General features: G+C 45.0%; 1 protein-coding gene across 3 annotated transcripts; it reads left to right on the forward strand.

The window, feature by feature from the left end:
• The first annotated feature begins 12172 nt into the window (after positions 1–12172).
• RBM39 (RNA binding motif protein 39) lies at positions 12173–241756 on the forward strand. Of its 3 annotated transcripts, XM_030211136.1 has the most exons (18): positions 12181–12254; positions 12356–12471; positions 45947–46009; positions 47839–47888; positions 90174–90368; positions 112972–113037; positions 113138–113188; positions 117099–117216; positions 119321–119473; positions 147923–148060; positions 181245–181310; positions 200072–200276; positions 212815–212892; positions 220591–220635; positions 221432–221585; positions 226529–226634; positions 233161–233239; positions 240826–241756. In XM_030211136.1, the coding sequence occupies exons 3-18, from the start codon at positions 45959–45961 to the stop codon at positions 240924–240926; spliced, it is 1656 nt and encodes a 551-aa protein (XP_030066996.1). In that variant the 5' UTR covers positions 12181–12254; positions 12356–12471; positions 45947–45958; the 3' UTR covers positions 240927–241756. The 3 variants fall into 3 exon arrangements, with proteins under 3 accessions (XP_030066995.1, XP_030066998.1, XP_030066996.1); XM_030211135.1 differs by having other exon boundaries at positions 12173–12471; XM_030211138.1 differs by having other exon boundaries at positions 12173–12471; positions 220591–220623.
• The last annotated feature ends 46602 nt before the right edge of the window (positions 241757–288358 follow it).

The following is a 288358-nucleotide window of genomic DNA, read 5'->3' on the forward strand; positions in this document are numbered from 1 at the left end:
TTGTGCAGCAGCTTCAAAACATAAACATGCACCTCCTGTTCGCCAAACTAGAGAAATACACTTCAGGAAATACCCAAATACGCTTTACAGGCTTAAAACACACTGTTTCTGTCATACCTTCCCATACAACAAGCCAGCAATGGGGTTTTGGGTCTGTTACTTGTCCCTTGAATCTTTGCTCCTTTAGTAAGTGCCTATTAGTTCCAACTTGTGGGAGTACGACAGGCTGATTCTGCATTCAGGATTTCTGCATCAGGCTGGACAGGAGCGATCTTCCTCTTGGCATGGGTAAAAGGTAGGAGATGGAACCAAAGACAAATATGGCAGGAAAAACAAGGAGCTTATAACCATAGGAGGGGGGGGGGAGGTCATTGCTGCCACCAGACCCTTCCCCAAATTATCATAAACCTTCCTATTGTTTCCATCAATTCCAGAGGCTTCTATCCTCTCTGGAAGGTTCTAGTGTGAACATGTGACTTCCCGACAGGTACTAGAACAGGAAAAAACCAAAAACAGGTTCACAGAAAGGCCACAAATGAATCTGACTCCAAGCAGTCTACCTGCTGAGTGGAGAGAGGTTCTAGAAATGAGAGCAGAGATAAAACGCAGGCAGCTTCTTCCTATTGGCTATTAGGGTTGCCATAGGCCAGCAATGGAAGCACTAACTTAATGGACTGAATGAACTGTGCACAGCATAGAGAATTTAAAACAGCACAAACTGCTGTTAAAATTCTCATAACTGGGTCTGAATCCAGACTAGAGAGCTGCACAGCTTCCGTCCCCGCGGGAATCCCGCGGAACCCGCGGGATTCCCGCGGGGACTGAGGCAGTTTCCTGCGGGGTTCCCGCGGGGATGGAAGCAGTTCTGCGGGGTTCCCGCGGGGACGGAGGCAGTTCCCTGCGGGGTTCCCGCGGGGATGGAACCAGTTCTGTGGGGTTCCCGTGGAAGTGTAAGCTGCACCTGCACCAGCCTCTCATCTACCAATACCAATTTATTTGAGTGCTGTCTCCTCCTCCTCTTCTTCCTTGCTTTAACAGCATAAATGTGGAAAGTCTTTCATTAAGGAGGTGGTAGAGTCACAAATGATGACGGAATTCAAAAAGGCGTGGGATGAACACAGAGGATCTCTAATTAGAAAATGGAAGTTATATAAAAGCTAACCTTAAATGGCTGCATGTGTGTGTGGATATGTCAAGTGACACTTAGATGGCGACTCTGGCTGTGATGAACTAGGGCTGATACCTGGCAGACTTGTATGTTCTGTGTCTCATACATGGCAATCTGGTGTAGGATGGGCTGGAAAGGGCTTAGACAGCAACTTCAGTGGCTGGAACATGAGGACAGTGCTGGACAGACTTTTACGGTCTGTGTCCCACAAATGAGAACATGAATAGGCTGGAGTGGGCTTCAATGGCAACTCCAGCAGTTGGAACATAAGGATGGTCGCCAGATAGGACTTCTGTGGTCTTTGTTCTAGAAACACGAAAGAAAGACCATAATCAAGTATATATATCACACTCGTTGATTTAATGATGAATTGATCATGAGTGTGACTATTGGGCAGAGTGGATGGACCGTTCAGGTCTATTTGCTGTCACTTACTATGTTACTATTAATCCTCTTTGCTCCCAGGCTGGTGCACAGACCTCAGCTCTGACACAGGCACGAGAATCAGATGTCACCTGACCTACTGCGCGTGCATGTGGCGGCCTCTCAGCACACACTGCCAGTGAATCAGAGACAATCTTACATGTGTGCACCAGAGTGTTCCAAGTTCCAACTTCCATCCTTCCTTGCCTACAGTACTGTGGCTCAAATCCAGAAAGGGAGCTGACTGGAATTTCTTTTAATGTACTATTAAATTCTTGCGGGGACGGGTGGGGACGGGTTTGGGATGGTTTAAATTTTTGCGGGGATGGGTGGGGACGGGTAAGATTCCAGCAGGGACGGGCGGGGATGGGTAGGATTTCTGTCCCCGTGCAACTCTCTAATCCAGACTGATCCAAGCCAGTTTCTCTCTCTTTTAGTCCATCACTGAATAGGATGTTTCATACTGTATCTTTCAAGCCTATCCTGGTCAAGGTTGTTCTTTAGCAGAGGATGTGCACTGCCCTTTTTTAATGCCCATTAGAGAGGAGTTCACAATTTTTGTGGCCCCTTCTATTTGGATTGCTTGTCACAATTTGGCTTCCGATCGTCACATAGTATGGAAACATTACTGCTAGTTCTAGCCAGGGCCGCCGAGAGACTGGGCCCAGGGCAAGGCTGCCCCTGGGGCCCCGCCTCTGCTGTCCACCACCGGGCCAGGCCCCCCTGAATTCAAATCATAGCGCCTTACCTCGACCCTCGCTCCATGTGAAGAAGCGCAGCAGCGGCAGTCTGCAGATCACCTCCCTTCGGGCCTTCCCTCCCTGTGTCCCACCCTAGTCTGACGTAACTTGCGTGAGGGCGGGACAAAGGGGGAGGGGAAGGCCCGAAGGGAGGTGATCTGCAGACTGCCGCTGCTGCGCTTCTTTCATACGGAGCAAGGTCGAGGTGAGGCGCTATGATTTTGAATTCAGGGGGGCCCAGTCCAGTGGTGGACGGAGGGGGGCGGGTGGAAGGGACTGCAGTGCTGGGCCCCCCAATGGAAGCCCGGGCCGGGGAATTTTGTCCCCCCCTGCCCCCCTTCGGCAGCCCTGGTGTTATCTACATACGTCAAACACCCACCTATGCAAAAGTGACCTAGTAATTCTTCTCCAATTCGATATATCAGCGGCGGTTTGATACAGTTGACCACACATTGCTACTCGAACGCCTGGATCAGAAGGAATAACAGGGACTGTGCTCAAATGGTATCAGTGAATTCCTTTTAAATCGAGCTATTCTATCAAGAAAAAACAACCAACTTTCCAACTACTAGATTTCCTAACTGTGGGGCCTGCAGGGATCTTCCCTCTCAATGATCCTGTTTCAATACTTTTGTCATCCCCTTGCCTCATACACCTGGGACTTAATGAACTACTATTATCCTATCCAGTACATCATCAAACAAAGATCCAACTCAGTCTGTATGCAAATGGTAGGACTGCTGTTAGCACCTTGGACCCTGATCAATAAACGGAAACTGAATGTGCAAAAAAACAAGGTCCTGTGTTCCAAAATGAGGGATTTGAGGGTCCTATCGTCAATATCTTTCTCCAATGGTCAAAAGCTTTACAGTTGAATCTGAAATCAGAGTATTAGGGTCTTGCTTGATTCTTCACTCACCGTCTCTTCCCATATTAATCAGCATGGATTCAAAATGAGACAGCTACGACTAGTCAGGCCATCTTTGACCAAAAAGCCTTCTCACTACTAGTCCAAATGTGTACTCCTACCTCACTTGGATTACTGTAACGTTCTATTATTGGTGTTAAGTGTTAATATCAGAAACAACTGCAGCTCATACAGAATACAGCTACAAGACTAATATACTGATTGAATAGATATACTAGTGTTGCAACACAGCTAAGGTAAACTGTACTGGCTTCCCATAGCAGAAAAGACTCAGGTTCAAAGTTGCTTGTTTAGTTTTTAAAATCTTACAGGCTTCACCTTCTGAACTGCTGACTAAGACTGCTTTGCTATATCTGGTCCAGTCTAACAGACTGAAGAATAACTAATGCCAGCATCACCATTTCAAAAGACAATTTGAAATCAGAAGATTTTCAGCTCTCTATTCCCCGTACATGGAGTCAAAATATGGAACTCTCTACCACTACCAGAAGAGAAAACAGCTACCCTCAGCTTGAGGAAGAGGCTAAAAACCTTTCTCTTCCAAAGACTGCTTCATAATAATCCATCATGACTTCTACTTCCTAGTACCATCTCATAGGACACGACTCTGTGGGTGCTGTGGGTGCTTGAGCACCCCCAATATAGAGAATATTAATTGAATGTGTCCAGGAGGGGTTATTTCCACTGGGCTTAGCACCCCCAATATTTTGAAACGTTGGCTCCTATGCCATCCATTATCCTTTCCTTAATGTTTTCAGTCTCATGCATTACACAAATGGTCTCTAATGTTTCTCATACCTCACACTAAACACGATCTGCTTTTGTCTCACCTACAATGTCAACTTTACTGAACCCTGGAAAGAGGATATTAGCGGTATGCAAGAATTGAATTATTGGAAGTAGTAGAGCATAGACTGTCTCTTTCATGTTCAATGTACAGTGCTGCATACATTTAGTAGCGCTATAGAAATAAGTAGTAGTAGTATGGCAGAGCAGGGACTGTCTCTAATGTGATTAGTGTACAGCACTGCGTACGTCTGGTAACGCTATAGAAGGGATAGTAGTAGTAGAGCAAGGACTGTCTCTTATATGTCCCATGTTGTCAGCCGCTCCTTCCGGTCGCGTAATTGTCTCTCTCCCTTATCCGTGCTGTCTGCTTCGATCCACACTCGTCCGTGCAGTTCGCTCTCAACTGCCAACCAGTTCCACTAGCAAGGCGGGGCAACACAGTTCAGCTTGTTAGTCTTTAAACAAAGTTCAGTAGTTAGGCTTTAAACACAGCCCAGCTTAGCCAGACTTTCTCTCCAAAGTTCAGCTAGCCCAGCTTTCAAACACAGTTCTGCTAGCTGGGCTTCAAACACAGTTCGACTAGCCAGGCTTTCCAACAAAGTTCAGCTAGCCGGGCTCTAAACACAGTTCGGCTAGCCAAGGCCTTCCCCCCACCGCCTTCTTCAGCAAGGCCTCAAAACAGTTCAACTTAGCTAGGCTTTTTACACAGCACGGCTTAGCCAGACTTTAAAGATCCACCACCCTCATTTGTCAACACTTTACCTCTTGACATCCACCCGCTGGATCTCTCCTGACTATTATTCTTTTCTTGATACTTTTGGGCTCCTCTAGAAGTCACTCTTCTTTTCCAGCCACTTCCTCTCCCACCTCCATTTCCTTTTCCACACCTTCTCCTCCTACCTGCTCCAACTCCTCCCATTCCATCCCCTCATTCTCCACCCCCTCCCTCAGGTGTTCCACCCTCTCCTCAGCTGATTCCATCTCCCAATCAGCCCCCTCTCCTTTCCTCTCCTGCAGCTCAGGTACTCGTTTGTCCTCCTCTCTCCTATTCTTCCAGGCAGTCTGAAATCTGTGTTCTCTACGCTCCTGCCTCCTCCCCTCCCGCAATGCATTCTGGGATCTGTAGTTTTTCCACTCTGGATTTTCTCTCTTCCCCCCTGCATTCTGGGCTACTACTACTACTATTTAGCATTTCTATAGCGCTACAAGGCATACGCAGCGCTGCACAAACATAGAAGAAAGACAGTCCCTGCTCAAAGAGCTTACAATCTAATAGACAAAAAATAAATAAAGTAAGCAAATCAAATCAATTAATGTGATCGGGAAGGAGGAGAGGAGGGCAGGTGGAGGCGAGTGGTTACGAGTCAAAAGCAAAGTTAAAGAGGTGGGCTTTCAGTCTAGATTTAAAGGTGGCCAAGGATGGGGCAAGACGTAGGGGCTCAGGAAGTTTATTCCAGGCGTAGGGTGCAGCGAGACAGAAGGTGCGAAGTCTGGAGTTGGCAGTAGTGGAGAAGGGAACAGATAAGAAGGATTTATCCATGGAGCGGAGTGCACGGGAAGGGGTGTAGGGAAGGACGAGTGTGGAGAGATACTGGGGAGCAGCAGAGTGAATACATTTATAGGTTAGTAGAAGAAATTTGAACAGGATGCGAAAATGGATAGGGAGCCAGTGAAGGGTCTTGAGGAGAGGGGTAGTATGAGTAAAGCGACCCTGGTGGAAGATGAGACGGGCAGCAGAGTTTTGAACCGATTGGAGAGGGGAGAGGTGACTAAGTGGGAGGCCAGCAAGAAGCAGATTGCAGTAGTCTAAACGAGAGGTGACAAGGGTGTGGATGAGGGTTTTGGTAGAGTTTTCAGAAAGAAAGGGGCGGATTTTACGGATGTTGTAAAGAAAGAAACGACAGGTCTTGGCGGTCTGCTGGATATGAGCAGAGAAGGAGAGAGAAGAGTCAAAGATGACCCCAATGTTTCGAGCTGAGGAGACAGGGAGAATGAGAGAGCCATCAACAGAAATAGAAACGGGGGGAGCGGGGGGGTGGGTTGGGGGGGGGAAAATGAGAAGCTCGGTTTTGGTCATATTTAATTTCAGGTGGCGTTGAGACATCCAGGCAGCAATGTCAGACAAGCACGCTGAAACTTTGGTTTGGATGCAAGGTGAGATAACAGGGGTAGAAAGGTAGATTTGGGAGTCATCAGCATAGAGGTGGTAGGAAAAGCCATGGGATGAGATTAATGAACCAAGGGAAGAAGTGTAGATAGAAAAGAGGAGGGGACCAAGAACAGAACCCTGAGGTACGCCGACAGGCAGAGGGATAGAGGTAGAAGAGGATCCACCAGAGTGAACACTAAAGGTGCGGAGGGAGAGGTAGGAAGAGAACCAGGAAAGGACAGAGCCCTGGAATCCAAGTGAGGACAGGGTATCGAGAAGTATGCTGTGATCGACAGTGTCAAAAGCAGCGGAAAGATCAAGAAGAATGAGGATGGAATATTGACCTCTGGATTTAGCCAGTAATAGGTCATTGGAGACTTTAGTAAGCGCAGTTTCGGTTGAGTGGAGAGGGCGAAAACCAGATTGTAGTGGGTCAAGAATAGCATGTGAGGAGAGAAAATCAAGGCAGCAGCGGTGAACAGCATGCTCAAGTAATTTGGAGAGAAAAGGAAGGAGGGAGATGGGTCGGTAATTAGAGGGACAAGTAGGGTCAAGTGAAGGCTTCTTAAGGAGAGGTGTGACCACAGCATGTTTAAAGGCAGCAGGGACAGTCGCAGTAGAAAGTGAGAGGTTGAGAATGTGACAGATAAAAGGAATAAGAGTAGGAGAGATGGCATTAAGAAGGTGGGTGGGAATGGGATCAGAGGAACAGGTGGTACATTTTGAGGAAGAAAGGAGAAGTGTAGTTTCCTCAATAGTAACTTCAGGAAAGGAGGAAAGGGAATGAGGGAAGGAGAGAGAGGGGAACGGACTAGTGGAGGGAGAGCTGGTAAGGTAGAGAAAGCAAGGTTTATCTTTTGAACCTTGTTGTGAAAGAATTCAGCAAGGGTCTGAGGAGATAATGAGGGGGGAGTTGGGGGGAGGGGGCACCTTGAGGAGAGAGTTCAATGTGGTGAAGAGAAGTCGAGGATTAGAGGCAAGAGAGTGGTCAGTTGGATATAATAATCCGTTTGGCACGTAAAAGAGCAGAATTGGAATGGAGGTCAGCATGATCTTAAAGTGTAAGAAATCAGCAAGGGCCCGAGATTTCCGCCAGAGGCGTTCGGCGGAGCGGGTACAGGAACGTAGGTAGCGGCTATTAGAAGTCAGCCAAGGTTGGGGTTTTGTACGCCTTTACAGGGGCGGGTCATCAAAGGTGCAAGAGTGTCTAAGGCAGAGGATAGAGTATTGTTCTAAGAAGAAACAGCCTCGTTGACAGACGTGGATGGTGCCACAGTAGAGAGGAGGTTTGAAACATGGGAGGATAGAGATGAAGGGTCAATATCGTGAAGATTCCTAGATAAATTAGATAGGATAGGACGGGACTGGGAGGGAGGAGATTTAAGTGTGAAAGTTATAAATGGTGATCAGAGGAGGGATGATCAGAGGCAAGGAAACTAGAAGGTGAACAGTTGGAGGAGAAGATGAGATCAATGACAGTGACCATTTTGATGAGTGGGGGAGGTGGAGCATAGTTGGAGATTAAAGGACGACGTTAAAGCGAGTAACTTGGAAATATAAGAGTTGGAAGGATCATTAGCAGGAATATTAAAGTCACCAAGGATGAGAGAGGGGGAGGAAGGATCATGGAAGAAGGCAAGCCAGGCGTCAAAGTCACTGAGAAAGGATGAAAGGGACTTATCAGGGGGACGATAAATGACCGCTATTCGAAGAGGCAGAGGAGAGAAAAGGCGGATAGAGTGGACTTCAAGGAGGAAAAACAGTGCTCTGTGGCTTCTCTGATTCTCACCAATGTACAGCGCTGTGTACATCTAGTAGCTCTATAGAAATGAAAAGTAGTAATAATAGTAGAGCAGGGACTGTCCTCTTTCGTGTTTAGTGTACAGTGCTGTGTATGTCTAGTAGCGCTATAGAAGTGATAAGTAGTAGTAGTAGAGCAGGGACTGCCTCTTACATGTTCACTGTATAGTGCTACGTACCTCTAGCTAGTAGCGCAAGTAGAAGTACTAGTTTGGGTGTAACTGCTAATTGGTTCCAATTAGCACCACTTAAGGCCATTTCTGGCCTATTATTTCTCATTATCAATTAGCTCCTCATTATCAAATGAAGTTACACATACGACTGACCTTATTCCATAACCTGCTAATTTCCACATTAATCCCTAGATTCTATAGATGGTGCCCAGATTTACACCGTAATTTAATTGAATAATGAGCTCAAACATCAATAACCCCGAAATCTCAACCAGCATCCAGACCAATGTATCAGCCTGCCTATCTGATATCGCTGCCTGGATGTCTCAACGTCATCTGAAACTTACACATGGACAAAACCGAGCTTCTCATCTTTCCCCCTAAACATAAGTACATAAGTAATGCCATACTGGGAAAAGACCAAGGGTCCATCGAGCCCAGCATCCTGTCCACGACAGTGGCCAATCCAGGCCAAGGGCACCTAGCAAGCTTCCCAACGTACAAACATTCTATACATGTTATTCCCGGAATTGTGGATTTTTCCCAAGTCCATTTAGTAGCGGTTTATGGACTTGTCCTTTAGGAAACCGTCCAACCCCTTTTTAAACTCTGCCAAGCTAACCGCCTTCACCACTTTCTCCGGCAACGAATTCCAGAGTTTAATTATACGTTGGGTGAAGAAAGTTTTCTCCGATTTGTTTTTAAATTTACTACCCTGTAGTTTCATCGCATGCCCCCTAGTCCTAGTATTTTTGGAAAGCGTGAAACAGACGCTTCACATCCACCCTGTTCCACTCCACTCATTATTTTATATACCGCTATCATGTCTCCCCTCAGCCGTCTCTTCTCCAAGCTGAATAGCCCTAACCTCCTTAATCTTTCTTCATAGGGAAGTCGTCCCCATCCCGCTATCAGTTTAGTCGCCCTTCGCTGCACCTTTTCCAATTCAACTATATCTTTCTTGAGATGCGGGTGGACCAGAATTGAACACAATACTCAAGGTGCGGTCGCACCATGGAGCGATACAACCTGTTTTCCATACCTTTCCTAATAATACCCAACATTCTATTCGCTTTCCTAGCCGCAGCAGCACAGTGAGCAGAAGGTTTCAGCGTATTATCGACGACGACACCCAGATCCCTTTCTTGGTCTGTAACTCCTAACGTGGAACTTTGCATGACTTAGCTATAATTCGGGTTCTTTTTTCCCACATGCATCACTTTGCACTTGCTCACATTAAACGTTAAACTTGCTCATTAAACCCACCTCTCCTCTCCCCCCTTTCTCTATTTCTGTGGATGGCACTTTCATTCTGTCTCATCAGTTCGTAACCTTGGTGTCATCTTCCTCTCTCCTTCTCTGCTCACATTCAGCAGATTGGCAAAACCTGTCGTTTCTTTCTGTATAACATCAGCAAAATCCGTCCCTTCCTCTCTGAGCACTCTACCAGAACCCTTATCCACACTCTTATCACCTCTCGCCTAGATTATTGTAACCTGCTTCTCACCTGCCTCCCACTTAGCCATCTCTCTCCTGTTCAATCAGTCCAAAACTGTGCTGCGTGACTCATTTTCCGCCAGACTCGCTATGCTCACATTAGCCCTCTCCTCAAGTCACTTCACTGGCTCCCTATCCATTTTCGCATTCAATTCAAACTTCTCTTGTTGACCTATAAGTGCATTCACTCTGCTGCTCCCCAGTACCTCTCCACTCTTGTCTCTCCCTACGCCCCCCCTCGGGTACTCCGTTCTGTGGATAAATCTCTCTTGTCTGTCCCCTTCTCCTCTACTGCTAATTCCAGACTCTGTTCCTTTTATCTCGCTGCACCTCACGCCTGGAATAGACTTCCCGAGCCTGTACGTCTAGACCCGTCTTTGGCCGTTTTCAAATCCAGGCTAAAAGCCCACCTCTTTAACGCTGCTTTTGACTTCTAACCACTACTCACTTGCCCTGTACCCTTTTATCCCCACCTCTTTAATTCCCTTACCTCTTAGTTGTTCTGCCTGTTTGCCTGTCCTGTTTAGATTGTGAGCTCTTTGAGCAGGGATTGTCTTTTCATGTATGGTGTACAGCGCTGCGTATGCCTTGTAGCGCTGTAGAAGTGATAAGTAGTAGTAGTAGGGTGTCCACAGCCAATTACTGATGTCAGCCATTATAATTTCCATCTGGCTGCGCTGGGCACCTATCTCCCATCGTATGGATCTCTAAAGGGGGTGTGGCCATAGGAGGGGCATGGGTGTGTCAGGTGGCCTGAAAAGTTGCGCACAGGGTTATGGAAAAGTGACTTAGGTGCCAGCATTTATACTAGGTTTCAGCAGGCAGAAGTTCTGATTAGGGCATGGGAACCGATGGTAAGTGTTATATAAGAGGCACACACCCCTTATACAATAGCACTGATTTGTTTCCCTGCCCATCTTTGAGCGTCATTCATAGAATCTGGCCCTGATGTCCATCTTTATAGAGTCTGGGAATTTCTGTGTATGAGGCCAGAACTAGCAACACATGGATTCTGCTGCAGAGCTCAATGGACTTCTGCCACTGCAGCTGCTATTCTGCTGTGTGTGAAAAGTCAAGGACAACCTGTTTGTTCTTTGTACTGGCTCAAACTGGCCTGAGGTTTCTTGCCTGAATTTTCACATTTCATCTTTGATATATTGCATATAATAAAAAAAAAAACATCCAGGTAGTTTTCAACACTACTGCTACTCCTTGTTAAGAGTGCTACTCAATGTATGCAGTGCTGTACACATTATATACAGGTACTTTCTCTCAGGGCCGGTCTTAGCAAGTGCGAGGCCCTGTGCAGACCAATTTGGTGGGGCCCCATCCTAGCCCCGCCCCCACCCTAGCTCCGCCCCATTCATAAGATTATTCCATTTTTAGAATTTTTTTTTTAATGAAATTTCAAATAAAGACAAATGAAGCTAAACTTGTACAAAAAAACTGATTGAAATAATAAGCACAATGCTATCATCATGAAACCTCCCCTCCCCAGAAATTATTCAGTTCAAGTCCACTACAATTAGTAGTTCCAATTCTCATAACAAAGGAGAAAATAAGGAAAAATATTAAGAAAAGATCCAGCACAGTGCTACAGTGTACAAGGTATGCCAGGAATGCTTTATCTGCCTATGGTTGGAGAGAGGTTGAGTGACTCGATCCGGTCCCGGTCCGGGTCGGAGCGGAGGCACGAGGCAGAGTTGAGGCACGCTGAGCGGGGCCCCCTTAGGCGCGGCACTGTACAGTTTAACAAAGGACAGTCCCTGCTCAAAGGAGCTTACAATCTAATGGGCAAAATGTGTGGTCAATCAAAATGGGGCAGTGTAAATTTCCTGAATTCCTCTTATGCCTCTATTTTTTGGTTATGATAACCAGGGCTTTTTTTGAGGGGGTACTGAGTACTGGCACCTTTTTCATTGTCTGCTAAAATTGACTCATGGTCCCCAAGTTTTAATGAAAGAGCTCAGGCTCTACACACCAATTCTCCCTTTTCATAGATTCTGTGACTGGTTGCAGGGGGCCTGGCTATTGTGGGGTGGGTCCCTCAGTGATCACCCGACCCCTGAAAGGTGGTCTGGCATTTGAGTACTGGCACCTTTTTTTTCCTAAAAAAACAGGCACTGATGATAATAATAATGATATTTCTGTATAAAAACAATATCAAACGCAATGGGACACACAAGCAACCAACTGGAACAGGCTTAGACTATTTACAGGTGCACTCCTCTGGCGCACTGACAAATCTATTTTTGAACATAACCCTCCCATTAAGAGAAAAAAAAACCCCCTCCACTATGAACCTCCCACGTAGCCTAGTGCTTTCAACAGTGCTTGTTATTGTGTGGGTGTCACCACCAACTATGGCGGCTGCGCGGAGGAGACGGCTTCAGCTTTTTGACGTCACACACCGTCTCCTGGGCACCAAAGCGAGGTTTGCGTGCTGACCTACTTCCTTTCTCAGGTCGCGCGAGAGTCCCTGCGCCTGTGTCTGGGCCACCCCGTTGTTATGTGCCAGAGGCGGCGGACGCCATTTCGGAGAGTCAGGAGTTTGAGCGGAACAGGACGTTTATTTTGAGCGAGTTCGGTGTGTTTTTTTTTGTTGTTCTCTGATGTAGGCAGAGGCAGGGCGCTGTCACCAGTGCAGCGGAGGCTTTTTCTGGTAACGCAGGAATTTTATTTTTCTAGAGAGATTCTGATCCTCGCTCGGACTCGGGGTAACGAAGATCCGAGAAACTCGGGCAAGGCCGCGCGGCCTGTGTGCAGAGACCCAGGAAGTGAAGCCCGTGGAAACCCCACCTCAGGTAACGAAGCGCTCGTCAGAACATGAACGACGACGGCGATTGCTTAAAAGTGGTTTTATTTAACTAACCCCAAATGAGTTTACCAGCAGGTGCCGGAGTCCAAATAAGCGCTTGGGAATGAATTAGTTAAGAAAAGAGCGCGCGCGTGTGTGTATAAATAATATCAGGGCTAAACGAGCGCGCGCGCCTGGTGTGGGTGGGGGGGGGGGGGCGGGTCCTGCATTGTATCCGCTCGTGTGCGAATGTGACGTCAGAAAGTCCTTCCGATGACGCGTCCCAGAACGTCACTTGCTGAAATGCAGTGTGTGTGTGTTCAATCACCTTATCCCCAGCGGATGGTCGAACATCACTAGTTTAATTTCTTGCTGCTGCCTTTAACGGCTCTATGGGTTGGGTAACGAAGTAAGGCACAAAGAGGATTGCTCGCTGGTCATAAACTAAAAATGAATTTGAGTGATTGCAATATGGAGAGGAAATAAGAATTTTCATACTTTATCACTGTTCCAGAACATCTCAGTTCTAAGCAATCTGCGGTGGTTATATAAAATGTTTTCTTTGGTGGGGTGTATTTGCCTGCTCTGGAGCCTATGCAGAAACCTTCTGCAGGCAGCAGTGTCTGGTTTACAAAAGGTAGTAGGTACGTGTGTTATTGGGCGAACGGTGCAGAAATGGGTTTGTGCAGGAGTTGGCTCGCACTGTAGACAAAGGCACACGATAATATTTAAAATAAAAGAAGTAGGGTAGTATCTAGTCTACCTGTATTAAGGTAGAAAAGTTAAGCCCCTCCCCCCCAAGATATCCTCTTTCCCTGGCAGTTCAGCAGCGCACCCCCCCCCCCCCAATCCAAGCATTAAAAAAAATATTCCTGGTGTCTACTGACATCCCCTTTAAAAAGCAGGACTGATACCCACTTGCTTCTGCCTCCAGCGCCTTCATCTTGGAAAATGGCAAGGTCATTTGGCCCAATAAGAGAATTTGTCTTTCTTTGGTAGTCTCCGCACAGAGTGACCTCGCTCAGTGCATCCCAGGATGCCCTGGGGGGGGTCAGGCACCGCCGTTTTCAAAGATGACCTAACCATGACTCTCTGACTCAACACCCCCACTTATCACCCCTACCACTGCAATTCCCCACCCCTAGCTGTCTGTTTGTCTGTCCAATTTAGATTGTAAGCTCTGTTGAGCAGGGACTGTCTTTTTCATGTTGATTTGTACAGCGCTGCATAAGTCTAGTAGCGCTATAGAAATGTTTAATAGTAGTAGTAGTATGGTGGTGCCAGAGGCAGGTGTGTGAGCATTACTCCTGCTTCCTCAGGGTATAGTGAGGGGAGGGCTACTAGACACCAGGTATTTTTTTTTAATGTTGGAAGCAGTGGGGGGAAGGTCTGGTTGGGGGGGTGCTGCTAGATATCAGGGATTTTTATTGTTAGGGGGCATCAGTTTTGGGGAGAAAAGTGCCACTAGACTATCTGGAGTGAGGCAGAAACTACGCTTGCGAGTGTAGAAGCTAATCACTGTTCATGCACTGACAGAAATGGGGGATTGAGGAAGTAATTTGCATGCTCATTGTTTGTTTCATAACCGCGTTATATTTTCTTTTGAATTTTGTGGTAAAGTTGCACGCTTGAGTGATCAGCACATGGTTCTACTGTGTCGTTTTCTGCATCAGTCCTCAGGTGGGGAAATGGGACTGGATATACCGCCTTTTCTGTGGTTTTTGCAACTACGTTCAAAGCGGTTTGCATAGTATATTCAGGTGCTTATTTTGTACCAGGGACAATGGAGGGTTAAGTGACTTGCCCAGAGTTACAAGGAGCTGCAGCGGGAATTGAACTCAGCTCCCCAGGATCAACATGTGCAGCACTAACAGCTAGGCTACTCCTCCACTCCATGCAGAAAGCTGTGAATTAGAACTATGTTAAAGCTTAACGCATGATTTCCTAAGCCGTGTGTAAAAAGATGATTTGTGCCCAATACAGTAAACCAAATAGTATGAAAATATGCTGCACACAAAAATATGCAAATAGAGAGTACTGGCAAGCATTAGATGCTAGGTTAGAATTTAAGGTGTTAGTGATGGTTTTTAAGGCTCTTCATGAGGAAGCTTTTGTCTACTTGACTGTTTTATTTTGAAATGAAATTAGTTTTAGAATTACTCCAAATTGCTGCTTCCATAGCGTCCCCTCAGATCAATCCAGAGACTGGTGGGTTATGCCCCTCCTCTAGCAGGTTAGATAGAGAGAACTCAGAAGTTTGCCTCAACTGAGCATGTGCAGCCATTCTAACTTCAGTATTCTCTCTATCTAGCAGGTAGAAGAGAGCATACAGTGCAGCTCTGTGGAAAAGACTCCTATCCCATTCCCTCGGGTGTGTTGAGATCTTTCTGGGGTTGAGGTGCTGTGGCACAGCTTGGGATACACCTGGTGGTGCCAGGTCCCTACCCTTCTCCCCCTGTCAGCCTGAAGAAAGGAATTGGCTGTTTAGTCTCCTGTCTCTTTAATAAAAAAATAAAAAAAAACCTCTAAAACGTTGAGCCTGATGGGCTCCCACAGCATTGTTGTTTTCCTATTGCTGAGAAATTGCATTTCAGCTTGCTGGAACGTGAGTAACACTTGGGGGAAATCAGATAGGGCTTTGGTTATGTCTGTGCCGTTAGAGTCAGTGAAGTGATGCGTTGTGGATCGTAGAGGTCGGCGTTGGGGTCCTGGGAGGCTTGTTTAGGAAGCACAGGAAAGGCTATTACGGAGCCAGAGGACACGGGGTAACCGCTGAGGCATCGGGGGGACCCGAAAGAGTTTGGCAGGAAAACTTACCTCTGCGTCGACGCGCGCCTCCGCCAGCGCCATTTTTTCTTTGGGGCCTTCGGAGCAAGGCGTGGGCTCTCTGGCAGTAGCGATGCCTGAAAATGGAACAATATTGAGCCCAGATCCGGTGGTTTTGGGTGGTTTTTCCCCAGAATTTGTTCTTTTATTACATAACGCGTTTTTGCTCCGTTCCGGGAGCACGCTTCAGCCGCCGGCCATGTTGGATGGGCCTGTTTCCTCATGCCCGGATATTCCTCAGCAGCCTTCAAAAAGAGCCTGGGTGTTGCTAGAGGAAGCGGGCGACGTTTCGAGTCACTCAGACTTCGAGGGTGACCCGGGGTCAGGGGACTCGGGGGCCTGAGTCCATGGAAGAAGGTGGTCTGCCCGCGGCTAGATTGTTTAAGAAAGATGAACTTCATGGGCTTATAGGTCAGGTGTTTAAAGTATTAAACTTATCGGCTCCTGATACCGCTATTCCGCTCGCGGTGAGCACGTCTATTATGTCAGAATTAGAGCTCCGTCGAGGTATTTTTATATATTCATGAGGCGATGCACGTGCTCATCAGGGCGCAATGGGATTTTCCGGATGCTAGTCTTCGAGTGACGCGGGCGATGGGCAAGCTTTGTCCTTTGCGACAAGAGGACGTAGATTCCTTGCATTTGCCCGCTGTTGATTCTTTGATTTCAGCGGTGGCGAAAAAGACGGCTTTACCCGTGGAGGGTGGTGCGGCGCTCAGGGATCCGCAGGAGAAAAAGCTCGAGGCGGCGGTTAAGTCCTCTTTTGAAGTGGCTGCCTTATGTTTGCAAGCCTCGGTTTGTGGGTCTTATGCGGCTAGAGCGTGTCTTTCCTGGGTGCAGAAGGCGACGTCCGCGGATGATCTAGTTGATGTTCTCCCAATCCTGGAGTCAGGGTTGGCTTACTTGGATGATCTGTATGATATTCTTAGAGCCTCCGCTAAGGGAGTTTCCCTGGCAGTTTCGGCTACACACTGGATTTGGCTATGATATTGGGCAGCTGATTTGCCGTCTAAATCTCGCTTGGCCCGTTTGCCCTTTAAGGGAAAATTGCTATTTGGGCAGGAACTGGAACAGATTGTTAAGGATCTTGGGGAATCCAAGGGTCGACTGCCAGAGGACAGGTCAAAGTCACAGGCTAAAATGTTTCGCCATGGTTTAAGGAAGCCATAAGGTATAGGCCTGGTAGGGTCGGAGGTTTTCCTAAATCTCGATTTGTACAGAAACAGCAGCAACCCTTTCGTCAGGAGCGCAGAAGCCAGCCTCAGGTTTCCAGAGGTCAGACAGGAGGCAGAGGTACACAATGATGGGGCCCTGGTCCAGTCCTCTCCGCCGATAGGAGGACGGTTGTCCCAGTTTGGGGAGGAATGGGCCAGGGTGGCTACAGACGTGGATTCTGGTTGTGATAAGTCCGGGTTACAAGCTAGAGTTCGCTCGTACCCTGCGAGACAGTTAGCTCGAATCTCCTTGCAAGTCTGCAATAAAGTGCGCGGCAGTAAAGGATACCTTAGCAGAATTGCTGCGGTTAGAAGCGGTGCTATCAGTGCCAGCGGACGAGGTAGGTCTTGGTCGTTACTCGTTTACTTTGTGGTTCCAAAAAAAGGAGGGACCTTTCGTCCAGTGTTAGACTTAAAGGCGGTCAACAAGGCCCTGGCAGTGCGTCATTTCCGGATGGAAACTCTTCACTCAGTGCTAGCGGCGGTACAGCCGGGAGAGTTTTTGACATCCCTAGATTTAAAAGAGGCCTACTTGCACATTCCGATTTGGCCTCCTCATCAGAGATTTCTTCATTTTGCAGTGTTGGAACAGCATTTTCAGTTCAGGGCGCTGCCATTCGGGCTCGCCACAGCTCCTCGCACATTCTCAAAGGTAATGGTGGTAGTAGTGGCCACTCTCCGTACCAGAGGGTTTCAGGTTCACCTTTATCTCGATGATTGGTTGATCCGAGCTCCCTCTTATGCAGGGAGTGTGAAGGCAACTCGAGAAGTAGTAGTTCTTCTGCAGTCTCTGGGCTGGGTGATAAATTTTCAAAAAAGTCATCTAGTCCCAACTCAGACATTGGAGTACCTGGGTGTTCTCCTGGATACTGGTCGAGACAGAGTTTTTCTGCCGGGTCAGAGACAGTTGAAATTGTCAGATCAAATTTCCCACATTCTTCAAAGGACGGCTTCAAGGGCCTGGGATTATGTTCAAGTGTTCGGGTCCATGGCATCGACTCTAGAAGTGGTGCCTTGGGCTTGGAGTCACATGCGTCCGTTGCAGTGGCATGTTCTCAGCCTTTGGTCTCCCCTGTCCGAGGACTATGCGATACAGATTCCGTGGTTGCCACAGGCTTGTTTTGCTCTACAGTGGTGGCTACGACCGGAGAATTTGCTTCGGAGTATGCCGCTAGCCACTCCGAATTGGCAAGTGGTGACGACGGATGCCGGTCTGTCGGTTGGGGAGCTCACTGTCTTGGGTATACAGCTCAAGGGACTTAGTCACCAGCAGAGTCCAAGTCGCAGATCAATTTGCTGGAACTTCGAGCGATCCGGTTGGCGCTTTTGGCGTTCGAGATGTTTCTCAGGGGTCGTCCGGTTCGAGTCCTCTGTGACAATGCAGCGGCAGTAGCATATGTCCATCGCCAAGGGGGAACGTTGAGTGCTCCTCTGGCGAAGAAAGCAGCAGTGCTTTGCCGTTGGGCGGAGAGTCATTTGATGATGTTGTCGGCAGCCCATATAGCAGGAGTTCTAAATGTGCAGGCGGATTTTCTCAGTCAGAACCGTTTGGACGCCAGAGAGTGGGAACTTTCTCCGTCGGTCTTCCGTCAGGTGATGGATCGGTGGGGAGTTCCTGTGATGGATCTGTTAGCGCGGAGGTCCAACGCCAAAGTGTCCCGGTTTTTCAGCAGGGGCAGGGAGTTTGGGTCCGAGGGCATAGATGCTCTCCTTCAGCCATGGCTGACGGAACTTCTCTATGTTTTCCCTCCATGGCCGATGGTCGGACGCACGGTGGCTAGCATTTCTCGTCATCCGGGTGCGATAATTCTGATTGCTCTGGATTGGCCCAGGCGTCCATGGTATGTGGACCTGATACATCTTCTGGTAGACAAGCCGTTTTATCTATGTCGGTTTCCAGACCTTCTCGTGCAGGGTCCAGTGGTAATGGAGGATCACTCTCCATTTGCGATTACGGCTTGGCTATTGAAAGGTCGCGATTGAGGCGTAAGGGTTACCCGGAAGCAGTTATTAGGACGATGTTGCAGGCTCGTAAGCGTTCTACTTCCACCGCGTATGTCAGAGTATGGAGAACGTTTGTGTCTGAAACTGAACATGGCCAAGACCGAACTTCTTGTCTTCCCACCCAAACCCACTTCTCCTCTACCTCCACTCTCTACCTCTGTTGATAACACCCTCATCGTCCGTCTCATCTGCCCGCAACCTCGGCATCATCTTTGACTCCTCCCTCTCCTTCTCTGCGCATATCCAGCAGATAGCCAAGACCTGTCGCTTCTTCCTCTATAACATTAGCAAAATCCGCCCTTTCCTCTCTGACCACACCACCCGAACTCTCATCCACTCTCTCGTTACCTCTCGCCTTGACTACTGCTACCTACTCCTCACTGGTCTCCCACTTAGCCACCTATCCCCCCTTCAGTCCGTTCAGAACTCTGCTGCACGTCTTATCTTCCGCCTGAACCGATACACTCATATCACCCCTCTCCTCAAGTCACTTAATTGGCTTCCGATCAGGTACCGCATTCAATTCAAGCTTCTGCTACTAACCTACAAATGTACTCGATCTGCAGCCCTTTCCTTACCTCTCAACCCTCATCTCCCCTTACGTTCCTACCCGTAACCTCCACTCTCAAGACAAATCCCTCCTTTCGGTACCCTTCTCCACCACCGCCAACTCCAGGCTCCGCCCTTTCTGCCTCGCCTCACCCCACGCGTGGAACAAACTGCCCAAGCCCATACGCCAGGACCCCTCCCTGCCCATCTTCAAATCTCTGCTTAAAGCCCACCTTTTCAATGTCGCCTTCGGCACCTAACCTCTACACCTCTACCCAGGAAATCTAGACTGCCTCAACTTGACATTTCGTTCTTTAGATTGTAAGCTCCTTGAGCAGGGACCGTCCTTCTTTGTTTATTTTGTACAGCGCTGCGTAACCCTAGTAGCGCTCTAGAAATGTTTAGTAGTAGTAGTCTTGGTGTGATGGGGCGGGGATTTCTCCCCAGGCAGCCTCTTTGCAGTCCTAGCCTTTTTGCAGCAGGGTATGGGCAAACAGTTGTTGTTGAGCACTTTGAAAATTCAAGTGGCGGCTTTGGCACGTTTTAGAGGCCGCTTGGGGGAAACCGTTTTTGGCCTCTCACCCAGATGTAGTTTCTTTTCTCCGCGGGGTAGGACACGTGAGACCTCCGCGAGTTCCGGTAGTTCCAGCTTGGAAGTTGAATTTGGTACTCAGGGCCTTACAGCGGTCGCCGTTTGAGCCTCTGGCTAAGTCTTCTTTGAAAGATCTCACCTTGAAAACAGTTTTTCTGGTAGTGATGTCGTCGGCTCGACGGGTGTCGGGGATTCAGGCACTGTCGTGTAGAGATCCCCTTCTCCGCTTCTCGGAAGCGGGGGTATCGGTTAGGACGGTTCCATCCTTTGTGCCTAAGGTAGTCACTCTAAGGCCACGATTTCTTGATGGCTTAGGGAAGCGATTGAGTCGGCGTACCTTTTGATGGAAAGATTTCTCCTCTTCACATTAGATGGCATTCCACTAGAGCTCAGGTGGTTTCGTTTGCTGAGGCCTGTCTGGTTCCGGTGGAGGACATTTGCAAAGCGGCAACTTGGTCGTCGCTACATACTTTTACAAGACACTATCGTATTGATGTGGGTGCGCGTCGGGATGCAATTTTTGGGGTGTCGGTTTTAGCGGCCAGGTTAGTACAGTCCCACCCTTGATGAGGATTGCTTTGGTACATCCCACAAGTCTCTGGATTGATCTGAGGGGACGCTATGGAAGGTAAAATCATGTCTTACCTGATAATTTTCATTCCATTAGTCTCTCAGATCAATCCAGAGTCCCGCCCTGGGATCAGTTGTCGCGCTATCCGATTCGGTAAACTTAAGTCAGTTTGTTCACGTTCCGGTTATTGTTGGACCAATTTGATGTTAGTGTGATTTTCTATTTAGACGTTCTATTTCATAGCAGCTTGGAGAATTCTCCGAAAAGTTTGGCTGCTCTGTCAGAGGCAGGAGACTATAGTTTAATTTCCTACTGCTTTGGTATCGTATACTGAAGTTGGAATGGCTGCATATGCTCAGTTGAGGCAAACTTCTGAGTTCTCTCTATCTAACCTGCTAGAGGAGGGGCATAACCCACAAGTCTCTGGATTGATCTGAGGGACTAATGGAAAGAAAATGATCAGGTAAGACATAATTTTACCTTGGTTGCTTGTTTTTTTTCTTCTGTCTGGCAGGTAAAGGCCTTCCCACCCTTTAAGGCCCCCCTGAAAGCTGCATATTATTTGAATCTTTTACCTTTTTCTCTCAGGCAACTGGGGGATTACTTGCCAGTTGAATACTTTCTTTTTTTTAGAAAGTTGTTTTTGTTTTAATCTTTGATTATTCTTGTTATTGTTTGTTAAAATTCTAGTTGTTTTGCTGTGTATGGAATTGTAACTTCTATAGTGTCCCACAGATCAATCCAGAGACTGGTGGTTATGGCTCTCTGCCAGCAGATGGAGATAGAGAGAACTTCTGAGGTTCACTATATGTGGTCATGTGCATCCACTCAAACCTCAGTATTCTCGCTATCTAGTAGATGGAGGGTCATAACTGTGCAGCTCTGAATTCTGGGCTCCTCACCCGTTCTCTCGGGCCGAATTGAGCTTCCCTTAGGGGGTTGAGGGCTTGTTTCTGTGGTGAGCAGGGTATACCTGGTGGGGACAGGTCCCTCCCTCCCCCCCCCCCCCCCCCCCCCCGCTTGACCCCTTCTCAGCTTCACGTGAGTCAGTATGTCTTCTGTAAAAAAACAAAACAAAAAACCTTTTTAGTTCTGCACTCACAGTAAGCAGGGCTTCGTTCTTCGTGAAAGGAATTTGAAGGCCAGGTAAGACCTTTGCTATGCACCAAGACATTAGGGACGTTATTCAGGCACAATGGGATGTTGCCAGATTCTTCTTTCCGCTCTGCTAAATCTGTGTTGTGGTTGTATCCAGTTCTGGATTCGGACAGGTCTCTTTTGGGGCCGCCAGTTGTGGATGCTGTGGGCTCCGCAGTTACTAAATGAAATATGGTCCCCATAGATGGCGGAACGGCCTTTAAGGATGTTCAGGACCGTTGTATAAAGTCTTTGTTAAAGAGTAGTTTTGATGTCTCTGCCTTGGCTGTGCAAGTGGCTATTTGTGGTTCTTTGGTTGCTAGAGCTTGTTTTCGTTGGTCCGAGAAGGTCCTGGACTTTGATTTCAAAGTGGCTAAGATTGAAATGGGTTCAGCCTTTTTGGCAGCTGCTTTGTATAATTTACTGAGAGCCTCAGCTAAGTCTATGGCTTTGAACTTGGCTGCGCTTAGGTGCTTGTTGCTTCGTGGTTGGTCGGCGGATGCAAGTACAGCTCAGTAAATTTCCTTTTTGGGGTTCTCTGCTGAGCTGGACAAACTGGTGTGTAGTTTAGGAAACAGTAAGGTACCGTGTCTGCCTGAGGATCGGCCTTGAGCGTCTGGTCGTGGTTAATTTTTGAGCCGTGGTTGGGGCTGTGATTTTCATCGCTTTAGGCCTGGTGGCTCCGGTTCAGTGGTCTCAGTTGTTTTTAAAGAGGAGTTAGTCCTTTCATGGGACCCGGGGTGGGGTAGAGATGCAGGTTCCTTCTTCCCGTCTACCTTAGTTCTTCCCAGGGAAGGTTTGCGGGCCCAGCCTTTGATTCCTGTGGGAGCTCGTTTAGCACATTTTTTCAAGGGTGGGCCAAGATTACCTCTGATCAGTGGGTTCTAGAGGTTATTTGAGAATGGTACGCCTTAGAATTTGCGCTTCCTCTTCCAGATACCTTCCTGGAGTCTCCCTGCCGTTCTCGTTTCAAGGTGGGGATGGTCAGGTATTTTTGAGGCTTCTCGACATTCAGGCAATTTGTCCAGTTCCCTCTTCAGAGCTCATGCAGGGTCAGACTGATCCTGGAGCTCAAGGTGATCAATCGAGCCTTCAGTGTCCTCCTTTCGTATGGAGATGCTTTGGTTGGTCACTGTGGTGGTTCAGACCGGAGAAATTTTGACGGCCCTCGATCTCAGAGAGGCCTATTTACACATTCCTATTCGGGCTGCACATCAATGTTCTCTGTGCTTTGCAATGTTGGGCAAGCACTAACAGTTTCGAGCGCTACCTCTCGGGCGACGGCGCCTCACATGTTTACCAAGGTTATGGTGGCAATGGCGGTGCCCTCAGAACAGGAGTTCTAGTTCATCCTTATCTGGACGATTGACTAATCAGAGCAAAGTCATATCGGGAGAGTGTACAAGTCATGGACTGAGTGGTCAGTTTCTTGCAATCCCTTGGTTGGGTAGTCGTGCAGAAGAGTTGCCTGAGGCCTACCCAGTCGCTGGATGGGTATGTTTCCACACTTCGCAGGGTTGGATTCTTCTTCCCCAGTCCAAATCTTCAAGTTGCAGAATCAGATTCGGAAGTTGTTGCAGACTTCGGTGCTGTATGTAAGGGACTATTTCCAAGTATGGTGGTAACGATAGAGGCAGTGCCTTGAGCGAGAGCACACATTAGACCTCTTGAACAGTCCTTGCTCTCCAGGTGGTCGCATCAGAGGGATTCACTGATGAAGAGATTTCTCTGCTGGTGGCTTCGGACACACATTCTGTCCAAAGGAATGCCTCTGGACCTGCCGAGATGGAGGGTACTCTTGACAGATGCCAGTCTCAAGTGCTGGGGAGCTCATTGTCAGGGACATTATGTTCAAGGTCTGTGGTCTCCATCAGAGGCAACTTGATAGATCAATCTCTTGGAAACCAGAGCGATTCGGCTGGCTCTCATCAGCTTCTGGCAGGCAAATCGGTTCGAGTCCTGTACGACAATGACACAGGTGGCCTACATCAATTGGCAAGGAGGGACACGGAGTCATCAGTTGGAGCAGGAAACGGCGCTGCTCATGAGTTGGGCGGAACTGAATCTGGTGGCCCTATCAGCAGCTCACATTGCGGGTCCAGAGAATGTTTAGGCAGACTTCCTCAATCTAACCATTCTAGAACCCTGAGAGTGGGCTCTCAGTGAGACAGCGTTTCAATCAGTGATAGAGCGCTGGGGTCTTCTAATAATGGATCTCTTTGCATTTGTTCTCAATGCGAAACTGCTTATTTCAGTTGCTGGAAGGATCTCAAAGCACAAGGAGTGGATGCGCTTCTTCAGCCTTGTTTGGATAGTCTTCTCTATGTGTTTACCCCATGGCCAGTAATCGGACGTCTACTTCAGAAGATCAAGATGTACGGGGGCCTCGTCATCTTGGTGGCACTAGACTGGCCTCGCAGCCTTGGTACGATGATCTTCAGCGCCTGCTAATCGGCTCGCCCCTTAGGTTTCAGGAGTCTCTCGGTCTTATTGTGCAGGGCCCGGTGCCTCATCCAGACCTGGTCGATTTTGTCTTATGGCTTGGCTCTTGAGCGGGCATGGTGACAAAGAGCGGTTACTCTGTGAGTGTAGTTGCCATGATGCTTTGATCTAGGCGTCGGTCTACTTCTCTTATACCAGAACTTAGAGAATTTTTGAAGTGTGGTGTGCTGATTTGAACATATCTCCTTTTCGAGTTGGTAGTGCAGATTCTGGAATTTTTACAGCAAAGTTTGAACAAAGGCCTGATGGCCTTGCTTAAGGTACAAATTATTTATTTGGATTTTTGCTCACACCTTTTCAGTAGTAGTAGCTCAAGGTGAGTTACATTCAGGTACTCTGGATATTTCTCTGGCCCAGGAGGGCTCACAATCTAATTTTATACCTGACGCAATGGAGGGTTAAGTGACCTGCCCAAGATCACAAGGAGCAGCAGTGGGATTTGAACCAGCTACCTCTGGATTGCAAGACCGGTTCTCTAATCACTAAGCCATCCTCCACTCCACCCCACCCCAAATCGCAGCCTTGTGCTGTTTTTTGGGCCATGTTCAGGGAAAGGTTCTAGCTTTCTTTCCAGATATTTTTCGTTTTTTTGCGTGGGGTTCTAATATGTCCTCCCTCCTAGTCGATCTTTCCATTGGGATGGTTCTTTCCGTTCTCACGGTCTCCGTTTGAGCTGTTGGCTTCCTGTACACTGAAGGATTTGACTCTTAAGATGGTGTTTCTAGTGGTGATTGCCTCGGCTAGGCGAGTTTCAGAGTTGCAGGCTTTCTCTCGTATGTCTCCGTTTTTGGAGTTTGCTAAGGATCGGGTGGCCTTCCTTTCTCACTAAGGTTTTGTATTGGTTCCACTTGTCCCAATCCGTAGTTTTGCCTATCCTCGGACCTTCTTCAGGTTTGGAAGATCAGCGTTGCTTGAAGTATTTCAATGTCCGGAGAGTTCTGAAAACAATATTTGAAGTCTACGGAGGAATTTCATCAAACAGATCATTTGTTTCTCTTGGGGGTTCACGTAAAGGGTTTGGGGCTTCTAAACCCACTATTTCCTGTTGGCTTAAAGAGATGATAACTTCTGCTTATCTTCTCTGCAGAAAGCCTGTCCCGGAGAGGGTAAAGGCGCATTCTACCAGCGGACAGGCAGCTTCGTGGGCGGAGTATTTTCTGGTTCCCCTTTGGAAATTTGTAAGGCAGTGACTTGGTCGTCCTTACACTCCTTTTTGAAACACTACAGATTGGACGTGCAATGTCGTCAGATGCGAACATGCTCACAGTGGGTCTGCTTGGGTCGATCCAGAGGGACGTTAAGGAAGGAGAAATTAGTACTTACCTGCTAATTTGCTTTCCTTTAGTCCCTCCGGACCTGCCAAGATCCCTCCCTCTGATTATCTGCTCAGTTTACATCTTTTCTGAAAGTTTGCTTATCTTTGTGCTGCGTTGTAAGTTTGCAATGACTTTGTAAAAAAAAAAAAAAAAAGAGGGGAAAGGGGAAATGGGACTTGATATACCGCCTTTCTGAGGTTTTTGCAACTACATTCAAAGCGGTTTACGTATATTCAGGTACTTATTTTGTACTAGGGGCAATGGAGGGTTAAGTGACTTGCCCAGAGTCACAAGGAGCTGCAGTGGGACTCAAACTCGGTTCCCCAGGATCAAAGTCCACTGCACTAACCACTAGGCTACTCCTCCGCCAATGCTCTATCTACGCGCTGTTTCAGAGCGGCTGTGCTTTTGCTCACAGGAAAAGTGTCGGATGTGGCCTGGGGTGTGAAAATATGTGGAGATTTAATTTCGATTTGCTGTGTGGACTTCCTGGTGCATACTTTATATTTATATATGCGTGGGATAAACATAAAGGAATCCTGTTCAGAAGGAAGGGATCCTCAGAAGCTTAGCCGAGATGGTGTGGCAGTATAGTGCTGCGTGAGTCTGGTAGCGCTTTGGAAATGTTGAGTAGTAGTGGTAGAGCGGCTGGGGGGTGGAGGCGGGGCTGGTGGTTGGGAGGCGGGGCTAGTGCTAGGCAGACTTATACGGTCTGTGCCCTGACAATGGCAGATACAAATCAAGATACGATATACATAAAAAGTAGCACATATGAGTTTATCTTGTTGGGCAGACTGGATGGACCATGCAGGTCTTTTCCTGCTGTCATCTACTATGTTACTATGTTATGTTACGTATCTCGATACGTTGATTGAGCATATTGATAAGAGGTACATGTTCTTTATTGGCATAGTGCCAGTGGCTGCTCAGATTCATGGATACATAGATGGTTCCTATTCTCTTTCTTCTGCTTTGTTATGATAATACTGGATCTGGCTCTAGCTGGCGGGGGCTGTTATTGGCGCTCCCTAGAGTCAGAGTTCTTACTCTCTACCTGCTTGAAGGCATGCACAACCTATCAGTCACATTCTGGAGGGACTAACGGAAAGCAAATTAGCAGGTAAGAACTAATTTCTCCATATCTCTTCCTCCTGTCCCCTCTCCAGCTGGCAAACAGGCATCTCCCTTTGTCGGTCTTGACCCCCCCCCCCCCCCCCCCCCAGTACCTTTTAAAAGTTTTCTTGTCTCTAGCGGTCGGCAGCAGCGAGTGGCAAATCATTAAGCCTGCTCCTGCCTATGTGGAAGCAAGAAGTTACATCAGAAAGAAGGATCTGGGGTTGGTGCGAGCAGACTGTATGAATCGCTGCTCCCTGACACCAACCACTAGAGACAAAAAAAACTTACTCCATTCTGGCACAAATTAAGCTGTCCCAACTCCCACAGCACACCAGTGAGCAACGGGCACAGTGGTTGAAAAATGTTGGCTTACAGAGTTTAAGCTCTAGGCTGCGGGGTTGGAGATTGTACTTTGGAGTTGTGACCATTTTGTGATTTGAGTCATGCCTGGTGTAGTCTCCAGTTACTTGAACTTTGAAGTAGTCCAGTCTCTAGCCTTTGCTTCCTGTAGAATCCCATCATCTAACTTCCTGCAGAGAGAGTAAGCGACTCTGGTGATACAGTGTGGGTCAGTTTGTCTCGGGGTCTACACCAGTACCTCTGTATTATTCATTGGTTGCATAAGTTTGGTATCTGGCTCTGGGGCTCATAAGCCTCACAGAGGCTACTCCTAAGCTATTAACTTCTAGTTACCTTGGGTAAGGCCTTTCACAGTAGTCTGGTAAAGGGTTCTACCACTTCAGCATTTCTTCAAGTCATGGGATCTGATGTCTTGCTGTGCCTTACAGTTAGTCTAAAGTTTTAACCTTTGAGAAGTTGTCCCAAGTATAAGAATTGGTTAAAAAAAAAGTCTTCCTTATCCTGGATTGACAGCTTTCTCTTCCTCTTAGCTGGTTGTAGGCTTGCACATGATGGTTTGGGAGAGGATTCTAGATAACCTCCAGAGCCTTCTTATCTATTAACTTGTTTTCCTTGAATCCTGTTAGTCCTGGACCTGCCCAAGAAGACTGCAACTGGATTTCTCTGTCTCTGTGTTGCCTATGTCTTACAAGACCAGCTTTTCGCTTAATTCTCCACAGTGGGGTTGTGCATTGTGGCGCTATCCTGTTGTGATAGAGTTCTATGCTTGATACAGTGGCGTAACGGTGCACTATATCATTCTGTTACATGTTTGCTCTACGCTCAAGCATTATTTCATCAGGCTGTAGTCTTGGCTTGGTATGTTGGTCTATAATGTTCCAGAAATTTGCTTTCTAATGCTGTTCGTGTAAAGATCTGCTTTGTCCAATAGTACACTGAAGTTACAGGACTGCACCACACCTTATGCTGGTGATGTCCTCTGCTGATAGGGAACATAATATACTCTTGTGGACTGACCTTAGCAGTGTTCATGGAAAGGAAATTAGCAGGTAAGAAATTTCTTTGTATGCTCTCATATCCATTTGTTATACTGAAATCCTCATATGTTACAGACTCGATACCCAAGAATAACAAGAAGTTGTTGGATTTTACTACTTTCCTCTGCTTGCCAAGCTATTCATAGCAACTGGAAAGACACTTCTAGACTGATCGTGCCCTTCTGATGGAATACTATGTGTGAAGTGATAACATGTCGACGATGGAGCACTTTAATCAGGATAGGTTCAATGTGCAGATATGGCAGCCTATACAGCGATACTTAGAGCAGATTACATATCATCATTGCTAAGATCGTCTATCTCCTGCTTGTCTGTCTTTCTCTTCCTTTTTGTGTTGGAAAAGACGGTATAGAAAGTTCTAAATAAACATAAATATATCCTATGTAATAATTCTCACCTGGAACGTTCTGAAGGTCACTCTGTGGGAGGGAAACACTGAAGGCTAGGTTGCCAGGAACACTCACTCTCACTCATGCACCACTCACTGTCACTCAGGACCCGCCCTCAGCCACGCCTCTTCCGGACATAATTCGCAACCCCAACGTTCTAAATGAAGCCTCAAAAGCCCCTCTAAACCGGAACAGTGAGGCGCCAGAGATATCCTGTTTGCCCATGCCTGCAAATCGGAAGTCTGAACTCTGAACCGCTGTATGCCCCGCCCTCGCGTCAGAACGTCATGACGACGAGGGCGGACCACACTGGAGGAAATATCTGCGCCGGACCACACTGCACGAAAGTAACGCGCGATCCCGACTGAAACACCATCACGGAGTTCGCAGGTGCCTCGGGGGGGGGGGGGGGGGGGCTTCGGGGACAGCTGCCTCGCTGACGGCGGGGGGGGTGGGGGGACAACTGGCTCGCGAGGCTCCAAACGTTATCTCCCCGTGCCTGCAGGGTGCTTCGGGGACAACTGGGTTGCTGAACATGCCTCTACAGGCTGCAAACCCCATCTCCCCCTTCCCCACAACCTTGCTAGCGCCCGTTTCATCTCTCCCAGAAACAGGCCTCTCTTACTAGTTTTATTATGATATTCTGATGTGTTCTGTTTTCGGCATGTCTTGAGCTATTTGGAAACGGCATTAAAAAGAGATCAAACTGACCTTTGCCGTGATCCAATCTGACATTTTCAAGAAAGTTTAATAGATTAGTAAAGTAAGACTTCTGTTTACTAACCTGTGTTGGCTTGCTCTTGTCAACCCATTATTTTTTCATACAGTCGCTAATTTTTATATTTAATAATAACTTCTATCATTTTGCCTGGGGGGGAGGGGGCAGACCTACATTGAGGCATTCGTACTAGAGAGTTGCACGGGGACAGAAATCTAACCCGTTCCCACTGCAAGTAGTCTCCCCCCCCCCCCCCCCCCCCCCCCAATGAAAACCAGGTTTTCCTTGTCATCAAGCAGATGCAGCCATTACGAATGGGTTGTGTCCACCTACCAGCAGGGGAGATAGAGAGCACTGAAAACCATAGTGCCTCTTGGCCAGCTAGCTCCATCTGCCTGTCAATATTCTCTATCTCCCCAGCAGGGTTGGACGCAGCTTATTCAGCTCCTTCAAATATCTGCCTGGGGTGGCTCCTGGTCTTTTGCCAGTTGTAGCAGGGGTGTTGTGGCTATTGCAGCTTCACTTTAAAGGCACATAGTTTCGCCCTGTCCCTGCCTTTCCCACACTCTTCTATGTGGATGCAGGCATATCGGTTTGCTCTGTCCCTGCCTTTCCCACACTCTTCTATGTGGATGCAGGCACATTGGTATGTTCTTTCCCTGCCTTTCCCACACTCTTCTATGTGGATGCAGGCACATTGGTTCATCCTTTCCCTGCCTTTCCAATTCTCCTGGACCTCTGGAGTGCCTCTGTAGCTGTTGCCTCTTAACTTTCCTCACAGCGTTAAAAAAACCCCAAAACAAATAAAACGCGACATGCTGGTTAGCACTGCAATTCTGAGGCTTCCTTCTGTTTGCAGCGTGACCGGAGCTCTGTGACTTTGTCTGGTGAGGTAAGAGAGTGTTGCAGCTCCTCCGGGGATGGCCCGCGATTGGGACGTTTTTGGTGCGAATCCGCCATTTTGAAATTTTCCCGCCGTTTTTGGCGATGCTAAGCGCTGTTCATGTTGTGGCAAGCGCAGATCCGCAGTTGGGCTCTGTAAATCGTGCTCTTCAGACGTCAGGGCAGGCCTGAGCATGGCGAGCCAGGTTTCTTCCCGCTCGGTGGAGCTGGCAGCGGGCGCCATCTTGGATGCGCCGCATGGCTCGATCCCCGCAGGAGCGGAGGGGTCTGAGGCCGGAGGGGAGCCTCGGATGGAGGCTACCAGAGGAGCTACTTACCCTGAATTGGAACCGGGAGGCCAGGGTGAGCCTTTCTCCCCTGAGTTTGTGTTGCTTTTACATAACATAGTAGATGACGGCAGAAAAAGACCTGCACGGTCCATCCAGTCTGCCCAACAAGATAACTCATATTTGCTGCTTTTTGTGTATACCCTACTTTGATTTGTACCTGTGCTCTTCAGGGCACAGACCGTATAAGTCTGCCCAGCACTATCCCCGCCTCCCAACCACCAGCCCCTCCTCCCAACCACTGGCTCTGGCACAGACCGTATAAGTCTGCCCAGCACTATCCCCGCCTCCCAACCACCAGCTCCGCCTCCCGATCTTGACTAAGCTCCTGAGGATAAACATAAAGCGTTCATGTTAAAAGAGCTCTGCCGCAGATGACTCTGCGTTGCTACCTGGTTCCCCTCCGGTGGAGACCGGCCCGGGATTTCCGTCAGGTGTTTTTTTTCCCCCAGACAGTTGGCCGCAAGACAAGCGCAGAAGGGTAAATTCCCCTTCAGAGAGTGGTGCACCCCCCTTCCCCCCCCCCCCCCCCCCGTGGTCGGGCCGGGGGGGTTCTGAGGGGGCTGGCAGGCCTTCGTGGTCCGAAGAGCCAGAGGAAGGTGTAGGATTGCCACTGGATCCAGATGATCCCATTGCGGTTAGGATTTTCCACTGTGAGGAGCTGCCAGCTGATTTCTGATGCCTTACAGGCCCTCTCTTTTGAAGATCCTGTGTTGGGCGAAGCCTCCTCTGGTTATCCGAGGATGGCAAGTACTAAGAAGCCTGTGCGAGCCTTTCCTTTGCATGACTCCATCCAAGAGCTTATTTCGGCTCACTGGGCTGACACTGAGGAGCCTTTGAAAGTTGCCAGGGCAATGGGGCACTTATACCCTCTCAGTGAGGACCACTTGGCACGCTTGGCCATGCCTAAAGTGGATGCCGTAGTCACGGCTGTGACGAAAAAGACTACTCTCCCAGTAGAGGGAGGGGTCGCCCTGAAGGACATGCAGGACTGACGTCTGGAATCAGCTTATTTCGGCTCACTGGGCTGACCCTGAGGGGCCTTTGAAAGTTGCCAGGGCAGTGGGGCACTTATACCCTCTCAGTGAGGACCACTTGGCACGCTTGGCCATGCCTAAAGTGGATGCCCTAGTCACGGCTGTGACGAAAAAGACTACCCTCCCAGTAGAAGGAGGGGTCGCCCTGAAGGACATGCAGGACCAACGTCTGGAATCAGCCATCAAACGGTCCTTTGAGATTTCAGGCCTAGCCTTATGGGCATCTGTGTGCAGTTATGCTGCTCGATCCTGCCTCACTTGGTTGCAACAGGCAGTAGAACAGCCCGGGGATGGAGTGGAGCCCCTTGCGGAGGTGGCACTGCGGATGGAGTCGGCTTTGTCATTTTTGTCTGACGCCCTCTATGATCTGGTCAGAGCTTCGGCTAAACAGATGGCTGTGGTGGTGGCTGCTCGCCGCCTTCTGTGGCTACGGCATTGGGCGGCTGACATGGCCTCTAAGCAAAGGTTGGTGAAGTTGCCCTTCCAGGTCCTTCTCCTATTTGGTGAGGAGTGGGAGAAAATTGTTAAAGGCCTGGGGGAAACTATACCCCAGCGCTTACCTGAGTATAAGCCGTGGCCTTCTTCCAAGGGTCAGGCGGTTCCCTCCTCTTCCAGACCTCGTTTCCGTGAAGCTAGAAGGTACCGCCCAGGGCATTCTGCTGGGTTTACTTCACGTGCCCGCTTTCAGCAGAGGAACTCCTTTCGCTCGGACAAACGTTCTGCAGCAGTGTCTCAAGGCCTGGAGTTCATGGGCGACCCTCTCAATGATGGTGCGCCGGCCCACTCCTCGATTCCTGCAGTTGGATGATGTCTTTCCCTCTTTCTCGAGGAATGGGTCAAGATTACCTCAGATCAGTGGGTTTTGAACCTGATCAGAGATGGCTACAGATTAGAATTCAATGCCCCGGTGAGACGTGTTTGTGGAGTCCCGATGCGGCTCTGCCGTCAAACGGGCGGCGGTAGAGGAGACCTTGCAAGGCTTGCTGCACCTTGGGGCGTTGATCCCTGTGCCTCCCGCCGAGATCGGCTGCGGTCGTTACTCCATTTACTTTGTGGTGCTGCGAAAAGGAGGGTCTTTTAGGCCCATACTCGACTTAAAGGAAGTCGACAAGTCACTAAGAGTGCGGCATTTTTGCATGGAAACCCTGCGCTCCGTCATTGCAGCGGTACAGGCAGGAGAGTTTCTCAAGTCTCTGAACCTGAAAGAAGTTTACTTGCACATTCCTATTTGGCCCCCACACCACCGGTTTCTCCAGTTTGCAATGTTGGGAAAACATTTCCAGTTTCGGACCTTGCCTTTTGGCCTTGCCACAGCTCCCCGAACCTTTTTCAAGGTAATGGTGGTAGTAGCTGCCTTTCTCAGGCGAGAGGGTATCCGGGTTCTCCCGTACCTCGACGACTGGCTCATCAGAGCGGACTCTGCAGAATAGAGTCATCATGTAACAGCCAGAGTGGTCTCAGTACTTCAATCTCTGGGCTGGGTTGTCAATATACCCAAAAGTCACCTGACCCCCCCTCAATCTCTAGAATATTTGGGGGTCTGGTTCGACACAGCCTCGGGGTTTGTCTTTCTACTCGAGCAAAGGTGGTGCAAGCTTCAGAACCAGGTCCGTTTGCTCCTGAGGATACCTCGCCCGCGAGCTTGGGACATAGTCCAGCTGTTGGGGTCGATGACAGCCACCTTGGAAGTGGTGCCATGGGCGAGAGCGCACCTGAGACCTCTGCAGTGTTCCCTGCTTCAACGATGGTCTCCAATATCTCAGGATTACCAGCGCAGACTCACGTGGCTCCCTGCGGCCCGGCTCAGTATGGAGTGGTGGCTCTCAGACAGCATGCTGCGGTGAGGAATGCCGCTAGCGCTTCCCGATTGGTGCCTGGTGGTAACAGATGCCAGCCTGCAGGGCTGGGGGCACATTGCCAGGGATGGCATGCCCAGGGTCTCTGGACACCCAAGGAGTCGGAGTGGTCCATCAATCGCTTGGAGTTGAAAGCGATATTCCAGGCGCTTCTGGCCTTTCACACGACCCTGGAGGGACTGGCTGTCAGAGTTCTGTCGGACAATGCGACAGCAGTGGCCTACATCAACAAGGCGGCACTCAGTGCAGGGCACTGGCCGTTCAGGCCGTTCAGATTTGCCACTGGGCCGAGCGACATCTGCAGTTTCTGTCAGCAGCTCACATTGCAGGTCAGAGCAACCTGCAAGCCGATTAAGCAGGCATCAAATTGACCCAGCGGAGTGGGAACTTGCAGACGAAGTGTTCCTTCAGATCTGTGCCAAATGGGGGACACCCGTAGCGCAAATGCCAAAGTCCCGTGCTTTACAGCAGACTGAGAGATCCTCGCTCGGCAGGGTTGGATGCCTTGGCTCAACCCTGGCCTCAGGGCCTCCTGTATGTGTTCCCTCCTGGGCCCTTGATAGGGCGAGTACTCCTTCGGATTCGGCTACATCAAGGAGAGGTGGTTCTCATTGCCCCGGATTGGCCCAGGTGGCCGTGGTATGAGGACCTGCGGCGGATGCTGGTGGAGGCTCCCCTTCCTTTGCCTCTGGTACCGAACCTGTTGTCACAGGGGCCGGTAACCATGGAGGACACCTGCCGCTTTGGTCTTACGGCATGGCTATTGAGAGGGCGCTATTGAGAGACAAGGGCTATTCCAACAAGGTCATCTCCACTCTCCTTCAGGCCCGCAATCATTCCACTTCCGTTGCCTATGCTTGGATTTGGCGCCAGTTTGAGGCTTGGTGTGCTGCTAAAGCGATTACACCCCATGCGGGCTTCGGTCTAGCCGATACCTGACTTTTTGCATGGTGGTTTACAAAAAGGCTTGGCCTATAATTCCCTGCGTGTTCAAGTTGCAGCCTTAGCATGTTTTTGGGGGAAGGTGGCTGGCCTCTCCTGGCTGCTTATCCAGAGGTGGCACGGTATCTTAGAGGGGTGCTTCGGCTCTGTCCTCCCGTGCGGGGTCCGTATGTGGCCTGGAACCTGGGGTTAGTTTTAAAGGCCCTTCAGTGTTCGCCCTTCAAGCCACTTAGGCGAGCTTCGGAGAAGGATGTGACCTTAAGACGGTCTTTTTGGTGGCCATTACTTCGGCTAGACAGGTGTCTGAGCTCCAGGCGCTGTTTGTCGAGACCCATTTCTGCAAATTGCACCTTCTAGATGTGCGAAGGGCTCTGTTGCAGTATCTGCGCATGTCAAATGCTTTCAGGACCTCTGAGATCACCATTTTGTTTTGTTGTCAGGTCCTCGCAGAGGGTCTCCAGCGTCTAAGCTATTTTTTCAGCATATCTGCTGTCTTGCCGGCCTCCGCCTGAAGCCTTTAAGGCACATTCCACAAGAGCGATTTTCTCTTCTTGGGCAGTGCAGCGACATGGGCTTCTAAGCTCTCATTTGCCCGACGTTACAGGCTGGATGTGGCTGCCAGGAGGGATGCGCATTTTGGAGCACAAGTGCAGACGCGTGGTGTGGCCTGTTCCCACCCTATCTAGGGATTGCTTGATACATCCCATTCGTAATGGATTCATCTGCTTGATGACAAGGAAGGGAAAATTAGGTTCTTACCTTGGTAATTTTCTTACCTTTAGTCATAGCAGATGAATCCATGAGCCCTCCCTGATTGATTGATTGTTTGTTTGATTGATTAATGCTGTTTTGGGTTCAGTTTTTTCCTGTAGATATGTTCCTTCATTGGGAGAAGTTGGAAAACAGTCTTCAGGATTTCTGTTCTGTTACAGGAGGTTGAGTTCGTCCCTCCTTTGAATTACTGCTCCTGTTCTGGGGCGTTCGTTCGCTGTGAGGAAAGTTCATGTTATTCTACTTTGCGGTGTAACACTGCTTTGGAAGCTTTAAATACTGAGAGGCAGATGGAGCTAGCTGGCCAAGAGGCAGTATGGTTTTCAGTGCTCTCTCTCTCCCCTTGCTGGTAGGTGGACAGAACCCATCCATAATGGATTAATCTGCTATGACTAAAGGAAAGAAAATTACCAAGGTAAGAACCAAATTTTCCCATACCAATCTTTTTTTCTAGCCCTCTTCCTCCCTGCACCCACACTCCATCCACCCTTTTTATGGCCTCAATCCACCCATGACTCCATCCACCTCCCCTCTAGCTCTGGGTCAGGATGCCTTCCCGAACGTACCTCAATGCACCCTGCTGGTCTAGTGGCCTCTTGGGGTAGAAAAGAAGATCCCCACTCTTTCTTGCCTGTTGCTGCTGATCTCGCTGCTGCCACTTGTTTAAACAGCTGATGAGACTTCAAGTGGAGGCCTTGCAAGACTTCCGCTTGAATCCTGCAGCGGGCAGGAAAGAGCGGGGATCTTTCCTGCCCTGAAGAGGCCAATAGACCACCAAGGTGCATTGAAGTACATTCGGGAGGGTGCCCTGAGGCTCGGGGGTGGAGGCTTGCCTGCACTACGCAGACCATGTAGGACTGGGTCCATCCCCGTAGGAATCACCACATACCCAGGTCCATTCCTGCGGTATTCCCGCTAACCTTATATCCATGCAACTTTCTAATTGGGACCAGAAGTCATTTTGTCTCATGTTGGACTAGGGGGCACGCAATGAAGCTGCAAAGTAGTATATTTAAAACGAATTGGAGAAAATATTTCTTCACTCAACGTGTAATTAAACTCTGGAATTCGTTGCCAGAGAATGTGGTAAAAGCAGTTAGCTTAGTGGGGTTTAAAAAAGGTTGGGATAGCTTCCTAAAAGAATAGTCTATAAGCCATTATTAAAACGGACTTGGGAAAATCGCTGCTTATTTCTGGGATAAGCAGCATAAAATGTATTGTACTGTTTTGGGATCTTGCCAGGTACTTTGTGACCTAGATTGGCCCCGTTGGAAACAGGATGCTGGGCTTGATGGACCTTGATCCAGTATGGCAACACTTATGTACTTACGTTGGTAGTATTTCTGCAGTAGGAGCATTTCACAGTTCCATCAGGTCTTTGGGGGGCATTCTCCCACTCCAGGGCCAAATGCTGCGGGGAGACCAGGCCTTGATTTCAACTCGCTGTGTGCTAGAGTCTGTTCTGGGACTTAGAGGACATTTCAGACCCCCAATTGCCTCCATGCTTTGATTCTGAGCAGAGCCTGTCATCTGGCTGTTGCGATGGGAGAGCTTTCCTGCCTTATTGATTTGGTGTCTGATGGAGATTCTATCCTGGAGGGTCTCTAAAACAATTTCCACTTCATAAGGTCACTTCGTCTGCATGATGCTGGTGGAGAGGAATACCCCAGATGGGCTCTCCACGAGGTACTTCCAGAGGCATGTATGTTAAAGTCCCAGGCTCAGGGAATCTATACTTCTGGGCATGGAGCTATCTTCAACTATTAGGTTCCGTGGTGGCCACCCTGGAAGGGATGCCTAGAAGCAGGCCCACATGCGCTCCTTCATCAGCATGGTTGTCTCATGCTCCTGCTGTAAAGATTTTGATTGCTGGATCCACTCCTGACCAGAGTGTGGCACAGTCTGGACTGGCATTTATCTGCTTTTGGGGGGGAAGGGAGAGGATTTTGGTGAATTGGGTGGTAGTTAGCACTGATGTGAACCTTCAACAACTGGGGAGCTCACTGGACAAGGTGGCGCAAGGTTGCTGGTCCTTGCTGGAGGCCGCTTGTTCCATCATTCACCTGGAGACCTTGACAGGCAAGTTGGTGCGGATGGAATTTCTCCCCCTAGTATGGGAGAGGGCGGTTCATGTGGTGGTGGACAGTGCTATAGCAGTGGCCTGTATTGAGAAGGCTGGCCTCAGGAGTCAGGCGGTGGCCCTGGAGGTGGCAGCCCCTTGACACTTCAAAGGAGAATCTGTTGGCAGTCTGACATAGCTGCCAAAGACACTTCAGGTGGTGGTCTTCAGTTGATCCCTGCTGGTTTCAGGGGAGTGGGAGCTGGGGCAGGCTGGCTTTCAGCTCCTACTGGCTGGTGGGCCAGCTGGCCTTCGACAATCATGGTCTTGAGCATCAGTACCAAGGCAGGGTGCTTTTTTGGTTGCTAAAAAGTCGGCTTTTCAGGGGATAGATGTCCTGGTTTAGCAGGGCCAAGGAGGAACCATGGTATGTCTTCCTGCCCTAATAAGACATGTTGTACATAGTAGTGCAGTATCCCTTTCTGGTGGCCTCAGATGGGCTTCAGAAGGCTGTGGTAGGCAATCCTCTTCCCTTGCCCAGAGAGCAAGGATTGCTCAGGCAGGGACCAGTGAAAATAGAGAATACAGATTCATTTTGTCCTCACTGTTTGGTCCCTTTGAAAGTGGCATATAGTGAGGAAAGGCTTTTTGCCTGCTCTGAGTTCCACTTTGCTTAAGGCTGTCTAGCAGTGTCCAGGTTGGTAGGTTTTTGAGAGCTGGTGTGCTCAGTAATCGCTTTCTTCTTGGCGCAGATTCCTAAGGTTTCTGTTTTGTTTTGTTTTTTTTGCAGCAAGAGTTTGACGCTGAATTCACGTAAGGTTCAGTTAGCAACTCTCTCTTGTTCCTGAAGTAAACTCTGAGCTTTTCTCTCTCTGCTCGTGGGCACATCACTTGCTTTTGAAGGGGCTTTGTGTCCTCTTGTCCGTCCATCTTTTTCCTCTTGTGATTAGAGTTTTAGTGCAAATTGTTTTCTCAGGTCTACCCTTTGAACCTCTGAAGTCTGCCTCCCTTAAGATGGTCTTTCTGGTGGTGGTTGCATTGGCCCAGGAGGGGTTCAGAGCTTCACGCCCTGTCTTGTGGGGACTCCTTTCTCTCTCCTTTTCAGAGGATTTGGTGTCCATCTGCACTGTTCTTATTTCTTCTCACTAGGAGTAGCCTAGTGGTTAGTGCAGTGGACTTTGATCCTAGGGAACTGAGTTTGATTCCCACTGCGGCTCCTTGTGACTCTGGGCAAGTCACTTGACCCTCCATTGCCCCTGGTACAAAATAAGTACCTGAATATATGTAAACCATTTTGAATGTAGTTGCAAAAACCTCAGAAAGGCGTATATCAAGTCCCATTTCCCTTTCCCTCCTTATGTCCACCCTCCTTCGTGGATGAGGGGTTCAGACTCTACTGCTAGGAGACTTCAGAAGGTTGATGTTTGCAGAGTTTTGCTTAGGCACTTGTGGGAGACAAATGAATTTAATCTCAGATCATCTTTCTTTCCCATGGTCCTAGGAAGAGCCAGGTGGTGTCCAAAGTTTCTATTGCCCTTTGGATCAAGGTGGCCATTTAGCCAGCCTAATTTATATACGAGAGTGCCTCCAGGATTGAGAGGTTGCTCAACTTGGGCAGAAGTAACCTGGGCTGATGTCCTGACGGATTTTCTGGAGCACATCTGTCGTGCAGTAACAATCATTGCTCCATTTCATTTTGAAGCATTACAGATTGGATGTGCTAGCCAGAACTTGTTTGGACTTTGGCAGAGCCATCATTCAGGAGCCTTATCTTCCTGAGTCTGCTGGGGTACATCCTGCTTGTTAAGGATTGTACATCCCAAGTGCTAAGGCAGCTGAAACTTAGTCATAACTCTAAATTTCCTTTTCTTTAATTGGGCTGTACCATTCTGAGACCCTCCCTCAGAAGATTGTGATTGTCAGGACCCTAGGGATTTCTGTTTTTCTCCAGTGGTGGTCCAAACTAGGAAAGATCAGTTTCTCTATCTCTGTCTGATGACAGGAGGGAATAATACCTGCTGGTTCAGGATGGTACAGCCCAACTAAAGGAAAGGAAATTTAACAGGTATGACTAAATTTCACCTTGTTTTATACCTCTAAACAAGCACTCCTAATCCCAGAATCTAGCAATACAGATTAAGGTGAAGATAGCAAATTACTAGCAGGACAATAAACAGACCAACTGAACACACAACATTGTTTAATGGAACAGCTAGGTTAATACAGATTCAGCCAAGGGAAGTATTATCTCAACAGTTCGCTACATTCTTACGAAGGTGTGTATAAACATGTGGATAAGGGTGAGCCAGTTGATATAGTTTTCTAGATTTTCAGAAAGCTTTCAACAGTCTTTCACAAGAGATGCCTGAAAAAAAATTAAAAAGCCATGGGATAGGAAACAGTGTGTTCTGTTTATTATTTGTGACATTTATATCCCATGTTATCCCAAACAAGTTTGAGTTCAGTGTGACTTTCAATAAACAGTAAAGGATACATAACAAAGACTAATGCATAAGAAAGTAATTTGTTGTTATGGCTTGGGAACTGGTTAAAAGATAGAAAAGAGTGTAGGGTTAAATGGGCCAGCTCTTTAAATGGAGCAAGGTGAGTAGTGGAATGCTGTAGGATCTGTATTGGGTCTGTGCTTTTTAACATATTTATAAATGATCTGGAAATGGGAACAGTGAGCAAAGTGATGAGATTTGTAGATGACACAAAACTATTTAGTTATTAAATCTCATGCGGACTGAATACCTTGGGAAGCTGGAAGACTGCCATCCAAATGGCAGATGAATTTAATGTGGACAACTGCATAGTGATGCACATTGAGTAGAATAACCCAAATTATAGCTATATGATAATAGGTTCCACATTTTAAGAGTCACCAGTGAGGAAAAGGACTTAGGGTGTCGTTGTGGAAAATATGTTGACATCTCCTGTTCAGGTTGTGGCAGCAGCCAAAAAAAGCAAACAATGTTAGGAATTATTAGGACAGGAATAGAGAATCAACAGAATATCATAATGCCTCTGTATCACTCCATGGTGAGACCTCATCATGAGTGTTGTGTGCAGTTCTGGTTACCACATCTCAAAAAAGTTATATAGTGGAACTGGGAAGGGTATAAAGATGGGCAACCAAAATGATAAGGGGATGGAATGACTCACAGGATAAATGCTAAAGAGATTAGAGCTCTTTAGCTTGGAAAAGAGATGATTGAGGGAAGATGTGATACAAGTTTGTAAAATTCTGAATGGAGTGGAACAGGTAAACAGGAATCATTTATTTACTCTTTCAGTTCGATTCCCACTGCAGCTCCTTGTGACCCTGAGCAAGTCACTCAACCCTCCATTGCCCCTGGTTATAAAATAAGTACCTGAATATATGTAAACCGCTTTGAATGTAGTTGCAAAAACCTCAGAAAGGCGGTATATCAAGTCCCAATTTCCCTTTCCCTTATGACATCACAATATCAGAAGTGAGCTAAGTATCTGGGAATCCAAGCCATTGTGACATCACTGATGAGATTGGCTCTTATTGGTGGAATGAGTGGAGGAGTAGCCTAGTGGTTAGTGCAGTGGACTTTGATCCTGGGGAACTGAGTTTGATTCCATTGCAGCTCCTTGTGACTCTGGGCAAGTCACTTAACCCTCCATTGCCCCTGGTACAAAATAAGTACCTGAATATATGTAAATCGCTTTGAATGTAGTTGCAAAAACCTCAGAAAGGCGGTATATCAGTCCCATTTCCCTTTCCCCCTTTCAGAAAGAACAAAAGCCTTGGTAGGGGGAGGGGATATAGTAGTAAATTAAAAAACAAACAGAAAAGGGGGTTTGGGGGACCATGTGACAGATGGCGGCACGTTAGTTTGTGGCTTGTGTGAGCTCCGGAGTTTAGCTTACCGAAAATTCTTACCTTCTTTAAGAATGCCCCATACAAAACGTAAGGGAACGGTTTAGGGCAGGAACCTCGACGCCCAGGCCTTCCATAGGGCAGCAAACATGGAGAGATACGCCACAACGGCAACCTACCCAGGTTTCCGGGGATAGTCCTGCAACCTCTCTGGAAGGAGACCATGAGGGTATGGGACTCAACGTCACTCTCTCTCCCCCGGAACTCGAGCCACAGCCCCAACCCGAAGTGGCGCCTTCTGCCAGACGGGGTTCTTGCGACCGTGATCGGGTGCACAAGGGCCCGCGTATAGAGGAATGGAGACGGCGAAACCCGATGGAGGGAAGGAATCCCTACTCCTGAGCTGAGAGCTCTAGTTTGCTAAACCTGGGGCGGGGACCGCTGGAGAGTATTTGGGAAGCTCTCCAGCGTTTGGACATTTCAGTAGCCAATTCTACAAAGGAAATCTCGTCTCTTGTGAGTAAAGTAGATTCACTTTATAATACTATGGAAAATACAAAACAAGAATTTGCTTCTCAATTGGTGGAAGTTAACGGAGAATTAAGATTCTACAGGAATTTAATCAACAACTGTTAAAGATAAGACTTTTATTCATCGGAAATAGAACAGATTGAAAACTTTCACCGCAGACTAACTTACGTTTTTTGAACTTTCCAAAGTCCTTAGGGTTAGCCCATTAGAAGCATTTAAGAAATATCTACAAGAACCTTACATTATTCTCCTGAAATGTTTCCCCCGATAAGTAAGATCTACTATATTCAATCAAAAAAAAAGTGTCTGAACTCAATCAGGATTACAAACTATTGAATCTTTAAATCAAAATAAGGACTGTTTGAATTTGTCTGAGCTTCTAGAGATTTCTGTGACCGAGGACTCTGAAAGATGTACTTTAATAGTGACTTTCGTATTTGAGCAGGACTTAGAATCGGTTAAACGTTTATACTTTAGAATGCAAAAGCCCTTTTTTGGGCAAAAAGGTATGGATGTTCCCAGATGTGACTAAACCTACTCAAGAGCGATGGAAGCTTTCTTAGCTCTTAGAGCTGAAACATTAGCTCTGGGGGCATCATTTTATCTTAATTACCCCTGTAAGTGTGTGGTAAAGTACCTAGGGATAAAGTACATATTATTTCAACCTGAACATCTTAGTGAATTTGTTAAAGTTAAGAAATTGGCTACTGGTTAATACCAGCTTCTTGTCGAGAATAATGTTTAGACAGATAGGTGTGTGTTAAGCTATATATCTGCTATAATGTTTTTTTTGGTTTTTTTTTTCTTAAGACTTCTCCTGTTATTTTCCCTTCATGTGATCCCCCATTCTTGTGGTCTAAGGAGGATGAGTGAAAAAATTTTCCTTATTGTTTGCATGTTATGATTTCAAAATATGAATCTGTATTGCCTACTCAAGTTTATAATGGCTTGTAAAAAATTCTAAAATGGAAAATAAAAAAAAACAAACAGAAAATAAGTTTCGTTCAATGTATAGCTAACCACTGTAATGCTTTATTGGAGCAAGTGGTAAATCAGTTAATGTAGCTGGGGTTTAAAAAAAGGTTTGGACAAACATTTGGAGGAAAAGTCCACAAACCATTATTACTTAAGTAGACTTGAGGAAAGCCACAGCTTATCCCTGGGGTTAAGTAGTATGGATTTGTTGCTACTTTTTGGGACTACCAGGTACTAGTGACGTGAACTGGCCAATGTTGGAAACAGGACTGGGCTTGATGTACCCTCAGTCTGTCCCAGTAGGGCAGCTCTTATGTTCTAACTGGTTAGGCACATATATTGGGGCTATCCAGTGAAGAACATTAAAGACCAAAGTAAATATTTTAAAATAAGAACAAACCACCACTGGTAGGCACTTATAACGTAAGGGAGGGCTGGATACCAGTATTTCAGTCCATCTGTCCGCCCCCAACCCTCCCCCTCGCCCCCAGTTCACGTTTCATGGTAAACTAATTGTAACTTTTTCAAAAGATTTTTGAGGCTGTCAAATGGTCTAGCTCTAGCCTGCTCATCATGTTGGCATGGACTGTTATGATAAAATCTTTAGGGTTACAGCTTCTGAATCATCATCCTCAAATAATAGGAAAGGGGAATGGATTTTTTTGGGGTTTTGCTCATGACCTTTTCAGTACTATCTCAAGGTCAGTTAAATTTAGATGCACTAGTTATATTTCTGTCTCCAAAGGGCTTACAATTAGTTTGCCCATCTAATATCGCACCTAAATTCTGGACTGTTGACTGAATAGTAGCCACATCCTTGTATTCTAATACAGAACTTGGGATCCAGTTTGCTTCTCACCCAGAGAGATCAGTTCTGATTTCTTAGAAGTAGAGAATTCTGCAATTTTATCCAAACATTTGATCTGTGTCCCTTTTATTTTAAATTATATATTTATCATTTCTAAATGAACAAGAAAGATATTTAGAGAATCCTCAATACATAACAAAGAAAAAAAATCCATTCAACATTCAATTTACAGAAACAAAGGATATTAAACTACAAAGGAGGGTGGTAAAACCAATCAATTAAAAAAGGTACATACAATGTCCCTTTTTAAGAGGCAAGTTAACTGGTCAGAGCTCAAATAACCATTAGGTAACATAACAAACGAGCAAATGGGAGCTGAGGAGTCCTATTACTAAGCTGTGGCAAAAGGGGGCTGCACTGGGCGTCAGCGTGTGTTTTTGATGTAAACTGAGGCTCCCTTTTACTGCAGCGGGTAAAAGGCGCTTTTTTTTTTTTTTTTAAAATAAAGAAATGGCCATGCAGGAAGTGAAGCACTTGCAGTGCGGCTCATTCGGCCAAGAGCACTTACTGTCACCCATTGAGGTGGCGTAAGGGTTCCCGCAGTAACCGATTACCGCTGGTTAAACACCGGCGCTATAAAAATATTTTTGTAATGCCGGGAAATGGAGCACAATGGGGGTGGGAACTACCGCTGGGCTGCTGTGGTTGCCCAATGGTACTTCCAGTTTAGTGGAGTGGTAAGCCCACGTTGGCTTACCGCCGCTTAGTAAAAGACCCCCTGAGCCTTGTGGACTTCACCTCCCGTTGGACCAGTGGGGGCAGCCAAGTTTCAAGTTTATTTAGACTGATATACACCCTTGAAGATAAACTGCCCTGACAGGATGCAATAAAATAGTTCAGTCATGGAAAAGAACTACAATCTTATGGCCTTCAGCAGCAATGCCAAGGCACCACAGTTCTTCAGCCACAGAAGAGAAGTTGGTTTGGCAGGCATCTATGCACTGGTGCAGGAGTGGCCTCTAGAGGAGCTGCTTTACATCTTCTCTCCTTGGCTTCGCTGGGTGGCTTGCCATCCCTTTCTGGTACTCCTAATTGCTCGGGACTGGCCCCAGAAACCTTGGTACGCATATCTTATTGGGTGGTTGGAAGGGATTTCTCTTCCACTCCTGAGGGATTCAGGCCTTCTGAGGCAGGGGTGAGTGGGGATGGAGGCTCCAGATCTCTTCTGGCTTATGGTTTGGCCCTTAAGAGGTGTTGCCTTGCGTTGCAAGGGGCTTCGGTTTCAGTGATTTTTCACCTTTATTTAAGGCTTGCAAATCCTCAACTTGACTGGCATGCATGTGGTCTGGAAAGCCTTTGAAAACTGTGGCAGTGGTATATTGAAGAGTTCCATGTGGCACCAGCCAATATACCGATGATGTCATCGTTGTTAAACTCAGTTCTTTACATCCATCTGCTGATAGGGAAGGGGATACAACTCAGTAGTCCAGACTGGTGCAGCAAGACTGAGGAAACAGAGAAAAATGAAAGCAGATAAAGACCATATGGCCTATCCAGTCTGCTCATAATAACATCTGCTATCCCCCACCCCCTCCCTTAGAAATCCTATTTACTTGTCCCAAGCTTTTTTGAATTCAGATACAGTTTATCTCCACTACCCTCCACCAGGAGGCCGTTCCACGAGTTCATGAAGAAGTATTTCCTCAGTTTTCTTTTGAGTCTATCCCCTTTCGCCTTCATCCTATCAATTGAGAAACTCGCCTCCTGTCCATTTATGCCACGTAGGTATTTAAATGGCTCCATCATATCTCCCCTCTCCTGCCTTTCTTTAAGTCTATCTCCATACACTTTATGATGTAGGTAACTGATCATTTTAGTACTCACCCTTTGGACTGACTCCATCCTGTTTGTATCGTCTTGAAGGTGTGGTCTCTATAATTGTACACAATATTCTAAATGAGGTCTCACCAGAGTCTTATATTGGGGCATCATCATCGAAATTAACAGGTATGCCTAAATTTCACCTTAATTGGTACGAGGGTATAAATCAACTAGTATCATCATGACACAAAAGTTAAATAGCTGAGTTGAAGGAGTAGCCTACTGTTTAGAGCAGTGAAACAGAACCAGAGAAGCCAGGAGAAGAATTTATTTTATTTTTTTTATTAAATTTGTACCCCGCGCTTTCCCACTCATGGCAGGCTCAATGCGGCTTACATGCGGCAATGGAGGGTTAAGTGACTTGCCCAGAGTTACAAGGAGCTGCCTGTGCCTGAAGTGGGAGTTGAACTCAGTTCCTCAGTTCCCCAGGACCAAAGTCCACCACCCTAACCACTAGGCCACTCCTCCACTCCATGTAGTTTATCGTAAACTTTGTCAATCTGGTCTTTAAGGCCTGACTTCTGTAGTGACTGCATGTATCATAAGCTCTTCTTTTGCCTCTGCAGCTCCAGCCACATAGCTTGTCATCATCTAAGGTTCACATGCTGCACCCTTTTTTCTGTCCCTTAACCATTTTGCAAGCTATCCAAGAATTTTCAGGTAGACAAGTTTGTGCATTCTGCTGCCTATATTTGACAGTTGCTATAGGTTCTACCTGAATGGGACGCACAGGCTAGGCTATCCCAGGAGCTCTGAAAGAACATGTCCTCTCTGTTTACTGCATGATTTATAGTGGATCGTATTTAACAGGGATGCTAGTATTCTTGTATGTAACTTATTAAAAGAATATGCACTTTAATAAGTAGTCAAGTTGTCAGAATTATTAGTAACAACTATCCAAGTCCTCCAATAATGGAGAATCAAGGTATCAAACAATTTAAGGACAGAAGACAGGATCTTAAGAAATTCAGAAAATCCTACCATGAGGAAGACCAAATGAAATTTATTCATACAAATAAAACAAAAGCCTAAAATAGAACTAGTCAGAAGAGTCCCCTGCCTCTTGAGAATCTGTAAGACCCTCAGCAACCATTTTGTTACTCAGAATCATTACTAATTGCAGTGGATATAGCATTCTAGTATCTTATAACATATTTACAAGGTATGTAACTTGTATTTATTTTTGTCCAGGTATCTGAAAGAATGGCTGATGATATAGATATCGAAGCAATGCTTGAGGCTCCTTACAGGAAGGTGAGAAATGTGCCTATGATGTTTTACTTTTAAAACTTTAATTTAGCATTTTTCATGGAACTACTGCTGAACTGTATACTAACATCCCTGGAGCCCTCATTTTTAAAAATCTTTTGGAGAATATTACATATAACTTGCAAGTCATTTACTGTTGATGTAATTATTATGTGCAGTAGTTTCACTTCAGCGTGATGAATAAATGCCCATCTATCTCTCTTTGTAGACTTGCCTAACGATATCTCACCTCTACTCCCATGAATTCACCTTTGATTCCAGTGTGAACTGTCAATCATAAGGTAGTAATTGAGTGACGTATCGCTGTACCGTGGTCCCCTAGGTAAAAATGACTTACCTAAGAATTGCCGAGCTCAAGTTTGGCATAGCAAAAAAAGGTGAATGCACTGGTTTGGGAAAGTGGCAGGGGTCCAAGAATAAATTGTACATCAGTCCATATCGAGTAAAACTGTTTCAATTGTGCAGTCAGCTCTTTTTAAGAAGAGCTTGATGTTCCTTTTATACATTTGCAAGACTGGTGATGGTTAATATTCTAGGTAGCAATCAGCCATTGATGGTGAAAGTCTTGCAAAATTCTTGGATCCCTGAATAAAATTTTTCTTTGCAAGTAAAAGAGAGCATTACAGTCAGTAATTTTATCTAAAAATAACTGTTACTATTTTTTTAAAGAGGTTTTTGTTTAATGAAGTTCTGTCACGTTATGTTTATACTGTGTCAGATGCTACAAAAACCTTGTTGAAATGCTTTAGAGTAGTTCCTTATGGTGTTAATTTTCCAATCATTTAATAAGCAATTTATTTTCTTTTGATTCACCTTGGTGGTGAAGGTATTAATACTGCATGTCTTAGTACTGGTTTCACTGACAAACTATTACAATTTCTGAAATGTAGTTGTATTCCTCGTGTAACAGGCATTATTTTAGTAAGGTCAAGATATTGTTAAATATGTAATATTTAACACAGCCATAAGGCAGTAAGTTCATTGATAACTTTTCAAATTTTAAACTTTGTGTGTGTGCATATTTGTATATAATCTTTTAGCAAACATTTATGAATTTAATAGAGTCTAAAAGAGGGATTATTGTATAATGTTAAGATTCTTATGCCCTAGTTTAGCTTGGATAGTTTCCATGTAAACCAGGTTTGGAATAAGGAATGTTTAGGTTGGTCTGGTGGATAATTGATGACTTTCTTAGGAGTCAACATTACTAAAGCAGTGTGAATCCCTGTTTGCTTCAGGGCGAGATGTGTGACAGAGGTGGCATCAAGCTCTTACAGTCCCAACCCTCCAACGAAAATGGGCGAAGATCTCAGGAATGGCATCCGTCACAGGAAATCGATAGTGGCTGGCTGCTAGCTTGGTCACATGGGGCTTAGGCAAACATATAGCCTTGGTACTAATCACAGGGACCATAGCACAAAATGAAAGTTTAAACCTGAAATGACCTTCGTGATCCAATTAAAAAAAAACAAAACAAAAAAAAAAAACGATAACACCACTTGAGTGCTCTAAAGCTACAGGATAACTTACAGTCTAAACCATGTAAGAAAATACTTGAAACTTGCATTTTCAAATTGTACATGCAGAGTAATTTCTAGTTGTGTATAATTACTTTAATAGATGACCATCTAACAGTAAGCAGAATGGCTATTTAACTAGCCCTTGTAATATTTTGTAATATTCCCACACAACTCTAAATAAGTAATTTAGTTTTAAATTGTTTTGTATTTTCTCATTCCTATTCCCATTTTCCTTTGACCACTTGAAATGTTTCCACTTCGTCCTCATGATGTTCTTCTATCAACCCTGCTTAGGATGAGAACAAGTTGAGCAGTGCTAACGGCCATGAAGAACGCAGTAAGAAGTGAGTGTTTTTGATTTCTTTGATAACTAGGTGAGACAAGCTTCAGGAGTGCTACAATGTTTATGTTTGCAGTACCAGTGTTAACCAAATTGTGTGATTTTTTTTTTTTTTAAACACGTGTTCTTTTTAGGCATTTTACAAAATGATGCAGTAAATTATGTATATAAAGGGAACATTAACAACAGATTGGTTGATTAAGATTCTGGGTGGACATCTGCATTAACGAGGATTTGTGTGGTTAAAATGGTTCCTGTTATATTGAAATCAGATTTGATTGGTTATGCACGTTAATACATTAGTACTTGATCACAACTCATGCAGCTAGCTCAGATTTCTGGGCTAATAGTTTATGCATATATGGTATTTTTAGTACATGGTGTTTAAGATGTTTATATTCCAATTAAAAATACACCTCCCTCCCCCCAATTTAGCCTTAACAAACATTTAAAACAAGATTAAATATAATTGTGCATTTTTATGATGATCGGGCTGCTGATAGGTTTATTGATATTGTATGTTCTTTGATAGAGATTTTTTTTTAATTAGCTACATTACTTCTTAAAATTAGGAAGACAAGCAATCCATTGAAACTACCTTCAAGCAGCTTTGACATGGTGATCCAAAGGAAGATAAAGGCCTATTTCCTTTTCTGAAGTGTAATGAAAAAAAGTTACCTTATCTCCCTGGGCCATTTGTCTATTGACTTTCTTTTCATTTTTTTAAAATGGTTGGTCTGATTTTGTTTGGAGTTGCATGATGAACATTTTCGCATCAGGATTTACTCAGATTTTTAAAAACTTTTTTAAAGTAGTCTTACCCTCCGAAAATGGCCAAATCTGGTTTCCTTTAACTAAAGCTATCTCCATTTTATGGAGGTGACTAAAGAGTGGTAGAGATTTATGCTAAATCCCTGTAGTATCCACAGTGGGAGGATTTATCATATAAATGTTTATACTTCTTTCCTGTCTTCCAGCTTGCCGTTTTTAGTTCTCTTTATTAGCAGAATGAGCAGCTTATTGTACTTGCGAACATGTACTCATTTTTGTGTGTGAGTATCTAAAAGCGAATACCACTTTCCAGAAGTATAAAGTTGTGTGTGTTCACCTGGGTATATAACAATTTGTTACCTGTCACTGACTGAGGTAGCCACTAGAAATTGACTAGTCTTGCTCACAAAGTAAAAAAAACGCTGCATGAAGAGGGGAGAGATGAAAAAAGTCACAAAAAATTAACTTGCCTGTTACAAAACTGCATGGCATTGCCAGCACAACCCATTCAAAGTGAATGGGCTGTGTCGGCAGTACCACACCGCCAGCTGCTAGTATGGCTTGGTAAACAGGGTGGTAATTATTCCTTATTCTAGAACAGTTCAGATGAGTGGGCTGTGCCCCTCCACCCAGTAGATGGAGCAAGAGAACACTGATAATTCAGTGACATCTTTACCGGTAAAGGTAGTAGTGTGATCCTGGAACATTTTAGTATTTCTCAGATTGTTTGCTGCAGCAAGTTGATTTGAGGAAGATCTGCTTCCATAGGGTGCAGACTATGGCCCTGAGGTTGAATCTCTGGTCAGGGTTGGCTCCCAGGGATAGTTCTAAGGATCTTTGCCCTGGAGGTTTAGGGTGGGGGTGGGGTCTCCTCAGCCTTGAACTGTGGGGTACTGATAAGGTGCTGCTGGACTGGCAGAGGACACAGAGGGTCTCAGCCAGCAAGGGAAGAGGGGTGATTTTGCCCCTTCCCCTGTGCTCAATACGGTTTACTGGTCTCCAATTTGGTTTTGGTGAAGGGAGGCAGGTGTCCGAAGTTAGTGCAGGAGCAGCAAGTCTGGACCCCCCAGGCTAATATCCTTCATCCCTCCTGGACACAGCTCATAAAAAAAAAGCAGACTGAAGCTGCTTTACTTTCCATTACATAGGTTTTTACTGTTCCTAAACCTGTAGGGGACAGTTGTGTCCATCAACCAGCAGATGGAGATAGAGAACTGAAAACTGAGCTGACACATCTCTCTCTTGGCATCCAGTCCAGCTTCTCAATATTTTCTTTCTCCAGCAGATGGATGGACACACTTTTCTGCCTGGTTCTGAGTGATTTGCTCCTGATCCAGTTGGTAACCGGTCCCCAGTTGAGCTTTGCAGGTGACTTGAGTCTGCAGAGTCATATCTGGAAGTCTTTGGATCCCTGCCTCCATTGCCCTTCGAATTTACTTATTCCCTCCTTTCATCTCTCCCCTCCCCCCCCCCCCCCCCCCCCCCCCCCCCCCCCGTTTCCTATGGAGCTCTCCTTTTCCATCCCAACATTAAAAAAAAGAAATGGAAGGAGATTTCTCCGAGGACAAGCAGGCTGATTATTCTCACCATTGAGTCATTGTCCGCGACGGCCGAGGAGACCGGAAAAAAACTTGAGAGCAAACGAAGAAGTCTCTCGAGTGCTCCGTCACGCGGGCTGAGCGCACTGCGCATGTGCGAACAGCTTCCCGCCCGCGGCACGAGCGTGAGTCCCTCAGTTCTTTTTGATCCGCGTCTTGAGCGATACGTCTTTTGTTAGGCTGCACTGTATTTGGCTCAGGAGACTTCGATTCAGCGTTTACCGCTCCCCTTGTTTTTCTTCTTCTTCGTGGTAGTATTTTAAATTTATATGAAGTCTTTATTAGTAAATGGTACATTCTTGCAACAGTACAGCTCGCGGCTACAGTGCCACTTAGAACATGGTATAATGACAGAGGTATAGTTTAACAAGTCAAATTTCTCCTAACAATACCAAGACCACAACAGTTTAGCATATGGTACATGTTGCCCTCCACATCTGAGTATGAATGAAGTAATACTGATATTCTTCAGAACTTCAAATTTTTAATATTGTTTTTATAGTATAAGACAACCAAACTTCATTCCCTCCCTCCCCTTACTCCCCCCCCCCCTCCCAACCCGGACTGATTTTATGAATCAACGGTTTACATTATGTATGAAGGAGAAAGGAGTCCAAATCAGGTGCCATTTATTGGTGCGATTGCTCCGCTCTGCAATAAGGCGCTCCATCTCACACACATATCTCAGCTTTTGAATCCACCGAATTAAAGGTGGGAGTAGTAGACTATTTTCCAACAGGCTGCTATAACAATCGAGCTGCACATGTAGCATATCGCAGAAATATTTTTGATTAGCTAAGAGGCCTGCTGCTTTAGCGGAGAATAGGTAAATAGTGGGCACCCATGAGATCTGTACCCCCAGCCACAGTTGCAGCCTTCTATGGACCGCTTTCCAAAAAGCCTTTATTTTCTTGCAATGCCACCAAATGTGACCCATGGTTCCCTTCACTCCACATCCTCTCCAACACAACCCAGATAGGGTAGGGTAAATACGCTGGCAAACGCTCTGGTGTCATATACCACCTAAATAGAACTTTAATGGCATTCTCCTTAAATGGCACATGAGAGGATACCCTCTCCACGGCTTGCTCCATCCTCTCCCATGTCCCCTCCTCTAGTTCAATACCCAAGTCCCTCTGCCAGTTTTCCTATGGAGTGTGTAAACGGGGTGACTGCTGAGTGATAATATGGTGTAGGCGAGATATCAGCCCTGTAGTCGTGCCCGGCCCCTCACAAATTTGCTCGTGAATTGTTTGCTTCCTGCGCAATACTTCCTGAACAGCTTTTGTCTTAAGGAAATGAGTAAGTTGGAGATATGCATATTTGTCAGACACCACTGTCGGGAATTGTTGCTGGGCTTCTGCAAAGGTCAGAATAGTTTCACCATCAATCAGCTGCCCCATGTTCGCAAACCTCCCTCATACCAACCTGTAAATATACCCCTCTCTGTCCCCGGGACAAACAATGGGTTATACGCTATAGGGGAAAGGCGCGTCAGTAAGCAGCTACGTTGTGGAAACAGACTGTCCCAATTATCCATGGTTACGTATATGGAAGGGCATAGGCCTTCTTCTAGGCACCTAAGGGACCGCGGTAGCCACATTAATGCTCCCAGCGGTCTATCACCCAAAGTAAACTGTTCCAAATCCACCCATTGCCGGTCAGGATAGGACTGAAACCATTCCACAGCAGCACGCGCCTGAGATGCTCTATAGTACCAGGCTATATTAGGGACCCCCAGTCCTCCTCTTTTCCTATCCTGATACAAGAAGGCCCTTGCTAGCCTTGGACGTTTACCATCCCAGATGAATCGTACAATACGGTCTTGTAGAGCAGCAAGAAATTTACGGGGGCAACGAGATCGGGAGAGCTTGGAATAAATACAGTAAGCGTGGTAATATATTCAGTTTAACTGCCGCTATTCGGCCAAGCCAGGAAAGCGTAATATCCCCCCATCTCTCCATGTCAGCGGATAGAACTCGACCCAGTCCCTTGTAATTTGCTGTAAAGAGGTCAGGGAGCCTAACCGTTATGTTCACCCCCAAGTATCGTATGCTCCCACTAGCCCACCTAAAAGCATACGTATCCTTTAAGGTTTCCACCTGATCTTCGGGTAGGGTTACATTTAAAGCCTCAGATTTTGACATGTTTACTTTAAAGCCAGAGAGTTTCGAATATTGCTCAATAGTTTTCAGAAGCTCAGGGAAAGATGTCAAAGGTCGAGTAATAATAGCACATCATCTGCAAAAAGGGCAAGTTTATGTGCCCTCCCCGCTATTGTAATACCAGTGACTCCCGGGTTAGATCTGACCCTAGAAGCAAAAGGCTCCATAACCATGGCAAACAACAACGGGGAGAGCGGGCAACCCTGTCTAGTGCCTCTGTGCAAATTAAAGAACATCGGAGTAGCCTCCATTTAATCTGATACATGCTTTAGGCGAAGCATAGAATGCTTGAATCCATCTACAAAATTGGGGACCTATCCCAAAGGTCTCCATAACCCTGTACATAAATGGCCAGTGCACCCTATCAAAGGCCTTTTCAGCGTCTAAGCTAAGAAGGCACATTGACTTGTGCAATCTTTTTGCTAAATACATTAAGTCTACCACTCTTCTCGTATTGTCCATTGCTTTTCTATAGGAGACAAAGCCCACCTGGTCAGGGTGGATAATCGCTGGGAGCAAGGGGGCTAATCTATTGGCCAGGACTTAGCTAAAAATTTTAACATCTGCGTTCAAAACAGATATGGGACGGTAAGAACCACACTCAGTGTGGTCCTTGTCTGGTTTCGGTATCACTGCTATCCAGGCCTCTAGCATGGAACCCGGTAATGATTCCCCCCGCCCAATTTGGTTAACAGATCAGCCAGGAGTGGAGCCAGTTCTGGGGCAAACTTTTTGTAGAACTCATTTGGGAGTCCGTCCAGTCCAGAGGATTTACAAGATGGTAAATGTTGAATAGCTTTGATTATCTCAAGCGGCGTGACCAGCTCATCCAGCAGGTCTCTCTGCTGGACTGTTAGGGAAGTTAGATCTGTCTCAGCTATGTAGTTTAGAATGGATTCCACTGGGGGATCTATTTCACGGGTATATAGCTCCCGGTAAAATTCACTAAATTGTTTCCTAATAGCCTCCGATGTATGCAACATGTTTCCCCCCCTCTCCCTGACATGTGTTACAGCCTTTTCCATCTTTTGCCTACGCAGCCGCAAGGCCAGAAGGCGCCCAGCCTTATTGGAGAATTCATAAGAATAGACTTTCGATTTAGATTGCAGTTGGCTTAACTGTTCAGAGTAGATAGAGTTCAGCTGAAGGCGCTGAGCTCGCAACTCCTCCAGCACAGCCTGAGAGCCCTCTACTTTGTGTTGAGCTTCTAACGTCTTAATCCTATCCATGCACTGGGCCACTTGCTTTCTACGAATCCGCGCTCTCCTACTGGTCAGTTGTAGAAAGTAGCCTCTCGATACTGCCTTCATTGCATCCCATACAATACTCAGGGGGGGTCCAGACTCCCTATTGATCTCGAGGTACTCTCTCAACATTTTCTTACAACCCTCTACCACCTCGCCCTCCTGTAAAATTGTGGCATTAAGTGCCCATCTCGTATCCTTGGTCTCTGCCTTAATTGTAGGTAAAGTAACCCAGATTGGGGCATGATCTGACAACGTTGCGCTACCAATTCCCGCCTCTGGCCCCTGCTCAGTCAAGGCCAGATCCAGGAAGATATAGTCAATACGTGAATACGATGCATGCACTGTGGAGTAGAATGTATAGTCTCTCACTTGCGCATTGTTCAAAACGCCACACGTCTAGGGTCCCTAAGGAAGTGGCCAAGGATCCCAACGCCCATGCATCCCGGGGACTCACAAGCTGTACAGGTCCAGAACGGTCCAGACTCGGGTCCATAACTCCGTTGAAAATCACCCCCCAGTATTATAGAACCCTGGGCAAATGATGCTAGTGAATTTTTTATTTTTGTATAGAAATCCCTCTGGTGGTCATTCGGAGCGTATATACAGGCTAGGGTTATTTCCGTTTGATCTAATATTGCATGTATGAACAGATAACGCCCACCAGGGTCCCTTTTGATCTTTACTATTTGGGGTGCAACTGACTCATGAAATAACACTGCCACCCCTCTTTTTTAGATCCTTCATTTGAAGAAGCAAAGAAGGATTTGGGATAGCTAGGGTGGGAGAGAAGTCTTTCATGCTTTCGGCGGAGGTGTGTCTCCTGCAGCAGGACTACATGAGCCTCTAGCTGTCTAAGTTCTTTATATAATCTCTGCCGTTTTTGTGGCATGTTCAGCCCCTTCACATTGTAGGATAAAATCTTAAGATGTGTATTCATATTTAAAACACAAGAGAGAACAGCACAGGTACAACATAACACCTACAGGACTCGCCCTCTCCCCCCTCCTCATACATGATACCAGTCCGAACCCACCCTCCCGTACCCTCCCCTTAAACCCATTAGTCAACTCCCTCTTCCCCCCCCCCTTTAAACACCATCCCGGAGATACCTTCTCTCCGAGTGGGATGTGAGAAAGTAACCCACTGAGTATCAGGCAGACCCACCTTCCCCCGCCCCCCCCAGCAACTGACATACTACCAGCAAAACTAAAAGCCCCCCTCCTGCCCCTCGTCTGATTCTATTCAGCTTCCAACATTGCTTTCTTTATATAGATCGATTCTCTTCATATTACTCTTCTCATTACCCCTCTACAGATATTAGATCATTCCCCAACACATTATGCACTTCTCCCAGCTAGGGGAGAATCCCCTTCATTCCCTTTCCACCAGTGGTACACACAAAAACCCTTCTCATATTAAGCATTAAACATCGAGTAAGCCTAAATCAGAGAAGTCCGAGAAACTCAACAAACAAAGCCTTTTGGTTACCACGACTATATCCAGCTTCCCTCCGATGTCAACAGAAGCCAGGAACTCGAGCGTTAAGCCTCTATGAAGCCGTCCCAGCAACGCTCAGGTCCCCTCCGCTGTCACTTTCCTCTGCGGGTTATTACGCTTATTGGATGCGGGAACCCTTTGCCATTTCTGTAGTTTTGCTTTCGTTACGGGTGCCAGTTCCCCTGAAGGCGCCTTTGTGCTCACCAGGCCCTCCGCGTGCAATATCGCCCAGGCTTCAGGTAGGGAGCTCACCCTATGTCTAGATCCTTTGATGGTAAAGTTCAGGGAAAAGGGAAAGCCCCATCTGTAAACAATCCGCTCCTTGATTAGAGTATCCAGAGCCGGCTTCAGGAGACGTCGCTGCTGCAATGTGAACTGAGAAAGATCTTGATATACCGTGATCTTGGTGCCGTTAAACTCCAAGTCCTGTTTCTTCCGAGCCCAGGCAAGAATTTGTTCTTTTACTTCATATTTATGAAATCGAACAATGATGTCTCGCGCTCTGTTTTCTTGACGAGGGCCCAGGGCTCTATGAGCTCTATCCAGCTCAATGGTCTCTACTGTTGTCTCAGTTCCCCTCAGGGTTGTGCATATGGTTTGCACAATTTGCGGGACATCCTCCGTTTCTCCACTTTCTGGAATTCCACGAAACCTGAGATTGTTTCTTCGACCTCGGTTTTCCAGGTCGTCTAATTTGTAAGTCAGATCCTTTGCTTTTTGGTCAAGTTCCTGTATTTGTGCCTCATGGGCAGTTAGGGATTCCGCTTGCTCATCCAGCCGCAACTCTGTTTTCCTCAACTCGGCCCCCCAGTTCACGGAGATCTGCGCTAAGCACATCCATTTTGCCTAATATTTCTTCTTTCGATTTTTTAATGTCCTCCTGGATGCCAGACAAAATCTGTCTGAGTTCGCCCGAAACACCCTTTTTAGTAGAGGGCCTCCGTGTTTCCACCAGCGATAAAGCCGAGTCAGAGTCAGAGGGCGAGGCCTGCGCCACTGCCTCGTGGCGTTTTGGCGTTTTGCTCAGCCCACCGCTCGTCGACTTTTCCAAGTCTTTGTTCCGTGTTGAGTTCGATTTGCTCATTCTGTGCGTCGATAATTGCCTGCCAAGAGCGCTTTGAGGTGGCAAAAATAGCAAATGGGTCCTATTTTTAGCTTTTTATTGCTGCGGGGAGCGGGAGCTAAGAAGCTAGGCAGCCATTGCCAGTGGTGACGTCACTTCCTCCTTCGTGGTAGTATTTTTTTCACAAATAATAATAAGAAAAAAAGTAGTTTTTCCCTTATTTTATTAGTTTTTCTTCACCTTTTAAGTTTCCTTCTATTTTCGTCGCGGTCGCCCTTTAGGCTGCTCGGCTGGGTCATTTTTTCCCTTTTTTGCCTTTTTATTTTGCACGATCGAGTCTTTTAAATTAGCAGCCGCTGTTTTTCTGTCCATGTCATCGAGGACTCCCAGCAGCTTCAAGTGTTGTACTTGCTGCAACCGGACCATCTCTGGTACAGACCCCCACGCGTGGTGTTTCCAGTGCTTTGGGCCCGAGCATTTGCCAGCTGCGTGTAAGCTGTGCTCTTTAATGAAGAAATGGACCCAAGTGTCTCGGGAGGGTCAACGTGAGAAGCTCTTTGCGAATCGGTCCGGACCTTCGACGTCGGCACAGAGGTCGGCGTCGTCGATGTCGCGGGAAGCGTGGGTATTCCACATCCTCCTCTTTGGTACCGAGAAGTCTCGATGACGGGTGTCGAGCGAAGGCTAAGAAGCACTGTCATTGTTCTCCCTCCATGCACAATACCGAGAGCTCCGGGGAGCCGAGGGAGTTGGCACCCGAGAAGCGTCGGCGCCGGGAGGACCGCTCACCTTCCATACAAGAAGTGCTGATGCGTCGGTCATCTGGCAGCCTGCTACCGGCTCTCGAGCCCTCTCAGATACTGTCACGGACTCCTGCACCGTCCCCCCAGCCTTTTCCGATGGAAGCGGACTCTGGGCCATCGCCTGTGGTGAGGTTCCCGTCCTTGGTGCCGCTTGCGGTATCGGCATCGGCCGCCATCCGGGTCGATTCCCCCTCGACGTCGGTGGAGCAAGCTTCGCTGGAGTTCAAGCAGGTGTCGCCTTCGACATCCCCCACGAGGTCGTCTTTCCTCGACGTCGAGACGGGTTCGGGCTGCTCTTAGAGAGCTTCTGTCTGATACCGATGATGAGCACTTGTGGGAAGAGGAGGAAGACCCCAGATACTTTTCGGAGGAAGAGTCATATGGGGTTCCCTCTGATCCTACCCCGCCAATTGAAAGAAGAATGTCTCCACCTGAGAGTCTTTCTTTCTCATCTTCTGTTTGGGAAATGTCTAAGGACATTCCTTTCCCTATGGAGGTTGTGGATGAGCCCATGGCCAAGATGCTCGAGGTCCTGGACTATCCTTCTTCGCCCACACAGGTTGCAACGGCCCCCTTGCATAACACACTCAGGGAAGTTCTTATGCGAAACTGGTCGTTCCCTCTGTCTAATCCAGTGGTCCCCAAAAAAGCTGAGTCCCAGTACAGAATCCATGGAGAACCAATAATGGTGAAGGCCCAACTTCCTCACGATTCCATGGTGGTGGACTCTGCTCTCAGAAGAGCCAAGAGTACTAGAAACTATGCCTCGACGCCCCCAGGCAGAGAGTCTAGAACCTTGGATTCTTTTGGGAGGAAAACGTATCAGGCCGCTTTGCTTGCCGCCAAGATCCAAACTTACCAGCTCTACACGAGCATCCACTTGCGGAACTTGGTAGGCAACTGTCCAGTTTGGTCGAAGCACTTCCTCCGGAGCTCGCCGAACCTTTTCACCAGGTGGTCAGGCAGCAGAAGGCGTATCGCAAATTCCTGGCCAGGGGTACTTATGACACTTTTGATGTGGCATCCCGACTGTCATGGCTGCGTGTCTGTGACCTGGATCATAAGACCCAGCAGCGAATGGCAGATGTTCCTTGCCGGGGGATAATCTTTTTGGAGAAAAAGTAGAGGACATGGTCGAACAGATCAAAAAGCACCATGATGCTATGGATTCTCTCTCCCGCCGTGCGTCTTCTGCTACCACCTCCTCATCCAGGAGGTTTTTTTGGAGGGAAGAGGAGTGCTACCCTATTCCTATAACAGGCACTCCTACTTCTTGGCAGCCTGTCCAGGCTCAGTCCCAGCATGCTCGTTCCCGTCAACGGTGTTCGCCTAGGGCTCCCCAGCAAAAGCAAGGGACGGGCTTTTGACTGGCTCCAGTGCAGCATAGCCTTAGGAAAAGTGTCCGTTCCGGACGGCTTGCCAATCAGGGGGAGGTTGGTATTTTTTTCACCAAAGGTGGCCTCTTATAGCCTCCGACAGGTGGGTTCTGCAAATAGTCCGGTTAGGATACACTCTCAATCTGGAATCCAGGCCTCCAAATTGCCCACCGGGAGCTCAGTCCTTCAGCTCCCAACACAAGCAGGTACTTGCAGAGGAACTCTTGGCCCTTCTAAAGGCCATGCGGTCAAACCCGGTACACCATGGGAAGAAGGGCTGGGATTCTATTCCAGGTACTTCCTTGTGCAAAGGAAAACGGGGAGATTTGTCCCATCCTAGACCTAAGGGCCCTGAACAAATTCACCTGAAAAGTTCTGGATGGTTCCCTGGTCACCCTTCTTCCCATGATTCAAGAAAATGACTGGCGTTGTTCTCTGGACTTGAGATGCCTATACACACATCTCGATACTCCCAGCTCACAGAAGTATCTTCAGGTTTCGGTTGGGAACCTCGGCACTTTCAGTACTGTGCACTTGCCCTTTGTCTCGTGTCTGCGCCCAGGGTTTTCACAAAGTGCCTGGCAGTTGTTGCAGCATCTACGCAGGACTGGGAGTGCATGTGTTCCCTTATCTAGACAATTGCTGGTGAAGAGCACCCCGGAGGCAGGCGCTTTACAGTCCATGTGGATGACTATTCGAGTTCTAGAACTACTGGGGTTTGAAATCATTATCCCAAGTCCCACCTTGTCCCGGTTCAGAAATTGGAGTTCATTGGAGCTCTGTTGGACACACGGACGTCTCGAGCTTAACTTCCCCAGGCGAGGGCAGACAATCTTCTGGCCCTAGTGTCCTTGGTTCGAGCGTCTCAACAGATCACAGCTCGGCAGATGTTAAGACTCTTGGGGCACATGGCCTCCTTAGTTCATGTAACTCCCATGCACGCCTACATATGAGAATCAGCTCAATGGACCCTAGCTTCCCAGTGGTGTCAGGCCACCGGGGATCTAGAGGATGTGATTCATCTTTCCACCGACTTTTGCAGTTCCCTTCAGTGGTGGATCATTCGATCCAATCTGACCTTGGGATGTCCATTCCAAATTCCTCAGCCGCAAAAAGTGCTGACAACGGATGCATCCTTCTGTGGTGGGGAGCTCATGTAGATGGACCACACTCAAGGAGCTTGGTCCTTTCAGGAAAAGCATCTCCAGATCAACCTTCTGGAATTACGAATGATCTGGAACACTCCTCAAGGCTGTCAGATATCGGCTGTCCAACCAAATCATTCTAATTCAGACAGACAATCAGGTTGCTATGTATTACACCAACAAGCAGGGGGCACTCGGATCTCGCCCTCTTGTGTCAGGAAGGCCGTTTTCCGGATGTGGCTTTGGTGCACCATCACGGCATGTTTCTCCAGGCCACGTATCTGGCTGGTGTAAACAACAGTCTGGCCGACAGGTTGAGCAGGATCATGCAACCTCACGAGTGGTCGCTAAACATGACCATTGTCCCACAAGATCTTCCGAGAGTGGGGCAACCCCTTGGTGGGATCTTTTTGCCACTCAGTTCTGTTCCAGGCTTCAGGCCCACGACAGACTAGCGTCAGATGCCTTTCTCCTACATTGGGGGACAGGCCTTTTGTATGCATATCCTCCCATACCTCTAGTAGGGAAGACTTTGCTGAAACTCAAGCATGACCGGGGAACAATGATCCTGATTGCTCCTTTTGGCCTCTTCAGATCTGGTTCCCTCTTCTTCTGGAGTTGTCCTCTGAAGAACCGTTGAGATTGGACTGTTTTCCGAACCTCTTTACCCAGAACGAGGGGTCACTTCTACATCCCATCCTCCGGTCTCTGGCTCTCACGGCCTGGATGTTGAGAGCTAGAAATCGCCTCTTGGGTCTTCCAGAGGGTGTCTCCCGAGTCTTTCTTGCTTCCAGGACGAAAAAGTGTTATTCTTTCAAATGGAGGAGGTTTGCCGTCTGGTGTGACAGCAAGGCCCTAGATCCTTTTTCTTGTCCTACACAGACCCTGCTTGAATACCTTCTACACTTATCAGAGTCTGGTCTGAAGACCAACTCTGTAAGAGTTCACCTTAGTGCAATTAGTGGTTATCATAAGCATGTAGAGGGTGAGCCTATCTTTGGACAGCCTTTAGTTGTTTGCCTCGAGAGGTTTGCTTTGTCAAAGCCCCCTGTCAAACCTCCACCAGTGTCATGGATCTCAACGTCGTTCTCACCCAGCTGATGAAAGCTCCTTTTGAGCCACTGAATTCCTGTCATCTGAAGTACTTGACCTGGAAGGTCATTTTCTTGATGGCTGTTACTTCAGCTCATAGAGTCAGTGAGCTCCAAGCCCTGTAGTGCATGCACCTTATATTAAGTTTCATTATAACAGAATAGTCCTCCGTACTCACCCTAAGTTCTTGCTGAAGGTGGTGTCGGAGTTCTATCTGAACCAGTCAATTGTTTTTGCCAACATTCTTCCCCCCGTCCTCATACCCGCCCTGGTGAAGACAAGTTGCACACCTTGGACTGCAAGAGAGCGTTGGCCTTTTACGTGGAGCGGACAAAGCCCTATAGACAGTCCACCCAGTTGTTTGTTTCTTTTAATCTCAACAGGATGGGAGTCGCCATCAGAAAACACACAATCTCTAATTGACTGGCGGATTGCATTTCCTTCACTTACGCCCAAGCTGACTGACTCTGGGGGACCATGTCACGGCTCATAATGTTAGAGCCATGGCTGTGTCAGTGGCTGAGTTGAAGTCAGCCTCTGTTGAAGAGATTTGCAAGGCTGCAACGTGGTCATCAGTCCACCACATTCACATCTCGCTACTACCTTCAGCAGGACTACCCAACGTGACAGTCAGTTTGGGCAGTCGGTGCTGCAGAATCTGTTCGGGGGTTTAGAATCCAACTCCACCCTCCTAGGCCCATTTCTGTTCTGTTCCAGGCTGCACTCTCACTAGTTGTATTTCTTTCAGGTCAATCTCTGTCATGTCATCGCCGTTGCGAGTTCCAATGGACCAATGTTCATTGTTTTGAGTGAGCTTGGGGGCTAGGATACCCCAATGGTGATAATAATCAGCCTGCTTGTCCCGGAGAAAATGAAGATACATACCTGTAGCAGGTATTCTCCGAGGACAGCAGGCTGATTATTCTCACATACCCGCCCTCCTCCCGTTGGAGTTCTCGTTTCTGGTTTGCTTTTTTATAAAACTGAGGGACTCGTGCTCGTGTCGCGGCCGGAAGCCGTTCGTGCAGCATGGTGCGCTCAGCCCGCATGACGGAGCGTTTGAGAGACTTCTTCGTTTGCCTTCAAGTTTTTTTCCGGGTTCCTGGGCCGTCGCGGACGATGACCCAGTGGTGAGAATATCAGCCTGCTGTCCTCTGAGAATACCTGCTACAGGTATGTATCTTCATTTTAGTGGAGAGTGTGGAACAGAGCAAAACTTGTGGAGACTGAGAGCTTATGGGGAGCAGCCGGCAGTGGGTAAGTTTGACTAAAGTTTTACTCAGACCTGCTGGGAAGTCTGCAAGTTCTACTTAGTGCAGGGGAGGCATCCTGACTTGCCACTTGTGACTGCATTGTGCTGGTTATATTTGGGATGGATGGTGACTCCCGTGGAGGCAGTAAGCGGTGTTCACCACCGGCCGGCGTCAGGGCATTGCAGCGCATGCGTGCAAGCTGGGAATTCCACGGGATGCAGAAGAAATGATCGGTAGCAGCTCATTTTCAGACTTGGTGCAGTATCCGAATATGCTGGCGACTAAGGGCTCTCTAGTAGGGCATTTGCACAGTTTGATGCAGGAGAGCATGAGAATGGGTGCTATTTTGTCAGGGCCGACTGTCAGTGAGCAGCATTACACGCGGAGAATATCTGCCATTTTACAGCTTCAGAGCCCAACAGAGCATTCAGCTGCATTGAGATTTTTGTTTTCTCCAGAATTTGTATTGGTCTTACACCAGGCCTATTTACTGAAGCAGGGACAGTTAAAGCTGCTACAAGGTGCTTCATTTTCTCACCCCACTACCCTTCTGGCTCCTAAGAGATCTCGCTTAGACCTCTAAGGTGGGCAGATGAGGCTGTCTCTGCTTCTTCTTCCTTATCTAATGTGGCCTTAGTCTGTTCAGAGGAGCCATCGTTGAAGTAGCCTTTAGAGGGGGGAGAGCTCTCTCCTGAGGAGGGGGATGATCCAAAAGTACTGAGGTTGTTTCATAAAGAAGACCTCAGTACTCCTGTTTCTCAGGCACTGACGGTGCTTTCCATTGAGGAGCCTTCTGCTTCGGTGTAAGGACTTAAAGGACCTTCTAAGGCTATCCTGATGCATCCACATATTCAGGACCTGATTACAGCAGAATGGGTCTCGATGTGGAACTGAGAGAGGGAAGAGTCATGATTCACCTCTACCTTTGGTTCCAGAAGAGAAAGATAAATTACAGCTTTCCCAGTGTGGACTCCTTTGTTACGGCAGTGACTAAGAAGACCACCTTCGCCAGTGGAAGGGGGGCATTGCCCTAAAAGACCTACAGGATAGGAAGTTAGAAGGCTCACTGAAACAAGCCTTTGAAGTGGCCTCTTTGGGCCTTCAAGTGACAGTGTGCAGCTCTTTATGGCAAGAGCATGCCTGAAGTGGCATCAGCAGTCTGCAACACAAGACAGGTGCCATAACACTCAGCTGGAAATGGGTTGGCCTACTTGGCAGATTCTGTTTATGACATGTTATGGGCTATGGCCTTCATTATGTCTTTGGCTATCGCTGGCACGTCGGCAACTCTGGTTGCAGCATTGGGCAGCGGATGCAGCATCAAAGTCATGTCTAGTTAAACTGCCCTTTCGGGGCAAGTGCTGTTTGGAGAAGATCTCAGTAACGGTAAAGGAATGGGGGGGGAAACTAAGCCACAGGAGATTGACAGAGGATAAGCCGAAAGCTCTCCATGTCTTGGCTTCCCCTCACCAGTATTTGGGGGGGGGGGGGGGGGGGGGAGAGCTGGACGTTGAAAAAGACTCCTCTCCCAGGCTCTATTCTTCAAGGTCCAGCCAGTTTCTGTTTTAAAAAAAATCCACCTGAAATTTTTCCACTCCTCCCATATGTGCTGCTGAGAGGTTCAAGAGATGTCTACCTGCCCAGACTATTAACATCTGTCTTTGGTGCTACCTGGAGGCTTTTTGTGCCTCCCTGCCTAGGTCTCTCAATACCAAGATTGCCTTGTGCTTGCCATGGGGCTCGAAGGCCTGCAGCGTGATATGAACTTCTCTAGTCTCTAATCTGTTTATGGATCACACTGTCTCATCCTGTGACCAGGTGCCTACACTTCTTGTCCCAGGTAATTTATTTATTTTAAAACGTATGCATCGCCTGTAACCTCTGCACCCTGAATTTCCCAGCCTCTGAGTCTGGTATTTGTGGTGACAACTGCCGTTCCAGAGTTTCAAGAGTCATCCTTTTCAGCCACCAAGCTAGACTCTCCCTTGCTTTTCCATATGCAACTGTTGAGTCTGTGGTGATAATGGGAAAAAGAGAGCCCCCCCGCTTCAAGGGATGCACGTGCGACACATGCCCACAGTACCACCTCTGTTGTTGCCACCATGGAATCGAAGACCTGCAGCCTTCATCTGCACAGCAGCTTTGAACCTACAGATCTAATTTTTCCACTGTCTCTTCTGTTAGGAATACTCACTCCTGAAAAGTATCCAAGCGCACCCCCATATACTCTTTATCAAATTAGGGCTTACATCCCGCTAATATCCCCACACAGGGTCCAGTCGGTTTACAGTGGTTAGGTTAATAAGATCTTACAGTTCACACCACATCGACGTAGGTGATGTACAATAATTAGATGATATAATTGTTACAGATCAATCTTAATCATGGATAACAGATGGGGGAATATAGTCAGTTGGATGGGTATGAGGTTGGTGACCATTCTGGCTGGCGGTAGGAGTTGTTAATGTATGGATTTTGGGAAAGCGAAAGTTTTTTTTTTTTTTTTAGTTTTTTCATTCTGAATTTGAGGTGCATGTTTTCTGTTCCGATGTCAATGAGGAGCGAGTTCCATATGGAAGTGCCTGCCACTGGGAAGAGGAATTTGCCGGTATCTCAGATATTGTGTGTCTTTGGAGGGCTGCGATGAGAGGAATGGACAATCTTTTAGCGCTTCTGATCTGGCTATGCAAAAGGAGGACATGGTAGGTAACAGTCGTACAGGACTTGTTAGATAAAGCATGCGGCTTTGAAGTTAAGCCTTTCTGATATTGATAACCAATGTAGTTTGATCAGGAAGGATGTATGATACTGTCATGTCTTTTCAGTTTGAAGATTAGTCTCGCTGCCATGTTCTGGATTATTTGCAGTTTTTTTTTTTTTTTTTTAGATTACTGGCTTTAGTCCCAAGGAATAGGATATTGCAGTAGCCAGATGAGGGAGAATCAGGGATTGGACTAGAAGAGAGAAGATTGTTCAAACAGAGGACAGATGAGACATAGTTGCCTCATTTTGAATAGGGTTTTTCTCCAGAGGAGCTGGATGTCGGAGGACAAATCTAGGGAGGAGTCAAGGAGGACTCCCAGCACTTCAGATTCTGGTTCAACTGGCAGATCTTTGTTGATATCTATTGGTATTGAGGCTGGTATAGTGATTTCAGGATGCCTGAACCATAAAATCTTAGTCTTTTGGGGGTTTAATTCAGTTTGTTCGTTTGTACCCAGCTCTGGATTGTATTTACCCCAGAAATCACAAGTTTGGAGTAGTTTTGGTCATTATGAAGTATTGGTAGTAGAAGAAGGATGTCATCAGTGTACGATAGGAGGAGTTCTCCCAAGCCTAGGCTGATCTAGCCATGACATGAAGTTGAATAGTACGGGCGATAATGGAGAGCCTTTGGGGACCCTACATTCTGGAATCCAGTATTTGGATAGGTGGTGATTCTGTTTGCCAAATAACCTCTATTAGATAAAAATTCTCCAAACCATTTTAAGACCACTCCTGAGATTCTATTTGGTCTAGCTGTTCTAGGAGTAGAGAATGATGGACTGAGTTGAAGGCTGCTGAGATATCGAATTGCAGGAGAATCACCTGGTCACCCATACTGAGGTGTTTGACATACGTGATTAGGGTGAGTAGCAGGGATTCTGCGCTGTGTGCTGATCTGAAGCCAAATTGGGATTGGTGGAGGATGGAGAATCTTTCCAGGTAGAGCGAGAGTTGGCAACTGATGTATGATTCCAGTATCTTGGTAAAAAGTGGTATGACTGACTGCGGGTTGATAGTTTGCGGTCAAAGATGGGTGATGGCCTTTTAGTAGTGGGGTTAGTATTATTTTGCACATGTTGGGGGGGAGGGGAGGGAACAGGAGGATTGAAGGTTGTTCAGGCGGGGAGTTGGCTATTGGATTACTTCAGTTGGGGTGGTTGATAGGGGGCTGGGGCACTGGTCCAGGATACAGTAAGAGTATGAGCATTTCTGCAGGATTGCTATGATTTTGTCGTGAGTCAGTGATCAGGAGGAGTTCCAGCTATGTTATCCTGAATATTGCTGTTTCTCGTTATCAAGCTCAAGACCATTGTGGTGTTGAGTAGTTCTTGGATATGTCTTGTCTTATTTGTGCGATTTTATTGGCTAAGTAGTCAGCTAGCCCTTGTGCGGATGGGGTCTCTCGGTGTGGGCCAGTTGCTGCTGTCGTGTCTGACATGCTTCTTAACAAGGCAAACAGTTTTATTGTGTCTGTGATGTGGCTTATTAGACTACTACTACTATTAAACATTTCTATAGCGCTACTAGACTTACGCAGCGCTGTACAAATCAACATGAAAAAGACAGTCCCTGCTCAACAGAGCTTACAGTCTAAATTGGACAGACGAACAGACAGCTAGAGGTGGGGAAATTGCAGTGGTAGGGGTGATAAGTGGGGGGTTGAGTAAGAGAGTCATGGTTAGGGTCATCTTTGAAAATGGCGGTGCCTGACCTCCCAGGGCATCCTGGGATGCACTGAGCAAGGTCACTCTGTGTGGAGACTACCAAGAAAGACAAATTCTCTTATTGGGCCAAATGACCTTGCCATTTTCCAAGATGAAGGCGCTGGAGGCAGTAGCAAGTGGTATCAGTCCTGCTTTTTCAAGGGGATGTCAGTAGACACCAGGAATATTTTTTTAATGCTTGGATTGGGAGGGGGGGCTGCTGAACTGCCAGGGAAAGAGGGTATCTTGGGGGGGGGAGGGGCTTAAGTTTTCTACCTTAATACAGGTAGACTAGATACTACCCTACTTCTTTTATTTTAAATATTATCGTGTGCCGATGTCTACCGTGCGAGCCAACTCCTGCACAAACCCATTTCTGCACCGTTCGCCCAATAACACACGTACCTACTACCTTTTGTAAACCAGACCTGCTGCCTGCAGAAGGTTTCTGCATAGGCTCCAGAGCAGGCAAATACACCCCACCAAAGAAACATTTTATATAACCACCGCAGATTGCTTAGATCTAGACTGCTGTAATAGCTTTGTTTGATGAAACTTTTGATTTGTACTTATGGAACAGTTGCTTCCATTGTTCTTTATCAGTGTGAGGTGCTGCTTTTCCTCCATAGTTTTTCAAGGTGATGACATTCTCGTTTTAAGTCTGGAGAGTTCCTCTGAGTTTTTGGGTGACTTGACCAGCTTGGTCGTTACTGGTGCAATTTTGTCCAGGACCTCAATTATCTTGGCATCCCAGTAGGTTTTCATGAAATCATATGGGACGTTGTCCGTGATTGAAGCGTGATTGAAGCTGTTCAGAGCAGAAGGTGGACTCGTTTATTCTCCCTCTGGTGATGATTTGAGTGTAGGGGTTGTGTTTGGAGGGGTGTGATAGGCAGATATCTATAGTGAACTCAGCTTGGTAGTGATCAGACCATGGAATAGTTTGCCAAATGCATGAGCTTATCAGTGATGTTGGAAAGGCAGTAAGGAGAGTCTAGGAGTGTCCATGGACATGAGTTGTACCCTTTGATCGGAGGTCAAGGTCGCTTGCTTCTAGACAGGATTTGAAGTTGGTGACAACGGGATGTGTATTGTGGAGAATTGGGGACAGCATATAAAACAAATAGTAGGAAATATTTTTCACTCAATGATAGTTAAGCTCTGGAATTCTTGCCGGAGGATGTGGTAACAGCAGTTAGCATATCTGGGTTTTAAAAGGTTTGGACAAATTCCTGGAGGAAAAGGCCATAGTCTGCTGTTGAGACAGGACATGGGAAGAAACTGCTTGCCCTGGGATTTGTAGTATGAAGTGTTGCCACGATTTAGTTTTCTGCCATATACTTGTGACCTTTGGAAAACAGGATACTGGGCTAGATAGACCATTGGTCTGACCCAGTGTATGGCTACTCTTATGAAAAGCTAATTCGAATGAGAATAGGTCATCAGCTATAGCGCTTTAAAGTTTGTCTTGATCTTCAATGCATTTTCTTACCGGATAACCATTTGGTTTCCAATATCCAGGGGTCTTCAAGTGTGAACCCTAAGGTGGAGAAACAAGTAGAACTGATTCAGTGTGTTTCCCTATTGGACAGTTTGGGGGATTTCATTCCTTCTTCAAATATATGGTTTATATGTATGAGGGGGTTTAATACTCGGGTTTAGATTTTATTATAAGTAAACATGGTCATGATAGGTTGTTTCTTGTAAACGCTTTTCCTTCCTCGTTTGTTATATATCAGTAATATTGTATTTATATTGCATGTGATTTATTTAATTTATTTTTTATTTATATTTAGTTCCCAGTGATCAGTTTGTTTATTGAATTTTAACTGCCAGACCTTTGACCATCTAATTTTTGGAGATCTCTTCTCGTGGTTTCTACTCTCTCCAGGTATCCACTCTATTGGCTATCTGTGTCATCCTCAAAATGGCAAATTTTTCCCTCTGTCCCTTCAGCAATGTCTCTCACAAATATATTAAACAGAATCAGGCACCATATTGCTTTTTTACTAAAGAAATGCTCTTGTTCTCAGTGTGCCTTGGATGATCTGTTTCTATGTTTTCAGCAGTTCCACAGTCAGTTATTCAATGGTTGACACTGGAAATAAACAGATTATTGTTAGCAGGTTCTTTACCATCAGATATGGATCAAATTATACTCACCCCTATACCTAAAGGCCCTAACATAAATCTGTCATTACCTTAAAGTTATAGGCCTTAGCAAGTATACCTCCATTCACTAAAATAATGGAAACCTATGTGAGTCAGCTTTCTATGAGTTATGTGGATGCATTTTCATTATTGCACTGTTCTCAGTTTGGTTTTAGACCATCTTAAAGTACCAAGACCCTTTAACATATGTGATGGAGTTGCTTGGTACTGATAGACAAGCTATTTTACTTCAGTTTGATATCATGAACTGGGTGATATTGGTATTGCTGGATCTGTAATGAATTGGTTTTGTGAATTTTTTGGGAAACCGTAATTTTTGCATGAGACAGAACAAAACACTCTCTGAATATCCGTCTCCGGGTTTTGGTGTGCCCCAGGGCTCACCTTTGTCCCCTGTATTATTACATTTTTTTAAATGTCTTTCTTAGTCAATATCTGTTTGAATACAGGTGAATTGCTATTATCCTATGCAGATGACATTTTGCTTTTGATGCCAGTAACTTTTAATATTATTGACTTGCCAGATCTGGTATTAACAGGATTGAAAATTGGGCAGTAAGTAATAAAAACAGAATTCAAATAAGATGAAGATTCTGTGGTTTAAAAGATCTGATGCTGTAGTACCTGCCACTTTGACACTAGCTGATAATCAGGTATTTAATGTGGAAAATGAATCACAAGTATTGGGGGTCATTCTGGATGCCTCATTTTCTTATGGTTCTCAAATTAATCATCTATGGATAAAAACATTTTTAGAATAAGGCAGTTGTGGCTAATAGTCCTTTTTATTTTGTTAACTCAAGAAGCATTTTCTTTCTTAGTCCGAGGTTGATATTGCCGCATCTTGACTATTGCAATGTACTCTATTTAAGGTTAAGCAGTAAATATCTTTAAAAAAAAAATTCAACTTATCCAGAAGACTACTGTGAGGTAAATGTTTAGATTATACAAGTTGACCAGGGTATTAGGATTTATGGCTTAACTACATTGGCTCCTGGTGGCCAAAAGGATATTGTTTAAGGCATTTGTTTGTTGTTTCAGATTGGTTCTGTATCATATTTATTAGTAAATATGATCTCCAGTTCACTATTTGGTTACTCGTCTCATTCATTTTTTTTAGAAACTTAGGTTTTTTTGAAGATGATTAACTCAAATTTTTCTGTTATAATTCCTGAATGGCATTCTTTCTTGTTGATAATTTATTTGGAATGGAATTATCTGACATTTTGCGTATTGCTGAAAAGTATCTTTTTGGTCAGGTTTAAATAATACTTATTTTTGTTGTGCTGTTTTAAGTATTTGTATAATCTAGATATTGCTCTTTTGTATACTGCGCTGAACCTAAGTTATGGGAAAGCTGTGGTCAAGAAGTGTAGCATTGACATTGATGTCACAGGAATGAGTGTATTTCATGTCTTGCTAAAAGGGTGGGATAAACTCATTCATCTGGACTGGTCTAGTAGCTTGGCAGCTGGTGACTCACTTCGGGAAGACTGAAGGGTGAGCGGTGATGATGGTCCTCTCCAATGACTTTACTAGGGTGGACAATCTATAAAAGGATCGTGTATGCATCTGTTCTCTTACTAAGGCTCTATCTATGACTGTTCATAAAAACTACATAATAGAAATTAAAAAAACAATTTATATTAATATGGAATTCAACTCTCCCACCTAACTGATTTTTTAAAAACTTTTTTTATACACATCTCTACTGTCCAAAAATGTTTCAAATTTAAAGCAGATTCATTCTGTTCAGTCTAAATTTTTGACTAGGAAGCTTGAGGCAGATACTCTTTTAATTCTGTAACACCTGGATTACTGTAATTCACTTTTCATGGATTTTCTATTGAAGAATTAAGATGATTACAACTAATACAAACTACTACTGTTGAATTAATTATAGGAGCCAATCTGGGACCATGTTACCCTGCTGTTAGAACAAGGTTGGCAACATCTGCGCAATCCCCTACAAAATCTTGGCAATAATTCACAAAATATGTTCTTTCGGTGCACTGCTGTACCTGTTTCAATTGCTCATGCTTTGCATATCCTCAACAATTCGGTTTTCCTAGCAAGCTCTATTAACAGTTCTGTCCTTACACCAAATCTACTTTAATATATACTCTTCCATTTCTCTGTCGCCCCATCTATACTGCTAGGGATTTACAGCCTGTCTCACTGACTCAGACTACTCAATAATTACTGTGGATTGTTTGGATTCGTATTAGGTAAATGAGAACTTTATTAGAGGTGCTAAAATCTACAGTGATTAAAATATATACAATGATTAAGCTATATACACACAATGATTAGCTTTATAACTAAAAAGAAACAATACCTATCTATAAACAGTCATTACATCACTGGTCTCTACATCTACGCAATGCTAAGAGTTCTTAGACCAGGAAAAGAGCAATTATACATACAACATCACTGGTCAGGAACTTCAGGCCCTTATCTCATCAGCCGGGAGGCCCGTTGCAGTGAAAGCCCGAAGTCTCTTTGACCAGGAACAAGTCTTTTCTGTGCGATGCGTCCACCCACAGATGAGCCTCAAAGCTCTGCTGCAACAAGCCCCCCTTTTTATTAAGCTAAAGCTTATTTTCAAAGCCAAGGAAAATGACAGAATGCATGAGAATAGAATATGTACAGCGCTGCGTATGTCTAGTAGTGCTATAGAAATTATTATTGGTGGTAGTAGTAGTAGTAGTTGAGAATAGGTAAACAGTCCATACTGTGGGACTATGGTCACATGTTTCCAAGTCCAGGTGGCCAGTCTGAACTTCAAAAACAAGCGCCATCCTCCTCTTGACATAACAAATTAATTAGAGCTGTGTCTTCTGCATTCCAACTTATTTTCACACAGTCAAAGTTAATCATTTTTAAACAGAATTACTTCAAATCAACAATACAGACCCCAAGTGCACTTGTTAGTCAAGGCAGACAGAGTTGAAAAGCAATCTCTAAAATCCTTTTTATTACACCCATCCTTGTGGAATTATTTTCCACTCGGCAATCAAACTGAATTATCCTTTTCTACATTTTAAAGCAGGCTTAGACACACTTTTCCCAGTGCTGCAATAAGTAACAGTTTTCCTTCCTTTGCACTTGATTCTGGCTGTGACAATAGAGGCCGTTGCAAACTCACAGTACTCAAGACTGTCTCCCGTTAGTATTGTAGTTCTGTTTCCCCCCCCCCCCCCCCCTCCCATTTTGTAAGTATGTAAACTGCTGAGATTAGGAGTGTCCAGTCCACAATCCAGTCTCAAGTTTTCAGGATTTCCACCTGTGAACATACAAGAGATCTGTTTGCATTCATTGCCTGCATTGTATGCAAATAGATCTTATGAATATTCATTGTGGAAATTCTGAAAACCTCACCTGGCTGGGGTTGGACACCCTTGGCTTAGATCTTAGTTGGTTCTTGATGGGTAGCATATCAAATATATAATAAACTTGGAACATGGAAACGTGCAACTGCAGAAATTCTAATTTGTAGTAGTATATTCTGCAAGAGTGAGAGAAATTCTAATTTGTAGTAGTATATTCTGCAAGAGTGAGAGAAGTAGTCTTTAATATCTAAGGGAGCGATATTCAAAGTAATTTAACAGAACAAACAGCGTTCAGGCTCTGCGCTTCACTCTCTCACACAGCTCAGGTCCTGCCCTTGCAAAAACAGGATATGAGAGAAAAGGGCCGAGTCTACACGCTTTGGACTGCTGCTGCCGGCCGCCGTAACACCGACGATGAAGATGAATCTCCCCCTCCAACTCCAAACCCCCTGCAAAACCCTCTCAGTTCAAAAACATTTCCTCCAACTTTGCCAGCACAACACAAAAAACAAAAAGAAGAGCCAGTAATAACACGGACACAACCCACTCCACCCCTCAACAAATGCTGACCCCCCTCCAACCAACCCATGGACACCCCCCCTATCATTGACAGACACAAGCACACACACACACACACAATACCACAGAAAAACACACACATTCCCCCGCAAACACCCTGACCGCTCCACCCTCTCTCTCACACACAGAGACACACACACACACACGCACAAACTAACTGTGTGACACACATGATCTTTCACTCTCACACACAGACACACAACCACCGCCCCCCTCCACCCCAAAACCCCAATAAAAAAATAACACAAACATACACTGATGCGCAACATGCACACTCACTCTCTCTATATCACCCCTTCAACAATAAGCACACTCAAAGCCAAACATCACTTCGGTACACAACTGTGAGACACACACACAATATCACAAAAACACAGACACTCACCCCCAACCTCCGAATCCACCCCATCCTCAGTCACTTACGCACACACACACAAACTGTCTCTGTGACACAGACACACACAATGTAGCTCTGTGACACACATGATCTTTCACATGCCCCCTCCCCCCCCCCCCCCAAAACCACAGAAGATGCACAAGGATAGATGCACACTCAATCTCTCTCTCACTCTATATCATCCCCGCAACAATAACCACCCTCAAAGCCGCACACCAATTCATCCCACTTTGCCAGCACGGGCCATCCCCCCACCCCCCCCCCCCCCCCCCCCCCAAAAACCAACATTTAAAACACGGCAGCAACAACACGACCAACCCCCCCCCCCCCCAAAAAAAAACAAAAAACAAAACAACAAATGCTGAACCCCCCCTCCATGCCCCCTGCCACACCCTCTCAGATCAGCTTTCACAACCCACCCTCCCCTACCAGCTATTGTGAGACATAGACACAAAAACACAGACACTAGCAACCAACCTCCCAGTCCACCCCACCCTCTTTCACACACACACAAACACTCTGTGACACACACACAGACACACTCTGTGTCACACACAGTGAAGCAGAGTTATAGCTCGTAAAACACGCCCCCTCCCCAACATATGCCCCCCACCCTCAGGCCCACCAAAATAACAAGACACCTGCAAAAAACAGTAATACACAACAGCCAACCCCTCCAAGTTCACCAGATGTCCCCCCACCCCAACATTGTTACACGATACTCGCCCCCGCACTCCAGCTTTGCCCCACCCTCTTTCACTTCCCCCTCCCCCACACACACAATCTATCTTTCAGACACATCTTCGTCACTCACACAACCCCCCAACCCCCTCCCCCCCAAAAAAATCACTCACACACTGATGCACAACATGGAGAGATAGACACTCACTCTCTCCCCCACCACACACTCACAGTTCACCACCCCCGCCCCCCTCTTCCCCCCCCCCCCCCGACATCCTGAGACACAAACACAAAATCACACAAACACAGAAACTCACACCCAACCTCCCAGTCAACACAACCCTCTATCACTTTCACACACACACAAACTATCACTGTGACACACAGCCATACTACACTCTCTGTGTCACACACACAGTGATGCCGCCTCACACATCACCACACATGCCCCCTAACCAAACATCATCTCTCTCACACATATACTCCTTCCCATGCATCACTCTCACACACACAAAAGCACTTCATGTAACTGCCAAACTTAATGTCTCCTAACAGAGTCCAAAAAAAAAAAGGCAATACATGACAATTATAACTGCCCATTTCATTTCTAGCAAAACACTGGACACACAGAAAACAGCAACTGTGCCACCAAATGTACAAGAAATATTACAAATGTAAACAACAAATAGGATATGAATAAAACTGTTCCACAAACTGCTTTGTAACTTCTTTTTACTACATCCTACAAATACAATAACAAAACAACCAACACTACAAAAAAACAAAAATTAAAAAATATTGCACATAATACAAAAATGTCAATTATTCATTACCAATACAACACAATTATCCTAAAAATCGCTTTCAGAACATTCATTGCAGAAAACAAATACCTTGCTAGCGCCCGTTTCATTGCTCTCAGAAACAGGCCTTTTTTACTAGTTCAAAATAAATGTAGCACCAAAAGTCAGGACCCTTGACCTAAAACCCACGATCTCTTTTTCCTGTGCATTTTTTTTTTTTAATTTGTAGAAGCAGTTTATTATCCAGTTAAGAAGAAACGGATAATACAAATAGGTAACTTTTAATACCTGGAAAGCTCAAAGTAAGAATAATAGTCACGCTTCCATATTTTAACAAAGTTTTATCAGGTAAAGAAACGCCAACTCCTCGCAACCACTCTACCTCTTCCCATTTATCCAAAGGTAAACAACAACTCCCATCCCTCTCAATTTCTATTCCCCAAACAACAGAAGAATGCAAGGGTAAAGGAACCCCCTCCCCTTTAAACAGAGCAAGTGGTCAAAAAAGGAGCCTAAACTACATCTCAATTAGGTAAGGTCTTGCTTCTCACAGCAGTCAAGCGCTCTATTTCACAAATATGGCACGGTTTAGTAATCCAGTGTGTCAGAGAAGGGACTGTACGCTGTTTACAATGTTTCATCAAGTTAAGATGAGCTACATGAAATGCATGGCGAACTAACAAAGACTGTAAACAGGTAAGGCCAGCTGGTCTCTTTCCCAAGAAAAATACAGCAGGATGGCATTGCACCGGCCGACCCACCCATGCCTGAAGAGAGTACTGCACCGCCCTCCAGTAAGCTTGGGACATGACTACCAGATGTGACCCATTGTACCCAGCATTAAACAACTCCTCCAACAATATGAAGATGTATTTGGAAAGATATGATGCAGTCTCACCGGATAAGATACCACGATTTAAAAAAAAGTACAAAAAAAACCTTCATTGCCTTCTCTAAAACAAGCCAATCATCGGCCAAAATTGTAACACCAAACTCCTTCTCCCAGTTAACCCGATGAAATGTGTATAATTTAAATTGTCTGGCCAAAAACCCATAAAGGCAGGTAATAAGCCCTCAAGTACTCCTGGAATCCTCTCTCAAATCTTCCAAATAAAAGTCCTCTCGCAAAATACAAGCTCGATACAAAGGAGTCTTTAAGAAATGTTTCAGCTGAACATAAGCATAGTGATCAGAAAGCTGAAGCTGATATTCCTTTGAAAGAGTATGAAAAGAAACAAATTCCCCATCGTCATACAACTAACCCCACGTTTCTAACCCCTTCTGAGCCCAATGGGTAAATGAACTCACCGCCATTCCCGTAGGGAACAACAGGTTTTCGGCAATTGGAGTATGACAGGAGAGAGGAAAGTAAGTAGTTGTAAATAGAGTCCCAGTATTAAAAAGTGGGAGGTAACCCCCTGGTAACTTCCTATATTTTCCTGGGAGCCAAATTAGATATTTCAACAAATGAGGACCCACCAAGCACTGTTCTAGTTGAACCCATAACTTATGGTCAGATGCATGAAAACACTCAATCGCAGATCGCGCTTGTGCTGCACAATAGTACCAAAACAAATTGGGTACCCCTAGCCCCCCATGCTGCTTGTGTTTGTATAGAAAAGCTCGAGTAGACTGGGACACTTTTGATTCCAGGTAATTGAACAACACAATCCTGAAGGCTGGACAAAAAGGAACGTGGAAGTCTAAGAGGAAGGACCTGAAATAAATACAACAAATTAGGGAGAATATTAATTTTGATAGTTGCGATTCTCCCAAACCAAGAAAGTTCCATTTTAGCCCAGTGGTCCAAATCCCAAATTGACATCCTCTGGAGAGCAGGGCAATTAACCCTAAAAAGTTCATGAACCTTACCGGGGAGCTGAAACCCCAAGTAACGAAAAGGAAGATTGAAGAGTTTCAAGCAAATGAGGTTCCAACCACACTGCTAGGCCCACAGATTTATTGGCGTTCAGTTTATATCCAGAAATAGTCGAGTAGGTCTCAATTTCTTTCATTAAATTAGGGAGAGACGTTAAAGGTTGCCTAAGTGACAAGAGAACATCATCTGCAAATAATGTTATTTTGAATTCCTTAACCCCCATATGAACAGTAATGTTTGAGTTAGTCCTGATAGCTACTTCGAGGGGTTCCATAACCATAGCAAATAAGAGAGGAGAGAGTGTGCACCCCTGACGAGTGTTCTGGGATAGTGGAAATAGAGTAGAATTCCCACTGTTGACTCGAACGAAAGCTGTTGGTGATACGTAAAAAGCCTCAATCCAAGAACAGAAAAGGGGCTCAACCCCAAGTTTCACCATAACCTTGTGAAGAAAATCCAGGTGCAACTCTCAAAATAAGGAATTTAAACCTTTAGCGTTATAAGTAAAGAGCTTTAAGTCAGACATCATAGCTCCAAAGTATTAAAAGACCAAAGCACAGAAAGATATTAGAGAGATGTATCTCAACAAATAACCCCCCAGCCACTGTAACCAGAACCCCTCCTCCCAAAACCACCCAACCCCCTTCCCCAGTCACACATCCCCCACCATCTCCACGATCTTCAAATAAGCTGGAGACCCGTGAAATGGGAGATAGAGGGCATGAACTTCCAAACCCTCTCCACATCCACACCCCACTCATACAATACCCAAACATACATAGCAACAGTCTGGACCCCATCGGCGTTGCAAGTCCCCTTTCTCTTGTTGCTTCTGCAATGCCTCTAGCGCTCTCTTCAGAGTCGATACTGAAATCTCTCTATCTTGAATGGGCTCATAGAACTGCAGCAACCGCTGTCGAAAGTGGAATGGCGGATTTCCTATGTCTAAGCTCTGAATGTAGTGCTGTACTTGCCAATAAGCAAAAAGGTCTCTTCTTCCATCTTTTTTTGTTCTCAGCATCGTCTCCCAGGGTATCAATTTTCCATTTTCTTCTAATAAGTCCCCAACATATCTGATTTTCCGGGTTTCCCATCTTTTAAAGGATATATTGTCATTCCACAGGCTAAAATCTATATTTCCAACCAAAGGTAGGTGATCCGTTTGACGTGAATTCCCGTCTAATAGAGTTGTCAGATATGCCCAGGACCTCCTAAGTGATTTCAAAAGAAAGTTATTGCAGACATCTTTTGGGAGTGGCCTAGTGGTTAGGGTGGTGGACTTTGGTCCTGGGGAACTGAGGAACTGAGTTTGATTCCCGGCCCAGGCAGCTCCTTGTGACTCTGGGCAAGTCACTTAACCCTCCATTGCCTGCCGCATTGAGCCTGCCATGAGTGGGAAAAAGTGCGGGAGTACAAATAAATAAATAAATAAACCCCATGGGGTTTGAATCAGAGAGAAAATATTCCACTTATCGTATGTCGCCTGTTTTATCGCCCTTGGGGTATATTCCTGGTTGTCAAGAACCCAGACTCCCATGGGGTTTGAATCAGAGAGAAAATATTCCACTTATCGTATGTCGCCTGTTCTATCGCCCTTGGGGTATATTCCTGGTTGTCAAGAACCCAGACTCCCATGTGGTGAAGCAGACATGCCCAGTTATAGCTTTGTATATCTGGCAACCCCAAACCCCCCTGTCGCCACGCACCGAGCAAATGTTTTAGTGAAGTTCTAGATTTTTTTCCTTGCCAACAAAAGTTCGCGATCATTCGATATAAGGCCTTAAGGTCTCTCCTAGTGAGTTTGATTGGCAGCTGTTGCAGCATATATAACCATCTGGGGAACAAGATCATTTGAAACAGTTGAATATGGCCGTATAAGGAGATCGGCAATGACGTCCATTTTGAGAGAGAGTTACCTGTCTGTTCTAATAAGGAGGAGACATTGAGCCCCTGAATTAGAAATGTCAAGCAGGAAATAGCAACAGGCAAAAACATCCTTCTCCTCCAATTCGACATGTCTAGTGCATTCGACATGGTAAACCATAATATATTAATAAGATTACTAGATAAGTTCGGGATTGGTGGAAACATACTTAGCTGGATCAAGGGTTTCCTAACCACAAGAACATATCAAGTAAAATCAAATTCAAACATATCACCGTGGAAAGCAGACTGTGGAGTATCGCAAGGATCACCGCTATCACCGATCCTATTCAACTTAATGATGACTCCACTAGCCAAGTCCTTATCCAACCATGGTCTTAACCCTTTCATATATGCAGACGATGTCACAATATACATTCCTTACAAAACCAAACTGACAGAAATCACCAACGAAATCAAGTTCGGTCTGAACATCATGGATTCATGGGCAAACGCATTTCAACTAAAACGCAATACAGAAAAAACTCATTGTCTCATCCTCTCATCCCAACACAGCGCGAACATCCCCACAAGTATCAACACCCCAGATCACACCCTTCCTATCTCAGACAGCTTGAAAATCTTCGGCATTACAATGGACCGTAACTTAACACTAGAGAGCCAAGTTGGCATCCACAACAAAGAAAATGTTCCACTCGATGTGGAAACTCGAACGCGTGAAGTAATTCTTCCCGAGGGAAACATTTCGCAACCTGATACAATTTGTGGTACTAAGCCACTTAGATTACTGCAATGGAATTTATGTGGGATGTAAAGAACAAACCTTAAAGAAACTTCAGACCGCTCAAAACATGGCAGCTAGGCTTATATTTGGTAAAACGCGATTTGAAAGCGCAAAACTCCTCCGCGAAAAGCTACACTGGCATCGCCTTCAAAATTTATTTATTTATTGCAGTTGTATCCCACATTTTCCCACCTCTTTGCAGGCTCAATGTGGTGTACAATATATCATGAATGGTGACAACATGAGAAAACATACATTTAGTATTACAGAAGAATTTTGGGTAACATGATAATAAAAGCATGATAGTATTTTAACAAGCAAATATTGTAAGACAGTTCTGGATATATGGAAAGGAGTTCACATTTATTGATCTTTGTGGTATGCCTTGTTAAAGAGATGGGTCTTCAGTAGTTTGCTGATTCATAGATAGTTTTTAAGTTGTGTGGAAGCGCGTTCCAGAATTGTGTGCTCAGGTAAGAGAAGGTTGATGCATGCATTAGTTTGTATTTTAGACCTTTACAGTTAGGGAAATGAAGATTAAAGAATGTGCGGGATGATTTTTTAGCATTCCTGGGTGGTAAGTGTATCAGGTCTGACATATAGGCTGGGGCGTCTCCGTGAATGATTTTGTGAACTAGGGTGCATATTTTGAATGTGATGCGTTCTTTAAGTGGGAGCCAGTGTAGCTTTTCACGTAGGGGTTTAGCACTTTCATATTTTGTTTTACCGAATATGAGTCGTGTTCTGAGCTGTCTGAAGTTTCTTGATTATTTGCTCTTTGCAACCAGCGTAGAGTACGTTGCAGTAGTCTAGATGACTGAGTACCATTGATTGTACCAGGTTGCGGAAGACAGTCCTTGGGAAGAAAGGTCTTATCCTTTTTAAATTCCACATTGAGTGGAACATCTTGGTTGTGTTTTTCGTGTGATTCTCAATTGTTAGGTGTCGATCAGTTGTAACTCCACAAATTTTTAGGGTGTCCGAGATTGGAAGATTCAGTTTTGGTGTGTTAATGGTGGTGAATTTGTTCGTGGTATGTTGCGAGGTGAGTATTAGGCATTGGGGTTTTTCTGCATTGAGTTTCAGCTGAAATGCATCCGCCCATGTATGCATGGTCTGTAGGCTTTGGTTTATGTCGTTGGAGATTTCCTTTAAATCTTGTTTAAATGGGATGTAGATCGTTACGTCGTCTGCGTATATATATGGGTTGAGGTTTTGGTTTGATAGTAGTTTGGCCAGGGGTATCATCATTAAGTTGAATAAGGTCGGTGAGAGGGTGGAACCCTGTGGGACTCCGCATTCGGGTGTCCATGTAGCTGATGTGGTCGAATTAGATGTCACTTGGTATGATCGTGTGGTTAGGAACCCCTTGAACCAGTTAAGAACATTACCTCCAATTCCGAAGTACTCGAAGATATGTAGTAGTATTCCATGATCAACCATATCGAAGGCGCTAGACATATCAAATTGTAGAATTAGTATGTTCGTGCCAGTTGCAATCATTTGTTTAAATTTATTCATGAGAGTAACTAGTACCGTTTCCGTGCTGTGGTTAGCCCGGAATCCTGACTGGGAGTTGTGTAGTATTGAGAATTTGTTTAAATAGTTTGTGAGTTGTTTGGTTACCATCCCTTCTGTTAGTTTGGTTATTAAGCGAATGGATGCTACTGGCCTGTAGTTGGTTAGTTCATTAGCACTCTTCTTTGCGTCTTTGGGTATGGGAGTGAGTAGAATGTTTCCTTTCTCCTTCGGGAAGAGTCCAATTTGTAACATATAATTTACATGATTCGTGAGGTCTGTTATAAATTGTTGGGGAGCAGATGTCATTAGATTGTTTGGGCATACATCTAATTTGCAGTGAGATTTTGCGAATCTTTTGAGCGTTTGGGAGATGAGATCCTCCGATAATATCTCAAAGTTGGTCCAGGTTCTGTCTGCTGGGTATACACCAGGGTCTGGGTCTAGACAGTCAAGGAGTGCGGCGTAATCGGTGGTGCTGACTGGTATTTTAAGATGTAATTGTACTATTTTCTCATTGAAGTATCTCGCGAGATTGTCTGCTCCTGGTGTGTCTTTGCTGTTGATTGTGATTGGTGTGATATCTAGTAATTTGTTCATGAGTTGGAAGAGTTTATATGTGTCTTTGTAATTTGGTCCGATTTCAGTTTTATAAAATAATCTTTTAGTTTGTCTCATGGTGTATTTGTATTTTCTTTGAAGTTGTTTCCAGGCGTTGAGTGTGGGGTCGTCTTTCTTTTTGTTCCATGCCCGTTCCAATCTTCTAACTTGTGTTTTAAGTTTTTTTTCAATTCTTCATTGAACCATGGTGTTGAGTTTTCCTGTGTGAGGTTCTGGTTTGAATTGGGGCAATGTTGTCTAATACTGAACTGCATCTATCATCCCATTCTAGGAGGAATTGGTTTGTGTCTGCCTTTATTGTCCATCCGTTGTGGTATATTTGTTGCCAGAACATTACCGGGTCTATTTTTCCTCTCATGGTGTAGGTTTTGTGTTCTTGTATATTAATTGTGTCTTTCGTTCGCCATTGGAGGGAGATGTATGCTTTATAGTGGTCTGACCATGGTGCGGGTGTCCATCTTGTATCTGTTAGTATAATGTTTGAGTCTGGGTCGAATTTGTGTGTGTGTCCTTTATTGTGAGTTGGTTGTGTGTTTGGTGCGTGAAGATTTCATAGTTGTAGGAATTTGCATTCTTGGGTGCTTGTTGAGTTAAGATCTTCAAGGTGCAGGTTGATATCTCTTATTATGATAAGGTTTGAGGTAGAGACACAAGTGTTCGAGATGAAGTCCATAAAGTGTGTTTGGGAATCTTGCCAGTTTCCTGGCGGTCTGTAGAGTAGGATTGCATTTAGGTGTTCATGCAAGTTTGGATGATTGATTCTTACCGAAGCGATTTCGAGTTGTGGTAGAATGGATTCGGCTGTGGATCACAAAATCATCTACGGAGAAGCCCCGAGTTACATGACAGACTTGATCGACTTACCAATTAGAAATACATCCGAATCAACACGATCTTATCTAAATCTGCACTACTGTATATTCCTTCCTATGGTAGGCCTCTTACTCAGGCCTACGCCTGACATTGCTCAGTTTGGTTCTCACATGTTAGCCTACTAACTCAGCATCTTGTGTAACAATCAGTGCTTTCTCAGGATTTGAGAACAGACACTTCACAGATGCACATTTGGTTGCAGCTGAGTATGTTTTTCATATAAGGTGGATGTAACCTTGGGACGTGCTAAGAGACAGACTGACGATACACAGTGAGCCTAAGATGTCCAGAAATGTTTCATTTGTGGGGAGAAAGAGAGAGAAGACACAAGGTTATTGTTCTATGCCCTGTGACTAACTACACGCTGTGCATGCAGAACTGATAGCTAATTAGCCAATGGCCACCGACTGTCCACATGAACCCGCATCAGGAGAGAGTGATATAATACAGGAATATCCATATATGGCATGGGCTACCTAATGATTCTAGTTTATGGGAAATTACATGATTTGGGAAAAAACAAAACTTGCAACAGTATATATGTAATTGCTGGGACAGTGTTAGCTGAGCAGTTTTTGTTATATAGTGTTTATTGCCTGACAACCTGCTCTAGAGAGAAAACAATTATATTGTATACTGGCTCTGAGATACCAATAAAGATAATTAGCTGCAAAGGACTTAAATATAAAACAACTTATGCATTTAGTTTTTCCTACATAAGCACACAACTGTGGAACGCATTTCCAAAAGCCTTGAAAACGACGTATGACCACCTAAACTTCCGGAAATCAGTAAAAACCAACCTGTTTAAAAAGGCATATCCTACCGATCCAACTTAAATGCCTATTCTCTGCAACACAACCAAACTAAAGCACGTAATGGGCATAACACAACTCTTCCGTTCTCCGATTCCCTAATGTGGCTGTGCCACATGAACTTGATCTTACCACAACATCACCTTGTATTTGTTCACACCGGAGCCTGCAAAGGCATTTCCGGTACTATGTAAACCACATTGAGCCTACAAATAGGTGGGAAAATGTGGGATACAAATGTAACAAATAAAAAAAAACAAAAAAAACCTTATTTTTCTTTCATGACTTAATGTGTGGGGCTGGAAGGGGTAGGTTCTTCTTGTGTGTGTTTTTGTGGTTTTGGGTCGTTCTAGGCCTGTACAACATATGATTTTTTTTTTTAAATGACGGCAGCAGCAGAGTGAGGCCTTTGTTTTTGGGCTGAGAGATTTCCATTTGTGTCAGTCTGGAGAGATTAAAGGAAAAAAAATTAGCAGGTAAGACCTAATTTTTCCTTTATCTTAATCTTCCTTAATTTTTTAATTCCTACAGTTGGGAGTCTATTTCTTACTGGGTAGTGTGTGTTTTTCATGAACAATTTCTATAAGTAATATTAGATGTAGGGTGCAGTTGTTCAATATTTGGTTCCATTTTTCAGAAAAATGATAATTGATAGTCACAACTCTTATTATTCTAAGGGGCATGTCTACTAGAATTCGCTAGTAAATGGGCTTTCCCACATGCTACATCCATTTCTAGCGCTTCCAGGAACTATGGCAATTTCCAGTATTTCTCTTTCAGGTTGCATGCAAATGTTTACTTCCTTGTCATCAAGCAGATGAAGCCATTACGTATGGGTTATGTCCATCAACCAGCAGGGGAGATAGAGAGCACTCAAACTTTCACAGTGCCCTCTTGGCCAGCTAGCTCCACTGCCTCTTCAGTATTCTCTATCTCCCTTAGCAGGGTGGCTGCAGCTTGTTCGAGCTCCAGAAAAATCTGCCGGGAGGTGGTTCCTGGCTTGCCAGTTGTTAACCGGGGTGTTGGAGGCTATAGCAGCTTCACTTTAAAGGCACATAGGTTAGCCCTTTCCCTGCCTTACCCATACCTCTGTGGATGTGGACGTATTGCCTTGTTTTCCCTGTCCTTACCCACCAACAGTGGATGCAGGCATATAGATTCGCCTTTTCCCTGCCTTTGCCACTCATCTGAGCCTCCGGAGTCTTCAATACCTCTGCTTTCCTCACAGCTTAAAAAAAAAAAAAAAAAGTCGCGTCGCGTTTTTAAATGCAGAGACGCTGGAATAGAGGTTTTTGACCTGATTTTCAGCAGGATCGTAGTTGTACACTAGATCTTTTGAGTTAAGAGTGTTTTCCAACTCCTCCGGGGTGGGCCCGCGATCGGGGCGATTTTGGCGCGAAACCGCCATTTTGGATTTTACCGCCGTTTTTCGGCGATGGCTGCGGACAATGTAAAGCGCTGTTCCACTTGTGGCAAGCGCAAATCAGCAGCAGGGCTCTGTAAATCGTGCTGTATTGGCGTAGGAGCCGGCCCGAGCATGGCGAGCGATGTTTCTTCCCGCTCTGAGCTGGCAGCGGGCGCCATTTTGCTTACACCGCATGGCGCGGCCTCCGTGGACACGGAGAGACCTGAGCCGGGTGGGGCACCTCGAGATGAGGTTATTTCAGGAGTGGCTAGCACCGGACAGGATTTGGGTGCCCAGGGTGAGATTTTCTCCCCGGATTTTGTGCTTTTGCTGCATAAAGCATACATGATGAAAAGAGCCCTTCCTCAAGGGTCGCCTGAGGCTCCTCTGATTGCCCCCCCGATGGATTCTGGCCTGGGACTGCCCAGTGAGGCTTTTTTCCCGGATGCTTGGCCTAAAGATAAGCGCAGAAGGGTTAATTCCCCTTCAGATTGTGGTGCACCTTTTTCCCCCCCGTGGTCGGGGTGTGAGGATTCGGAGAACTCTGACAGACGTTCTTGGTCTGAGGAACCAGAGTCAGGTGCGGATTTACCACAGGATCTGGATGATCCCTCCGCGGTGAGGATTTTCCACCGTGATGAGCTGCCAGTGCTTATTTCAGATACCCTGCAGGCCCTCTCGATTGAAGATCCTGACAGTGGCATGGCCTCCTCGGGTAATCCCAGGATGGCTAGTACCAAGAAAGCTGCTCGGGCCTTCCCTTTGCATGACTCCATCCTAGAGCTTGTTTCGGCTCAGTGGGCTGACCCCGAGGGACCTTTGAGAGTTTCCAGGGGTATGGGGCAGTTATACCCTCTGCGTGAGGGACATATGGCTCGTTTTCAAATGCCTACAGTGGATGCCCTAGTCACTGCGGTGACAAAGAGAACTACCCTCCCTGTTGAAGGAGGTGTTGCCCTGAAGGATGTTCAAGACCGTAGGCTGGAAACAGCGTTGAAACGGTCCTTTGAAATTGCAGGTCTCACTGTTCGGAGCGTCTGCATGCAGCTGTTATGCTGTGAGAGCCTGCCTAGCTTGGCTGCAACAGGCAGTGGCTCAGCCCGGAGATGGAGCGGAGCCCTTCTTGGATGTGGCTCCGCGGATGGAGGTGGCCTTGTCCTTTCTGGCTGATGCCCTTTATGACCTTGTCAGAGCTTCGGCTAAACAAATGGCAGTAGCAGTGGCGGCTCGCCGTCGTCTGTGGCTACGACACTGGGCAGCGGACATGGCCTCTAAGCAAAGGTTGGTGAAGTTGCCTTTTCAAGGACTTCTCCTATTTGGTGAGGAGTTAGAGAAAATTGTGAAAGGCCTGGGTGATCCAAAACCCCAGCGCTTGCCCGAAGATAGGCAGAGGCCTTCCTCTAAGGGCCAGGCGGTCCACTCCTCGTACAGACCTCGCTTCCGTGAAGCTAGAAGGTACCGCCCGGGGCGTTCTGCTGGGTTCACTTCTCGTGCCCGTGGTCAGCAGAGGAACTCCTTTCACTCGGACAAGCGTTCCGCAGCCGGTGGCTCAAGACCAGGAGTTCAGGGGCGACCCTCTCAATGATGGTGCGCCGGCCCTCTCCTCGATGCCTGTCATCGGAGGACGGCTATCCCTCTTTGTCGAGGAGTGGGCCAAGATTTGCTCAGATCAGTGGGTTCTGGACCTGATCAGAGATGGATACAGAATAGAATTCAACGCCCCAGTAAGAGACGTGTTTGTGGAGTCCCGATGCGGTTCTGCCGTCAAACGGGCGGCGGTGGAGGAGACTTTACAAGGTCTGATTCAGTTAGGGGCAGTGACCCCGGTGCCTCCCGCCGAGAAAGGCTGCGGCCGATACTCCATCTACTTTGTGGTGCCGCGAAAAGGTGGGTCCTTTTGCCCTATTCTGGACTTAAAAGAAGTGAACAAGTCCTTGAGAGTGCGGCATTTCCACATGGAATCCCTGCGCTCCGTCATTGCGGCGGTTCAGCCAGGAGAGTTTCTCACGTCTCTAGACCTGAAAGAAGCTTACTTGCACATTCCGATTTGGCCCCCGCACCAGAAGTTTCTGAGGTTTGCGGTGTTGGGAAAACATTTCCAGTTCAGGGCCTTGCCTTTTGGCCTCGCCACAGCTCCCCGAACCTTTTCGAAGGTAATGGTGGTAGTATAGCTGCTTTTCTCAGGCGAGAAGGTATCAGGGTTCACCCGTACCTAGACTACTGGCTCATCAGAGCAGACTCTGCAACAGAGAGCTTACAAGCTACAGCCAGAGTGGTCTCAGTACTGCAGTCTCTAGGCTGGGTCGTCAATATGGCCAAAAGTCACCTGTCCCCTTCACAATCTCTAGAGTTTTTGGGGGCCAGGTTCAACACAGTCTCGGGCTATGTGTTCCTACCCGAGCTAAGGCGGTGCAAGCTTCAGAATCAGGTCCGTCTGCTCCTGAGGATGCCCCGCCCGCGAGCTTGGGACATTGTCCAGCTGCTGGGATCGATGACAGCCACGATGGAAGTGGTACTCTGGGCGAGAGCGCACCTGAGACCTCTACAGTATTCCCTACTCCGGAGATGGTCTCCTATTTCTCAGGACTACCAATGCAGACTTACTTGGCTCCCTGCGGCCCGTCTCAGCATGGAGTGGTGGCTCTCGGACAGCATGCTGCGGCGAGGAATGCCGCTCACGCTCCCCGTTTGGTGCCTAGTGGTAACAGATGCCAGCCTGAAGGGCTGGGGCGAACACTGCAAGGGGAAGCATGCCCAGGGTCTATGGACACCCGAGGAGTCGGAGTGGTCCATCAACCGCCTAGAGTTGAAAGCAGTGTTTCAGGCGCTTCTGGCCTTTCAAGTGACCCTGGAAGGATTGGCTGTCAGAGTGATGTCGGACAACACGACAACGGTGGCCTATATAAATCGACAAGGCGGAACAAGGTGCAGAGCACTAGCCGCGCAGGCCGAACTGATTTGCCACTGGGCCGAGCTGCATCTTCAGTGTCTGTCGGCAGCTCATATTGCAGGTCAGAGCAATGTGCAGGCCGATTATCTGAGCAGGCATCAGATCGATCCAGCAGAATGGAATCTGGCAGACGAAGTATTCCTGCAGATCTGTGCCAAATGGGGCAAGCCCGTGATGGATCTAATGGCGACAAGTGCCAATACCAAAGTCCCGTGCTTCTTCAGCAGACGGAGAGATCCTCACTCGGCGGGGTTGGATGCCTTGGCTCAACCCTGGCCTCCGGGTCTACTTTGTGTTTCCCCCATGGCCCTTGATAGGGCGCCTGCTCTTGCGGATTCGGCTGCACCCAGGAGAAGTGGTCCTCATCGCCCCGGATTGGCCAAGGAGACCTTGGTATGCAGACCTCCGACAGATGCTCCTGGAGGCTCCTCTGCCGTTACCTCTGGTACCGAACCTCTTGACTCGGACCGGTAGCCATGGAGGACGCCGGCCGCTTTGGTCTTACGGCATGGCTATTGAGAGTGCGCAATTGAGGGATAAAGGTTATTCCAATAAAGTTATTTCCACTCTCCTGCAAGCCCGCAAGCGGTCCACTTCCGTGGCTTATGCCAGGATTTGGTGCCTGTTTGAGTCTTGGTGTGCTTCCAGAGCCATTGTTCCAATGCGGGCTCCTGTCTCGCCGATTCTGGACTTTTTGCAGGAAGGTGTACAAAAAGGCTTGGCCTATAATTCCCTGCGGGTGCAGGTGGCAGCGTTGGCCTCCCTTCGTGGTAAGGTGGAAGGCGTATCTTTGGCTGCTCACCCAGATGTGGCACGGTTTCTTAGAGGGGTGCTTCGGGTCCGACCTCCAGTGCGAGCACCCTGTCCAGCTTGGAACCTGGGGCTAGTTTTGAAAACCCTGCAGGCATCTCCTTTTGAGCCGCTTCGGCGAGCATCGGAGAAAGACTTGACACTGAAGGCCGTTTTTCTGGTGGCCATTACCTCAGCGAGACGGGTGTCAGAGCTCCAGGCGCTGTCCTGTAGAGACCCATTTCTGCAATTTTCAGAGTCCGGAGTCACGGTTCGGACCGTGCCTTCCTTTATGCCTAAGGTGGTTTCAGCCTTTCACTTAAACCAGCCTATTTTCTTGCCCTCTTTTTCAGAGGAAGAGTTTCCAGAATCTTTTGGGCAGCTGCACCTTTTGGATGTGCGCAGGACTCTGCTGCAGTATCTGCGAGTTACTAACTCTTTCAGGACTTCTGATCATCTGTTTGTTTTGCTATCTGGTTCTCGCAGAGGGTCTCCAGCGTCTAAAGCCACTATTGCCCGCTGGCTCAAAGAAACTATCTTTTCAGCTTATCTGCTGGCCGGCAGGGTTCCGCCTGTAGCCTTTAAGGCGCATTCTACTAGAGCGATTTCTTCCTCTTGGGCTGAAACTGGAGCACTCTCTCTTCAAGAGATATGCAGTGCAGCAACATGGGCTTCTAAGCTCTCCTTTGCCCGACATTACAGGCTGGATGTGGCTGCCAGGAGGGATGCGCGTTTTGGTGCACAAGTGCTAGCGCGTGGTGTGGCTTGTTCCCACCCTATCTAGGGATTGCTTTGTTACATCCCATACGTAATGGCTTCATCTGCTTGATGACAAGGAAGGGAAAATTAGGTTCTTACCTTGGTAATTTTCTTTCCTTTAGTCATAGCAGATGAAGCCATGAGCCCTCCCTGTATGATTGTCTGTATGCTGTGAATCTGTCTTTCAGGTTCTGTTCTAATTTCCTGAAATTCCTTCCTTGGGAGAAAGTTGGAAAACAATCTTCAGGATTCATGTTCAGTTTAAATTTAGGAGGATGTGTTCATTACCTCCAGCATGTTTTTTTTTGGAGGATGTGTTGATTCTCTCCAGGAGGCACGTGTGTTCCCCTCCAGTTCTATAAATAGGAGGATGAGTTTATTCCCTCCAGGAGGATGTGCATTCCCTCCTTTATGAGTTCATGCCCTTGTGATGGGCCATCGTTCGCTGTGAGGAAAGCTCTTGTGATTCCCATTGCGGTTTGCCATACTGCTTTGGAAGCTTCAAATACTGAAGAGGCAGTGGAGCTAGCTGGCCAAGAGGGCACTGTGAAAGTTTGAGTGCTCTCTATCTCCCCTGCTGGTTGATGGACATAACCCATACGTCATGGCTTCATCTGCTATGACTAAAGGAAAGAAAATTACCAAGGTAAGAACCTAATTTTCCCATTAGCATGCATAACCTGAAAAACATTTGACAGAGAGCACTTACCGCCTCCTGTATTATGGACACGCTAACCCGTTATGGTTTTTGGTTTAGTTTATTTGATATACTGCTTTTCCTTTAACAATAACAAAGTGATTAACAATAAAAGTAATTTTTCAAAACGTGGACTGTATTTCAATAAAAATTTTAATCAAGATTAATTGCACTATTAAAGGTATGTTTGTTTTTGGTCCCACTGCAGCTGCTTATGATTCTGGGCAAGTCACTTAACCCTCCATTTCCCAGAGTCACAAGAAGCTGTAGTGGGAATTGAACCCAGTTCCTTAGGATCAAAGTGCACTGCACTACCCAGTAGGCGGCTACACCTCCTTAAGAGAAGGGCACCTGTTGACATGCGCTTAGTGATTCAGATGTGTGCTTCATTATATTTATTGTGAAACCTAGTACCTGAACGGTGTGGTTTGTGGTTGCTATGTACTGTGACGTCTAATGACCAAACATGGCTGAAGTGTATGCTGCCAGTTAGTGACGAAAAGCAAAGCAATACCTATTGCTTTGAGGTAGTGGCACCCTGTGATTATACATCCTTTGACATCTAATGGTCTGAAATATCACACTTGGTTACATTTTATTCTTTCCAAACCAGAAAATTGTTTGGGTACCTCTTTATTCTCCTTCCCTATACCCTTCAGATCAGATGTGTGTACTCATGTGTAGAGGGTTCAGAAAGCATTATATGTTCCATGTGCTTTCCTCACTTATTTAGACAGCAGAATATGAGAAATCTTCAAGGTAAACACTAAAGGTGCAATATTATTTATGTAGAAGATTATTTAAGCCTGTGATGTTAACATGCTGGTAGGTGAAGTAAAATACCATAATGCTATTCATCTCTTTTGGTTAAGGAGGAAAAAAAGCAGAAGCAGGAGTCGAAGTCATGAAAGGAAGAGGAGCAAAAGCAAGGAACGCAAACGCAGTAGAGATCGCGAGAGGAAGAAGAGCAGAAGTCGTGAAAGGAAACGTAGCCGTAGCAAAGAACGAAGACGTAGCCGTTCAAGGAGCAGAGATAGACGGTTCAGAGGCCATTACAGAACTCCCTAGTATGTTAAATGTGAATTTGATGCATTTTTTAAAGATTACTTTCAAGTTTATTTGCTTCTTTAGTGCTTTGTGTGACTTTCTGAAATAGCATGTCTAACTGATTTTTCTTCACTGAGATAATTGAAACCCCAAATATTGTGAAAACTTAAATATTAAATCTGTGTTAATTGTTTCTTAGTTGTGATAGAAGAAAAATATACGTCAGCGTTTTTTTTGCTGCCTCTTCTAAAAGATATGACAACTGTCAAAACTAGCTGCTTGGAAAAGAATGCCACAGTTCATTGAATGTTTGGCCAATCAACTGTCCTTTTACCTATTCTAGAGGTATTTTCAGATAGTTCAGACTGGTGGAGTAGCTTTGGAAAGCAGACCTCCTGTGGCAGCAGGCCTCGAGTCTGTTCTCCTTTAGTAGAGCCAGGACTGAGTTTGTGGGAGGGGGTTTCATTTTTGGGTTACTATAGTTTGACTAATTTTTCCTTTCTGATTGGGACTGGCTCTTTAGAGTTATGGGTTCCCACATCAGCTGTAAGAGTTTACCAGACAGCACAGCTTCATTTTTTCTGCATGACCTGCTTCTGGCCTCTCAGTAGGATGGAGGTTGTCTGAAATAATGAGGTCTTATGGCTTTAGCAGGATGATTTTATTGTTTTGTGCTTTAAAAAAAAAAAAAAAGTACAACAAAAAAGAGAAAAGCTTAAGCTCAAGTTAAGTAGAGCTAGCTTTTCCATTGCCCTTAGTATCAGCATTATCGGTCTTTCACTCAGACACCTTTCAGTTGAAAGGAAGCTCTGAAGTAAGGGGGCATAGGATGAAGATGAAAGGGGATAGATGTAACCTGAGGAAATACTTAATAGAAAGGGTGGTGAATATGTGGAATGACCTCCCAGTGGAGGAGGAGACTAAAACTGTATCTGAATTCAAGAAAGTTTGGGACAAGTACATAGAACCTCTAAGGGAAGAAGAAGGGATAGTTGATAGACTAGATAGGCCATATGGTCTTTCTGCCTTCATTTTTCTCTTTCACCTTTTTTGCCTTCCTTCCTTGTTTTTGTACGGAGGATTATATTGTGGAGTTCTCTTCTATAAAATGTTTGGATGTTAGGAGTCCCTGATCAGATATGCCTTAGTATTGCCCTTTAAGCTCCCATTGTCTCCTTCCAATGTTCAATGTTTGCACTCCTTAGCGACACTTCGATTGTCTCGCATAATTCTGCACAATGTAATCCATAACCAATTTGTAACAAATTGTACTTCCATCATTCATTTCTTATTGTAAGCCACACTGAACCCGCAAAAAGGTGGGAAAATGTGGGATACAAATGCAATAAATAAATATCTAGAAGTGACTGAGTTTAGGAAGTCATTCAAGAGAGGAGAGGCTGCCTTTAGTGCAACCATTGCTCGATAACTTAGAGCCCCCCGCCCCCCAAATTCCTTAAGGCGAATTCCACGAGGGGAGTGGCTGTTACTTGGGCAGAACTAAAGGCAGTTTCTCTGTAAGATATTTGTAGAATGATGACATAGGCTTATTTCTAAGCATTATCGCTTGATTTTGCAGGAAGGGAAGAAGTGTCCTTTGGCATTTCAGTAGTAGTGGCATCGGTCTTTGCATCCCACCCCTCTTTAAGTATTGTTTTGTTACGCCCTGCAACATCTTCACTGATCTGGTGGGGGGGATGCTAAGGAAGGAGAAATTAGGTTTTATCTGTTACTTTTCTTTCCTTTAGTCCCGCCAGATTAGTTTAGAAACCCACTCATTTTGTTCTCATACATTTCAGAAAAGGAATTAGTTGCTGGTCCTGTAGGCGCTTCACATGCTATGTTCTTTTTTTTTTTTTTTTTTTTCTTAGAGCCTTTTACATTATTTTCTTTGGTTCCATAGTTGTGAGAGTTTCATAAATAATACGTTTCTAGTTTTTCTTATTGGCATGGGTTTCCATTGATTTGTTAAAAACTGAAGTGCTGGAGCTGCACACTGTCCTTATAGGGCAGTGCACACTTGTGTTTTTCTGTTTCCACCTGCTGGTGGATGGGCACAACACCTACAATTTCTGTCCTGATCTGGTGGGACTAAAGGAAGAAAAACGTTTTCTTTTAAATTTTAAGTCTTACTTTTCTGATTTGTTTCAAAACATTTTTTTTAAAATATCTTTTTTTCATAAGGTCTTTCATGCCATTCTCAGATACTGAAAAGTACCCCGCCACAAAGGTGTCCTCTCGGTCTGTTTTGTGGCATGTGATCTTTTGTGTGTGAATTAATTGATTTCTTTTATAGAGACTTCTATATTCTTTCAATCTGAGTGAAACGCCCTACCCATGGCAGGTTACAACTTAACATAAACCAATAAAACATCAATTGACATTTAAAACAGATAAAAACAAAATGGCAGGGTCTCATCCTGTAACCAGTAGCTTCATAAAATAAGTAGGCTTTAAAATTCTTTCTAAATCTCAAAAATGCTTTCCTCATCCAGGTAGACCAGTCCATACTAGTGGATTATATCCCTTGACTAGATGGCAGTAGCTTTGGCTTGATGGTCCTTTGGTCTGTCCCAGTATGACAATACTTACGTCCTTACGTACTAGCCGGTATTTCTGTTCCTCCAGCAGGTGGTGTAGGTTAGACAGCAGCTTCTTATATTTTGCTGTAGCATGACTCCCACAGACCTAAATCATGACTGGTGTTCTAGTAATTTAATCCTAGGGGCCATCTGTTTTCCCGGAGTTGAGATACAGTCTACCTCTTGGTTGGGTTGGGGTTGATTTAGTCCCCTTGGACTAGACCTAGTCCTTAGTGGAGCGCATGATCTGGTGCGGGAGGTAATGGTGCTGGGGCTGCTTGATAACAGTGATCATAATATGATCGGATTTGATATTAGCTTTGAAGTAAGTATACATAGGAAATCAAATACGTTAGCGTTTAACTTTAAAAAAGGAGACTATGATAAAATGAGAAGAACGGTGAAAAGAAAATTTAGAGGAGCGACTGCGAGGGTCAAAAATTTACATCAGGCGTGGATGCTGTTCAAAAACACCATCCTGGAAGCCCAGGCCAAATACATTCCGTGTATTAAAAAAGGAGGACGGAAGACCAAATGACAGCCGGCGTGGTTAAAAAGGGAGGTGAAGGAAGCTATTAGAGCTAAAAGAAAGTCCTTCAGAAAATGAAAGAAGGAACAGACTGAAAATAATAAGAAACGGCATAAGGAATGTCAAGTCAAATGCAAAGCGCTGAGAAGGAAAGCTAAGAGGGACTTCGAAAAAAGATTGCATTGGAGGCAAAAACACATAGTAAACATTTTTTTAGGTATATTAAACGCAGGAAGGCGGCAAAAGAATCGGTTGGACCGCTAGATGATCGAGGAGTAAAAGGGGCAATCGGAAGACAAAGCCGTAGCGAAGAGATTAAATGAATTCTTTGCTTCGGTCTTCACCGAGGAAGATTTGCGTGGGATACCGGTGCCGAAATGGTATTCAAAACTGACAAGTCAGAGAAACTTAATAAATTCTCTGTAAACCTGTAGGATGTAATGGGGCAGTTCTACAAACTTGAAGAGTAGCAAATCTCCTGGACCGGATGGTATTCATCCCAGAGTACTGATAGAACTGAAAAATGAGCTTGCGGAGCCATTGTTAGAAATACGTAATTTATCTTTAAAATCGAGCGTGGTACCGGAAGATTGGAGGGTGGCCAATGTAACGCCGATTCTTTAAAAAAATGTTCCAGAGGAGATCCGGGAAATTATAGACTAGTGAGTCTGACGTCGGTGCCGGGTAAAATGGTAGAGACTATTATAAAGAACAAAATTACAGAGCATATTCAAAAGCATGGATTAATGAGACAAAGTCAACATGGATTTAGTGAAGGGAAATCTTGCCTCACCAATCTACTACATTTCCATATCATCAAGCTGATCAATCCATAGACTGGTGGGTTGTGTCCATCTACCAGCAGGTGGAGATAGAGAGCAAACTTTTGCCTCCCTATATGTGGTCATGTGCTGCCGGAAACTCCCCAGTATGTTCTCTATCTCAGCAGGTGGTGGTCACACACAGCAGCAGCTCTGGCTAGGCCTCCAAGCCTAATTTTTAGGTTTTGTTGAGTGCCTGGGGTTGAGGGCTCTTTTGAGCAAGTGCAAACCTGGTGGTGCCAGGTCCCTCCTTTTCTCCCCCCTCCCGCTGGCTCCGTTAAAAAAAAAAAAAAAAAAAAAAAAAAAATTTTTGAACGTCCTTAAAGGCGTTTATTTCGACGTTTATTTAAGCGTCTATTGCAGCTACTCACTGGGACACCAGGTCGTTACAACTCGGAGCGGACAGCAGGTAATTTTTACCTTTTTATAGCGGGCAGGGGGTTCCCCGATTCTTCTCCTCGTGGCATATGGCGTCGGAGGGCGAGGGCGCAAAGGGTCGCTCCCCGGGTCGCTTGAGCGCTTCTAGAGGGGATGCGGGGGTCTTCAAGCCTGATTCGCCCTTGTTGGGTGACAGTTTCGTGACCGATGAATGTCCCGGTCCTTCCTCCGGCGTGGCGGTTTTTCCCGCCATAAACGCCCATCCCCCGCTCCTCGCCTCCGCCATCTTGGCCGGCCACACGGCTCGGACGGCTTCTTCTTGGGCCGCCCTTGAGGTTGGAGACATTAATGCCATGAACGCCCTTAATTTGGGCGACGGCACAGAAGCGGCTAAAGTTAAGAGCCGTTCTTCCCGCGCGGCTCCTTCGCGGAGTTTCGCGCCGGACGCCATTTTGGATGCGCAGCATGTCTCTCCCCCGCTATTGCGAGCGCCGGTTGAGGGTGCATCTAGGGCTGTTGCCCAGACTGCGGAAGTGCACAGTCTGGGGGGTTTCTCCCCCGAGTTTGTTTTGCTGCTGCATCAGGCCTTCCTCATGCACAACGCTGCCCCTGCTCCCTCGTCTGGTAAAGAGGTTGAGGTTCCCAGAGGTAAACGCCCTCGGGTTGATTCCCAGGCCTTGGAGGAATTTGTCTCCTCCGATGTAGATGAGGGCAGCGTGTCTGAGGTCTCCCAACGGTCCTTTGCGGATTCCTTGGAGGAGACGGATCCCCGCTCGGATGGAGCGGATGACCCCTCTGCAGCGCGGCTTTTTAGCCCAGAGGATTTGCCCAACCTGTTGTTACAGGCCATGGACACTTTGAAGATTTCCTCTCCGGAGGACGTCTCTCCCTCAGCCCCTGTTGGCTCTGCCATTATGCTGGGGACGAAGCGCCCGCCTAGAACCTTCCACGTGCATGATGCCATGCACACCTTAATTTCGGCTCAATGGGATGTCCCAGAAGCGAGCCTTAAAGTGGCTAGGGCTATGTCCCGCCTCTATCCTTTGGCTGTGAGTGAACGTGAGGCCTATCTGTGGCCTACCGTGGATTCTTTAATCACTGCGGTGACTAAGAAAACGGCGTTGCCGGTGGAAGGTGGCACGGCCCTAAAGGACGCCCAAGACAGAAGATTGGAGGCGGCCTTAAGGTCGTCCTTTGAGGCGGCTGCTTTAAGTTTGCAGGCCTCAGTTTGCGGCTCCTATGTGGCCAGGGCGTGCCTGACTATGGTGCAGCGGGCTTCCCCCTCGGATCATTCCTTGAGGGCTGATTGGCCGGCCCTGGAATCGGGCTTAGCCTATTTGGCAGACTTGCTGTATGATGTCTTGAGGGCCTCAGCGAAAGGCATGGCTCAGACAATCTCTGCGCGGCGGTGGCTTTGGCTGAAACATTGGTCTGCTGACCACGCCTCTAAATCCCGCCTGGCTAGGTTGCCTTTTAAAGGCAAGCTGCTCTTTGGGGTCGAGCTGGACAAAATCGTGACCGATCTCGGCACGTCTAAGGGCAAGAAATTACCAGAGGTCAGGGCTCGGGCTAGTACTCGTCCCGGTACCTCCAGAGGACGGTTGCAGGAAGCCCGTCGGTACCGCCCGGGCAAGTCGGGCTCTGCCCCCTCTTCCTTCAAGAGGAATTTCTCCCCCAAGCAGCATTCCTTTCGCAGAGACCGCCGTCCCGGAGGTGCTCCCTCCGGTCCTCCCCCAGGGTCTCGTACCCAATGACGGGGTCTTGGTCCACGCCCCAGTGCAGATTGGAGGACGGCTGTCCTCGTTTCTGGGCGAGTGGACCACAATAACTTCAGACGCGTGGGTGCTGGAAGTCATCAGAGACGGCTACAAACTAGAGTTCTGCCGACCCTTAAAAGACGGGTTTGTACTCTCTCCCTGCAAGTCTCCGGTCAAAGCTGTGGCAGTGCAGCAGACCTTGGACAATCTGATCCGCCTGGGCGCGGTCGTTCCGGTGCCAGAAAGTCAGCTTGGCAAGGGATGTTACTCCATTTACTTTGTGGTACCAAAGAAAGGAGGTTCTGTCCGGCCTATCCTCGACCTCAAAGGGGTCAATCGGGCCTTGAAAGTGCGGCACTTTCGCATGGAGACTCTCCGCTCTGTTATAGCGGCAGTGAAGGCAGGAGAGTTCCTGGCATCCTTGGACATCAAGGAAGCGTACCTGCATATTCCCATCTGGCCTCCTCATCAACGCTTTCTGCGTTTTGCAGTCCTGGGACGACACTTCCAGTTCAGAGCCCTCCCTTTTGGGTTGGCTACTGCTCCGCGGACCTTTTCCAAAGTAATGGTGGTCATCGCGGCCTTCCTACGAAAGGAAGGGGTACAAGTCCATCCTTATCTGGACGACTGGTTGATCCGAGCCCCCTCTTATGCAGAGTGCGGCAAAGCTGTGGACCGGGTAGTTGCTCTTTTGAGCTCCCTGGGATGGATCATCAACTGGGAGAAGAGCCAGCTGCGCCCGACTCAGTCCCTGGAGTACCTGGGAGTTCGATTCGACACCCAAGTGGGCAGAGTGTTCCTGCCAGACAATCGGATTGTCAAACTTCAGGCTCAGGTGGACCAGTTCCTAGTAGCCTCTCCCCTTCGGGCTTGGGACTATGTGCAGCTGTTGGGCTCTATGACGGCCACGATGGAAGTTGTGCCCTGGGCCAGGGCTCATATGAGACCGCTTCAACTCTCTTTGCTGCAGCGCTGGACTCCGATGTCGGAGGATTATGCTGTGCGCCTTCCCTTGGACCCAGCAGTGCGCAAGGCGCTGAGCTGGTGGATGCAGACGGACAAGTTGTCTGCGGGAATGCCTCTGGTGACCCCAGAGTGGATTGTCGTCACGACGGACGCCTCGTTGTCGGGCTGGGGAGCCCACTGCTTGGGAAGGACAGCGCAGGGGCTCTGGTCTCCTGCAGAGGCAAAGTGGTCTATCAACCTCCTGGAACTCAGAGCCATTCGGTTGGCGCTTTTGGAGTTCATCCCGGTACTGGTGTTGAAGCCTGTACGGGTCCTGTCGGACAATGCCACGGCTGTGGCCTATGTCAACCGCCACGGAGGTACCAAGAGCGCCCCTCTAGCCAAGGAGGCTATGAATCTTTGCCAGTGGGCGGAAGTGAACCTGGAGCAGCTTTCAGCAGCCCACATTGCCGGAGTCATGAATGTCAAGGCGGACTTTCTCAGTCGCCATACCTTGGAGCCCGGAGAGTGGCAGCTATCTGCTCAGGCGTTCTTGGACATCACGAAGCGCTGGGGCCAGCCGAGCCTAGATCTGATGGCGTCATCGGCCAATTGCCAAGTGCCGCGCTTTTTCAGCAGAGGACGGGACCCTCGATCCCTGGGAGTAGATGCTCTTCTCCAACAGTGGCCGACACAAGAGCTTCTCTATGTGTTCCCGCCCTGGCCCATGTTGGGCAGGGTGCTAGACCGGGTGGCAAAGCATCCCGGCAGGGTAATCCTGGTGGGTCCGGATTGGCCCAGGCGTCCCTGGTATGCGGACTTGATCAGGCTCTCAGTCGACGATCCTCTGCGGCTGTCAGTGGAGCAGGGCCTGTTACATCAGGGTCCCGTGGTGATGGAGGATCCCTCCCCCTTTGGTCTTACGGCCTGGCTATTGAGCGGCAGCGTCTGAGGAAGAAGGGCTTCTCAGACAAGGTCATCGCCACTATGCTGAGAGCGAGGAAGCGCTCTACTTCTACTGCTTACGCCAGGGTTTGTCGTATCTTTGCAGCGTGGTGTGAAGCAGGCTCATTTTCTCCATTCACTGCTCCAATTTCTTCAGTGTTGGCATTCCTGCAAGAAGGTCTGGAGAAAGGCCTGTCGCTCAGTTCCCTTAAAGTCCAGGTAGCGGCTCTGGCTTGCTTCAGGGGCCGCCTGAAGGGTGCTTCCCTGGCTTCGCAGCCAGATGTGGTGCGCTTTCTCAAGGGAGTTAATCACCTGCGCCCTCCTCTGCACTCAGTGGTGCCTGCGTGGAATCTCAACCTGGTACTAGGAGCATTGCAGAAGCCGCCTTTTGAACCCTTGTCGAGGGCATCTCTGAAAGACCTGACGTTGAAAGCAGTCTTTTTGGTGGCTATCACTTCAGCCAGAAGAGTTTCCGAGCTCCAGGCGCTCTCATGTCGAGAGCCTTTTCTGCAGTTCACTGAGGCAGGAGTGACTATTCGCACAGTGCCTTCCTTCCTGCCCAAGATTGTTTCTCGCTTCCATGTGAATCAGCAGCTCTGTCTCCCTTCCTTTCGTAGGGAGGACTACCCAGAGGAGTACTCTGCTCTTAAATATCTGGATGTGAGACGAGTCATCATCAGATACTTGGAAGTGACCAATGATTTCCGGAAATCGGATCATCTGTTTGTCCTGTTTGCAGGTCCTCGTAAGGGTCTGCAGGCTGCTAAGCCTACAGTGGCAAGATGGGTCAAGGAAGCCATTGCAGCGGCTTATGTGGCCGCGGGGAAGGTGCCGCCTATCCAGCTGAAGGCTCACTCCACGAGAGCTCAGGCGGCCTCGATGGCAGAGGCCGGATCCGTCTCCTTGGAAGAGATATGCAAGGCGGCAACTTGGGCTTCGGCTCATACATTCTCCAAGCATTACCGTTTGACTGTGGCTGCACGGGCGGAGGCCCGGTTTGGAGCTTCAGTGTTGAGGTCAGGGATTTCAATGTCCCGCCCTGGGTGAGTACTGCTCCGGTACATCCCACCAGTCTATGGATTGATCAGCTTGATGATATGGAAGGTAAAATTATGTATAATCATACCTGATAATTTTCTTTCCATTAATCATAGCTGATCAATCCATAGCCCCTCCCTGATATCTGTACTGTTTTTATTCTGGTTGCATTTCAGGTTCAAGTTTAGTCTTCAGTTACTTCAGAAAGACTTCGTGTTCAAGTTTTTTCACTTGGATTCTTCAAGAGTTAAGACGAGTTTGTGTTACAGTGAGCTGCTGCATTCCTCTCCCCTCCGTTTTACGGGGCTGGATTGAGACTTAAAATTCTGCCGGCACTCCCTCCCGCTTCGTGCGGCTGTAGGGCAGCTTTGTACCCCTCCCGCTTCGGCGGTGTTAGGGTCAGTCAGCTCCTCCCGCGGTTGCGGTTGCAGGATAAGCCAGATTCCCCCGCATCGGCGGGTGTGGTGTCCCTCCCCCGCTCCGCGGGGATGAGCTGGACGGATTCCCCTCCCCCACTTGTGTGGGGATGAGCTGGGTTAATTCCCCTCCCCCGTTTCGGCGGTGGTGAGCTGGGCAGAGTGTCCCTTCGTGGGTGTAATTCTCTAAGTGCTGAGTCCTGCGGATGGAGCTTTGATATCGACATACTGAGGAGTTTCCGGCAGCACATGACCACATATAGGGAGGCAAAAGTTTGCTCTCTATCTCCACCTGCTGGTAGATGGACACAACCCACCAGTCTATGGATTGATCAGCTATGATTAATGGAAAGAAAATTATCAGGTATGATTATACATAATTTTACCTTCTTTGAAGGGGTGAACAAACATGTGGCTAAAGGGGAACCGGTTGATATTGTGTATCTGGATTTTCAGAAGGCGTTTGACAAAGTACCTCATGAAACTCTCCAAAGGAAATTGGAGAGTCATGGGATAGGAGGTAGTGTTCTATTGTGGATTAAAAACTGGTTAAAAGATAGAAAACAAAGAGTAGGGTTAAATGGTCAGTATTCTCAATGGAGAAGGGTAGTTAGTGGGGTTCCCCAGGGGTCTGTGCTCGGACCTCTGCTTTTTAACATATTTATGAATGACCTAGAGATGGGAGTAATTAGTGAGGTAATTAAATTTGCTGATTACACAGTTATTCAAAGTCGTTAAATCGTGGGAGGATTGTGAAAAATTACAAGAGGACCTTACGAGACTGGGTGTCTAAATTGCAGATGATGTTTAATGTGAGAAAGTGCAGAGTGATGCATGTGGGAAAGAGGAACCCGAATTATAGCTACGTCATGGACCAAGAAAGGGATCTTGAAACCTTCTGCTCAGTGTGTTGTTGCGGCTAAGAAAGCAAATAGAATGTTAGATATTTTTAGGAAAGGAATGGAAAATAAAAATGAGGATGTTTTAATGCCTTTGTATCGCTCCATGGTGCGACCGCACCTCGAATATTGTGTTCAATTCTGGTCGACGCATCTCAAAAAAGATATAGTGGAATTAGAAAAGGTGCAGAGAAGGGCGACGAAAATGATAAAGGGGATGGGACGACTTCCCGATGAGGAAAGGCTAAAGCGGCTAGGGCTCTTCAGCTTGGAGTAAAGGCAGCTGAGGGGAGATATGATAGAGGTCTATAAAATAATGAGTGGAGTTGAACGGGTAGATGTGAAGCGTCTGTTCACACTTTCCAAAAATACTAGGACTAGGGGGCATGCAATGAAGCTACAATGTAGTAAATTTAAAACGATTCAGAGAAAATGTTTCTTCACTCAACGTGTAATTAAACTGTGGAATTTGTTGCCAGAGAATGTGGTAAAGGTGGTTAGCTTAGCGGAGTTTAAAAAAGGTTTGGATGGCTTCCTAAAGTAAAAGTCCATAGACCGTTATTAAAAGGACTGGGGAAAATCCACTATTTCTGGGATAAGCAGTATAAAATGTTTTGTACATTTTTGGGATCTTGCCAGGTATTTGTGACCTGGATTGGCCACTGTTGGAAACAGGATGCTGGTCTCGATGGACCTTTGGTCTTTCCCAGTATGGCAATACTTATGTACATACGAGTGCTCTTGGTACCGCTTTCCTCGCTGGCCTCTGATGAGTTAGGTCTTGTATAGGATTATGTAGCACTCCTCCCTAGTCATCCCCATGTCACAGGATTGGCCGCAGTACCCGTGGTGCACTGGTGGAGAAGCTTCTAGTGCCGAGAGGATGTGTCCTGCTTCAACAGAATCTAGTTGTCATGGACAGTTCATATCCCTTCTGACTTAAGGCCTGGCCCTTGAGAGGCACCCCTTGAAGTGCAAGGGTTACCTCCCACAGATGGAGGAAACCCTGCTGTGGACTGTTCTATCATTTGGAAGACCTTTGATGCGTGGTGTGATCACAGGACACTCCCCATGGAAGGCCAATTATTTCCACTATCCTTTCCTTTCTCCAAAATGGATTTGACCAAAGCCTGACCCTCAGTTCTTTCAAGAGCCAGGTGGCAGTGCTAGCCGGTTTCTTGGGGGGGGGGGGGGGGGGGGCAAGTCCTTGGCTGTCTTGGCTCGTGATGTTTGGTTTATTTTTTTTTTTGGGGGGGGGGGGGGGGGTTAAACAGCTTTGTCCCCTACTTTGATTGGTTTGTCCCCAGTGGGACTGTTCTCTAATACTGACAGCTCTGGCAGGGGCTCCCTTTCAGCCTCTAAGGTTGGCATCTGAAGGATCTTTTTCCTTGATGATGGTCTTTTTTTTAGTTGCCTTTTGCTCGTCCCACCAGACTTTGGAGCCGCGGACTATTTTGTGTAGGTTACCTTGCTTGTCCTTTCCAGAGGATGCTGTGTCCTTCTCACTACCTGCCTTTGTGCAAGATTCTTGGGATGGGTTGGATCGTATGCCTCATAAATTGGATGTTCAGAGATTTAATGAAGTATCTAGCATAGTAGCATAGCATAGTAGATGACGGCAAAAAAAGACCACGATCTATCCAGTCTGCCCAATAATATCTATCAGATATTATTAAGTTCAGGAAGTTAGGTTGTCCCTATTTCAAGGGTCATGTAAAGGAGTTGAGCAGCACCTGGGTTGTAGCAGTTCCATGCTGTGTTCTCTGAGATCTGATTATCTTAGTAGATTTTTTTTGTTTTGTTGGCAACTTGTTACCTGAAAAGAGGTTTTAGCGCATGGTTCGGGAGAAGGTATCTTTTGAGGATGTCACCCAGATAGGGAAAAAAAGGGTTACTTGTGAGTAAGGATGACAAAGAAATCATAGAGGATCAGATGGACTTAAATAAAATTAATAGTGACCAGACAGAAGACAACATATTAATAATGCCATGTATTAAACGTAATAAAAAACGGAGCAACAAGCATACATTGAAATGTCTATACGCAAATGCTAGGAGCCTGAGGCATAAGATGGGAGAGCTGGAGTACATTGCACACAATGAAAAACTGGATATTATAGGCGTCTCTTGAGACCTGGTGGAAGGAAGATAACCAATGAGACACAGTCATACAGGGCTGCAAATTATATCGTAGCGACAGGGTGGATAGAATTGGAGGAGGGGTAGCATTGTATGTAAATGAGAACCTTGACTCTGATAGGCTGCAAATATTGTAGGAGACAAAACCCCTATTGGAATCCTTGTGGATTGAAATTCCATGTGAAAAGGGGAAAAGGACGGTGATAGGGGTGTACTACCATCCGCCTAGCCAAGACGAGCAGACGGATGCAGCAATGTCAAGGGAAATTAGGGAAGCGAATAAAAAGGTCAATGTAATATTAATGGGTGACTTCAATTATCCTGATATAGACTGGGTTAATGAAACATCGGTACATGCCAGGGAGGTGAAATTTCTTGATGAAATCAAGGGCGACTTCATGGAACAGCTGGTTCAGGAGCCGACGAGAAGGAAAAATACTAGATCTAATCATTAGTGGAGCTCATGATCTGGTGCGGGGCGTGACAGTGCGAGGGCCACTTGATAACAGTGATTATAATATGATCAGTTTTGATATTGATATTGAACTCAGGAACTCAAATACACTAGCATTTAACTTTAGAAAAGGAGACTACTATAAAATGAGAACAGTGAAAAAAAGACTGAAGGGAGCAGCTGAAATTATTATTATTTATTATTTATTGCATTTGTACCCCACATTATCCCACCTTTTTGCAGGCTCAATGTGGCTTACAGAGTAAGGTTATGAGGAAGTCAATACATGATTTAAATACAGTTGATCATAAGCTGAGATAAAAGAGGTAGTAGATGGGCGGATGTAGGGTAGGTTGTGTGCGAAGTGTTTTAGGTGTGTTCGGGTGATTTGGGGAATGAATTGTATCATTGAGGGTGACTTTTGTAAGCTTTGTTAAAGAGGTGTGTTTTCAGAGCTTTGCGGAAGCTGGTTAGATTGTTCATGGTTTTCAGGGTTTTGGGTAGCGCATTCCAGAACTGTGTGCTTTTGTATGCAAAGGTCGTAGCATAAGCCTGTTTGTATTTCACTCCTTTGCAGCTGGGGAAATTCAGATTTAGGAATTTGCGGGCCGATCTTTTGGCATTTCTGGGCGGTAGGTCCACTAGGTTTAGCATATAGAGTGGGGCATCTGCGTGAATGATTTTGTGCACGGTTGTGCAGATCTTGAACTCAATTTGTTCCTTGAGCGGAAGCCAATGCAGTTTCTCTCTTAGGGGCTTCGCACTTTCATATTTAGGTTTTCCAAAGATGAGTCTGGCTGCCATGTTTTGGGTTGTTTGGAGTTTTTTAATGGTCTGTTCTTTATAGCCTGCATACAGGGCGTTGCAGTAGTCCAAGTGGCTTATAAGTAGTGACTGTACTAGGGTGTGAAAGATGTTTCTTGGGAAAAAAGGTTTAATTCTTTTGAGTTTTCACATCGATTAAAACATTTATTTTCGTTGTGTTCTTCACGTGGGTATCGAGTGTGAGGTTTCGATCAATGGTGACTCCAAGAATTTTCAGGTTTTCTGATATAGGAAGTGTGCAGTAAGGTGTGGTTATAGTGGAGTAATTGTTTGCATTGTATTGAGAGGTGAGAACTAGGCATTGGGTTTTTTCAGCGTTGAGCTTTAGCCGGAATGAGTCCGCCCATGAGTGCATGATCTGGAAGCTCTGGTTGATCTCGTTGGTTATTTCGTTAAAGTCCTTCTTAAACGGGATGTGGATTGTGATGTCATCGGCATATATGTAGGGGTTAAGGTTTTGATTGGCCAAGAGTTTGGCTAGTGGTATCATCATAAGGTTGAAGATTGTTGGTGAAAGGGGGGATCCTTGAGGGACTCCACATTCCGGTGTCCAAGGCGGTGATCTGGCAATGTTTGTTATAACTTGGTAGGATCTAGTGGTGAGGAATCCTTTAAACCATTTGAGAACTGGGCCTCCGATTCCGAAGTATTCTAGTATGTGTAATAGTATTTCATGATCTACCATGTCGAAGGCACTGGACATGTTGAACTGTAATATGAGTATTAACTTGAATCAGGCGTGAATGCTGTTCAAAAACACCATCCTAGAAGTACAGGACAAATATATTCCACGTATTAGAAAAAGAGGCAAAAAGACCAAACATCTGCCGGTATGGCTAAACAGTAAGGTGAAGGAAACTATTAGAGCCAAAAAGCAATCCTTCAGAAAATGGAGAAGGGAACTGACTGAAGACAATAAGATAAAACATAAGGAATGTCAAGCCAAATGCAGAAAGGAGATAAGGAGGGCTAAGAAGGACTTCAAAAAAAAGTTAGCGTTAGAAGCAAAAACACATAGCAAAATTTTTTTTTTAGGTATATTAAAAGCAGGAAGCCGGCTAAAGAGTCGGTAGGACCGCTGGACGACTGGTGTTAAAGGGGCGATCAGGGAAGACAAAGCTGTAGCGGAGAAATTAAATGAATTCTTTGCTTCGGTCTTCACCGAGGAGGATTTGGGAGGGACCGGTGCCGGAAAAGGTATTTGCAGCAGACGAGTCAGAAAGACTAAATGATTTCTCTGTAAACTTGGAGGCTCAGTGCATCCCAGGATGCCCTTGGGGGTCAGGCACCGCCATTTTCAAAGATGACCTAACCATGACTCTCTTACTCAACACATAAGTACATAAGTAATGCCATACTGGGAAAAGACCAAGGGTCCATCGGGCCCAGCATCTTGTCCACGACAGCGGCCAATCCAAGCCAAGGGCACCTGGCAAGCTTCCCAAACGTACAAACATTCTATACATGTTATTCCTGGGATTTTGGATTTTTCCAAGTCTGTTTAGTAGCGGTTTATGGACTTGTCCTTTAGGAAACCGTCCAACCCCTTTTTAAAATCTGCTAAGCTAACCGCCTTCACCACATTTTCCGGCAATGAATTCCAGAGTTTAATTACACGTTGGGTGAAGAAAAGTATTCTCCGATTTGTTTTAAATTTACTACACTGTAGTTTAATCGCATGCCCCCTAGTCCTAGTATTTTTGGAAAGCGTGAACAGACGCTTCACATCCACCTGTTCCACTCCACTCATTATTTTATATACCTCTATCGTGTCTCCCCTCAGCCATCTCTTCTCCAAGCTGAATAGCCCTAACCTCCTTAGTCTTTCTTCATAGGGAAGTCGTCCTATCCCCGCTATCATTTTAGTCGCCCTTCGCTGCACCTTTTCCAATTCTACTATATCTTTCTTGAGATGCGGCGACCAGAATTGAACACAATACTCAAGGTGCGGTCGCACCATGGAGCGATACAACGGCATTATAACATCCTCACACCTGTTTTCCATACCTTTCCTAATAATACCCAACATTCTATTCGCTTTCCTAGCCGCAGCCACTTATCACCCCTACCACTGCAATTTCCCCACCCCTATCTGTCTGTTCGTCTGTCCAATTTAGATTGTAAGCTCTGTTGAGCAGGGACTGTCTTTTTCATGTTGATTTGTACAGCGCTGCGTAAGTCTAGTAGCGCTATAGAAATGTTTAATAATAATAGTAGTAGTAGGATGTAATGGGGCAGTTCTGCAAACTGAAAAGTAGTAAATCACCAGGACCGGATTGTATTCATCCCAGAGTATTAATAGAGCTGAAAAATGAACTTGTGGAGCTACTGGTAGTAATATGCAATTTATCCCTAAAAACAGGTGTGGTACCGGAAGATTGGAGGGTGTCCAATGTAACGCCAGTTTTTAAAAAGGGTTCCAGAGGAGATCCGGGAAATTATAGACCGGTGAGTCTTGACGTCGGTGCCGGGAAAAATGGTGGAGGCTGCTATTAAGAATAAAATTACAGAGCACATACAAAAGCATGGGCTACTGAGACAGTCAGCACGGATTTAGTGAAGGGAAGTCTTGCCTCACAAATCTACTGCATTTTTTCGAGGGGGTGAACAAACGTGGACAAAGGGGAGCCAGTGGATATTGTATATCTAGATTTTCAGAAGGCGTTTGACAAAAGTACCTCATTAAAGACTCCAAAGGAAACTGGAGAGTCATGGGATCGGAGGGTAGTGTATTATGGATTAAGAGCTGGTTAAAAGATAGGAAGCATAGAGTAGGGTTGAATGGCCATTATTCTCGATGGAGAAGGGTGGTTAGTAGGGTCCCTCAGGGGTCTGTGCTGGGACCGCTGCTTTTGAAAATATTTATAAATGACCTTGAGATGGGAGTAACTAGTAATTAAATTCGCAGATGACACAAAGTTATCCAGGGTTGTCTCGTCGCAGGAGGAGTGTGAAAGATTACAAAAAGACCTCATGAGACTTGGGGATTGGGCGTCCAAATGGCAGATGAAGTTCAACGTTGACAAGTGCAAAGTGATGCATGTGGGAAGGAGGAACCCAAATTACAGCTATGTCATGTAAGGATCCCCAAGAAAGGGATCTGGGAGTCATTGTGGATAGGACGTTGAAATCTTCAGCTCATTGTGTTGCAGCGGCTAAGAAGGCGAACAGAATGTTGAGTATTATTAGAAAAGGGATGGAAAACAAGTATGAGGATGTTATAATGCCGTTATATTGCTCCATGGTGCGACTGCACCTGGAGTATTGTGTTCAGTTCTGGTCGCCTCATTTCAAAAAAGATAAAGGAATTGGAGAAGGTGCAGAGAAGGGCGACAAAAATTATAAAAGGGACGGGACAACTACCCTATGAGGAGAGATTAAGATGGCTAGGACTCTTTAGCCTAGAGAAAAGGCGGCTGAGGGGTGATATGATAGAGGTCTACAAAATAATGAGTGGGGTAGAGCGGACAGATGTGAAGCGTTTGTTTACACTTTCTAACAATAATAGAACCAGGGGACACAAGATGAAATTAGAATGTGGTAGGTTTAAAATAAATTGGAGAAAGTTTTTCTTTACTCAGCACGTAGTTAGACTCTGGAACTCATTGCCGGAGAAGGTAGTGACGGCAACTGGACTTACTGAGTTTAAAGGGGGTCTGGACAGATTCCTGAAGGAAAAGTCCATTGATCATTATTAAATTTTGGGTTTTTGCCCGGTTCTTTGGGCCTGGATTGGCCGCTGTCGGAGACAGAGTGCTGGGCTTGATGGACCTTTGGTCTTTTCCCAGCGTGGCAGTGCTTATGTACTTAGAGAACCCTAAGGGTTTTCACTGATTTTATAGGATTTTGTTAGATTTATACCAAGTATCTCTAGGCTGCAGCTGCTATTATACTGGTGATGTCACTGGAAACTTACTCGACCTCCATGTACTGGTTGAGGCATATAATCCACTAGTTTTGGACTGCAAGAATGGTTGGATAGGGGAATGGCATTAGCCTCCCTTAGGCTGCAGATATGCCGACACTCCGATTATTTAATTATTATTATTTTTATTAGACTGGTCTGGCAACATTAAAGGAAAGGAAAGTAACCTTTGAATGCTGATTAAAGGTGAGCCGGTTGGTATTGTGTATCTGGATTTTCAAAATGCGTTTGACAAAGTACCTCATGAAATATTCCTGAGGAAATTGGAGAGTCATGGGATAGAAGGTAGTGTCCTATTGTGGATTAAAAACTGGTTAAAACATAGAAAACAGGGAGTAGGGTTAAATGGTCAGTATTTTCGATTGAGAAGAGTAGTTAGTGGGGTTCCCCAGCAGTCTGTGCTGGGACCTCTGCATTTTAACTTTCATAAATGATATAGAAATGAGAGTAACTAGTGAGGTAATTAAATTTGCCGACAACACAAAGTTACTTTAAGTTGTTAAATTGCAAGAGGATTGTGAAAAATTGGTTGACTGGGCCTCTAAATGGCAGATGACCTTTAGTGTGAAGTGCAAAGTGATGCATGTGAGAAAGAGGAACCTGAATTATAGCTGCGTAATGCAAGGTTCCATGTTAGGAGTTAGGAGTCACCAACCAAGAAAGGGATCTAGGTGTCATCATTGATGATATTTTGAAACCTTCTGCTCAGTGTGCTGCGGCGGCTAAGAAAGCAAATAGAATGTTAGGTACTTTTTGTGTATACCCTACTTTGATTTGTACCTGTCCTCTTCAGGGCACAGACCGTATAAGTCTGCCCAGCACTATCCCCACCTCCCAACCACCAGCCCCACCTCCCACCACCGGCTCTGGCACAGACCGTGTGTCTGCCCAGCACTATCCCCTTCTCCTAACCACCAGTCCCGCCTCCCACTACCGGCTCTGGTACAGACCGTATAAGTTTGCCCAGCACTATCCCTGCCTCCCAACCACCAGCTCTGGCACAGACCGTATAAGTCTGCTCAGCACTATCCCTGCCTCCCACCGCCGGCTCTGCCACCCAATCTTGGCTAAGCATCCACTACTCCCTCCGTGAAAAAATAGTTCCTGACATTTTTCTTGAGTCTGCCCCCCTTCAATCTCATTTCATGTCCTCTCGTTCTACCGCCTTTGCATCTCCGGAAAAGGTTCGTTTGCGGATTAATACCTTTCAAATATTTGAACGTCTGTATCATATCACCCTTGTTTCTCCTTTTCTCCAGAGTATACATGTTTAGGTCCGCAAGTCTCTCCTCATATGTCTTGTAACGCAAATCCCATACCATTCTCATAGCTTTTCTTTGCACCGCTTCAATTCTTTTTACATCCTTAGCAAGATACGGCCTCCAAAACTGGACACAATACTCCAGGTGGGGCTTCACCAACCACTTATACAGGGGCATCAACACCCCCTTTCTTCTGCTGGTCACACCTCTCTCTATACAGCCTAACAACCTTCTAGCTACGGCCACCGCCTTGTCACACTGTTTTGTCGCCTTCAAATCCTCAGATACTATCACCCCAAGATCCCTCTCCCCGTCCGTACCTTTCAGACTCTCACCGCCTAACACATATGTCTCCCATGGATTTCTGTTCCCTAAGTGCATCACTTTGCATTTCTTCGCATTGAATTTTAATTGCCAAACCTTAGACCATTCTTCTAGCTTCCTCAGATCCTTTTTCATGTTTTCCACTCCCTCCCGGGTGTCCGCTCTGTTACAGATCTTTGTATCATCCGCAAATAGGCAAACTTTACCTTCTAATCCTTCGGCAATGTCACTCCACTACTCACCTTTCCCTCCTCCGAGCGAATTCCATTCACCACCACCCTCTGGCGTCTGTCCGTCAACCAGTTCCTAATCCAGTTCACCACTTCAGGTCCTATCTTTAGCCCGTCTAGTTTATTTAAGAGCCTCCTGTGGGGAACCGTCTATAGCTCGTCCCTGATTCAATTCTCCTATCACCCAATCAAAGAATTCAATGAGATTCGTTTGGCACGATTTCCCTTTGGTAAAACCATATTGTCTCGGATCTTGCAACTTATTGGCTTCCAGGAAATTCACTATCCTTTCCTTCAGCATCGCTTCCATTACTTTTCCAATAACCGAAGTGAGGCTTACCGGCCTATAGTTTCCAGCTTCTTCCCTATCACCACTTTTGTGAAGAGGGACCACATTTGCCGTTCTCCAATCCCTCGGAACCTCTCACGTCTACAAGGATATATTAAACAAATCTTTAAGAGGACCTGCCAGAACCTCTCTGATCTCCCTCAATATCCTGGGGTGGATCCCGTCCGGTCCCACTGCTTTGTCCACCTTTAGCTTTTCAGGTTGTTCATACACACCCTCTTCCGTGAACGGTGCTCTATCCACTTCATTCTCATTTGTACTTTTTCCAGTCCATCGCGGTCCTTCTCCAGGATTTTCTTCTGTGAAAACAGAACAAAAGTATTTATTTAGCAATGGAGGAATGGCCTAGTTGTTAGGGTGGTGGACTTTGGTCCTGAGGAACTGAGTTTAATTCCCACTTCAGGCAGCTCCTTGTGACTCTGGGCAAGTCACTTAACCCTCCATTGTCCCATGTAAGCCGCATTGAGCCTGCCATGAGTGGGAAAGCGCGGGGTACAAGTGTAACAACAACAATTTGCTTTTTCTTCGTCATTATCTACATAGCGGTTCGCAGTATCTTTTAGTCTCACATTTCCCTTTTTAGTCATTCTCCTATCACTAATATACCTGAAGAAATTTTTGTCACCCCTCCTTACATTTCTAGCCATTTGTTCTTCCGCTTGCTCTTTCGCCAGACGTATCTCTCTCTTGGCTTCTTTCATTTTCATCTGGTATTCCTCCCCGTGTTCCTTTTCTTGAGTTTTTGTGTATTTCTGGAACGCCAACTCTTTAGCCTTTATTTTCTCAGCCACTTGCTTGGAGAACCGTATCAGTTTCCTTTTTCTCTTGCTTTTATTTACTTTCCTTACATAAAGGTTTGTGGCCCTATTTATAGCTTCTTTTAGCCTGGATCACTGTCCTTCCACTTCTCGTACTTCCTCCCAGCCCATCATCTCCTTCCTCAGGTATTCCCCCATTTTACTAAAGTCAGCACGCTTGAAATCCAGGACTTTAAGTTTTGAGTGGCCTCTCTCCACTTTAGCTGTTATATCAATCCAAACTGTTTGATGGTCACTGCTGCCCAGGTGGGCACCCACTCGAATATTTGACACGCTATCCCCATTTGTGAGCACCAGATCCAGCGTCGCTCCCTCCCTCGTGGGTTCCGTCACCATTTGTCTGAGCAAAACACTTTGGAAAGCATCCATGATCTCTCTACTTCTTTCCGATTCCGCAGACTGAACCTTCCAGTCTACATCAGGCAGATTGAAATCTCTCAGCAACAGCACCTCTCTCTTGTTTCCCAACTTTTGAATATCTGCGATCAGGTCTTTAATTCCTCCAATTGTGTCAGAGGTCTGTAGACAACACCCACATGGACAGAGGTTCTATCATCTCTTTTTAAGGTGATCCATATCGCTTCTTCCTTTCCCCAGATCCCTGTCATTTCGGTCACCGTGATATCAACGTTGAACTCATAATTTGACTACTTTAACCTTATTGTTATTTAACACCATACTGTACCTTATATTTTGCATATCTGAGATGTATTATTTCTTTGTTTCTAATTTTCTTGATATCTAATGTACCTTAATTGTATTAATTGTATCAATACTTTGCTCTTCTCACACCGTTAATGACGATTGTCATTGCGGCATAATGTAAGCCACATTGAGCCTGCAAAGAGGTGGGAAAATGTGGGATACAAAGGCAGCAAGTAAATATTCCCTTATCTCTTGTTTGTCCTGTTTGTCTGTCCTAATTAGATTGTAAGCTCTGTCGAGCAGGGACTGTCTCTTCATGTTCAAGTGTATAGCGCTGCGTACATATAATAGCGCTATAGAAATGGTAAGTAGTAGTAGTTTCTCTTTGGAGATGTATCTTTCAAAATTGGACTCTGTATTCTAACCAAGGTCTCAATGTTGTTTTTCCATAGGGATTATTACTGTCACCCTCTGCATGCCTAGCTATTTACTGCTTTGACATACTGGTTTAAATTCAAGATTAATCAGTCATCCCAGGATCCATCTCAGTTGGTCTACAGAATGTCATGTGCAGTTATATTGGTTCCTTTTAGCATTTTCTGCTTCAGATATTTTGAAATTGAATGGAAAATACTTATATTCTGCAGGATCCTGCTACGAATGGTTCAGTGCAGATTTACAAATGATTATCCAAATAGAATCCTGGGAAGAGTACCAGTCCCCATATAATTTTCCTAAAGTTGTTTAAGATATTTATTAAATAAATTGTTTAGTTCCTTCCTAAATTTCCTATAATTCAGTATGCCTAATAGACGTAGACTATGAATTATACTGTCTTAGTTGCTGTACTCTAGACAGAGAATTCTGCAAGCTTTTTTAGGTTCTGTTTTTAATTTACCACCTTGAAATTTTTTTTTAATTCATACGAAATAACATACATTTTCATCACCTCTTGCTCTCCCCCACCCCCACCCAAAGGCATATTTTGATTTGCAGTTTCTTCTTGCTCCTTTGAACTTCAAGCTTAGGTGGAGCCAGGAAAGTAATATGGTGCCTTAACATTTCATTAGCACCTAATCAGGGCTGCTTTCCCTCTTAACATTATATCCCTTCCCAAAGTATTTTTAATCCGGTTGTTGCTATGACACTTGTTAGCCACGGTGCCATTTACGTAGGTCTCCTTGTGCAATCTAGAGCCTTGAATAAAGTAATTTTTTGTGATGTCTGCCATGTTGGTTTAGTAAAATAAAGGGATGCATATGAGAGAACCAGTAATGTTTTATTTAGAGATTTAATTGGAGTTTGTCATTTTTCTTCTTTCTGTTTTTTTTTTTTTTTTTAGCTCTGGACCAAAATTTAACAGCGCTATCAGAGGAAAGATTGGAATACCACATGGCATCAAATTAAGGTTTTTACATTTTCTTTGGTTGAGAGTTTAATTTTATTATTAAGACAAATATTGAGTACTTTTAACCTTGGTTTGTGGGTTTGTTTTAACTATAAAACAGACGACGTTCCAGAAGCAAGAGCCCTTTTAAGAGAGACAGGAGCCCGGTGAGGTAGGTTATTTTTATATCAGCTGTTTGCATATTCAGGCATGTATTAATGCTGTTCATTTTTTCTTTTGTTTTATAAGGGTTCTTAGTTTTCCCAGATTGTTACATATCCTAGTGGTAAATGCCAAGGTACTGGTGGCATATTGAGTGCGTGCTGGTTAAGCTGTAATTTGAGGGTGTGGCAATGCAATTGTGCTTGTACAGGTGGAAAGATATTAGCCTTAGGAGTGTGGCCAGCGGCAGGCAAATAAGCAGAAGGAACTTCACCATGGGGCAGGGACCAGGCTGGTGTTGAGGGTGAGACAGATTGTATGACCACATAAGCTACAAGGATTGCAGTATGGCTGCTGGGAGGGGTTGTAAGGTGGGGCTGGAGAGGCCAGGAGGGAGCAGCTGAAGGGTGATGACAATTCAAGTAGGAGTAATGGCTATTAGGGAAGCATTGGAAAAATGGTGTTCTGGAGGGTGAGAGGATGGAAAGGAGAAATTGAAGCAGTCAAGAACAACAAAGATGTTCAAAGGAAGGAGGAGCATCTAAAACAGTCACACAAATCAATTTTATAGGTGACCGAGGTGTTGGGTTTTCTCTCAATAAAATTGATTGTGTGACTGTTTTGGCTTCTCCGCCTTCCTTTGTCCACCTTGGTTCTTGACTATCTCACGTGGTGAGAAGGTTTTTCTCCTTCCTGTTGAAGGACAAGGGGCTGGGCTGAGGGAAGAGAGGAAACGAGCTTTTTTTTTTTTTTTTTTTTTTTTAAGGGGTCAAGAGGAACAGGAGAGTGGCTGTAGAGGTAAAATTGTTGGAGAAAAGGAGAGAATGGGGTGCTAGGAGTGGCAGAGAGATGAGTTAGATGGGGTTAGAAGTTAATAGGAAGGAAAAGGGAGAAATGGAAGAAGGGGGTTAGAGGAAAAGACAGCTGAAGATGCAGAGGAAAGAAGAGTGATGAGGGTAGTGATGAAGGGAAGAGGGATAGAGGCAAAGAAGAAAAAATGATGGCAAGAAGTGACATGGAAGATAATATAGATGATAGGGAAAGAGACAAAGAATGTGAAGTGTAATCTGGAAAGCTGAACAAAGAGAAAATGGAACTGAAAATATGATGCGAAACTAATAAAATTAATAATCTACCGAACTTTATATATTCATGAGTGAATGATTTAAAATTACAAAGGAAAAGCCTCAGATTGCTTTCAAAAGCACTTGAAATGGTCTATGTTTCTAAAATCCAGTAATCTGCAGAAAACCTTCCTCCCATTTTCAGTGAAAATTTTAATTTTGTGAACAAGGCACAATTACAGTACACTTTTGCTTACATTGATAAATAGGAACAACATGATCGAAAATGTTGCACAATATTTTAAAATGATCAATCATTACTAGCTGTGTATAATAAACTGATGACCAATAGGATTGAAAAACATCTACAAAAATAGGCTTTCTAATGCATGTAGAGTTTCACATAAAATACATCTTGAGTTGCTGGAGCCGTCGAAATGAATTAAGGGCCCTGTTTACTAAGCCGCATTATAGGCGCATTAGTGTTTTTAATGCGCGTTAACAGTGTACATGCCTACAATATCCTTATAGGCGCCCTACACAGTTAACACGTGCCCTAATTGTAGGTGCGTTAAAATTCTAACGCACCTTAGTAAACAGGGCCCTTAGTGTTAAGATGATGGAACATGTTCAACAACTAGATGCTCTGTATTAAGTAAAAAGACTCACTAACAAGCCAATCTAAAGTGTGACTTTTTTTTCAATGTTTATTTAAGTTTATAAAATGTAACAAATATGGAGATGCAACAAAAAGTAGTATTCATATAGAGAACTTAAAACACTAGAGAAAATCCCCCCCCCAATCTGCCACTTGTAGGGCCATGTGGGCAGAGACCACAATGCCTAATCCTATGGCGAAGATATACTGGGCTGCGGAGTCCATGTTGTATACAAGTCCTATATCTTATGATAAGACAGAATATGGCCAGTCCAAATAGAGAGCTTAGGCATCTGATGGATATAATCCAATTTTTTTCAAAATAACCTGGAAGACTCGCAGAGAGGGTTGTTTTCATGCCGCCACCAGTACTAGCTTGCTGGCTAATACTAGTTTATGTATGGCCAGTTTCACCCCATGAGGTTTAAAATGCAAGAGAATGATCTATCTTCATAGGATAAGACACCTGAGTAAGGCTAGTAACAAACTTCAGTACCATAGTTCAGTATAGCTTTGCTTTTGGACAATTCCACCAGAAAATGTGGGATACAAATGTAATAAATATCGAGCATTAAAGTGTGACTTTTCTGATGAGTAGATAAATCAACAAGTTGAGACAATCCAAAAAAGGACTTTCAATAATTTTGTCTTCTGGAAATGTGATTACTCGTTGCTCTCTCTTCTAGATCATTTAATGAATAAATTAAAAAATTAGTTCTGTACAGTACTGCTTCTCATTCCAGTCATCCAGGTTATTCACAATGAATATGCATGAGATAGATTTGCATGCACTGCCTCCTTGCTATGCAAATCTATCCCATGCGTATTTATTGTGGATATCCTGAAAACCTGAATGGCTTGTTTGGGAAGCACTGCTGCACAGAATCTTGAGGCATTCTATTATTTACCTCTTTCTACTGGGAAAACTTAACTTTAGTCATGTTGTTTCCTATCTTTTAGCTGGTTACCCATCTACAATAGCATATTACCTCTTATCCCATAATGTTCCAGTTTCCCAAGAAGTTTCTCATGAGGGACCTTCTATCCTTTCTGAAATCAAAGTACATTATATCAGTTCAACTTTATCTGCATGCTTATTCACACCTTCAAAAAGAGATCAGTAATATATGCCTTGATTTGGTTTTTAACCCATATTGGCCCTTCCCCGTTAAGGGAAAATTTGGTCTTACCTGCTAATTTTCTTTCCTTGAGTCCTCCAGATCAGTCCAAAACCAGTAGGTTGTGTCCGCCAACAAGCAGATGGAGACGAAGTACAAGTTCTTCTGATCCCTGCCCCTATAAAGGTTTACTATACAGCCTGCGCTCACCATTATTTCTGTAACAAAGCCAGATGGGTAAAATGCGTAACCCCTGGAAGGGGAGAAAAACCCATGGTAAATAACCAGAACACAATATCAAGAGAACAATAGAAAGTACCTAGGACTACCTCTGCTGCACACTCCGACTAAAATGCCAACTGTGTTTAACGGGTGGGACTCTGAACTGGTCTGGGGGACTCAAAGAAAGAAAAATAGTAACTAAGACCAATTTTATCTTTCCTTATTGTCCCCCAGACCAGTGGAATGTAAATTAAAAAAAAAAAAAAAAAAAAGAGGATAAAAGCACCCCTTAGATTGAGTGGGACCCAATTGTCCACAATTTTGCCCCTGGTTGAATGAGCCTTGAGGGTCTTAAGGTGGTACCTCAACTCAGAATAATATAAGCTGAAGAAATCATTTATTTAAGCTAATGCACATGGTAGCTTTTGAAGCAGTCTCTTCCTGTAAGTTACTAAATATTAATAGTTATGCACAAGACTTGTTACAGTTACTTGCTCAAGTGCTCATTGGATGTTCAGTGGTATTCTGTAGTTTTTGCATGCGACTTGCTGGGGGCATGCAAAGGTGGGAGGTGTATTGGGGAATAGGCGTGTATAACCTATAGAATACTGTAAGTTAGGTGCTAAAGTGCCACATTTAGGCCTGCTGTTGACATAGCATAAGTGAGCACGCCTAAATGTTGGTGCATGAATTCCAACTTGTGCTAGTATTCTGTAAATGCATCTTGGTGAACTTCTGGCAACCTTTATAGAATGTCTCCCTTAAGAATAATAACTAGTTTTTAAAAGAAATATTTGGTTTTTTTGTTGTTGATCCTGATGTAAAGGTGTGTTTAAATGCTGTTTGTTTTATTCAAAGAGAACCAATTGATAATCTGACCCCTGAAGAAAGGGATGCTAGAACGGTGTTTTGTATGCAGCTTGCTGCAAGAATTCGTCCAAGAGATCTTGAGGAATTTTTCTCTACTGTAGGCAAGGTAATTTTATAATTTATTTTTAAGTCCTATTTTTTTCCATGTAAAAACTTAACCAGAGACTCTTTTCTGAGCCAGTTTGACTTTCCACTAATTGCAAATACTTAATATTTCTTGATGGTTATAAAGTTAATATATTGAAAACCATGAGCCGATAAATATTTTTCTGCTCATATTTTGCTTATTTGGTTATCCCAGACACAACGGTTTGTCATCCTGTTATGAGATGAAAGTAGTAGACAAAAGACCCTTCTCTTTATATGTAGAGACATTATTCTTCATTTCTTGTCTGCATATAGCACCCACGCTATCATTTCTTACATCCAAGGGGATTTTAGTGTGAGCTCTGTATTTAGAAAGTAATTCTTATGAGATTTTATTTGTCTGACAAAATCAAATAAAAAAATGCGATCCATTGAGCAAAAAGGTATGTGATTTATTTATACCACAAGATAGAGGGATATCAGCCTCATAATCCTACAAAATTTCAGGCTCGGGTATAGACTAATTATGACTTCTAAAAATGTATAAACGTTTATCAATAAAGAAAGTAATTAAACACAGAAATCACATGCTCCACTTTAGGTACCTGCAGTTTTTAGACTGTAGAAAAGGACAAACTTCGTATAGAGTTAGAATTTATTAAAATCTAATATGCTTCCAAAGCTTTCAGATTAAAGTGGTTTACAATAATAAACCTAAATGAAAAAAGAACTCCATGGCCTTAATAGGACAGACCTAAACACCTCCAACAAAGAGAAGGAAAAGTATAGAATCATATACATCAGTATATCTTTCTCTCCCTCTTTGGCAAAATATTAAGAGCGTAAAAAAAAAAATTCAGAAATGCAAGTTGCCCCTCCAAACTTGTATAGCCTTTTTATTTCTGTTACTTGCAACCCTACTTTTTGTACCTTTCTGCTCAGCGGGTCACAGTTGTAGGCATAGGTTAGCACAGTCTGATTACCAGCTGGATCTACAAGTTAAGATGCTGATAACATGACAGTTACTTGGCTTATTTCTGCTATATTTGGGTTCCAGGTTCTTTCAGCCCAGTAGGGAAAACATGAGACCTAAACTTTAAGGTATCAGAAAGTCTAGGATTCAACAGTCCAACTAACGACGTACCAGTCTGTAGTTAAGTCTGCATTAAAGAAGACAAAAGTGTTTAAAAAAAAGAACTGCTACAAATCACCTGAAACAGATGACATGACTCTTTGGTCTTGTGGGGACAGAGAATCTTTGAGGCATGTTAAATTAAAGAGTTGTGGCCCATCAGCTTTATATGGTGCAATATATGTACTCTGTTTTGTCTGCAGCACTACCACAGGAAAGCATTCACACCGCCTGTGCCCCTAGGCACTCACATATCTGTGCTCTAATGTATTCTCAAAGCCATGCTTGTGCACGCCATCCCTAATTGTTCTTTGTGGCAAGTGATGGGGTCATGGCTCATCCTACACCCCTGGGTTTGCAATCTCTGGGTGGGATGGAAGCGGAGAGTGAGCAGCCAAGATGCCCCTTATCTGGAGCTGTTGGAAGCCTTACAGAGTAGCTGTTGCATCACCCTGTTTCTGGGGCAGATGACCCCCTCTTGGTTTTTTTGTAAGTGTAAATGGCACTCTGTTCTAGAAGTGCAGGACCTTGTTAAGGAGCCATGCGTCAATTTTAGAATGCAAAGGAAAAGGTGCTAGTATTTGGAACTAGTGATTATTCCCTGAAAAAGCTCCACGACTCTGTTATAGATGGACCACACAAGTTTAGGAAATGTGTGTGGTACAGGTGGACTGAGGCAGAATTTTCATTGTGGGTCGGCATGCCACCAAGGGTGATAGAAATCAGAATTCCACTTGCACATCCTATCTTCACCTCCCACTAACCAACAGTTTACAAAGAGATATTGCAATATGAAGAAAATTTTGCCAACTCCTGGCATAGAAGTTTGCAGGAAATTCTTTTTAGCATCTGGAGGTGCTGTTAAAACAAACATTTCAAGTGGTAAACATTTCTTACATCATTCAGTAGTTGCATTAGATTTTTACCAATGTCATACTTAATTCATTAGTTAGTTCATTCTCTTTTGTGTTTGTGTTTTTGTTTTTTCAAGGTTCGAGATGTGAGAATGATTTCTGATAGAAATTCCAGGCGTTCTAAGGGTATTGCTTATGTGGAGTTTGTGGATGTTAGTTCAGTGCCCCTAGCAATAGGGTTAACTGGACAGAGAGTCTTGGGCGTACCAATCATAGTGCAAGCTTCTCAGGTAAGAAATTCATTACCTTTTATCTATTACACCTTTAGAAGGTTGGGGTTTTTTTTTCCCTGTGTTGGTCCATCATTTCATTAAGTTAGTTAAACAAAAACATTTTCTGGTTTGATTGCTTTTCTTTTAAAATGAAAAATTATAATTCCTTAGTGTCCCTCCGGACCGGACCAGGATTGGACTGACGAGTTGTGCTCGCCTACCAGCAGGTGGGGACTGAGAAAATATTAATTTGCGAGAGAATCTCATAACAGAGCACCACAACCATTTTTAAAAAACACCTGTGTGTCTTAATAAAATAGTCTTTAGGAACCATCCTGACGAGTGCATAAATTCTCACACTCTTTTGCTCATTTATACCTGTTATGAGGCATGTGTAAATCTGTGTATGTCTTCTGTGTGTGTTTTATAAAGGCAATTTTAGCAAACTGATAACTCAACTTTTCTCCAGCAACAAGCAGGGGAATGGAGGCACAATTCATGGTGATGTCAACTGATGATGCCAGTGTGCCTGAGCTCTCCCCAGTGAAGGAAAGCTAAAAACTTAACTGGGCATGCTCGGGAGTTCCCACTTAAGAGAAAAGCCCCTCCTCTCCTTAGTCTGTTTTTTATCTGTGTGCCTTGCCATTTGCTTTCGCCACCTTTCCTGGGGTTTTAAAAGAATAATTTTATTTAAAGCAAATGGAGAAAGAAGCATCATGCTTACATTAACTCCCTGTTCGGATGGAAGGAGCCCTATCTCTTGCACTACAAAACACAAAGCCAGTGGTCTTGGTAGAGAAAACACTTCACATCAACCATCTCTTGCTCAGGGCAATTTGCAGTGCAGTAAAGGAATATACACCCTGGATCCAAATATCACTGTCCTTGGCTACTTGGTTGATTGTGCAGATGTGTATTATGACAACCAGCAAGGAGGAGTAGGTTCCCTCAAACTCTGTCAAGAGGCAGTACATGGAGACAGGTGCCCATAGCAGGAACCTTCATTCAGGCCTGGTCACTGTAGCCAGATAAGATTCAACCAGAAACTAAATTCACATGAATGGTCTCTGGACACATCTGTATTCGGGACCTTGTTCCAGTTCTGAATTCTACCCAGCTTAGATCTCTGTCCCATTCCAGTCAATGTAAAGTGTCACCTTCTGTTCCATCTGTCTCTCTCTTCAAAGAATAGTGCACGATGCCATCACCATCCCTTGGGATTGAGAACTGCCTATGACTTTACTCCAATTCCTCTGCTTTCAAAAGTTGTACAGAAAATCCATCTGGATAAGGGTACAAGTAATCAACATTGCACCAGATTTTCCCAGGCAGGTTTGTTTCCCAGGGCTTCTCTCAATGTGAGTAGCTCCATCCATACCTTTGAGCTACCAACCAGAGTTACAGAACCAACAGCAAGGGCAGCACCTTCATCCCAGCTCTCTGATGGTTTGGAGGTTTGCGCTACTCTAGAGCACCTTACCCCACTTCAAGATGAGCGTGACATTTTGATTGCTGCCTGCAGACCTTTCACCAAGCGTTCTTACAGATACAAATGGTGCCATCTTGCAAAATGAGCAGAGGTCATACAAAGCTCCTTTGAATCCCTGGGTATGGCATCATTTAAATATCTTCAAGAAATCCTTGAAAACTCATTTGTTTCATTATGCTTTCAGTGTCAATACTTGATGTTATTGTAGGATGCTGCCTGTTTAACTTATCTTCTAGTTGATAATAGGATGATTTTTTTTATATTTTATGTAAGTTTTGTAGCATGATTGTGTATGTAATGATGCAAACCTCCAAGTATGGTAGACTTTGCACCTATAAATTTTGGAAATAAGTAAAAATGCCTGTTTCATATCCTCTATAGGCCCAATTTTATCTGAACCCAGTAATCGGTGTACTCGCCCAAAGATCCTTTTCGAAGAAGTTAACTGTTTTCATCCTCGAGTTCTTTGCACTTCCTTCTTTCTTCCCTGGCCTTCATGACTCTTCCCTGGCCCTCATGACACACCTGCAGAAGATTCTTGACACACTGAACTACAGAAGAATGCTTGTCTGCTATCTCTATGGCACAGACTCCATTAGGTGATTAAACCAGTTGTTAATTTAAATCCCAACAGTCCGGCATTTGCTGGCTGCCAAACCTACAGTTTTCTCTTGGGTGTCAGACTGCATCATTTTATCTTACCATCAGTCTGGAGGATGTACTGAGCCAAATAAACAAGTTAAAGACTGATAAATCACCTGGACCAGATGGCACATGCTGATCTGCTGTTAGTATCTGTAACCTGTCGTTAAAATCGTCCATAGTACCTGAAGATTGGAGGGTGGCCAGTGTAATGCCAATTTGGGTTCCAGGGGTGATCTGGGAAATTACAGACCAGTAAGCCTGACTTAAGTGCTGGGCAAAATAGTGGCAGCTATTATAAAGAATCATGGAATACATAGATAAACATGGTTTAATGGGACAGAGGCAGCATGGATTCAGCCAAGGGAAGGATTGCCACGCTAATTTGCTTCAGTTCTTTGTAGGTGTGACTAAGCATGTGGATAAATGTGAGCCGGTTGGTGTAGTATATCTAGATTTTCAGAAAACTTTTGACAAAGTCCCTCATGAGAAAAAGCAATGGCCTCCTGTGGATTAGGAATTGTTTTTTGACAGAAAGCAAGAGAATAGGTTTAAGTGGCCATTTTTCTCAGTGGAGAAGGGTGAATGGTGGAGTGCCGCGGGGATCTGTACTGGGACCGTTGCTATTTAACATATTTATAAATGATCCGGTAATCGAAGCAGCATGTAAGATGTAAAAGGGGGGGGGGGGTCCACTTCCTCCTCTTGGGTGGAGCCAACAAGCCTGCGGGTTGTCCCAGGGTTCCAGGACAGAATGCTGCTGATACTGGGACTCAGGGCCAAAGTGCTTTATTATCAAGGCAATTTCATACCAAAATCATAATATATTCTTCAAAACAAAAGGTACAGCCCTGTTAATGTAGTCTTCAAAAGAAAAAGGTACAGTCCTCATAAGATCATCATCAAAAGAAAAAAAGGTACAGTCCAGGTCCCAAAATCCCTTAGCAAATTCTCTGCTCCTCAAGATCTCAGGTCTTCTATTAGAGCATTAGCTTTCCCTTCCCCCTCCTTCAGAAGGGTTTAGTAAGAGTTCAGCACACTTCCAATATAGCACAACAGTTCAGAACAAATCTTCATGGACAGTCTTTGCACATCAAACCAATACCACAAATCACTTGCCTTTTCCCAGCACAGAGGGAACCCTGTAAGGAGCAGGGTTGGCAGTTTCTCCCACCTCTCAGCACCACGCCCGGTGTGGCCTCCTCCACTGCCTTCAAGTGCTGGGCAGGGCAACCTTTGAATTCTTCCACTCCATTGTAGCTGACTCCTCTCCCTTAAGCAGCTCTAGTGGCAGGCTACTTCCTTCCTTCACATATTCCATGGAATCTCTCCATTCGTCTCCCCTCTCTCCTGGTGAGAGCCTCCAGGAAATCTGTTCTCCCCTTCTCACAGCTGGGGGGAATTATATACTGATGGTGAAGCCAGGGAAACTGAGCTTTATCCTTTCCTCGCCCTCTTGTGGGAAAGGGAGTAACAGGTTCACCCTGCCTCGAGGCTTTGCTCCCCCTGCTGGGACTGGGAATCCATTCCATCTTTTTAGGACTACTCTCCTCACTCATTCTTGCAAGGACTTCTGGGACCCATAGTTCAGGGCTCAACTTCACTTGGAAGTCTCTGGGGCTTGCCTTGTCACAAAGGTGACTAAATTTGTGGATGAGAGAAAACTATTCAAAGTTGTCAAAACACATGCGGACTGTGAAAAGTTGGGTATTATTAGGAGAGGTATGGAGAACAGATGTGAGGATGTTATAATGCCTTTGTATCGCTCCATGGTGCGACCGCACCTTGAGTATTGTGTTCAATTCTGGTCGCCGCATCTCAAGAAAGATATAGTAGAACTGGAAAAGGTGCAGCGACAGATGACAAAAATGATAGCAGGGAATGGGACGACTTTCCTATGAAGAAAGACCAAGAAGGCTAGGGCTTTTCAGCTTGGAGAAGAGATGGCTGAGGGGAGACACGATAGAGGTATATAAAATAATGAGTGGAGTGGAACAGGTGGATGTGAAGCATCCACGCTTTCCAAAAATACTAGGACTAGGGGGCATGCGATGAAACTACAGTGTAGTAAATTTAAAACAAATAGGAGAAAAGTTTTCTTCACCCAACGCATAATTAAACTCTGGAATTCGTTGCCGGAGAACGTAGTGAAGGCAGTTAGCTTGGCAGAGTTTGAAAAGGGGTTGGACGGTTTCCTAAAGGACAAGTCCATAGACCGCTACTAAATGGACTTGGGAAAAATCCACAATTTCTGGAATAACTTGTATAAAATGTTTATACGTTTGGGTAGCTTGCCAGGTGCCCTTGACCTGGATTGGCCGCTGTCAGGGACAGGATGCTGGGCTCAATGGACCTTTGGTCTTTTCCCAGTATGGCATTACTTATGTACTTATGGTTATTTGATGCTAGGATCAACCTTAGAAGTCAGCACCCAAGAAAAATATCTGGGTGTCATTTTAGACAATATCTTGAAATCTGTTCGGTGTGTGGCAATGGCCAAACAAGCAAACAGGATGCTAGTCATTATTAGGAAAGGGATGGTAAATAAAACCAAGAATATTAAAATGCCTCTATCGCTCCAAGATACAACCTTACCTTGAGTATTTCGTTCAATTCCGGTCGCCGTATCTTACATAAGTACATAAGTATTGCCATACTGGGAAAGACCTAAGGTCCATCAAGCCCAGCATCCTGTATCCAACAGCGGCCAATCCAGATCACAAATACCTGGCAAGATCCCAAAAAAGTACAAAACATTTTATACTGCTTATCCCAGAAATAGTGGGTTTTCCCCAAGTCCATTTAGTAACGGTCTATGGACCTTTCCTTTAGGAAGCCGTTCAAACCTTTTTAAAACTCCGCTAAGCTAACTGCCTTTACCACATTCTCTGGCAACGAGTTTAGCCGAGGGCTACGGAGGCCATCGCCCGTCCCTTCCGTCTAATAGCAGAATTAGAAAAGGTTCAAAGAAGAGCGACCAAAAGGATAGAATTCCTCTGATATGAGGAAAGGCTAAAGAGGTTAGAGCTCTTTAGCTTGGAAAGGAGATGACTGGGGGGGGGGGGGGATATGATTGAGGTCTACAGAATCCTGAGTGGCTTAGAACAGGTAAAAGTTAATTGAATTTTTACTCTTTCAAAAAGTACAAAGACCTGGGGACAGTCAATGAAATTACATGGAAATACTTTTAAAACAAATAGGAACTCGTTAACTGAGGATGTGATAACAGCAATTAGCATATCTGAGTTTAAAAAAGGTTTGGACAAGTTCCTGGAGGAAAAGTCCATAGTCTGTTATTGAGAGAGACGTGAGGGAAGCCATTGCATGCCCCGGGTTTGGTAGCATGGAATGTTGCTATTATTTGGGTTTTTGCAAGGTACTTTTGATCTGGGTTGGCCACTGTTGGATACTGGACTTGATAGGCCATTGGTTTGACCCAGTATGGCTATTCTTATATGGCTCCCCCTCCTAAGGCATGAGTTGACCACCTCAGAGCAACGGTGGCCTCAGTATCTAACCTCAGGGCTGTGCTTCTTGCTGATATCTGCCTCCTCGGAAGACTCTGAGCTTGGGGGGAGCGGCCGGCAGTGGTAAGTCCGACTGAAATCAGACTCAGAAACGCTTGGAGGGCTGCAAGTTCTAAACATGCCTGTTTGGGATCATAACTCACCGCTTGGGACATGTGCTGCACTTGTGACAGTCTGGATGAATGGCAACTCCCGAGGAGGCAGTTCAGCAGTATTCCCACTGTGGGACCCACTGGCCGGCATTGGGGTGTCGTAATGCGTGCAAGCTGGAAATCTCACAGGATGCAGAGGAAATGGCAGCACGTCTTCAGATTTGGCGTAGCATCCAAATATGCCTGGATCTATGGGATCTCCAGCAGAGCTGCTGCGCAGTTTGATGCAGGGGAGTGCGGAAACAGGCGCCAGCTGACAGGAGCAGCCACTGTCCGATCAGGTGTAGAGCACAGCCGCCATTTTGCATCCTCAGGGACCAACAGAGCATTTAGTTGCATCAGAATTTTTGTTTTCTTTGGAGTTTATATTCTTAAACCATGCCTATTTAATGAAGCAGGGACAGTATGAATCTCTGCAAGGTTCTTCAGTTTTTCGCCCCACTGCCCCTCTAGCTCCTAAGAGATCTTGTTTAGACCTATAGGAGTGGGCAGATGATGAGGCTATCTCTGCTTTTCTGTCCTTATCTGATGTGTTCTTAGCTTATTCAGAAGAGTCGTTGTTGAAGGAGCCGGTAGAGGAGGGAGACCTCTCTCCTGAGGAGAGGGATGATCCAAAAGAACTGAAGTTGTTTCATAAAGAGGAGTTCAGTATTCTTATTTCTTAAGGCACTGGCCAAAGCAGAAGCTCCTCAATGGAAAGCACCGCATCAGAATTTCCATCTTCATCAATCATGAGGAGGCTTAGAAGTCCTCCTAAGGTCTGCTCGATGCATCCAGACATTCAGGACCTGATTACAGCAGAATGGGTCTTGTCGGACACTGGGCTGGGAATGGGAAGAGCCTCTACCCATTAGTTCCGGAAGAGAAACATAAATTGCAGCTTCTCAGGGTGGAGTCCCTGATTTCGGCATTGACTAAGATTGGGGCATTGCCCTAAAAAGACCTATGGATAAGAAGCTGGAAGGTTTACTGAAACAAGCTTTTGAAGTGTCGTCTTTGGGCCTTCAAACAAGCGTGTGCAGCTCATTTGTGTCAAGAGCATGCTTGAAGTGGCATCAGCTGTCAGCAACATAAGATGGGTACCATAATGCCTAACGGGAAGTGAGGTTAGCCTGCTTGGCAGATGCTATTTATGACATGTTATGAGTTGCGACCCACAGTATGTCTTTGGCCTCACTGGCACAATGACAACTCCGATTGTGGTATTGGGCAGCGAATGAAACATGAAAGTCACATCTAGTTAAACTGCCCTTTCAGAGCAGTTATTTATTTTCCTTTTTTCTGATTTCTTCATCTTTCAAGTAATGCCTCTGTATCGTTCCATGCAACCTGACCTTGAGTACTGCGTTCAGTTCTGGTCACCGTATCTTAAAACTGATATAATGGAATTAGAAAAGATTCAAAGAAGAGTGATTAAAATGATAAAAAGATAGAACTCCTCTCATATGAGGAAAGGCTAAAGAGGTTAGGGCTCTCCATCTTGAAAAAGAGACAGCTGAGGAGGGAGATATGGTTAAAGTCTACAAAATCCTGAGTGATGTAGAACGAGTAGATGTGAATCAGGTGTGATTTTTTTTTTGTTGTTGTTTTTCTTTTTTTTTTTGTTTACTGTTTCAAAAAGTACAAAGACTGTGGGACACTCAATGAAATTACATGGAAATACTTTTAGACCAAATAGGAGGAAATATTTTTTCACTCAACAAATAGTTAAGCTCTGGAACTTGTTGCCAGAGGATGTGGTAAAGCGGTTAGCTATCTTGGCTTCAAAACGTTTTGAACAAGTTCTTGGAGGAAAAGTCCATTGTCTGCTATTTAGGTAGACATGGGGAAGCCACTACTTACCCTGAAATTGTTTCTATTTGTGTTTCTGCCAGGTACTTTTGACCTGGCTTGGCCACTGTTGGAAGCAGGATATTAGGCTAGATGGACCATTGGTCTGACCCAGTATGGCTATTCTAATGTTCTTATGTTCCTGTAAACACTGAAGAGCTGGACTGAATGCCAAGAGAGATGTCTCTGCTCAGTTCTCTATCTCCACCCGCTGGTTGATGGACAGAACTATCCCCACAGGTTCTAGAATAGTGGAAAAGACTTATGAAAAGAGAATTATCAGGGAAGACCTAATTTCTTCTTACTTCCTGTGATTTGGAAGTGCTTGGATATGGGAGTATTTCAGATTTCAAGTAGGGAAACACCTCTACTAGTATTGCATCGTGCCATTTGGCCTCGCATCTGCTTCCAGAGTGTTCACAAAATAAAGTATTACTATAATCGATCCTAGAAATCACAAAAGTATATATCAGGATAGCTAAATAATGAATGTAATCTACGAAGGAGGTGCAAGCTGGCAAGTGTGTGAACTACAGAAGTAACTTGTTCCTTATCCAGTCAAATCCCTAGATTCTTGACCACTGTTTTTTCAGTAAAAAATAAAAAAATACAATCAATAGATGGTATTAGAGGAAGTGTTTTTTAGCATCTGGAAAACCACATAGAGTTGAAATAATCTAGAGAAACACATTATGTTTTTTAAACCATTGAGAAATGTTAACATGTTTCCATCTGCTTCAGAGCGATGTCCTAATAGTTTCCAATTTCTAATCACCATTGCGAATAAATGTTTTACTGTACTTATATACCACCTTTCAAAATATGTCAAAGTGGTTCACAATATACATGGAAACAAAGGAACTACAAAATTGATAGTGCACAAGAACAGTAGTACAGGACAGAAGGAAGGGGGGGAAAACTCACACACCCAAATACTGCTACCGTCAGAGCAAACCCATATCATCTCTTCCACTCACAGCACTGGTCAGCTCTCTAGAATGGTCCAACTCAAGGAGACAGAATAGGGCTGTTTAAGCAATCGCTTCCTGCTGATCCAGCCCTGCACTGTTTGTGCCTGATGTTCTGCAGACGAGATTACCAGACTCACTGATGTTCCTGGGCAGAAGCGCTCATTTGAAGTCAGTGAGAGATATTTCCTTCAGTGCCTTTTGGAAGCAGAGAAACACCTGGATGGTTGGCATAGGGCTCCATGGTTATGTTGCCAAAGAACTGGCTGGTAGATGTTTCAATTGTGTGCCTGCAGAGTTGATGGAAGAAAGCTCTGGATTCAGCCCTTAACGTTGTCCCATGTTCAAGAACCGCTCTAGATGTCAGCATGGAAACATTAGTCCTGTGGCTATCTTGGGTCTCCCTAGTTAGTGGTTTTTATTACATCACTTTGGGTGTTTTAAAAAAAATGGGAAAGTGGAATATGTTCTAAATAAATATGATTAACTTAAGTAAGACTTATTTACCATCTGGGTCTTTTTTTTTTTTTTAATTGTGAAATTGAAATATTTTGCATTTGAAATCCATACTCCACCTTATATATGTTTCAGAGTACTCGAAGCAAGAAACACTAATAAATATTGTTTATTAAACAGAATACATTCATCCTTTTACTTCGGATGTGTCTTATTAGATACTTTTAGTCTAGATTCCTTTTTGAATAAAAACTGCCTTTCAAAGAAAGAATCAAATCATTAACATTACAGGATGCTAGTCTTTGTGCTGGGAAGGCTACATAATGAATAAGTCAGACCAGCATTTTCATCCTCTGTACACACTGTCATATCCCTACCATTCATCAAAGCACATTATAATATAACAAAATATTTATTCCATATGGCTGACCATCCCCTCAGGTCAATGTTCTTCCCCCAGCGTTCCCACTCACCTTCCCACATAGTAACATAGGTCTTGCATTTCTCAGCCCTTGCAGGTATAACCGTGAGAGGGGTGAACTACACTGACTGGATGTCACCTAAAATTAACATCAACTTTTAAACAGGTATTATTAATAAGACTGTACTGAGAGAAGATAAAAGAAAAATGAGTTAAGAATTAGAAAATATATAAAGACATTAAATGCCCAGGCAACAGCCTTATCTGATGGTATCTCAGGAATTCTCTGAATCCAGTTCTTATTAGAACTTCATGTTGGTTAGCTTTAATTTAAATGTCAATTTATATACTGCTCAATACTTCAAAAAAGATCTAGGCAGTTTATATAATAAATTAATACACGATAAACATAATTTATGTAAAGCCTGATCTCATACAAATCAGACCTACTGTGAGTGTGGATTTGTGTAGGGATCAGTGTGAAATGGCAGGGGGGGGAATGGGGGTGACAGTTATAGGGAGGGCATTGAAAAGGGGTTGGGGGAAAGCATTTTGTTTCACCTGCTGGTGAGGGTAACATCAGGAATTGGCTGGTTGCTTATTTTGGGGGAGGACCAGGAGAAGAGGGGAGTGGCTCTGGTGGGGGTTTGATGGAAGACCCATGTGGTGGGGGGGGGGGGGGGTCATTTACTCAAGGAGTCAAGTATGAGCGGGAGCTTTGCTTAACACAAGAGGGAAATGATTACAGTTCTATCTTCATATGATAAATAGTTGAGCTAAAGTCAGTTTTTGTTCAGAGAGGCAGAAAGTTTGGAAGACGGCAATCATTTGAGGAGTGGGGATGCAGACCTCATCTAGTCAAAAGTGAGAAAAGTAATTTTAGCTTCTGAAGTAACAGGTGGATGGTCCTGTTCTATAGGGATCTCTATCTAGAGTTTTGTGAAGGGTGGAGAGAATTGAGAGTAGATACGTTTTTGTAAATACCATAAGCAGACTGTAATGTGCACAATAACAAATATATGGACCTAATGAGAAAAGAGTATCTTCTCATGGGAAAATTAAATCTATTATAAATGTTAGTAGTAGTAATGATTGTGTAAGACTGGATGAATGATTCTTTGGTGCATGTATAATAATGGAGTTCTCTTTTTATTTTAATGTTATTTTAATTTTGTTTTAATTATTTATAAACTGCTTAAATCTAAAAAGGTGGGTGATATATCAAGTTTAAAATAATAAGTCATGGGATAGGAGGCAGTGTTCTGGTGTGGGATAAGGAATTGGTTATCAGACAGAAAACAGAGTAGGGTTAAATGGCCATTTTTCTCAATGGAGGAGGGTGAATAGTGGAGTGCCGATGGGATCTGTACTGGGACTGTTGCTATTTAACATATTTGTAAACGATCTGGAAATTGGAACAACGAGTGTGGTGATTAAACTTGCACATGACACAAAAGTATTCAAAATTGTCAAAACTCATATGGACTGTGAAAAATTGCAGGAAGGTCTTAAGAAACTAGAAGACTGGGCATCCAAATGGCAAATTAAATTTAATGTGGACAAATGCAAAGTAATGCATATTGGGAAGAATAATCCGAATCAGTTACCTGATGCTAGGTTCCACCTTAGGAGTCAACACGCAAGAAAAAGATTTAGGTGTCATTGTAGACAATATGCTGAAATCTTCTGCTCAGTGCGTGATGAAAGCAGCCAAAAAAGTAAATGGGATGATAGGAATTATTAGGAAAAGGATGGTAAATAAGACAGAGAATATTAGAATACCTCTGTATCATGCCATAATGTGACCTCACCTTGAGTATTGCATTCTATTGTGGTCAACGTACCTCAAAAAAAGATATAGAAGAATTAGAAAATGTACAAAGAAGAGCGACCAAAATGATAAAGGGGATGGAACTCGTATGAGAAAAGGCTAAAGAGGTTAGGGCTCTTCAGCTTGGAAAAGAGATGGCTGGAGGGGGATGTGAATGAGGTCTATAAAATTCTGAGTGGTGTAGAACAGGTAAAAGTGAATCAATTTTTCACTCTTTCAAAAAGTACAGAGACAAGAGGACACTCAAAGAAATTAATTGGAAATACTTTTAATTGAAATAGGAGGAAATATTTTTTCACCCAAATAATCGTTAAGCTCTAGAACTTGCTGCCGGTGGATGTGGAAACAGCTGTCAGTGTATCTAGGTTTTAAAAAAGGTTTGGACAAGTTCCTGGAGGGGGAAACTGTAGTCTGTTATTGAGATAGACATGGGGAAAGCCACTGCTTGCCCCAGGATTGGTAGCAGAGAATGTTTGCTACTAATTGAGTTTCTGCCAGGGACTTGTGACATGGATTGGCCACTGTTGGAAGCAGCATGGCTATTCTTATGTTCTAATTCTGCTCCTTGTGGTTTCTTCTTTTCTAGATATTTGGATGGTTTTTGGGGGTTTTTTTTGTTATTTTTTTGGCTGTTCGACTGTGTATTCTTGGTTCCTTAATATTGTGGACTGATTAGGTGAGCAGTTATTAATTTTCCTTTTTTTTTTTTTTTCTTCATTTCTTCATCTTTCAAGTAATGTTACTTGATTATTATAAGTATGCTTATGAACAAACAACAACAAAGAAAACTAATTACAGGGGCAAGAATTGAAGTAAAGGTGAGAGATAAGATCTGGGTTCATTGAATATATGGTTCTAAGTGGGAGTGACATGAACTGAGGCCAAAGCCAGGGGGATAGGAGGTATTAACAGAGTTAACAGTAATATTGTTTAAGATAATTTAAAAATTGAAAGGTTATTGAACTGCACTAGAATATAGTGTACAAAGGAGAAATTTGCGAGCCATATTGAGACTTTCCCCTTTAGAATATTTTCAGATCTTGATAGTTTAAAAAGCTGAAATGCACCTATTCATCACCCAATCCAAGTACAGTCTTATCAAAAGTTCCTCTGATAAATAGGGGGCTATGTTCCTTGCTAGTAGTATTTGTCTTTTACCATGTTCAGCAACCTGTTGCTAATTTGCTGTTCATAAAAAATTTTTTATGGGAGGGGAGGGTGTCAATACCACCATCTTTAAGTATTCCCAAGACCAGCTGTTTAGATATCACCCAGTGTATCACACCACTAATTGTAAAAGTTTCACCAAAAGGAGAGTTATCCATAGTATATATTTTTTGGGTAAAAAGCAAGAAGCAAACCAAAATTATAGAGTATTATAGTTCAGACCTATTTGCTGCAACTTATGGAGATATTAAGTTACGAAACATAGCCATGATTCATCCTTTCTAAGGCTGAGTCAGGGATTTGCTGTTAAACAAATACAATGAAACAAATACAAATTTTAAAAACATACCATATGAGAGGTTTTGTGATTATGGATGTTTTCTATTGGTTTTATAAGAAACCTTAAGATTATACAAATCATATGAAAATAATGAAAAAATAAATGGCAATGTAGATATATGGATTAATAAATGCCCAATAAGAAGAAATAAAAACATATTTTATGTAAAAAGAAAAAACACGTTGATTTATGAAACAGACAAATACAGAGGCATAATATGAGATGTCATTGGCACGTACCCAGAAGAAACAAAGAATCTGCATGCCCTTCAGGTAAAATGTTATATTTCATATAAAGCTGAAAAATCACATGTTTGAATATAATAGTGCAAGTAGTAGTAGTAAAATCAAAAAAATGTTAAATAATGCAAAACTGCAAAAAAAAGTTCACTAGTAGTGTCTCGTCATTACACATAGTATTGTAGCAGTATACTTTGTACTTTAAACAAGTTATATCCAGGGTCACTTTTCAGGCCACTAGTTTAAAAAATGTTGATTTTTCATCAGAATTGAAAACTTGGAGAAACTGTTCAAAATGGTTAAAATATGTGAAAACACTTGGCAACCTGAAATTGATATAAAAAAAATTAGAAAACACTAAAAATCCAATGTGTTCTAATGACTTGTGTTTTCTATAATTTCAGGGTTCAGCTTTATGAGTATACTGCAAATCAGTGACAATCTAAGCGGTTTACAAAGGGCTCCTTTTATAAAGTGGAGTTATCGATTAGCGTGCACTGAATGCGAAGAAGCCCATAGTGAATTGGATGGGCATGTTTGCATTCAGTGTGCCACTAATCAGTAGTGCCACTTTGTAAAAGGAGTTCAGAATGAAAAACGAATACTGAAACAAAGGCTAATGGGAAAAAAGAGAAACACAAGAGGAATTCCAGGTTACAATGTATGCCAAATAAAAGATTAGGAGGAAGGAGACCCAGTTAGCAGTAAAGATACAAAAGGGAGGATGAAAAGACAGACAAATACAACACACATGTAGCACATCCCAGGGCTTTATAAGAAAAAAAACACAGAACCTGTAAAACATTGTTCAAATGGCGCCAAAGAGTTAATTGAAAAAAAAAAAGTTTAGTGCCATCTTAAAATTATTAAAAGAAAGTTCTAACCAGAAACTGAGGAATAGGAAGCGTAGGAGCAATTACGAAAAAGCATGCAGATGTAGCTCGATGGAAATGAATTTGTAGGTGGAATGGGACAGCAAGTAGGTGCTGGTCCCTAGAACACAGGGTACAGACTGGTGTATATGGAATAAGCAAACAAAACAAAAACTGAAGGATCCCAATCTGCATAATTTGGTGGGTTAGTGCCAGTACTTTAAAAGAAATACAGTGATGAATAGGGAGCCAATGTTCCGATTTCAGAAGGGGGATAACACTATTGTAAGCGCACCGCGAATGAACTTAACTGCAGTATTCTGAATTAACTGAAGATGATGGGTTTGATATTGAGGAAGATCAGAAAAAAGTCAAGATGGAAGATAACAAAAGAATGTATCAGTAAACGGAGGGACTGTAGATCAAAAAGAGAACATACAGCTCAAATTTGCCTAAGAGTAAAGAGTGATTTCTTAACAACAGTAGAAATGTTGAGAGAAAGTAAAATGGTTGTTCTGTTGTGTTGGATTCTTACATTCCGCTTGTTTTCCAAAAAAGGATTCATGGCGGTTTACATATTAAAAGAGCTGTACAATAGATCTTATAATAAGCAAATAGCAGAAAAAGTAGAATTGAATGATTTATAGTGTCAAACGCAGGCGATATTTCAAATTGCAATAATATGACCTGTTGACCTCTGCTCAAAAACTGTTTTACTTTATTATTATTATTAGCATTTGTATAGCACTACCAGACGCACGCAGCGCTGAACACCTGATACAAAGAGATAGTCCCTGCTCAAAAGAGCTTACAATCTAAATAATACAGACAGACAAAGACAGTTACGGGTGAGGAAAGTAATGGGAGCTAAAAAGCAGCAGTGAAAAGGTGGGTTTTCAGCATAGATTTGAAAACAGGAAGAGATGGAGCTTAGTAGTAAGAACAAGAAGCAGTATCTCCATACTGTCGGGACCTAAAATCATGTTGTGTTTTGTAATATGTCAAAAGATTCTAAAAAATTCTGAAGCTGTTTATTTACCAGAAATACCAAAAGCATGGCCATCCATGGTATACTTGCAACTAGACAGTAATTTTCTACTTTAGTTAAATCAGTACCAATGGATTTTGGCAGTGGTGTTAAAATTATTTCCGACAAAGTCTTAGGATAGCAGCCAGATTGTATCACCATATTAAGTCAACCACTGCAAAATTTGTAATGGGACCTTTTTTAACAAATATGATGGACATACATCTAACGAGCATGATTTTTTTGTAAGTCTAGTAAGAGTCTTCAGGACAGTAGCAGAAGATACCACCTCAAAAATTTTCCATATTCTATCAGTAGGAATACTATTTATATGATAGTGTGGAGGTGTCCTTACTAAATTAACCTCTGCAAAAGAACCTCTAATTTCATTCATCTTATCCATAATACCCAAATATTTTAATGGAATCTTTCAAAGGAATGAGCAAACCACAGGAGGATGTGGGAGAACAGCTAGACCAACCAGGGGAAAGAACACCAAAACAGTCTTGAAACATTTAGTTTGAATATAACCAGTTGGAAACTTTGACCAGTTTTGCTGAGATATCAATGACTTACAGAGAACAAGATTCAAGGGGGAAAAAGTATTTGGATATCATCTGCATAGATATAAAAATTAATTTGTAAAGACTGTAAAAGAAGCGCAAATGAGGAAAGAAAGATATTAGAGGTCAGGACCCAGAACAGACCCCTGTGGTACACCACAGGAAAAGGAAACACTAGCAGAAAGAGAGCTGCCATTTTATCTGAAATATTCTACCAGATAAGTAAGAGTCAAACTAAGATAATGCAGTGCTAGTGATGCCAATTGCCTCTAAACAATTAAGTAAGAGCTGATGGTTAACCAGGTCAAATGTAGCACTAAAGTGAGACAAGAACTTCCCTGCCATTATCTAAGGTGTGGTAAATTTATTTATTTATTTATTGCATTTGTATCTCACATTTTCCCACCTATTTGCAGGCTCAATGTGGCTTACAGAGTTTGGTTATGACATAAACATTCCATGATATCAGATACAATTAGTAATGTATAAAGATTAAGTGAGGGAGGAAAGAAGGAAGGTGTTAGGCAGGATAGAAGGTGGACTTTAATAACTGGGTGGGTTGGTGAGGTAATTTTGTAAGGCTATGGGTTCTCTTAGGTAAATGAAACCCGAAACTGCAACAAGAATGCTCAGTGCTAAAGAGTGCACAAAAACCAGTCTGGCTGGGATGCAAAACATTAGTCTTACCTAAAAAGACTGTCAGCTGCTGTTCTACAATTGTTTTTCAATAATCTTAGATATGAAAGCTACAAAAACGCAAAGGGAACCATTTGAGAGCGTTTTGTGATGGAAAATCCAATTCAAAACATGTAATTTAAAGGATCCTTTTACTAAGCTGTGTTAGCCACTAACGCACACCTAACACAACTCAAAGTGGCGTACCGCAAGGCACACTCTGGTGTCCTGCGATAAATGCCAGATGTGAGTGTATGTTCACCGCACAATAAAAATACTTAAAATTTTTCTTTTGGGGATGAGTGTGTGTGTTTCTGCGGACACAAAATGATTAGCACAGGAATAGTTCGTGAGTCCACTCTTCCCACAAAATGGGTGCCCATTAATACAAAAAAATAGGAAAAGGCCTTTTTTATGGCTGTGGGAAAAACTCGAGCACACACTGAGGCCATTTTTTTTTTTTACTGCTGATTAGTTAAAAGGAACCCCAAGTTTAATTTATACCTTATTTTAATGTTATCATTACTCATTTTTATCTAGTGAATGTCTTTATTTTTATTGATTTGTTTTTGATTTTTCACTGTTTATATATGTTTATACACTGTGTCCGGGAAAAAAAGTGAGCCCCCCTAAACATTTTGCAGTAACTACAAACCTGCACTGAATTAATTAACATTTTACATACACAGTGATATTTCAAACAGTGTTGTGTGGTTTTGTGGAAATCCACCTTAACGTTACTGAGATGTCATATTTTAAATAACACTACCCAAAAGTTACTTTCTAACAGTTAATGTCAAGCTGAATAGTCCAATGTTTAAATCTGATGTTCGTTTAGAGTGTCCCCGTTTCGCACAAATACATTTACGCAGTCGATCCTGCCACTGGGTTCACTGCTCAGTCGATGATACTCTCATCAAAGTGGCGCCGCTCTTCAATCATTATTTCAGATAGTCGATGTCATGGATCTGGCAACAGTAGACTCTGTCCGGCAAATTCCCCAAATCTGGTGGTCCACCGGATTGGGATCTGGACTCTGTCAATGCGCAATGACACCATGGATTACATCAGCGAGTAAGTAATTAAGTCCTGGCAGAAACTGAGATTTGTGATGGCAGTTTGTACAAATTAAAAATCTCTTAATGGAGACAAGGGATTCCTATGTATTTGACATTAGTGACGCACATAGATGTCACTGAGTGCACGTAATATTTTATTTCAGTGCAAGTTTCAGGTGGTTATTTTAAAATGTTTAGGGGGTTCACTTTTTTCCAGAAACTGTGTGTATGTATGTATGTATCTACATAGAGGTTGACATTCCAGAATTCTGGGATAACAGTATTGAAATAACACCCCTATCATGGTCAGACAGTTTTCTAATTAAATTTTCCCTTTGTGACCACCTGAAACAAATGGCAACATCCAGAGTTTGGAAGGAGATCAGAGACAAAAGCTGACAGTTGAAAATTTCCTAGAGGCCTTGGACTATCCACATGTGGATGAAAAGACAACTACAGTGTCAGAACAGGTTGACATTTAGAATACACAGCCAAAACCTTACAGAAAATGGCACCATTAAAAAAGGTTTTATGCCCCATTCACAAACTCTCACCTTGGTTTTCTCCAGAACTTTGGATCCTTAAATATGAAGGACAGAAATTGGAAAGGAGATGGTGGAAATCTCGCCTGGATGAAGACAGGCTAATCTGTAGGAAGCACACGACAAAGTATCGCCAAGCCTTAACAGCAACCAAAAAACAGCTTACTACAACCCCCACAACAGAACCAGCCTGCCTGGTCAAAACTGAACTACAGTGCTTTTGCTGCTTACTTTGCCAACAAAATTAAAAGTCTCTGCAAGATTTACTGACAATCCCACCCAGCCTTCAATCAATTAACCAGGAGTGCACAAACTCACCCCCTCCTGACAGAGACATAGGGGACACTTTTAACCCAATAACAGAGGAGAGTCTTTACAAAATCCTAAGAGACCGACCAATTACCTGCTCCCTCGACCCCTGCCCATCAAAGATAGTGCAGCAGGCAAGTATGGGCCTCATAGAAGACTCCACTAAAATTGTGAACTCCTCTCTTTCTAATGGACAACTACCAACAGCATTTAAAAGGGCAGTGGCTCACCATTTGCTAAAGAAAAACAACCTTGACCATGACAAACTTGAAAGTTACCGGCCAGTATCCAAGATCCCATTTCTAGAGAAACTTATAGAACAAATAGTCTGTGTTAAACTCAGTGATTGGTTAGAAGAGAGAAACGAGCTAGATACATGTCTAGATTCATACCCGGTTATGGAACAGAAACGTCCTCGTATCCCTACTAGATGATCTTCACAGAAACAGACAGGGAATTTGCCTCGGTGTTAGTACTGCTAGATTTCTCAGCAGCTCTTGAAACTGTGGATCATCATATGGTAGCACGACTGGCAGAAACAATTATCAGTGGAACAGTACTTACATGGTTTAGATCCTACCAGACAGACAACAATCCATAATGTTTGGCGGTACCTCATAGCCATCATGGGTACTGATCTGTGGGGTACCACAAGGATCGATATTGTCATCCATTCAGTTAAATATCTACCTCAAGCCACTAGCCGAGATGATTCTGTCGATGGACAATCAGTTCTACATTTACGCGGATGATATGCAGCTACTCATACCCATTGAACCTGACTTACCTACAGCCCTGAATAAATTGATTACTTGTTTAACATCAATTCAAGAATGGGCTAAGCACAACAAACTTTGCCTGAACCCAAGTAAAACCGAGCTTCTCTGGGTCCCTAACACAAGTGGATACATACCCGACATCAAAATCCCTTTTGGGAAGTATGAACTCCCTCTCAAATCACAAGTCAGAAACCTTGTAATACAGTTAGATTCAACATTTACTCTGATTCCCCAAATCCAAGCAATCTTCAAGAGCTGCTTCTACTATTTGCGACAGCTACGCTGCCTCACATTGAGAAGGTAAATCTTATCTCAGTTGTGCATGCCATGGTAACATCAAGACTGGATTACTGCAATGCACTATACAATGGTCTGACTACAAAGGGCCTGCACCAGCTCCAGGTGATTGAGAATGCAGCAGCAAGACTCATAGAAGGTTGCAAGCGACGTGACCACATCACACCATTTTTGCAAAAACTTCATTGGCTACCAGTACATTACAGGGCTAAATTTAAAACTCTGATCTTCAAGGCCCTTAAAGGAAACAGGATGCTGGGCTTGATGGACCTTTAGTCTTTCCCAGTATGGCAATACTTATGTACTTATGAAATGGCCCCAAGTACTTGAACAGGATGACCCTCTACACACCTCCAAGGACACTGAGGTCCTCCCAAGGGGTATCCCTAACTTCACCCTCTCCAAAAGACATTGCACGATGTGATACCCGCAAGCGAGCCTTCTCCAGAGTAGCCCACACACTCTGTAATGCACTGTCTGAAAGGCTCCACTTAACACAAGACTATCTCTACTTCAGGAAGTAGGTGAAAGCTTGGCTCTTCAACGAGGCCTTTAATGGAAGAAGTAACCAATTTCTTAGTCTCTCTCGCACACACACACTCACAAGGAGTGATGCAGGCTGCACATACTGCAGCAGGACATGTTTTATCCACTTCTACCCTAGCTAAGATAACATTTAATCATCTCTTTGATCTCATGTGCAACTTTCTCTAAATTAGTCACATCTTATCTATATGTTCCATCTCTGCTTATACCCTATGCTGTCTATAATGTTCTGTTACATGTTGTGTTGACATTGTAAGTAGTATACTATGCCATACTTTGTATTATTTATTTTATTTGCTGCATTTGTATCGCACATTTTCCCACCTCTTTGCAGGCTCAATGTGGCTTACATTACGCCGCAATGACAATAGTCATAAATGGTAAGAGAAGAACAAAGTATTGTTACAATTAAGGTATTTTGTATATCAAGAAAATTAGAAATAAAGTAAATAATACATATCGGATATGCCCAAATGTAAGGTAGAATATAGCGTTAAATAATAGTGTGATTAAAGTAACCAAATTAAGAGATCAATGTTGATTATGTGAATATTTTTACTGTTCTAATTGTCTATTGCTTATGTTTAATTCTTACTGTACACAACTATATATATGTGTTTGTGTGTGTGTATATATATATATTTCTCCGAGGACAAGCAGGCTGCTTGTTCTCACTGATGGGTGACGTCCACGGCAGCCCCTCCAATCGGAAACTTCACTAGCAAAGTCCTTTGCTAGCCCTCGCGCGCCCGCGCGCACCGCGCATGCGCGGCCGTCTTCCCGCCCGAAACCGGCTCGAGCCGGCCAGTCTTCTTTTGTCCGCACTCGGTACGGTCGTGTTTTCGCCGTGTCGAGCCCCGGAAAGTCGACCTCGCGCGTCCAATTTGTTTGAACGTGTTTTTTTCCTTCGGGAAAGCTTTGTCCTAGTCGGGAAGTGCTCCGGAAACCCCCCGCCGGGTTTCGTGTAAATCCTCCCCGTACTTCCAGCTTTTTTGCCCCGGTAAGTTTTCTTTCGTCGTCGGGGTAGGCCTTTTTTCGGCCTCGGTCGAGATTTTTTCTCCCTCTAAATTTGGTGCTTCGAATTTCGCCATTTCGGCTTTTGATTTCGCCGGCGTGATTTTTCCGCCCATGACATCGAAGCCTTCCAGCGGCTTCAAGAAGTGCACCCAGTGCGCCCGGGTTATCTCGCTCACTGATCGACACTCGTCGTGTCTTCAGTGTCTGGGGGCCGAGCACCGCCCTCAGAACTGCAGTCTGTGTTCCCTGCTTCAAAGGCGGACTCAGGTAGCGAGACTAGCCCAGTGGAACGTGTTGTTCTCGGGCTCTTCGTCGGCATCGGCACCGGGATCTTCGAGTGCATCGACGTCGTCAGCGTCCAGACCATCTTCCTCGGCCGCCCCTGCATCGAGTGCATCGAGGCATCGGGCCTCTGCATCGGCGCCGAGACATCGGATAGCTGCATCGACGTCGGTGGTACCAGGACCTCGTCTGCTGATGTCGTCGGACGGTGGTGCATCGGGTGGAGTGCAGGTGAGGGCTGTCCATTCCCCTGCTGGTGGCGGTGAGCCCTCGGGTGGGTCTCCGCCTACCCTGAGGGCTCCTGCGGTACAGCCCCCCCGAGATCGACCTTCTTCAGTCTCGGCCCCGAGGAAGCGACGGGTGGATTCGACGTCCTCCTCGTCGGTGCCAGGGAGCTCCGGTGACATGCTTCGGAAGAAATCGAAGAAGCATCGACACCGGTCTCCTCCCCGTGTCGGCACCGAGAGCTCTGGGTCGCCGAGGGATTCGGCACCCAGCAGGCATCGGCACCGAGAGGACCGCTCACCCTCTGTTCAGGAGGTGTCGATGCGCTCCGCTCTGGACAGCCCGGAACAGCCTCCACGCCCGGAACAGGTACTGACGTCGACGCCTGCATCGACCTCTCAGCCTTTCTCTGCAGCCGCTCTAAACGAGAGCCTCCGGGCCGTTCTCCCAGAGATTCTGGGAGAGCTGTTGCGCCCTACCCCTCCGGTACCGGCGGTGCTTGCGCCACCGGTACCGTCGAGCGTGGCGCCGGCTGGCCCATCGCCCAGGTTGAGGTCCCCGACGTCGGTACCGCGTGCGGTACCGACCGCGGCCACCTCCCAGGAAGGCTCCCCGACTACGTCGGCGGAGGGAGCTTCGCCGATGCGGGCGAGGGAGTCTACCTCTCGACGCCCCCATCGTGGACAGGGTTCCACGGAGTCGAGCAGGGCGAGGTTGCAGACACAGGTCCGTGAACTTGTGTCTGACACCGAGGGTGAGGCCTCGTGGGAGGAAGAGGAAGATCCCAGATATTTCTCTGACGAGGAGTCTGGGGGTCTTCCGTCTGATCCCACTCCCTCTCCTGAGAGACAGCTTTCTCCTCCCGAGAGTCTGTCTTTTGCCTCCTTTGTCCGGGAGATGTCTACGGCCATCCCCTTCCCGGTGGTTGTGGAGGACGAGCCCAGGGCTGAAATGTTTGAGCTCCTGGACTATCCTTCTCCACCTAAGGAAGCGTCCACTGTTCCCTTGCACCATGTCCTGAAGAAGACATTGCTTGCGAACTGGACCAAACCATTAACTAATCCCCACATTCCCAAGAAGATCGAGTCCCAGTACCGGATCCATGGGGACCCAGAGCTGATGCGCACTCAGTTGCCTCATGACTCTGGAGTTGTGGATTTGGCCCTAAAGAAGGCTAAGAGTTCTAGGGAACATGCTTCGGCGCCCCCGGGCAAGGACGCTAGAACCTTAGACTCCTTTGGGAGGAAGGCCTACCATTCCTCTATGCTCGTGTCCAAGATCCAGTCTTACCAGCTCTACACGAGCATACACATGCGGAATAATGTGCGGCAGTTGGCGGGCTTGGTTGATGCTCTTCCCCCTGAGCAAGCCAAGCCTTTTCAGGAGGTGGTCAGGCAGCTGAAGGCGTGCAGAAAATTCCTGGCCAGAGGAGTTTATGACACTTTTGATGTTGCGTCCAGGGCCGCTGCTCAAGGTGTGGTGATGCGCAGGCTCTCATGGCTGCGTGCCGCCGACCTGGAGAATAGAGTCCAGCAGCGGATTACGGACTTGCCTTGCCGTGCGGATAACATTTTTGGCGAAAAAGTCGAGCAGGTGGTAGAGTCTCTCCACCAGCGGGACACCGCATTCGACAAGTTCGCCCGCCGGCAGCCTTCAGCTTCTACCTCTACAGGTAGACGATTTTTCGGGGGAAGGAAGACTGTTCCCTATACTTCTGGCAAGCGTAGGTACAATCCTCCTTCCCGACAGCCTGCGGCCCAGGCTAAGCCCCAGCGCGCTCGCTCTCGTCAGCAGCGTGCGAATCAGCAAGGCCCCGCGGCTCCCCAGCAAAAGCAAGGGGCGAGCTTTTGACTGGCTCCAGCAGAGCATAGCCGACATCCAAGTGTCAGTGCCGGGCGACCTGCCTGTCGGAGGGAGGTTGAAAGCTTTTCACCAAAGGTGGCCTCTTATAACCTCCGATCAGTGGGTTCTCCAAATAGTCCGGCAAGGATACACCCTCAATTTGGCCTCTCAACCTCCAAATTGTCCACCGGGAGCTCAGTCCTACAGCTTCCAGCACAAGCAGGTACTTGCAGAGGAACTCTCCGCCCTTCTCAGCGCCAATGCGGTCGAGCCCGTGCCATCCGGGCAAGAAGGGCTGGGGTTCTATTCCAGGTACTTCCTTGTGGAAAAGAAAACAGGGGGGATGCGTCCCATCCTAGACCTAAGGGCCCTGAACAAATATCTCGTAAAAGAAAAGTTCAGGATGCTTTCCCTGGGCACCCTTCTCCCCATGATTCAGCAAAACGATTGGCTATGCTCTCTGGACTTGAAGGATGCCTACACACACATCCCGATACTGCCAGCTCACAGACAGTATCTGCGATTTCAGCTGGGCGCACGCCACTTCCAGTACTGTGTGCTACCCTTTGGGCTCGCCTCTGCGCCCAGGGTGTTCACAAAGTGCCTAGCTGTGGTAGCAGCGGCGCTTCGCAGGCTGGGGGTGCACGTGTTCCCATATCTCGACGATTGGCTGGTGAAGAACACATCCGAGGCAGGAGCCCTGCAGTCCATGCAGATGACTATTCGCCTCCTGGAGCTACTGGGGTTTGTGATAAATTACCCAAAGTCCCATCTTCTCCCAGTGCAGAAACTCGAATTCATCGGAGCCCTGCTGGATTCTCGGACGGCTCGCGCCTATCTCCCAGAGGCGAGGGCCAACAACTTGTTGTCCCTCGTCTCGCGGGTGCGAGCGTCCCAGCAGATCACAGCTCGGCAGATGTTGAGATTGCTGGGCCACATGGCTTCCACAGTTCATGTGACTCCCATGGCCCGCCTTCACATGAGATCTGCTCAATGGACCCTAGCCTCCCAGTGGTATCAGGCCGCCGGGGGTCTAGAGGACGTGATCCACCTGTCCACGAGTTTTCTCGAATCCCTGTATTGGTGGACGATTTGCTCCAATTTGACTCTGGGACGTCCCTTCCAAATTCCTCAGCCTCAAAAAGTGCTGACCACGGATGCGTCTCTCCTGGGATGGGGAGCTCATGTCGATGGGCTTCACACCCAAGGAAGGTGGTCCCTCCAAGAAAGCGATCTACAGATCAATCTTCTGGAGTTGCGAGCGATCTGGAACGCTCTGAAGGCTTTCAGAGATCGGCTGTCCCACCAAATTATCCAAATTCAGACAGACAATCAGGTTGCCATGTACTATGTCAACAAGCAGGGGGGCACCGGATCTCGCCCCCTGTGTCAGGAAGCCGTCAGCATGTGGCTCTGGGCTCGCCGTCAAGGCATGGTGCTCCAAGCCACATATCTGGCAGGCGTAAACAACAGTCTGGCCGACAGGTTGAGCAGGATTATGCAACCTCACGAGTGGTCGCTCAATTCCCGTGTGGTGCGACAGATCTTCCAGGCGTGGGGCACCCCCCTGGTGGATCTCTTCGCATCTCAAGTGAACCACAAGGTCCCTCAGTTCTGTTCCAGGCTTCAGGCCCACGGCAGACTGGCGTCGGATGCCTTCCTCCTGGATTGGGGGGAAGGTCTGCTGTATGCTTATCCTCCCATTCCTCTGGTGGGGAAGACTTTGTTGAAACTCAAGCAAGACCGAGGCACCATGATTCTGATTGCTCCCTTTTGGCCGCGTCAGATCTGGTTCCCTCTTCTTCTGGAGTTATCCTCCGAAGAACCGTGGAGATTGGAGTGTTTTCCGACCCTCATCACGCAGGACGAAGGGGCTCTGCTGCATCCCAACCTCCAGTCCCTGGCTCTCACGGCCTGGATGTTGAGGGCGTAGACTTTGCCTCTTTGGGTCTGCCAGAGGGTGTCTCCCGCATCTTGCTTGCTTCCAGGAAAGACTCCACTAAGAGAAGTTACTTCTTTCATTGGAGGAGGTTTGCCGTCTGGTGTGACAGCAAGGCCCTAGATCCTCGCTCTTGTCCTACACAGACCCTGCTTGAATACCTTCTCCACTTATCTGAGTCTGGTCTGAAGACCAACTCCGTAAGGGTTCACCTTAGTGCAATCAGTGCATACCATTACCAAGTGGAAGGTAAGCCGATCTCAGGACAGCCTTTAGTTGTTCGCTTCATGAGAGGTTTGCTTTTGTCAAAGCCCCCTGTCAAGCCTCCTACAGTGTCATGGGATCTCAATGTCGTTCTCACCCAGCTGATGAAACCTCCTTTCGAGCCACTGAATTCCTGCCATCCGAAGTACTTGACCTGGAAGGTCATTTTCTTGGTGGCAGTTACCTCGGCTCGTAGAGTCAGTGAGCTTCAGGCCCTGGTAGCCCAGGCCCCTTACACCAAATTTCATCACAACAGAGTAGTCCTCCGCACTCACCCTAAGTTTCTGCCAAAGGTTGTGTCGGAGTTCCATCTGAACCAGTCAATTGTCTTGCCAACATTCTTTCCCCGTCCTCATTCCTGCCCTGCTGAACGTCAGCTGCACACATTGGACTGCAAGAGAGCATTGGCCTTCTATCTGGAGCGGACACAGCCCCACAGACAGTCCGCCCAATTGTTTGTTTCTTTTGATCCCAACAAGAGGGGAGTGGCTGTAGGGAAACGCACCATATCCAATTGGCTAGCAGATTGCATTTCCTTCACTTACGCCCAGGCTGGGCTGGCTCTTGAGGGTCATGTCACGGCTCATAATGTTAGAGCCATGGCAGCGTCGGTAGCCCACTTGAAGTCAGCCACCATGGAGGAAATTTGCAAAGCTGCGACGTGGTCATCTGTCCACACATTCACATCTCATTACTGCCTGCAGCAGGATACCCGACGTGACAGTCGGTTCGGGCAGTCAGTTCTTCAGAACCTGTTTGGGCTTTAGGATCCAACTCCACCCCCCGAGGGCCCTGTTTGTTCTGTTCCAGGCTACACTCTCAGTTAGTTGGTAAATTTTTTAGGTCAATCTCAGTTATGTCCTCGCCGTTGCGAGGCCCAATTGACCAATGTTGTTGTTTTGAGTGAGCCTGGGGGCTAGGGATACCCCATCAGTGAGAACAAGCAGCCTGCTTGTCCTCGGAGAAAGCGAATGCTACATACCTGTAGAAGGTATTCTCCGAGGACAGCAGGCTGATTGTTCTCACAAACCCGCCCGCCTCCCCTTTGGAGTTGTGTCTTCCCTTGAAGTGTATTGTCTTGCTACATACTGGACTGGCCGGCTCGAGCCGGTTTCGGGCGGGAAGACGGCCGCGCATGCGCGGTGCGCGCGGGCGCGCGAGGGCTAGCAAAGGACTTTGCTAGTGAAGTTTCCGATTGGAGGGGCTGCCGTGGACGTCACCCATCAGTGAGAACAATCAGCCTGCTGTCCTCGGAGAATACCTTCTACAGGTATGTAGCATTCGCTATATACACATACATACACACTCTTAAATGGTTCCCTGTGGGCTTATTTTTGATAGAGAAAAACGTCCAAAAAGTCATAAAGCAGCATTTGGATGTATTCCTTCTCAAACCGTCCAAATCAGTATTTTCAAAACCTATTTTGCTGATGTTTATCTATGCAATTCATTTGCAGTGTCCCAATCACAAGAGGGAGTGTTGGGGGTGAGATTAGTTTGGACTTAGGGTGTTCCTAATACTTGGGCATTTTATAGCCACAATGGCACAAAACAAAAACGTATAAGTCCAAAACTTCACTATTTTGATTTAGACCTGTTTTTAGAACGAATAAAGCACAAAAAGGTGCCCTAAATGACCAGATGACCACTAGAGGGAATCAGGGATGACCCCCCCCCCCCCTTTTTACTCACCCAGTGGTCACTGAATCCCCCCCCCCCCCAAAAAAAAAAAGAAAAAAGAAAGATGTGAATAAAAGTAGTACCAGCCTGTATGACAGCTTCAGATATTATAGCCAGTTCTATTAGATTAGCAAGCGGGTCCTGGAGTAGTGTAGTGGTCAGTAAAGTGTATTATAGAGAGGAGGACCCAAGCCCATATCCAAGTCTACCTGTTACACTTGTGGAAAGTGTGAGCCCGCCTACACTCCCCTAGGCGACCCCTTCACCAATAAGGGCTATTGTAGTGGTGTGCAGTTGTGCATTGGGTTTTAGAGGGCTCAGCAGACTAGATAAGGGGGTAATGATGATATGTGTACCTGGGAGCTTTTATATGAAGTCAACTGCAGTGCCCCCTAGATTGGCCCGTTGCTCTCCTGAGATGTCTGTCTAGTCTGCTAAGATTGCTGGCTCTTCCTGGCTTGGTTTTGTGTGTTTTGCACTTGGACCTTATTTTTTCCAAACGTAGACCACAAAGATAAGCACAGAGCTCAAAATCATCTAGCATGTGGCCAAACAGAAAGATGTTTTGCTGTTTCAAAAATGGCTATATTTCCTGTTTGGATTCGAGATGTTTAGTGCAAGATGTCCAAAGTCCGACTTAGATGTTATATCAAAAATGCCCCTCAGTGTAACTTTGTAAGTCTAAGTGCTTTGAAAATAAGCCTATTTATGTTTTTCATTTTTGAATGACATTGTTAGAATGCATAGGTTTTTTAGCAGGGTGGGGATTTTGGGTTTGTTTGTTTTTTTTTAGCATTTTCTACTGTTTGAATTTTTTCCCCTTGCAATTTCAGTGCTGTTCAGGTTGCCAAGTGTTCCTGTATATATTCATTGCTCAATCTTGAGCAGTTTACCAGATTCTTAGTTTCATCAAACAAAATCTCTGTATCTCAAGATCTTTAGGTTTACTCTGCAATTTAGTAAGTTCTTTTGTCTGCTCTTCTATTTTTTGTTCATTATTCTCAAGTTTCCTGGCAATTTCCATGATATCCTTTCTTAGATCTGCTACAGCTGCCAGTATATTATCTTCCTCCATGGTGATACATTTTTTAAGTCATGAAATGAGCTTTCAGTCCAGCTTAAGTGATATTTTGGGATATAAAAGCCTTTGAGTCTGCATTTAGTAAGTTCCTTAATGTTCTGCTTTTTAACACCGGAGTTAGTTTATAAGAACCCTTCAAATCAAGTCATTTTATCATTGTTGGTCGTTATAAAAAGATAGCAATTTTCCAAGAAGGTAATTGGTATATATTCTTGGATAGTATTAGATTTGCTGGTAGTTAGATGCTCCAGGGAGAGTGCTACTTTCAGGTATTGATCTTGGGTGGTGACTTCACGTCTTCTCTCAGCCTGCAAAATTTTTACAGTTTTTTTTAAAGGTCTGATTTTTTTGGATTAAAAGTTTAATTTGAGTAGTGTGATATCAATTTAAATATATTTATTTTTTAGGCAGAGAAAAACAGAGCAGCAGCAATGGCTAATAACTTGCAGAAAGGAAGCGCTGGGCCTATGAGACTCTATGTGGGATCATTGCACTTCAATATAACAGAAGATATGCTTCGTGGAATCTTTGAGCCATTTGGAAGGGTGAGCATACTTACAAACTCAGTCTAGGGGTTATGTGAAGTTGAATAGAAGGACCCACTAAAAGAATTTCTGAAAACACTTTAACTTGATAGGTGACGAATATTTAAAAAAAAAAAAAAACAAGAAAAAGCAGGCGTTTCCCTTAACAACAAAACACAGACACACAAACAAAAAGAATGGGATAGACCAATGTGGTTCCAACATATGTTATTTATTATGAAAAATCAACTTTGTGTAATGACTTGACATAGTCCTGCGTTTCAGCGCTTCAGGCGCCTGCCTCAGGAGTCAAGCAATACTTTTGATCAAAGTTAACGGATAAAGGATGGCACAGCATTCATTACAGCACTTGTAATGCAACCAGCATCAAAGATGGCACAGAAGAACAAATAGCACAAAGTCTATGCAGTCTGTGCAAACTCGCTGCTGTGCACTTCGTGCTATTTCTGTTCTTCTGTGGCATCTTTGATGCTGATTGCATTACAAGTACTGTATTGAATGTTGTACCATCTTTTTTCCGAGGACAAGCAGGCTGCTTGTTCTCACTGATAGGTGACGTCCACGGCAGCCCCTCCAATCGGAATCTTCACTAGCAAAGTCCTTTGCTAGTCCTCGCGCGCCCGCGCGGCCGTCTTCCCGCCCAAAACTGGCTCGAGCCGGCCAGTCTTCTTTCGTCCGCACTCGGTACGGTCGTGTTTTTGCCGTGTCGAGCCCCGGAGAGTCGACCTCGCGCGTCCTTTTTCGACGTGTTTTCTTCGGAAAATCCTAAAAACTGTTTGGGAAGTGCTCCGGAAGCCCTCTTGGGTTTCGTGTGTCCCTTCCCGTATTTTTCAGATTTTGCCCTGGTAAGTTTTCTTTCGTTGTCGGGGTAGGCCTCTTTTCGGCCTCGGTCAAGATTTTTTCTCCCTCAAAGTTTTGGTGCTCACTTCCGTCATTTCGGATTTTGATTTCGCCGGCGTGATTTTTCCGCCCATGACATCGAAGCCTTCCAGCGGCTTCAAAAAGTGCACCCAGTGCGCCCGGGTAATCTCGCTCACTGATAGGCACTCGTCGTGTCTTCAGTGTCTGGGGGCCGAGCACCGTCCTCAGAACTGTAGTCTGTGTTCCCTGTTACAAAGGCGGACTCAGGTAGCGAGATTGGCCCAGTGGAACGTTTTGTTCTCGGGCTCTTCGTCGGCATCGACACCGGGGTCATCGAGTGCATCGACGTCGTCAGTGTCCAGACCTTCATCCTCGGCCGCCAGTGCATCGAGGCATCGGCCCTCTGCATCGGCGCCGAGACATCGGATAGCTGCATCGACGTCGGTGGTACCGGGACCTCGTCTGCTGATGTCGTCGGACGGTGGTGCATCGTCAGGAGTGCAGGTGAGGGCTGTCCTTTCCCCTGCTGGTGGCGGTGAGCCTTCGGGTGGGTCTCCCCCTACCCTGAGGGCTCCTGCGGTACAGCCCCCCCGAGATCGACCTCCTTCGACCTCGGCCCCGAGGAAGCGACGGCTGGATTCTACGTCCTCTTCGTCGGTGCCGGGGAGCTCCGGTGACATGCTACGGAAGAAGTCGAAGAAGCATCGACACCGGTCTCCTCCCCGCGTCGGCACCGAGAGCTCTGGGTCGCCGAGGGAGTCGGCACCCAGCAGGCATCGGCACCGAGAGGACCGCTCACCCTCTGTTCAGGAGGTGTCGATGCGCTCCACTCTGGACAGCCCGGAACAGCCTCCACGCCCGGAACAGGTTCTGACGTCGACGCCTGCATCGACCTCTATGCCTTTCTCTGCAGCCGCTCTGAACGAGAGCCTCCGGGCCGTTCTCCCAGAGATTCTGGGAGAGCTGTTGCGCCCTACCCCTCCGGTCGAGCGTGGCGCCGGCTGGCCCATCGCCCGGGGTGAGGTCCCCGACGTCGGTACCGCGTGCGGTGCCGACTGCGGCCACCTCCCAGGAAGGCTCCCCGACTACGTCGGCGGAGGGAGCTTCGCCGATGCGGGCCAGGGAGTCTACCTCTCGACGCCCCCATCGTGGACGTGGCTCCACTGAGTCGAGCCGGGCGAGGTTGCAGACACAGGTTCGTGAACTTGTGTCTGACACCGAGGGTGAGGCCTCGTGGGAGGAAGAGGAGGACCCCAGATATTTCTCTGATGAGGAGTCTGAGGGTCTTCCTTCTGATCCCACTCCCTCCCCTGAAAGACAGCTTTCTCCTCCTGAGAGTCTGTCTTTCGCTTCCTTTGTCCGGGAGATGTCTACGGCCATCCCCTTCCCGGTGGTTGTGGAGGACGAGCCCAGGGCTGAAATGTTTGAGCTCCTGGACTATCCTTCTCCACCTAAGGAAGCGTCCACTGTTCCCTTGCACCATGTCCTGAAAAAGACATTGCTTGCGAACTGGACCAAACCATTAAGTAATCCCCACATTCCCAAGAAGATCGAGTCCCAGTACCGGATTCATGGGGACCCAGAGCTGATGCGCACTCAGTTGCCTCACGACTCTGGAGTTGTGGATCTGGCCCTAAAGAAGGCTAAGAGTTCTAGGGAGCATGCTTCGGCGCCCCCGGGCAAAGACTCTAGAACCTTAGACTCCTTTGGGAGGAAGGCCTACCATTCTTCTATGCTCGTGGCCAAAATCCAGTCTTACCAGCTCTACACGAGCATACACATGCGGAACAATGTGCGGCAGTTGGCGGGCTTGGTTGATGCGCTTCCCCCGGAGCAAGCCAAGCCTTTTCAGGAGGTGGTCTTGCAGCTGAAGGCGTGCAGAAAATTCCTGGCCAGAGGGGTGTATGACACCTTTGATGTTGCGTCCAGGGCCGCTGCTCAAGGTGTGGTGATGCGCAGGCTCTCATGGCTGCGTGCCTCCGACCTGGAGAATAGACTCCAGCAGCGGATTGCGGACTCGCCTTGCCGTGCGGACAATATTTTTGGAGAGAAGGTCGAGCAGGTGGTAGAGCATCTCCACCAGCGGGATACCGCATTCGACAAGTTCTCCCGCCGGCAGCCTTCAGCATCTACCTCTACAGGTAGAAGATTTTTTCGGGGAAGGAGGACTGTTCCCTATTCTTCTGGCAAGCGTAGGTACAATCCTCCTTCTCGACAGCCTGCGGCCCAGGCTAAGCCCCAGCGCGCTCGCTCTCGTCAGCAGCGTGCGCCTCAGCAAGGCCCCGCGGCTCCCCAGCAAAAGCAAGGGGCGAGCTTTTGACTGGCTCCAGCAGAGCATAGCCGACATCCAAGTGTCAGTGCCGGGCGACCTGCCGGTCGGGGGGAGGTTGAAAGCTTTTCACCAAAGGTGGCCTCTCATAACCTCCGATCAGTGGGTTCTGCAAATAGTCCGGCAAGGATGCACCCTAAATTTGGCCTCAAAACCTCCAAATTGTCCACCGGGAGCTCAGTCTTACAGCTTCCAGCACAAGCAGGTACTTGCAGAGGAACTCTCCGCCCTTCTCAGCGCCAATGCGGTCGAGCCCGTGCCATCCGGGCAAGAAGGGTTGGGATTCTATTCCAGGTACTTCCTTGTGGAAAAGAAAACAGGGGGGATGCGTCCCATCCTAGACCTAAGGGCCCTGAACAAATATCTCGTAAAAGAAAAGTTCAGGATGCTTTCCCTGGGCACCCTCCTTCCCATGATTCAGGAAAACGATTGGCTATGCTCTCTGGACTTGAAGGATGCCTATACACACATCCCGATACTGCCAGCTCACAGACAGTCTCTGCGATTTCAGCTGGGCACACGTCACTTCCAGTACTGTGTGCTACCCTTTGGGCTCGCCTCTGCGCCCAGGGTGTTCACAGAGTGCTTGGCTGTAGTAGCAGCAGCACTTCGCAGGCTGGGGGTGCACGTGTTCCCATATCTCGACGATTGGCTGGTGAAGAACACGTCCGAGGCAGGAGCCCTGCAGTCCATGCAGATGACTATTCGTCTCCTGGAGCTACTGGGGTTTGTGATAAATTACCCAAAGTCCCATCTTCTTCCAGCACAGAGACACGAATTCATAGGAGCTCTGCTGGATTCTCGGACGGCTCGCGCCTATCTCCCAGAGGCGAGAGCCAACAACTTGCTGTCCCTCGTCTCGCGGGTGCGAGCGTCCCAGCAGATCACAGCTCGGCAGATGTTGAGATTGCTGGGCCACATGGCCTCCACAGTTCATGTGACTCCCATGGCCCGCCTTCACATGAGATCTGCTCAATGGACCCTAGCTTCCCAGTGGTTTCAGGCTGCTGGGGATCTAGAGGACGTCATCCACCTGTCCACGAGTTTTCTCGAATCCCTGTATTGGTGGACGATTTGGTCCAATTTGACTCTGGGATGTCCTTTCCAAATTCCTCAGCCACAAAAAGTGCTGACCACGGATGCGTCTCTCCTGGGATGGGGAGCTCATGTCGATGGGCTTCACACCCAAGGAAGCTGGTCCCTCCAGGAACGCGATCTACAGATCAATCTTCTGGAGTTGCAAGCGATCTGGAACGCTCTGAAGGCTTTCAGAGATCGGCTGTCCCACCAAATTATCCAAATTCAGACAGACAACCAGGTTGCCATGTACTATGTCAACAAGCAGGGGGGCACCGGATCTCGCCCCCTGTGTCAGGAAGCCGTCAGCATGTGGCTCTGGGCTCGCCGTCACGGCATGGTGCTCCAAGCCACATATCTGGCAGGCGTAAACAACAGTCTGGCCGACAGACTGAGCAGGATTATGCAACCTCACGAGTGGTCGCTCAACTCCCGAGTGGTGCGCCAGATCTTCCAAGCGTGGGGCACCCCCTTGGTGGATCTCTTCGCATCTCGAGCAAACCACAAAGTCCCTCAGTTCTGTTCCAGGCTTCATGCCCCCGGCAGACTGGCATCGGATGCCTTCCTCCTGTTTTGGGGGGAGGGCCTGCTGTATGCCTATCCTCCCATTCCTCTGGTGGGGAAGACTTTGTTGAAACTCAAGCAAGACCGAGGCACCATGATTCTGATTGCTCCTTTTTGGCCGCGTCAGATCTGGTTCCCTCTTCTTCTGGAGTTATCCTCCGAAGAACCGTGGAGATTGGAGTGTTTTCCGACCCTCATCACACAGGACGAAGGGGCGCTTCTGCATCCCAGCCTCCGGTCCCTGGCTCTCACGGCCTGGATGTTGAGAGCGTAGACTTTGCCTCTTTGGGTCTGTCAGAGGGTGTCTCCCGTATCTTGCTTGCTTCCAGGAAAGATTCCACTAAGAGGAGTTACTTCTTTCTATGGAGGAGGTTTGCCGTCTGGTGTGACAGCAAGGCCTTAGATCCTCGCTCTTGTCCTACACAGACCCTGCTTGAATACCTTCTGCACTTGTCTGAGTCTGGTCTCAAGACCAACTCTGTAAGGGTTCACCTTAGTGCAATCAGTGCATACCATTACCGTGTGGAAGGTAAGCCGATCTCAGGACAGCCTTTAGTTGTTTGCTTCATGAGAGGTTTGCTTTTGTCAAAGCCCCCTGTCAAGCCTCCTACAGTGTCATGGGATCTCAATGTCGTTCTCACCCAGCTGATGAAACCTCCTTTTGAGCCACTGGATTCCTGCCATCTGAAGTACTTGACCTGGAAGGTCATTTTCTTGGTGGCAGTTACTTCAGCTCGTAGAGTCAGTGAGCTTCAGGCCCTGGTAGCCCAGGCCCCTTACACTAAATTTCATCATAACAGAGTAGTCCTCCGCACTCACCCTAAGTTCTTACCAAAGGTCGTGTCGGAGTTCCATCTGAACCAGTCAATTGTCTTGCCAACATTCTTTCCCCGTCCTCATTCCTGCCCTGCTGAACGTCAGCTGCACACATTGGACTGCAAGAGAGCATTGGCCTTCTATTTGGAGCGGACACAGCCCAACAGACAGTCCGCCCAGTTGTTTGTTTCTTTTGATCCCAATAGGAGGGGAGTGGCTGTAGGGAAACGCACCATATCCAATTGGCTAGCAGATTGCATTTCCTTCACTTACGCCCAGGCGGGGCTGACTCTTGAGGGTCATGTCACGGCTCATAATGTTAGAGCCATGGCTGCGTCGGTAGCCCACTTGAAGTCAGCCTCTATTGAAGAAATTTGCAAAGCTGCGACGTGGTCTTCTGTCCACACATTCACATCTCATTACTGCCTGCAGCAGGATACCCGACGCGACAGTCGGTTCGGGCAGTCAGTTCTTCAGAACCTGTTTGGGCTTTAGGATCCAACTCCACCCCCCGAGGGCCCTGTTTGTTCTGTTCCAGGCTGCACTCTCAGTTAGTTGGTAAATTTTTTTAGGTCAATCTCAGTTATGTCCTCGCCGTTGCGAGGCCCAATTGACCATGGTTGTTGTTTTGAGTGAGCCTGGGGGCTAGGGATACCCCATCAGTGAGAACAAGCAGCCTGCTTGTCCTCGGAGAAAGCGAATGCTACATACCTGTAGAAGGTATTCTCCGAGGACAGCAGGCTGATTGTTCTCACAAACCCGCCCGCCTCCCCTTTGGAGTTGTGTCTTCCCTTCTCTTTGTCTTGCTACATATGAGACTGGCCGGCTCGAGCCGGTTTCGGACGGGAAGACGGCCGCGCATGCGCGGTGCGCGCGAGGACTAGTGAAGATTCCGATTGGAGGGGCTGCCGTGGACGTCACCCATCAGTGAGAACAATCAGCCTGCTGTCCTCAGAGAATACCTTCTACAGGTATGTAGCATTCGCTTTATCCATTAACTTTGATCAAAAGTATTGCTTGACTCCTGAGGACTCCGTTGAGTGATTACACAAAGTTGATTTTTCATAATGAATAGCACGCGTTGGAACCACATTGATCTACTACTTTCTTCTTTCTGTTTGTATGATGGATATTTCCAGCAGAAATGGTGTGAGCCAAAACTGACAGAATTTAAGCATGCATGAAATAAACACAAACCTTGGTAAGACGGATGGGGCACTGATCAAGGGAGACTTGGTAGGCAGGTATGGATTGGGAGAATAGATTGATCTCATGATCTATATCTGCCTGTGTCATTTCTCATATTTACAGGGTATGTACCTAGAATATGAGGCTGTGTATCCTGTCATTAGTGGCCAATCCATGTCCCTAGGAAGTACCCACAAATGCAAAGAGTAGATCTATTTCTTAATGTTAAGACTTTCTCTCAAGCCCATCTGGCTAATGATTGTTTATGGACTTTTTCATTCAGGAACTTCATCCTCTGCAAACAAATTCCACAACTTAATTTTGCATTGTATGTGTCTTTCTGTTTGAGAAGTTCACATAAATGGAAAAACTTAGATTTATTTAAAGCATTGACTATCATGTTTATCCATTTGGTCATGTAGAAATTAAGGGTCAATAAATAAGTTGTGATTAGTTTGAGAGTATGCGCCTTCAAGTCAGTGAGGAAAACTGCACAGTTATATTTCAAATAGTAGAGATTCAGGACTTGATTTGTCTACAAATGCCCTCATAGTTTAGGAAAGGGAGGTAGATTGATAGCGGTGATTGGGACTTCTGTCTGGTAATGGGTGAGAAATCTAGCATCTCTAAGTCCTTCTGTGTTCCCATAAAATGCATTGTAATTACTGTTTTGGGATTTTGCCAGGTATTTGTGACCTGGATTGGCCACTGTTGGAAACAGTATTCTGGGCTTGATGGACCTTCAGTCTGTCCCAGTATGGCTACACTTATGTACTTATCTCAGTTTTAAGTGTTGGGGGTGTGTGTGTGTACTCCTAATTTCCTGTAAATACCCTGTTTGTAAGGACAGAAATGTTTACCTTCTGAAATCAAATCAATTCTTCTATACCGCTAATATCCCCTTTCCAGGGTTCAGTGCGATTTACATTCTAGGTGAGTCAAAAGCTGTTAATGTTAGTGTGAGGTATGAGAACATTTAGAGACCGTCAGTGTAATGCATGAGACCAAAAACATTATAGGAAAGGATAATGGATGATACTGGGAGGTAGAAGTAGCCCTGAAGCTAAGGTTGCTGTTTTCTGTTCTGATGACAGTAGGTAGAGAGTTCCATATTTTAACTCTCAGTTACAGGGAATAGAAAGCTGAAAATCTTCTGATTTCGATTTGTCTATTGAAACGATGACGCTAGCATTAGTTGTTGTTTCAGTCTATTAGACTGGAGCAAACGTAGCAAAACGGTCTTAGCAGTTCAGAGGTCAAACCCTGTAAGATTTGAAAAACTAAACAAGCAGCTTTGAACTGGAGTCTTTCTGCTATAGGAAGCCAGTGCAGTTTGTTAAGATGAGTTGAAACACTAGTAATATTAGTGTAGCAGCTGTATTCTGTATGATTTGCATTTCTTTTCTGATATTGACCCTTAATACCAAGAAATAGAACGTTAACAGTAATCCAAGTGAGATAGGACTAACATTTGGTCTAGTAGTTCAAAAGCTTTTTGGTCGAAGAATGATCTGACTAGAAGTAGCTGTCTCATTTTGAATAGTGTTTTCTTCCATAACTGGTTAATATGGGAAGAGAAGGTGAGTGAAGAATCAAACAAGACCCCTAGTAGTCTAGTTTCAGACTCGACTGTAAAGCTTTGACCATTAGACAAAGATATTGATGATGGGACCTCCCTGATTTTGGAACCACGGGACCTTGGTTTCTTGTGCATGCAGTTTCAGTTTATTGGTCAGAGCCCAGGTGCTAACAGCAGTCATGCCATTCGCTACAGACTGAGTTGTATCTTTGTTTGATGCTGTCACTGGTATGAGAGGCAGGATGTCATCCGCATAGGATAATAGTAGTTCATTAAGACCCAGGTGTATTGAGGCAAGAGATGACAAAAAGAGATTGAACAGGATCAGTGAGAGGGGGAGATCCCTGTGGGACCCCGCAGTTAAGAGACCAGTAGTTGGAAAGTTAGTTGTTTTTCTTGACAGAATAGCTTTGATTTGAAAAGAATTCACTGAACCATTTGATCACAGTCCCTGTTATTCCTAACTGATCCAGGTATTTGAGTAACAATGTGTGGTCAACTGCATCAAACACCACTGATAAGTCAAATTGGAGAATTACTTGGTCGCCTTTGCATAGGTGTTGTTTGACATATGTAGTTAAAACTAGCAGCAATGTTTCCATACTATATGACGATCTGAAGGCAAATTGTGACCAATGTAATATAGAAAATATTTCCAGATACAGAGTTGTTTACTAATGTAGGTTTCTAATACTTTAGTAAAAATGGGTATGCTTGCCACTGGACGATAGTTTGAAGGCAATGTTACATCTAGCCCAGATCCCTTCAACAGTGGAGTGAGAACAATTTTGTCCATATCAGGAGGAAGAGAGCCATTTTCTTAACAGCTCATTGAGATCATCCAGTAACCAGTTTACTGCTTCCATGGGGATGGATTTGGGTAGGTATTTGGGGCATTTATCCAGGGAGCAGTTGGCTCGGGAGCACTTCAACAGCAGTGATCTTACATCCTCAACTGTTAGTGGTTGAAAAGATTCCCAGTTTTGCTCAGTTTTGAGTCCTTGGTTTGTAGGATATCCGGCGATTGAGGCTGAACTACGATTGAAGTGTAACTCTCTTCTTTGTACTCTTCCATGTTTAAGATTTATTTTTTCCTTCATTTTTGTATTCATGTTCCTTTATGAATGTCACATGATCTATTATGATTAAGAACTGGTTGACGGACAGACGCCAGAGGGTGGTGGTAAATTGAGTTCGCTCGGAGGAGGGAAAGGTGAGTAGTGGAGTGCCTCAGGGATCTGTGCTGGGGCCAATTCTGTTCAATATATTTGTGAGTGACATTGCCGAAGGGTTACAAAGTAAAGTTTGCCTATTTGCGGATGACACCAAGATTTCCAACAGAGTGGACACCCCGGAGGGAGTGGAAAACATGAAAAAAGATCTGAAGAAGCTAGAAGAATGGTCTAACGTTTGGCAATTAAAATTCAATGCGAAGAAATGCAAAGTGATGCACTTAGGGAGTAGAAATCCAAGGGAGACATATGTGTTAGGCGGGGAGAGTCTGATAGGCACGGACGGGGAGAGGGATCTTGGGGTGATAGTATCTGAGGACCTGAAGGCGACGAAACAGTGCGACAAGGCGGTGGCCGTAGCTAGAAGATTGCTAGGCTGTATAGAGAGAGGAGTGACCAGCAGAAGAAAGGAGGTTTTAATGCCCCTGTATAAGACATTGATGAGGCCCCACCTGGAGTATTGTGTTCAGTTTTGGAGGCCGTATCTTGCGAAGGATGTTAAAAAAATGGAAGCGGTGCAAAGAAAAGCTACGAGGATGGTATGGGATTTACGTTCCAAGACGTATGAAGAGAGGCTTGCTGACCTGAACATGTACACCCTGGAGGAAAGGAGGAACAGGGGTGATATGATACAGACGTTCAAATATTTGAAAGGTATTAATCCGCAAACGAATCTTTTCCGGAGATGGGAAGGCGGTAGAACGAGAGGACATGAAATGAGATTGAAGGGGGGCAGACTCAGGAAAGATGTCAGGAAATATTTTTTCACGGAGAGGGTGGTGGACGCTTGGAATGCCCTCCCGCGGGAGGTGGTGGAGATGAAAACGGTAACGGAGTTTCTCCGAGGACAAGCAGGCTGCTTGTTCTCACGACTGGGTGATGTCCGCGGCAGCCCCCATCAACCGGAAGAAGCTTCGCGGGCGGTCCGCACGCAGGGCACGCCCACCGCGCATGCGCGGCCGTCTTCCCGCCCGTGCATGACCGTTCCCGCCAGTCTTTTCTTTTCCGCGCCTGGAGAGAGTCGTGTTTAACCGCTCTCTCTTAGTCAGCCCCGGAAAACCGTCGCGTGTTCGAACCTTCGTTATTTTTCAGTTCCTTCATTGCGTGTTCCCCAAAAGCTTTTTTCTTTTGTTAAAAAAAAAAAAAAAGAACGCGTTGTGTTTTTTCCCTCGTTTTCTAGCGGGGGCGTCGCGTTGCGGCCTTGTGGCCGCGCGGTCGAGTTGTTTTTCGAGGTGTGATTTTACCGCCACCATCGACGACTTTGATTTCGCCGACGCGATTTTTCCGTCGATGTCCTCGAAGGTCCCGAGTGGATTTAAGAAGTGTGGTCGGTGCGGCCGGCCTATCTCGCAGACCGACACCCACGCTTGGTGCCTCCAGTGCCTCGGGCCGGAGCATGATACCAAGTCGTGTACTTTGTGTCTTGGTCTCCGGAAACGGACTCAAGTTGCGAGGCAAGTTCTTCGGGACCGTCTTTTTGGAACTTTCGCCGGCCCCTCGACGTCGACCTCGACGGCATCGGTATCGACGGCCGGCTCTTCGGTACCGGTATCGATGTCCGCGAAATCGGCACCGATGGCATCGACCCCAGGAGTACAGGTCCCGTCGGCCCGCCGGTCCTCCGGTGACGGTAGGGGTGAGAGGCCGCGTGGGCAATCGGCCCCGGTCACTCCCTCTGCTCATGGCCCTCGGGACCGAACCCTGTCTGACCTGGCCCCTCGAGACCGAGGGGGATCGACCTCCTCCTCCTCCATTCCACCTGGCGCCGATGACGGGCACCGCAAAAAATCAAAGAAGCACCGTCATCGGTCGCCATCGATGCATCCGGCCCCCGGCGCCGGAGAGGAGTCGACGCCGAGTAAGCGTCAGCGCCGAGAGGAAAGGTCCCCCTTGGTAGTGGAGGTACCGACGCGTCAGGGTCCCAGCACTTCGGTGCAGTCTCCTGGACCCGAGCAGCTTCCGGCACCTATGCTTCTACCGGCCCCCCCGTCTTTCCCGGCAGCGGGCCTGGACGAGTGCCTCTGAGCCATCCTTCCGGGGATCCTGGAAGGGCTGATGAGCCAGGCTGTGCCGGCGCCAGGGGTGCTTGCGCCCTCGGCGCCGTTGACTGTGGCGCCGGCGAGCTCTAGCCCGGTGCCGAGGCCTTCGACGCCAACGCAGCTTGCGGCTCCGGTCTCGACCGCCACGCAGGTGGCGTCGACGTCGATGGAGGGAGCTTCGTCCCCGCCGGCGCGGGAGTCCACCGCTCGACGACACCGAGGCCTCGGTGCCTCGACGTCGAGCCGGGCCCGGTTGAGGACTCAGCTGCATGAGCTTATGTCCGATACCGAGGAAGAGGCCTCGTGGGGGGAGGAGGAGGACCCCAGATATTTCTCCTCGGAGGAGTCTGTGGGCCTTCCCTCCGACCCCACGCCTTCACCAGAGAGGAAGCTCTCGCCTCCTGAGAGCCTCTCCTTTGCCTCCTTCGTCAGGGATATGTCTATTTGCATTCCCTTTCCCGTGGTCTCTGTGGATGAGCCGAGGGCTGAGATGCTCGAGGTCCTCGATTATCCATCACCACCTAGAGAGTCCTCCACGGTGCCGTTGCACAATGTCCTCAAAGAGACACTGCTTCGGACACTGGATGCGACCATTATCTAATCCCACCATCCCCAAGAAAGCAGAGTCCCAGTACAGAATCCACTCGGGCCCAGAGTTAATGCGGCCCCAATTGTCTCATGACTCGGCGGTCTTGGATTCTGCTCTCAAGAGGGCACGGAGTTCGAGGGATACCGCCTCGGCACCCCCGGGGCGGGATTCTCGCACTCTGGACTCGTTTGGGAGGAAGGCCTACCAATCTTCCATGCTCGTGACCCGCATCCAGTCTTACCAGCTCTACACGAGCATCCACATGCGGAACAATGTGAAGCAGCTGGCGGACCTGGTTGACAAGCTCCCGCCGGAGCAGTCCAGGCCTTTTCAGGAGGTGGTCAGGCAGCTGAAGGCGTGCAGAAAGTTCCTGTCCAGGGGTATATATGACACCTGTGACGTGGCATCTCGTGCTGCGGCCCAAGGTATAGTGATGCGCAGGCTCTCATGGCTGCGTGCCTCTGACCTGGACAACCGCACCCAGCAGAGACTGGCCGACGTCCCTTGCCGGGGGGATAACATTTTTGGCGAGAATTTCGAGCAGCTGGTGGACCAACTGCATCAGCGGGAAACCGCCCTCGACAAGCTCTCCCACCGGGCGCCTTCAGCATCCACCTCAGCAGGTGGACGTTTTTCCCGGGCCCGGCAGGCTGTGCCCTATGCTTTTACCAAGCGTAGGTACACCCAGCCGGCCCGAAGGCCTCGTCAGGCTCAGGAACAGCCCCAGCGCGCTCGTTCTCGTCAACAGCGTGCGCCTAAGCAGCCCCCTGCGCCTCCACAGCAAAAGCCGGGGACGGGCTTTTGACGATCCATGGGAACATAGCCGCCCTCAAAGTGTCCGTACCGGCCGATCTGCCGGTCGGAGGGAGGTTAAAATTTTTTCACCAAAGGTGGCCTCTCATAACCTCCGACCAGTGGGTTCTCCAAATAGTGCGGTGTGGATACGCCCTAAATTTGGCCTCCCTGCCACCAAATTGTCCTCCGGGAGCTCAATCCTTCAGCTCCCACCACAAGCAGGTACTTGCAGAGGAACTCTCCGCCCTTCTCAGCGCCAATGCGGTCGAGCCCGTACCACCCGGGCAGGAAGGGCAGGGATTCTATTCCAGGTACTTCCTTGTGGAAAAGAAAACAGGGGGGATGCGTCCCATCCTAGACCTGAGAGGCCTGAACAAATTCCTGGTCAAAGAAAAGTTCAGGATGCTTTCCTTGGGCACCCTTCTGCCAATGATTCAGAAAAACGATTGGCTATGTTCCCTGGATTTAAAGGACGCATACACTCACATCCCGATACTGCCAGCTCACAGACAGTATCTTCGATTCCGCCTGGGCACACGGCACTTTCAGTATTGTGTGCTGCCCTTTGGGCTCGCCTCTGCCCCACGGGTGTTTACAAAGTGCCTCGTGGTGGTTGCGGCGTATCTACGCAAGCTGGGAGTGCACGTGTTCCCATATCTCGACGATTGGCTGGTCAAGAACACCTCAGAGGCAGGAGCTCTCCGGTCCATGCAGTGCACTATTCACCTCCTGGAGCTGCTGGGGTTTGTGATAAATTACCCAAAGTCCCATCTCCAGCCAGCCCAGTCTCTGGAATTTATAGGAGCTCTGCTGAATACTCAGACGGCTCAGGCCTTCCTTCCCGAAGCAAGGGCCAACAACCTCCTGTCCCTGGCTTCCCAGACCAGAGCGTCTCAGCAGATCACAGCTCGGCAGATGTTGAGACTTCTGGGTCATATGGCCTCCACAGTTCATGTGACTCCCATGGCTCGTCTTCACATGAGATCTGCTCAATGGACCCTAGCTTCCCAGTGGTTTCAAGCCACCGGGAATCTAGAAGATGTCATCCGCCTCTCCACCAGTTGCCGCACTTCACTGCACTGGTGGACCATTCGGACCAATTTGACCCTGGGATGTCCATTCCAAATTCCACAGCCCACGAAAGTGCTGACGACGGATGCATCTCGCCTGGGGTGGGGAGCTCATGTCGATGGGCTTCACACCCAGGGACTGTGGTCCCTCCAGGAAAAGGATCTTCAGATCAACCTCCTGGAGCTCCGAGCGATCTGGAACGCACTGAAGGCTTTCAGAGATCGGCTGTCCTGTCAAATTATCCAAATTCGGACAGACAATCAGGTTGCAATGTATTACAAGCAGGGGGGCACCGGATCTCCCCCCCTGTGTCAGGAAGCCGTCGGGATGTGGCGTTGGGCTTGCCAGTTCGGCATGCTCCTCCAAGCCACATACCTGGCAGGCGTAAACAACAGTCTGGCCGACAGACTGAGCAGAGTCATGCAACCACACGAGTGGTCGCTCCATTCCAGGGTGGTACGCAAGATCTACCGAGAGTGGGGCACCCCCTCGGTGGACCTTTTCGCCTCTCAGACCAACCACAAGCTGCCTATGTTCTGTTCCAGGCTTCAGACACATGGCAGGCTAGCGTCGGATGCCTTTCTCCTCCCATACCTTTGGTGGGGAAGACCTTACTGAAGCTCAAGCAAGACCGCGGCACCATGATTCTGATCGCTCCCTTTTGGCCCCGTCAGATCTGGTTCCCTCTTCTTCTGGAGTTGTCCTCCGAAGAACCGTGGAGATTGGAGTGTTTTCCGACTCTCATTTCGCAGAACGACGGAACGTTGCTGCACCCCAACCTTCAGTCTCTGGCTCTCACGGCCTGGATGTTGAGGGCGTAGACTTCACTGCGTTGGGTCTGTCTTGAGGGTGTCTCCCGTGTCTTGCTTGCCTCTAGGAAGGATTCCACTAAAAAGAGTTATTTTTTCAAGTGGAGGAGGTTTGTCGTTTGGTGTGAGAGCAAGGCCCTAGATCCTCGTTCTTGCCCTGCACAGAACCTGCTTGAATACCTTCTGCACTTATCAGAGTCTGGCCTCAAGACCAACTCAGTAAGGAATCACCTTAGTGCGATTAGTGCTTACCATTATCGTGTGGAAGGTAAAGCCATCTCTGGAGAGCCTTTAGTCGTTCGATTCATGAGAGGCTTGCTTTTGTCAAAGCCCCCTATCAAGCCTCCTGCAGTGTCATGGGATCTCAACGTCGTCCTCACCCAGCTGATGAAACCTCCTTTTGAGCCACTGAATACCTGCCATCTGAAGTACTTGACCTGGAAGGTCATTTTCTTGGTGGCAGTTACTTCAGCTTGTAGGGTCAGTGAGCTTCAAGCCCTGGTAGCTCATGCTCCATATACCAAATTTCATCACAACAGAGTAGTGCTCCGCACCCACCCAAAGTTCCTGCCGAAGGTGGTGTCGGAGTTCCATCTTAACCAGTCAATTGTCTTGCCAACATTCTTCCCCAGGCCGCATACCCGCCCTGCTGAACGTCAGTTGCACACATTGGACTGCAAGAGAGCATTGGCCTTCTACTTGGAGCGGACACAGCCCCACAGACAGTCCGCCCAATTGTTTGTTTCTTTCGACCCTAACAGGCTAGGGGTCGCTGTCGGGAAACGCACCATCTCTAATTGGCTAGCAGATTGCATTTCCTTCACTTATGCCCAGGCTGGGCTGGCTCTTGAGGGTCATGTCACGGCTCATAGTGTCAGAGCCATGGCAGCGTCGGTGGCCCACTTGAAGTCAGCCTCTATTGAAGAGATTTGCAAGGCTGCGACGTGGTCATCTGTCCACACATTCACATCACATTACTGCCTCCAGCAGGATACCCGACGCGACAGTCGGTTCGGGCAATCGGTGCTGCAGAATCTGTTTGGGGTGTAAATCCAACTCCACCCTCCAGGACCCGAATTTATTCTGGTCAGGCTGCACTCTCAGTTAGTTGTTCTTCGTAGGTCAATTTTCTGTTGTACCCTCGCCGTTGCGAGGTTCAATTGACCTGGGTTCTTGTTTTGAGTGAGCCTGAGCGCTAGGGATACCCCAGTCGTGAGAGCAAGCAGCCTGCTTGTCCTCGGAGAAAGTGAATGATACATACCTGTAGCAGGTGTTCTCCGAGGACAGCAGGCTGATTGTTCTCACCTACCCTCCCTCCTCCCCTTTGGAGTTGCGTTTCATTATTTTTGCTTGTCATTCAACTGGCGGGAACGGTCACGCAAGGGCGGGAAGACGGCCGCGCATGCGCGGTGGGCGTGCCCTACGTGCGGACCGCCCGCGAAGCTGCTTCCGGTTGGTGGGGGCTGCCGCGGACGTCACCCAGTCGTGAGAACAATCAGCCTGCTGTCCTCGGAGAACACCTGCTACAGGTATGTATCATTCACTTCAAACATGCATGGGATATGCATAGAGGAATCCTGTGCAGAAGGAATGGATCCTCAGAAGCTTAGCTGAAATTGGGTGGCGGAGCAGGTGGGGGGAAGAGGGGGGTGGTGGTTGGGAGGCGAGGATAGGGGAGGGCAGACTTATACAGTCTGTACCAGAGCTGGTGATGGGAGGCGGGACTGGTGGTTGGGAGGCGGGAAATACTGTTGGGCAGACTTATATGGTCTGTGCCCTGAAAAGGACAGGTACAAATTCAATTCAAGGTAAGGTATACACATATGAGTTTGTCTTGGGCAGACTGGATGGACCATGCAGGTCTTTTTCTGCCGTCATCTACTACGTTACTATGTTGAATCCTTTTCTCATGAGATATATGCTGGCACACCTTGCATCATGGTATTGGACCGAATTTTGTGCTATTTTCTTTTGATTTTTATTTGGGTAGAAGTGGAAGAGCCGGGAGTATTCTGTCAGCGATCAGGATTAAATCAGGTACAAAAGTGGGCGATGTCATCTGATGGCTGTGAAACAATCTAAAACTTGAATTCCATAGAAAGTACTGAACTTATGACTCTTAATGTATGCAGAAGTTCCCTCTCTGCATTTAGTCCCCCCTCCTTCTGCTGAACAGATGTAAAACACAGCTGTTCAGGACTTCAACTTTCTGCCATAGTTTTTAAACTCAACTGTTAAAGCCTATAGCATTAAAAGAAAGGCAATAAATAGCTGAGCAGGGTCTAGTTAAGTCTTCCTTCCCACCCATCCCAAACACATCTCTTAATTTATAGTCAATTTACCAATTAAGGGAACAAGAGGGATGTTTGCATTACAAAGCATTTTCAGCAGGAAATGATTTGCCCAAAATAATTTGCACTTTTTCTACATACGTACATAAGTATTGCCATACTGGGACAGACCAAAGGTCCATCAAGCCCAGTATCCTGTTTCCAACAGTGGCCAATCCAGGTCACAAATACCTGGCAAGATCCCAAAAAAGTGCAAAACATTTTATGCTGCTTATCCCAGAAATAAGCAGTGGATTTCCCCAAGTCCATTTTAATAATGGTCTGTGGACTTTTCCGTTCTGTGAAGCAGCCACTAAATAAAAGCATAAATACACATATAATCTTAAGACCTTTTATATTACTGTAGTAATATACTGTAGTAATTAAATAACTCTCCAATACTAATGTCAATAGCAGTCCAGCAGCAAGAGAGGTGATATCCAATCTTTTGCATTGTCACGTGTATGATGATTACCTCCAAGTGGGCAAGAGGTGATGTGTGTGCTTTGTGTAGCGAGCTCCTATCTCTTGAGACTAGAGTAGGAGACTTGGAGGAGCTGAGGCAGACAGAGGTATATAGAGGAGACCTACATAGAAGTCCCCATTTCCAGTCTGGCAACCTCTGTGCTGTCTTAGAGGAGGGAGGTCACCTAAAAGAAGAGCATCACCCTGGTGAAGCAGGAAGCAAGCCTGTAGACAGGACTTGCCTTCCATGTGATGCAATGTGCTCTTTGCACTAAGGATCTATCTCCAGGGACTTCTCTCTAGGAGAGAATGCTTAGGATGGCCGGTTTAGTTGGTGATTTGATCATTAGGCGTGTAGATAGCTAGGTGACAGGTGGATGTGAGGTTCGTGTGATCACTTGCCTACCTGGTGTGAAGGTGGCAGAACTCGTGCATCACCTAGATAAGATTTCACCTAGATAAGATTTTAGACGTTGCTGGGGAGAAGCCGGTTCTTGGTATACTTGGGTACCAAGAACAGGAAAATGTAAGAGGGAGGTTCTGGAAGCCAAATTTAGGCTCTTTCGTGGAAAGTTGAAATCCAGATCCTCCGTGGTAGCATGGTCAGAAATTCTCCCCATTTTATTTGCAGGACCCAAGAAGCAGGTAATGCTCCAGAGTCTCAATGCTTGGTTGAAAGATGGTACCGGAATGAGGGATTTATATTTGTTGTGATCTGATCAACATTCTGGGGAAAGGAGAGCCTGTTCTGAAAAGATGGGCTCACCTTAAATTGGATGGAATTGGACTGCAGGTGCTAACCTTTGAAAAGGAGAGAGAACAGCTTTTAATCTAGAACCTGGGGGAACAACAAACTGTCTCTGAGGAGTTCAGGTTTGGAGCAAGGTATTTGTGTACAGATACTATCAAAAGAGAGGAATTAGGGCATCCCCATAGAGAGTTTTCCACAAAGGCAAAAGAAAACCAGCAGCTTGTAAGAAGGGAGCATAGTAAAGATATCAAATTATACCTGTCAACTGCCAAGCAACTTTTAGATTCAAACAAAAACACATACTTCCTTTTGTCAGCACCAGACGAGTTCAGGAAATAAGGGTTAACGCCAGTCTACTAGCAGGTGGAGACCAGAGTACAGAATTATGCTGTGCTTTATAGGATCCTGTGCTATGTCCAGCAGGTGCAGTTCAGTGACTGTTTCTCAGAAGTTAAGGGGTTGGACATCCTTATTGTTGGACTTGGCTGCTAAATTCGGGTCCATGGGGAATTTCTGGTGGTGCTGGGTCCCTTCCCCACCCCCACTAAAGCACTCCATATTTCTTGTGCCTGGTATCCATCTGTTGCTGACAGAGGTACATGTTTTGAACAGAACTCTGGACTCATTCTGAACTCATTGGTAAGATTTAATTGTGTTTCTTCAAAACTGGCTGTGTTATTGCCTGTTTCAAGCTATCAGTAAAATAGCACTCAGTCAGATTTTGATCAGTCGTCATTACTAGAAATGGGAAAAGACTCAATCTAGGCTCTTTAATCCCATGAGAATGCAATGAGTTGAACAAGCATGTTAGTCTTGAGGAAACAAGGACCCTTTGCACCTAGACTTCAGATGTCTTATTAAAATTGTGCCAGGACAGTTGTATACTTTAAATCATAGCTAAATTAGGACAAGAACAACTGTGAGACTGAGTAAACCCACTGGAGATTCATGAGTAGGAGGCAATATTGAAGGGCGAGATAAAATAAAAATATTTTGTAGCCTTAAAACTTAATTAGGAAGCGAAGCAGCTGTGGGAAATTCAGTAGAGGACACACAGGAAGAATGAAGTCAAGCTGTTGACTTATATAGGACTTGATGACTGGGAATTTAAAGCACGTTTTAAAATTGTTAAATTACTGTCACTTGATTTTGAACTGATAACAGAACATCGAGCATAAAGATGCTTAAAAATGATAATCTGTTTTAAAAATTACTGAAAAAGTGTCATCTTTAAAAGAATGTAACTAAATACAAGGGGAAGAGAATGAGAAGTTAAAGTAATACTCTTTAGTGTCAGTCAGGTCAAGTAAGTAGACTTGCTTAATAACAGCCTGCTTAAAAAATTCACTACTCCTCTTGTTTCTCTAAATTTTTGTGTTTAAAAAAATCTGTGCAATACACTTAAATGTAATGACGTGAAAGTGGTTGGATTACCTTCTGTTCTCAAGTAGTGGTGCACAGATTCACAAAACGTCAAGCTGCAATTCAGCCAACAAAAAAAGATGCAGTGGAGGCTAAGGGCTTGATAAGTGTGCAGTAGATCCTCCTACACACGTTTCAGCTGATGTTTGAATAGAAGACAGACCCAAGAGTCCTGACTGAAAAGATGACGACCCATGCAAAAATGAAATTGGAGAGTTATGCTGGTGAACAAGTGTACCAAATTCAAGACCATGTGCAAAACAACTCAAGGACATATGTGGTGAAGTCACATTGGGACAAGCCCTGACACAGCTGTTGAGTACTATCATTAAGCCAGATTTCTAGCAGTTGAGAAGGCCTGTCTAAAATAGTGAGTTTTGAGTAATGCTTTAAATTAAAATGAGTTGTTTCTGAAAATCCAGGGGCTGTCACACTAAAGCAAGTGGTTGTGGCCAGATAAGAATGAATCTGCAAATGAGTTGGGACCATGAGTTGATGCTGATGTATAGAATGGAGGTTCCTTGAAGGTATGTATGGTATGAGAAAACTGTATAAGAAAGATGGACACCCAAAGTGAAGTATCTGATGGCTGAGGATTAAAACATAATTCAGTAGATCAAAAGGCAGTGCTTCTTAACCAATAACTCTGCTTTGCTTTCATATTTCTTGGCGCCATAGAGTAATTTAACTGCAGTATTTTGAATAATTTATAGTCTTCACAGTTAATACTGCAGCAAACCTTGTAGTAGAAAATTATAGTAATCAAGTCTAGACATAACCAAAATATGGATAAGTAGACAAACGGATTAGGGGTCCAGCAAAGAATGTACAGCATGGATTTTACAGAGCACATAGAATGATTTTTGAATAGTAGAAATATGACCTGAAAATGTAAGGCGATTGCCTATGGTAACACCTAAGACTTATCAGAATCTTGTAGAGGGATATGAACATTTTGTATACATCGTAGACATGGAAGTTCCGTGGACCCACAAAACCGGGGGGGAGGGGGGAGAGAATCAATTGTCTTAGAAGCATTTAATGTAAGGCCATTATCTGGCAGTTAGCAATAAGATTCAATTTGAGAGGTATCAGCAATAGCTTGTGCTGATCTTGAACAGAGAGGAAGGAGGAGTTTGGATGTCATCAGCATAAACAGACTCAAAAGTTTGAATCAGCAAAGCCAAGAGAGTCTGAAAAATGGAAGAGAATAGGTCCCAGCACCATAGATTGAGATACTCCTTTCCCTGCTCAAGAGCAGTCCCTCCCCTCTGGGTCGTCAGCAATCGAAGGTAGCCAGAGAAGTCAGGAGGAAAACTGTTTTTGCATTGGCAAATCTATGAAGATTTTAACATTTTAAGCAAGCATAAGAAGGATTAAGAAATGAAATTAGCTTAAAGTGACTGTTGCAGAATTGATCAGAAACTTTGAAGCAGGATATCAGAGTGAGACTAAATCCTCCTACTTGAGTTGTGTTGCATTTGTCACACCTCTATGCTAATTACCTTGAAGGTGCTCTGAAGTTCTTCTTCCTCCAGCCAAAGCCAGAAATCTGAGCCCTGAAGATCCTCTGGGCAAGGAGGGTGGGAAGCAATTAGTTGCTAAGAGACTGATTGAGGGAAGACCCTGACTCAGAGCTACTCTCCCCCCTCCCATCTCCTCTGCTCATTATCTTATCACTGAAACCTGATCCAGTACTGATCTCAACAGCTTGAAAGGCAGACCCTCTTCTTAAGTCAGTGAAGAGAGGGAAGCAACTGCAAGCAAGTCCCAGCACAGCTTTCATACCCAGTAGTCTCTACACCTCTAGCCTCCCCTCATACAAGAGCAGACTCCTCACCTAATCAAGAAAACAAAAAAAGCGACCGGTCAGAACAGCTGGCAAGAAAATCAGCGGCAGGATCTAAGGGAATTTCGAACCGCAGATCAAATTCATCAACTGACAAGGCAGACAACGAAAGTGGCCCTAAACAGCCCAACCAAAAGGTAACACACAGCCATACACCGACTAACCCAAGGAAAACATACTGAGAAATAGTGCAGGCAGACAAAATCTCACAGTCATACACAAACAAAAGCCAAGTCATGCACTAACCTCATGCACACACACACACACACACACACACATATATATATATATATATATATATATATATATATATATATATATATATAACCCCACGATATTAACCAAAGGCTAAGCCTGAAATAACACACAAGACCAGAACACCAGACCCCACACCATAGAAAAAAGTCTTATCACGCATCCAGTCATCAGAAATCGGTCTTATTAGTAGCCCACAGCGGAAAGAAACCAAAATGAATACCTTCAAACTACTCCTAATAATCTACTCCTTAACACTGATCCACTTAACAGTAACCACTCCTGTTGCAGAAAGTAACATTATACGCATACTAGTCAATCATCAAAGACTGATCAGTTACACCACACCTCATCAAACTGACAACAACTTAAAGGAAGAACACCAACATGTGGACAACCACTACAGAATGCAAAGAAGGGTCCAAACAAAGTCACCTCAACAAACAAACGACAACTAATAAAAGTCCACACAACACCAGATGCAGAAGACCCATTCCAAACAATCCAAGTGGGCTACATCAACGCCAGATCCGCAGTAAACAAAACAGCAATACTAACAGACTGGATCGTGGCGGAAGACCTTGACCTTCTGTTCATCAATGAAACCTGGATCCACAACCAAAAGGACCCCATAATCCTAGACCTGTGCCCTCTAGGATACAAAATCACACACTGGACCAGAAAGGAAAAGAGAGGTGGAGGCATAGCACTAATCTATCGATCCCACTTTACCACTGAAACCACTGCCGAGTCCGACACCTCAACTTGAAATTGCCTCAATCAGAATCCACAACAAAACCCTACGCGATCATTTGAATTGTGTCTTGTTTTACAGACCTCCAGGTAACTGGAACGAAGGCCAGACTAACTTCATGGACTTCATTTCAAACACATATGTAACCAACTCCAATGTACTAGTATTAGGAGACATCAACCTTCACTTAGAATACCCAAACTCAATCAATGCACGAGAATGTAAGGAATTCCTCCACCTATGGGATCTCAAATGGCCACAAATGCAAGCAACCCACGTCAAAGGGCACACACTTGATCTTATCTCACACAAACTTTCAACAGACCAGAACCTAATAATAACAGATATTAAATGGACAGAAACACCCTGGACTGATCACTACAAATTAAATGTATCCCTACACTGGCGGAAGAAGGGATTACACCAAATACAAGAACACACATCCTATAGCACAAGAGGTCAAGTAGACACGAAAACATTCTGGCAACAGATATAGAACAATGAATGGACAGCACAAACAGACTCCATATATTACCTTGTGGAATGGGATAAAAGATGCAAATACATACTAGATGAAATAGCACCCTTACGAACAAGAACTTCACATAAGCATAACTCGATACCATGGTTCAATGATGAACTGAAAAATCTAAAAACACAATCCAGGAAACTCGAACGAGCATGGAGAAAAAAAAAGACGAACATGGAAACAATCACAAAGAAAATACAAATACGCAATAAGTTAGACCAAAAGATCATACTATAAAACTAAAATAGGGAAAGATTACAAAGACATGAAGAAATTATACCAACTCGTGAACAAACTCCTAGATACCAACTTGGTCACTATATCGAATACAGACATCCCATCTGCAGACAAACTTGCTAAGTATTTCAATGAAAAAATTGCAAACCTATGCAACACGCTACCTCAGGACAACACTGACATTGAAATCTTCCTTCATGAGTTGGACCCAACCACTGGGGAATACCCGGCTGACCGAACCTGGTTAAAATTCGCCCTCCTTACCGTCGATGCAGTTGCACAGGCGATCAGCAGGTTCTCCAACACTTGCTGTAAACTAGGCTCCTGTCCCAACTACCTAATGAAATCCGCCCCTGACCGCTTCATAGCAGACCTCCCATCCCACCTAAACTACATGCTTCAGCAAAGTCTCTTCCCTAAGGAAAATGGCAATATCCTACTCACTCCGATACCAAAAGACACCAAGAAAAAAAACAAATGAAATCACTAACTACCGTCCAGTAGCATTCATTCCATTGTCAGTCAAACTGATGAAAAGCATGGTAGCCAAACAACTTACAGAAACAAATTCTCAATATTACACAAATCACAGTCAGGTTTTCGCCCCCTCCACAGCACAGAAACAGTACTGCTCACTCTCCTAGACAAATTCAAGCAGGAAATAGCAATAGGCAAAAACATCCTCCTCCATTCGACATGTCTAGTGCATTCGACATGGTAAACCATAACATATTATTAAGATTACTAAATAAGTTTGGGATTGGTGGAAACAATTTTAGCTGGATCAAGGGTTTCCTAACCACAAGAACATATCAAGTAAAATCAAACTCAAACATATCATCACCGTTGAAAGCAGACTGCGGAGTACCACAAGGATCACTGCTATCACCGATCCTCTTCAACCTAATGATGACCCCACTAGCCAAGTCCTTATCCAACCAAGGCCTTAACCCTTTCATCTATGCAGACGATGTCACAGTATTCATTCCTTACAAATCTAAATTGACAGAAATCACCAACGAAATCAAGATCAGCTTTGAACATCATGGACTCTTGGGCAAATACATTTCAACTAAAACTAAACAAAGAAAAAACTCACTGACTCATTCTCTTATCCCTACACAGCGCGGATAATCCCACAATTATCAATACCCCAGATTATACCCTCCCGATCTGACGGCCTGAAAATCCTCTGCGTTACAATGGACAGCAACAACACTAGAGAGCCAAGTGACATCCACAACAAAGAAATGTTCCACTCAATGTGGAAACTCAAATGCGTGAAACAATTCTTCCTGAGGGGAGCATTTCGTAACCTGATACAATCAATGGTACTAAGCCATGTAGACTACTGCAATGGAATTTATGCGGGATGCAAAGAACAAACCTTAAAGAAACTTCAGACCGCTCAAAACACGGGAGCTAGGCTTATCTTCGGGAAAAACACGATTTGAAAGTGCAAAACCCCTTCACGAAAAACTACACTGGCTCCCAATCAAAGAACACATTGCTTTCAAAATCTGCACTCTGGTTCATAAAATTATCTACAGTGAAGCTCCGGGATACATGACAGACTTGATCGACCTACCAACTAGAAACACATCCGAATCAACACGAGCGTACCTAAATCTGCACTACCCAAGCTGCAAAGGACTCAAATACAAATCAACTTACGCATCCAGTTTTTCCTACATAAACACACACCTGTGGAACAAATTACCAAAAGCCATGAAAACTACAAACGACCACCTAAACTTCCGGAAAACACTAAAAACAACCTGTTTAAAAAGGCATACCCTACCAATCCTCTAAGGGGGAGCCTGGCGCCAGCAAGGTTTCCAGGGAGCAGAAACTTCTTCCTACCTGCCTGCTTCCTGGTCTCTCTTTTCTGCTCCTGTGTGGCAGGACCCAGGTGATTTGCGTTAACGCAGAAACCTGGGTACCTGCACACAGGAGCAGGAGATGAAAGACGAGAGAGGAGCAGACACAGGAAGATAAGGAGGTGGTGGCCTGAGTGTTGGGGGCTGGTACTGCCTCAGGCCTGGCTGTGTCTTTCGGTGGCCCTGGGGTAGTCCAAGAAAGTTCTGAGTCTTCAGACTCTGCATTCAGTGTTAGCATGGCTTGTACTGATGTCATCTGTAATACCCATCAATGAAGATAGGACATACATCTATTCATCATTCCCCCTTTTGTTAAGCATTTTAGCTGGAGGAAGGTTTTTTTTTGTGGGTGTGAGGAGGTCAATACCTCTCAAATGCTGCAGGTAAAAGGATTCTCCCCACCGTACCCTCTTTCTTCTTCTCTCACCCCCTCCCAGTCTAGCACCTGTCTTAGTCCTTAGCAGGGCTCTTTCTTACAGTTGGGCAGCAGCAGGCTACAGCAGCATTAAGAGGACCAGCAATGTGCACATGGCTGACCCTTTGTGGTCGTGTGTAGTTGCAGGCTCTGCACATTTTGCTCTCCTCTGGCACATAGTCATGGCCAAAAATTTGCGACCATCAGTTTTCAGCTGTACCATACTGGGTTCTTGATTGCTAATATTGTTTTGGGCTACTTTGGGCCATAGTCTTATTTGTTTTAGGCTAAATATTTTTTTAAATGGCTTCAGCCATCTTTTTTTAATACATTTCACTTAGGTAAGAATTTGGGGTTTTTTCATAATTTTTTCTATAATCAAACTTTTGTTAGTATAAGGATAGATAGCAGTCATAGCTCTGAGCTATAATAGAGGTTTAATGATCTCTTAGACCACTGTATTAATGTTGTTTGATTAACTTTAATATAACAAAGAATAAGATGCATTAAAATGTTATGCTGAGTTGAGTAAAAATAAATCTGTTGTGTTAAACTGAATATACACTATTTTGTTTAGAAGGTGCAACAGGTTGAAAATCTAAGGCATCTATACAATGTTTACTTATGTGATATTGTACATATTTGGTGTCTTGTTTTGATTCGTTTGTGTACGGCAACATGGTACGTAAGGAAAAGCTTACCCCAGGGAAATGTGCACAGATCTTAATTCTGTACAAAGAAAGGGTAACGAGAGCAATTGCAAAGAAGCTGAAAGTTGTTCATTCAACAAAGGCCAGATAAAATGAAGAGTTGAACAGTTTTCAGTCTCGGGCACGCTTAGGTTGAGCAAGAGCTACGGTTGTATAAATGGACAATGTGATCCAAAAGACTGCTAAACATTCCCCAAGAGCATCTTCAAGTGTTATCAGAGAGAGAATTACAGGTAGTCCACTGAAGAAACCAAGCAGTAGGACAGTACGCAGGAGATTACTTGATGCTGAATTTTGATCTTATCGGTCTGCTAAAAAAACAAAGTTGTCTGCAAAAAATATCAAAAATTAGCTCGCTTTCTGTCACAAGCACGAGCAAGTGGACATCTGATAGATGGGAGCAAATGTTTTCAGATGACAACACTTTAACTCAGTTCTACAGCTTCTAAAGACACATAGAGACCTTTTATACCCACAGTGAAACAGGCACCAAAGTTTAATGCTTGGAGATACAATATCAGGATCTGGTCAAGCAGGGCTGTGGATTATGCTGAAAAATATTGCAATTAAAATTAAATCAAAACATTCAAACAGTTAAAGGAGAAACTGCCAAACTTTGTTAATTCACAACATAACCCATTTCCAGCAGAATGGTGCCCCATGTCATGGAACAAAAGCTGTTAAGTCATGGCTAGCTTCTGAACAGATACAATTGATAGAACCTTAGCCAGGCAACTGTCCAGATTTGAATAGTATTGAAAATGTATGGACCGCAATGAAGCAGAAAGTAGCCATACACAATCCAACATCCAAAGCTGTATGTCCTGTTGGGGTGGGATGCTCTGAGTCTCCTGCAGCACATAACCAGCACAGATGGTCAGTCCTGTTAATGCTGTTGTAGCTGCTATTGCCTGCCAGTAAGGAGGAGCCATGGTAAGGAAGAAGATTTGAATGGATAGAACAGGGCCTGGAGTGGACATAAATGATAGAAGAACTAGGATGAGTACTGAGGACTATGCTCGGGAAGGAGTGGACGGGAGAAAGAACAGTGCACTGGAATTAGTTGAGGTTGGAGCAAGAATGTGCTGGGAAGGATAGTGAAAGGGAGCAAAAGAGAGAGTGCTGAGAGAAGCAGCTACTAGGAACTAGTAGGGAGAACAGAGAGGTGCAAAGAAGGAGGAGGGGAAGAGAAGGAGTACCAAAAATGAGGAAAAAAGATGGAAGAGTGCTCAGAAGGGCAAGAAGTTATAAATACAATGGAGCCAGTTGTTAAAAGAGTTTGATCTGGCTTCTGGGCAAAACTACTCCAGGTACAGTATCAGCTCTGGGGAAGGCATGTCTTCATCAGCTTTAAATAGAGGTGGAAGAGGACAAACTATTAATCTGGGTGAGGTTTGAGAAGGGATTTGGAGAAATGAATGTTTGCTATTAGCAAGACTGAATAAAATAGAGGGTTCTATGTCATAGCAGGTCCAAATGAAACAGCACGAAGGGCTCACAAATCAGCAGCCAGAAAGATTAGAAGAAATGGAGTTTAAGCTTGCCGATTAAGGGTAATACAGTACATTAGTAACTGGAGATGGTTAATGAATCGTTGACACATTGGGACAGACCAAAGGTCCATCAAGCTCAGTACTCTGTTTTCAACAGTGGCCAATCCAGGTCACAAGATTTTTAAAAAAGGTTCCAGAGGAGATCCGGGAAATTATAGACCGGTGAGTCTGATGTCGGTGCTGGGCAAAATGGTAGAGACTACTATAAAGAACAAAATTACAAAGCATATTCAAAAGCATGGATTTAGTGAAGGGAAATCTTGCCTCACCAATCTGCTGCATTTCTTTGAAGGGGTGAACAAATGTGGATAAAGGTGAGCATCTGGATTTTCAGAAGGCGTTTGACAAAGTACCTCTTGAAAGACTCCAGAGGAAATTGGAGAGTCATGGGATAGGAGGTAGTGTTCTATTGTGGATTAAAAACTGGTTAAAAGATTAAAAAAAAACAAAAAACCAGAGAGTAGGGTTAAATGGTCAGTATTCTCAATGGAGAAGGGTAGTTAGTGGGGGTCCCCAGGAGTCTGTGCTGGGACCGCTGCTTTTTAACATATTTATAAGCTAGTAAAAAAGCCCCGTTTCTGATGCAAATGAAACAGGGGCTAGCACGGTTTTCTTCTGTGTGCATGTGGGAGTGTGTGTGTCTCTGCCCTCTCTCCCTTCCCCTGTGCTGTCTGTCCTCTCTGTCCCCTCCCCCCTCGGAGTCGAGTCCTTCAGTGTTAACTTTCCTGCTGTGCTGTGTTTGTGTTACAGAGATAGTGAGGGCTTCTGCCCTCTCTCCCCTCCCCCTTCTGAGTCCTTTACTGTTACAGAGAGAGCGATTTGATTTCGTGCTTTGCTGTGTTTTCCTTCACTGTTTGTGTTACAGAGAGAGCGAGGGCGGGGCAGACACTCATGGGCAAACCGGATATCTCTCCCCCTTCACACTTCCGGCTGGAGGCTTCATTTAGAACGTTGGTGGTGCCTTTTATATATAGAGATGATCTAGAGATGGGAGTAACTAGTGAGGTAATTAAATTTGCTGATGACACAAAGTTATTCAAAGTCATTAAATCGCGGGAGGATTGTGAAAAATTACAAGAGGACAGTACGAGACTGGGAGACTGGGAGACTGGGCGTCTAAATGGGAGTTGAGGTTTAATGTGAGCAAGTGCAAAGTGATGCATGTGGGAAAGAAGAACCCGAATTATAGCTACGTCATGCAAGGTTCCACGTTAGGAGTCACCGACCAAGAAAGGGATCTAGGTGTCGTCGTTGATGCAACATTGAAATCTTCTGCTCAGTGTGCTGCTGCAGCTAAGAAAGCAAATAGAATGTTAGGTATTATTAGGAAAGGAATGGAAAACAAAAATGAGGGTGTTATAATGCCTTTGTATCGCACCATGGTACGACCGCACCTTGAATATTGTGTTCAGTTCTGGTTGCCATATCTCAAAAAGGCTATAGTGGAATTAGAAAAGGTGCAGAGAAGGGCGACGAAAATGATAAAGGGGATGGGACGACTTCCCTATGAGGAAAGGCTAAAGCGGTTAGGGCTCTTCAGCTTGGAGAAAAGGCAGAGAAGGGCGACGAAAATGATAAAGGGGATGGGACGACTTCCCTATGAGGAAAGGCTAAAGCGGTTAGGGCTCTTCAGCTTGGAGAAAAGGCAGCTGAGGGGGATATGATAGACGTCTCTAAAATAATGAGTGGAGTGGAATGGGTAGATGTGAAGCATCTATTTACGCTTTCCAAAATTACTAGGACTAGGGGGCAAGCGATGAAGCTACAATGTAGTAAATTTAAAACAAATCTGTTTTTCTTCACTCAACTTGTAATTTAAACTCTGGAATTCGTTGCCAGAGAATGTGGTAAAGGCGGTTAGCTTAGTGGTGTTTTAAAAAAGTTTGGATTGTTTACTAAAAGAAAGTCCATACACCATTATTAAATGGACTTGGGGAAAATCTACTATTTCTGGGATAAGCAGTATAGAATGTTTTGAACTTTTTTGGGATCTTGCCAAGGTATTTGTGACCTAGATTGGTCACTATTGGAAACAGGATGCTGGGCCTGATGGACCTTTGGTCTTTCCCATTATGGCAATACTTATGTACTTCTGAGCAGCAAAGCAGATTTTATGCTGCTTATCCTAGGAATAAGCAGTGGATTTTCCCAAGTCCATTTTAATAATGGCTTATGGACTTTCTTTTAGGAAACCATACAGACCTTTTTTTTTTTAAACCCTGCTAAGCTATCTTCTTTTACCACATTCTCTAGCAACAAATTCCAGAGATTAATTACTCGCTGAGTGAAGACATGTTTTCTTCAGTTTGTTTTAAATTTACTACTTAGTAGCTTCATTGCGTTCCCCCTAGTCCTAGTATTTTTGGAAAGAATGATTCATGTCTACCCGTTCCACTCCACCGAGGCCAATGCACAAAACTTACTGGGCTAGCACTTTATTCATCAGGAGATGCACAAAGGAGTTCTGCAAGCTTTTTTCCATCCACAGTTGGCAGCCAACAGGAATCGCATGCAAATCTATTCAAACGAGCTGATTAGTACTTAAATGGGCATTCTGATGGGGTGCACAGCCGTTTACGAGCGATGCACAGAAAGGCCTGCCTACCTTTACCGAGGGAAATTTTAGAGGAGGTCTGGAGCAGTCGTAGCATGACTTTCCTTCAGGTTTTTGCCAACACTGCATGCACTACTTCACTCCAGCTTGTGGGCCTCTTGCGCAGGTCCGCTGCCACTGCCCATAGCCAGGGAATGTGGAAGATAATCTCTCAGCCATCTGTGACTGCAATTTGCAGTGCTAAAGAAAGCGGGGAGCCGCTGCTGGGAGCTCTGCTGCTGGCTATTCCTCCACCTGCCTGTGAAAAGAGGGAGTGGACTGGGCTGTGTGGTCCCCCCAGTGTAGCGTTGCTACCTTCTGGCTTCTTGTCCACACCGGGGAGGGAGCTCCAACACACACAATAAAGCCGTATGTGAGAGCCGTGTATAGCAGTGGCTTTGCTGTCCTGAGATTGTTCAGCCCTGAAAATAGAACTTGCCACCTTCCCAACGTTTGTGCACCACACCCCTTCGGGCTTCCTGATGAGTTGTGTTCTGGGCATGTGCAGGGCTTAGTGATTTTTTAAATTTTTTAAAAGTGAATCACCCGCCATTTCCAACTCTGTAATTTTTACCGTGGTGGAACTAGCACATGGTTCATTCTGGGGACTTTTGTGCATTGGACCCTTCGGATTTTATAGACCTCTATTATATCTCCCCTCAGCTGTTTCTTCTCCAAGCTGAAGAGTCCTAGCCACTTTAGTCTTTCCTCAGTGTTTGAATCTTCTAAATCACCAGTGATAGCAGCAATGGCTATGGTTAAAATTTAGGAGAAGTGTTGTAAATACTGAAAGAAGCTTCCCCTCTTCTGACTAGAGTTTTCTATGTTGCTTTGAATATAGAAGGTGGGAGAGAGATCAAGTCAGCCAGTTTGGATTTAACAGGCTTTTTGTAAAGCTCTGGCTATTATGTCAACTAAGGCAACTTTGATTGTAAGTTTCGCCTCTGAATTTGATAGGTATATGGTATTGTGACTGTACTTCCACTTTAAGCAAAATAGGCGTAACATTATTTTCTTGCAAATGTATAGTTAAATTTTAGGCAGAATTTGTTTTTGTTGTTCCATTGCATCTGCAAAATGTTTTGGATGCTAGGTCTGTTCTAATTCCTCATGCTATTTCTTCACCCATAGAGTCTGCTTAATGTTGGTATACCATCTTGTTAATGATTTATTTCAGCAATTTCTTCATTTTCCTTCTTTTCTTATATGTAGAGGTCTTTTTCTCCTTTTGTTCTCTGCTTTAATTGTTCTAGAATTCTCCCATTGGGGTCTCAGGTGGATATTTCCTGTATAATTTGAATTTAATATTGTGTTTCTTATAGCAATGCTTTCCCTTTTCTATTTCAAGTGATATGCTTGTGAATTTACTTATAAATTTATTTTAAATGCAATTAAAAAAAAAAGGGAAACAGGTCTTGATATAGTCTGTGTTTTTTTGCAACTACATTGAGTGGTTTACATGGTGTATACAGGTACTTATTTGTACCTGGGACAATGGAGTTAAGTGACTTGCCCAGAGTCACAAGGAGCTGCAGTGGGAATCGAACCCAGTTCCCCGGAATCAGTCTGCTGCACTAACCACTAGACTACTTCTCCACTCAAGGTCACACCCTGGGTGCTGTGTCTCTCTGACTGCAGCTGAGTTCAGTAGGCAACATGGGAACTCAAGCTTTTTACATCACGTTACAGTGTTCATAGTGATGAGAGATAGTAGGTATCTGTGGAATGCAGGGTCCAAGCTGCTGAAGAGGATGGCAGCAGAGTCGTAGGTCCATGTTTCCAGACCTGGTCTCTGTCCTGAGAGTGCTTGGACAGGCCTCACTTCATGTGCATGGTATAATATGGAACCGTGTCTGTTTCCTCATACTGAGTGCTGACAAAGCTGCAGTGGTATGAGTTTATCAGTGTAATGAGTTCATTGTTCTCTACAATAGTCCATAAGTGGCCTGCCCACACAATAGTGGTCAGGCTGACTTGTATTCTTTCCTCTCAGCAGCACAGCAACTAATCAATGCGCTTATCTGTTGTTGTCGTATTCTTCCCCCCCCCCCCCCCCCCCCGGTCCAAAGAAAAGGACAAACTACACCTGTGTGTTTTGTAAAATCTTTTGTTTTCGTCTAAGGATATGCAGATAATCATTTATTAGGGGAAAAACTCCTAGAGCAGAGGTTCCCACTAGGGGAACACCCTGCCAGTCAGGTTTTCAGGATATCCGCAATGAATATGCATGAGAGATTTGCATTCACCACCTCAACTGCATGCAAATCTCTCTTTTGAATATTTATTGTGGATATCCTCAAAACCTGACGTTTGCAAACCAAGTAGAAATTTACACCTGTATCAATTTAAAACTTTAATGCTAATTTTGAAAGATTTTAAACAGTTTCTGGGGGATGAAGATTAGCAGTATTTCAATTTTAACTTTCCTGCTGTTTGTTTATATATTTAATCTTATTATGTAATAATTGTTCTCTTATATGCACAATCCTTAGATTGAAAGCATTCAGCTGATGATGGACAGTGAAACTGGCCGGTCCAAAGGATATGGATTCATTACAGTAAGTTAATTAAACAGTTCATTTTTAGTCATACTAGGATATGGACTATACAGATCTGTTCTTTGTGAAACCAAACTTGTGAATCCAGGGTGTGTAGCATGGTATGTGTTTGAAATTTAATTAATTTAGGGAGAAGTAGAAACAGAAAGTGACAGCAGATAAAGACCATATTAGTCTGCCCATCCATAGCAGCCATTAAAATCTACAACCCCTTTCTCTGCCTTGGAGATCTTCTGTGCTTGTCTAATTCTTCCCATGAATTTAGGTACTGTCTACGTCTTCACCATTTCTGCCGGTAGGCTGTTCCATACATCCACCACCCTTTCTGTAAGGAAATATTTTCTTAGATTGCTCCTGAATCTATCCCTTTCATCACTTTTCTATGCCCCATATTCCAGAGCTTTCCTTATATTGAAAGAGATCCACTTCCTGAGCATTTATACCACGGAGATATTTAGAGATCTCATATCTCCTCCTCTCCGGCCTTTCTTCCAAAGTATGCATATTGAGATCTTTGTACCCCCATATGCTTGATGATGAAAACTACTTACCATTTTATTAGCCACCTTCTGGATTGGCTCCATCCTGTTTAAGCCTTGAAGGTTTGATCTCCAGAACTAGATGCCATACTGTCACCTTTATTCTACTGACCATTCACTGAAAACACCCTAAACAGCCTAGCTTCTTTCTGTTTGTTTGCCATCACCTTTTCTGTTTGACCACCTTATGAACATCATATATGATGACCTCCAGGAACCACTTTTTTGTGCACAGAAGTACTTTACCCCCGAATGCTAGACTACTCCAAGTTTTGCCAGATCCTCATGTTCTCTATACCTTCTAGGGTATCTACCCTATTTCAGATTTTGGTATTATCAGCAAAGAGGTAAACTTTAACTGACTGCCCTTCTACAATATTACTTACTAAATAACTATTCCCTGTTTTGTTGTTCTACCCCATTCATGATTTTATAAACCTCTACTATTCTGTTATCTTTTCTCCAAGGGATTTTTTTTTTTTGGTTCATGTATTTACTAGCTCAAGGTGAGCTATACCAGGTACAGTAGGTATTTTCTGTCACTGGAGGGCTTACAATCTAAATCTGTATCTGAGGCAGTGGAGGATTAAGTGACTTGCCCAAAATCATAAGGAGCAGCAGTGGGATTTGGACCTGGCTTCCCTAAATCTGAACCCTCTGCTCTAACCATTAGGCTACCTTGTTGATATTTTAATCAAATTGTGTATTATGTTTAATGATCTAATAGCTAGATACTTTAATTGAGAAAAATTATTATGAACCTTGGTTCATCTAAATATTTCTCATAGAACAGGCAGTATATAATAGTCTTAAATGTGGGTGATGTCATCTGCACAGGAATGCTCTCCAACTTGTTTACAACTTTTTAGAATGTTGCACTGTGCATATGTGCATGTCTTTCTGCCTGCTGCTGTCGCGCAGGACTGAGCAAGTTGCCATTTTTTTGCAGAGTAAGTCTGTTACACCTTTCTCTGCTCCTCTCAGCCTACATCAAAATGTGTAAGTCCTGTCCTGTCTGCCAGATGGGGACATTTATAAACTTCCTTTTTCATAGCGTCCCTCCAGACTGGCACAGATGGGTTATGCACTCCCACCACCAGATGGAAACTGAGAATCACTGACTTCTGAGACTACCTATAATCACGATGTGCTGTCCCCAGAAGCCAGTTGTTGTGAGTCTCCAGCAGATGATGGATGTGTTAAGCCAGTGTTAGGTGTTTAATATTTAAAAAGAAAAAAAAAGCAATCAACAAGGCTTTAGTGGTGTCCCTCTCAGAGCTGTGAGCTGTTCCTGCAGTAGACTGGGGTTGTGGTCCGCGGGGCCTCTCTAGCCCTGGGAGTGTTGCACCTGGGAGGCTAGGTCCCTCCTTCACACCTTTCTGGGGAATTTGCTGGCAAGCTTCCCAAACGTACAGTATGGCAATACTTTTGTACTTATGATGAGTTGGATAAGTTGTTTAAGAGTTTGGTGAGATGAAGGCTCCTCTGTCTGAGGACAAGTCCAGGATAGCTGGTAGAGGAGTTTTAGCAAGAGGTCATTTTCGGGATGCCAGAAGGTATCAACCTCGAAGGGGTGGTGGAGCACAATGTAGTCGTTTTTTCTAAAGAACTCCGTCCTTTTGGGCTGCCATGGAAGAGGCTGGGATTCTGAGTTTGCTTAGCAGCCTGGCTGAGCTGCCCAGTGAAGGTGGCGGGGTCCAGTCTTCAGTTCCAGTGGGTGCACAGTTACAGGAGTCTTACTAGAGATGGGCCCAGATTACCATGGATCAGTGGGCACTGGAGGTGGTTTGAGCATTTGCTTGTCTTCTGCTGGATCTTTTTCTAGAGTCTCCCTGTCGAGCTTACTGGAAGGTGAGGGTGGTCAGGGAGACTCTAGACAGATTGCTCCGGCTGCATGGGGTGCTGCCAGTTGTGGACAAGGACAGATGTTCAGATCATTATTCCATTTCTTTCATCGTGCCCAAAAAAGGAAGGTTCCTTCTGGCCCATCTTAGACCTGAAGGGGGTGAATTAGGCCCGTTGGTCAGTCGTTAACATGGTGCAGCCCGGGGACTTTCTCACCGCTGGATGTCATGGAAGCATATCTACATATTCCCATTCGGCAGGGTGTTTCCTTCACTTTGCTGTTTTGGGCAGGCATTATCAATTCTGTTCAGTCTCTTTTGGTCTGACGATGGCGCCACACACCCTTTCCATGGCAGAAAGACAGAATTATGGACGATTGGTTGATTTGATCGAAATACACTCAGGAGAGCAGCAGAGTCACGGCCCAGGTGGTTCAGCTGTTGCAGTCACTGGGTCGGGTCGTCCATGCAGCGAATAGTCATCTGGTCCCGTCGCAGGCCCTTGAGTACCTGGGAGCTTGATTCAACACCCTTCTGGGTTTCTGCTTGATGCTCGGATACATAAGTTGCAGTCTCGAGTTCCGGGTCACAACCCACAGGCCGAGGATTACTTACAGGTACTGGGTTCCATGGTGGCCTCTTTGGAGACGGTGCCTTGGGCCCGCTCTCATATGAGACTGTTGCAGGTGGCCTTGCTGTCCAGATGAACCCCTCAGTCCCAGTCCTTGGAGGCTGGCTGCTCCTCGGGGGGGGGGGGGGGGGGGGGGGGGAAAGAGTAAGACACAGTTTGCAGTGGTGGTCGCAGGACAGCAGTCTTTCAAGAGCAAACAGTTTGAACCCTCCGCAGTGAACAGTAGTGATGACAGATGCCAGTCTTGGGCTGGAGAGCTCATTGTCAGAACCAGGTGACTCAGGGCTGGTGGTTGATCAACGGGCTGGAAACATGAGCAGTTTGGCAGTCTTTGCTGTCGTTTCGGAACTTGCTTGTGGGCCAGCCAGTTTGGGTTCTCTTGGACAATACTAAAGTGGTGATTTATGTGAATCGGCAAGGGGGCACCAAGAGTTGGCTCCTGGTGGAGGAGGCAGCTCTCCTTCTCTGGGCAGACATCATCTGGTGGATTTGTCGGCGGTTCAGTGGTGGGAGTAGACAATGTTCAGGTGGGTTTCCTAATTAGGACAGTGCTGGACCCAGGAGAATGGACTTTGTGTCACGGGGTGTTCGTTCTGGTTGTGAGCAAGTGGGGTCTACCTGTCATGGTCATTATGGCGATGTTTTCAAATGCTCAGTTTCCCGGTTACTTCAGTCAAAGACGGTTGGTCAGGGTGCCATCGATGCTGTAGCCCAGAGGTGGCCCTCTGGTCTTCTGTACATGTTCCCTCCCTGGCCTTTAATGGGCAGAGTTAGTCAAAGGTTGCATTCCATGCCAGCTTGGTAGTGCTGGTGGCTCCAAATTGGCCCTGGAGGCCGTGGCATGGCAACCTTGCGTGGTTGGTGGTGGACCATCTGTTTTGGCTGCCAGAGCTGGTTAGATCTGTTGCATCAGGGTCTAGTGGTGATGGCCTACCGGGCTCCATTCTGTCTTATGGGTTGGCTCTTGAGAGGGTGTGGCCAAGGAAGCGTGGATTTTTGGATAAGGTTATTGCAGCACACTTGCATTCCAGGAAGAGATCTAGTCCGTTGGCGTATGTCCATATGTGGCAGATCTTCAAGGCTTGGTGTGACGATTGTCGGATTCTGCCCTTGAGATCTTCGGTGCTGCAGTTACTGAAATTCTCACAGGATGACGTGGGCAAAGGTCTGGCCTTTGTTTCACTGAAGGTGCAGGTGGTGGCCTTGCCGTCTTTTAGTGGTTTGGTCAAAGGCAATGCCTTTGCATCTCATCCAGATGTGGTCTGTTTTTTGAGAGGAGTGTGTCGAGTCATCCTCTGAGGAGGCCTACAGTTCCTTCCTGGGATCTTAATATTGTGTTAGATACCCTGGTCTTGGCTCCCTTTTGAGCCCTTTGCTCATTGAAGGATCTTACCTTGAAGACTGTTTGTTTTCATCGTGGCTATTTCTTCGGCGAGGCAACTTTCTGAGTTGCAGGTGGTTTCGTCTACAGAGCCTTTCATTTTGTTCTCCAAGGAAAAGGTGGTTCTGTGGCCGGTACCTTCCTTTCTTCCCAAGATGGTTATATTGGTTGGACATTCAGAGAGCGCTTTGTTCTTACTTGCGTTCCATCCAGGAGTTGTGTCAATCAGACAAGTTGTCCTGGTTGGTGGTCATTGTCTAGGTGAAGCTTTCGAAAGCTAGGATTGCTTGACGGGTGAAGGAGACTGTGGCCTCGACTTACGTTCTTAGAGGCAAACCAGCTGAAGGCACATTCTACTAGGGGCCTGGTAGCCTCTTGGACAGTGTGTGCTTTTGTTCCCTCTCTGGAGATTTGTAAATTGCATTCCTTTTCAAGTTGTCATAGCTTAGATGTCCAAGTGAGGCAGGATGCGATTTTCAGGGCAAGAGTCTTAGAGGCGGGGCTTAGAGGGTCCCTCCCTTAATGGTCACTGCTTTGGTACTTCCCATTTGTGCCAGTCTGGAGGGACGCTGTGGAAGGGTAAATTAGATCTTACCTGCTAATTTGCCTTCTTTTGGCCCCTCCAGACTAGCACAAGACCTGCCCAGGAGTTGTCAGTGGTTTTGGTTAGTTTGGTTTCCTGAAGAGACAGGTTTGGTTGGTTTTGGACTTAGTCTCTGAATGTTAAGCCTTTGTTAGACAATAAGGAAAGACTCACAAAAAATTAGTAGGATCCATGCTTTAAACGCTGGTGGTCAAGTCTCCATCATGCCAAGCATGATGGAGTCTTGGTTATAAACGTATATCACTCCCAGTTATTTCTGACAATATTCAACTTTCCAGTCAAGATGTATTCCCTCCCCCCTGAGCTGCACAGTACCTTCACTTGCAGCATGTGACAGTGATCTACAACACTGGAGTTGCTGAAGCTTCCCCTGTCTTTTGCCATTTTTTGGGACACATGCCATTGAAGTCTGTCTGACATCGGTCTCCGTTCCTACTACTCTTAACGAAGATAACACCTCAACAGCATGTTGTGTTTCCATTCTATTTCTATTTAGGCATCTCCTGTATCTGTTCCTTGTATTTTTTAATTTGCTTACCGTTTTTGACTCTACCACCTCTCCTGGAAGAGTGTTCCAGGCATCCACTACCCTCTCTCTGAAAAAGTATTTCCTGATGTTGCTCCCAAGTCTGCTTCCCTACAACCTCCATTTATGTCCTCTAGTTCTACCGCCCCTACGTCTCTGTAAGAGGTTTGTTTGAATATCAATACCTTTCAAGTACTTCAGTGTTTGTCGTATCACCTCTCTCCCTCCTTTTCTCTAGCATATACATATTCAAGTTCTCTAGTCTCTTCTCACATGGCAAAAACCCTGTACCATTTTTTGCCTTCCTCTGAACCTCCTCAAGTCTATTCTGTGGCTCGTTTAGTTCATATTTAGGCCTTAGGCACCTGGTCAGGTACATTTTTCTAAATTGAGGCATTTGATTTCACTGCAGCTATTTTTTCTGACAAACCAGAAGAATGTTCCCAGTGGCTTTAAAAAGTGTAAAGACCATATCCATCACAGATACTCATAACTGGTGCCTGTAATGTCTGAGACCCAATCATTTTTTTTAGATTGTAAGCTGTATTGAGCAGGGACTGTCTCTCTGTGTCAAGTGTTCAGCGCTGTGTGCATCTGGTAGCGCTATACAAATGTTAATAATAATTATTATTATTCCTCCTCTTATGTTAATTAACAGCAAAAAGAAGAATCAACGGTCAGTAGAAAAGGTGAAAACCTTAAGTCTGGTACATTGACATTGGCATCAGAAGCATAGGTCTCCGGGAGCTTCATGGAATACTGGGGGTGCATTGGCATTGAATGTGTATTGATCACTCTTGACATCAAGAATTGGTAGAACTCATTGGGGTCAGTCATCCTCTGAGCTTCTCCTGGTAAACAGGATGGATTCGTCCTTGTCCTCAATGGCGCAGGTGGACAAAGATGCCAAACATCTGGCACAGGCCATGGATTTCCTTTGAAGCATGGTGCTGAGAGCATTGAGGTTGCTGGTGCCTTTAAGCACCCACAACATTAGGACCACTCATCTTCCTTGGCATTGAAGAGGGTGTGATAGCTCCAAGAAGCTGAGATGTATCTTTGAATAACCTCAAAGCTTTGAGGGGAGGTGACCACTCTGACTGTATTGACCCAGTCTTTATCAATGGCAGCCTTCAAGGAGCAGCTCGTAAGAAATTTGAAGTTCGTATTGGTGGGCTTTTTTGCCTGACATAAAGCTATTTCTTTGAGTGCATTGATGCCAGAGCTTGAGGCGGTGCAACTGATACTTGAAACACATTCACTGCTTGCAGGACAATGGTGTTTTTAGCCTATTGGGGGAGGAAGCTTCCCCAGTGCACAGAAGATCCCTGTCGCCATGCCGTTACATGTCCAGGACTGACTAGGAGGTCAGTTGCTTGAGGCAGGCAGAGACAAACCTCTGCTCCAGAGTACTTTTGTGTTAGTCTGAGTGCACCTTCATATCTGAAATAGAACTCGTCTTTTAGGAGGATGGGCCTGCTGATCTCCCTTGAGATCTCTGCCCACCACACGAGAGGCATAAATCTCTCCCAGATTCGATGTTGAGAGTAGCAGTTGATTCACTCAACTTGCCCAACTGTGTCTCCCAAATCTTTTTGACTTCCAGAAGAGCTTCCACTAGAAGCTAATAAAGTTTTAAGTTTTAAATGGAAGAGATCTTTTGTCCGGTGTGAGGGCAAGGCCTTAGATCTGTTTTCCTGTCTTACAAAAAAAGCTGCTTGAATACCTTCTAGGCTTGTCTGTCAGGTCTCAAGGCCAGTTCTATTAGGGTTTACTGTACAATTGGTGCTTTCCACTAGAAAGTAAACTTAACTCTCCTTTTATTTAGCTTTATGTCTGTCTTGCTTCGTTGAAGCCTCCCATTATGGCTCTTACAGTCTCATGGAACCTCAGCATCTTTTTAATTCAGCTGATGAAATTTCTTTTTGAGACATTAGATTTCTGCAAACCTGAAGTAGCTGACCTGAAAGTTTCTTTTTTTTTTATAGCGATGACTTCAGCCCACAATGTCAGTGAACTGCAGGCCTTAGTAGCTGATCTACCATATATAGAGTTTTACATAAATAGTGTGGTCCTGTGTACATATTGTAAGTTTCTTCCTAACATGTCTGACATTGCTGCCTGGATGTCTCAACGCCATCTCAAATTAAACATGGCTAAAACTGAACTTCTCATCTTTCCCCCTAAACCCTCCTCCCCTCTTCCTCCATTCTCTATCTCCTTTAATGGCTCTCATATCTTCCCTGTCCCTTCGGCTCGCAACCTTGGAGTCATCTTCGACTCTTCTCTTTCCTTCTCTGCTCATATTCGACAAATCGCCAAAACTTGTCGCTTCTTTATCTTCAACATTAGTAAAATTTGCCCCTTCCTTTCTGAACACGCCACCAAAACCCTTATTCACACCCTTGTTACTTCTCGCTTGGACTATTGCAATTTACTTCTCACTGGTCTTCCGCTCAATCATCTTTCTCCTCTCCAATCTGTCCAGAATTCTGCAGCTCGACTTATTTTCCGCCAGAATCGCTATGCCCACACTAGCCCATTTCTCAAGTCCCTTCACTGGCTCCCTGTCCACTTCCGTATACAGTTCAAACTTCTCTTACTGACCTTTAAATGCATCCACTCTATGACCCCTCGTTACCTCTTCTCTCTCATTTCTCCCTACATTCTTCCCCGTGAACTCCTCTCTCTGAGCAAGTCTCTCTTGTCATCCCCGTTCTCCTCCACCGCTAACTCCAGACTTCGTTCCTTTTATCTTGCTGCACCTTATGCCTGGAACCGTCTTCCCGAGCCCATACGTCTAGCTCCATCGCTACCTGTTTTTAAATCTATGCTGAAGGCTCACCTTTTCACTTCTGCCTTTGGCTCCTAGCCGCTACTCATTTGCCCTCCTCCTCCCCTATTCCTCTTTACCCTGCAATTCACTTGGCCGTAATGTCTTGTCTGTCTTGTTTTACCTAGATTGTAAGCTCTTTGAGCAGGGACTCACTATGTCAAATGTTCAGCGCTGTGTGCGTCTGATAGCGCTATATAAATGCTATTAGTAGTAGTAGTAACATGCATACCAATTAGAGAAAGTTGTATTTTTAAATTAGTAGTAATGACTTTTACACTGTTGAAAAACCAGACACTTAAGTTATTATATAAACAGTTACATCCGTATGTTCTCAATCAACCTTTAAGATCAATGCAAAAAAAACTGGCTAATGTATCCTGGTAAAGAAGTGATGGAAAAAGACTTGGCAGACAGAAGCTTTGGAATAAAGGTGGTAGAATGGTGGAACAAGTTACCTGAAAGGTTTTTTAAAAATAAAGTATTCCTTTATTAATGTTTAAAAAAGGATTAAAACAATCTCTTCCCATCTACTTAATGGGATTCAATATTTCAGTTTTTAATTGTGGTTTTCTGTTTTTATGTGATTTTTTTTTTTGTACACCATCTTGACTGGGATTTCCCAAGAGGGTATATAAAGATTTTAAATAAATACGATAAGGTAGAGTTAGAATACATCTTAACCAGTCAATTGTTCTACCAGCATTTTTCCCCCAAAACTCATGCCCATAAAGGTGAAAGCACACTGCCCACTTTGGACTGCAAGAAAGCCTTGGTCTTCTATCTGGGATGTACTCAAGTCCACCCAGATTTTTATGTTTTAACCCAAACCGGATGGAGGCTGCCATTGGCAAACACACTCCTTCTAATTAGCTAGCAGACTGCATTTCCTTCACTTATGACCAGACTGGGTTGCCTCTGGAGGGTCATAGGCTCATAATGTCAGAGCTATGGCTGTGCAGTAGCCCACGAGATCAGCCTCCTGTCATTAGGTTGGGCAAGAATGTGTGGCTTTAGGATCCTGTTGTTCACATAACAAATGTTATTATAGGTATACAAAGTCACTTTCCTTAGCGTCCCTCCGGACCGGACCAGGATTGAGAAAACATGCGCTAGCCTCCCCTGCATGGCGGAGCTGTGCCCGGCCGAGGAACCACGCTTCGTGCCTCTTTTTTATTTTTAACCAGCTGCCCAAAACGCAAGGAAACGGAGAAAATAATTCTGAGAGAGAAAAATGGCACGTTAAAGCCCCAAACAGTATTATTTTCTTAAGTTTTTTTTTTTTTCCCCACAGCTGAGCTAGAAAAAGAAAAGTGCTGAAGAGTAATAGAATAGCACAGAGCTGCCTGCTCGTTAGCAGTCTGGGGATTTTTTTTTTTTTTTAAAACAGCTGAGCTTGCTCGTTAAAATTCTGGGGAAAGAAAAAATACGTGTACTTGTAACTTCCTATAGTGGCTGCCTCTCCCAAAGGCAATACAACTTTCAACTGAAAGAGTAGCCCTTCCCACTAAGTAAGGGAGATGGGGAGGAAGTGGGGGAGGGACTCGGGGCACCCGAGTATAACACCCCAGAGGCTGGAAAAGAAAGAAAAGCTGCCAAGCCTCTAAGAGAGATTCCCAAGGCACAGAAAAAGAAGTATTATTGTTCTTATTATTAACCTCTAAAAGAGAAAGAGAGAGAGACTAATGGGCTCACCACCTGCCTGCTGGAGACTGAGAAAATACTGAGGCTAGGGTCACATGACCAGGGCTCTTATTGGCTCTCTAGAGTCACAGTTTTTTTCTCAGTCTCCACCTGCTGGAAGGTGAGCACAACCCATCAGTCCAATCCTGGTCCGGAGGGACTAAAGGAAAGCAAATTAGCAGGTAAGATCTAATTTCTTCTCCTCCATGGACAGCATGGATCCATCCAACCACACAGCTGGTGACTCTCCAGCTTAGGGTTGCAAGATATAGAAAAACTTGTATAGATCTTATTGATCGATTCTATTTTTCTTCCCCCCCCCCCCCCCCCCCCCCCCCCCCCCGCAACATGCAGAGTGTAAAGGAGGAAGCAAGTTGAAGCGTTAAGCAGTTGGTCTTATGAAGTTTTGCTTTCCTAAGGTTGCTGTTTAAAAAAAGATGGTTAGTGTATACAGCAATACTTTGTATATGTGGAAGATCAGGTAGCTGCTCTGCAAATATCTTATGCTGAAAATTGTTGAAGCTGTGTCTTTGTTGCTGTTCCTGAACCCTGAGGTGATGGAGGTGCCTCCTTCCTTGTCAACTGTACCCTTGCTCTTTGGTAATGAAAGGCTGTGCAGTTCGAAATCCATGACGTAATGTTCTCATTAACAGGAGCATATTTCCTCTTGGGATCAAAAGAAAGAAAGTGTAATGATCTGTTGGTTAGTTGTGTTCTTTGTAAATAGAACAACAACGCTCTTTTGCAGTCCAGTGTGAGCAATTTGCATTTTTGTTCAGTGCTATGAGGCGGAGGAGGCTAATCTGGTAGTACTGTTGGTTCATTAATATGAAAGTCTGATACCACATTAAGAACAAACCTTGGATGGGTTCCTAGCAGTTCTGATCCTTGTAACAATAAGTTTTCCAGGTCAGAAAATTTTCAAAAGCTACCAACAGTGACTTAAAAGGCAGTTTGGTTAACTTGTTGAATACCAAGTTAAAGTCCCATGAAGGAGTAGGTCTCTTAATGGGAAGGTATTAGATTCAATATTCCTCTCATAAATCTGAGATATACCTTCACTGAAGTACTAAACCCACAATCAGACTATTGAAGGAGATAGTGGAAATAAAACAAAAGGATCATGTCCATCTTGAACACTGCATCTTTAAATCTTCATTTCAGGTTATAGGAGCAAATTCTTTTCTGGAAAATAATGGGAATTTTTTTTTTTAACTGAATCTGGAAATGAGTTCATGTATGAATCTGGCTTTAGCATCCGAGCTGGTAGGCTAGCCACTGAAGATCAGGGTGTAACAGAGCTTCCACGTTCTGTGTAAGATGATCTGGTACTCTTGGAAGCAATATTGGTAGCACCTGAGATATGTGATTCAGAAATGGGAGCCAAATCTGTCTCTGTCATTATGGAGCAACTAGTACTAGAGTTGCTACTGCTTTTGCTTAAATGTGTATTTTGGAAGTGAGTGGAATTGGTGGAAAGGCATAAAGTGTATCCCCTTCTCCTATGAAATTGCAAATGCATCTGGTGCCAAATGCATTAACTTAGTCTGTTAGAGCAAAAATTGACATTTTGTGTTATGTTCTGTTGAGAAATAGATCTATATCCTGTGCCCAACCTTTTGAAAAATATTGCAGGTTACTATGATGAGGAACTGTTTGTGAGGCTCAAATTGTCCACTGAACTTTTCTGCTAATTGATGCTGTTCCCCTGTCAAACATAAGGCTGCTAGATGTATGTTCTTGCTGAGCACTAATTTCCAAATCTGTATTGTTTCTTGGTATAACGAGATCCCATACCTCCCTATTTGTCAGTACAGAACATTGCTACTTGATTGTCCATCTGAACTTGGAGAACAGACTTGGCCAGATTTTAATGGAAAGCCTGAATAGCGTAAAACATTGCCTTAGGTTCTATGTGATTAATGGTGTAGACGCGTCTCCAGAGCCTCCAGTGAACCCTGAGTTTGTAACTGGTTCACGTGAGCTCCTCAGCCTATCATGGAAGCACCAGTTAAAATAAATTGAGTGAGGTACAGTTATGCACTTTCCTGTCAGGAAATTACTTGGATTACTCCAACTGTCCTGAAAGTTTCAGTGATTGGAACCTGGACAATAAGTGGCTTGGGAATTTGTTCCATTGAGGTATCGGTGTGCTGTGTGTGGTCTCATAGCTTCATGATCTGCCTCGCTGTTCTTTTCTTTCTGGCACGGCAGGAGTAAATTCCAAGATCTGTGTAGGTCTACAAAAATCCTACTCCTGAAAGAATATGAATCACCTTGGTCAGCAAGGTCAGAGCTGCTTCAAGCACTTCTTCTGAGATTAAGGGAAGACTAATGCATTCTCTTTTTGTAAATGTGATGCTGCAGCCACAACAATTTTGTGAACACCTTTGGAGCTGATGAAAGGCGAAAAGGTGGCGCACTTAGTACAGATAATGCTTGTTTAGGAAAATGAAGCAGAGCCGCTGCCTATAAATAGGATGGATCGGAATGTGCGTGTAGTCAGGTCTAAGGATACTAACCAGTTTCCTGCGAATGAACAGTAGAATAGTGGCCAGTAAATTCATTTTGAATATTTTTTCCTTATGTTCAGGCCCTGAAGATCTAAAATTGGGTGAATTCTCCCTGTTTTCTTCAGAATGAGGAAATATTTGGAATAAAAATCCCAACTTTTCTGATGATAGGGTAATTCTTCTATGGCATTGTTCAGTAGGAGGACATCTATTTGTTGAAGAACCATGTACTGACTTGAAACAGGTGGGTGATTCGTTGCTACTTTGATAGAAGGAATTGACTTGAGACATAACTTGTGTCCATATTTTATAAATATTTCATATACAAATTTCTAGAGAAAGGGAAATGCATCCACCAACTGGAATTTTCTGATCGAGTGTAGTCAAAAGAGGCCTGTTTAGGGTTGCTGCTGGCCTGGTGATTTCTGTGCTGCCTTGTCCCTTTGCCTCTGAGGCCGTTGATATTAATGAGAGAATCTTTGTGGTCTAGGCCTTGCATAGGGAATAGTATGGCTGGTATTGCTGTAGTGCTAATAGGGCTCCCTTTATTTGTGGAATCACTGCATATGAAAGTAAGACCAGCTCTAATCAATGTTTTCTGCCATCAGACTGAATCGTAGCAAAATTATCTTTGAGTAACACTGTTTCTTTAACTTCCTCCCCCCCCCCCCCCCCCCCCACACACAAATTTTCACCCCGGCAAGGAGCATCTGCTATTCTTTCATGTACATCTTCCTTAAGGCCAGAAGCCTTTAACCACGCCATCGATGCTATGGCTGCTATGCATCATATGTTGATTTGATTAAATGTTTGGCACATTTCTGTAGGGCATGAAGTTTTGGCAAAAATGAGGTGCTAGGTAAGGAATCTTGCAGCTTCTTGATAGGGTTGTACAGATATTGGGTAATTTTAAGCATTATGCTTTGAAATACTCTTTTCCCAATAAGATCAGTAAATCTAAGATCTTTTTCAGGCAATGTGTTGGAATGATTTCCAGAACTTTTGTTCTTTCTCAGGGTCAATTCTTCTAGCTCAAAATGATGTGGTTATTGTAACGTTTCATGCCTCATAAGAGGCTGCACTATGTATTTTGTCTCCAATCCCTTTGTTGGCAGGTAGGAAGAGGAGAGTGTTTGCCAGATTTTTCCCTGCTGCTGGATTAAGACCTCTTGCGTATGCAATGCCACTATCTCCTTTGGAGCTTCTAAGTATTTCAAAGCATCTAGAAGTTTTGTTCTAGGATCTGGCTTATCCTGGACCATCAATTCCAACTCTTTTGCCGCCTTCTGCAAGTATTTTGGGTGCATGATATCCTCTGGTTGGGTTTGATTAACTGGATCTGGTGGAAATCCCAGTGAAAAAAAATTTTCATAGGGTAACTGCTGCACTTGGAATTTCAGATTTTGAGCTATCTGAGTCCATGTCTGTCACCAATGTTTGCACCATTAATGAACATACATAGTAAGTGACAGCAGAATGGTCCATCCAGTCTGCCCAACAGTCATATTCATTATCAATTCAAGATTAAAATCAGCAATGAATGTGATATTATATATTTGATCATGGTCTTTCTTTGTTGAAGCTAGAGAAGGTAACGTGTCTGAAGTAATTACTGAGGAATTTGATCTTCTGCGTTTACTTGGACGTGACTTGAACATTGGCGATATGAGTGTTGGTTGGTTGGCTCCTTAATGCGCTCTGAGAAATTATTTCCATAACTCAGTAAAAACTAGCTGTGGCTCCAATGGTGAGCTAGATGCTCGCCTGATAGTGATAGAGAAGAACTGAAAGAAAAACATTCTGCGCAACCTTGAAGAAACTGTATTTGATTTTCCAGGGGGTTTATTATTTTATGTATTGCAAAATATTACCATCCCTATCAAGTGCTGTCTGTGTCAAAGTTTCTGATGACAGCCGGCATTGATGTGAAGAGGATTCCACGGGTTTCTTGGCACTGCGCTCCTACTCCTTGGCACTATCAAAGACTTGATTAGAGTGTCAGGTGTCCTTACCGTGCCTCTCTGCCAGAAAAGCCTTTTTCATGTTTGGCAATGACACTGCTCCTGGGATGGGGCTGTTGGCACTGATGACCAGATTTCGTTCTAAAGGAGCTGCAACATAGAAGGTCCATCAAGCCCAGCATCCTGTTTCCAACAGTGGCCAATCCAGGTCACAAGTACCTGGCAAGATCCCAGAACAGTAGAATATATTTTATGCTGCTTATTCTAGAAATAAGCAGTGGATTTTCCCCAAGTCCATTTTAATAATGGTCTATGGACTTTTCCTTTAGGAAGCCATCCAAACCTTTTTAAATCCCACTAAGCTAATTGCTTTTACTACATTCTCTGGAATGAATTCCAGAGTTCAATTACACATTGCATGAAGAAATATTTTCTCCAATTCGTTTTAAATTTACTACTTTGTAGCTTCATCTCGTTCCCCCTAGTCCTAGTATTTTTGGAAAGAATAAACAAGCGATTCACGTTTACCTGTTCCACTCCACTCATTTTATAGACCTCTACCATATCTCCCCTCAGCCGTCTTTTCTCCAAGCTGAAGACCCCTAGCCGCTTCAGCCTTTCTTCATAGGAAAGTTTTCCCATCCCCTTTATCATTTTCATCGCCCTTCTCTGTACCTTTTCTAATTCCACTATATCTTTTTTTTTTTTTTTTGAGATGCGGTGACCAGAATTGAACACAATATTCGAGGTGCAGTCACACCAAGGAGCGATACAAAGGCATTATAATGTCCTCATTTTTGTTTTTCATTCCTTTCCTAATAATACCTAACATTATCCATTGAGAATACTGACCATTTAACCCTACCTTTAACCAGTTTTTAATCCACAATAGGACACCACCTCCTATCCCATGACTCTCCAGTTTCCTCTGGAGTCTTGACAAATTTGTTACCAATACTTGCCTCTTTTGGCTAGTTCACAATCTTGGTTTTGCCTAATTTTGTGCAGGAGGAATTGTGATAGCTCTCACTTGATTGACTTGAGATGTCAGAATGTTTTTTTGTTTTGTTTTTTTTTAACTCTTGGGGAGGTTTTTTGTAGTTGAAATACTCATTTAGCTTTAGCTGTCTTCTGTGCCCTAGGAAACATACAGGCACATTGATAACAATTTTGTACTTGATGGTCTCAACCCATTCATTGGATACATCTATCATGTATATCTGTGACAGTAATCTTTCTGTCACATGATGGACAATACTTAAAACCCTTTGTTTTTTCTGGCATTATGAAAATTTTAAGTCGGCAAAATTAAATTCAGTTGTGACCAAAGTGAAGAATACATTGAAGGGAAATTGCGGGAGGGGGGAAGGCACTTTTGAGAGACTGCATCAACAGATGGAAAAGAAACCAACTGACTTCCTTCACAGGTGGAAAAACTGACAGGTAATAGACCCTTACATTAAGATAAGACTTCCTGCACAAACACAGAATTTGAAGTTACGTAATGATAGGGGTAAAAGTGCCCAACCGGTGCCATTATGTGATAACATCACTGGCTAGATGGATCCATTCTGTCCTTGGAGAGCATAATTGATCACGAAGGGAAAAATATGTATGTAGTGAGGAAGGAAGACTTGCTGAGGCAGTATATTTGATTAATTTTCAGACTGAAAAGTCTCCACAATTTGTCTTGTAACATAGTTTGCATGTTGGCTCTTATGTTAATGAAAATAAATATATAGCTGTTAAAATACTACTTTGCAAATCTATGACCACCTGTACCAGATGCAGACAGGTTAAGAGACAGCAATCACTCCAGTTAGTTTGTTCCATTATTTTTGTTAGAATAAGTTACACTTTTCTGTTATGAAATCTTTTCTGAGACATCCTGGGAAGTGTTTCTGAGCTTGGCTTCCACTGTATTATGCTGCCTTTTGGAACTTTGGTGTGTATATTAATTTTAGTTCAGCATTTTATACTTGATGACTGATAACGTGAATGATACAAGAATAAAACATTTATGTACTCTAAAACTATTTCTCACATCTTTAGATAACGGGTACCCACAAACACACCTGAACATTTTCATAAGTTTTTGGGTACCCGTTATCTAAAGGAGGGATGAAGCTAGCTCCATTAAGAGTGTGGCATGCCAAATTTATTTGCTGTAGCTCAGAGAGAAGTGACCAAGGCCAGAGAGAGAGGAAAAAGGTGATGAGAGAAAGAGGATAGGTAGCCCCCACAACAAGAGTTCAGTGACCCAATTCAAAAATGTACTTGACTTTCTAAGCTACTGGCAATTTACACAAACATTCAGCCCTACCTCTCACAATAAATGTCACCTACTTGACCTATTAGCGTACAAATTCATGAATAATAGCAACGTTGATCTAAGCAACCATACCTGTTCACAGACTCCATGGTAAGATCACAGTAAACTCGTATTCTTCCTCTATTGGAGGGAAAATACAAATTCAATGAATAATAAAAGTATTACTGCTCCACACTATTCTAGAGAAAAAATAGATATCACAACCTTTTGATCTAATGTCCTGAATAATCCTGCACTTCCTCCAACAGACAATGGGATGACCTATGCGAAAATGTCTTAAGTAACATATCTCCCCTTAAATCTACATCCAAACCATTCCAGAAAATTTCTATCCTTCTTTTGAAAAGGAAATGCAGAAAATGGGCTAAAGACAAATCAAACGAAAACAAATTAACATGGAAATCTGCCATCAAAATTGCAAAAACTCATCACTTCAACAAAGTAACCCCATCCCTCAGCAGTATCATCTCTTTTCCCCTGAATACTATGGGCCACAATCTCCCCTTCTCTCTCCCTTCCCTACTGCTTTTTATCCACTAGTTGCATACTTCTGTCCTTTCTTCCTCTCCCATCTTAACTCATTTTGTCCCCCACCCAACAGCAGTATCACTACTCCAACAGTCATAGTAACATAGTAGATGACGGCAGAAAAAGACCTGCACGGTCCATCCAGTCTGCCCAACAAGATAACTCATATGTGCTACTTTTTGTGTACACCCTACTTTGATTTGTACCTGTGCTCTTCAGGGCACAGACTATATAAGTCTGCCCAGCACTATCCCTGCCTCCCACCACCGGCTCTGGCACAGACCGTATAAGTTTGCCCAGCACTATCCCTGCCTCCCACCACCGGCTCTGGCACAGACCGTATAAGTCTGCCCAGCACTATCCCCGCCTCCCAACCACCAGCCCTGCCTCCCACCACCGGCTCTGCCACCTGATCTCGACTAAGCTCCTGAGGATCCATTGCTTCTGCACAGGATTCCTTTATGCTTATCCCACGCATGCTTGAATTCCGTTACCGTTTTCATTTCCACCACCTCCCGCGGGAGGGCATTCCAAGCATCCACTACTCTCTCTGTGAAAAAATACTTCCTGACATTTTTCTTGAGTCTGCCCCCCTTCAATCTCAGTTCATGTCCTCTCGTTCTACTGCCATCGCCTTTCCAGAAAAGGTTCGTTTGCGGATTAATACCTTTCTCCCTCCCTACTATGCCCAACAGGGTTCCCCACACTCCTCCTCAGGGAGAGAAAAGGGGTGATGCTTTTCCCTTGGAGAAACAGAGTGGAAGATTCAGCCTGCCTGCTGGAAGAAGAGAGAAATGGAATAAGAGCCTCTGTGTGTCTTACTCTTTTCCCTCAGTAGGCAGACTGAATCTCTACTTTTTTCCTCATTTGTAGTGCCAAACCAGCCAAGGGGCTCTTCTGCTCAACATCTGCATTATCTCATACTATTTTCCTACTCCCACCCTAAACACCCTCATATGCACTTCTTTCAAGCTTTCAAGACCTTTTTACCCCTTCCTTGTTCTTCTTCCCCAGCCACTCCTCTTCCTTTCTCGTCATACTGCCATCTGTTCCCCTCTTGCTCCCACTCTGACTTGTGTTCTGCATTCCCTTTCTTCTGTCTTCTCTTACCCTTGCCCTCAAACCCGGCTGTGCCTTCCACTCCTCATTCCATCTTTTCTTGTTTTGTTTTTTTGCATTGGGAGAATAGCTGTGGCTTTGTGCTTTCAACCATGAGTCATAGGTCATGGAGACGAGGCAGAGAGGTTATGAAACAGTGTATACTGTACATATCTCCTGCAGTACTTACTGTCATTGCAAAAATAAATAAATGAGCTGGGCACAGGAGCTATGAATTATGGTTTGAGAAACCCTACTGTCTAATATTTATGCATTTATTTCTTGCAGTTTTCAGATTCAGAGTGTGCCAAAAAAGCGTTGGAACAGTTAAATGGATTTGAACTAGCTGGCAGGCCAATGAAGGTGGGCCATGTGACAGAGCGCACTGATGCTTCTAGTGCCAGTTCATTTTTGGACAGCGATGAACTAGAGAGGACTGGAATTGATTTAGGAACCACTGGTCGCCTGCAGCTGATGGCAAGGCTTGCAGAAGGTTAGTTTATGATTAAAGTACTCATTCTTCCTATTATTGATAATGCATCGTTGCATTTGGTTTTAATTTTTGGAACAGGTACCCTGCCTCAAATGTGTCGTCATAATGTAATGTGGTCTCTTTGTGAATGTAGTCTTACAGTGATGGTGATAATTGTCTATCACAGGTTAGGTAACTGTCTATTCTCCATCTATATTACAGATCACCATCAGTCTGTTCATCGATGTTACTTTACATAGTCTTCCCATCTGAAGCAGTTTCACACCTTTTCAAGGTCACTTTAAGTTCTGTAGTCATGGTCATGTAGTCTGTAATCATGTTTATGTACTTTCTAAAACCAGATTGCATAACATCCAGTAAATCAAATCGCCAAAGATAATTTTGTAGTTGCAAGGCCAACTCCATTTCTTGAAAAGAAAAGGGATACTTACTACAGGACAGTGTTTCCATAGGGATTCTAAGATGTGTTTCATGTCCTGCAGGAAATTAAAGACTGGTGAGCCTGACATTGGTGCCGGGCAAAATGGTAGAGGCTATTATAAAGAACAGAATTACAGAGCATATACATAAGCATGAGTAAATGAGACAAAGCCAAATGGATTTAGTCGAGGGAGATCTTACCTCACTAATCTAACTACATTTCTTTGAAGGGGTGAATAGACACATGGATAAAGGTGAGCTAGTCGATATTGTGTATATGGATTTTCAAAAGGCTTTTGACAAAGTACCTCATGAAAGACCCCTGAGGAAATTTAGAAAGTTATGGGATAGGAGATAATGTCCTATTGTTGATTAAAAACTGGTTAAAAGGTACAAAACAGAGACACGGGTTAAATGGTCAGTATTCTCAGTGGAGAAGCGTAGATAGTGGGGTTCCCCAGGCACCTGTGCTGGGACCACTGCTTTTTAACATATTTACAAATGATCTATAGATGTGAATAACTAAGTTATTCAAAGTTATTAAGTCGCAAGAGGATTGTGAAAAATTGACCTTATGAGACTGGGCATCCAAATGGCAGATACGTTTAATGTGAGCAAGTGCAAAGTGATGCATGTGGGAAAGAGGAACCCAAACCATAGCTATGTGATGTAAGGTTCTATATTAGGAGCTACTGCCCAGGAAAGGGGTCTAGGTATCATCGTTGATGATACGTTGGAACCCTTTGCTCAATGTGCAGCGCCTTTTAAGAAAGCAAATAGAATATTAGGAATTATCAGGAAAGGAATGGAAAACAAAAATGAGAATGCTGTAATGCCTTTGAATCACTCCATAGTGCTCCATATCGAATGTGTGCAATTCTGGTCACCGCCTCTCCAAAAATATATAGCGGAATTAGAAAAGGTACAGAGAAGGGTGACGAAAATGATAATGGGGATGGGACGACTTCTCTACAAGGAAAGGCTAAAGAGGCTAGGGCTTTTCAGCTTGGAGAAACGATGGCTGAGGGGGAGATATGATAGAGGCCTATTAAATACTAAGTGGTGTGGAACGGATAGACGTGAATCACTTGTTTACTCTTTTCAAAAATACTAGGACTGAGGGCATGCAATGAAGCTACTCCATAGTAAATTTAAAACAAATCAGAGAAAATATTCTTCACTCAACGTGTAATTAAACTCGACTTCATTGCCAGAATATGTGGTAAAAACAGTTAGCAGGGTTTAAAAAAAAAAAAAAGGTTTGGATGATTTCCTAAAAGAAAAAGTCCATAAGCCATTATTAAGATAGACTTTGGAAAATACACTGCTTATTTCTAGGATAAACAGCATAAAATCTGTTTTACTGTTCTGGGATCTTGCCAGGTACTTGTGACCGGGATTGGCCACTGTTGGAAACAGAATACTGGGCTTGATGGACCTTTGGTCTGTCCCAGTATGGCAAAACTTACGTTCTTATGACAGTAGTTTGGCCCATTAGAGTTGGTTTGCTTGGATGACCTCCTATCTTGTTTTGAACTACGGTATTCTTGACCTTTTCTTTCCTAATAATGTTAGGCATCTTCATTACTGAATTGTACATGTCTCTCATAGGTTGTTCTTTGTCACCCATATGGTTGATTGCAGCAGCGGCGGCATCCAGTTGATTGATCCAGCCATAGGTTTGGGGCCCACTTTCTCCTTCAAAAAGGGGTCAAAGACATGATACTGTCTATTCAAAGTACCCAGGTTAGAAGTCTCTGTGACAGTTCAACAGGTCAGTGAGGAGAAGAGGTATCTCACCATCTTGGTTCTAATAGAAGCATTCACATATGTTACATTTAGAGATTACTACAGAATGGCTCCCAGATGAGCTTCCCAGGTCTGACAGTTTTACACCATGTTCTTGATGTAACAAGTCGGTAGCCTTATCTGTAAGGAGTGATTCTTGTTCCTCCCTTATTCAGCCATCTGGCTATGCAGGTAGGTTAGTATAGGAGTGACGGAACCCACAGGGGTTTTCGGGTACTGGATCCACAAGAATGACTGATTTATGTGGATCTTGGAGGAAAAGGCTTCAGGTGTCTCTCCCAGTTTTTTATATCTCTCGTCTGTATTCCTTCTGTGTACTTCAGGCTCCAGGGCTGTGTCTCTAGATATAGTACTTTGCACAGAGGTATATGTGTCTCACATGTTAGTTCTTGAGTGATTTCCTTGCATGCAGAGTTAATGCATCTTCCTCTCTAGGGTGTCCAAAAGAATCCAGGTGAGTGGCTTTCCACAGATATATCCTGCAGGGAATGGAGCAAGGGACTCACTAGTTAATTCTCTCTTCAGATCACGATTTCTAGGTTGAGGCAGAGTCCTTGGTGGGGTTGGGGTGGGAGTGGTACCAACAGGTCCTTAGGGCTGGGGGTAGAATAGGCAATATGCTGTGGATGTCCCAGCTGTTAGCCTGAGGTAATGCAGTCCTGGAAATATACAACGATGTTAGGAACATGCTTGTGAGCTCTTCCAGTCCTTGGGTACTGGAAGAAATATTTCAGTCTTGGGCCAGGACATAGTTTGTCCTAGAGAACCTATCTAAACCTAGCATTACTTGCACTCTCAGGATGCAGAAGAATATTATTTGAATTGGCATTTTTGGAACTCCAAAATATGAAAATTAACTGAAGTGTCCTTCGACCTACTAGGGGGTTAGACAAGGCACCTGCTCCAGTGGAACTTGGGTCAACCCAGCATGATACCAAGAGGTACAATTCCTTCACCCAAAGATGAAATATACAAGCAGAGGCTCTCCTTCACTTCCCCTTGATCGCAGATCTCTCTGTAGGAAGACCCGTTTCCATTCTGTCTCATTCTAATTGCCATTGAGAGCCGGCCTTCATAGAAAGTCTTCCCACCATTAATGTTTGCAACCTTTGATTGGCATGAAGGACACCAGCCTACTGGATACAGCATTTCATCTTGAGTGTTGCATTCCTTCAGTCTAGCTGTTCCTGCAGAGAAGGTTGGATGGAGACAGAATCTGCATCTCTCATAGAAGGCAGAAGCCGGTTCTTGCTTGTTTCAAGGACCATGTTCAGGGGAGCTGCTTGTATACTCTCTGAGGGGGGAGGGGTGTATTTTCCTCAGAAGAGAAAACCAAATAAGATTCCTTCTTCAGGTGGTTGTCTTTTATTGGAACGTGATCTTAGTCCTGAGAGCTTTGACCTTCTTCTTAGGGTACTAGTTCCCTAAATTTGTCTTTAAGGGGGAATATCCCGCCTGCCTGAATACAAGTTCTTCATTTCCAACTGTGGGAAGGCCAAGCAAGATATGTCAGGACAGGGGCCAGAGACAGTGCAGTGGTCTCTAAGGCATGGATTTTTGGATGAGTCAAGGAGTCAGCAAGTGCCAGGAGGCCAACAAGCCTGCTGATGAGTGCAGGAGTCCTTAGAAGCAGATTCTCTAAAACTTCTTTTCAAAATAAAATGGCCTCCATTGCATTCCTACCTTCTAAACACTTAAGCTTACTGATTCGGGCCAGGAAAGCTCTTTCTTGAGGCACAAGTGTCCTAAAAGCTGTTGTGGCTGCTTCCTGTCCAATCTAAGTGGAGCTTGGGTATCTCCCACTTGTCTGGACTGGTTTGACATAAAGAAACATGTTAATTTTGAGTCTGAGACCTGCTCCTAGCTCTCAGAGAATGTGTCCGATTTCTTGAGGCTAGAGTAGCAGACTTGGTGGAGCTGAGGGAGACAGAGAGGTACATAGAGGAGACCTACAGGGATGTTGTAGAGAAGTCCCACCTCCAGTCTGGTAGCCCTTGTGCTACTTTGGAGGAGGGAGGTCTCCTAGAAGGAGAGCATCACCTTGGTGAAGTAGGAAGTACTCCTGTAGCCAGGACCTGCTCACCAGGGGATGTACTATCCTCTCACACCGAGGATATGTCTCCAAATGCTGCCCGGGAGGGAAAGGTTAGGACAGCCGTTGTAGTTGGTGATTCGATCATTAGGCATATAGATAGCTGGGTGGCTGGTGGACGTGAGGATCGCCTGGTGACTTGCCTGCCTGGTGCGAAGGTGGCGGACCTCACGTGTCACCTAGATAGGATTTTAGATAGTGCTGGGGAGAGGTCGGTTGTCTTGGTACATTTGGGTACCAATGACATAGGAAAATGTGGGAGAGAGGTTCTGGAAGCCAAATTTAGGCTCTTAGGTAGAAAGCTCAAATCCAGATCCTCTAGGGTAGCATTTTCTGAAATGCTACCTGTTCCATTCGCAGGGCCAAAGAGACAGGCAGAGCTCCGGAGTCTCAATGCATGGATGAGACGATGGTGCAGGGAGGAGGGTTTTAGATTTGTTAGGAACTGGGCAACATTCTGGGGAAGGGGGGAGCCTGTTCTGAAAGGACGGGCTCCACCTTAACCAGGGTGGGACCAGGCTGCTGGCATCGGCATTTAAAAAGGAGATAGAGCAGCTTTTAAACTAGAAATGGGGGGAAGGCTGACAGTCGCTCATATCTTGCCAGGATACCTCACAGACAAGGAAGATAGGGTTTCTGGATAGTGAGGTTGCACAACAGACAGTTGTAGGCCGGATGCCCTTAAATACAACTAAAGATCAGACAAAAGATGGCAAATCAATAGTGTCAAGTACTAAGCATCATGCAAATAGGAACAACAAACATACTCTGAAATGTCTATATGCAAATGCTAGGAGTCTAAGAAATAAGATGGGAGAGTTGGAATATATTGCATTAAATGAAAAAATTGGATATAATAGGCATTAGTAAGACCTGGTGGAAGGAGGATAACCAGTGGGACACTGTCATACCGGGGTACAAAGTATATCGTAGTGATATGGTGGACCGGACTGGTGGAGGGGGTAGCATTGTATATTAACAAGAGCCTTGACTCAGATAGATTACAAATTCAGCAGGACACAAATCACACCTTTGAATCGGGGGTTGAAATTCCATGTAGAAAAGGGAAAAGGACGGTGATAGGACTATACTACCGTCTGCCTCGCCAGAATGAGCAGGTAGACGCAGAAATGATAAAAGAAATCAGAAACGCAAACAAAATGGGCAGTGTGATAATAATGGGTAACTTCAATTACCCAAATATAGACTGGGTAAATGTAACATCAGGACAGTTTTATGGAGCAGCTGGTGCAGGAGCTGACGAGAGAAGGAAAAATTCTAGACTTGGTCCTTAGTGGAGCGCATGAGCTGGTGAGGGACGTTATGGTACTGGGGCCGCTTGAAAACAGTAATCATAATATGATCAGTTTTGATATCAACCGTGAAGTAACTATACACAGGAAGTCAAATACGTTAGCGTTTAACTTTAAAAAAGGAGACTATGATAAAATGAGAAGAACAAAAAAAACTTAGAGGGGCAACTGAGAGGGTAAAAACTATACAACAGGCATGGACACTGTTCAAAAATACCATCCTGGAGGCCCAGGCCAAAAATATTCCGTGAATTAGAAAAGAAAGACGGAAGTCCAAAAGACAGCCGGCGTGGTTGAAAAAGTGAGGTGAAGGAAGCTATTAGAGCTAAAAGAAAAGCCTTCAGGAAATGGAAGAAGGAACCGTGTGAAAATAACAAGTAGCATAAGGCGTGTCAAAGCAAATGAAGGCGCAGATAAAGAAGGCCAAGAGGGATTACGAAAAAAAGATAGCATTAGAGGCAAAAAACATAGCAAAAAAATTTTTCGGTATATTAAAAGCAGGACGCCAGCAAAAGAATCGGTTGGGCAGCTGGATGACCGAGGGGTAAAAGGGGCAATCAAGGAAGATAAAGACGTAGCGGAGAGATTGAATGAATTCTTTGCTTCGGTCTTCACCGAGGAAGATTTGGGTGGGATACTGGTGTCGGAAATGGTATTTCAAACGGACGAGTCTGAGAAACTTATTGACTTCACGGTAAACCTGGAGGACGTAATGGGGCAGTTCAGCAAACTGAAGAGTAGCAAATCTCCTGGACCGGATGGTATTCATCCTAGAGTACTTGATAGAACTGAAAAATGAGCTTGCGGAGCTACTGCTAGTGATATGCAATTTATCCTTAAAATCGAGCGTGGTACCAGAAGATTGGAGGGGGCCAAGCGTGGTACCGGAAGATTGGAGGATGGCCAATGTAACACTGATGTTTAGAAAAAAGGTTTCAGGGGAGATCTGGGAAATTATAGACCGGTGAGTCAGACGTCGGTGCCGGGGAAAATGGTAGAGGCTATTATCAAAAACAGACTTACAGAGCACATCCAAGGACATGGATTACTGAGACCAAGTCAGCACGGCTTTTGTGCGGGGAAATCTTGCCTGACCAATTTACTTCAATTCTTTGAAGGACTAAACAAATATGTGGACAAAGGGGAGCCGGTTGATATTGTGTATCTGAATTTTCAAAAGGCATTTGACAAGGTACCTCTTGAAAGGCTACAGAGGAAATTGGAGGGTCATGGGAGAGGAGGAAATGTCCTATTGTGGATTAAAAACTGGTTGAAGGATAGGAAACAGAGTGGGGTTAAATGGGCAGTATTCACAATGGAGAAGGGTAATTAGTGGGGTTCCTCGGGGGTCTGTGCTAGGATCGCTGCTTTTTAATATATTTATAAATTATTTAGAGATAGGAGTAACTAGTGAGGTAATTAAATTTGCTGATGACACAAAGTTATTCAAAGTCGTTAACTCGCGACAGGATTGTGAAAAATTACAAGAGGACCTTACGAGACTGGGAGACTGGGCGGCTAAATGGCAGATTCCATCCTCATCCTCCTCGACCTATCCGCCGCCTTTGACACCGTCAATCATAATTTACTTCTTGACACACTGTCCTCATTTGGGTTCCAGGGCTCCGTCCTCTCCTGGTTCTCCTCGTATCTTTCCCAACGCACCTTCAGAGTATCTTCTAATGGCTCCTCTTCCACCCCCATCCCGCTCTCTGTTGGGGTTCCCCAAGGATCTGTCCTTGGACCGCTTCTCTTCTCGATATACACCTCTTCCCTTGGCTCGTTGATCTCATGTTATGGTTTCCAGTACCATCTCTATGCCGATGACACCCAGCTTTACCTCTCCACTCCCGACATCACAGTTGAAACCCAGGCCAAAGTTTCAGCCTGCCTTTCCGACATCGCTGCCTGGATGTCCAACCGGCATCTGAAACTGAACATGGCAAAGACTGAGCTCCTTATCTTTCCACCCAAACCCTCTTCTCCTCTTCCCCCACTTTCCGTCTCTGTTGACAACACCCTCATCCTCCCCGTCTCTTCAGCACGCAATCTCGGAGTCATCTTCGATTCCTCCCTCTCCTTCTCTGCCCATATCCAACAGACAGCTAAGACCTGTCGCTTCTTCCTCTATAATATTAGCAAAATTCGCCCCTTCCTCTCTGAACAGACCACCCGCACCCTCGTCCACTCACTCGTTACCTCTCGTCTTGACTATTGCAACCTTCTCCTCGCTGGCCTCCCGCTTAGCCACCTATCCCCCCTTCAATCTGTCCAAAATTCCGCCGCACGTCTTATCTACCGCGTGAACCGATACTCTCATATCACCCCCCTCCTTAAGTCGCTTCACTGGCTCCCAATCCACTACCGTATACAGTTCAAGCTTCTTCTATTGACCTTCAAGTGCACTCAATCTGCTGCCCCCCATTACCTCTCTACCCTCCTCTCCCCGTATGTTCCCACCCGTAACCTCCGCTCTCAGGACAAATCACTCCTATCTGTACCCTTCTCCACCACCGCTAACTCCAGACTCCGCCCCTTCTGCCTCGCAGCACCTTATGCCTGGAACAGACTTCCTGAGCCCATACGCCATGCGCCCTCCCTGCCCATCTTCAAGTCCTTACTCAAGGCCCATCTCTTCTCCCTTGCTTTTGGCGCCTAACCACCTTCCCCATTCCTGTTACCTACACTGACTGCGTAGTCTATTACCGTTTAGATTGTAAGCTCTCTTGAGCAGGGACTGTCCCTCCCCGTGTTTAAACTTGTACAGCGCTGCGTAACCCTGGCAGCGCTATAGAAATGCTAAGTAGTAGTAGTAGTAGTAGTAGCAGATGACGTTTAATGTGAACAAGTGCAAGGTGATGCATGTGGGAAAAAAGAACCTGAATTATAGCTACGTCATGCAAGGTTCCACGTTAGGAGTTACGGACCAAGAAAGGGATCTGGGTGTCGTCGTCGATAATACACTGAAACCTTCTGCTCAGTGTGCTGCTGCGGCTAGGAAAGCGAATAGTTTATTAGGAAAGGTATGGAAAACATACATCCGTAAAATCCGCCCCTTTCTTTCCGAGCACTCTACCAAAACCCTCATCCACACCCTTGTCACCTCTCGTTTAGACTACTGCAATCTGCTTCTTGCTGGCCTCCCACTTAGTCACCTCTCCCCTCTCCAGTCGATTCAAAACTCTGCTGCCCGTCTCATCTTCCGCCAGGGTCGCTTTACTCATACTACCCCTCTCCTCAAGACCCTTCACTGGCTCCCTATCCATTTTCGCATCCTGTTCAAACTTCTTCTACTAACCTATAAATGTATTCACTCTGCTGCTCCCCAGGATCTCTCCACACTCGTCCTTCCCTACACCCCTTCCCGTGCACTCCGCTCCATGGATAAATCCTTCTTATCTGTTCCCTTCTCCACTACTGCCAACTCCAGACTTCGCGCCTTCTGTCTCGCTGCACCCTACGCCTGGAATAAACTTCCTGAGCCCCTACGTCTTGCCCCATCCTTGGCCACCTTTAAATCTAGACTGAAAGCCCACCTCTTTAACATTGCTTTTGACTAGTAACCACTTGTAACCACTTGCCTCCACCTACCCTCCTCTCTTCCTTCCCGTTCACATTAATTGATTTGATTTGCTTACTTTATTTATTTTTTGTCTATTAGATTGTAAGCTCTTTGAGCAGGGACTGTCTTTCTTCTATGTTTGTGCAGCGCTGCGTATGCCTTGTAGCGCTATAGAAATGCTAAATAGTAGTAGTAGTAGTAGTAGGATGTTATAATGCTGTTGTATCGCTCCATGGTGCGACCATACCTTGAGTATTGTGTTCAGTTCTGGTCGCCACATCTCAAGAAAGATATAGTGGAATTGGAAAAGGTGCAGCGAAGGGCGACTAAAATTATAGCGGGGGTGGGACGACTTCCCTATGAAGAAAGACTAAGGAGGCTAGGGTTTTTCAGCTTGGAGAAGAGACGGCTGAGGGGAGACATGATAGAGGTATATAAAATAATGAGTGGAGTGGAACAGGTGGATGTGAAGCGTCTGTTCACGCTTTCCAAAAATACTAGGACTAGAGGGCATGCGATGAAACTACATTGTAGTAAATTTAAAACAAATCGGAGAATACTTTTCTTCACCCAACGCATAATTAAACTCTGGAATTTGTTGCCGGAGAACGTGGTGAAAGCAGTTAGCTTAGCAGAGTTTAAAAAAGGGTTAGACTGTTTCCTAAAGGACAAGTCCATAAACCACTACTAAATGGACTTGGAAAAATCCACAATTCCAGGAATAACATGTATAGAATGTTTGTACATTTGGGAAGCTTGCCAGGTACCCTTGGCCTGGATTGGCCGCTGTCGTGGACAGGATGCTGGACTCGATGGACCCTTGGTCTTTTCCCAGTGTGGCATTACTTATGTACTTATGCCAGACCAGACCAGAACCTACCAAGGGAAGTCATGGCATTCAAGTAGTCACAAACTGAGAAGTTCAGAAAATGAACAGCGACTTCCTTGTTGCCCATTGTGAAGTCATTTGAGACTAATTTTACCGTGGCTTTGGGTATTATCTCATTTCTGAGTTACTGTCAAAGGAGAGAACATTTTGGCTGCATCAGGTTTGGTTTTGGTACTGTTTAGAAAGCTCAAACGATACTAGTTTGTTGAATGAGTTTTTAGCCTAGATTAAAGAGTTGCATGGGGACCTAAATCTTACCCATCCCCGCCCGTCCCTCCTGGAATCTTACCCATCCCTGCAAGAATGTAATGGTATATAAAAGACAATTCTGGTCAGCTCTCTGTCTGGATTTGAGCCCACAGCACTGCAGGCAAGGAAGGAACGGAAGATGGAACTTGGAACACTGTGCTGCGCACATGTAAGATTTGTCTCTGATTCACTGGCTCTGTGTGCTGAGAAGTTGCCACATGCACACACCAGTAGGTCAGGTGACATCTGATGCTCATGCCTGTGTCAGAGCTGAGGTCTACACATCAGTCCGGGAGCAAAGAAGATTAATAGTAACATAGTAAGTGATGGCAAATGAAGACCTGAACAGTCCATCCAGTCTGCCCAATAGTCACACTCATTATCAATTCATGATTAAATCAATGAGTGTGATATTATATTCTTGATTATGGTCTTTTTTTGTTTTTTCTGGGATATAGACCATATTAGTCTATCTGGCCTTATCCTTATGTTCCTAATGCTGGAGTTGCTGTCGAAGCCCACTCCAGTATTCGTCTTCTCATTTGTGGGTCACAGACCATAAAAGTCTGTCCAGCACTGTCCTCATGTTCAGCCACTGAAGTTGCTGTCTAAGCCCTTTCCAACCCATCCTAAACCAGATTGCCTTATATGAGACACAGACTATACAAGTCTGCCCATTATTGGGCCTAGTTCATCACAGCCAGAGTCGCCATCTAAGCATCACTCGACACATCTACACACATGCAGTCATTTAAGGTTAGGTTTTTTTTATAACTTCCATTTTCTAATTAGGTATCTTCTGTGTTCACCCCAAGCCTTTTTGAATTCCGTCGTCATTTGTGTCTCTACCACCTCCTTAATGGAAGACTTTCCACATTTGTGCTGTTAAAGCAAGGAGGAAGAGGAGGAGACAGCAGTCAAAGAACTTGGTACTCGGTAGATGAAAGGCTGGCACAGGTGCAGCTTCCACTTCCATGGGAACCCCGTAGGAATTGTTTCCGTCCCCATGGGAATCCCGAAGGAACTGCTTCTGTCCCCATGGGAATCCCGAAGGAACTGCTTCTGTCCCTGACGGGAACCCCTTTGAACTTCTTCCGTCCCTGCGGGAACCCCACAAACCCCATTGCCGTTCAGGTCTCTAGCCTGGATATAGGTATGCTGAAGAGTGAAAGGTGGGCCAGCCCCTCAACTCCCCTGATTGGGTTGACAGAGGAAAAAAAATAGGTCTATTTTTTTTCCTCTGTCTCTCCCAGCAGATTTGTATGACCAGGAGTAGAGGACTAAAAATTAAAAAGCAAGTTGAAATGTTGCATTTTTTTTTTTTTTTTTAGAAAGGATGTGAAAAATGCGCAAAGATGTGAAAGCATATTACATTGTAATAGTTAATGCTATTACCAAGATAATTAAAATCTGAAACATGAACCTAATTGTCAATTACTGTCTTTAGAACATTTTGTCTTTTTTCAAAACATATTTTGAGTTTATAGAATTCAGCCGAATTGTTCAAACAATGGTACTGCATCATATAGAATTTTTAATCAAAACAGAATAAAACGAAATAAAGGTTAAAACACAAAATAAAAAAACATATATGATGGTAGAAGTCTCAAGTAATCCATATGTACAAGGAACTAAAGAAAATAGTGCAAACAATCTGGACAACAACCATTGTGAATTTTTAGCAGCAGTGTACATATAATGCTGTTGAAAATTCTTAGCTCACTCCAGTACTATCTGGATAGTACTTGGGTGGATCAAGGGCATTCTACCTAATTCTGCAGATATAAGGATAGCGTCTGAATACTTCCAATTGTATAGTTTAATTTAGGACAACAAAAAGGATGTCCTAGGCTAAACAGCTTAGTTAAGCAGATAGTGAACTGAATATTGCTACTATCCATAGAGCAGTGCTAGTCATCGCTTTCTGTATGTTCGTCACTGCCACTACTACGGACAACAGTGCTGAATAAATGTGAAATATTTAAATACTATGGTCTGGAAAGTTGACTGTAGATGTTTTAGAAATGGAAATCATGTGCAGAATGGTGCAGTTTGTTCCAGAATGGTAGCTCAGTTGATCCTTGTAGCTGTAACATAATGTTTCCTAGTTAGGGGAACTCCCATAGATTCCCCCCCCCCCCCCCCCCCCCTTTTTAATGTTTTGTTACTATTAGAGGGTTGACATTACTCCTTTCTTGTTATAGGTACTGGTTTACAGATCCCACCAGCAGCACAACAAGCTCTGCAAATGAGTGGATCTTTGGCATTTGGCGCTGTGGCAGGTAAGAACTCAAGTCTTTCAAACAGCATGTCATTGGAAGATTTGAAATGTATTTGCTCTCTGGCATTGCTCCATACTGCCATGTGAAGGACCTCAGTTTGTTGCACCAGAACTATGCTCCCTTTGTCAGTCAGAGCTTGAAACGTCAGAGTTAGCCTTTCCAGTCTCCTTGGGAATGAAAGCTTTAACCACTGCCAAACTGTTGCATCCGTGGTTCTCATCCAGTCCTTGAGGCAGGGGTAGACTGACAGTATCTTGGCCCCCCCCCCCCCAGGCAGAATGGGTCATTGGGGCACCCCCCCAACTCACAACAGCCCCAGGGCCTACCTTGATGAGCCCTGATGATATGGGTAACCGGGCAGTTTTCGAGGCTTTGGGAGGGGGCTCCTAGGTCCCAGTGCACCCCCCCCCCCCCCCCCCCCCCATCCTCAGTGGGCCCTCTGAGCCTACTTTTAAGGGCCCTGTTAGTGTAGTGTCTTTTCAGGGTGCAGGAAAGAACCCCACTCTTTCCTGCCTGTTACTGCTGCTCTACCCAGCACAGCTGTTTCTTAATAGCTGCCAAGACTCCTGAGGCAGTCTCGTGAGTCTCGGCAGCCATTTTGAAGATGCAGAGGTACCAGACAGATCATCTCAGCAGGCAGGAAAAAGTGGGGTTCTTTCCTGCCCTCGAAGAGACCACTAGAATACCAGGGCTCTTCAAAGAAGGCACTGGGCCCCCCAGAGCCTCGGGCACTGCCTGGTTACCTATATGGTCAGGATATCCATAATGAGTGTGCATGAGAGAAATCTGCATGCACTGCTTCATTGATATGCAAATCTATCCATACACATTCATTGTGGATATCATGAAAACACGACTGGCTGGGTGTGCCCTGAAGGTTTGATGGAGAGGTGCTGAATTACACTTATAAATCCTGTAAAAAAAAAAAAAATTACCCTCACGTGGAAAGTCGGAAAAAGCACCTATTATATGAAGGCAGGTAGGTGCCTATGTTCTTCTGTGAAATAGATACCCAGGACTAGCCCCCAGTAGCACATACATTTATATCTGCTCTGAAGATGAAGTAAATGTGTACGTGTATTTCTTTTATATACTCTGCCCAGACTATATCCCTTGAAACTGATGCTGTAAAGGTAGACACACTTTTTCCATGTGCATATTTTACATGTGTATACCCCCTACACAATTTTATAAAAAGGGGAAGGGATTTTGGGCCCAATCATCTTCCGGGTTCTTGTAAGCTGTGTCCTTTAATGAAGAAACGGACTCAAGTGTCTCAGGAGGCTCCACGGGAAAAACATTTTGCTGATCGGTCTGGTCCTTCGACATCGGTACCGAGGTTGGCGGCGTCGACGTCGAGGGATGCATCGACTTCGAGAGCAGGCAATGGCTGCCAAACGACCACATCATGCTGGGAGCAGCGAGGCATCGAGTGGGTCTCCACCTGTCTCGAGGCCTACTGCTATGCAGGCCCCCCGGGACCGACCTTAGTCGCACCTGGCCCCGAGGAGGCGTGAGTATTCCACATCCTCCTCTTCTGTACCGAGGAGTCTCGATGACAGGCTTCGAGCGAAGACTAAGAAGCACCGTCATCGTTCTCCTTCTATGCGCGGTACCAAGAGCTCCGGGGAGTGGAGAGATTCGGCACCTGAGAAGCGTCGGTGCCGGGAGGACCACTCACCCTCTATACAGGAGGTGCCGATGCGTCGGTCTTCTGGCAGCCTGGTACCGGATCTTGAGCCCCCTCCGATTCTGCCGCTGGCTCCTGTACCGACCCCTCAGCCTTTTCCGATGGAAGCTCTAGACGAGCGTATCAGAGCCCTTCTTCGCAGAGCTTCTGGAGGGACTGCTGCACCAATCTACTTCAGTGCCAGGGGTGCTTGCGCCTTCTGTACCAACTGTGGAAGCGACATCTGGGCCTTCGCCTGTGGTGAAGTCCCCCCGTCCTCTGGCCCGCTTGCGGCGTCGGCCGCCACCCGGGTCGATTCGGCGGAGGAAGCTTCGCTGCAGTCCTAGGACTGCCTGAATCTATACATATGGCTCCATTTCACAGTCTCCTCCTAGTACTGTTCCTCCCCAATCTACTCCTCCACCCGAAACCACTATGCACTAGAGTCATACATTGCCCTTTCATTCATTTTATTATCTCGCCATCTCTCTTGTCCTCTTCCTCCCTCCTTGCTTTCTGCCTTCAATACTTCATCCCTTCCATCGTACCTTCCCCATTCTATCTGAACTCATCTCGCCATTGTCGCCTTCATCGCCACTCTTCTCCCACTCTCCTCCGTACTCTCTTACTCCTTCTCTCTGCTGGAGACATCAATCCCAATCCTGGTCCCCCTCACCAGCCCTCATCCTATTTATGTAGGTCGCACCGTGACCTCTCTAATCTCATCTCTATTCCTCTCCCATGGTGGTTATCTCTTCTCCCATACTCCTTGCCCTATTGGCCGCGGTGTTGGCGTTGGTCTATTACTCTCACCCTCTTCCAAATTTCAGTCTCTTTTACCACCTCAGTCTCTCTGTTTTTCTTCCTTTGAGGTCCACTCCGTCCGCCTGTTCACTCCTTTACCTCTTCAAATAGCAGTTATTTATCATCCCCCTGATAAATCCCTTTCATCTTTTCTCAGCGACTTCGACGCTTGGCTTTCTTTCTTTCATGATCCTTCCTCCCCCTCCCTCATCCTTGGCGACTTTAACATTCATGCTGATGATCTCTCCAACTCTTATGTCTCCCAGTTCCTCACCTTAACATCCTCCTTCAATTTTCAACTATGCTCCACTTCCCCTACCCACCAAAATGGTCACTGTCTTGATCTTATCTTCTCCTATAACTGCTGTCCCTCCAATTACTTTACCTCAGATCTTCCCCTCACTGACCATCACCTAATAACCTTCACACTTAAACTTCCTCCCGTCCAATCTTAACCAATTTATCTAGGAATCTCCAGGCCATTGACCCTACTACCCTATCCTCCAATGTCTTGAACCTCTTCTCTACCACTGCACCATCCAAATCTGTCAATGAAGCCGTCTCTTTCTACAATACTATTCTATCCTCTGCCTTAGACACTCTTGCACCTCTCATGCCCTGTCCTATAAGACGTACCAAACCCCAGCCCTGGCTGACCCGTAAAATCCGCTATCTACGTTCCTGTACCCGTTCCGCCGAACGCCTCTGGCTGAAATCTCTTGCCCTTGCTGACTTCACACACTTCAAGATCATGTTGACCTCCTTCCAATCTGCTGTCTTGCTTGCCAGACAGGACTACTACATCCAGCTGACTAATTCTCTCGGCTCAAACCCTCGACTTCTCTTCGCCACACTAAACTCAAGGTGCCTCCACCCCCAACTCCCCCCTCACTATCTCCCCAGACCCTAGCTGAGTTCTTCCATGACAAGGTTCAGAAGATAAACCTCTAATTCTCTACCAACCCACCCCACCTCTCCCTCCCCTTGTCCCTCCCCTTATCCGTTCTTCTATTTCCTCAACCACTCCGTCCTTTTCCTCCTTTCCTGGTCACTGATGAAGAAACATCACATCTCTCTTCCTCAAAACGAACTACTTGTTCCTCTGATCCCATTCCTACCCACCTTCTTAACACCATCTCTCCCACTCTCACCCCTTTTATCTGTCATATCCTCAATCTCTCTCTTTCTACTGCGACCGTTCCCGATGCCTTCAAACATGCTGTGGTCACACCGTTCCTGAAGAAGCTTTCACTTGACCCTACCTGTCCTTCCATCGACCCATCTCCCTCCTCCCCTTCCTTTCCAAATTACTTAAACGCGCGCCGTTCACCGCCATTGCCTTGACTTTCTCTCATCTCAAGCTGTACTTTACCCATTTCAATCTGGCTTTCGCCCTCTTCATTCAACTGAAGCTGCACTTACTAAGGTTTCCAATGACCTGTTCCTGGCCAAATCCAAAGGTCTCTATTCTATCCTTCCGAGCGTGGGGCAACCCCTCGGTGGATCTTTTTGCCACTCAGATCAATCACAAAGTCCCTCAATTCTGTTCCAGACTTCAGGCCCACGACAGACTAGCGTCAGATGCCTTTCTCCTACATTGGGGGATAGGTCTTATGTATGTGTATCCTCCCATACCTCTAGTAGGGAAGAGTTTGCTGAAACTCAAGCAAGACCAAAGAACAATGATTCAGATTGCTCCCTTCTGGCCTCGTCAGATCTGGTTTCCTCTTCTTCTGGAGTTATCCTCCAAAGAACCATTGAGATTGGAGTGTTTCCTGACCCTCATTACCCAGAATGAGGGTCGCTTCTACATCTCAACCTCCGGTCTCTGGCTCTCACGGCCTGGATGTTGAGAGCTTAGAAGTTCCCTCCTTGGATCATTCAGAGGGTGTCTCCCGAGTCTTGCTTGCTTCCAGGAAAGATTCCATGAAAGTGTTATTCTTTCAAATGGAGAAGGTTTGCCGTCTGGTGTGACAGCAAGGCCCTAGATCCTTTTTCTTGTCCTACACGGACCCTGCTTGAATACCTTCTGCACTTAGAGTCTGGTCTCAAGACCAATTCCGTGAGAGTTCACCTTAGTGCAATTAGTGCTTACCATCAGCGTGTAGAGGGTAAGCCTATCTTTGGACAGCGTTTAGTTGTTCGCTTCATGAGAGGTTTGCTTTTGTCAAAGCCCCCTGTCAAACCTCCACCAGTGTCATGGGATCTCAGCATCATTCTCACCCAGCTGATGAAAACTCCTTTTGAGCCACTGAATTCCTGCCATCTGAAGTACTTGACCTGGAAGGTCATTTTCTTGGTGGCTGTTACTTCAGCTCGTAGGATCAGTGAGCTCCAAGCCCTGGTAGTGCATGCACCTTATATTAAGTTTGATCATAACAGAGTCCTCCTCCACACTCACCCTAAGTTCTTGCCAAAGGTGGTGTCTGAGTTCCATCTGAACCAGTCAGTTGTCTTGCCAACATTCTTCCCATGTCCTCATACCTGGCCTTTTATGTGGAGCAGACAGAGCCCTATAGACAGTCCGCCCAGTTGTTTGTTTCTTTTAATCCCAACAGGAGGGGAGTTGCCATTGGAAAACGCACAATCTCTAATTGGCTAGCAGATTGCATTTCCTTCACAAATGCCCAAGCTGGGCTGACTCTGGAGGGCCATGTCACGGCTCATAATGTTAGAGACATGGCTGCGTCGGTGGCTCACTTAAAGTCAGCCTCCATTGAAGAGATTTGCAAGGCTGCAACATGGTCATCAGTCCACACATTCACATCTCACTACTGCCTTCAGCAGGATACCCGTCGCGACAGTCGGTTTGGGCAGTCGGTGCTACAGAATCTGTTGGGGGTTTAGAATCCAACTCCACCCTCCTAGGCCCATTTCTGTTCTGTTCCAGGCTGCACTCTCACTTAGTTGTGTTTCTTTTCAGGTCAATCTCTTATGTCCTCGCCGTTGTGATGCGCAATTGACCAATGTTCATTATTCTGAGTGAACCTGGCTGCTAGGGATACCCAATCGTGAGAACAAGCAGCCTGCTTGACCTCTGAGAAAGTGAAGATACATACTTTTAGCAGGTATTCTCTGAGGACAGCAGGCTGATTGTTATCACAAACCCACCCTCCTCCCCTTTGGAGTTGTTCCAGTTCTCTGTTTTGCTTTTTATTAAACTGAGGAGGGCACGCTCGTGTCGCGGGCGGGAAGCTGTTTGTGCATGCGTGCTGTGTTCTGCCCGCGCGGCAGAGCGTTCTGTAGAGTTCTTTGTTTTGCTATACAAATTTTGCCGGTCTCCTGGGCCGTCGTGGACGACGACCCAATCGTGAGAACAATCAGCATGCTGTCCTCGGAGAATACCTGCTACAGGTATGCATCTTCAATTTAATGCATATTAAACATATTAAACATTTATTCATTTATTTATTTTAGTTACATTTGTACCCCGCGCTTTCCCACTCATGGCAGGCTCAGTGCGGCTTACATATTAACGTGTTAATCAAGCTATTAATGTGTTAAATGTACAGTCCTAGTTTTAATGTCTGTTTCTTTCCTAATAATTCCTAACGTTGTTTGCTTTTTGGCTGCCACTGCACACCAAGCAAATGATTTCAACATATTGACTACAATGATAACTGTATCCCTTTCCTTAGTGGTAATTCCTAATGTAGAACCTAGCATTGTCTTGACATAATTTTGGATTATCCTTCCATATGTGTGTTAAATTCGCTTATCTCCAGCAGATGGTTCAGGTTCAACTGGTGCAGCTGTATTCTTTTTGAGGTCTAATTGCCACAGTCATGATTCCATAACCTGTAACTTGGTAGAATCCCAGAGTCTGTTGCCTTCCCAGGTGTAGGTCTGTAGACCCTTCCCTGGTTGAGGGAAGAGCCTTTCTTACCCTCACCCATAGGCTTGTTTACAACTCTGAGGAGTTGGCTAGTGTAGGCCAATTGTGCCTCTCCCTCCTTTCCCACCCCCACCCCCTGCGGGAGAGCCTCAGTGACCTTTATACCAAAAAAAAGGAACAGACAGGTTTCCCTGTAGGTCAGGCCCTTTAGTAGGGCTGTCTCTCCACCCTCATCTCCCCCTATGTTCCCGCCCGCAACCTCCACTCACAGGACAAAGCCCTTCTCTCAGTACCCTTCTCCACCACTGCCAACTCCAGGCTCCGCTCATTCTGCCTTGCTTCACCCTATGCCTGGAACAGTCTTCCTTTACCCATACGCCATGCCCCCTCCCTACCCATCTTCAAATCTCTGCTTAAAACTCACCTCTTCAATGCTGCCTTCAGTGCCTAACCGCTCGAGATAGATAGAATGCCCCAATCTATCCACCCTATCAGATTAACTGTTCACTCGTCCTCTAGATTGTTCACTTGTCTTTAGATTGTTCTCTTGTCTTTAGATTGTAAGCTCTTTGAGCAGGGACCGTCCTTCTATGTTTAAATTGTACAGCGCTGCGTAACCCTAGTAGCGCTTTAGAAATGCTAGTTAGTAGTAGTAGTAATAAAGTAAAAAAAAAAAAAATCAGAGGCTCTGGAGCTCCCAGGGAAGCAGGGCAGGATAGAAGGCAGACAATCCTAGAGAAGTATGGAGTATCTCTGAGTTTGGTAGTTTAGGCTTCTACGGGGGAAGTTGTGGAATTCCTGCCAGTTGCCGTGGGGCCTGCAGTAGCCAGTTCACAATGCCCTAATTTTAAAATGTAGAATTGTCTTGCAACATTGAAAGGCTTCAGGAAGGCCCGAGGGCCATCTGCAAGTGTGGGGGCATGGGGGAAACCTCTTTGCCCCTCCACTGTAGAGGCACCATGGGGGCCACGGGCTGAAGTTTGGGTCCCAACTGGTGACATTGATTTCAGATAGTGTATACCACGCCCTAGAGCCTGCTGGCTTGGCCTGTTCTGAGGGTCCATTGGGAGCAGTTAAGGCCTTGTGGGGACTCCTGTTCTCCCCCCCCCCCCCCCCCCCCCCCCCTCCTTGCACTACTATCTGCCCAGAGTCACAGTGGGGAAGGGGAAGGTCTAAGGCAGAGTGAGGGCTGAACTCCTGGGCTTTTGTTTTCAGGTCACCATTTACCTCTACACTTTGTCATCTGCCAATCAGCCAGTTTCTGACCCATTCATAAACTGAGCACCCTTTATGCAGAACCATGTCAAAGGTCTTTGAAATCCAAGTATGAGATGCAGTTTTAGAACCATTGCCTGTTTTACTAATAGCTTTGTGCATCTATTTTTTCTAGATCTACAGTCGAGACTCACCCAGCAGAGTGAAGGTGAGATGCAATGTAAGGATTTTGATATTGGAAAAATTTACATTTTTAGAGCTAAAATGTGTTAAACACAAATTAAATTTGACAAATCATTGTGATAATTTACTTACTCTACATTTTGAGTGTTTTTACTTTACTAGTACAAATTAAATGGTGCTGTAGATTGAATGTATTGCCTTTGTAAATATGAAGGTCAGGTCCTAAAAGACTAGAAACACTAAAATACAGCTCTTTAAATCATGCCAGTCAACCTTTGAAGAGGTTCTTACTTCCTGAGCTCTAAAGCTTTTTTTTCCTCACACAGGGACTGTCTCTTCATGTTCAAGTGTACAGCGCTGCATACGTCTAGTAGCGCTATAGAAATGATAAGTAGTAGTAGTAGTAAATGAAGTATTTTGTTTTTGAATATTGTATTATGTGAGTTATTCCGTGAAATCATTGAGTCTTGAGGCTGAAAAGCTAAGGGTGGGATAACTCCTGGGACCTGAAAAGGTTTTCTCCCAGAAGATGGTGCTGTGAGCTTGAAACCTTTTTCATTCTGAAACTGAGGAAATAAACTTAATACAGTTTAAGCCACTGTATATTGAAAACCACTGGCCCCTCCAGGAGGAACTTACCAGAATTGTGTGTACAAATACTAGGAGTGTCCTGTTTTAAGTTGAAGACAGGAATTTCATTGAAGTAGGTAGATGCTTAAAATTGTGTTTTAGTATTTCTATTGGTGTGATATGTGTAGAAAGATGCTGTGACTCTTACGAAAGTCTGTATATTGAATATGTTGTTTTTTTGTTTTTTTTCTCTTGAAATCCAGTCTTGGCTGCTGCCGCTGCTGCTGCCGCCGCTGCTTCTGCCGCTGCTGCCGCCGCTGCCACCGCCACCGTCACTGCCACCACTGTATCTTCAACATCTTCACAACCTCTTGCAACCCAGTGCTTCCAACTCTCTAACATGTTTAATCCTCAAACGTAAGGATCCTCTTGGATAGACAATGCTGAATTTATTGTCATACAGGTTTTCATAAGGAAGAGGAATAATTTTTCAGTCTGACCAAAGCCTTGACATGTTTGTTCAATTGCATCGTATTTATAATGCTTCTCTACATATACAGATATATACTGGGGAAATCTGGTGGCTATTCTGTAGCCAAGGTACAAGGAAAATAATTTCTACTGCATGAACGCTGTTATTTAATGAGAAAAAATTATTCTCTGAGAAGCAGGCCATTATATTCTCACAGCTGGGTGACATCATCCAACAGATCCTGGTTCAGGTGCTGACTAGTGAGATGAGCAACTTTCTAGCAGCGTCCCACTGCGTTGTTCCGCAGAGCAGGACACATTATAGTATTTTCCTCATAGTACTTGCTAATAGTGCCTTCCCATGCAGGTTTTTTTCAGTCCATTCAGATGATTTTTTCTTTTCTACCTTTTTCTTAAATTTTCCTTTAACTTCTTTTACTTTTTGCAGCCCTTAAAGTTTCCTTTATTGTTCACATATTGTTAGGCCCTTTTTAGGCTGGAACCCTGACCTCAGTTTGAACACTACCTCTTTTTCTGGCTCAAAATTGAGGAATTTATTTGTAAACGTTTTTATTGATGACTGAAGGGAAGTAACATTGTCAACAGAACAATATGTAAATACATAAGTAATTAAATTTTGTAAAGTACCTTACAACTTGTCGTCAAATTTTTAAAGAGTTTTCACACACACACACCCACCTTTATATATATGTTAATATAACAGAGACGATAAAAGTTCCAACCCCAATACTGTTCTGCCATGTATTATAAAGTATTCATACCAAGCACAGGAGAGAGGTCTGATTCTTCTGACACTCTCCTTCATGAACAGCAAAAAACCCCTCCTCCCCCACCCCCCACCTTAAGGTATGCATACTGACAATACAGGGACATAGAAACCAGAGGTGGATTTCCACATTAATACCTATAAAAGTATATTAAGAAGGAGGCTGCGTGCTCGATGGGAGAAGCACTGTATATAGGGCTCCCAAACCATTTTCTCTGCTTTGAAACAGGCAAAACAAGCCTCCCAGGTTAATAGCAACTGAAGCGCATTACGCCAGTGCCACTGATTAGAAACATCTCTCACACACCACTTCTGCAAGATGCACTTCACACCCACCACACATGCTTTATATAGAAAATGTAGGTGTCCTTTGAACAGAGAACCCCTATATTGTTCCGTCCCTAGTAAAAGACTCAGAGGGCAAGGGGAACAAGGTGTTAATATATCTGATGCTAATAGTCCCGTATGCTTGGACATGTCCATAGTGCATGAGAGAAGGTATTTTCTAACATCCTGCAGGCCTGACATTGTAAAGAACGGATACACCGAGCATGAAACACCTGTCTTGGAGAAAAGTATGCTCTTGTTAAAATCCAAAACATGCTTTCCCTATATCTAGCATTGTAGACGATCCGCGGGATAAGGCATAGCATAAAATATAATGCCCCCTCCCCCATTTGGTGACCCAGTTCTACAGTCCACCTCGCTACAATGGGCGCATGAGTCTTCTGAGGCATCAGCAGAGTAAAGGCTCTATGAGAATACGGTACTGACATACATGTCACCTGAGTTGATGTAAAAATTGAGGAGTTTAATTTGGCCACAATCCTTTTCTTGATGTCCAAGAAGACATGGCTTCAAAAGGTGCGCCCAGTGTAATCAAATAATTTCTGTGACAGACCTGCATAACTGGTGCATTGGACTTGAGCACAAGCCTAACTTTTGTTCTGTCTGTTTGCAAATGTAGCTGAGGACACCGACAGTGCAGCAGATTCACAGAAGCTTTTTGGCTCCTCAAAGGCCGATACATTAACATTGACACTGGAAGCATAGACCTCAATGGCTGTCAAGACTTCAGCATCCACCGAGTGCACCAGCATCGAGGCAGTTTCATATCAGGCTTTAAAAGTAGGCCCCTGGACCAGTCAGCATTGGACCCAACACCGAGGGCACCGTGATGCTGGGTTCAACATCATCCTCATTGGCACCAGTGATGCTGTGCATGAGGGGAAGCCCAAGAAGCACAAGCATTGGCCCTTCTCGACCCTCTGGGCCAGGGCATCAGTAGCTCCAGTACCCGAGAAGCACTGGGAGGAGCCACTCCCCCTCCTTGGAAGAGCCGTTCCCCCGCCTTGGAGAGGTTCTAATACGCAAGTCTCCTAGCAGTCAGGTCCCCACTATCGTTCGACGCAACACCTTCTCAGGCTGCCTTCTGACTTCCCAGCCTTTGCTAGTGCCTTAAGCAGATGCTGCAGTTGCAGTCTGCTAAGGCATTGAGGCACTTGCGCCAACTGCATGGATTTAGTGAGGGGAAATCTTTCCTCACCAATCTATTACATTTCTTTGAAGGGGTGAACAAACATGTGGATAAAGGCGAGCAGGTCGATATTGTGTATCTGGATTTTCAAAAGGCGTTTGACAAAGTACCTCATGAATGACTCCGGAGGATAATAGAAAGTCATGGAATAGGAAGAAGTGTGTCCTATTATGGATTTAAAACTGGTTAAAAGATAGAAAACAGAGAGTAGGGTTAAATGGTTAGTATTCTCAATGGAGAAGGGTGGATAATGGGGTTCCTCAGGGGTCTGTGCTGGGACCGCTGCTTTTTAACACATTTATAAATAATCTAGAGATGGGAGTAACTAGTGAGATAATTTGCTGATGACACAAAGTTAATCAGAGCATTGTGAAAAATTACAAGACGGCCTTACGAGACTGGGAGACTTGGGTGTCTAAATGGCAGATAACGTTTAATGTCAGCAAGTGCAAAGTGATGCATGTGGGGAAAGAGGAACCTGAATTATTGTTATGTAATGCAAGGTTCCACATAGGAGTCACCGATCGGGAAAGGGGATCTAGGCATCATCATTGATGGTATGTTGAAACCCTCTGCTCAGTGTGTGGTGGTGGCTAAGAAACCAAATTGAATTCTTAGGTATTATTAGGAAAGGAATGGAAAACAAAAATGAGGACGTTATAATGCCTTTGTATCACTACATGATGCGACTACACCTTGAATATTGTGTGCAATTCTGGTCACCGCATCTCAAAAGAGATATAGTGGAATTAGAAAAGGTACAGAGAAGGCGATGAAAATGATAAAGGGGATGGAACGATTTTCCAATGAGGAAAGGCTAAAGTGGCTAGGGCTCTTCAGCTTGGAGAAAAGACGGCTGAGGGGAGATATGATAGAGGTCTGTAAAATAATGAGTGGAGTATAACGGGCAGATGTGAATCGCTTGTTTACTCTTTCCAAAAATACTAGGACTAGGGGGGCACACAATGAAGCTAGAAAGTAGTACATTTAAAACTAATCTGAGAAAATATTTCTTCACTCAACGTGTAATTAAACTCTGGAATTCGTTGCCAGAAAATATAGTAAAATCGGTTCAGTTAGTGGGGTTTAAAAAAGGGTTTGGATAGCTTCCTAAAGGAAAAGTCTATAGACCATTATATTTCTAGAATAAGCAGCATAAAATATATTGTACTGTTTTGGGATCTTGCCAGGTACTTGTGATCTGGATTGGCCACTGTTAGAAACAGGATGCTAGGCTTAATGGACCTTCGGTCTATCCCAGCATGGCAATATTTATGTACTTATGTACCACTTGCTCCCTGTTTCCTTTTCTGAGGTTCTCTTGGGGTTGAGATGTATACTGATGTTGTCTCAGTTCATAAGAGGAGGAAGTTTTGAGATCCATTGCTTTGTTGTTTGAAGTACTGATGAGCTCATGCTGCATAATGCTCTTATATGGCAAAGCACAAAGAGCTCTCTTAATTTTCTGTGTCTATCTGCTAGTCAGAAATCCACAGGTCCTGGGCTGGTGTGATGAAAGAAAATTAGAGGCAAGATCTAATTTCTCCGTCCTGTCTTAAACAACTCACAACCATTCTGGTTGCAGGAACCCCTTAGAGAATGCCGTATAGTGTGAATAATTTTTAAAAACCATTCTTAAAATGCATAGCAAGGTAACATCCAAATGTGCAGGTACGATCTCCAGAGAATCTATACAAGGCCATACAAAATAGCTCACTAAGGAGCTTCTTAGTCACACTCCTTTGTTGGCATGCTTCTCTGGCGTTTCTGCTAGCCACGCTTATGTCACTGAGGAGGCAAAGCCAGGTCAGAGACTCTGATACCCCAGAGCAGAGCGCAGGTGACACAGCAGCACAGTTCTGGCCCCTGATGGTGGTGGTTTATGATGGTTAGGCAGAGACCACAGGGCCCCCTGGGGAGCAGGTCGCCAGCATCAGTGTCTTACCTTTCAATAGGCCCCACTGATGACATTACTGAAGAGGTCATATTTGGCTGCTATATGTATACCCTAAAGTAAACTATTTGTAACTATTGATGTAGTAGCTGAATATCGTAGTTACACATAATTCCATTAGCTGTTAGCACATTACACATGTATTTAGTGCTACATGTATTACATGTATTATTTTAAAGTCTGCAGTTGGTATTTAAAAAAAAGCTGATCACCATAGCTGAATATTGACTTGATAATTGTTTACCTCTACCACAACAGTAGATAACATGGTCCTTAGAAAACACCAGTTGCCTTCCCAAGAGTTTACTTTTATTAATAGAAAACTTTATAAAGAAATTCGATTTTTTATTTATTTATTTTTATTTTAATATGTTACATACCGCCTAGACCTAAGTGGTTTGCAATTTTCTTTTTCAGAATGTGCAAATGTGGTACCCAGCATACATGAGTGACTCACGGCTGCAGAAAATTCTAATCTTTGAGAGCTTGTTAAATGTCTGTCCCAGTCACCATCTGGGATGTGTTATAGTCTTCACGTATGAATATCTTGCTGTTACTGGTTAGCAGCTTCAACTCACTACTAAATTTAATCACTTTTTCATCCTTTTTAGAGAAGAAGAAGCTGGCTGGGACACTGAAATTAAGGATGATGTGATTGAGGAATGCAACAAGCATGGAGGAGTTATTCACATTTATGTAGACAAAAGTTCAACCCAGGTATATTTAATCTTAAGTTATGGGAAATCTTTTCCAAAGAACACTAATAAAACTACTCTTCTTCGCCTCTCCCATTTTCATTGCTTTATTCATTGGTTACCTGTGATAGCGAGGGTTCATTTTATACTATGTACGTTGATCTTTTTATTTTTATATGGAAATGTACCCTTTTATCTGGTTGGGGTTTTTTTCCCCCTCTTTTGGATAGACAACTAATGCAGGGTCAGATTTTATTAAGATTTTCTTCAGCTACCTTGATTAATTTTTTTAGACAATTATCTTGGTCTTTGTCCTATCAAGCTGCCTTAAAATGGAACTCTTCCTATTTTAGTACATTCTCAGAGGGAATTCCGTAAGCCACTTAAAACTTTGTTTAAAGTGGGTTAATCTTGTTAATAAGATGAATGTTGTTTATCATCCCTGATAAATTGATCTGGTTTCCTCTTGTTGTAATCTGCATAGAACTACGAAGGCTTTTGTGGAATATAAGATCAAAGGTAAAATTATGTATCATACCTGATAATTTTCTTTCCATTAATCATAGCTAATCAATCCATAGACTGGTGGGTTGTGTCCATCTACCAGCAGGTGGAGATAGAGAGCAAACCTTTGCCTCCCTATATGTGGTCATGTGCTGCCGGAAACTCCTCAGTATGTCGATATCAAAGCTCCATCCGCAGGACTCAGCACTTAGAGAATTACACCCACGAAGGGACACTCTGCCCAGCTCACCACCGCCGAAACGGGGGAGGGGAATTAACCCAGCTCATCCCCACACAAGTGGGGGAGGGGAATCCGTCCAGCTCATCCCCGCGGAGCGGGGGAGGGACACCACACCCGCCGATGCGGGGGGATCTGGCTTATCCTGCAACCGCAACCGCGGGAGGAGCTGACTGACCCTAACACCGCTGAAGCGGGAGGGGTACAAAGCTGCCCTACAGCCGCACGAAGCGGGAGGGAGTGCCGGCAGAATTTAAATCTCAATCCAGCCCCGTAAAACGGAGGGGAGAGGAATGCAGCAGCTCACTGTAACACAAACTCGTCTCAACTCTTGAAGAATCCAAGTGAAAAAACTTGAACACGAAGTCTTTCTGAAGTAACTGAAGACTAAACTTGAACCTGAAATGCAACCAGAATAAAAACAGTACAGATATCTGGGAGGGGCTATGGATTGATCAGCTATGATTAATGGAAAGAAAATTATCAGGTATGATACATAATTTTACCTTCCATATCATCAAGCTGATCAATCCATAGACTGGTGGGATGTACCGAAGCAGTACTCACCCAGGGCGGGACATTGAAATCCCTGACCTCAACACTGAAGCTCCAAACCGGGCCTCCGCCCGTGCAGCCACAGTCAAGCGGTAATGCTTGGAGAATGTATGAGCCGAAGCCCAAGTTGCCACCTTGCATATCTCTTCCAAGGAGACGGACCCGGCCTCTGCCATCGAGGCCGCCTGAGCTCTAGTGGAGTGAGCCTTCAGCTGGATAGGCGGCACCTTCCCCGCGGCCACATAAGCCGCTGCAATGGCTTCCTTGACCCATCTTGCCACTGTAGGCTTAGCAGCCTGCAGACCCTTACGAGGACCTGCAAACAGGACAAACAGATGATCCGATTTCCGGAACTCATTGGTCACTTCCAAGTATCTGATGATGACTCGTCTCACATCCAGATATTTAAGAGCAGAGTACTCCTCTGGGTAGTCCTCCCTACGAAAGGAAGGGAGACAGAGCTGCTGATTCACATGGAAGCAAGAAACAATCTTGGGCAGGAAGGAAGGCACTGTGCGAATAGTCACTCCTGCCTCAGTGAACTGCAGAAAGGGCTCTCGACATGAGAGCGCCTGGAGCTCGGAAACTCTTCTGGCTGAAGTGATAGCCACCAAAAAGACTGCTTTCAACGTCAGGTCTTTCAGAGATGCCCTCGACAAGGGTTCAAAAGGCGGCTTCTGCAATGCTCTTAGCACCAGGTTGAGATTCCACGCAGGCACCACTGAGTGCAGAGGAGGGCGCAGGTTATTAACTCCCTTGAGAAAGCGCACCACATCTGGCTGCGAAGCCAGGGAAGCACCCTTCAGGCGGCCCCTGAAGCAAGCCAGAGCCGCTACCTGGACTTTAAGGGAACTGAGCGACAGGCCTTTCTCCAGACCTTCTTGCAGGAACGCCAACACTGAAGAAATTGGAGCAGTGAAGGGAGAAAGTGAGCCTGCTTCACACCACGCTGCAAATATACGCCAAACCCTGGCGTAAGCAGTAGAAGTAGAGCGCTTCCTCGCTCTCAGCATAGTGGCGATGACCTTGTCTGAGAAGCCCTTCTTTCTCAGACGCTGCCGCTCAATAGCCAGGCCGTAAGACCAAAGGGGGAGGGATCCTCCATCACCACGGGACCCTGATGTAACAGGCCCTGCTCCACTGGCAGCCGCAGAGGATCGTCGACTGAGAGCCTGATCAAGTCCGCATACCAGGGACGTCTGGGCCAATCCGGACCCACCAGGATTACCCTGCCGGGATGCTTTGCCACCCGGTCTAGCACCCTGCCCAACATGGGCCAGGGCGGGAACACATAGAGAAGCTCTTGAGTCGGCCACTGTTGGAGAAGAGCATCTACTCCCAGGGATCGAGGGTCCCGTCCTCTGCTGAAAAAGCGCGGCACTTGGCAATTGGCCGATGACGCCATCAGATCTAGGCTCGGCTGGCCCCAGCGCTTCGTGATGTCCAAGAACGCCTGAGCAGATAGCTGCCACTCTCCGGGCTCCAAGGGATGGCGACTGAGAAAGTCCGCCTTGACATTCATGACTCCGGCAATGTGGGCCGCTGACAGCTGCTCCAGGTTCGCTTCTGCCCACTGGCATAGATTCATAGCCTCCTTGGCTAGAGGGGCGCTCTTGGTACCTCCCTGGCGGTTGACATAGGCCACAGCCGTGGCATTGTCCGACAGGACCCGTACCGGCTTCAACACCAGTACCGGGATGAACTCCAAAAGCGCCAACCGAATGGCTCTGAGTTCCAGGAGGTTGATAGACCACTTTGCCTCTGCAGGAGACCAGAGCCCCTGCGCTGTCCTTCCCAAGCAGTGGGCTCCCCAGCCCGACAAAGAGGCGTCCGTCGTGACGACAATCCACTCCGGGGTCACCAGAGGCATTCCCGCAGACAACTTGTCTGTCTGCATCCACCAGCTCAGCGCCTTGCGCACTGCTGGGTCCAAGGGAAGGCGCACAGCATAATCCTCCGACATCGGAGTCCAGCGCTGCAGCAGAGATTGTTGTAGTGGTCTCATATGAGCCCTGGCCCAGGGCACTACTTCCATCGTGGCCGTCATAGAGCCCAACAGCTGCACATAGTCCCAAGCCCGAAGAGGAGAGGCTACTAGGAACTGGTCCACCTGAGCCTGAAGCTTGACAATCCGATTGTCTGGCAGGAACACTCTGCCCACTTGGGTGTCGAATCGAACTCCCAGATACTCCAGGGACTGAGTCGGGCGCAGCTGGCTTTTCTCCCAGTTGATGATCCATCCCAGGGAGCTCAAAGAGCAACTACCCGGTCCACAGCTTTGCCGCACTCTGCATAAGAGGGGGCTCGGATCAACCAGTCGTCCAGATAAGGATGGACTTGTACCCCTTCCTTTCGCAGGAAGGCCGCGATGACCACCATTACTTTGGAAAAGGTCCGCGGAGCAGTAGCCAACCCGAACGGGAGGGCTCTGAACTGGAAGTGTCGGCCCAGGACTGCAAAACGCAGAAAGCGTTGATGAGGAGGCCAGATGGGAATATGCAAGTACACTTCCTTGATGTCCAAGGATGCCAGGTACTCCCCTGCCTCACTGCCGCTATAACAGAGCGGAGAGTCTCCATGCGAAAGTGCCGCACTTTCAAGGCCCAATTGACCCCTTTGAGGTCAAGGATAGGCCGGACAGAACCTCCTTTCTTTGGTACCACAAAGTAAATGGAGTAACGCCCCTTGCCAAGCTGACTTTCTGGCACCGGAACGACCGCACCCAGGCGGATCAGATTGTCCAAAGTCTGCTGCACTGCCACAGCTTTGACCGGAGACTTGCAGGGAGAGAGTACAAACCCGTCTCTTAAGGGTCGGCAGAACTCTAGCTTGTAGCCGTCTCTGATGACTTCCAGCACCCAAGCGTCTGAAGTTATTGTGGTCCACTCGCCCAGAAACGAGGACAGCCGTCCTCCAATCTGCACTGGAGCGTGGACCAAGGCCCCGTCATTGGGCACGAGACCCTGGGGGAGGACCGGAGGGAGCACCTCCGGGACGGCGGTCTCTGCGAAAGGAATGCTGCTTGGGGGAGAAATTCCTCTTAAAGGAAGAGGGGGCAGAGGAACCCGACCTGCCCCGGCGGTACCGACGGGCTTCCTGAAACCGTCCTCTGGAGGTACCGGGACGAGTACTAGCCCGAGCCCTGACCTCTGGTAACTTCTTGCCCTTAGACGTGCCGAGATCGGTCACGATTTTGTCCAGCTCGACCCCAAAGAGCAGCTTGCCTTTAAAAGGCAATCTAGCCAGGCGGGATTTAGAGGCGTGGTCAGCAGACCAATGTTTCAGCCAAAGCCACTGCCGCGCAGAGATTGTCTGAGCCATGCCTTTAGCTGAGGCCCTCAAGACATCATACAGCAAGTCTGCCAAATAGGCTAAGCCCGATTCCAGGGCCGGCCAATCAGCCCTCAAGGAATGATCCGGGGGGGAAGCCCGCTGCACCATAGTCAGGCACGCCCTGGCCACATAGGAGCCGCAAACTGAGGCCTGCAAACTTAAAGCAGCCGCCTCAAAGGACGACCTTAAGGCCGCCTCCAATCTTCTGTCTTGGGCGTCCTTTAGGGCCGTGCCACCTTCCACCGGCAACGCCGTTTTCTTAGTCACCGCAGTGATTAAAGAATCCACGGTAGGCCACAGATAGGCCTCACGTTCACTTTCAGTCAAAGGATAGAGGCGGGACATAGCCCTAGCCACTTTAAGGCTCGCTTCAGGGACATCCCATTGAGCCGAAATTAAGGTGTGCATGGCATCATGCACGTGGAAGGTTGTAGGCGGGCGCTTTGTCCCCAGCATAATGGCAGAGCCAACAGGGGCTGAGGGAGAGACGTCCTCCGGAGAGGAAATCTTCAAAGTGTCCATGGCCTGTATCAACAGGTTGGGCAAATCCTCTGAGCTAAAAAGCCGCGCTGCAGAGGGGTCATCCACTCCATCCGAGCGGGGATCCGTCTCCTCCAAGGAATCCGCAAAGGACCGTTGGGAGAACTCAGATACGCTGCCCTCATCTACATCGGAGGAGACAAAGTCCTCCAAGGCCTGGGAATCAACCCGAGGGCGTTTACCTCTGGGAACCTCAACCTCTTTACCAGATGAGGGAGCAGGGGCAGCGTTTTGCATAAGGAAGGCCTGATGCAGCAGCAAAACAAACTCGGGGGAGAAACCCCCCAGACTGTGCACTTCCACAGCCTGGGCTACAGCCCTAGACGCACCCTCAACCGGCGCTCGCAAGAGCGGGGGAGAGACATGCTGCGCATCCAAAATGGCGTCCGGTGCGACACTCCGCGAAGGAGCCGCGCGGGAAGAACGGCGCTTAACTTTAGCCGCTTTTGTGCCGTCGCCCAAATTAAGGGCGTTCATGGCATTAATGTCTCCAACCTCAAGGGCGGCCCAAGAAGAAGCCGTCCGAGCCGCGTGGCCGGCCAAGATGGCGGAGGCGAGGAGCGGGGGATGGGCGTTTATGGCGGGAAAAACCGCCACGCCGGAGGAAGGACCGGGACATTCATCGGTCACGAAACTGTCACCCAACAAGGGCGAATCAGGCTTTAAGACCCCCGCATCCCCTCTAGAAGCGCTCAAGCGATCCGGGGAGCGACTCTTTGTGCCCTCGCCCTCCGACGCCATATGCCACGAGGAGAAGAATCGGGGAACCCCCTGCCCGCTATAAAAAGGTAAAAATTACCTGCTTGCCACTCCGAGCTGTAACGACCTGGTGTCCCAGTGAGTAGCTGCATTAAACGTTTAAATAAACGTCGAAATAAACGCCTTTAAGGACGTTCAAATTTTTTTTTTTTTTTTTTTTTTTAACGGAGCCAGCGGGAGGGGGGAGAAAAGGAGGGACCTGGCACCACCAGGTTTGCACTTGCTCAAAAGAGCCCTCAACCCCAGGCACTCAACAAAACCTAAAAATTAGGCTTGGAGGCCTAGCCAGAGCTGCTGCTGTGTGTGACCACCACCTGCTGAGATAGAGAACATACTGAGGAGTTTCCGGCAGCACATGACCACATATAGGGAGGCAAAAGTTTGCTCTCTATCTCCACCTGCTGGTAGATGGACACAACCCACCAGTCTATGGATTGATCAGCTTGATGATATGGAATTGTAATTTAATGTAAGAACATTTGTTCATGAGTGTCAGAATGCACACGTCTGCATCCCATTGCTGAGATGCTGGAACATTGTGGCAGCTATCATTAATCTTGTAGGGCTAGTATGCTGATTAAATAGCTTTTATATGAAATGTGTGATTTTTGTGTTTCAGGGCAACGTGTATGTAAAGTGCCCTTCAATTGCTGCCGCAATTGCAGCAGTAAATGCATTGCATGGAAGATGGTTTGCAGGTGAGTAAACTAACCAGCTTCACCTTGTTATACTGATAATATACTCTTAGGTAACCACGGTCCATCCAGTCTGCCCAGCAAGATAAACTCATATGTGCTACTTTATGTGTATACCTGACTTTGATTTGTATCTGCTATTTTCAGGGCACAGACCGTAGAAGTCTGCCCAGCACTAGCCCCACCTCCCCCCACTGGCTCTGCCACCCAATCTCCGCTAAGCTTCTGAGGATCCATTCCTTCTGAACAGGATTCCTTTATGTTTATCCCACACATTTTTTTAATTCCGTTACCGTTTTCATCTCCACCACCTCCCGCGGGAGGGCTTTCCAAGCATCCACCACTCTCTCCATGAAAAAATACTTCCTGACATTTTTCTTGAGTCTGCCCCCCTTCAATCTCATTTCATGTCCTCTAGTTTTACCACCTTCCTATCTCCAGAAAAGGTTTGTTTGCGGATTAATACCTTTCAAATATTTGAACGTCTGTATCATATCACCCCTGTTTCTCCTTTCCTCCAGGGTATACATGTTCAGGTCAGCAAGTCTCTCCTCATTCGTCTTGTAATGCAAATCCCATACCTTTTTTGTAGTTTTCTTTGCACCGCTTCAATTCTTTTTACATCTTTAGCAAGATACGGCCTCCAAAACTGAACACAATACTCTAGGTGGGGCATCAACACCTCCTTTCTTCTGCTGGTCACACCTCTCTATCTACAGCCTAGCAACCTTCCAGCTATGGCCACCGCCTTGTCACACTGTTTCGTCGCCTTCAGATCCTCAGATACTATCACCCCAAGATCCCTCTCCCTTTCTGTACATATCAGACTCTCACCGCCTAACACATACATCTCCTGTGGATTTTTACTCCCTAAGTGCATCACTTTGCATTTCTTCGCATTGAATTTTAATTGCCAAACCTTAGACCATTCTTCTAGCTTCCGCAGATCCTTTTTCATGTTTTCAACTCCCTCCTGGGTGTCCACTCTGTTACAAATCTTAGTACCGTCTGCAAAAAGGCAAACTTTACCTTCTAACCCTTCGGCAATGTCACTCACAAATATATTGAACAGAATCAGCCCCAGCACCGATCCCTGAGGCATTCTTCTCCGTAGTTTTAAACTTGAACTTTCTGCCAGAGGTATAAACTTAACATTAACAGATAGTCTCTAGAAGGCACAGCAGGGCCAAGTTCAGTCTTCATACTCGCCCACCCCTAGCACATCTCTTCATTTATAGTTTACATTTATAGTCAGCTATTCTAATTAGGTTAACAAGAGGAGAGTTTTCATTAGAGCTTTTTAATTACATTTCATTACTTTCTGAGAAGCAAATACTAAATAATTTGTACAGTATACCATATAATCTTGTACAGTATACCATATAATCTTGTACAGTATACCATATAAACAACTCAATAATACTAATATGCAGACAGCAGTCCAGCAGCGAGAGAGGTGCTATCCAGTCTTTTGCATTGAGCGTCACATGTTTGATTATCTCCCAGTTGACAAGAGGTTATATTTGTGTGCTCAATGTAAAGAGCTCCTGACTCTCAGAGAAGGAGTCTGTTCTCTTGAGGCTAGAGTGGCAGACTTGGAGGAGCCAAGGAAGACGAGAGGTACATACAGGAGACCTACAGGGACGTTGTAGAAAAGTCCTACCTCCAGTCTGGAAGAGACCTGTGCTTCCTTGGAAGAGGGAGGTTTCCTAAAAGGAGAGCATCATCCTGGTGAAGTTGGAAGTAATCCTGTAGCCAGGACCTGCCCACCAAGGGATGCAATATTCTCTCACACAGAGGATGGAGGTACATAAGTATTGCCATACTGGGACAGACCAAAGGTCCATAATGCCCAGCATCCTGTTTCCAACAGTGGCCAATCCATGTTACAAATACCTGGCAAGATCCCCCAAAAAAGTACAAAACATTTTATGTTGCTTATCCCAGAAATATTTTCCCCAAGTCCAATTTAATAATGGTTTATGGACTTTTCTTTTAGGAAGCCGTCCAAACCTTTTAAAAACTCTGCTAAGCTAACCACCTTTACCACATTTTCTGGCAACGAATTCCAGAGTTTAATTACATGTTGAGTGAAGAAATATTTTCTCCGATTAGTTTTAAATTTACTACTCTGTAGCTTCATCGCATGCCCCCTAGTCCTAGTATCTGGAGTGAAGTCGCAAAGAAGTTAAAAGGATCAGCTGCAAAGGTTGGGACTTTAAATCGTGCATGAACGTTGTTTAAAAATACCATCTTGGAAGCCCAGACCATCTAGATGTATTCCACATATTGACCAAGGTGGAAAGAAGAACAAACAGCTAGCATGGTTGAAAGTGAAGTGAAAGAGGCTATTAGAGCCAAAGGAACCTCCTTCAAAGAACGGAAAAAAGGACCCAAAATAAGCAATATAAATGCTGGCAAGTTGGATGCAAAGCATTGATAAAGAAAGCTAAAAGAGAATGTGAGCAGAAATTTGCCGCAGAGGCAAAAACTCACAGTAACAGCTTTTCAGGTACATCAGAAACAGCCTGTGAAGGAATCTGTGGGACAGTCAAATCATGAAGGAGCAAAAGGGGCACTCAGAGGACAAGGCCATAGTGAAGAGACTGAATGAATTCTTTGCTTCTGTCTTTACTGAAGAATGTCTAAGAGATCTACCTGTACCATTTTGGTTTTCAAGGGTGACAATGCGGAGGAACTGAAGTGTCTTGGTGAGCCTGAAAGACAAATAGGTACTGAAAGAACTGAAACATGAAATTGCTGATCTGTTATTGATCTAGAACCTGTTAAAATCGTCCGTGGTACCTGAAGTTTGGAGGGTGGCCAACGTAACGCCTATTTTTAAAAAGGGTTCTAGGAGTGATCTGGGAAATTGCAGACTGGTAAGCCTGATTTCAGTGCTTGGCAAAATAATGAAACTATTATAAAGAACAAAATTTCAGAACACATAGACAAACATGGTTTAATGGGACAGAGTCAGCATGGATTCAGCCAAGGGAAGTTTTGCCACACTAATTTGCTTCAATTCTTTGAAGACATGGATAAAGGTGAGCTGGTTGATCTAGTGTATCGAGATTTTCAGAAGACTTTTGACAAAGTTCCTTATGAGAAACTCCTGAGAAAATTAAAGTCATGGGATAGGAGGCAATTTTCTGTTGTGGATTAGGAATTGATTATTGGATAGAAAACAAAGGGTAAGGTTTAATGGCCATTTTTCTCAGTGGAGAATAGTGAAGTGCCTCAGGGATCTGTACTGGGACCAGTGCTATTTAACATTTATAAATGATCTGGAAATTAGACCAACAAGTGAAGTGATAAAATTTACAGATGAGACAAACTATTCAGAGTTGTTAAAACACATGCAGACTGTGAAAATTTGCAGTTAGACCTTAGGAAATTGGAAGACTGGGCATCCAAATGGCAGATGAAATTTAATGTGAACAAATGCAAAGTGATGCACATTGGAAAGAATAATTCAAATCATAGTTAGCTGATGCTGGGGTCCACCTTGGGAGTCGGCACTGAAAAAAAAAGATCTAGGTGTCGTGGACAGTACTCTAAAATCTTATGCCCAGTGTGCAGCAGTGGCCAAAGAAGCAAACAGGATGCTAGGAATTAATAGGCAAGGGATGGTAAATAAGGTCAAGAATACTGTGTCTCTGTATTTCTCCATGGTACAACCTCACCTTAACTATTGCATTCAGTTCTGGTCACCATATCTAAAAAAAAATATATAGCAGAAATAGAAAAGGTTCCAAGAAGAGCGACCAAAATGATAAAGGGGACGGAACTCCTCTCATTAGGAAAGGCTAAAGAAGTTAGGGCTCCTCAGCTTGGAAAAATTATGAGTGAGGGGGAGATACAATTGAGGTCTGCAAAACCCTGAGAGATGTAGAACAGGTAAAAGTGAATTGATTTTACTCTTTCAAAAAGTACAAAGACTAGGGGGGCTCAATGAATAGGTATGCTCTGGAGCTCGCTGTCAGAAGATGTTGTAACGGCGGTTAGCGTAACTGGGTTTAAAAAAAATTGAACATGTTCCTAGAGGAAAATTGTAACAAGGTACCTCTAGGTGCAGCCAAGGATAGAACAATCTCCTACAGCCACAGGCTCCCAGTACAGTCAAGAAATAAATGTCCACCAGCAACTTCAATCTTAAGGACTTTATTCCATGCAGGTTTCTAGTAGTCCTGATACACAGTTCCAACAGCAACATTCACCTTCAATCTTAAGCACATATAAGCCACCTGAAAGTGTGTGGCAAATAGTCCCCTTTAAGCAGCAGGCTATCAGCACATACCAGGATTCAATACAGGCTCACAGTCAGCTCCAGTCTGGGCTCTTTATCCAATAAGCAGTAGTTCAATTCCAAATAGAAGCAGTTCATTCAATTCATCATCACAGTTAAATCACAAAGCAGCAGTTTCTACCTTCTACTCTCTTTACCTTCAGGAGAGTTCAATACTTTAGGGACTCCTCATACCCAAGGATTTTCAGCCTGCAAAGCTTCACTGATAAATTCAATATTTAGGGACCTCCCTTACCCAAGGATTTTCAGCCTGCAATACTTTTGGGACTTCCTAACACCCAAGGGATTTGAGCTTGCTTCAGTACTTAGGGACCTCTTTACCCAAGGGTTTTCAGTCTGCAACTGCTTCTCTCCTCTGGGACTGCTTCCCACCTGCGTAATCAATCCCAGTTTCTACTTTCTACTCTCTTACCTTCAGGAGGGGTTCCATAATTTAGGGATTTCTCATACCCCAAGGGATTCTCCTTTACATCGGCTTCACTGGTAGATTCAATACTTTAGGGACCTCTATTAACCCAAGGGTTTTCAGCCTGTAAATACTTTGGGACTTTCTCACACCCAAGGGATTTCACCCTGCATCTGCTTCACTCTACCCTCTTCTCTCCTTCTGCTTCTCTCTTCCCTGGGACTCCTTCCCACCTGCCTAATCAATCCCTGGCTTCTCCTCTCACAACCAATCATTCTCCTTCCATTAGCTTCCCCCACACCCATACCAGCTGAGTTAAGCATTAGACTAATGATGAGCTCCTGCACACAGGGTTTCCTATCTCTCTTTTCCCCTAGTGGCAGCCAATCTACACATCCTGCCAGCTTACACCCATGTCTTCCCCTATTGCAGCTAGGAGTCCAGTCCAGGTTCTTCATCTCACCCCCTGGCTCCTTGCCTGCAATGCCTTCTGGGACTTGTATTTCAGACTGAAACTTACTTAACCCAACTATCCTGGATGTGACTTTATCACAAAATCCATAGTCTGCTATTAAGCTAGATATGGGGGAAGCCACTGCTTGCCCTGCGGCTGGTAGCATGGAATGTTGCTACTATTTGGGTTTCTGCCAGGTACTTGTGACCTGGATTGGCCACTGATGGAAACAGGATAGTGGACTAGATGGACCATTGGTCCCTGTATTGCTATTCTTACGTTCTTTGAATTTTTCCGTTATTGGTCAGGAAGCTCAGTAAGCCTCAAATGCTGGGGATGTGATGTGAAACCTTTCCTTACCAGCTAATGACTTAAAGTTGGGTCACTTGGTGGGGGTGGGGGGGGGGTGGGGGAGAGAGTAGAATAGATACAGAGACATGGCTTTGGGGATAGGTCCTAATGTGTGGGTGGGGCAGTGAGTTTCTTAAACAATATCTATTGAACACAACCTATGCATCAGTGTTTGTGTTTTTCCACTTTTTACAATCATGGAGAAAATGAGGGGAGGGAGTGAGCAGCTTCGAAGTTGCTATCCATTAACGAGCTTTATCAATCAGCTACCCAAGTGGGCAATATCATCTAATGTCCACCAGCATGGCATTGTATTTCCAGTTATAAAGTATTATACTGCTGGTACCTAATGCTAGTGAGGCTTTCCCATATTTTTCTGAGACATCCCCCCACTATGTTGGAGACGGTGTGAGGAACAGAATACAGTGCATCATATGTGGTGGTCCTGTCAAAGCCAGAGCATTTTGGAGGACTTTGGAAGCTAGATTACACTGCTGGTTGGGGAGGTGGGACCTGGCTACCCGTACCCTGTTTACTAGACCTGTCTCAGAATTTACCCTAGTTCAACAGCAGTTAGTTAAACATACATTCTGTGCAGCTCAGCTTACTTTGGGAACTGCATGGAAATGTGTAGATTCTCCTTCTCTACTTCACTGGTTAGGGAAAGTAAGCTTGGAGAAAAGACGGCTGAGGGGAGATATGATAGAGGTCTATAAAATAATGAGTGAAGTGGAACAGGTAGACGCGAATTGCTTTTTTACTGTTTCCAAAAATACTAGGACTAGGGGCATGCAATGAACCTAGAAAGTAGTAAATTTAAAACGAAACGGAGAAGATATTTCTCCAGTCAACATGTAATTAAACTCTAGAATTCATTGCCAGAGAATGTAGTAAATTAGTCTTAGGAGGTTTAAAAAAGGTTTTGATAGCTTCCTAAAGTCCATAAGCTGTTATTAAAATGGACTTGGGGAAAATCCACTACTTATTTATAGGATAAGCAGCATAACATGTACTGTTTTGGGATCTTGCCAGGTACTTGTAACCTGGATTGGCCACTGTTGGAAGCAGGATGCTGGGATTGATGGACCTTCCGTCTGTCCCAGAATGGCAATACTTATGTACTTATGAGATGGTGGAGTTGTAAGCTATGGAAAAGAGTGCTATACCTAAATGAGACGAAATATGAAGGCTGTATAGGGAAGCATGTAGTAACGTTTAGTGGCCAACTTCAACTACCTGGTTGAGTGACTTGTACCTTAATTGTGAGCCTGAATCTGAGGGACAGGTTTTGTAGGTTTGGGTTAATATCTGGTTTGGGAGGGAGGAAGAAATGGAAAGGGTAAAATAATTAGAAAATGGAGACAATTGTTTTTCTAAGAAGGAACTGAGTGGGCCTACTTGGGAAGTGCATTTTATCTTCCGCCCCACCCCCTCTCCTGCTGTGGAGGTCCTGTCACTGAATGTAGACATGTGATTGTACTAATTGAGAATATCAGTGATTTGGTTCTCACTTTGTGTTTAATTGCTCTGTTGGTATTGGAAATTTTATTTTTTGTTGTGAATTTTTTTTCTTAATAAAGAGACATCTGGTAAATTTAAAAATAAAAAGTTAAGGAAAAATTGGGTGCAATATAACACTCCAATATTCAGTTGCCTGTTTGTACTAGGTATTAAGTATTGTTCACAGTAGTGGTTATTAAATATTTAAGCTCCCTTTGATGTCTCAGATATTGAGCATTGCAATTCTCCTAGCAAGGTAATGTACACCAAACTATTAATGGACTTGAGAAGAAGTAAAGAGAATTTCTGTGCTTGTCCAATGCTTTCTAAAATACAAATACTGTCCCTTATTTCCACCACCTTCACTTGGAGGCCGTTCTATGCGTCCAGCCTTTCTCTAAAGAAATATTTCCTTCAATTACTCCTGAATCTACCTCTTCACCCCATAGACTGTATCCTTACAAACCTTTTTATTGCATGACTCAAGGCTCTTATTAAATGTATAAGCTGTTTGGGGGGGGGGTGGGGAATGTCTGTGTAATTAAGCTTATTTTGTTGTTTTTTCCTAGGTAAAATGATTACAGCAGCATATGTACCTCTTCCAACCTATCACAGTCTTTTTCCGGATTCCATGACAGCAACTCAACTACTGGTTTCCTGTCGTCGATGATATGTTTGATATAGTCCAGTTTTGTATATATAATTTTTTTTTTGGGGGGGGGGGGGAGGGGGAGTAAGCCCAAGTTTTTATTTAGATACTATTAAAATGGAAAGGGTGTAATGTCATTTGTGTACACTTCAGTTAACTTTGAACAATAAAAAGATATAAGGAATCAGTGTTTCCACATTCTTCCTAACTAGCATTCCAGCTGTTCGTCTCTGTTCTGCCTTACAGTATATTTACATCTTGACCACACTAGACATGTGATCTGTAGGAACCAATTGCCATTTTATGAGGTGTGTTTCTGTAAAAGGCAGCTGGGAAACCTGTAATGGTTTGCAAACTTTTGTTATACTGCAGTTGCATTCTGCATTTCATGTAGACTCTATACCAGTGATTGATATCAAGCCCAGCTTTTGAAGAGCATAATTTTGTATAAGTAGGAAGAACTGCTTGTCAGCTAAATATTTTCAAGAGGCAGGATGGAATATTAAGGGGTGTAATTATAGGGTTAATGTCTGTGGAAGTTTTTTTTTGTACATATAGTATTCTACTATGTTGAAGATACCAAACAAAATTGTAACTGCATATCAAATAGCATATTTGTGCACAAGCAGACAAAGTGCATGTCACTCAGAATGGTATATAGAAGTGCAGTGATCATTTTTGTCTGGTTGCAGATAATATTCACTCTTTTTAAGCTCTGTGAGCTTGACATTTTTTTTTTTTTTTGTTAATTCAGTATGTTTGACAGGACAGCTTGATATTTCTATCAAACAAATGACTTTCATATTGCAACAATCTTTGTAAAAAACCATTCAAAATAAATTCTCTTTAATAAAGGCCTTAAATTGTCTTTTTGGGGGAATGGGTCTGGAATTTTATTTAATCATTTGAATAGCTTTGTTTTCTATTACACTGTTCAAAATGTTAGGACAGTTGGGCATGAGGAGGCCACCGATAGAATTGTCAGCTTTTCCTTTTCTCCCAACAGTAGTAGCTACATAGAGTGTTGGGAGTCAGTTTCTGCTATGCCTTTATCAGAAACAGACATCAGTTGGCCTTTGCTGTGTTTTTTTTTTTTTTTTTACTTTTCTTGATATGGTTTCATTGATGATCAAACCATGCATGTAGTTGATGGACCACAGTCAAGAAGAGTCCTCACCAGCAGAAAGGAACCATCGGACTACCATGATGCGGGCAGTCCAGGATAGTGCTGTGCACAGAAATGAGTTGTTCTAATCTATTAGAGAACTAGAGAAGACTACACATGGTGTGATCACAGGCAGACAAATCCATAAGGGTTGGATAGGTACTATGAAAAGCAGCTAAGAGGCTGTGAGGTGAAACAAGTAAATACAAAAACTAATATCAAACATCAACATTAATAATGGAAAATTCAGCAAGAAACTGATAGTAATATGGAATCCTTATGGATAAAAATTCCACATGTGAAGGGAAAAAGAATATTGATAGGGCTGCACTACTATCCACCAGGCCAGAACGAACAGACAGATGATGAAATAACATAATATTTCTTATATTCTGCTACAAACAATGTGAGTTCTAAGCTGATAAGCTAGAAAATCATCTAGACAATACATTAAAAAATTCCAATTAGAAAACATATTGGCACCCTTCTTCAATCTGGTCTCAATCTCGAATCACATATTTATGGAATAACCATGTTTTAATGGATTTCTGGAAGATTTTATAATTAGAACAGGATTGAACACTAAGTGATAATGCTTTCCAAATTGTTGCAATTTGATAAGCGATAGAGGAGGTCAGTAGTCTCATGTTTCTCTTCCCTCTAGGGAATGGAAAAGAAAATAATAACTTTGATCGTAAACTATTTGTCTCTTCAGACGCAGAAAAGCAAGAGAGGTTATGCGTATAGCTAGATGCTACACTATGAATAACTTTCAAAAGAATTCAATATAACTGTAGCTTCTACTGGGAGCCAGTGCAATTCAATATAAAAAGGAGAATCTTGGTCATATTTGTTTATGAAGAAAATCAGTCAAACTGCAGTATTCTGTACTGTTAACTTTTTTTTAACAGATATTCCAGGCAGTTTAAAGAAATGCTATTACAATAGTCTATTTGAGATGAGAGGAGTGATGAACTAATAGCCTAAATTGTTCTGGTTTAAAGAAGTTACGGATTTGATGTAATTTCCTCAGCAGCAAAAATGATTTCTTAACAAACTAATTTGTGTTTGAAGTAACAAAGAATGGTCAACTATTATCCTTAAAATTCATAACTGTGGAGAAAGGTTATAAGATTCATTTTTTTTTATAATGATGGTATCAGCAGAATGTGAAGGAGCTCCTATTATTAGCATAACTTGGTCTTCTCCGAGGACAAGCAGGCTGCTTGTTCTCACTGATGGGTGACGTCCACGGCAGCCCCTCCAATCGGAATCTTCACTAGCAAAGTCCTTTGCTAGCCCTCGCGCGCCGATGCGCACCGCGCATGCGCGGCCGTCTTCCCGCCCGAAACCGGCTTGTGCCGGCCAGTCTTCTTTTCTCCGCGCTCGGGACGGTTGTGTTTCCGTTTCGTGCCCCGAAAAAGTTGACCTCCGCGCGTCGTTTTCGACTCGTTTCGCTTCAAAAGTGTTGGAAAAAACCTCTTTTGGCTTTTTCCCTTCCTCTAGTTCGAGTTTTTCACCCCGGTAAGTTTTCTTTCGTCGTCGGGGTAGGCCTTACTTAGGCCCCGGTCAAAATTTCCTTCCCGCTTTTTTCTGCTGGTGCCAAATTTCGCCATTTCGTCTTTCGATCTCGCCGGCGTGATTTTTCCACCCATGACATCGAAGCCTTCCAGCGGCTTCAAGAAGTGCACCCAGTGCGCACGGGTAATCTCGCTCACTGACAGGCACGCTTCGTGTCTTCGGTGTCTGGGGGCCGAGCACCGCCCTCAGGCCTGTAGTCTGTGTTCCCTTTTACAGAAGCGGACTCAGGTAGCGAGGTTGGCCCAGTGGAACTTTTTGTTCTCGGGCTCTTCGTCGGCATCGGCACCGGGGGTATCGAGTGCATCGACGTCTGCAGTGTCCAGACCTTCATCCTCGGCGGCCAGTGCATCGAGGCATCGACCCTCTGCATCGGCGCCGAGACATCGGGTGACTGCATCGACGTCGGTGGTACCGGGACCTCGTCTGCTGATGTCGTCGGACGGTGGTGCTTCGTCTGGAGTGCAGGTGAGGGCTGTCCACTCCCCTGCTGGTGGCGGTGAGCCTTCGGGTGGGTCTCCCCCTACCCTGAGGGCTCCTGCGGTACAGCCCCCCCCCCCCCCCCCGAGATCGACCCTCTTCGGTCTCGGCCCCGAAGAAGAGACGGCTGGATTCTACGTCCTCGTCGGTGCCGGGAAGCGCCGGTGACGTGCTTCGCAAAAAATCTAAGAAGCATCGACACCGGTCCCCCTTCCCGTGTCGGCACCGAGAGCTCTGGGTCGCCGAGGGAGTCGGCACCCAGCAGGCATCGGCACCGAGAGGACCGCTCACCCTCTGTTCAAGAGGTGTCGATGCGCTCCACTCTGGACAGCCCGGAACAGCCTCCACGCCCGGAACAGGTTCTGACGTTGACGCCTGCATCGACTTCTATGCCTTTTTCTGCAGGCCGCTCTGAACGAGAGCCTCCGGGCCGTTCTTCCAGAGATTCTGGGAGAGCTGTTGCGCCCTACCCCTCTGGTACCGGCGGTGCTTGCGCCTCCGGTACCGTCGAGCGTGGCGCCGGCTGGTCCATCGCCCGAGTTGAGGTCACCGGCGTCGGTGCCGCCTGCGGTACCAACTGCCGTCGCCTCCCAGGAGGGGGCTCCCCGACTACGTCGGCGGAGGGAGCTTCGCCGATGCGGGCGAGGGAGTCTACCTCTCGACGCCCCCATCGTGGACGTGGCTCCACGGAGTCGAGTCGGGCGCGATTGCAGACACAGGTTCGTGAACTTGTGTCTGACACCGAGGGTGAGGCCTCGTGGGAGGAAGAGGAAGACATCAGGTATTTCTCTGACGAGGAGTCTGAAGGTCTTCCCTCTGATCCCACTCCCTCTCCTGAAAGGCAGCTTTCTCCTCCTGAGAGTCTGTCTTTCGCTTCCTTTGTCCGGGAGATGTCTACGGCCATCCCCTTCCCGGTGGTTGTGGAGGACGAGCCCAGGGCTGAAATGTTTGAGCTCCTGGACTATCCTTCTCCACCTAAGGAAGCGTCCACAGTACCCATGCACCATGTCCTTAAGAAGACATTGCTGGCGAACTGGACAAAACCTCTAACTAATCCCCACATTCCCAAGAAGATCGAGTCCCAGTACCGGATCCATGGGGACCCAGAGCTGATGCGCACCCAGTTGCCTCATGACTCTGGAGTTGTGGATTTGGCCCTAAAGAAGGCTAAGAGTTCTAGGGAGCATGCTTCGGCGCCCCCGGGCAAAGACTCTAGAACCTTAGACTCCTTTGGGAGGAAGGCCTACCATTCTTCTATGCTCGTGGCCAAAATCCAGTCTTACCAGCTCTACACGAGCATACACATGCGGAACAATGTGCGGCAGTTGGCGGGCTTGGTTGATGCGCTCCCCCCTGAGCAAGCCAAGCCATTTCAGGAGGTGGTCAGGCAGCTGAAGGCGTGCAGAAAATTCCTGGCCAGAGGGGTGTATGACACCTTTGATGTTGCGTCCAGGGCCGCTGCTCAAGGTGTGGTGATGCGCAGGCTCTCATGGCTGCGTGCCTCCGACCTGGAGAATAGAATCCAGCAGCGGATTGCGGACTCGCCTTGCCGTGCGGACAATATTTTTGGAGAGAAGGTCGAACAGGTGGTAGAGCATCTCCACCAGCGGGATACCGCATTCGACAAGTTCTCCCGCCGGCAGCCTTCAGCATCTACCTCTACAGGTAGAAGATTTTTCGGGGGAAGGAAGACTGGACCCTACTCTTCTGGCAAGCGTAGGTACAATCCTCCTTCTCGACCGCCTGTGGCCCAGGCTAAGCCCCAGCGCGCTCGCTCTCGTCAGCAGCGTGCGACTCAGCAAGGCCCCTCGGCTCCCCAGCAAAAGCAAGGGACGGGCTTTTGACTGGCTCCAGCAGAGCATAGCCGACATCCAAGTGTCAGTGCCGGGCGACCTGCCAGTCGGGGGGAGGTTGAAAGCTTTTCACCAAGGTGGCCTCTCATAACCTCCGATCAGTGGGTTCTGCAAATAGTCCAGCAAGGATACACCCTCAATTTGGCCTCCAAACCTCCAAATTGTCCACCGGGAGCTCAGTCTTACAGCTTCCAGCACAAGCAGGTACTTGCAGAGGAACTCTCCGCCCTTCTCAGCGCCAATGCGGTCGAGCCCGTGCCATCCGGGCAGGAAGGGCTGGGATTCTATTTCCAGGTACTTCCTTGTGGAAAAGAAAACAGGGGGGATGCGTCCCATCCTAGACCTAAGGGCCCTGAACAAATATCTCGTAAAAGAAAAGTTCAGGATGCTTTCCCTGGGCACCCTTCTTCCCATGATTCAGGAAAACAATTGGCTATGCTCTCTGGACTTGAAGGACGCCTATACACACATCCCGATACTGCCAGCTCACAGACAGTATCTGCGATTTCAGCTGGGCACACGTCACTTCCAGTACTGTGTGCTACCCTTTGGGCTCGCCTCTGCGCCCAGGGTGTTCACAAAGTGCTTGGCTGTAGTAGCAGCGGCATTTCGCAGGCTGGGGGTGCACGTGTTCCCATATCTCGACGATTGGCTGGTGAAGAACACATCCGAGGCAGGAGCCCTGCAGTCCATGCAGATGACTATTCGCCTCCTGGAGCTACTGGGGTTTGTGATAAATTACCCAAAGTCCCATCTTCTCCCAGTGCGGAAACTCGAGTTCATAGGAGCTCTGCTGGATTCTCAGACAGCTCGCGCCTACCTCCCAGAGGCGAGGGCCAGCAACTTGTTGTCCCTCGTCTCGCGGGTACGAGCGTCACAGCAGATCACAGCTCGGCAGATGTTGAGATTGCTGGGCCACATGGCCTCCACAGTTCATGTGACTCCCATGGCCCGCCTTCACATGAGATCTGCTCAATGGACCCTAGCTTCCCAGTGGTTTCAGGCTGCTGGGGATCTAGAAGACGTGATCCACCTGTCCACGAGTTTTCTCAAATCCCTGTATTGGTGGACGATTTGGTCCAATTTGACTCTGGGACGTCCTTTCCAAATTCCTCAGCCACAAAAAGTGCTGACCACGGATGCGTCTCTCCTGGGCTGGGGAGCTCATGTCGATGGGCTTCACACCCAAGGAAGCTGGTCCCTCCAGGAACGCGATCTGCAGATCAATCTTCTGGAGCTGCGAGCGATCTGGAACGCTCTGAAGGCTTTCAGAGATCGGCTGTCCCACCAAATTATCCAAATTCAGACAGACAACCAGGTTGCCATGTATTACATCAACAAGCAGGGGGGCACCGGATCTCGCCCCCTGTGTCAGGAAGCCGTCAGCATGTGGCTCTGGGCTCGTTGTCACGGCATGGTGCTCCAAGCCACGTACCTGGCAGGCGTAAACAACAGTCTGGCCGACAGGTTGAGCAGGATTATGCAACCTCACGAGTGGTGGCTCAATTCTCGTGTAGTGCGACAGATCTTCCAGGTGTGGGGCACCCCCTTGGTGGATCTCTTCGCATCTCAAGCCAACCACAAAGTCCCTCAGTTCTGTTCCAGGCTTCAGGCCCACGGCAGACTGGCATCGGATGCCTTCCTCCTGGACTGGGGGGAGGGTCTGCTGTATGCTTATCCTCCCATACCTCTGGTGGGGAAGACTTTGTTGAAACTCAAGCAAGACCGAGGCACCATGATTCTGATTGCTCCTTTTTGGCCGCGTCAGATCTGGTTCCCTCTTCTTCTGGAGTTGTCCTCCGAAGAACCGTGGAGATTGGAGTGTTTTCCGACCCTCATCACACAGGACGAAGGGGCGCTTCTGCATCCCAGCCTCCGGTCCCTGGCTCTCACGGCCTGGATGTTGAGAGCGTAGATTTTGCCTCTTTGGGTCTGTCAGAGGGTGTCTCCCGCATCTTGCTTGCTTCCAGGAAAGATTCCACTAAGAGGAGTTATTTCTTTCTGTGGAGGAGGTTTGCCGTCTGGTGTGACAGCAAGGCCCTAGATCCTCGCTCTTGTCCTACACAGACCCTGCTTGAATACCTTCTGCACTTGTCTGAGTCGGGTCTTAAGACCAACTCTGTAAGGGTTCACCTTAGTGCAATCAGTGCATACCATTACCGTGTGGAAGGTAAGCCGATCTCAGGACAGCCTTTAGTTGTTCGCTTCATGAGAGGTTTGCTTTTGTCAAAGCCCCCTGTCAAGCCTCCTACAGTGTCATGGGATCTCAATGTCGTTCTCACCCAGCTGATGAAACCTCCTTTTGAGCCACTGAACTCCTGCCATCTGAAGTACTTGACCTGGAAGGTCATTTTCTTGGTGGCAGTTACTTCAGCTCGTAGAGTCAGTGAGCTTCAGGCCCTGGTAGCCCAGGCCCCTTACACCAAATTTCATCATAACAGAGTAGTCCTCCGCACTCACCCTAAGTTCTTGCCAAAGGTTGTGTCGGAGTTCCATCTGAACCAGTCAATTGTCTTGCCAACATTTTTTCCCCGTCCTCATTCCTGCCCTGCTGAACGTCAGCTGCACACATTGGACTGCAAGAGAGCATTGGCCTTCTATTTGGAGCGGACACAGCCCAACAGACAGTCCGCCCAATTGTTTCTTTTGATCCCAATAGGAGGGGAGTGGCTGTAGGAAAACGCACCATATCCAATTGGCTAGCAGATTGCATTTCCTTCACTTACGCCCAGGCTGGGCTGGCTCTTGAGGGTCATGTCACAGCTCATAATGTTAGAGCCATTGCAGCGTCGGTAGCCCACTTGAAGTCAGCCACTATTGAAGAGATCTGCAAGCTGCGACGTGGTCATCTGTCCACACATTCACATCCCATTACTGCCTGCAGCAGGATACCCGACGCGACAGTCGGTTCGGGCAGTCAGTACTTCAGAACCTGTTTGGGCTTTAGGATCCAACTCCACCCCCCGAGGGCCCTGTTTGTTCTGTTCCAGGCTGCACTCTCAGTTAGTTGGTAAATTTTTTAGGTCAATCTCAGTTATGTCCTCGCCGTTGCGAGGCCCAATTGACCATGGTTGTTGTTTTGAGTGAGACTGGGGGCTAGGGATACCCCATCAGTGAGAACAAGCAGCCTGCTTGTCCTCGGAGAAAGCGAATGCTACATACCTGTAGAAGGTATTCTCTGAGGACAGCAGGCTGATTGTTCTCACAAAACCCGCCCGCCTCCCCTTTGGAGTTGTGTCTTCCCTGGTCTTTGTCTTGCTACATATGAGACTGGCCGGCACAAGCCGGTTTCGGGCGGGAAGACGGCCGCGCATGCGCGGTGCGCATCGGCGCGCGAGGGCTAGCAAAGGACTTTGCTAGTGAAGATTCCGATTGGAGGGGCTGCCGTGGACGTCACCAATCAGTGAGAACAATCAGCCTGCTGTCCTCAGAGAATACCTTCTACAGGTATGTAGCATTCGCTTTATCTTTGTTCAGTTTAAGTAAATGTTTTATCATCCAGGTTTCAATTAAAGTAATGCAATTTTGTATTGAAGTCATTAACTTTTCAGGAGAAACATTTATTAGAATTATCACTGTGATCTCATCAGCATAAATGTAAGTGTAATGTGATAATGGGGAGTCCTGAGGCACGCCACATACAGTCTGTCAGTTATCAGAAAGAATTTGTTTTTTCCATTTTTACTCTAGAATCTATAAGAGAGCCACGGAACCAATTAAGGACATTCCCTGATATCCCTATCTTTTCTAATATCCACAGTAAGATAATTATGATCTACTAAATCCAAAGGCATAAGAGATCAAATTATAGTAATGACTTTTTACCCTCACTAATGTTCTAAGAGTATCAAATATAGTAGCTATCACTTTCTGTACTATAATTGGAGCAAAATCCAGATTGAGATTTATGTAATACTAGTAAAAAAGGCCCGTTTCTGTAAGAAATGAAACGGGCGCTAGCAAGGTTTTCCTTGAGTGTGTATGTTTGACAGTGACTGTGTGAGAGAGAGAGTGAGTGTGTGTGACTGTGAGATTGTGACTGTGTGTGTGAATCGACTTAGTGTATGGGAGAGAGAAAGACAGAATGTCGATTGATAGTGTGTGTGTCACAGACAGAGACACAGCGAGGCTGTGTGAGAGACAGAATGATTCACTGTGGGTGTGAGATACCGATAGAGTGTGCATGTGTGTGTGTTACAGAATGTGTCTGTGAGTCAGAGAGAGGGTGGGGTGTGGGGTAGGTGATTTTCGAGGAGGAGGGACAACGTGCACACAGGGGGATCGGCGGGGCCAGTCGGGTGGGGAGGGTAGCAGCATGGGTGTAGGCATCACAAGGAAGGTTGTGTGCGTGTGAGACACATTGTGTGTGCGACAGAGGGGTAGAGGTGTGCGTGGTGAGTTTGGAGGGGGTGTGGTCGACATGCATGGAGGGGGATTGGTGGGTTCAGACTCTGAGAGGGGGAGTGTGAGAGATAGAGTGTATGTGTTAAACACTGTAGCAATGTGTGTGAGAGAGAGTGTGGTGTGTGTGTGTGGGAGAGAGAAACTCCTCAGCAGCTGGAGGCAGCAGCAGTGGAATAGGGCCGGAATTTGTCAGTGTGAGTGCTGCTTGAGTAGGGATTAGGTGCCCAGATGGAAGCACGACGTTCTACACCCTGTCTACGGGGCTCTGGCTTTTCCCTGTTTGTTCCTACTGCGACCTCCGTAGTCAGCATGGTGGTGCAACGTCAGTCTCTCCCTGGCCAAGCCCTCGCATACCGGTTGGTGGTTTGTCGGGTGCTCCTCCTGGATGCCTCTTCTCAGCTGCTGCCATCAGTCAGATCCAGTCTCCCGAAGAGCCCAGGGCCCGAACCAGCAGCGAGAAGCATGGTCATAATCCATGCAAAGGCTCCCTCTTTGGTGTGGTTCGTGTCAACTACTACTACTACTATTTGACATTTATAGAGCGCTACTAGGGTTACGCAGCGCTGTACAATAAACAAAGAATGACGGTAGGTATGCTCAGGTCTTCTGTGTGGGTGTTCCGCTGTTCTCCGGCTCCCCTTGCAGCCGTCGGTTTCAGCCTTTGAATATGGAGTGGGGGGGTGACGTCCACGGAGGGGGATCGGCGGGGCCAGACTCGGAGGGGGGAGGGTAGCGGCATGGGTGGAGGCATCGCCAGGAAGTTTGTAATTGAGCACGGTGTCCTTCAGTGAGTGACGTCAGCCTGGCTACGGAGCTTAGCTCAGCAACGCTGAAGCTGGCACGGACACAGGCAGCTACTTTAGAACGTTGGAGGTGAGAATTTTTATATAGGATATCGAAAGCCTTTATTTGTATAAGTTGTTTCACTACAAGGCCCTCCATAAGTTTAACAAAGAATGGGATAGAGGCCACATGTCTGTAATTGGACACCAATTGATGAGAGGCTGTTCTTTAGTATAGGTGTTAAAGTTCTCTCTCCCTAATTAGAAGGAAAACAACCTGAAGAAAGCAATAATTGCATCCATTCCAATAACAAGATTTTGAATTTCATTGGAGCTGCTTTCATAACAGAGATAGGGCATTGGTCCAGTTGACAGAATCCATGGACTTCTTATATAATGACACCAGCCCATAGTAAAGGGGCAAAGTCATTCCAGAATCTATGAACTGGAATTAGATGTTCTTGAAACTGACCATTTGTAAATTTATTTATTTATTAGGATTTACCGCCTTTTTGAAGGAATTCACTCAAGCTGGTGTACAGTAAGAATAGATCAAACATGAGCAGGAGACAATTAGAGCAGTAAAAGTATTTGAACAACAATACAAAGTATAGCATGGTATTCTACTTGCAATGACAACACAATGGGGCTCATTTTCAAAGTACTTAGACTTACAGTGTTCCACAGGTTACTATGTAAGTCTAAGTGCTTTGAAAATACGCCTCAATGTACTAGAACATTATAATAGGTAGTGAAGGGTAGGCAAAGTTGTAACACATAGATGAGTAAGAAAGTAGGAAGAATTTGAAAGTAAGGTGATTGATTTGAAGAAAGTTGTACATGAGGTCAGAGAGATGGTTAAATATTTTTGTCCCGCTGCAGTATGTGTAGTATGTGAACTCAGATTCCACTTTATTATGTAAGTTCTCTGCCAGCTGAATGCCACATGAGGGGAAAATGCTGTCCTCTATATCTTTAGACTATGTACCAATTGAAAGATTTGCTTTGTATTAAGAGAGTTTACGCCTATCAGCTTAGAATAATATTCCAATTATGAAAAAAATAAACATGGTAAATGACAGCAGATAAAGACCTGCATAGTCTATCTAGTCTGCCCAGCAGTCACAATCATTATCAATTCATTATTAAACCAACAACCCAATAGTATTATTAAAAAGTTAACAAGCAGCAGCTCACAGTTTGCGTTTAAATCAGGCATGGATGTTTAAGAATACCATCTTAAAATCTCAGACCAGGTGTATTCCACATTATCAAACAAGGTAGGAAGGCCAAAAAAAAACCTGCATGGTTAAAAGATTAGATAAGAGGTTATTAGATCCAAAAGAACATCTTTCAAAAAATGGAAAAAAAAAAAAAAAGACCTGAATGAAGAAAAGAGGAAGAAGCATAAGCACTGGCAAATTTAATGCAAGTCATTGATAAGGCTAAAGGAGAATTTGAAAAGAATCTTGCTGCTATTTGCGCCTTTTCCTTGCTGCGTCCCAAAGTCCAATCGAACTAGCAGTACTTGCGCAACAAATCCTCTCAATTGGTATCTTAGAAACCTGGACAGCTGGTAAAACTTACTAAGACAATAACTAGAAAGAAAAAGAAACCAAAAGAAGCACTTCTCGGGGTTATCCAAAGATTAGGATAAATAATAAGAATAGTGATAGATATAGTCTAGAATAGGACAGAAAGGAGAACATATACAGAAATGAAATTACAATAGAAATGGTCAGGGCAGTCTTTCAGTTCCCTGGATTGGGGCCCAAAAGAGATGCACGTTGACCAACTTTCTTCCTTGACAGAAAAGTTTATATAGGGTTTTCTTTCTCTTACAGTAAAAGAGAAGTGGGAGGTTCTCTCCTCCCCTTGTCAGCATCTTGCAATTACAGTCATGATCTTCTTTGTTTATGGTATCAATAAAGAAATACATAACATATGTTTAGATTTCCTTAGAAGATGCATTTGGTCTGTTGTCCAAATGTTTTGGATCATTATATCTCTTCTATTCATCTTTACAGCTTTTCTCACAAAAGAATATATTTGTCAGAACCTTTTGGTCTATTGTCTCAGTATTTTCTTTACCATTTATTCTTATTCTAAAGATGAGTTAAAACTGCTTCTTTATAGAGGTGTTAGATTTCTCTCTTGCCAGCCCAGACCCTGTGTTTTGTAAACAGGTCAGGACACAGATTCAAGGAAATACATTATAAAAGACTACTTTTACCTGGCTCCAGAGGTCTATTTCTTAAAGTGAGATCTGTGCCTTCCTTTTTTGAGATGCAATATTTGATCTATTGTTAAAGGAGTTTCTGCAGATGTTACTCAATTTTCTGGTTACAGAAAAAGTAATTCTCTTTTGCTTTGAAGTGGTCTTATACAAAAGACATGGGAAAGACCTCTGTGGCCTGAATTCCCTGAGGCTTGTCCACATTATGGGTGAGATCCTGGGCAGTCAGATTTGCAATTCTCTAGCTAAGCAGGGGAGGGTAGAGTGAATGCTTCCAGCAATAACTGTTCTCATGATTCAGAAGGGGAGACATCTTCACCCCTCCCTGTATAAAAGATGAGAAAAAATTAATTCTGTGCATGGAATACTGGAGGCCTTCTTTATGCCTCTTCCAGGCCTTCCCTGTGCCTCCTCCAACAACTCCCCCCCCCCCCCCCACAATAATAATTACTGTCTCATGCTTCAGTGACCAGGCGCAAAGGGAACCTTCAGGATGCAGAGCCCACGTCCTGTCACTAGTGAAAAAAAAAATAGGCAGCTCAAAGAGAGAGAGAAAAATGCAACTCCAAGAGGAAAATTAATTAAACACAAGCAGAAGGACTCAGTGTATCAGGATCTGTAGTAAGTGTAGTGGTATAAGAACTTCTTGGAGTGTAGTTGTGGACATGAAAATAATTCTAGATGGAGTGCATGCTTTTCGCAAGTAGGGGGTGATGCATCCTAGCAAACAGCAAGATAGGATTACCATAACAATAATACATAACAGTCCAATAAAGAGAGATCTTAAATTGGAACCTAAACGAGAGAACCATGAGGTGAAAGTGTCCCAACTGGACATGTCTAATAGACCTTTGTAATTGTCTGCATCTATGTTGGTGATAGTTAACATGTCCTGAACAGCATTAACTACAATTTCAGACTTAGAGTTTAAAAAGGTACAACATGAGAAAGAATTAATTATGCCACACACGCCCCCTGTGTGTGCAAGAAGTAGGTCAACTGCAAAACGTGTGTCAGTGACATATTGAATGATGTCATCAATTTAGCTCTGTAATGTCATAAGGGCCTTACCCTGATGTTGTGCAGTGATTTCTACCACAGCCTGCAAACGTCTAATAGTTACACTGTATTCAGCCGCAAGTACGGCAGGTCCAAATGGCAACCAGGCTGTGGAAGAAAGTGCATCGTGAACCTGTTTGGACAGGGGGGAGGTAGTGTTCACATACTCTAGTGCAAGGGTAAGGGCTTCTTCCCTATCTTCATGGGAAGGTATAGCTGAAGGAATGTACCTGCGCATTCTGGCATGGGCAGGAATTGGGTTAACTATGAAACAAATGGAAGGAGTTGGGTCAAATAGCAAGTACCTTTCCATTTAGGAGGCAAGGCCTGGTAAGCCCAAGAACCACAAACCCAATAATGACCCAGTAAAGCTTCCAATCCATCTGGGAAGGGAAGGTGGGCATCAGAACCTAGCCTGTGCATTATTTGCATAGACAGTGCCGTAGAGGTGCATTCGTTCCAGCGTCTACAGAATAGAGTGTAGGGACCATAAAAAGGCCAAGGATTACCAGTGCAGGCATTGCGCATATTAGAGGCTGACAAGCGGGCAGTGAGGGGGTCTAGGTAACTGGAAAAGAAAGCAGAGTGATTAAGAGATGGCTGGAACTGCCACGTACCATTAGGAAGAAGGTGCATCATATAGACAAGTATCAGCATTACCTAAAGCTGGACCTGAACCATTATTAGTAAAACAGAAGGGAATGGGTGTACTCAGATCAAACATACAGGGAAGGAAGCAGAAGAGGACAGATTAAATGAAGACCACAATTGGACATGCTCACCTATCTCACTATTCTGACACTGAGCATGAGTAGGTGAAATATCGCTAGGGGGAAAGCAAGTCAGGTTGCCAGTGATCTGACTAGGGGAAAGGGGAATGACTAGGGGACTTGCATACAGGGACTAGGCCAGAGCTAGGTACGATAGGAACACACACCACACAGAAAGACCTGATAGACTAGCAGAACTGGCTAAGTATTGAACAAAAGATTATTTCCAACAGATGGGAGAAAAAGGGTGTACAGCAAAAGCAAAGAGACAGAAAAAGTAGATAAAAAGAAAGCGAAGACACAAATGAGAATGCATGATAGGGTAAGATGATTTACTAACCTGATAGGAGAAAAAAATGTACCCACTCAAGCGACAGATAGAGGGAGCAAGGAGGATACTGTTGATAGGTGACAGAACTCATACAGTTAAGTGTGTGGTATAACATTCAGACTAGAAACCGTTTGGTTATATTCTGTATTTAAAAAAGAGTCTCTTGTACGTGCTGAATGTACTATCCCTGCCCCCAAAAAATTAAAAGTCTTTATATAAGTCTTTGGAAAATATTCAGGGCAAATGTTCAAAACTTAGGATGAGTAAGGTGCAGGTTTCACTGTAGAAATATGATGCCAGGTGTCTGAGGCCCAGATGCATCAACCAAACGTAAAAAAATGTGAAAACGTAAAAGTCCTTAACGAATTTTAAAGAACGAAGAATGCACCAAAAAACCAACTCTTTAATGCTCGTTACAGTAGTGTAAGAACCATGCATTAAGATACCGACCTACATAGGTAACTGACGTCAGAGGAGGGCGGGCACAGGAAGAAGGAGAGAGACGTCAGTGAAGGCAGAAGCGATTGCCAATCAGCTTTCCAACCCGTGCAGACGCCTTCACACACAGCTGAGAGGCGCTGCACACCGCCATTAAGGCGGAGGAGGGGTGATGAACTCAGGGGGCGGGGCAATGGGGCGGAGGATGGTGGGAGGCGGAGCAGTGGTGGGAGAAGGAGAAGAGAGAGACAGGAAGGGAGGGGGGGGCCTAGCGCTGCAAAAGTTTTGATTTTATAAGTTTTATTTCATACAGGGAGAAGCGGGAGCAGCGCGACCTCGGGGGGGGGGCGGGGACAAGGGCAAGGCCATCCATAGAGGATGCTCTGACGACGCCCTTGCCCCTCCCAGTCCTTTTTAATTTTGTATCCGTTCATTAGTATTGTATGCAGAGGGAAGCGGGGAGCAACAATGTTGTGATGTTTAGTTTGTTTTTCAACATGCAGCTTGGAATTTTTTTTTGAAAGTTTTTATTAAACACAACATAAATATGCAACAGTTGTCATGCAGCCTTCAGACTGCTTAAATACACCAAACAGTCAAATATCAACTCCAGGTTACTCCTCTGCTTTTAAGAATTTTCCCAGCTTGGAATTTTTAAGGTGGCAGGTGGAAGTGGGGGAGATGACAGCTCAAGCCTTTACGACTGCTCTGACCATACATTTAATATGTCGCGGTAAATGATTCGGTGTAATCTTCGGTATTGTTAGTGCATCCCGAATCGCCCACATTACAATGGTAGTTACTCTTTTGTATTCCGTTTCGTTAGCTGCTTGCTTCGTTGGAAAAAGGCCTTTAATTGCATGCAATGGTTAGGAATTTCCTTCGTTAAAGGGTTGTTAGAGGGTCGTTAAGGTTTAGTGCATCTGGCCCTGAGTTCTGAATCTGCACTGCAAAGGGTGTAGAAGCTGTGATCTGGAAAGGGCCTTTGTATCTTGGCTCTGTCCACGATGCTGGACGCTGGTTCTTAGACAAAGTCACCAGCTAAGTGTCTGAGAACTGGTGGGCACCTTCATGCTCTGCGGTGGGGGGAGTTGTGGAAGTGTTTTCTTTCCAAAGGTGGATGAGATCTCTTGCTACCTGCAAAGCAGAAAAATAAAGAGACAGGTCATGAGCAGAGGAAACAGGAGACGTGCAGGGACCCTGCATATTACGACAGGTGATAATCTGATGAGGTGTCAAGCCTGACTGCCTCAGATGTCTGTTTCTGAGGGTAGAGTGAATGCTTCCAGCAATAACTGTTCTCAATGATTCAGAAGGAGAGAGATCTCACCCCTCCCTGTATAAAGATGAGAAAAAATTAATTCTGTGCATTGAATACTGGAGGCCTTCTTTATGCCTCTTCCAGGCCTTCCCTGTGCCTCCTCCAACACTGTACAGACAAAAACTCATGGCAAAGCATTTTTCAGATACCTTAGATGCAGAAAACCTGTAAGAATCAGTTGTATAATTAGATCCTCAAGGATACTCTGGGAGAACAAAGCAAAACAATTCTCTGCTACAGTCTTTACTGAGAGGATGTAAGGGGAACCACCTGTGCCAGAAATGTTACTTAGGGGACAATGACTTAAATAAACAATAGGACGATACCACTAAGTTGAAACAAATGAAATTTACCATCCAAAGTGGCTCAATCAATTGACAGTTGCTATTCAACTTTTTTTAATATACACCTATTTTTGAAATATTCAACTTTTTTTAAAACTTTTTTAACTTATTTAATATGTGTAAAAATAAGGAGGAAAAAGCCTCTGTACTCCCGTTTCAGTTACATATTTTGTCTTTACCGGGATGGAATCTTCTTAGGCTAAAAACCTCCTCATACTTTTAAATCGACAAAAACAAATCATTTTGACGAACACTTATCTTTTAGTGCCGTTCGTGTTTGACGAACACTTATCTTTTAGTGCCGTTCGTGTTGACGAACACTTATCTTTTAGTGCCGTCGTGCCGTTGCAATTTAGCTTCACTCTAATATGCCGACGGGGTCCCCGTTTCGCCGTGCGGCTTTCTCAAGGGAAACATCTCTTGCTACGATGTAATCTGCTTGTTCAGCCCTGCCGTGCTCATTAGCTGAACGGCAGGGCTGAACAAGCAGATTTACATCGTAGCAAGAGATGTTTCCCTTGAGAAAGCCTGCACGGCGAAACGTGACCCCGTCGGCATATTAGAGTGAAGCTAAATTGCAACGGGCACTAACGGCACTAAAAGATAAGTGTTCGTCAAACACGACGGCACTAAAAGATAAGTGTTCGTCAAAATGATTTGTTTTTGGTCGATTAAAGTATGAGGAGGTTTTTTAGCCTATGAAGATTCCATCCCGGTTAACAGACACAAATATGTACTGAAACGGGACTACAGAGGCTTTTTCCTCCTTATTTTTACACATATTAAAAAAGTTAAAAAAAGTTGAAAAAAGTTGAATATTTCAAAAATAGGTGTAATATAAAAAAAAAGTTGAATAGCAACTGTCAATTGATTGAGCCCACTTTGGATGGTAAAACTTAAGGGTACAATACAGAAAAAATTAATGAAATCCTAGTGAGCCTGTAGATATAACATGAAACGAAAATGCAGATGATATGAAGAATTTGGTCCAAATTAAAATTATGATAATTGGATAAATTGTAAACAGCCCCTAAGAGAATATAAACATATGATTTCCAAGCTAAAATGACTTAGTACATAAGTACATAAGTAGTGCATACCTGGGACAAGACCAAAGGTCCATCTAGCCCAGCATCCTGTCACCGACAGTGGCCAATCCAGGTCAAGGGCACCTGGCACGCTCCCCAAACGTAAAAACATTCCAGACAAGTTATACCTAAAAATGCGGAATTTTTCCAAGTCCATTTAATAGCGGTCTATGGACTTGTCCTTTAGGAATCTATCAACCCCTTTTTAAACTCCGTCAAGCTAACCGCCCGTACCACGTTCTCCGGCAACGAATTCCAGAGTCTAATTACACGTTGGGTGAAGAAAAATTTTCTCCGATTCGTTTTAAATTTACCACACTGTAGCTTCAACTCATGCCCTCTAGTCCTAGTATTTTGGATAGCGTGAACAGTCGCTTCACATCCACCCGATCCATTCCACTCATTATTTTATACACTTCTATCATATCTCCCCTCAGCCGTCTCTTCTCCAAGCTGAAAAGCCCTAGCCTTCTCAGCCTCTCTTCATAGGAAAGTCGTCCCATCCCCACTATCATTTTCGTCGCCCTTCGCTGTACCTTTTCCAATTCTACTATGTATGTATGTTATGTTACTTATTACTCTAAATTCATAGGTGAAACAACAATTAACCCTAAAAAAAAAAACTATGTGCTTTAGTTAATTCATTGCTGAATACTCAAATCTCCATAAACGTATCTGTCCCTTCAGCGGACCAATTGGCCTATTGTTTTGAGCAGAAAATAAAATAAAACAAGAATTGAAAATCCCTTCCATCTCATTAGATCAATTCCTTAATTTACAAAATCAACCACCCTTTTGCTCATCTATGAATTGAATTTGGTCGACATTTCAACATATCACATCAGACCAAGTCAATCATTTCCTTCTCAATATACCAATCACAATACTTGCTTGCTCCTGCCCTAATTATCTCTTTAAACCAGCCCCTAAGGTTTTAATTGATCACCTACATTCAACTCTAACTTAAATGTTATCTCAGGGTACATAAGTACATAAGTACATAAGTAGTGCCATACTGGGAAAGACCAAAGGTCCATCTAGCCCAGCATCCTGTCACCGACAGTGGCCAATCCAGGTCAAGGGCACCTGGCACGCTCCCCAAACGTAAAAACATTCCAGACAAGTTGTACCTAAAAATGAGGAATTTTTCCAGTCCATTTAATAGCGGTCTATGGACTTGTCCTTTAGGAATCTATCTAACCCCTTTTTAAACTCCGTCAAGCTAACCGCCCGTACCACGTTCTCCGGCAATGAATTCCAGAGTCTAATTACACGTTGGTGAAGAAAAATTTTCTCCGATTCGTTTTAAATTACCACACTGTAGCTTCAACTCATGCCCTAGTCCTAGTATTTTTGGATAGCGTGAACAGTCGCTTCACATCCACCCGATCCATTCCACTCATTATTTTATACACTTCTATCATATCTCCCCTCAGCCGTCTCTTCTCCAAGCTGAAAAGCCCTAGCCTTCTCAGCCTCTCTTCATAGGAAAGTCGTCCCATCCCCACTATCATTTCGTCGCCCTTCGCTGTACCTTTTCCAATTCTACTATATCTTTTTTGAGATACGGAGACCAGTACTGAACACAATACTCCAGGTGCGGTCGCACCATGGAGCGATACAACGGCATTATAACATCCGCACACCTGGACTCCATACCCTTCTTAATAACACCCAACATTCTATTCGCTTTCCTAGCCGCAGCAGCACACTGAGCAGAAGGTTTCAGCGTATCATCGACGACGACACCCAGATCCCTTTCTTGATCCGTAACTCCTAACGCGGAACCTTGCAAACGTAGCTATAATTCGGGTTCCTCTTACCCACATGCATCACCCATATCCCTACTTGCATGGGTGCATAATTGATCCTGAAAATAGTCAAATTAGTATTGTTTTCAACTATAGACCAGTGACCTCATACCTCTATTGTCAAATTTTGGAGGGCTAATCACTCATCAGTTAATGGAATATCTTCAGCATCATCCAGTCTACATAAATAGCAATCGGGTTTCAGGCTCTGTATTACATTTATTTATTGCATTTGTATCCCACATTTTCCCACCTCTTGCAGGCTCAATGTGGCTTACAATTACATCATGGATAGTGAAAATAAGAAGAGAATATACATTTGTGTTACAGAGGATTTTGGGTTGCATGGTAATGGAATATATGATAGTGGTATAGCTAGAAGACATTATAAGACATTTCTGGATATATGTGGAGAATTTCACGTGTTGATCTTTGTGGTATATCTTGTCAAAGGAGATGGGTCCTTTAGTAGTTGCGGAAGTGGTCAGTTCATAGATTGCTTTTAGGTTGCATGGCAACGCGTTCCGAAGTTGCGTGCTCATATAGGAAAAGGTAGATGTGTGCATTACATTTGTATTTTTAGACCTTTCAGTGGGAAAATGAGAGTAAGGAATGTGCAAGAAGATTTTTTTGCATTCCTGGGTGGTAGGTCTATTAGGTCTAACATGTAGGCTGGGGCATCGCCATGGATGATTTGTGAACTAGGTACATACTTTGACGTGATGCATTCTTTAAGTGGGAGCCAGTGTAGCTTCTCTCGTAGGGGTTTTGCACTTTCATATTTTGATTTTCCGAATATGAGTCTGGCTGCCGTGTTCTGGGCTGTTTGGAGTTTTTTTTGAGTATTTGCTCTTTGCAGCCGGCGTAGAGTGAGTTGCAATAGTCCAGGTGACTGAGTACCAATGATTGTACCAGTGTTGTGGAAGACAATCCTGGGAAAAATGGTCTTACTCTCTAATTTCCACATTGAGTGGAACATCTTTTGGTTGTGTTTTTCCGCGTGATTCTCAAGTGTTAGGTGCCAATCAATGGTAACTCCAAGAATTCTAAGGGTGTCCGAAATTGGTAGATTTAGTTTTGGTGTGTTGATGGTGGTAAATTTGTTCGTGTTGTGTTGCGAGGTGAGTATTAGGCATTGGGTTTTTTCTGCATTAAGTTTCAACTGAAATGCATCTGCCCAGGAATGCATGATACAGTATGTAGACTTTGGTTGATGTCGTTGGAAATTTCTTTTAGATCTTGTTTGAATGGGATGAAGATCGTTACATCATCAGCGTATATGTATGGGTTGAGGTTTTGGTTCAATAGTAGTTTGGCCAAGGGTATCATCATTAGGTTAAATATGGTCGGTGAGAGGGGGGATCCCTGTGAAAGTCTGCATTCAGGTGTCCATGTGGCTGATGTAATCGAATTTGATGTCACTTGATATGAGCGTGTAGTTAGGAACTCCTTAAACCAATTGAGAACGTTGCCTCCGATACCAAAGTATTCAAGAATGTGTAATAGAATTCCATGATCAACCATGCGAAGGCGCTTGACATGTCAAATTGTAGAAGTAGTATGTTCTTGCCGGTTGCTATCATTTGTTTGAATTTGGTCATGAGCGTAACTAGTACTGTTTCAGTACTGTGATTAGATGAGAATTAAGCTTAGGCAACAAAGTTTTAATTCTCCAATTTGACATGCCTGGTACATTTGATACAGTAGATCATAACATCCTTTAAACTTGACTATTATGGGAATCTGAGGAACTGTCTTGAAATGGTTCTCTGGATTTTTAAAATCCAGGTACTGGGTACTATCTCGTCGTCATGGGTTTCTTGTAGTGGATTGCCATAGGGTTCTTCTTTGTCACCTATTTCATTTAACTTTGATGATCCCTTTAGGTCATTTGCTAGAATCAAACAGGTTTTCAGCATTCATATATGCTGATGATACAATTTATATCCATTCATCAAAGAATTACATGAGATTGCAAACAAAATCAAAGTAGGTATCAACAATGGAATCTGGGCTTTTAATTTTAAATTGGAAACTTACTACTGATAAAACAAAATTTATGATAGTAACTTGCCTTATCACCAAATAACCATCTCAAATTTTATTTGACAATGTTACTTTATTCTTTGGATTCAACAATGAAAATCTTGGGGATCTTAATTGATCAGTTTCTTTCTCTCTTTGATTGCCAAATTTCCAAGTAGTCTCGAATGTCTTAATTCATTGTGGAAACTTAAAAGATTAAGACCATTCTTTTCAAGATCAGTCTTTCATACTTTAGTTCAGTCGGTAGTCTTAACCAAATTTGACTATTGCAATTCAATTTATGCAAGTATTAAGCGGAGTCTCCTACGAAAACTATAAACTGCACAAAACATGGCTGCATTATATTAAAGCATCTCCTCTTAAGGATCTACATTGGTTGCCTATCAATGAAGAATTTCATTTAAGCTCTGTGTTCTTGTTCATCAGATTTTTTTAATGGTATCTTACCATCATATATGATAGATCGCATTGTTATCACCACAAAATGCCACCTCATCATCTAGAGAATATCTCATATTACATTTCCCAAGTTGTAAAATCTTAAATTGTCCATAAAACTAATTTTTCTTACCAAAGTACCAAACTCTGGAACTCGTTACCCAAGTATATCAGACAGTTGATTATATCTTGTTTAGAAGTTTGCTTAAAGCCCAGTTCTTTAGATCTGTGTTCAACTAATATGAAAAGAATTTTTTAATAGTTGTAGTCTTGCATTAACATTAATTGTCTTGTACTGCTTCTTAATTTGTTGTGTAACCCACATTGATCCTGAGCTTTCTTGGGAAAATGCGGAGTAGAAATGTCATAATAAATAAATGTCACCTTTAGCCCATTTCCATTAAAAATGACCCCATGTGCACCTACTACCCTCCATTTTGTAGGTGGTAAGGTTTACACACTATCCTTCATTAATCAGCAAGTGGCAATATGGCTACACTGATTAGCACAAGCTCTCACAAAAAAATCAAAAGTATCTTGTAGCTCACAGTTACAAGCACACATTTGGCACTTTCTACAAGACACCTGAGCATGTCCATGGTATGTAATTTTTTATTAGAATTTTAAATGTTACATTAAACAATTTGCAGAGTGGTTAAACAGTTGTGTGGGGGTATTTTGGGGTGGGGTTGTGGGGCAGGTTTTGGGGATGGGTCAGTTTGCAGGGTTGTGGGGCAATTGTAGGAGGTATTTTTGGAGATGAAGCAGTTTGCGAGGTGGTGGGACAGATGCAGGCAGATGGTTTTCTGGGATGGAAACACCTTAGGGGGTTTGGAGAACAGAGAGCAAGGAGAGCAATTTGCTTAACTACTATATTTCAATGTGTACAAGTTTCTCTGCTACAGATGCTGGAACTTCTACTATAGAAATGCATTCATGGGGAGGGGGGGGGGGGGGGGGAGCTCATTTCCCTGGAACTCCCAATCTGATTTAGCCTATTTTCAAACCTGATATGTCTTTGTACTGGCTTTTTTCAATTGCCAATTTCATCCCATTCTTTAGATTCTATAGTTATTTTTGCCCTAGATGGATAGACATTCTTGACTGCTTTTGTATAGTTCTTTCCAACTTGCACTGAGTTGGAAAAATAAAAAGACAATAGTGGAAGGTGTTGTCATAAGCTGAATATAGCAGCATGGCAGGTGCAGATTCCCTTAGCTATTGTCTGCATTACAACAAAAGGGCATTGGAATCCCTGCCACAGAGATTCTGCAAGGTTGAGCAACACCCCCAATTTTATGCTAGAAAGACATCTCCCCCAAAACAGCGTCACTCCCCTTTTAATCTCTTCTTTTGGCCCAGGGCTGCTGCAGAGCATGTTGCTCATTCCTGCAGCAGTGCCAGGTATTAAAGGGACTAGATAGAACTGCCCTTCAATGTTATACTGTGTGTGAGTGGAAAAGACATTGCAGTCTCTCTATATAGAGTCCACTTAGAGAGGTGTCTGTCAGCGGTGGCTGGAGTGCCCTTGTGTGCATCCACACAGATGTACACTTGCATGCATATGCATCCCACTGAGGAATTACCCCTGTGGTGCTGCTGGATAGGGAGCTTCTGAGACAATCATCTCTTCCTGATAGTAATGAGGCAGCTGTCCCTTTCTTATGATGCTGCTGCTGTCCTACTACTGTCTCCTCCGTCCTGTCTGCGGGTAGGAGCACAGCAATTGTGGGTGGTAGGGGACAAAAGCAGTCCTGCTGTTGGGCAGGAGAAGGAGTGGGTACTGGATATGCTGCAAGTGTTTTCTGGCTGTTCAGTGGCAGCAGCAAATGGCTTAATTTAAATGCTTGCACTGGTATTTAAATATATTAAGGGCCACTAAAGATATGGTGAGCAGCGCTGACCATTTGTATTCACTGATGATCATTGTGGCTCTTCTCTGCTTAGTAGAATTGTACTGTTACGTAAGTAACCGGCCTAAATTTAACATATAGCTTATATTGCCAGCAGCTGAAAATACAGAGAGAGTGGTTTGAAAATCTAGCTCATAGAATATCATGATAGATAAGGAACTTAGACTCATCTAGTCTCCCCAAATTACTTCTATAATTACAAAAAAAAACACAAATCAAGGAGTTTGAAACTGTAAAGAAATCATTGTAATGTCATCAGATCCATATTCAGATTCACTTATGCCAATTAGTGTCGGTGCTGACTGCATAAGTGCTTTGTAAAATAAATTTTGTGCCACTGATACAATAACCTTGACCACTTATAATCATTAGTGGAGTAATTGTATTCGCTATTGTCACCGTGTTTTACTTGACTAAAACTGTATTAGTGAATACACAGGTATAAGCTCCTGTCCTTTTAAATGGTCTGCAGTCCTGGGAACAGTGACTGTGTTGAACTGAGGCAGAAATGTAAAGTAGCTCATACTTAGAAAATATGCGTGTAGAATACATACATGTATAGAGCTGCACCTGCCTTGAAGCAGGTGTAAATTTGTGCAGAGCATTTCTGTGCTACTGAGGATAGAAGGGCACATAGGAGCCTTTGTTACCTTTATAACATAAACAAAAATTAGCGCTCAGATATCCAGGTTCTCAAAAAACTAGATTGGGGGGGGGGGGGGGGGCGGGACAGACAGCACCAAATTGCCTACTATGAACAATTTTGGATTTTTATTACTTAACACTTTTAGGGTTAAATATTACTACTACTACTTAACATTTCTAGAGCGCTACTAGGGTTACGCAGCGCTGTACAAATTAATAACTACGGACGGTCTCTGCTCAGAAGAGCTTACAATCTAAAGGACGAAATGTCAAGTTGGGGTAGTCTCGATTTCCTGAGTAGAGGTGTTGTGATTAGGTGCCGAAAGCGACATTGAAGAGGTGGGCTTTGAGCAATGATTTGAAGATGGGTAGGGAGGGGGCCTGGCGTATGGGCCAGGGAGTTTGTTCCAAGCATGGGGTGAGGCGAGGCAGAAAGGGCGGAGCCTAGAGTTGGCGGTGGTGGAGAAGGGTACTGAAAGGAGGGAATTGTCTTGAAGAACTAGAATGGCTGCCTCTGTTGTGGATTGGTATAAGACACTCGGGGAGGGGGGGCCTTTTTACTAAGCATCGGAAGCCTATTGGGTTTGCCATATGCCAATCTGCAACTACTGCAGTAGTCCGGTGGTACTTCCCACACCTAGCACGTGCCATTTCGCTGCTACAAAAATTCTTATTTTTGTAGTGCTGAGGCTTAACTGGCAGTAATCGGTGCTGCCGGGTTACGCAGGAGCCATTACTGCCCTCTCAATGGGTGGCACTAAGGGCTCCTCACTGAAATGGCCGTGTGGTAAGTGGTTCACTTCACTGCCATTTCTTTTTCCCAAAAATGGACAGCCTTTTACCCACTGCAGTAAAAGGGGGGCTTTCAGTGTGCATCAAAAATACATGCGGTCCCCTTTTTACCACAGCTTTTTTTTGTTACATTTGTACCCCGCACTTTCCCACTCATGGCAGGCTCAATGCGGCTTACATGAGGCAATGAGGGTTAAGTGACTTGCACAGAGTGACAAGGAGCTGCCTGTGCCTGAAGTGGGAATCCAACTCAGTTCCTCAGGACCAGAGTCCACCACCCTAACCACTAGGCCACTCCTCCACTCCTTAGTAAAAGGACCCTCATTTTTGCTGGTTTGAACGCTTGTATTTTAAATGAATAAAGTAAATGGAACAGACCTTTGCTTCACTAAGCTATGCTACATTAATATTAAATAAATTTTGAACTGATTTTTTAAATGAAGGATTTCTTTTAGCAACAGCGCCCTGAAGCAAAGCAGTGGTTTACTTAAACCGCGATAACTTTGGTTTTCTTTGATAACTTTGGATGCTGTATAGGTACAGCTCACAGCTACTTTAGAAGGACTAATGATTATAATTTGAAGCAATTGACAGGAAAATGTATTCAAATAACTTCTTTGAAAATGGAATTTGCTTCTTGTAGGATGATCCTAAATGTTCTTTCTGTAAGAGAGTGTGATATATATTTAGGTAATTTTGATGTAAGATGGCAGCTGCCGTCTTGCACTGAGGTCTTTTTTAGCCAAGGGCCAATGATCCTGCAGACCCCACAGCAGAGGAACGTGGCAAGACAATTGAAGGGATCAACAGCAGCAGGGTCTACAAGCATAAAGAGATCCAATCGCAATTAGCGGTAATTAACATCTCCCCCATACCTCTAACTGAAGCACAGGAAACTTTGCTTAATCATGGACTGGGGTTTGTTCCTATAGTTGCATATGATTCTTCAAATGTGCATAACACTTCACAAATTCTTTCATAACTTTAAACTATTATCCTACTTTTCCACTCACCCTGTTGATTGAGATTGTTCACTGGTTATTCCCAAGTTAACTTGGGTTCCCCCAGTTTGAAGGACCCCTTTTTGGTTCTATGTAAGGATTTACTTCTTAAAAGCTTGGTAGTCTGGAAAATACTCCTGAATTTAACATTATTTCATAATTAACCTATTGATCACTTTAAAGCTTGAATAGATAAAGGGGGAAGAAACAGTTGTAATGCATAGACAGCATTATGGCTTGTCAACTCGCCTATTAACAATTTTATGGACTTTTGGATATGGACCCCACTGGATGTATTTGAGAGGCAATTACAGTATGCATTTTAAATGCATATGATCAAGGTATTATTACCAAGAAGGGAGGAGACATTTTGACAATCTCATCCACAGGTCCTCTATATTTTTTTTCTACCAAACGTCATAAGGATTTGCCGAGACTACCTGATTGTTTCATCTAAGGGATATGCTTGGAACTGTTATCTAAATTTTTAGTTATGTTTTCTAAGACCATTGGCTATCCAAGTTAAATCTTATGCAAGGGATTACTTCTCATGTTTTACAGATATTAAGTGTAGTTGGAGAAATTTTTGATCAAGCGTGGTTCGTCTTGATGGATGTAACCCTCTTATATAGAAACATCTCTCAACAGGAGACATTGGAGGTTCCATGCTACAACAAAATTCTCAAATATTTACAGCTGTGTTTTTTAGAGATGGTGGGTAAACTGGTGGTGTTGAAAGTTATGTTCTTTTTTTCAGAGTTTTACCATCAAATCCATGGTGTAGCTAATGGAGCTACCTTTGCTCCATTGGTGGTGACTTTATATGTGGTGTAATTTAAGGAGACATTTCTATATATCATGCTGCTGAATTTGGTATTGTTTTTTTGAATGTTTTTTGAATGGTTTACTTCTTTGGAAGAACTGGAACCTTTTTTTCAACGTCTAAACCTGGCTAAAGAGAATTTAAAATTTAAAATGCAATGTAGTCAAAAATCAATCATTTTCCTTGATTTGCTGATTTGTAAACAGGAAGGATTTATTACTACTACTTTATACTGAAAATAAACTGATAGAAATAATTAATTTCTAGTTGCCATTCTTATCTAAAGAGGCGTCAGTTTCAGTGTGAACAATGTATGTGCTCCTCCTCATTAGAAGACCACTGTACTTATATTGAAAAACAACAAAAAATGAAAAGTAAAATACAAGCTAAAGACATTTGGAAAAGATTTTCCATGTAGGGCTATCCATATTGAAGACAGCACATAAACGAGCCAAATACACACAAAGGGAATGGCCGGTGGACTACAGGTGCTGAATCAGAGCGACTCACCTGTGTTCTCTCCTGATATAGTGAAAAAGTATTGGCCAATTTTATCTTCACAGTTTTTGCTGAATTTTCTAATGAGGCATATAGGAGAGGTAAAAAATTGGGTAAAGCGTTGTCCAGTAATACTCTAGGTTAAGTCTGATTTGTCATCTTGCTAAGCATGTAAAAGACTTGACGTAGTCTAGAGTAAGGTGACAAAATGGTAAGGGGCTTGTGCATTTAAACGCTTAGCTACTGGGAATTGGCACTCCTGATTCCCAGCAGCTAAGCGTTTTGGCGCTTTAGTAAAAGGACCCCTAGGCACGCTATACAGAATCTGGGAGAAAGTGGTGAAGTCTATAAATGGTGCCTAAAAAATCACTGCTGAAAAGGGAAGGGAAATGGGACTTGATATACTGCCTTTCTGAGGTTTTTGCAACTACATTCAAAGCGGTTTACATATATTCAGGTACTTATTTTGTACCAGGGGCAATGGAGGGTTAAGTGACTTGCCCAGAGTCACAAGGAGCTGCAGTGGGAATTGAACTCAGTTCCCCAGGATCAAAGTCCACTGCACTAACTGCTAGGCTACTCCTCACTCATTCCACCAATAACAGCCAACCTCATCAGTGATGTCACAATGGCTTGATTGCCCGATACTTGGCTCACTTCTGATATTGTGATGTCATAAGGGGGAAAGGGAAATGGGACTTGATATACCGCCTTTCTGAAGTTTTTGCAACTACATTCTAAACAGTTTACATAATATATGCAGGTATTTATTTGTACCTGGGGCAATGGAGGGTTAAGTGACTTGCCCAGAGTCACAAGGAGCTACAGTGGGAATTGAACTCAGTTCCCCAGGATCAAAGTCCACTGCACTAACTGCTAGGCTACTCCTCCACTCCTCTTAAGCAGTATTCTCTAAGCAGTGCCTAAAGTTTGGCACTGGTTATAGAATAAAGCTTTAGCAGAGAGGTCGTACATAAATTTAGCAGCTGCCATCTTCACCAATAAAAATGTGATGCAAATGCCCACACCTAAATTTACATGCAGAGCACCATATTCTATAATTACGTGAGTAACTCAAAACCATGCCCCTGATCCTTCTGAACGAAACCAAAGCTTGTAATGGACATATAATACTTCTTCCTCTCTATGATTCTCTTCCTCTCTACGATTCCCTAATGTGTGTGTACACACAAACCTTATTCTACCACAACGTTACTCTATTTGTTCATACCGGAATTGGCGAACGCCTTAACGGTACTGTGTAAGCCACATTGAGCCTGCAAATAGGTGGGAAAATGTGGGATACAAATGTAACAAATAAGATAAGAAAAGACCTTGAGACAGCAGTGCAAAATGCTGGCCAACGTCGATCTGGGAACTACTGTATTCTGCTGGAGAAGGCTAGATAAGTGCATTTCACTTTGTTAAAAAATATTGTAAGAAATGAAAGGGTAGTACTTGTGTAGTTATTTTTTTTGTTACATTTGTACCCCGTGCTTTCCCACTCATGGCAGGCTCAATGTGGTGGGCAATGGAGGGTTAAGTGACTTGCCCAGAGTCACAAGGAGCTGCCTGTGCTGGGAATTGAACTCAGTTCCTTAGTTCCCCAGGACCAAAGTCCACCACCCTAACCACTAGGCCACTCCTCCACTGGCCTATTTTATGTAAATTGTGGTGTGTTTTTTGCCGATGATGGAGAGTTATTAGCTCTGAAGGTGTTCTACCTGGAACTCGTTGAGGCTTTTTCCACCCTCTTTTCACTTTGTTTAAATCTCTAGATTTACTTCATAGACTTGAATATATATTGAGGATTGTATTGAATATTTGTAGTTAGTTAGACTTAGGAATAATGTCAGGAAATGGTTTTTAATGGAGAGGGTGGTTGATGCCTGGAATACCCTCCCGAGGGAGGTGGTGGTGGAGAAAAAAAATGATGACGGGATTCAAAATGACATGGGATGAAACTGAGGGGCCATTTTACAAAGGTGTGTAGGCACCTAAGCACTTACAACTCACGTCAAATTTCTACTACATGGCACTTACTTGGCGGTAATCGGTAGTTGACACACGTTGAACGCTTACCGCCCGGTTAACACATGAGACCTTACTGCTAAGTCAGTGGGTGGCAGTAAGGAGCTCCTGCCCCAACTAGCCACTAGACCACCAGTGGTATGGTAGGGCTGGAGGAAGGCCTAAGGATAGGTGGGGGACTCCTTCTGTGCAGGGAAGGAAGGAGGGAGTGGGGGCTGTACCTTTTTTGGGGCCTAGGTCCTAACAGCCAGTTTCAGTTGCTTACCGGAGACAGCCACAGACAGACAGTCATGGGAAAGTGGTACATGCTGGGTCTAATAAGGGGAGCCTGGCGGGAGGGAGCAGGAAACAGAGCAAGGCATGAAAGGGCTCAAAGCACTTCTGCCACTGATCCTTGTGATCTTGGGCAACTCACTTTACCCTTCAGTGCTTCAACAAAAGTGTAGATTGTAAGCTCTCATGGGCAGGAAATAACTTCAGCATTTGAACTGTGCTCAGATTTGGACAGGTGAATAGTTAAACCTAAATAAACCAACATGGGCTAATTGATGTCTAATCTGTATGTGGCCTAAGCAGAGCTATAAAAAGTTGAGAAGTATACTTTGAATAAGTAAAGCGATGTACTACAGTGGAGCTAGAACCAGAATCTCCTCGGGCCTGTAGCATTCTATAACTCAGTCTTACGATCTGCAGTGCAAATATTCTCTGTGGCCTTTGACATCAAACAGTGAAAGTGAGTGCAGGCATCGTGCATTAGAAGCACCTCTGTGCTTTAGCCTGGAATGCCCTGCCTGCTAATCTACAACAGCTGTATCTTTCATGTTGATTAGATGTTGTGCTTTTGGAATCTGGACATGTGCTGCTGTTATTCCAAACATTCATTATAAGAAGGAAGCGGTTCTCTGGTCATCTCGATTCATGAGGACAGCCTTCAGCCAGCTTCAGTACATGTCAGATTCACGCTGAGAGCCAGGAAATAGATGCTGGAAGAGCTGAGGGCTATAAATGTGCATTAGCTTTATACTTAGTCTATATTAACTTCTTAAAATAACATACAAGGTCTCCTCCATCAGGCTGCCTGTAGTACAGTCTTGCATTATATCTTCCATTCTCTGATTCTATCTTCAAAGTAAATTTGATCATTTGTCTCACTAAAGAGAAATTTTTCTTCCTTCCCATGATTGTCCATTGAACGGGAAAGCACAGGTGGAATTTTGTTCAAATTGTGGAGGTGGGGAAAAAAAAGGGACAAAAGCTGTGAAAAATTCCAAAACAAAGATATTTAGCCAGAGTAGCAGAAGGTGTTCCTGATTTAAAAAAAAAAAAAAAAAGACTTGTAGATTGTATTTGTAAATCTACAAGCTTTATTTTCCATACTACAATGATCCACAGGAAAAGCTGGTACAAATGAATATAGACCATTTGGGCTTAATGTTCAAAGTGATTTAATTGGTTAGGAGGGTGAACTGTGCTGAGCAGTACCAGCATCACTTAACTGGGCAGTGCCACCTAGTATTAGCTTTGACTGCAGTGCTGGGATGGTTCCAGAAGTGATGTGATGATGTTCATGGCTGGTGCCTGACCTAACCAGGCACTAGGATTGCGAACACAGCTGTACCAATTTTGGTGGCAATGCGGGTGCAGCACTAAATATCAGAGGAGAAAGCCTCAAGAAGCCCCTGGCTAGACGCCTCAGGAACAGGGCTGCTTCATCATGGGCAAAAACCTCCGTTTAGTAGAAATGCAAATCTACTTACCATAAGCTGTTATACACTTTAATACTCTGTAAGAGAAGTGTCTAAAATTTAACATTTAACATTATTGAGATTTTGTATTTCTACCAAACGGAGGTTTTATGCCGATGATGAAGCAGCCCTGCTCCCGAGGCATCTACCCAGGGGCTTCTTGAGACTTTTTCCGAATAAAATACACGTTACTTACTATTCACAAGCCACGAAGCACTAAATAGAGAATCTTGTGGATTTGTGAAAGCTTAAATTAAGTCATTAATATTACTATAAAGTTTAAAAAAAAATTTTGTGAACAAATATGTGCTCAGAAAATAACATGTGCCCAGTGTCTTATAAGCAATTAAGCAGAGTTGTTTCTATCATTGAACCACCTGCAAAATTGTGACCAGTATTGCAAAGCAATAGCACTTATCTTGAATTGTACTTCACAAAAATCTGTGGTGCAAGATGATATTCCATTATCCTCAGTGGCTGTCCTACATGTGATCAAAGTCTCAAAAAATAAATGCAGTCATAAGAACGTACCATAAATACATAAGAATAGCCATTCTGGGTCGAATTGATGGTCCATCTAGCCCAATATCCTGCTTCCAACAGTGGCTAATCCAGGTCACAAGTACCTGGCAGAAACCCAATTAGTAGCATGCGAAATCCCAGGACAAACAGTGGCTTCCCCCATGTCCATCTCAATAATAGGCTATGGACTTTTCCTCCAGGAACTTGTCCAAACCTTTTTTTAAACCCAGATATGCTAACCACTGTTACCACACCCTCCAGCAACGAGTTCCATAGCTTAACTAATTTTGAGTGAAAAAATATTTCCTTCTATTTGTTTTAAATGTATTCCCATGTAATTTCATTCAGTGTTCCCTGGTCTTTGTACTTTTTGAAAAAGTGGAAAATCGATTCACTTTTACCCATTCTACACCACTCAGGATTTTGTAGACCTCAGTCATATCTACCTTCAGCCAACTCTTTTCCAAGCTGAAGAGCCCTAACTTCTTTGGCCTTTCCTTTTATAATTTTGGTGAGCCTTTGAAACTTTTCTAATTCCGCTATATCTTTTTTGAGATTGAACGCAATACTCAAGGTCAAGTTGCATGGAGTGATATACAGGCATTATAATATTCTTTGTCTCATTTTCCATCCCTTTCCTAATAATTCCTAACATCCTGTTTGTTCTTTTGGCCACTGCCGCACATTGGACAGACGATTTCCATGTGTTGTCCACAATGATACCTGTAAGTTGTACCCTGGCAGCAGTGTCCCATTGAATATCCTCCTTCCACCAGGTCTCAGAGATGCCTACCTCATTTAATGCTATATACTCTTAACTCTCCCATCTTGTTTTTTAGGCTTCTAGCATTTGTATACAGAAACGTCAAATTATGTTTTTTTCCCTTGCATCTACAAGCTGCTTAGAAGTTGATAAGGATAATGTGCATCCTTTACTCTGCTCTCTCCTTAAACACTCTTTTCTTTCTTCCACCATTGTTGAAACATCTCTATTGGGATTCACTAAATGTCCTGTTATATTTTATCCTTCAAAGATACCTCTCTATGAACCCCCTTAGCTGAATGTTTGACCTTTCCTATGTAGACATTGTAGTTCTTTTTCTGTTTCCCGAGTCTAGTCTGTACAGTGTTCCATTCCTCTAGTCAGTAGTGGTGGTATAGAAAATCTGAATAAAGAAAAGGACAGGACTACCTGGAAAAGAAAAGAAAAAAACTCCCCAGAAAAGTAGAAAAGAGATACTGGGATGAAAGCAATGCTCAGAGAACAAAGCTAGAAAAAAGAAAATGTTTCTGAATTTATTAATCGTAATATGTTGGGGAAATGTGTATCTCTGGTTTGCATTTCAGTTTCTATTTGTTTGATTTTGATTAACTGTGATATGCTTCCTATATAGGGCCGTTTGCTTTTCACAGGGTTTGTTTACTGGAGCTCTGAAGGGATTTCTCCCCCGGTCCTCATTACCTTAAGAGAGACGGTGTTATAGGGGTCCATTTAATCCCATCTTTGTCACTGGTTTAGATTATTGTAATTCTTGATATAATGGAACTTCTTCACCTTCTTCACTGCATCATGTACAATGGTGCAGAATGACTGTTTAATTATTTACTGGTTCTACTAATGTCGAGGAGTGGCCTAGTGGTTAGGGTGGTGGACTTTGATCCTGAGGAACTGAGTTCAATTCCCACTTCAGGCACAGGCAGCTCCTTGTGACTGTGGGCAAGTCACTTAACCCTCCATTGCCCCATGTAAGCCACATTGAGCCTGCCATGAGTGGGAAAGTGCAGGGTACAAATGTAACAACAAAATATGACCATGTTATACCCTTGTTTAAAGAAAATCATTGTTTACCTGCTGTGTATCACATTTAAAGTATTTTATTTATTTATTTATTTATTTATTTATATCACAGTTTATATAGCTTCTGTCTCAAATTCTAGGTGGTTTGCAAATATTACATCCATAATTATCTAGACATAAATACATTACATTAAAAAATCCTCCTTATAACCCTGGAAATCCAGAAGTAACTGAACCCAGTATTTCTAATATGATAAAAAGTCCTCAATCAATCCCTCTCCAAATTTAAAGCTTTGCTAAAAAAAAGCCTTTAATTGCTTTCAGAATTGCAAATAATTTCTTAAAACCACAGATCTTCTCTGGAAGCTGATTCTGCAACATAAAACATTCTTAATCAATTTTCATCCAAACATATATGTTTCACAGATGGAACATCTAACAACAGAAATATTTGATGTTGACCCAAAAGGCTTTCTGTGCTGGTCCTTCGTTATTAACTAACTGATGTGCTGATTTCATATATTGCCAACAGGACATTATGGTCTTTGTCTCAAAATTGCTTGACTGTTTCCTCATTGGGCCCAGCTTTTTGGAACTTTGAAAAAGATTTTACAACGTGGTTAGAGCTCATTTCAGTAAAGGGTGCTAAGCACCAGTTCTAAAATGGGAATAGCTCATGGTTGCTGTTGTACTAGTAAAAGTTGACAATGTGGTATGAGCACTTATCGCATATCAATGGTTGGTGTAAATGTTCACGCCCAAAGACTAGCAGCTGTGTACATAAGCAGAACAACAGGTAAGGAATATTTTTATGTAGTTTTTTAAATAAAAGTAATCCACTGTATTTAATGGTAGAAGAACTGTAATATTAGCTTGCATTAGGGTATCAGGCATGTAGATAGAGAAATCTTTCTGGTGAATGCAATGCCCTACTTGTACTAAATGGAAAATGTCCTGAAATAGAAACAGTGCTAAGTATCTCTATCTTATCAATGTTTTTAACACTTGCAGTCATCACGTTTTAGAGCAAACAAGCAGATATAAATTGAGGCTCAGTTAACCCTCTGCTCTCCTCACTAAACTCTGTATTATACATCTTAGACATTTTTAACAAAGTCAAGAGGTAAACAGAGAACAAAATGACGGGAGGTAAAGATTATTCAACCTGTCCAGTCTGGACTGTTCTAAAATCCCTTCCTTTCCCTCAGAGATCCTCTGTACTTGTCCCATGGTTTCCTGAGTTCAGATACTGTCCTTGTCTCTACCTTTAGCCCACAACCCCCTTATTTTTTTACTTCCTTTCTACCGCTTCCTCCTCTGTTTTTTAACTTTGGAAGTAGAGTATTAGTTATGGTCTCTATAGCTGGTCTTCAGATGATATGCTATTAACTGTCTTCTCCATATTCTCTACATATACCCAGGAGTAGCCTAATGGTAAATGCAATGGGCTGAGAACCAGGGGAACTGGGTTCAATTCCCACTACAGCTCTTTGGATAAGTTACTTAAACCCTCCATTGCCCCAGGTACAGGAAAAAAAAACTTAGATTGTGAGCCCACTACTGACAGAAAGTGTCTGCATATAATACATGTAAACCACTTTGATTGTACCACAGAAAGGCAGTATATCAAATCCATGACCTCTTTGTCCTTAATATGAATCAATGCCTTCTTGTCCACTTAAGGCCAGCATTAACCTAATTTAGGCCTATGAACCAAACTAATTCTGCATCATAATCTTAATGTTATGGATTCCCTTTTGCATGAACTGTGGGGTTGTAGGGAGGCCCAAATTCTTCAGATGAGCAATTGGTTCTACGCTGGCAGAGGAGGGGGAAGGGACCTGATGTACAGCAGTTCATTCCCTTCTCCTCTTGCCATACAGTGTCTGAGGTCAGAGGGGGGGAGAGACCCAATTCTGCAGGGGTGGGGAATTCTGTGCAAACATCAGAAACACTCTCTGTATTCATAAGTAGTAAGTCCAGTATGGCCCCATCCCACGTGGGCTCCATTACCAACCTCTGGAATATTTCTTTCTTTAGAGAATCCAGGATCTTCCTGCTTCTAGAAGATGCTGCAAAGGGGATATTGCACTCAACATCTGGCATATTAAAATCACCTATTAGTAGTACTTCCCCTTTCACGACTAAAATGTGAATGTTCACTTTTCCCTCTTTCCAGACTGACCCATAGTGCCTCTTCCTTACCCTACAGGTCCTGCAATTCAGTTGTTCTGTAGGAGTCCCACAAGAACCCACTATTTCTGCAGCATTTTATTTTTTAATTTTTCTTCCTTGTTACGAACTTTTGTGTTGTTTAAATTTGCAATTTTATATCTACACAGATCATATTCAATTCTTGATCCCAATTGAAAAATTGATAAATGTTTCTTTTAAATCACTCATCTCTCTTTACAGTTTACTAGTCATTGGATGAAGGGGCATTGTTTAAAAATTAATATGTCTAAGATACAAATATTAATTTTATCTGTTTTTCTATGTTCTGACATCCCCAATTCTTTTTCAGTCGGTGATGTAACAATTCCATGATGGGTAATCTAGGGGTGATATTAGATTCAGGGATGATGATGAATGCTCAGATTGTTGCTCAAGTTTTTTTCAAAATTAAAACTTATTAGAAGATTTAAAAATGTATTGAGTGGTTCTAATTTTAGACTTGTTCAGAGTATTATTTTCCCATGCTTTGGCTATTATAACGCTTTGCTAGTTGGACTGCCTAAATATTGTCTTAAACAAAGTCACATACAATGCCACTGCAAGAGTGTTAACTAATACTCCTCGATTTTGTCATATTACGCCAATTGAGTTAAGAATTTAAGGTGCTTTTAGTTTTCAAAATGTTAGATTACGCAGTCTCTCCAAGTATTTGCTGCTAATTTAAAGATATATCAACCACCAAGAACTTTTTTTTATTTATTTTACATTTGTACCCTGCGCTTTCCCACTCATGGCAGGCTCAATGCAGCTTACATGGGGCAATGGAGGGTTAAGTGACTTGCCCAGAGTCACAAGGAGCTGCCTGAAGTGGGAATCAAACTCAGTTCCTCAGGACCAAAGTCCACCATCCTAACCACTAGGCCACTCCTCCACTGTTGCTATGATTTGAGATTCTACATGGAATGTTGCTATTCCACTAGCAACATTCCATGTAGAAGTCGGCCCTTGCAGATCACCAATGAGGCCGCGCAGGCTTCTACATGGAATGTTGCTAGTGGAATAGCAACATTCCATGTAGAATCTCCAATAGTAGCAACATTCCTTGTAGAATCTTCAATGGTATCTATTTTATTTTTGTTACATTTGTACCCTGCGCTTTCCCACTCATGGCAGGCTCAATGCGGCTTACATGGGGCAATGGTCATCTCATCATGTTGTTGGTTTGGAAGAATATCGCACCTCAATGTTTAAAATTAAATGACCTAAACTTTCGAATGCTTTGCCTCTTGACATGAGGAAACTGACGAATCTTGACCTTTTTAAGAAAGTTAAAAACATTATTGTTTCAGCAATATTATGGAAATGAACAGGAGTAATGAGATCTGGTAAACAGAAGCAATTGCTATATTTAATTGTTGGAAATGACATGGAACAAAGTTAATCACCTTCTCCCACTACTCTAACCAGAGTTACACCTAATCACACTGACCACCCTTCAACATCTTCAGTCCTTCTGTGACTGTTCTCTTGTGCTTGACTGCTTAAATATTTTTAATTTAAATGCTTTACTTTTGTCTATTAGATTGTAAGCTCTTTGAGCAGGGACTGTCTTTCTTCTGTGTTTGTACAGCGCTGCGTACACTTTGTAGCGCTCTAGAAATGTTAAATAGTAGTAGTAATTGAAGATGTTATGCAGCTATCGACTTAATCATTTGAAGGTCTTGTTTATATTTTATTGTTACTTTTATACTATGTATGTTTTTACTGTAAGCTGCCAAGGATTATTAGTCCACTCTATCCGCCTTTTCTCTCCTCTGCCTCTTCGAATAGCGGTCATTTATCGTCCCCCTGATAAGTCCCTTTCATCCTTTCTCAGTGACTTTGACGCCTGGCTTGCCTTCTTCCATGATCCTTCCTCCCCCTCTCTCATCCTTGTTAAAAAAACAAATACATAAATTAAATAAATCTAATGCCACTCCCCCTCTCTTTCTACCCTCATTCCTGAACAAATTGTAGCTCGGTATAACCATATCCCAGTCATGGCTCTCTCTGAGCCACGTCTGTGATCATTACTCAATCCAAATGAGCCTCTTCCCAGTCCAGAACTTGGCAAATGTAGGCATATGAGGCAGACAAGGTAGTGTGACTTGTCTCTTTTTTTTTTCTAGTTCTGCTTGAGGCAGTCAGGGACATATAAAAGGCAGAAGGAGGCAACAGGCAGTTACATGTAGTAGACTGAATGGGAGTAAAAGGAGAGATCTATCTACTGGATCTGTTTGTTTCATTCGGATAATGGATTTGTGGCAGCAGGGCACAGCTTATCACAAAGCACAGCCAGACCGCTGGTAAAAAAGTGACGCAAATTTATTCTGTTGTGTAATCAAAAAGGAAACATCCAGCAACCTGATTCTTTCCCAGGCTTTTAACTCGGTAGTGTGCCAGCAAATGAAGTCTGATTCCTATTGTGGACCTGAAAAAAAATTACTAAAACCTAGCTTGAAGTTGGAATAAGATTTACTTTCTACACATCAGTGTCTACAAGAATGACAAACCAGCTTATAATCGAAAGTAATTGCCGGCTATTTCCCGACACAAATCGGGATATGGCCAGCGATTTTGCAAAAGCGGCGAAAAGCGTATAATCGAAAGCTACATTTGTGATAGCTTCACCGCTTTCCCTTCGCCTCGCCGGCGAAAGTTCAAAGGGGCGTGTTGGCGGTGAAGCGAAGGCGGGACATGGGCAGGCTTGGGCGTGGCTACCAGGTGGCTGGCTTTCGCGGATAATGGAAAAATAAAACGCGACGATAAGCAGTATTTCGCTGGGTTTACTTGGTCCTTTTATTTTCATGACCAAGCCTCAAAAAGGTGCCCCAACTGACCAGATGACCACTGGAGGGAATGGGGGATGACCTCCCCTTACTCCCCCAGTGGTCGCCAACCCCCTCCCACACTAAAATTATTAAAATACAAACCTTTTTTGCCAGCCTGTATGCCAGCCTCAAATGTCATACCCAGCACCCTGACAGCAGTATGCAGGTCCCTGGAACAGTTGTTGTTGGTTGCAGTGGACTGCAGAAAGGCAGAGCCAGGCCCATCCCAGCCCCACCTGTTCCACTTGTGGTGGGTAATGTTGAGCCCTCCCAAACCCCCCAAAACCCACTTTACCCACATGTAGGGGCCCCCCTTCAGCCCTTAGGGCTAGGGTAATGGTGCACACTTGTGGGCAGTGGGTTTTGGGGGGGATTTGGGGGACTCAGCACACAAGGGAAGGATGCTATGCACCTGGAAGCTAATTTGGTTGTTTATAAAAGATGTTTGAAGTGCCTCCTAGGGTGCCCGGTTGGTGTCCTGGCATGTGAGGGGGACCATTGCACTACAAATGCTGGCTCTTCCCACGGCCAAATGCCTTGGATTTCGCCGGGTTTGAGATCGCCGGCAGTTTTTTCCATTACCGCGGAAAAACAAAACTGGCGATCTCAAACCCAGCGAAATCTAAGGCATTTCGCCGGCCCACACCGTATTATCGAAAAAAAAGATGGCCGGCCATCTTTTTTGAAAATACGATTCCGGCCAGCTGTTGCGTCGCCGCCAAAATAGATCGCCGGCGACCTATTTCGCCGGCGACGTTCGATTATTCCCCTTAGAGTCCACATTTAGACAGAGTGTTCTGAATCCTAGACAAAGAATCACTCCTAAAAAAAGATTCATTATTACAGCTGCATGTTAATTAAGGTACGAGTTCAAACACAAGTGTTGGGTCTTCTTTCGTACTCTCATTCACCCCTAACAAGGTTGTCTGCTGGTCAATGCCAATTATAAATGACTCATGGTTTTCTCTGTTATTCTCTTCTAAGACAGTGAAATAATGTACATCTGGCTAGGAGGGTCAGACATATTTTAGTTAGTGGCTGACTATATTCTAGTCAGGTCACAGGAACTTCATAGCTTAAACTCAGTGATAACGAGGAAAGACAGTGCTCCAGCCAAGCTATAGAAGTTCAGTTTTCCGCTGTTCAGACAAGAACCCTTTTCCTAACTTGGGAATCTTTTGTTATCTTACACATATGTGGTAGCGACATACAGAGGGTAGTTCCTTCCTTCCTTCCTTCTCTGGGCCTTCTTCCCTTCTGTAGTTTTAACTGCTCTGAGTGCACCACATCTTCCTTATAAGCCCTGCCAGGACCCAGCCCTTTAATGTGTTGTTAAAGGCATCTGGCAACTTCCTATACACTCCATCACACCCTCACTGCAGCTCAGTGACACACTTCTTTTCCCAAGTGGCAAAGAGAGTACTCTGACAGTGTGACTCGTTTCACTTTCTAGTTGTGCTTCCTTCCGGCAGTGCCAGACAGTGCCTGGTGATGTCGTGTATATCTCACCACAGTACTTCTCAGGGGCAGGCAGAGCCACATAGACACAGTATTAGTATACTCAGTGGGAGTGTAAAGGGAGAGAGACACAGATAATGTGCTTGTTCTTAGCTGTATCTTGAACATACACATGAATCCTTCCTTTTTCAAGAGGGAAGAAATGTGCAGGTGCGAGAAGGAGGGAAGAAAAACTACGGCTGTACTAGGTGGCAGTGGTATTACCCCGAAAATAAGACACTGTCTTATATTAATATTTGCCCCCCAAAATGCGCTAGGTCTTATTTTCAGAGGCTGTCTTATTTTTCAGGGAAACATCGGGGTTGGCCCGCCTGCCCTCCCGGAACTAACCTTAAATGCCTCCTTTCACCTTCGCAGCAAGCAGCAGCAGGGCAGGTCACTCCTTCCTTCCATGTCCCGCCCTCGCTTGACGTAACATCTGTGAGGGCGGGGCACGGAAGGAAGGAGAGGTCTGCCCTGCTGCTGCTTGCTGCGAAGGTGAAAGGAGGCGTTTAAGATTAGTTCCGGGAGCGACGGAGGGTGGGTGGAGGGGGGGGGCGGCGACCTCGGGTGGGGGGGGTGGCTTTGTCCGGCTCTCGGCGGCCCTGCTTTTGAACAAACATTTGCTAGGTCTTACTTTCGGGGAAACAGGGTAGTATTAGTCCCATGACCAGAAGTAAGCATGTATGATCAGATACAGAATTTGGCGGTAGTAGAGGAGTAAAAAAGTGTAACAATAGCCGAAATCAGTGCAACACTTTCGTTTCTTAGGTGTCCAACCTGTATCAGAAAACCTTGAGGTAGCTGAGGCGATTATTAGCAGCTCTGTCTGATGAGCAAGGGATTCCTAGATACAAATGCCACTTCAGTATTATTAGTGGAATTACTAGTACTCCACTATCTCCCGACGCCCTAACCCCCAGTACCCCAGCGACATCATTTGAGCAGCCAAGTAGAAAGTGATTAGCTGTTCAAGGAAAAAAATCAGATTTTGGAGGCACTTAATGTGTCTTGGAAGATCAAAGGTCTGCACTATAAAAAGACTACGAGCCAGGGAAAAATAATTGGACACCTTTCCATCGCCTCTATGAAGTGACACTTAGAAATACAACATAGGGCTGTGTTGCCCTTCAGATTAGATGGATGAGGCAGTAGTAGCAGGAGAGGAGGTTTTAGTATCAGTGACTCTGTTGTTAACCCACTTCCCCAGCCCCCGCCAGCACTTGCAACATTGGCCCTACCTCAGACACAGAGACGGGCTACAATGGAGCAGATGGAATGGTGTCCTACTGCCCTGTCCAGTGCCAAGAGGCAGCCTCTATCCAAAGTGATGACGTGGTACATAAGTGAAATGATCGCGTTCCATGATCAGCCCCTGCAGCTTACAGAGAATGTTAGGTTTACGCAGCTGTTTCATTTGTTAGCTCTAAATACACAGTGTCCAGCGGGAGAACTTTAGTAGATAGATGATCCCCACTGGGTGGACACTGACAGACAAACAGTTCCACAAACTTCTGCCATAAATGCATGACTTATCAAGAAAGAAAAGAATGTGCCTGCTCCTTCAAAAGAATACAAACTCTAAATGACTTTGCCCCCCCCCCCCCAAAAAAAAAAAAATTAAAATGACATGATGAATGAACAAAATTAAAAATTTTGGTCTGACTTTTCCCAATGAACATAGACTATCTTCAGTAGCGGTAGAGCAAGGTTGAGTGGAATCGCAATGTACATGTATTTCGTAGCATATACAAATACGTACAGTGCCCCAGCACTGGTTAAGGGTTAATGCTGTGATTGGGAGGAGTAGCCTAGTGGTTAGTGCAGTGGTCTTTGATCCTGGGGAACTGAGTTCAATTCCCACTGCAGCTCCTTGTGACTCTGGGCAAGTCACTTAACCGTCCATTGCCCCTGGTATAAAATAAGTACCTGAATATATGTAAACCGCTTTGAATGTAGTTGCAAAAAAACCTCAGCAAGGCGGTATATCAAGTCCCATTTCCCTTTCCCTATTTGAGGTTCTAAATGGAATATTGCTACTATCTAAGATTCTACATGGAATGTTGCTCGTGGAGGAGTAGCCTAGTGGTTACTGCAGCGGACTTTGATCCTGGGAAACTGGGTTTGATTCCCATTACAGCTCCTTCTGAATCTGGGCAAGTCACCTAACCCTCCATTGCACCAGGTACAAACAAGTACTCGTATATTCTATGTAAAACGCTTTGAATGTAGTTGCAAAAACAATAGAAAGGTGGTATATCAAGTCCCATTTCCCTATTTGAGATTCTACATGGAATGTTGCTAGTGGAGGAGTAGCCTTGTGGTTAGTGCATCGAACTTTGATCCTGGTGAACTGGGTTCAATTCCCACTGCAGGTCCTTGTGACTCTGGGCAAGTCACTTAACCCTCTATTGTCCCAGGTACAAATAAGGACCTGTATATACTATGTAAACAGCTTTGAAAGTAGTTGCAAAAAAAACACAGAACTATAGTATATCAAGTCCCATTTCCCTTTCCCCCCACCCCCCCCATCTTCGCTGTATTCATAGTTCCGTGGGGGAAGGGGGACTGTTCAATATCTCTGCAGTGGCCTTTGCCTTGTACTCAGGCCCTAAACAGTGAAGGATTCCTCAGTTTCTGGCTGTGAGGCTCCATGGACAGTCTTTTTACATTGGCTTCACAGTAGAACAATTAGACTGACAGGAAGATGTTTTATCCTGAGCTATTTTGGAAACAATGTCTGCCCTTTCCCCTCCCCCTCTGCACCACTCTCCAACATATTCTGAGCTTACAAGGTCCTTTAGCTCTGCTTTTGTTCTTGACAAGGGCACAGCACAAGCTAACTGCTTCCAACAACAGAAATAATACCTTACACACTGGGGCTTTTGTAAACCTAAACCCAGTAGAATGCCATTTCAAGTACCGCAGATCATTTTCCTAACCTTTCCTGGAACCTCATGGCAAGATTTAGTAGACACAGAGCTTGTAAATTTAGCCTGAAGCACTTGAACAAGAAGAAGAAAACTGGATTGGACACGATAGAAAAAGAAAAAAAAAACCTAAGTGAGTGCCTAGGCCGTAAAGCTTACTGGGCTTTGATATTCCGAGCATATAAAGTGCCAGCACTTAACGCCTTTAAATAAGCGAATAAAGTTATCAGTTTAAATAACGCTGCTGAATATTTTATGTATTCATACTTGTATCCCACAATTATCCAAAACGAGTTTACATTTAACAGTTGTTAGAGATTACATTGATTCATTTACTAGGTTGTATGATGCTGTGTTTTACAGTGGTTGGCAAGATAACTATTAGTGTGTATGGAATAGTCATTGGGTTTCTTGAGAAGATATATCTGAGTTTAAAGGGGGTCTGGACAGATTCCTGAAGGAAAAGTCCATTGATCGTTATTAAATTTTGGGTTTTTGCCAGGTTCTTGGGGCCTGGATTGGCCGCTGTCAGAGACAGAGTGCTGGGCTTGATGGACCTTTGGTCTTTTCCCAGCGTGGCAGTGCTTATGTACTTATGAGTTATGACTTAAATGAAAAGATGCATTACAGTTAGAGGTTGCGTTGTGTATTGTTGTTCCAGAATGATTAGTGCATATTTGTATATGTAGGAAAAGCCCTTGCGGTTATGTTATAAATGAATTTTCACATTATGTGCCTGTATCTGTGTGTACAGAGTCTCTTCCAAAATACCCCATGTGTAAAAAATATGCATGGTGACAAGAGGGCAGAAACATGTCACCCCCCTCAGTGCAGGTGTGGTCAGGTAGTATGTGGATGGAGAAAGTGACAAAACACTCACCCAGATGTGTAAATACAGAACCTTGCAAAGTAAGCTGTTTATAACATCACCTTATGTTTGCAGACAAGGTGGGACAAGCAGGAGAGAGTCCAAACTTACACAAAATTTAGCAACAAAGAAAAAGCCTTCAGAAGTGGAATGATGGTACAGTCTTTATTGAAAGTGACCCGACATGGGCTGTGTTTCGGCGCTCACCAGCGCCTGCCTCAGGGGTCCAGATGTTTTTTTACTTGACGTTAATACAGAACCTCATTGCATTTTTCCAGAGGCGTCCAGCACTGTTCACCTTGGATTGTAGAATGGTTCTTTTGAACCTCGACACAAAGCATTTGGTACAATCAGTTTGGAACTGAAACATTCATCTCGACCTCTGAGGCAGGCGCTGGTGAGTACTGAAACACGGCCCATGTCGGGTCACTTTCAATGAGGACTGTACCATGGTTCCAGTTCTGGAGGCCCTTTCATGCTTTTTCTTTGTTGCTATAGCATCACCTCACACAAGAAAGACCAGGCCCAACGTTAAACACACAACTTATTTAAAATATTTATAGCTTGCATTGTCCATCGTTCTAGACAAATAGCAATAAAACAAATACAGTGAGCAAAATAAGACAATGCCTTGACCATGATAATCAAACGTTTTCATAAAATATAGCCATATACTCCAACCATATCATCTTAAGTTAATTCAAAAAGCAAGTACTTAGTCATCTAACTAATTCTTACCATTCAAAATCAATAAATAGAAAGTTAATTGACTGTCTACCACTAAAAAATTTCAGAAAATAGAAAAGCTTTAAACAACTTTCAGAAGTGGAGAAAATTGTTCATACGTAATAGCTCCTGTGGTCTAGAATTCCACAATTTTGCACCTGTAACATCAAAAATGCTTGTTCACCTGCGACACAATGCAACCAAAGACTGTAACGAACATTATCTGAATCTTCTTCCCCCTTTTCCTCTCTAAGTTCCCCCAACTGTACCTACCATACATGTACCTCATTCTACTACAATATCACTTTGTATTCATTCATATCATATATTTGTTCAGACCATAATCGGTAACGCTGTTAACGGTTATATGTAAGCCACATTGAGCCTGCAAAAGGTGGGAAAATGTGGGATACAAATGTTAACAAATAATAATAATAAAAATACGCTCAACCGGTAGTCATCTAATCTAAGGCTGAAAGGAAGGCACATTTGATGAGCACAGTGTGTGGGTCCTCAGATGGAGGGACATTTTCAGTATGACATCCAAAAATCTAGTAGCAAACATGGCCATTTTCAAACCAGCAAAAGTAACATTTTTTTTGTTTCTAAAATGGCCATTTGCTAGATGTCTTTGTGCTCAGTGCGTCTGTCTTTTAGTACCATTTTCGAAAAGAGAAAACACATAAAAACAAGCCATTGGGATATATGGGGGGGGGGGGGGGGCAGCATTCTTAGTAGGCTGGCCACACCAACATCCCAGTAGAATAGTGGGGGCACTCTAATGGGCAGGGCAGTGGACGTCACATAAAAGGTCCCAGGTACACATCTGGATTCAGCAACACAATGAAACCAACAAACATTATATAACTCTTCTCTCGATTCTATTATGTGTCTGTAACACGTACATCTCATTCTCTACCACATCACTCTGTATTTGTTTCATCACCGGAGGCAGCTTACAACTCACGGTAATATGTAAGCCACATTGAGCCTGCAAATAGGTGGGAAAATGTAGGGTACAAATGCAACAAATAATAATAATAATAATCTCACTATTACCCCCTTATATTGTAAAACCCACCAAAACCCTACTGTACCCAACTGTACACCACTACTGTAGCCCTTATGGCTGCAGTTGTCACCTATATGTGGGTACATTGGGTTTTGGAGAGCTCACACGTTCCACCACAACTGTAACAGAGTGGATTGTGGGCCTGGGTCCCCTTCTCTATAGTGCACTGCACCAGGGACCTGCTTGCTGCTCTAATAAGACTGACTATAACAGCTGAAGCTGTCAGAGGCTGGTATGTACTGTTTCTTCCACATCTTTGGGGGGTGAGAGAGGGTTAGTGACCACTGGGGAAGGAAAGGGGAGTCATGCCTTAATCCCTCAAGTGGTCATTTGGTCACGCCTGTGAAACAGGTCTAGACCAAAACATCTAACTTTTAGCCCCTGACACTTTTGCTTTGTTCCATTATGGCAGAAAGACGTTCAAAGTTTGGGAACGTCCAAATCCCGCCCACAACATGCTCAATTGTGATTTGCATGCACTGCAAAGAAAACCCATTTCAAATCCGAATTTTGAAAATCGTGATAAATGCCCAAATGCCACTTTATGCAGTTTTTGAGATGTTTTTCTCTTTTGAAAATGGCTGAAAATTGTTACTAAACATATATATGTTGATGTCATCTTCACCCTACCTGAGTGCTGGTCCCTTTTTCTACAGATAAATTTGGGCCATTTAACAAGTTCAGAGGCCTAGTCTGATATGTATGAAAATCAAGATCTAAGTAAGTCATACATTTGTCACTTGCTAGGGAATGAATAATTTGTTTTGAATACCAGACCTACTTTGAACAGGAAAGACATCCAGATTTCCTGTTCAAAATACACGAGAAGGACAACCTTGCATTGGAGTTGTCCATCCTGAGCAACCGTTTTGCAAACTGAAACGTGTAAATTATAAATAGGGTAAAATGAGTCCCAGGGAAATCATATGAAAATGGCCACACAGATGTCCTTGCAGAACTTAGGAGTAATCTAGTGGTTAGAGCAGTGGACTGTAAACCAAGGGACACAGGCTCAAATCCCACTGTAACTTCTTTTTTTGCTGTTGTAAATGTGATCCCTAAAAGAACAGAAAAATGCCTGTGTCCCTCGGCTTACAGTCCACTGCACAAACCACTGGTCTACTCCTCTGACCTACTTGCTGCTGTGTTCAGGATGGCTATAATACCTGCAGCTGACAGAAGGGTCATGCCTTAATCCCTCCAGTAGTCAGTTGCTCAATCAGAGCACCTTTTAGTAACATGGACTTGACTGAAAATGTCCTCCTTTTTAGACATGGATGTTTCTTCCTATTAGAATATTACTGTTAGATGTCCTACTATCCCTAGTCCTGCCTAAACCCCCCTCCCCCCCCAACACACCCCTTGTTATTTGGACAAACTGCAGTGTGAGATGTCCAGATTCT

This window comes from Microcaecilia unicolor, chromosome 8 (assembly GCF_901765095.1).
Source record: "Microcaecilia unicolor chromosome 8, aMicUni1.1, whole genome shotgun sequence".
Lineage (NCBI taxonomy): Eukaryota > Metazoa > Chordata > Amphibia > Gymnophiona > Siphonopidae > Microcaecilia > Microcaecilia unicolor.

What these genes read in the sequence shown, in the direction of transcription:
- RBM39 (XM_030211135.1), top strand. Translation starts at nt 45,959, where the DNA reads ATGGCTGATGATATAGATATCGAAGCAATGCTTGAGGCTCCTTACAGG. An exon ending in AACATGTTTAATCCTCAAAC is followed by an intron (nt 221,586 to 226,528) that starts GTAAGGATCCTC and finishes CATCCTTTTTAG; the next exon opens with AGAAGAAGAAGCTGGCTGGG. An exon ending in TAGACAAAAGTTCAACCCAG is followed by an intron (nt 226,635 to 233,160) that starts GTATATTTAATC and finishes TTTGTGTTTCAG; the next exon opens with GGCAACGTGTATGTAAAGTG.